Source organism: Coturnix japonica, chromosome 11, assembly GCF_054131305.1.
Source record: "Coturnix japonica strain WE chromosome 11, WE-NBRP24, whole genome shotgun sequence".
NCBI lineage: Eukaryota > Metazoa > Chordata > Aves > Galliformes > Phasianidae > Coturnix > Coturnix japonica.
Window position 1 is genome coordinate 5,817,995 of NC_140673.1, and position 271,034 is coordinate 6,089,028.

A 271,034-nucleotide genomic window follows, 5' to 3' on the forward strand; every position below is an offset into this window, starting at 1 on the left:
AAGCAAAACTGTCCTTCTTTCCTGCCTGACATTTCCAAACCTATTCACCCCATCCATCCTCCTTTCTCTTTATCTCTCCCTCACGTACAGCTGCCTATATTTATTTTCATTTTAATAGTATTTACCACCACAAAAGTGATATGATATCTTTAGCTATCAAACTACATCATTTTCAGTAATTAAGGTTTGAAAATGATACACAAATAACATTAAAAAAACCAATAAAACAGCCATCCTTTCTTCTCCTATGCACAATCTAATTTATAAAACCAGTATTTCCCACATCTTTATGGCAGCTATTTCATTTTTCAGCTCATCAGTGACAGATAAAACAGATAAAGCTACTTTTATACATGTAGAATGACAATCAGCACATTAAGTAAGGCATTATTGTGGTTTTACTTACAGGAAAAAGAGGAGCAGCCAATTCATGCAGGCTGTACTGCCCAGATAATATCAGTCTGTCAAGGGGCAGAACATGGAGGAAAGGGGGTGCTGTGCAAGACAGGCAAAATGAGGCTTCCTGAAGGAACCTGGCAGAGAATGTTGTGCTCTGGCTGTAGTCACAGAGCCCCCATCCCCACATTGCTTCTGCCACCAGCAACACTGCAGGAAAGAGGCAGGATTGCCTTGCTTTGAATTCAGCAGGCATCTCACCAAAACACCTCAAAAATGTGACGCCTTGCTAGCACATGTCTGTGATGCCAAGGGAGTAGTCTGAGAACCCTGTGCTTTGAAATAACACTCAGTCCTGAAAGAAATCTGTCTTGCTGCCTATGCAGCCTGAGTTTTCAGCTCTTACACTTGGAATCTGAGGCCCTGCTGAGCAACGCTGTACTGCCAAGAGCGTTTTCCACCCTTGTGCAGACAGGACACACTGCTAGACAAGCATCTTTCATTTCTCACAGCTGACATTCACATATGCATGAAGTCAAGACAGTCAGCTTAAATGTACTAGAAGTACCTTTCCTGGGTGACTCAGTCCCCAGTGATTCCCTGCACCAGGCCAAGCAGCAAATAGAATATGGCCCAGGGGAGCTGAACGTGTTCCATGTCACCCATCCTTCCCTGTTCTGCAAAATTTAGAGACACAGGATCTTTTGAAACAGCCCTAACCTTTCTCTGCATATGTAATGAATTGCCCATCAATTCTGAAAGAAAACTTGAGAGCATTTTCTGCATGTTAATCAAATGTCCAGAGCTTACTGTGAGCAAAGCCAGCAGCAGCTCTGACAGTGTGACCCCGTTCTCTCTCAATCTCTGCCCATCTGCATTCTTTTTGAGAAGTGTTATTGGTGGCACAGAACTGTCTTATCAACTACCTGCCCTTATAAAAAGTCCCTCCCCAGCTTTCCTGAAGGCCCTTTCAGGTACTAGAAGGCCACTATAAGGTCTCCTTGGAGCATTCTATTCTCCAGGCTGAAGAGCCCCAGCTCTCCCAGCTTATCCCCATAAGAGAAGGTGCTCCAGCCCTCTGAGCATCTTCGTGGCCCTCCTCTGGACCTGCTCCAACAGCTCCATGTCTTTCTTGTATTGGGGGATCTTGGCTAAATCCAGCCTGATGACACAGCTCCAAATACTCCTTCAATATTCAGGGAGAAAAAGAAATTCATAGGTTGCCACCTTCCAACGATGACCAAAACCACAGTTCATACTTCACTTAAGTTTTACCAGGTCGATTAAGCCCTGGATAAAACAGGCATCAAGTTGTCAACCATATTACTATTAGGCTGCAACAAACAAGCAAGAAAGAAAAGCAGGCTGTTACCAAAGTCAGCAGCAAAGCTCAGGTGCAGAAATGCTTTTGAGATATTTTCATGAAACATTAACCTTCAAACATAATTACTACAGTGCACTGAAATTACACTTGAAGGCTGCACTGCTGGGGAGCATTGCGGTAAAACTGGCCTGCAGGGCAAGAACGTGGCAGGTAAATAAAAGTAGTGTCTGTGCAGAGATAATGGGATACAGGTCAAAGCATTAAACGTGTAGCTTTAGGGGATGGAGGTGCTGTTACCAACAGGAGATTTTCCCCCTTTCCACATACCAGCAGAGATGATGGTGACTTGTTTGACAATGCATGAACAGTAATCTTTGAAGATAGCCAATACCAAATCATAAGCTGAGCATAAAACTGACACAGTCCCCACTAAGATCCTGTAAATTTGGTACCATTTTATTACCTGAAAAAGTTATTAAGCCAGATTTACGCTGGGAAGTTGAACATTTACATTTTGCCTTGGGTAGAAGGAACAAACGTCTCAGTCTTTTCAAGATTTATGCCCTATTCTGCAGATTCCTGAATTAAGAGCAAATGAAAGGTAATTATTTAAAATCTTCCGTTGTTATAGGCTTTCTGTATCCTGCCTGAATTATCTGTAAAATACAGAGGCTGAGACTGTGCACTCTAAAAATATAGGACGGGAAGAAGACAGGACAATGGCAGTTGTTCCCTGATCACTGCATTACTCAGTGTGATACCCATCACAATCAGAGCAGCACTTCTGGAAATAAGCCTCAGACCAGGCCACAGCTTCTATCACAGAAGGACATCAGGCTGTGGCTGCGATGCTGGGAATACGGCTGCGGCACAGAGCCAATGAAGGAGTCAGGAAATACTGACTTGCTGTGCAGCATTGGGCAGGTCATGTTGCCTCCTTGACTCAGTTTCTTCCACTGTAAAACAGAAGCAACGAAGCTTGTTAAAGCTCCTACCAACTTACCAGTGAGTACTTTAGAAATGGGAAGATTACATAAACAGACAGAAATGCTTTTTATTGTTTTAGACAGAACGTTACAGCTTTCTCTAAATTTCTATTGAATTAAATGTAACTGGGACTTCAGCTCATTATGGGTGAAGCTCTGTGCCAGACTGCAAGGACCCTTTGGATTTATCCACATCATCTCAGAAATCTTCATGCTCTGATGACTATGATCATTTTGTGCTTTAATGCTTCAGTCAGAGCTCAGTTCCGGGGACTTGATAGCACTATTGTCATTGGCATTCACCTCTGCAGGGGGCTCTTCTGACTCCAGAGGTGTGTGCATCAGGGAAGAGGCTGGTAGGAAAGGCTGGGAATCAGCAAAGTGCACATCTTACCTAAATTCTCACCTCTGCAGTTTGCAGTGTGCATTAATGAGCAAGTTTTGCTCCTGCACTCGTTTTCTGTTCCTGGCAAAGTGGGTGCATCAGGAGAGAGAGAGTGAATATAGCAAAGTCTTACATGGAAGGTATTACATTGTAGCTCAGCATAATGGTAAGCCCCAACAAAGTCTCTGCTGGGAACATACTTTTGGAATCTTCAGATGCCGATAAACTTAATCCAGGATTGTTTTTGACATGCTTACCCAGTACACACTTTGGATTGAGCTGAAGAAACCAATGGCTCCAGAATGGTTTGCATGGTTGCAAACAGAATGACATTGATTGCAAAGCCCATTGTTTGTCCAGCTGATAGGCCAAGGTGGATTCCATCATGCATTTCTATGCAGTGAATTGCAACATGCAAGCCCAATTAGATACTTCTTTCCGTATCTACTTTTAATGGTTTCCTTCCTTTTTCCCACTTGAACCATTGTTCTTTTCGACACAGACTTTAAAGTCACTCAGTTAACTTTGCAAGATATTCTGGGCCTCATGTGTTTGAAGATGGCTCCCAAATTAGCACATACGCTGTTTGTACTGAGGTCAAAAAAAAACATCAAACAAGACTGCAGAACTGCAGATGATGGTTCAGCACAATCAACTACTTCCCTTTTCAGACAGACTCTTACCTTGCAATCTGGGAGAATCTTCTGATCTCTATTTTTAGCAATAGAATTCCAGGTTATCCCATATTTGTCCAAAGCTCTGTTAGATAGATCTACTGCATCTCCCCTGCATGGAAAGACCTCAGCTTTCTAACAAGAGATGTACCCACACCCCATCCACAGAAACATGGTTTTTACTGAGAGTCTCAATGTTTGATCCTTATTTGTTGGGTTGGAAATGTGCCACAGGAAATGAGGGTATGTGTAAAAGAACACAATAAACCTTCAGAAATACGGTGCCTGGATGCTACAGACTCAAGTATCACCATCAATTCTACCTCCCAAGTCTTGAAAACTTTTACCCTGAGTTCCAAAGGCCCAGTACAAGGCGGTAGGCTGCACTCCTGGGACAAATGATGCTACACTTGTTGGTCAGCTCTCCAGTCCAACAAGCGTTCCTGTGCCAGAGAGCAGCTATTTCTTCCATTTTCCAGTTCTCAGCTCCAATCAGAATCCCTTCTTGCTGATATGAAGCAGAGATTAAAGATTCCTGTTACTTTCCTTGCTGCTATGGACTTACTTTGCTCTCCATGTGAGCAAGAACTGAAAATCCCGGCATTGTTTGTCCAGCTTAGGACTCACCTATGTTGAAATGAGGAAAGCCAGTTACTAATGCTGTGCACGCACTCTTCATTTTAAGCTATTTATTTACAACATCAGTGTATTACTGTATCGCTATTAATCACTAGCCATTTTTCCTAATAAATATCAATTCTATGAGATAAAAGCATTTTAGACTAGCCAAGTGAGAGATTTGCTATTTAGCAAGTCAGCATCTGCTTTGTCTGCTTTCTGTGTTCCCAGCACTTCGGTGAGACATAAATTAGTGGACAACTTGTGTGGGAAGTCTATGTGGACTTTGTCACAATGACATATCTTGATACTGTCAAAGAGAAGATGGGAGTAAATTAGCAGAAATGGCCCGAGGCTTTCAGGAAAGATGAGCATTACTGACAGCAATTCCTAGCACATTGCACTGCAAATGTTTTCCCTGAACCAGCTTGCTGATAACACTCATACTCCTGTAGCTTCTGCACAAGTGTATTTACCCAAGATACTCAACATACCTGTTTTTCATGCTGATAAGGGAGCAGTGGTTAAAGAAACACTTGTAGCAATGAGCATGCTCCTGTCACGCACAGGATTCATTTATCAAATTCATTCCAAACTCGTTCTAGGAGGGGCCCTTTGGATAGATGTGGCTCTTCTAAGCCAAAAAATGCAGTTGGAACCTGGAAAAATCAGAGAATGGCCACATAGCCTGGTACCAGTACAGTGTGTACTCAGACAGTCGGTCATTATTGAAGTATTTAGAGACCAAAACTAAATTAAACATTGTGGAAGCTGTGCACAGAGTTTTAGTGATGATAATGCCAACCCTCCCAAGGAGGAACCACAGCCAGGCTGAAATCATAGCTCCAAGATTTTCTCCCTCCAGATGCTGGGGTGACATTTCCCTTGAGAAGGGCAGCCAGATTGCCATGAACTGCAGCAGGGCCAGCTGTAAGTAGAGCCTCGTTCATGATCAACTGACGTGAGACCTCCAAGCTGCCTTCAGAATGAGTCCACCAGAGCTGTCCTTACCACCAAGCACAACCTGCATGTGACCACAGCCATCTGCAACCATCTTACTGGATGGTATAAAATCTTCGTTGTCAATATAAGACTTAAAACTATTTCATTGTGTCCTGCTTTGCGTTGGTGGGGTCAGAACCCAAAGTACTGATATGCTGACAGCCTGATAATCCCACAGCCAGCTCTACGACCTTTATGCTAAATTACAAATCACATAATTGAACCAAAAGCAATTTTAATTGATTAGGATAAGAAAAATGCTTAAAAAGGGGGAAAAAAAAAAACAACCAAACAAAATCAAAGCAGGAAGGCACATATGAGAGAATGACATATATCCCACAGGCTTGTCCCAGTTAGAGAGAATAAATCTGTATCAGCATAGTAACACAACGGCTCCTCTGGGTGCAGTCTGATTTCTATTCTTGCCTTTGAAAATCCTGTTTGTTACCCACAAGCAAAGCCATGCCTGGAGCTGGGACAGCCACCCAGCTTCTTTTAGGAATGACTGTAATTTACATTCAGGGTCCCAGCAATTAGTGGCTAATGAGATAACTTCAGTAGTTTCTAACTGCACTTAAGAAGCCAGTGCCAGCATTATAACCTTAAATGGCTTTTAACCCAGGATTTCCTCATCTCTGGGTTAACTGATGCTGGCTCCTCATGCTGATGCATTTTAGCAGCAAACACAGGAGCTCTGCTAACACTCAGCTTCTGTCACTAACCAGAACAGGAAATGTTTTGCATACAGGTGGGAGCATTAATGTTTGTGATATTATGCTCTTTAAAGGATGGACATTATGGCTGAAAAAAAAAAAAGCAGCCCCACAATTTATCCCTTCAGGAAAATTTCCTGGCAGCTGTCAGACCACCAACGCATTGGCAGAAGTCTCCTACAAACACGTCAGCCGTGATTGAACAGAGCATTCCTGTGCACCCAATAGCGAGCGGCACAAGGGACCCAGCACACTGCTTCCTTCTAGCTCTCCATTTTAGGAAGCCAGCATCACAGTTGTCAAGTCAGCAGTTGGGGCAGATGGACTTTCCTTTTTCAGCTCCGTATTTTGCCAAAGCCACGATCCGGAATCTCTGCCCATAGGGAATGGATTTCTTTCAAGAAAAGAAAAAAAGCCCACAAAAAAAAAAAAGCCACCCATGTTATTGAGGGAGTAGCAATTTCTCTGCTCTTCAATCAACCCCAAAAGAGATGCTGTGTACTTTATCAGATTTTCTAGCTTTTTTGGTTGCTGTAGCAATGACTTTCTAAACACAGCCCTGTAAAGCACAGATCTTGGCATAGCAGGGAACGACCATTCACAGTTTCCCAGTGATGGAGAAAAAACTGAAAGACAGCACAATTCACTTAACCCCAGTTGTGAGAGCTTTGATCGGATCTGACTTCAACAATTCCTGAGCTGAAAAGACATCCAGCACCATAAAACAGCAGTCTGTGGTGGTTACTGGTGCTAACAGGAAAAAGGATACCAGTTCTCCTTTTACATTGCCTTCCCTTCAGGGAAGTCCTGAAAAGAGCCCTTTGAAAATGCTAAAGGAACCAGCACACGCTGAGATTTTACTGGAGAGCAAAGCTTTGAACAGTGAACACGGACTGTTTAACCACACGTGAGATAAAGGTGCAAGTTTACGTGCACTGTGGAGCCAAAGGGGATGGCGCTGGTGCTCCCAGGAATTCCAGTGAAGTTGGAAGCATAAGTTAATTCCCTGACAAATGAGAACTGAAATCCATCCCATCACATTTAAAAAGCCTTTACAAAGCAGCTTTTTACATGATGCTCCTGGCTACTGTCCCCTGTAAAGACAAATCCTCCTTATGGAGACAACGCTGGCTCTGCAAATCGACTTTATACACAGAAGTCAGCTGCTGAATGCACACAGGGTGTCAGCCCAGCCAGCTGCCAGGCAGGGGAGCAGTGCCCGGGGCTCCAACAGGAAGGTTCACCCTGTAAGAACGAGAAAACAGCAGCCAGCGAATGTCCCGTCCCTCCCCTAGCACTGTATTCCAGATAAGGAGGTGTCATGAGCATGTGACTCTCAGCAATTGTTTGATTACATGCATTAGTGTTATCTGTTTGTATAAATGGTGTGTCCACGATTCCAAAACTTCATTTTATCCCATGTGATTCTAAAGACTGGGAGAATGTAAAAGAGGCTTAGGGAGGCAGAACATCCCTCCCATCAACATAACAGCCACTCCTACAGTAACAATGGATGAACTGTTTTCAGGTGGGGTCCAAAGCAAATAGATGCAGCTACCACTTAACTGCAGCTCTTCCTCTTTCACTGCATGCAGGACTTCCTGCTTGCCACGCAAATGTTCCTTTCTCCCCATTATTAAGGTGATTGGCCTTAGGGTCATACAACAAAGCTAGAAGAACCTGGAGGTGTGGAGAACCTCTATCCTGAGGGCCCTCCCTGCTCCTGCCATCTACACTGGAGCCTGTAGCATTGATAGTAATTTCTCTCCTTCAGCCAAAGCTCCTCTGCTATTGAACTGGGCTGACTCAGTATACTGAAAAGTGTGTGCAGGTCCACAGGACTCACATTTCCAGTTGCATCAGCAGATTACATGTTCCCATGGAGCTTAGTACAGACAAGGTATTCATACTTCTGCAGGAAGAACTGAGGGGAGCTAGGCTTCATGTCTACAAGCAAGCTACTTGATCCACCTCAAAGAGCAAAAAGCAGGAATTTAATACACCTTCTGGAGGCGTGAGGACATTTAATCTGTGGGACTAGGAGAAAGGTGAAGGACAGCAATGCGAGATGGGTTGTAGTAAGAGCAAGGACTCTCTTCTTGTGAGACTAATTATCTCAGCATAAGCAAATTGGTATTCCACCTGCTAATGGATTTAAACAGCAGCTGCTGCTTAAAGCAGCAGCACACATTCTTGCACATAGGAAATCATCATCAAAGCTTTTGCACTTGCAACCTTCAGGCAGGAAGAGTCCTGGGGGGAAGCTTCTCCAAAAGAATCTCCCAGCTGGAGCAGTGGACTACAGGAGTGCTCCAGCACCTGCACATGTTGTCCAGAACATCTAGAAATGAGCAAAGAATTTGCATATTTACATAAAGAAGCTTTGCACAGCAGAAGTAAGGAGTATGTCCAAGGCAAAGCAGAATCTAATGCACACGGAGATAATGTTTGTCTATCAGTAGCTTTGGGACAGACACAGCCTTTAGCTTTGGCTGTGTTTTCCTAGTGCCATCCCAACTCTCTGTACAGTGCTCCTGCTCTCCTTCAGCTTCCTCCCCCTGCTTCACCCAGCACACCCTCAATGCTGCCTCCTCCCTCCTCCTGGCCCTGCCCTTCCCTCTCATCCCACTCCAGGTTAGATTTTCAGCTCCCCCACCCCAAAACCACAACGATAAGCACAATATTGAATGAGTTAGCCCAGCACCAGGTCTACGTCCCATCTTACCCCTTGTCTCACTGGCCTCTGTTTGCCTGTCCACATCCTGGCAGCTGGGCCTGCTTTCCCCTGTGGGCACTGCTTGGAACTGCCACAGGAGAGCAGGAAACTTAGGTGAGTGCTGACAACATGGACAGGACATGGGTGTGGGAATTTACAGATGCATCTCCTTCAGTGATGTTGTTTGTGCTGCCCTCGTGCCCAGAAGCATCAGGCACCCGCTGCTTGGGTTCTGTACCAACAGGCAGGAGACAACCCTTGGCATGAAAAACTTGCAGCCTAAGCAAGAACAAGGCAGAACACGTAAGGGACTCGAACAGAACAAAGTGCAGGGCCAGGGCGGAGGTACATGGAGCAGATAGAAGTTGGCTGTGTGCGTTTTGCAGGCTGCAAAGCTATGGAAAAGTAGAGCAGCATGTTAAAAAAAAAAAAAAAGAAAGCAAACCATAAACAATTATTAACTATCATAGATTGGCAGATTTTACATTCAATAATGGTCTTTTTTTTTCCCTCTTACTATAACAAAATCTTGCATACAAATTAAAGACTGAATGCAGCATCTGATGTGAACCTGTGCCTAAACATTCCTCTGTATGTCTGCAGCTCTGAGCTGGTGCACGACAACCTGGAAAACCGGAATTGAGCAAGAAAAGAAATTGGGCTGATCACATCCACATTGCCAGCAGGAGAGGCAGAAACACATTAATCCATCCCAGGTAACTCTTTTCACTGCTTCCTATTACACACAAAAACCTCATGCCCCAGAGAAGCAGAGCGATTCTCCATGTCTCCACAACCCGTCGCTCTCTCCCCTCTGCAGCACCAGCTGTTTCCTGGCAGTGGGTGGCACACAAAGAGCAGAACTTGAAAGCAGCACACGGTTACTGAGTCCAAACTGTTTAAAGTTAAAGTTTATTTGTATTCTTTGTAGGAATATCAATAAAAGACCTCAAATGTATCTATATCTGTACATATTACAAGAACCTTCAAAAATTATTCACAGAACAAAAATAAATCTTCTTTAGAACAAACCCAGGCAATGAAATGCAGAAATGGATCTCAGAGACCAAACAGTCCAGTGCTACTAGCATAAAAATACGGCTTGAAAAACCAAGTTTATTACTTCTTAAGGTGTACTTTGTCGAAATAAAAAATAAATTATTTAGAGCTATCGTTGCAAAACAGTTCTGTGTAATAATAACACTCTTATTAAGGCCCTTGAGACAGAAAATCTATGTTTACAGGTAGGATCCCTGGCAGCCATGGCCTGCAATGACAAGCTCTCACTCCTGGGAGCCAGCTGACTGTAGAGAAGGAAACATCTAAAGAGCATCAGTCTCAATTTAACCCTTTTGCTCTGTCGTGCTCAGCTGGATACCTGTGGCTGACCACGCTAATGTAACATTATCTACACATAATGGTTCAACTTGGACAGGACTTGTTCTCCAGAAACAACACAGACAGCTTTGCAGAACACAGGCAGAATTCATATACACACGGAGACCTGAGCACACAGACACTGCTGGCACACCCCACAGGCACTGCTGTACAACCGACTGACTTCAATTTGCAGATGAAGTTCAAAACTGGTGGTTAAAGGAAGCATTAAAACATGAAATTAATGTATGGTGTTAAAAATAAAAATAAAAAGCCTAAGCCAACCCAAAGCAATTGCAAGAACTGAGAGTAAAATCCATTTCTCTGATGGATGGATACAGAATTTATGACTGATACCCTTCATATTCTCTAACTAGAAAGCCTACACATCCCTCTCCATGCAGCTCTGGATCTCCTGCTTAGAGTTATTCCACCACAAATGAGAGCTGTAAGAAGTGGAGCTGTGTGAAATCTGTGCTTTGAGATGTAGCTGCTCATTTCCAACGCACCACAGATATCAGAGCTGGTACTTCTGGATGTGAAATCTGACTATTTCCCTTACAAAAAGGTGAGAACTCCTTCAGCTGCAAAGAATGGGCATTCACAGGACACACCTCACGGCTGTGCTTGCTCTGTTGTGTCTCTGTGGTCTGGGAAGAACAGCACTAAGCGACGGGGCCAGCAAGGACTGCGATGGGGAGCTTTCCTGCCTCACACCTAGAAATACAGGAGCATTACTCTGACAGGTTTTCACATTTTATTACTTCAGCTGTTTCTAAATGACAGCAGCAGTTGCTCGCAATAGCATTAGCACAGCCTGATCAATCTGCTGGATCTATGAACCACAGTCTATAACACTTATCATCACATTTTTCTACTGTTCACTTTTTCACTCATAGCTGCAGAGACCCACTGGCTGTTAGTCTTAGAAAGAATGAGACGGGGCCCAGATAGGGTTCTTGTCCCAAAAGAGACAGAGCCACATGGTTCAGTATCACTTGAATTTTATCAGACTGGACAGAACAAAAGCTGCCATTTTCACATGCTGTCAGCTTAAAGCAGCTTAAAATTTCTCCAGAAAGCTGCTTGGTGACAAACTAGGAGAGACAGCTGCCTGCAGAACTCAGGAACATCACATTCTGTACTGCAGCTCATCCGTTTTAGTCTTGCAGCATTGCGAGTCCACAACCTTCACCCCACTTTGGGTCAACGGGGAGCTTCTCCTCTGTACAAGGAGATAGAGGAGCACATTTTGCACTTTGGGATAGAAACTGAAATAGAAGAGATGCAGCTGGCCTTGCTTTAGGCAATGCATTCACATGACTTCTTGCTCTTCTGTCTCAGTCACAGAGCACCCCTGTGGTCTGCACTGCATGTTAAATGAGCAACACACGTGCCCACCTGCAAAGGTTACTTTTGGGAACAAGCCTCCCAGGATGCAGCTGTGAAATTACAGCCCATAGCAAAGGGGAGATGCAAATCACACACAAATACTCAACTAAAATAAGGGCTGCTCTTGTAAAAGAGCTACTCACAAGACACTGGATGGAGTGCCTAAGGCTGTGATGCACAGAGGAGGAAGGAAAGGAGAAAGAACAAAATGACACACTTGGAGGATCAAATCAGTCAGTGGTGACCCAGAGAAGGAAGACAATTCTGCAAGTGCTGAAAACAAATCACTGCTGAGCACCAAGAAGCAGACGAGGATGCTGCTGGGTCTGTAGGACCAAATCACACTTGGCAGCCAGAGAGAGACTTTGACTGGAAAGAGCTGAGTGCACATAAATCCCAACTCACTGCAGACAAATCTCCTTCAGATGTGACAGCGTTTTCCTTCCCACAGTACAGGAGATGTGGTCTCTGTGCGTACCCATGGTTAGAAATGTAAAATGCTGGTATGACAGTGTTTAACTTCAGCATCTCAGCTCACCATAACCAATGTATAACAGTTAACGTTTTGTGTTACTAACTGAAGTCTGCCCACAGAGATTAATTCATTTGCAAACAACAAACAAACTCAATGACAGACACTGAATTTGGAGCCTCGGTATTGCCAGTCCTTCATGTTCAGGGCAACGCGGGTCCATCCCAAGCAGTTCTGGAACTGGCTTAGAAACCTCTACATTTTTAATGTAGTACAATTCTAGAGATTCATAAACTGGGGCCAGGAAGAACATCAGCTCTAACCTCCTCCTCCTTGTCCCAGGCTACACCATGTGAGGCAGATACCCCCACCACATTCATCTCATTGGCTTGTCGCACACCACTTGACTTCAGAGCCTTTAGAAGGACCTCAAACAAAGTATTGGGGTGTACGATGAAATCATGAGAACAGACAAGGCTGCACCATTTGTTGTTCATCTTTTACCAGCTGACAATCTGCCACGAGAAGGTCGCTTTGTACTCGTAATGACAGACACACTGACATGCAGCCTGGAAATGCGTTTCTATGAAATGCAACTGAAGATAATGAGAGATGAAAGCTGAGTCAAAATTCCTTAAGAAAAGTAGGAGTGTAAAGAACTTCAACATAAAACCCTTAAAAACATCCAGAGAAAGGCAAATTCCAATGGAAATGGAAGCTCTTGCCTTTATCTGGAGCTAAACTGGCTAAGCTGGAGGCTGGAACAGTGAAGGCGAGCAGGATGGAGTTGAAGAAATCTGCCAGAAAAGGGAAGTTTTGCATACAGAATTCTTCTGGCTGGGCACATGTGCCCTTTGGTTAGCCCTTTCCTCAGAACATTGACCTGATTGCTCCCAAAGGAGTGCAGGGAATAATCCAGGGTGTCACTGCACGGTGCAGAAAGTAAAGACTGGATTGAAAGAATAATAATAATAATAAAAGTATTTACAGGTCTGTATATTCCCAAAACAGAAAATACAAACTGCATTACAAGTGGGGTAAAAAAGAATCCTACCTTGACAACTGCAGATCCCCTCTGTCTGTTAGCTGGGAATCCTGCCTGCGTGTGCAAATGCAAGGAGACAGGATCACTGCTCCAAGGTTTTACCTTGTTCAGGATTTCACTTTTTTTATGCTGGAATCCCACCAAAGGCAGCTACAGGAGCCAGCATGAGCTAATTTTCTTGCTAAAAACGTTTGCTATTGAGTTGGCGTTCGGATAAAAGGACAACTAGAGAAGAGAGGGATAAAATCAGAGGATGAGTTTTGTTACAGAATTCATTTCACTGCTGTTTCACTCCACTCGTGCACTTGCATCAGTCAGCCTGATATATACAGCTGCTATCTAATGTAACCCACAGCTCAGCTCTCTCACCCACAACACACATGCACTCACACTCCCCTCTTCCTTCTCCAAGGACTGCAGTGCTTTCAACAAGAGGAAAAAAAAAAAAAACAATAATAAAAATAGCAATAATTAAAAAAAAAATCTACAGTATTCACTTCCTTTTGGTATATTACATCGGCGTTTTCTGTACATGACCCAGAGCTCCCTCTATTTACACAGTGATATGGAAGGACTTGTTCTCGGGAGCCTGATACTCCTGGCCTCAAGTGGGGAATTGAAGCCCACCGTTCAGAGTTCTTTCTTGTTTTTATTAGCAGCAACATGTAAACCTGGCGGGGAAGAGGGGCCGTCGGTGGAGTTTCTCAAGTCCGCTCCCTCCTGCCCTTCTCCTGGGAAGATGGCTGGCAGCGTCTGCCCAGTTAGCAGCTGCTGTTTTTGAATTCACCATTCTCCGTGATGGAAAGCTTGGTGGGGTTGGTGGGGGAGATGCCATTGCGGACTTGCATGCTGTAGCGCTCCTTCACCTGCGTCAGGGCACTCATCAGCCGCGTGTTGGCAGAGTCCAGGGACACGATCCGCTTCTCCTGCAACAAACAGCCCAGTGTCAGAGCTCCTTCACCAACAAACAGCCTTTTGCCCCACAACCTGCGTTACGGGCCTTTCCCAGGACCTGGGGCCGAGACAGTGTCTCTGGATGATTTCTAAGGCCGAGGCAGCTCAGCTAACATTCTGTGGTACGATGGGATGTCTGCCTCTTTCTGTTTTCTTAGGGGTGGCGTGGCCTCGTGGGCTGTGCCCTTTGGGCCCTCCTGGCCTTTGGCATGATGGAAGTGATGGTGAATCGGAGTTACGTGGTGAGCTCTCTCCTGACAGCCTCCAGCCGAGGCAGATGGAAATGCAGCATTTTGCCATGGAAGGGGGAGGAGGGGGGGCATGGGTGCTGGAGTTAATAACAATAGCCAATATTTCCTTTTAATGTGTTAGGAAAAAAAACAGAAACAGGCAGCAGGAAATCAAAGTGGTGGTTTCGTGTGGCATAGAAAAGTGCAGGTGGCGTCTAATGGCCATCATGTCTGCATTAGGGATGGAGTGTGCTCAGAATGAACCGATGGGATGTTCGAAATTAAATGGGAACTTAAAAAAAGAGAAAAAAGCAAATGATGGCAGCCTGCGGTCATCAGCAGGAGTGAGGGTGCAACAGCAACACAGAGAAGCAGCCAAAAGCTACAGCTAAGGGGTTACTCGAGGTGAAGGAGAAAGAGGGCAGTGTGGGCGGAGGGGGAGATGCCATGGACAGAACACAAAGAACAAACACTGAACACACACTGCTCCTAGACCCATTCCAGCTCAGAGTGGCTCCCGGGCTCTATGCAATCCTGGGTTCTCACATCCCAGTTTTGGTTCTTCCAGCCTCCACTCTTAGCAAGAGGAGTCACAGAGCTAAAGGACATACAGTGAATTTATCCAGAGGAAACCTAAAAACCATCAGCAAAACCCAGCCTCATAACAGCTAGAGTCTATGCGGTGGGATACAGCACTAAAGGGTCACGCTAAAGAGCTGCTGGTGCAATTGGAAATGGCAGTTTTCATCTTCTCTAAAAAATAAGTTAAAAGAAGAAATGCAGCCACAGAGAGCAGCACCAGGGATGGCAGCAGGCCCACGTGCTATCCATGCTACCAGTCGGCTGTGTTTTTCACTATGAGAAGGAAAAATGACTAACTTACTTGCATGAAAAAAGTAGCATGGAGGAACTCTTCTCTGTCCAGCACATTGGGAAACAAAAGGGAAGGAAAATGATGTACAGGAGGCACAAACATTAGGGGACGGTTCAGGCAAACTGCTGAGGAGATATAGGTGCTACAGACAGCCCCATGAGGGTTTCATCCCAGCACAGAGGCTGCGTGGTACTGCTGTAATCACACCTGCTTTTCTCAAGGGGCCTCCTCATGGGGGTAAATGGCTGGGTGCAAAAACAAAGATGAGGGCCTTAACCTTTCCCCCACACCAATATAAATCCTGCAAAAAAACCCAGCTGCCTTTGTGGAAAAGTGTTCTTCAGCAAATTAAAGTTTCTCCTCCTTGGACTATGCTTCCAATAGGTACGTTATTCCAGCAAGTACTTGGAATATGTACTTCAAAATTAAAACTTCTTCCTAAGGGTGTCTTTTAGAGATTGTTAAAAGTTAAAGGCTGGTGATGTTCTGGCACTGAGTGCTGTCTGTACCAGCATGCAGGCTGCTGGGAACCCACGTTTGGAAAAGGAGCTCAGTAAACAGAGGCATCCTCTCACTTGAACCTATCCTCTCACACAACCTACCCAACACATCTAACACGCAGGAATTGGGCACAGGGAGTGGGAGGAGCTGGAATGGGTAGGAGGTCAGTGCACTGGGCCAGGACTGGGTGCTGCTCAGCTAGAGAACTGATTGGGTTTACTTGCCTGTTTGAATTATCTCATCCCCATTAATGACCTGTAATTCAACACAGCGAAGATGTCACTTGCAATAGCAGCTGGGCTAGTACCCTTTGCAGCGCCAAGGAGAGTGCTGCCAGACCTCCCCCTGCTCAGTGGGGGCTCTCAGTCACCTTGGAAGGCCTCAAACACTGCTGTGCACAGCAGGCACTGCCCAGAGCTGGTGTGAGCAGTGCTGAGGACAAGGCTATCCTTGTAGTTTGGGATGTGTTGGGTGCTGCGCCCGAACACAAGGTTAAAGAGCAAATCCTGAAAGGCATCTTGTGGTCATGTCATTAAGTACAAGAAACTCAGGTTTCCTTGCAGCAACCTCTCTTCAAACAGATGTGATAAGCCAGGTTCCAACTCCATTCCACAAACTGCACACGATAAAAGAACTCTACTTGTCTAATCCCTGCTAGATTCCCACGCCAAGGGAATCAAAGACTATGAAAAAACATCTTCCAGATGTGACTTAGATGGGTTGCTGTGCTGCTCAGCAAACATGTGGGCTCCTCTGGTGGGCCTGCTCTGAATCTAGATTTAACAGCATTCAAGTGAGGGAAACAACTTCCTGGAACAACGGGGGTTATTCCTGAAACAAGGCCATTGTGAAAGACTACCTATCCCTAAAGTTTATAGTTGAGACTACTGAGAAACCCAGGAGCAGGAAAGACATCCTCCAAACACAACATGGCAGGCAGATACCAAACCAGTCTCGGGTTCTGTTGGACAAGCTTTGCTCTCTGGGATCAGCACAGACACAGAAGAAAAGCTGAAATGATCCCACACGATACACCCGCATGCATTGCCCACAAGGTCCCACCTCCCAAAGCTGACTGGTGTGGACTGAGACAAGCACTGCAGTTTGTGGCAGAGGGGGCATTTCTCCAAGACTGACACAAACAGTCGGATGGGGTGAAATGCCACACAGGGGGTTACGCTGGGCAATGCTCCATGGCAAGCATTCTCTTGTCTTCACAGCAACGTTCAAAGCCGTGCTTTTAGCTCGCATAGCTGAGATGCATGCACGTGGCAATCCAACTATGCTGGTATGAAGCACAGCTTCTCCAGAGTTCCCAGGCCCACACTTGGAACAATGTCTACACAATGCACCACACTATTCCTTTGCCCCCCTGGAATCTCATAAGGCAGGAAATATTTTGGAGAAGCAGTCAGCCCTGTGATTTGTTGCCAGCTTTCTCAAAAGCCACTGTCAGACAGGGCAGGCTGCATTAATTACAAAACACAGCTCTCCTAGAAGGCAGTTGGTCACATGTGCGACACCATGAGCCAGTACTGGCTTGGGAGCTAGATAACAACGTTGGGGCAAGACGATAGGAGAAAATAATGGGTTCTATGCACAGAACACTCAGCTCTTGGGGATCCTGAGCTCCTTACCTGTGCATCAATAATTTTCTGCTTTGCATCAATGACAGCTTGCATCTCTGCATGATCTTTCTTCAGTTCCTCTTCAACTGCCATGAGCCTGGTGCACAAAAAGAAGTATGAATTAGGACAGCTCAGCATTATTCCAGAGCATTTGAGGTACTCTGCCCTCTTGGTTTGACTTCTCCAATTGTTCTTGTGTGCAGGAAGAGAATTTTGCTGCACTCTGGAAAGGTTACTTATCCATCTCATGCTCCCAGCTGGCTAACCCTAGTACTTGCAAAATGGACATAGCCAAAAATGCAACTGTTCTGGAGAATACAGCCTTCAGAATTGACTCCAAACAAAGCAAAGAGATTAGTTCTCAGTACAGCAGAGACCAGCATTACAAATTCCTGACTGCTCCTCCACTCTCTTGGCAACTTGAGGCCAGTTTCTATATCCATATCTGTTTTCTCACTTCCAAGGCAGGACAGCACCATTCCAGAGATGTCAAACTGCCCATGCAGCTCTCCCTTCCTAGTGCCATAGCCAGCATAAGGCACACAGGGGAGCTTCTTGCCCTACACGTTTCCAAACTTCCCCAAGCCTCACCTGCTGATAATGCTTTTCATCTGGCTGTCCTTCTCCTCCTGTTGCCTGCGCAGTCTCTCCTCGCTGTCCTCCAACCTGGACTTGTACTCCATCAGCAGCTTCTGCATTTGCTGCTCCTGCACCAGGAGCCGCCGCTCGTACTCCTCCAGCCGGCGGCTCGACACTTTCAAACGTTCCTTCAGCTTCGCTATCTCCTGCTCGTACTGCAGGCAGGCAGAAAGAAGGGAGGGATCAGACACAGAGGGGAAAGGAAGAGATCAGACTGTTATACTTCTCTGCTGCTGTTTAGGGCCAATGCTTTTTTGACTGACAAAGGATCATGGGAGCTCCCATTCAGCATTATGCTACTCCTGCTCCACAGGATGTCATGCACAACCTTAAGCATCAGATGGATCCAACATGGCTCCTCAGCCCGGGCTGGTAACATCCCCAGTCACTGCAGACCCAAGGAGCACACAGACAGAAGCTGCCAACAGCAGCAATGTGATCAACCATTGAGCTACTGCAGCACCCCAACAGCACAATCCTCAGGACCAAGGCATGAAGCCACTTGCCCCAGGTTGAAGGCAGCAGATATTGCTCACAAGGCCAAAGTTTTGTCCTGCTTACTACCGGATAACCACTTCTGCATTAGTGCAGAAATACTGTGCCACCTCAATGACGGGTGTCCACCCCATGGGGAGCCCAGGACAAAATCTGAATCTACTGGTGGGCTGCACTTAACCAAGACTTGCACAACCACTTTGCAAATACACTCAGCTTGGATTAACAATCGTTGTTTCTTTCTCAAATGGAATGTCATGATGACTAAAAGACTTCGCAAGCATCAAAAACCAGCAGTATAAGACAGCTATGATGTTGTCATAAAAATAATAACTTGAGCAGGATCTAATGCACTTACACAGTGTGACTAATGATGCAAGCAAACGCTGAAGACCAGCCTGTAATCTATGAGCCCTGAGCTATGTCCACGTGCAGCCACCTGACATGCTGCAGCCTGAAGGTGTGTGCTCATCCACAGCATGGCACTGTGCCTCACAGTGTGACAGTACGAAGCCGTGCCCACACAGCCTGCTTGGTTCTGAAGGGATGACTCTGGCATGGCTGCCCCTGTCAGCTGCTGTGCACCCAGCTCTGGGATGGGCAGGACCCGCTGTCATCCCTCGAGTCCACCCATACAGAATGAAAGGTACCTTCTCGGCATGCTTGGCTTCATCTGGGTTCTGCTCTGTGTCCTCCTCGACTTCCTCATACTGCCCATTATTGAGGACCCACGCTGCTGTCCTTTCCACTGGTGACATCGTGGCCGAGTCCACAGGTGACTGGACCTGCAGCAGAGACACCTGTAAGCATTTGTCAAAGAAATTACACCCGAATCAGCTCTCACATTGATTGGAGGAGAAAATTGCCCATGGATCTGTCAGCCTCCATGGCCCCAAAACCTCTCTGCTTGGTCAAAATTCCATGCAATTCTCACGGACAAAGACAAGTTTATAAGCACAGAAATTAGCATAACTACCCCTGAAAGAGCAACCCTGTCTCTGGGTTTTGAGAACTGCAATAGGCCAAGCTTTTCCCCATCCATGGCTTCACTTTGTGCCCGAGCAGACCGCCTCCAGTTGTACAAAGTGAGGGCTGCTCCATGGCGCGACCATTTAGAAGCCAATGTCTCGGTTAGGAGCTGTGTGCTTCCAGCAGCCACATTCAGAGAGCTTATGAAGAGCACTTGAGATGCTAAAGGTTTCTGATTTACAGGAGAAAGAAGCAATGCTTGCTAGGAACCAATTCCCCTCTTTGCTCCCTCCCAGAGGAACACGCTGACATTTCTGTTCCCACCTACCTACTAAATGGAAATGGAAGGCAAAAGCTGACCTCTCCCAGCAAACAAAGGGCCTCGCTCTGCATTCAGAAACAAATGGGACTTGTGGAGAACAGAGTCTAATAATTATAACGCCCACAAAGCTATGCCCGGAAAGAACATGCCCAACTTCTCCTTTTTGCTCTTTCTTTTTATTAAATAAGAAGAGAATTCCACAACACGATTTGCAATTAAAAGGATGCAGTGGAATTTGCATCAAATAAAAAGGCTGGCGGCTCACTTTGGCACACTTCAAGGCACTTCTCAGGGCTGTGGGCAAGGAAAGAACAAATTGATTTCTATAAAGCAGGACCAAGCAGCCCCGTGCACCCAGTGCCAACAATTAGCATGGGAAGGAGGGTGGAAGAATAAGCAGATGTGAGTTGCTACAAGGGATGGGGAGGAGCCTGCCCTGAAGCCAGGCATAGCTGCAGGTATTGATGCAGTTATGGAGCACACAGATACCTGCAGACACACCACCTTGATGCTAAACAAGGACATATAATGGATTTATTTAGGGCAGAGGGAAGTCATTCCTGGCCTGCACATTTCCTACCATCTCAGAACTGTATTCAAGGTACTCAACCTGTCACCCTATCCATGCCTAAATGTGAAACACACTCAAAAGAAGGACGCGAACGCGAGCACTTCAAACAATGAGTAATTATGTTTCTGACATTAGCAAATTGGCATAGCAGCCTTTGCTTTGTGATTCAGTGCTTCTGATCTCCTCGTACCTCCGTTCTGGAGCCCTGGTTGCTCTTGGTTCCCAGGCACCAGTTAGACTGTCTTCCTTTAAACTGCACCACTCAGGGGTGTTTGCCAAGATGGCTACGCCAGCAGGGACAGCAGCAAAGCCTCCAGAGCAGGAGCCTGTGCTGGCAGCAAAGTTCCTCTGCCAGCTCTGCCTTACAAGCCCAAAGTTTCCCTTGCACAGCCTTGCTTGCAGCAGTGCTTCTGCTCCAGTGGGGATGCAGCTGCATGGGCAGCACAGCGCAGCCTCAGCAGCTGTGACTTTCTGGAGCTGAACTGCTTCCTCGTGCCTATGTACAGAGCAGCATCCTTCACGGAATGGTCTTGTGGGACATTAAAATGTCCTTCAAAAGCAGGTCGGGTAAATCAAAGTCCCACGTGTTTACTCCCGCAGTGACCACAGAAGAATGCACCTAACCAGAGGGACAGCACAGGTGTTGCCTTGGAGAGCCTCTGCCTGCCTGGCTGTAGGCTATAGGACATTCCTCAAACCAACCACCTTCCCTGTCCCACAGTCAAGACGCTTCCTACACTCACTGCAGTGTCAAGCATTTAAATACTTCTTTTTCTCTTGAATATCGCACTGATTTAGCAAATACTTCTCAACTGCAGCAAATCACAATAGGATTTCTTTAAGGTTAAGGAATGCTGCCTTTCTGACAGGAAAATCCTGACTTAAAGCTGTCTACCAGCAGCTGATAAAATGGGGATTTAGGAACTGGCGCATATAAACACTCCTTTCCAGAGAGCGTTTGCATTACTCACTGTTTGGGATGATTAATGAACAAGCAGTATTTGGGGCCAGCAGTAGGTTGGTGCATCATGGTGAAATGCAGGTCTCTCCACACTTGAGACACCTCTAATTATTTATTATTTTGGCAGCAATTTAGTTCAGGATATTTAGCCTTTGTTTATTCCTCTGTTTTTAGGTAGCTATGCTTTTAAATCAGCACCGCAGGGTAAATGTGTTCTCCCCTGGCAATCTTAACTGTGACTTCAGAACAAAGCTTCTGCTACTTTGTACTTGGGGAGATGTTCAAGCTCTGTTTCTCTCAGCAGACGTGCTGCTGCCTTAGTAAATGAAAAGCATTTCTGTTAAGCTTCTGTACAAAAGCATCCAAAATAACAGGTAAGCTAGGTCTGCTGGGTTCGTAATGGGAACAAGCTGGCACTTTGTGGCCAACAGCAAGGCTAAGTGCCATAGTCAGCCAGCACAATTCAGCTCAATTTAGATCACAGAATAGCTTAGGTTGAAAAGGACCTCAAAGGTCACTCTGCAGGCTGGCTGCCCCCCAGCTCAGGTTGCCCACAGCCCATCCACGGCCTGGGGCACTCACTGCTCTGGCCAGCAGTGCCACACCAAAAAGCTTTGATGGTCAATGCAGCAACCAGTTGAATACCAACGCCTGGGCAGGGACTTTCCTTACCTGCTGTGTTTGCTGCCTCTGAATGGCCCTCACCTTCGGGACCGGGCTCTCCCTGGAAGAGGAGGACTGCTGCCGGGAGCGGCTGCCATTCTGGATGGGCTCAGTCACCACAGCCCCCGACACGGCCGACATGCTGCCCGTGCTGCGCAGGGACGCGCTGTGTGGCAGCGACTGCGGCGCTTTAGCCCTGGCCCCTAACCCAGCCTGGTCCATTTTGCGGATCTGTGCCTGGCTGCTGCTGTTCTGGCGGGGCAATGCAATGGGGACGTGCTTGTCTGGGATTGTGTGCCGCCTAGAGAAGTCCTCGCTCTGCGTGCTGCGCTTGGTGAAGTCCTCCATGCTGCTGTTGCTGGGCCCGCTGAGCTTAAAGTCTTCGCTGTTGCTTCGGCTCCGCGAGCTGGCGGTGCTCAGGTTCTCCAGGCTGGAGTCCACGGAGGCCTTGGGCATCGGCGCAGGTGGGTTGTTGAGGTGGTACACCGGGTTCTGGAATGACAGAGGCTGGAGGCTGCCCTGCTGGTTCAAAGCTGGGTGCAGCGGCCTCCTCACCTGGGGAGCGCTTTGGGGCGTGCTCTGAGTCTCCCACAGCTGCTTGATGTTTGCCACCTGGGTGATGGAGAGCTGGCTGCCGGCCAAGCGCAAAGGCACATCGTGCATCATGGAAGTGTGGTCGCTGTGAGCGGTGTGGGGATCCTGCAGGTCCATGAGGGAGATGCTCCGACCATTGGGCAAGATGCTCTCTCTTTCGTCCTTATCTGAGTAAGTCATGCTCTGAGTGGACGCCTGCTGAACCAACAGCAAGGTCTTGCCCCTGAAATATCCATCTATGTTTTCCTGGGTTGGAGACTTCAGTTTATGTAAGTCACTGTGGAGCGGAATGGAGTTTGGTTAATTTTTAAGCAGCCAAGACCCTGAGAGACCTGTCCTAGAGAAACCTCTTTCCTTCATTCAAACCTCCCCTCTACTCCAAAAGCTTCAAGGAACTGGATTTCCTTTTATGAGCTCTCTGAGGTCAAGACAGAACACAGCCTTCCTTAATTACTACTCCCATCTTTGAAGATAAGTCTGATTCAAGAAGCGCTTCATCTTTATGTTCCACAGGTAGAACACAAACCAGCCCCACCAACCCCCCCCCCTCCCTTTCCAGCAAGACTTCAGAGATGTTCCCATTTCACTTTAACCCTGCACCAAAGCTACATATTTTGTGCATCTCAGAACCCAACAGGAGCTGCATGAAGCTCTCATGATGTAGCTGTGGGCCGGTACCTATCAACTCCCCGGTATCTCCTCGAGCTCTGGCTGTTACATACCCATCAGTGGGGTCCTCGAATATCTTCTGAAGCCCTGAGGAGAGACTGCCGCTGACGTTTGGACTAGAGCTGTGCTCAGTGAAACGCCTCAGCTGCTGCTGTATTGGCGTAGGGTTGGTCATTGATTTGGTGATGTCAGCAAGAATACGAGGAAGAGGTCCCAGTTTTGCCACGGTCGCCTGTAGGAAGGAATTTTCACCCTAATTGGACAACAAGCACCGCGACATCCGCCAGTTTTTGATAACGATGCACAGAGGCGGAGGGGTGGAGGTGGAAGGAAGGAAGGTGGGTGGTTGTGTGTGGGTGTGCCAGGACCGTAATGCAGTGTTACGGAGCAGGGTGACCACGGCGACGAGATGGATGGAGGAGACGAAACGGGGTGCAGCAGACATTGAGGAAAGAAAAGGAAATAGACAAGAAATTAGGATTGACCTCAAAAATAAAATAAAAAATCATGCTCAACAAAAAAAACTATGGCCATTCCAATGCAAAACTCTCATGCAAAGCAAACTAAGTCCAGGCTGGGTGAGGTCAAAGTGAAAACTATGGTATCTATTCATTAAAGGGCATTCGCAGACTACAGATTCAGCTGGTGGGGGAACTTTCCAGGCAAAGGGTGTCACGTGGTGAAGGAAACGCATGCCAACAGACAAAGGGGTGTGTGGCGTTCACAGGGATCATGGCAGGGCTGCAAGGGTTGAGGGAGACGGGAAAAGGGAAAGTTTTCATTTGCTTTTTGGTATCCTGCACCGATGCCAACTTCCGCAGCAACTTGTTATCAAAAACTAAGGCGTTCTCCCCTGCTTAGGAATAACTTCACGAGAACATCAGTGATCCTCATCCCCACGTTATCACAGCGGCCTGGGATTAAAGGTGTACACATTCTCTGCTCAGTGCTGGCTGGGCCTAGGGGAGGGCAGCTGACCCTGGAAGGCTGCTCATTCAGGCTGCCTCTCTCTCCCTTTGGGTCACTGGCTATACCACCTGCAGGGCATCTTCAGGCACGTGGCTCTGAAGGAAGAAGGGGAAACGCTGGAGGCTTATCATTAGGTAAAGCCCTGCCACAAGAACCGTTCCCTTCAAAGACATCTGTATTTTTCCTGCAGGCAGATATTCATCCAGCTTGATTCCAAGGAGAGGTCTCTTTACAGACACTATCTCCCAGCACTACTTCCGTGTCTGTTAAAATCTCAAAGGTGACTTCTCTCATCATTTCCCAGTCATTACCTGCAGTAAAGCAGCACTGCAACATAACTTTACCCCTTCATTTTTCTTTCAGCAAACCACTACCTGAGCCCCCAAGCTCCTGTTAGGACACATCCGTGCATCTAACCCACACAAAGGGCAAAGCAGACCTGCTTTGATGGCCCAGCCAGGTGCAGCTCCTCCCTCTCCTCAGCATTTACACCATCTGCATTCCAAGAGCAGCTCACAGTAACTGAATGCAAGGATCCATTTGCAGTTCTAAAGACTGGCGCTGGGTTTCTCTTGACCTGACACCTGACTGGCACTACATGAGTTCACCACAACCCAGAGAAATGGAGGAAATGGTCTTTTGAGTGCTGCCTTTGCTTGTTTTCCTAAGGCTGCTGAGCTGCCTTCAGAGCAGACCTTACTGCCTGTGACATTCTGTGTGCATGTATGAACTAAAGGGGCAAACAAGACCACAGACTGCTATCAAATGACAATTAATACATGTTGTCTCTTCAAGAGAAGGACGTTTCTGCTTCATTATCCTTCCTTATCAAGGTTTTAATGATTTGGGATCCTGGAAAGCCATACAGCAAACAAATGCCTCTTCTCTTTCTACAGCTAAATGGAAATGATGTTTCTCATTGGCAGTGAGCATCTATTGTGATCAGCAGAACAGGGTCTGGAAAAGGCATCTGATCCCAGCATGATACAGAGGCAGAAAGCACCTTGCCTTTGTTACAGGATAAAGCTGAGAGTCAAACCAGCTTTTTACATGGCACCCTCTTACCTACTAAAACCTAACCTGAAGACTGCAGAGATGAGACCGTCCCAGCTGGCTTTGGATCACAAATAGAACATAAACAGGTCTGCCCGGCCACTATACTCCTGCACCAGAAGAGTACTGACAAGGGCTACAAGATTTTCACTTTCTGCCCATACACCCTTCTCCCTTTTTCCCAGGTCATTTACGAGGAACCTGACTGCTCAGAGAATTCCAGACCCATTTACAAGTGCTGCCTTCTCCACTTTTAACATCCAGCCTTACTTGAGGCTCTGCAAAGTGTTTGCACTACTGCTGGAGCCCAACCACTTCACATGCTCTGATGAAGAATCAGAGAACGAGCAGTTGTGAAATGCCACTATCATACATTCCTCTCTGAAGCTGTTGAATAAGTTTATCCCCAGTGCAGGCTTCAGCTGCTCCTCTGATGTTTCCCAGTGTTTACAGTTGCTATGATACAATCGCCGGATTCACCCTCCCAGGCCTCCAAGCCTGCTTTACCTTATCAAGTTGGGACACAACCTCCCATAAGAGGGAATGCAAAACTGAGAGCTCTCTGCCCAGGTCGATATAGCCCTCAAATCCAGGCATGTTTGAGATGGTATCTGGATTAGAGATCTCCAGGAGAAATCGCTTCATCCCCCCCCACTCATGTTCCAGGAAGTCGTTCATGAAAGCCATGTACTCTTCCTTGTTACCAAACCTGCAAGAAAGGAAGGTTGGGGAACATCCAGTCAACAACCCCTGTACAAAATACAGAGCACGAGTGCTTGCAGACAGTTTATTTGCATGCTTAACTTTAGATCTCCCTTTCTAAAGAGGGGAAAAAAAGAGCTGGGGTCACCATTTAAGAGATTCCCTGCTTTTGGCCATGTTTAAACACCAATAACTCTCTGAAGAAGGGGCTCAGCCCATCTCTCCCTCCCACAACAATCTGTTCTCTCCTCCCCTTCTCTGCACTCTATCCCCTGCAAGGGAAATGCCCTTGTTACCACTCAGCTGGGAATACTGGAGGAGGAGAGGGGGAAAGTCAAGTTCCTTGTTGGAAACAGTCTTTCTTCTTTTGAAACAGGATACACACTGACATGCTAAAACCCAGCTTTCTTCTTGGATTTATATGGTGTTCCTCTACTGAATTCAACAGAGCCCGAATCTGCATGTGAAAAAGAGAACCTCTCTCTCACTGAGGTGGACAGGGCTCACATCTAAGTGAGAGCTTTCTTCCATTTCTAAAGCTGACTTCGATCTGCTGAGTGCAGACACAGCTACCAAGCTCTGCTCTCCTCACTCCACTGCAACCTCCGGTCTCTTGTAGCCCTATAGGCACAGACTTCAGTTTTACTGTCACCACCTACTTAGCAAAATTGGCGAGGTTCTGAATGACTTTAGCAATAAGTGTGAGCGTGCGCGACGTCCGGTCGTCAGGATACTCCTGCATGAGGCTGAAGAGGCTGGGGGACATGATGGCGGGGCACAGGAAGCGGAGGAACAGGGAGGCGCTGATCAGCCGCTCGCTGATGTCCTGCTTGCCCCTGCTCAGGCACTGCTGCTTCCAAGATGCAAACACCTCCTTCAGCTCACGAGGGAACACGCTGAAAAAGAATAAAGCAGGACATTTAAAACGGCACGGGCGATGAAATAGAGCAAAATTGAACTGATGATCAATCGCTTGGAACAATTATCTGTGAGAAACTGTAATCGGCTTTATTTATTGTCTCTTGTCTCCCCTAGGCTAGGAAATGTCATTACGCATCTATTCTTGGATGCTCACTTAATCTGGTGATACTTAAGTACTGTTTAAAGCATCCCTTTTAATATCTATTAGACGAAGCCCTTTTCAGACACACTGACTTATACCAGCTAAGAACTACCTGCTTGGGAGCAGACGTGGTGTTAGAATACAGCAAACAAACTGAACCCATCTCCATGACTACAACTGTTATCTTGCTTGTTAACCTCGCTCAGTGCTCCACGTGTGCTCCCCTTGAAGCAGAAAGGCCCTTCTTGCAACGGCACTCAGACACAGAGATTAACAGAGAGCTCTCAGCCAATGTTTCCTCCCTCCTTGTGTTTTCCTGCTCATTTTTACAGATCTAAAGGGGCTGAGAGCTTTCCCTGAATATCTGAACTTTCAGCTCTTTATCCCAAGCTCAAACTCAGCTGCAGTGTTCTCACTGGATTCCCTCCCAGCTGCAGTTCCCCTGACAGAACACACCAGCAGAAGCTGCTGTAGGTACGGAATATTGGACTGCAGCACCCTGTCCTGGGGGTGAGTTCCACCTGCCGTGCTGTCTCACACATAGTAAGCCAGTGAGGACAACAAACAAGGGCAGGACTGGAAGATCTATTGGAAGTTCTACGCTATTTCCCTGTCTTCTCACCCTCAGAGGAGGAATGGGCACCTCCTGAGCAAACGACCTAATGGGGGAGAAGGGGAGGGGAGATGCCTCACCAGTAGGAATTGATAATCTTGCAGAAGGCCAGCTCACAACACATTTTCAGGTTGCTCTGATGGTCTGTTAATTCACTGGATGAACATTTGCTGGGATCCACTTCACAGTTTTCATCTGACTCATACAAAGCCTTGATAAACTCCCCTGGACAAAGGGAAGAGGATGACAAACCAGGGTAATTACATGAGAAGCCTCCTTGACACACCTTTAAATCCTGTTTATGCCTTTCCTTGGCAACTGCCTCTTCTCCCCTCCGTGTCTGCAATAGTCTCCAGACACCAGCTGTTGGGGACACGGCTCCTCCCAGCTCTTTCAGACCAGCATTTGCTGTAGCAGATCAGACGACTGCTGCTCTAATGCCTCAGCCTCCTGTGCCCTCTCTGCCCCCACACATAGGCACAATAACAGGATGGCTTTGCTGTAACCCCAGCAGACACTTCATTTATAGCCTGGAGAACAGGATTCGACTCTGTCCTCCAACTGTGTTATCAATCATATGATTACCCACAGCCTCAGAAACGAACCTTTGCTATTTGTCTTCATAATTTCTGCAGGAAATATATTTGACAGTCTTATTTATTTTTCTCATTTCTAAATTTACTGTTTTCTGTTTGCACTTCAGTAAGAGAAGTAAGTATTCCCTTCCATCAACATCTCACAGCATTCTCATAGCCCTCATCATTCAAAATCCCTCTCTTACAGGGTCACAATGGAAACTGGACACAGACAGAAACAGGTGAAGTTCACTTTTATGAGCTGGAATTATCTACTTACTGCTTTTCCTATCTATGGTAGCATACCAATCACAGGCAGACCCCTTCATTCATCTCTTTAATTATTCAATGTCTTCTGAGTTCATCCCCTCAGATGATCTTGCTGGCTCCGAGCTAACGCCAAAAGGCTTGTCTGTGCAAGGGGCCTTTGTTTCTTCTTGCTTTGTTTTCATACAAACCCTTAGTGCTTCCCCCTCCCAACCTGGAGCCAGCAGTGATCTTTTGCAAGCAAAGCAGGTGGTGCATCTTAAGCTTTTTTGTAGGGATCCAAAACATTTCTGCTGAGGGCATCTACATCACTTAATTGCCAGCCTTTCTGTATGAGCCAACTCTGTTTCATCTCTTGTTTGCTGGGTATATTGTTTTGCTTAACCACACTTGAAACGTACTCTCTGCGGTCCACAAGGCCCTGCCTTTATCATGTATTAAAATGCTCTTATGAATGTACCAGAGCTTCTTCAACACAAGGAATACATACTTCATATTCATACCTCTGCCTGGAATTTCCACCTAACTGGATTGCACCTGATGCCAGGTTCACTCCTGACACACAAAGTACTCAGTTCCTACTGTTACAAACCCCTTTTTTAGCCTGGTCATAGAAGAGGTGGAACAATCACCACTGCTCACAGTGGATCTGTGCTGCTATACCCACCAACACCAGAGATACAGAAGGTTACCCAGAAAAGCAGTATGATGATGTAAACATGCTGAGGGACACAGCTGTATCAAAGCAAGTCGCCCTTCTTTGGCTGCTACTCCTACATGCACCAATGAGCACCTTCCTCTATGGAGAGGAAAGGCACCAAGAGCAGGGAGCTGCCTGGATAGCTGCTCACACATTCCTAAATGTACCTAGGTGCACAGAGCTTCAGCCCCATTGCAGAACTGAGAGCCCACGCTGTGACTCGCATGTCACCAATCCACGTGGTGAGGGTTCATCACACACCTTGAGAAACCTGTGGGGCAACACAGCATGGGAACAAGGGATCATGTTATAAAGCAATGCTGGGTGTGGAAGATCCATTCCAACTGCATCGCTACAGCAACAGCACTTGGGTAAATCACCTCCTGTGTCCCAGCACAAGGCCCATACTTGATTGGTTCTCTGCATCAGCATCAAACCCTTGCAATGCAAACAGCTGACATAAAGGTATGTTCTTACCTAGCGCATCATGGAGATACTTCTGCCCTACCAACTTCAGGTATTCCTCAATAGCTTTGGTAGCAAGTGTGTTCTCCCTGAAGATCAAGACATCATGTTCCCCACAGCGATCTACCTCAGACATCACCAGATCTGTTAAGAAGTCCTGAAGGAAAAGGTCAGATGGCAGGTTAGTTTAACCAGACTCACACCAGGCTAAAGCAGAAGCCAAGAAGGAAGGAAAAGCAGGAGAGCCAGATAATGACTGAAATAAGGTAATGCTTCTTTTAAGCAAACTCTTCATTTTACCTGGTGCAAACATCAGCTGCACCACCACAGTGTGACATGGGAACGTGCCCTCTTTGCAGATTAAGGCTATGGCAGCCTAAGGAACTCAATGCTTCCTGCAAAGAGAGCTTCAGACTTACAGGCACTAGGAGGGCAATGTCAGAACAGTAACTTATTCACCTGCTGGAGGTAGATAAACCAGAGCCCACTTCCCAGGAGGATTTCAACACAGCTCTACAGGAGCTGCCCCAGCTACCAACCTCTCTAGGTAAAACAGCTGGTAAGTAACCAAGGGAATCACGCAGTGCCACAAAGCACCAGCCTTCCTGAGATCTACATCAGGCAATGGGGGGACAGTAGAGAGTGGTACACTCTTGAGAGTTACAATGGGATCTTTTCAGAGCAGTTAATTTAAGCTGTCCCTTGACTGCTGCTTGTGGTCATTCTCCCCTACCTCCAACTCTAGCCTGTGCTCAGTGGTGCTCAGCCTGTTCTAGCTGGCATTACTGGAAGGAGCTGGCTACAGCTTGGTACTACTCCCATGCAGCCACTTGGCAGGCAGCACCTGGATGAATCAATGCTCCTTAATGTCCCTCAGATTTTCTGGAAACCTGCAGGATATTCTCCCACAGTCTGTTCAAAGCAACCAGGGCTCTCATCAATTACTGCATTACAGGGAGCCCACCAGTGTGCACCTAGAAGTCCTAATACCATTCCTGGGGCAGGTGGGATCACCATTAACTGAGTAGGGATTCTCCAAATGGCTGTTCAATTGCTGACCAAATCGATGTTCATGTTGATTAGCTGGCTTAGCACTGAATCAGCAGTGGCATGCTGCTGCTTGCTGTATTGGAGATGTATTTATAGAAGTTATTCTCTAGTCTATTTAACTCTTGCCCACTTACCTCTTTATCTAGTATCACAATTCAAGAAACACAGAAAAGGTTCCTGCATACTTAAAGTGCAGGCTCTCATTTTTCAGTCCTTCCACTTACACTTTGTACACAGTATCTTTAACCTTCCTATCAACTCAGGCACTTCATTTGTGTTGGTGTGGTGCCTATTTGCATGTCTTCCTGGTAGATGTAACCACCAAGCCTTTCAAAACACTTTTGAGGGCCTCTTCTCAGCCTCAGCCCATCAGGCACCTTGTGCGGCTGCTTGTGGTCACACAAGCCCAGGAATCCTATTTTCTACAGGCCAAAAGTTGAGAAGATACAATCTACCATCAGAAGGAAGGAGCCATTTTGACAGGGGCCGCCCACTCTTACCTTAGCTCTCCCCGTGCTCTGAAGAATGTGCACCATTGCACAAGCCATCTCTTCCTTATTCCTTACGCTGATGACCGGCTCCAGCACCGAGCACAGCATCGTGTAATTGCTGGTAACAAACTCTGCAAACTCCTTGTATTGCTCCATGGGTAAGATGGTGATGGTCTGATAACGAGACTTGATGCGAATGGAAGGTCCCCCTGATTTCCCTTTGTTGGGTGTAGGTGTGCTGACCGGGTACCATTTCTCCACAAACTGGCGACCCGTGACAGTGGCCATGGGAATATTGACCAGGCCGACGTAATTGTTTTTGTCCTTTTTCTTTTTCTTCTCCACATCCTTGTAGATGTGAACCGTGATGCTGTGAAGAGCTGGGAGACCGTAGAACTCAAAGTGCTCTCCCCAGAAGATGTTATCTGCTTTCGTTTTGCTGGTGGTGCGGGCAAAGAGAGTGTCATCAAGGCACAGCTCACAGAAGTATTTCTTCTTGGGGGCCAGGTCTTTTGCCTCGATGATCCAGAGACGAAGCACATTTTCAGCTCGACGGCAGTTGTCCTGCACAGAAGAAACAACTCAGATGTGATTCATAATTTCTAACATACAGAACATTGTCTTGCAGGGAAGCAGCAAAAGGCTGCCCTGTGCATCAGAGCCAGGGACAGAATCAGGATTTGCCCAGATGCGCCTCCACATTAAACCATGAAGCTCCTCACCCCCACCTTCTGAGGCTCAGAAATCCAGTATGAAACATCATAATGAGGCACGGGGAGATCAGGAAGCACCGTGACATGATTTGTTAATCAAAGCTTTAACCTACTGCCCTCAGTGGAAAAGTGCACAGCAGCTTTTGGGACACTTCTGAGTGGACTTCTCCTCCCCAGACTAAATTAATGGAGCAGGTACCTGCGGGAAGCCCTGTTACACCGGACTGAAACCCAATCGTACCACATCTGTACCCCAGTAATCTCATTGCTGCAGTTCCTATTACCTTATTCGGCTGCACTGTTCTGCGTAGGTTTTCCATCCACTTATCCCTCTCTGCAGCAGAGGAACAGCTGAAGCATTTACTGCCGCTGGAGTAGGTTACCTGGAAGGTGGAAATGACAGGCTGAGTTCAGGCAAGCCTAAGAGACATGTAAGGGGCTGCAAGAAGCAATGTTTGAGCAACTAAGTAAACATGAAAAAGGCAGGAAAACAATACAGGAGCCTGCAAGGCAGAGAAGGTAAAAGGCCCAAAAAAATGCAGAGAGAAAAAAAAAGTCAGTTCAAATTAAAGTAATATACGAGGAGCACCAAAGGCTCCTCTTAAAGGCTTTTCAACAAGGCTTTAATCAAGCAGTTAATTTTTCTTTTAACGCTTGTTAATTGATCCATAGCTGTTGAACACTTGCAGTTTCCCCTTCTAGGTGATTTGGTTACTAACAGGGTGAAGGCAGACAGAGCATTGTATTAATACAAGTTAGAACACAGTGGAAATGGTGTCTTCAGGAAACACAGAATGTTTCTGACAATCAAATACAAACCAAAGCAGCCGTGCTCTGATCCAGCATCTGATGCCATCCACAATCCTGCTTCAGGCAGGTGTGAGCCACCTTGGTTCTTTCACTTGTACCTGGCCTGAAAAGCCTAATTTACCCTTCCCATTCATCTGTGCACACAATTAAAAAGCAGTTTGAGGGAACAGCCCCAGAGCTCTGATGGTGCCAATACTTTCACTGCACACCTCAAACCAAAGCAAGCTAGAAAATGCTTCCAACCGAAGGAATAATAGGCTGAAACAAACAGGAGCAGCTCCTGGATCCACCCTGAGGGAGAAGAGCCTGATATGCTGGTTTTCTGCCTGAGCAGTTGCCCAGGTTGCAGACGGATCTCTGCCCCAAAAGGTACATATCTGAGCAACCCTGCAGCACAGACTGGACCAGCTGCCCATCACCCCGATGCCAGATTACAGCGGGTTTAGATACAGCCAAACAGCACACATGGATGTGCTGTAAGGTAAGCCCTGTGCTCACACCGGCAGCAAGGAACTCCTGCTCCACAGCACAGCAACGTGCCCACCGCCACTGGGGCAGCAGCCAGGGAAACAGGCTGAGCTGACAGAAGCAGGTTCAGACTGGAAATCACATTTCTCAATTGTAGCATAATTTGTACCTTTAATTCTAGGTAAATCTGAGGAGAATGAACACGTGGCTTAAGAGCAATAGTATATTTCAGCCATGCATTCACACCCAAACTACAAACTCTTAGACACTTCCTAAGTTAACATGTTTTCCACTTAGAAGACGCAGCAGCTGAAGATTTCCCCACATTGATGGCTCAGCCCCAAGGACTCCAGCAGCCCCCACCCAAACCCCCAGGCAGGTTTGGCTGCAGACCCCTCCTCCTATGACACAGTGCCCTGCCAGGCTTCAGACCCACTGCGCTGCTTCTATTCGCAGAACGCTCTTTACCTCAAAGCAGAAGTCCTGCCCGAGGATGCTGCTGTGAAGTGGCTTCACAAAGACCTTTTCTTCTGCCCCAAGGTCCAGGGCCTCCACTGCGCTGCCGGGGCTCAGCAGGGACTCATGGGAGCGGGACTCCTTCAGCTTCGGCAGCCCACGTGATCTGCAGAGCAAAGGGAGAGGAAACATTGGTTTTCTCACAATTACCAGCAGGGTTGGCAAGATCTCAGAGAGAGCTGCCAGTCGTTTAATCACAGCAACTTGCACAGTTAGCCCGTAAGGCTACTAACAAGTAACGTTAGGCCAGTAACCCCTGACTCCAAAGAAAACATCCAGGGCACAAAGGCTGTTCCCACCCACCCGGGCATTGCTCCCACTGAGCAGTGTCAAACCCCTCTAAAAGATGCTGATTTTAGAGGTGACATTAGTGTCACGACCTTCTGCAATAACCACAGTGTGCTTTAGGCACAACCAGCATTTCTGCTTTTAAACATGATGCGCATACACCTTTTTCCTCCAGCTGGAACTCAGTCAAAGCAATGAGGGACATCACCCGTCCCAGCTTTGCATAGAGGAGCTGTTTACCTGGCAGGTCTCATTTTAAGGTGTTCAAGTTCACGTTGGTACCTACATCTGTTCATCTCTAAAGGTGCAGAATCATGGAATCATTAAGGCTGGAGAAAACCTCTCACATCCCCAAGTCCAACCCCAGCCCAGCCCCAACATGCCCACATCCCTCAGTGCCACATCCCCACGGCTCATACAATAAGATGCATTGAACACGGAAAGAGAACTCTGTTCCCATTTAATATATTAAAACGACCCAAATGGAGGCAGCAAAAAGCTTTCATCAGTGAGACATCACAAAGACACTGATTTCAAATGCAAAACAGCAGCACTGGTACAAATGCTTTGGCTGTGCTGTGCACGCTTTGTTATAACAGGTTCCAGCAGCAGCTGTACCAACGCAAACCCCAAACCTCAGCCATGTATAATTGAACGCTCGCTGCAGTGAAGGTAGGGCAAGTCTAAAATAAACACACCACAATACACCACTTTAATACCATCTCTGCAAAATCCTCTCTAATTTCTCCTCTCAAGAAAGCACTGCTGAGGTCACTTGGCTTCTATCCCTGCCCCAAACTCTCAGCAATTCCAGCCCTAGCCAAGTACTTTGGTGCATGATGCAGGGGAGCTGGCTGAGAGCCTGCAGCTACCACCAGCCTCAGCTCCTTGGACAGAAGGAAAGCATGCAGTGGTCACAAAGAGGAGGGGAGAGGGGGAAAAAGGACAAAAAGAGCACCAGATAAAGGAGAAAGAAGGAGATTTTGCAAAGCCCTGCTCAGTGGAGGCTGCACTTGGAGGAATACAAATGAAGCCCACCTACATGAAACAACTGTACAGCCACTTAGCAGTGCATCCCCAAAACATAGCGGTGCCACATGTCAGAGTCCTCCGTTTCCAGCCCGGTTCCCTGGGCTACATCTCAGACAACAAATCCTGCTGGGAGAGGAAGGGAGGCCCAAAATCCAGGAGGATCCTCCTCAAGCCTCAGGTCCTGGATTTCCGATGAGCACCGTGTGCCAGGAGGATGTGCTGGGGCATGGAGAGCTGCCTCGACACTGTAAGCACTGCCCTCACTGCGCGCTGCCCCAGGGGTGCCACCAAGAGGCTCCCGGCACATGTTGCCATGGCACAGCTCTGTAAGGAGATTAGGGGAGGCTCGGGGAGCCTGCTCTGCTGATGTGCTGAAGGTGACCTTTCCAGATAGGACAAAGATCTTCCTCTTCCCTTCCTACAATGAGTTTAATGAGACCCAGATAGTGAAGGACAGCAGGAAGGGTGAGGGATCTTCCAACAACGCATCCAAGCAGCCCTTGGGGTCGGGGTGGGGGCTGAGGGAGGAACATGGCAAGCTGTACTCAGTGCCTCCACATCCCACCTTGAGAGCTACACCTCCCAGGAGCATCTATTCTGCTCAACTTGTTGGCTTTGAACACGTGCTTTGTTGCAGAAGGTTGGCTGTGTTGGCTCAGGCGCCAGCGGTGGAGGAATGCCGATCTGTTCAAGCAGCTCCTTGAAGCTACCATACTTAAATAGCTCATTAAACTGATTAAGTGGCTTAGAATTGGCACTTTGTCTTCCATGAACACCACAGCAACGCTGGAAAGCTGTTGGTTAGAGGCAACCACACGCATTTAGGGACACAAATATATGCGCTTGTAATCACCACAATTTATATTGCACCTATTGATAGATCAGCAATGCAAATCATTGATACGTGCCTAAATCAGCAGCGTCCCAATCAATAAAGACCATAATTAGAAGGAAATAATAGCTCTATGCTCCTTAAAAGCCACATCTGATGTTCTGAAGCCATCAGTAAGAGTGAAGGAGAATTGCTCGCAGGTTTCTCTTTTGCACAGGGGCAGAGTTAATAAGTCAAAGTCACCGACTGGTTTCCCGGTGCCAAGCAAAGGGGCAAGATTAACAGGGTCTTTTCCCATATTAGTCAGGGAGCTGCTGGTAACACGAGTGCTGCTCGGAGACTCTGCTAAGAGAGAGGTAATCCCAGGGAAGCAGATTACTGTAAACAGGAAGATCACGCATGCACAAGGTGGGGGGAAGGGTTGTTTGTCCAAATCTGTTTCTGCTAAACAGCTCCATTAACAGCCCAAATCCTGATTTACAATACAATTAACTTCAGGTGACAAACTTCCCCGTGCTGTTTTTTCTCTTCACTATTGCACACAGCAAAGGATCACCAAAGATGCTGCACGAAGTGGGAGCAAATAGCAACAGCACTGATGCTTCTCACATAGCAGTTTTCCACAGCTCCTCTCTTCAGGTATTTTGGAGCACCAATCATAGAGCTGTGCAAACTCCTCCTAAATCAGAGCCCAGGTGATGCCCTGAAGCGCTGACTGAGCAGCAGCAGAAGGTCCCTCCAACAGCAGCACCACTGAGCCCCTCTCCTTGCACACAAATCCAGTTTTGCTGCTGCAGGAACACTCTGCTTGTAAGCAGGGAGCTCAGCTCCTCCAGGCTTTGGTGTCAGCCTGTTAACAGACTGCATCCTACAGACGTGCAGGATAAAGGGTTAAACCCTAATTGCTCTCTGGTTATGAAGCTCTCCTGCTGATTTTGACCTATTTAAAAGCCAAACAAAAAAGCACAAAAGACTTTCAATTACCAGGCTTACCAGGGAGAGCACTACATCGCCTCAAAAACAAACACGCGGTCATCAATAACACAGAAGATAGAAGTTGAAAACCAGAAAAAAAAAAGTATAGAAATAAAGCAAGGAGCTACCAAGGAATAGAGACCCACAATCTACGTTTCCTTTCCCAACACAAACTGGTGTGAAGGCAAAGAGTTTTTTGTTCAGCCCAAAGACCCGAAGCTGAATTCAGTACTTAACCCCTGGCAAAGCCACAGCAGCAGCTCTCTGCTCTGCTCTTGGGATCCCAGCTCTGCTGATCTGCACCCCAATGTTGGCAGCGTGGTCTGCACCAGGACGGCAGCGCAGCAGCAACGGGCTCCCTGTGCAGGCATTCATTCTGTTAACACACCACACCCTGCTTCGTTATCCAGCTGCCTATTAGCAAAACACCCCGCCACTTGGTCAACAATTCTACAAGTCCAACCAGTTTCATCGTTGTCATTGTTTTTTAAGCCAGACGCCAGCAATTTATACTGGAGGAGCCTGGGCTGTGCTTGTACAGAGGGGACGGTGCAGCCTGCAGCAGGACAGGGCAATGGCTTCTGACAGGCGGGCTGCCCTTGGGATGTTGCTCAGTTTTCACTTGGAAACAAACAGCTGCTCGAGGAACCAAATAAACCAGCTGAAAGAAAGATGTACAACTCCAAACAGGAGACGTCTCTCTGGAAACAAACCACTCCTCCCTCTTCCCTGTGCAGATAGGAAGAGATACGCTGAATGAATACGAGCTCTGACTGAGTCGAGCCTTAATAACGCATTGCATAATACAGATTTTTATCCTCGAGTCTCAAGCGGAACAAAAAATCACCCACCTTTAGTTTTTGTTCAAAAGGGGGATTAAATTACAACAAACACGTATGAGAATGCAGGAATAGGAGGCAAAGAAGTGAGGAAAGAGGAGCACAACTCACCGAAAGTAGAAGAAGCCGTCGTTGGAGCAGCGGTACCGCTTTGCCATGAAGCCCAGAGCCATGGCTACCCACTGCCCTGCTGCCTGCCACAGCCCATCCTGAAGGAGCACCAAGAGCAGGACCTGCGCTCGGCCACCACCATCGGATAATGCCATAAAATGACTTTTAGTGCATCAGGAGGGTTGTTCCCACGTGGCACTAAATCCCAACAGGGCAAAACCCTCCCAGCTGTCTGCACAGCTTTGCTGCAGTCACTGAGACCATATGCAGCCGGTCTCGGCAATCTCTGCTCCCTGTCTGGGCACCAAATGGAGGTGAGAGCCGGGGGGTCCTCCTGGACACACTCTCCAGTTGTCCCAGCTGAAGACGCTCATGTGGTCCCTCCTTACACTTTTACTTTTTTTCACGCTTTTCTATGTATTACTGACAGAAACAACCTAAGAGAGAAACACGTGGGTTGGAGAGCCCAAAGAACGTGGTGAGAACCAGGTGAGAAAGGCACTAAAGGGTGATTTGTGGTGCCAGAGAGCCCTGTGGCAACAGCTGCTGATAGCCCAGCAAGATGCTGTGCCACCGCACATCTAGGGAGCTGCATGCCAGTATGGCACTGCCACAACCAAGCAGAGTCCTTATGCGAGTGGCTTGTAATGGCTAAACGTGAGTTCTCAATAGGCAGTAATAGAAATGGTGTGTTACAGAGGCTGCGCATTCATGCACAACACTCAGCTACCAACAACAGTGGGCTCAATTCTGCAGGGACACCACAGTTTTCTCTTCCACCCCCCCCCCACTAAGCCAGTTGAAGTTTAAAACCCAAAAAAACAAAGTCAATTGGCCAACTGCTTTCTGCTGGAACGCCAGATCTGATTACAGAATATCTGCAAGTTATCTCCAGCACTCCCTTACAACATTCCTGAATCCTTTCTGCTTTAAATAGACTCTGAACAGACAGTATCCATCCTCTGTCACCATCTGCAGTGTTACGCTATCCCAAACGTGCACCACCATCTTCCTTCTTTCAGCTTTCTGCAGGTACTGACCTATAAGCATCTCCTGCTTCTTAGCAGAACACAAACACCTCAGAAGAATGAGAAAAACAACATGCCAGCAGCCTCTGCTCCCTTCAAAACCTTTTGGCGTTTTAATTTATAAAGCTACATAACACTTCCTTTGAAGCCAGGGCTCTGTATTTGTCAGAGCAAGAAAAAGGTAGATGCTATCAGTCCATCTGGCCCTGAAAGCTGGCACGGCACCATGACATCACCCAGCACTGCCGGCTCCAAGTGGGAAAGGGCTGACTCACTGGGGCAGCTATGGGGCATTTTCAGAGCAACAGATCTGCAGAAAGCAAGCACAGCAGGAGGTGGGAAAATGGCAATTCCCTCTTGTGTGTTCAGAGCCAGCTGCTGTGTGCCACCTCCTTTCATGCACACACAGGTGGAGCTGACTTGCTCCTTTGGAAAGATCCCAAACAAGAGCATAATTCTAAAGGTTTATCAATCTTTTATGGCTTTCTTCTTCCCTCCAGCTCATCTCCTCCCAGTGTACTAATCTGTTCCCCATCTCAGCGAGTTTTTGAGTTGTTTTTCCTGCTGGTCTGTTCACCAATTGCATTTTTCAGGCAGCTGCCAATGAGACGGCGAAAGGGATACCAGGGAAGGCAGACACTGTTGCCAAGTTTCACTTGGAATCACTATTTGTGAAGATTTTATTTGTAAAACTAGCCATGTTCTTCCAAAGTTGCTATGTTCCCTTTGTGCACTGATTAGACCACAAATGCAAAGAGAACTCCACACAAAGCTCTCAATCTGTTCAACCACAGGTAGCCATAAGGCTGAGTGGTGCTGTGGCATTTTCCATCCAAGAATAACTTATCAGCAGTTCATGAACCTCACCTGTATCACCGCGCTTCACAAACACACAGCCACTGTCATTGGTGCAAAGGTCATCTCCAAATAAACATCTCAGCTTGCTTTCTATGTAGCTTAGCAACTCTTAGATGATGATGCCCCCGAGCTCTGCCCTCTCTTCACTTTAGCTCATGTACCTCTGGAAGGAGGAGGACTGCATGGGCTCATTATCAAAAATGCTTAATTCCATTAGTAGCAAGCGATGGTTTCAAGGCACAGAACACTCAGAACACAGACAGAGTTCCATCTCCAGTGCAGAGCTGCTGCTCAAAGTAGGAGGCCAGACCTTCATCCTGAGGTTTTCCAAGGCTCTGTTGCCCAGACTTGTGCACAGACTCTGCCACTGGAATTCTCAGTTCTCCTGGCTCCTCCTTGTTAAATCCATACCTAGGAGACTTGAGAGGATTGATGTGACTGGCTATGCCTAACGCCATCACCACACAGTGCATGATCTCCAGTGGTTCCTTCCAAACCCTGTGATTCTGTGATGTGATGCTATTGAAACAGCCAGAGAAAATCTGTGTGTCATTTGGGTTTAGGTGACACAATTCACGCCCACAAAAGCAAGGAGGAATGAGCGAACTGGTTTGAAAGAGAAGGTGGCTATAACGTGTTTATTTCTTCAAGTTGTAGGTATTAATTATAGCTAAATTTAATGGCTTTCCCAGAATGATAGCGTTTCTCTTATAGTACAACAGAAAGCATCATCAGTCCACGTTTAGTGTGAGAACCGAGTGAGGGAAAGACAAATACATTAGTTATGGCAAAAACAGTTCTGCATTACAAAACACCAAGCCAACAACAGTAAAAATAACAGGTACCTCTATCACAGGGTGGTTTATTTCATGTGCTTTTGTTCACTAAGTTGCTTTTTATAGCAAAGCTGCAACTCCCTGAAAATAGGCAGTTATACAACAAACCAAAAAGCCACCCACCACAAAGTGGACTTCAAACAGAAGAGGTGGACATTGCCATGACTAAAGAGCAACATCAGCCTGTCCTGTAAGTCATGGAGGTAACAAGACCCCTAACACCTGAAGCCTTGCTATCTCCATGATTTTATGGTGCTGCCTTTCTGCTGGGGAAGATAGGGCCATTGATTGAAGCAGCACAGCATGACAGATGCAACTAATGAATTCAGCTCAGCTACAGGAGAAGGGAAAATGCACTAAACAGCGTAAAATTGGAGAAGCCTGTCACGGCCTTAAGTACAGGGCAACTTATTTTGCACTCATTCTAGTTCTCCTGCTGGGTTGCTGTGGAATATAACACACAGCAACGTTTAATGAAGACAATCAAGACACTTTATAAGTAGTTAGGGAAAAAAAAATGCGTAAGATGAACATTTGCTTGCCTCACATATGATCCACTCAAGCCTGAACCAGCAGACAGAAGCAAAACAAGCAGGATATACCAAGATGGACAGCAGTTACCAGGTTTCCCAGTTTTCTGCATAACAGACCATCTGTTCCTTGCAGGACTCCGCACTGCAGCAGCTATAGCATCTCCTGACATTAGCAAGGACTTTCAATGTACCTGAACTGCACCGCACATCCCTGGGCTCTGCCTGTGCTGGCTGATCTGATCTGCTTGCACCAGCACAATCCTCACTCTGGCCACTGCACTGATCTGCGTATCAGTGCCACATGGATCAAAGCAAGGTTCTATAAGAGCCAATCAATCCTATGGTGTTGTATCATGAAATTTCAAGTCTGCACTTTACTGGGGACGGATGCAGATGAAGGTATTGCAGTCTAGATGCTTAAACTGAACTTTGCTTTTTGTCAGCTGTCAACTGCAGTAAAAGATTTCAGTCCTGTGTCGATGATACATCATAGAATCACAGACATGTTGTATAGTAAATAAGAAAAACAACCTCTAACATGCCATTCAGCCCCAAAACCATCCACCTGCCAGCTTAACAAAAAAATACACAACTCTTCCTTTCTCTCCCATTACCAGTTGAATTGCATGCTGCACGTAGACTTCACAAAGTGCCTCTGGATAAGGCAAGGCTGCTTTGGGAGATGCACTGACCCTTACCTGTCATCAGCATTGCGGAGGGACGGGAGGCGGAAACTTGTGTTCCTGTCCAGCTTTGACTGACTCTTTGTCCTCTTGATGGACCCTTTCAGACGTTTACTGAAGAAGCCCTGAAATGAGAAGTCATACAAGTGAGATGCCAGTAATAAATCAATCACTGCACTATCACCCAGTCCGAACGTGGAAGAGATTCCTGCTGATTGTGGGGAACGTGCTGTATTGGGATTCCTCTGGGCAGGAAGAAAGGCAGGACTATGTTGTTAATGACAGTTCCCATATGTGACAGCTTCAAATTGCAATAATTAGCACATCTCATGCTGCAGGTGCATTTCAATGAATTACAACTACTATACAAAAGACCAAAAGGCTCCTATATCTCTTTGAATTACTTTATGCAACATGCAGAGACATATCCTGTCGAAATATTTCCAGGGGCTGCAAGCATGCAGGTACATACATCCTTTGGCACAATCAAAGCAAATATAAAGGTTCTTAGTCCATAGGATTAAGCAGCATTTTTCTGGCTGAGTCCATCCTGCTCCTTTACAGAACAGAGCGCTGCTGACAGGAGATATACCGAACGCATGCAAGTGAAACCATGTTTGTTAAGAACCTTATAAGGCCAGCTGATAGAATTTGCTCAAAATGGATTTTCTTTCGGTGGATTGACCTAGCAGATCTCCAGCCTTGTAAAAGTCTACTGACAGCAACCGCCAGCCCTTCATCCCATCCTCGATGTGTCTCTAAGCTAGAAGTCGAGCACAGCTACTTCTAAACACAATTTGTAAGGCAAACCCTTCAGCTGCTTTTGGGGCGGGTGACAGATGTTGCCCACAGCTGCCTGCTGTAATACAGAGCTCAGCAAACTGGAGACAGACAAGGTCTTCTGTTCCTCCCTACGCAGAAAACACTGACAAAGCAAGAGTGTTTTATTGGCTGCAGGTGACTTGACCAGATGGAAGCATCCAACTCGCTCATTTTCCAGACTTGTACAAATTAGGCCAACACAACACAAGGAAACATTATCTGCAATCTCTTAGTCTAAAAAATCTCTTTCACCTCTTCAGGAAGAAAAAGAGGTTTATTGATGGCATCCAATGGAGAAGGCTGCTACCCTGTTCTAATCAGAGCTGCCAGGTTAATTGCTGGAGGACAAAGTTGCTTCCAAATGGCAAAGGCAGCGTTTGGCCACGTTCACCTACAGGCAGCTCCAAATCAATTTTCCAATTCTGTTTTTGCCATTATGTTCCCATGCTTTCAGTGCTTCTTCTAACAAACAAATAAATAAATGAAATCTATCCTCTTCCTTTTAAACACGCACATCCTTCCTCAACCCCCACTGCCTTTCCTCATTTTGTTATGCTTGGGCCTTTTACAAGTTTCCCTTCTTCCACTCCTATAACCTAATCCTTCCCAATATCATTGTACACCTGTGCCCTCCACAGAGGCTGATGGACAAGCTGCATGAGTTCTCCATCTCCTTGCACTCCTCTTTAACACTTCTTCATTGGATTTGGAGGGTGTTATATTACTAAAATCTTGTCCATACCCAAAGCTGGCTGGATACCAAGCACACACAGATCGTCCTCTCCTAAATATTGTGTAGAGAACAACCTGCTCGCTCACACCACAGCCCACGGGCAGCTCAGAGAAAGACGGCTGCCACATGGCCTATGGGATGATGCCACGTGGGACAAGGGAAGGAGGAGTGTGTTTATTGCATCTAGGCATAGTGCTGCATCGAAGGCTGCCCTACAGTTGCTGAGGTTTGCCAGCCAGGAGGGATGAAAGCTGCTATTTCTACTGAAACAGAAAATGAAGTGTAAAAGAAAAGGCCTGATACCGAGATACAAAAAAACACCCCAAAAAAACCTGAAGAAAAATAAAAGTAAATATCCCAAAACAAAAAACAACCTAGTGTGCTGGGAGAGAAGGCACTGCCAGAAAGGAGAAAGTGTTATTAGTTGAGTATGCCACTCAAACCCTACCCATGTTCCTGCACTTTTCTTGGTCCTGGAATTGAAAAGTGCCTTTGAAAAAACCCTGTAATCAATAGATGCTCTTGTGCTTCTCTTGGGGCCATTGCTGGAATTCAAGTAGAAGATGTAAAGCACTTTCAAAGGCACTTTCATATATTCTGACCTCTCAGCACAAAAGGTAACAAACCCAGCTACAGGGATTCGGATCTGGTGGACTCTGGCTTCGTTCCAGTACCTCTTATGCTACTCGGATTGCAAACACGAAATAAAATGGTTTTCTCCCCTTAAGGACAAATAAGACAAAGCTGACCCCGTTCAGTGTGGGTGAAAAAGGATTTGGATTGAATCGCTCTAAATCCCACTTGGAAAGGGACCATGAAGATTCATTTCTGTGCGCACGCACAACTGCAAATTGGCATTGCTATTACATTAGCGAAACATGTACCGGGTTTAATTGAACATCATCTATTCCTTAATAGATTATCCCTTATCTCTGGTTGAACAGGGCACAGAAAAAATATATATTAAAAGATAAAATAAAGGGTGAGAATAGACTTGATATTAAAAACTCATCAAACAAAGAGCCTGCCTCAAAACACAGTGTTTGGAATACCTGTTCTCTGCACCTTGCTGGCAGTGCTTACAGATGGACAACCTGGGAGCAGCACAAAGAATTCACATGCCAGGTCTGGGCAGAGCTTTTCAGCTTCCATTTGCCAAGGGAAATCCTTTTAAACGCTGACTACAGTTACGAAAGGTATGTAACAAACACAGCCTAAGTGAAGGAAAAGTTTATCTTTCTTTCTGCCAACTTTAACACAGTTCATACTGTTAACAAAGAACACATCAAAGCCTTACTTCCTATCCTACTGACTAGCTATTTGTCTTAAATGCTTATTTCAACACCAAATACTGCTGCTTGGTTCTTATACCTCAGTGCAATGATGCCTGAAGAAAGAGATACGATGGTTGTCATCTAACAGGACAAAGCTCAGGGCAAATCTGTCCCAGAGCCACGGGTTTAGGGGAAGAAGGATGGCAAAGGGACACAGTAGAAAAGCACCGGTTCTCCATTTCAGAGAGAGCAGACAACGCATAATAAATAATGGATCTCTTTGTCGTTACAAAAGTCAAAGGTTAATTCACCCAGGAACCGACAGAAAAAAATAAAGATAACTATAATAGGAATTATCAATCAATAAAACACAACGTTATTAGCAGATCTCAAAGCAGAGAAGCCAGAGTGAAACGGGTGATGATAAGGAAGGCCCTACATAGCGCACCATGAGCACCGCTACCTGCGCTGTGCATTTCTGGAGGCAAACACATTGTCTTTTGGAAGCTTGCAATGTGCCTTGAACATTTATGATTCTCGATGAGGAGCACTAATGCATTATTAATAACAGCAGGTGGGCAACTTCATTTCCAGAGCAGCAAGACCTGTCCTCTCGGAGGGGAAGGATTGGATGAGTTACAAAGATAACACTCTGATGGCTCCGGAAGGCAGCAGAACTGCCTCCCAACTGCTGCTTATTATGAAGCACCTCATTTCTTAAAGTTGCTCACAAGCAGCAACCAAGATAGAGCCAAGTGAAAATTCTCTCAGGTGCCAGGGATGCTGCAAGGCTCTGACAGGTGGGGGAAGAGTGCCAGATCATAAAACGGGCACACAAACTAGCAGGGAGCTCCAAGGATTAGGAGCAAACGTGATGCTGATGAAGCTTACTTCCTACCTCCTGCAGAGCAAAGAAACGTGTAACTAGCGTCTAAAAGAGGTACAGGTTTGCTTATGAACCCATTATCAGCACCTCTGAAAAAGCTCTGGGCTGCTCCTGTAGTGGGAAAGCAGATGGAACCCACTGCACGTTTACCTGTGTGGTAATAGAAAGGACAAGGTGGTGGCTTGGGGTAGCCCAAAGCCTGTCCATCAGCTGGAAGCATGCTATGAAGAGGTGCTTCCTGCTCAGGCAGAATACACTGAAAACTGCTGGGATGCACGAAGGATAAACAAAGCACAATAAAGTGGTATTATGTAAATCTGCCGCTGCTTTCACACTAATGCATCGTTCTTCTCTGATCTTCTCATCTCCGCAGCAAAACTGGAACAAAACTGAACTCCAGAAGTGAAAACTGATTACAGGCGGACAAGAGGGGGATTTAGCAAAGATATATTTTAAAGACCGATTATTCATTTTGGAAATAAAAAGGAAGAAGGGATTAGAGATGTATCAAACAAATAGAATGGAAATTAAGTAAGCCCCTTGTGTGGTCTGTTATGTAACAAAACCAAGGGGCATCTCCGCATGAGAGGCAGCAAATGTGGGTGACTGTCAGGAGACCTTTCCTAATGCTACCCATAAATCAGCCGGCAGAATTCTTTTCCACAAGATATTATACAGACACATTTTTCAGCAAGATTAAAAAGGGATTACGTGTTTATATAAGGAAGAACAACATATGTAGCTGCATTAGTCAGGTTTAAAAATAACAGGAGTGAGCAATTATCATGCTCCAGGACACAAGCTGATCAACAGCAAGGATCAGGAAGATATTTTTCCCCTGATGGGACAGCACTGCAGATTTGGCCAGATAACAGTTCCAACTCTCCAATGAAAAACTGCCTCCTGCCACAGGAGGGATGCAGAACGGGATGAGACAGTCGTAAGAAAAGCAAAGAAATAGAAACAGAACATGGAGAGGGATGCCTCGATAATGTATCTTTTAATGATGTGCATCGGAAGGTTCCACGTGGTCTGCATGATACACAGTCAAAAAGTACTGAAGGAATCACATTTCCAAGCGCTGGGGATCACGCTGAAAAATTCATGAAGAAACAAGAGCTGCCACATAGCTGGGCAGGGCTGCAGCAGCCTGCAGTCCAGGCAGGCATCCCACATGGTGCAGCCTTCAGACACGCAACACCAGCATGGGAGAAGATCACCCTTGAAAACCAATATGCAGGGAGGGAGAGAATATCCAGCCTGCCCCAGCAGGACGCAAGGGGCTGTATTTTGTGGTCATATGCAAGGAAGGAGGCAAAAATTCCTGTGAGCTCGGCTCTTCCTGCTTGGCATCCCGCCTGTAAGCAGCCCAGCAATCCAGAAAACCTTCAGATAACACAGCTGCAATTAGGAAAATTAATGGAAGTGAGCTTGGACAAAGCTAGTAACACAAACCTGAGAGCTGGCTGCAGGAATATCTACAAAGAGCAATTATGACAAATGATAAGGTATCAAGGTGGAAGGAACACTCCGATGGGATGTGGTGGGGATAGCGGCACATAGCTTCTGTTTAACATCTTTGTTAATGATCTGGAAGAAAAGTTAAACAGCGCATTAATTATGCTGAGTTGTATTAAATTAGAAGGTGAAGCAAGGGCCAGCAAGGACACAGAAATAACACAAAGGGTTGTGAGCAATTAGAAGCTGATAACGCACATCCCTGTGAACTTCAGCTGAAGAACTGCCTGAGTCAATGGGAGGGTATTTAAAATGGAAAAGCAGCAAGAAAAGTGATAAAAGGGCCAGAAAGACTGATTTGCAGAGAATGCTTTCATTAAAATGTGTATAACTTGGCTAAGCTGTGATTTAGAGGTGAAGAACAGAATGAATGAGTTGGTACGCATTCAAGCACAGTTAAAACAAGGGCAGACTGGGATGTGACCAGGTATCAAAGGTTTCACTTTCATAGTGCCATACGCTAATTGCAGGGGAACTGGATGAAGTCAGGTTTACATCCAGTGTTCCTGCAGCTGAGGTCCACCAGACGGTGTCCCAGGCTGGATCTGCTACTGTTAGACCCAGCCCTGAACAGTTTGATGTTATGAACAAATCTGCTTTGGCAGAAGGATGCTGTGAAGGCTGCGGAGCCTCTGGAGGGCCTTTATCCCGGAATAAAGGCACAGATGAGAACCTGGCGACCATCCTGGAGATGGCCAAACTTCCATTTTTTCCCTTGAAGACACAGACCTGTGGAATAACGGCCAGCAAACCTAAAGCATCATATCAGGCAGGAGGTAAAAGCAGCTTTAAACAAACGTGCTATTGTGAGGAAAGACAGAGCGAGTGCAGGAAGGAGAAATGTTAATCTTACAACAGGGAGGACAGCTCTGAGCAGCTTTTTCATGAAGGATGCTGAGATGCCTCACATTAATGTAAATCAGCAGCCCCATCTCTGCATTGGTGCTGTCGCGGAATTAAAAATATGCACTTGTAGGCCATCAAGTCACACAGCCAGGGAAGATCGCTTGTCTTAACCTGGCAGCATGACGGCAGCGGAGCAGCGCTGGGGAGAAGCAACAATCTTGCTGACTGCATAAAAGATGAGGCTGGGCAGCCGTGAGATCTCATCAGGCTTTGACCTTCACTTAGGTTGGCTGCATTGTCTTCTGTTCCATTTAGCAGTACTCTTAAGGAGCAAAGAGGCTGTATTCCTATAGATCCAATTATACTCTCGACCGAAAGCAAACCAAGGAAGGCGAGCAGTAAGGATCAGTTTTCCCATCACATTCACACAGGATTCCTATGAAAATCATTTTATTTACTTCATAGACTGTGCTTTTTTGTCCCTTGTTTGCTTGTTTTTTTAACTAATAACCATAAATGATATATTGTTTGCAGTAACAATTCACTAACAACCCTATCCAAAGCCAAACTGGACAGCGTGCCACAAGCCTGAAGAACAGTTCACTGACAGCCCCTCCACCCCGCCATAGCAGGAGGTCTGAAACCATCCCCAGCTCCAACCCAATGGCAGAGCAATGTGAGAACACAGCCCGGCAGTGCAACAGTAGGGAACGGGATGCACTGAGACTGAGACACTGCCAGGACATGTAGTGCGTGGGAAGGGAAAAGCTGGTTTCTCGCCCACCTATGCGTCATGGTGCCTACTTTGAGCCAGTTCCGTCTGTCTTCCTATTTGCTCAATCAAGTAATATCCATTATTAAAAATATGACTTTTCCCTATATACGAATCTCTATAAACAGCACACAGCTGTCTGAATGTGAGAGCATGCGTACACACTTCCCTTCTCCATCTTCTTTCCTTACATGGCATTCTCTCCTCTACCAATACTCCGCACTGACACAGTGGAACCTGCCACGTGGCACTTAGCACAAGTGAACCCAGATAGAGACCGATGTCACTGCAGGGGATGATGTTTGGGGAAGTAGGGAAGAAAGGGGAAGCAATGGGAGCTCCCACCTCTGTATGTGTTGCATTGTGTCAGCAGGGCCCACTGTGCAACCCTAGGCAGAACAGCACATCCTTATGTTGATCCATGAGTGGTTGGTCCTGAGTGTGGGTACCAAGTGTAAACACACCTCTTCTCTTCCAATGCACACGGAACAGGTTGGAAGGCAAATTTCCTGAGCTTTACACGTCAGCTCCTTGAAATAAATCCTTCATTGACCACTGCCACTGAAGACATTTATTTTAATGTCTCGTCAAGGAAACGTTTGCTTAAAGGCCATTACGCTGTTCTGAATCCAAATTCCAGATGCCAAACAAATGCCAATTAGCAGCATTAAAAAAACAGATGCCTCGTTCTGAGGGAGTATCACAGCCTGGTGTTCGAAGGGGAAAAATGGCACAGAGTATGTTGGAAGCCACTGCCCGACTGAGAAGATAGATTTAAATAGCTTTACTGATATGCAAACTTAAAAAGCTGTAAAAGCAACTTATTATGGAAGTCTCAGCATAATTCTTCATCACTATGGATGAAGGTTAAGCCGTCCCCTGCCTTAAGCTGCTTTCTGTGAGGAAGCCGAAGCATGGAGAAGAAGAGGTATGGCACAGAGTCAGGTCTACAGACAGAACTGAAACAGCGCTACCCTGCAGCTGCTTGCAGCCCTCCAACCCACGGAGCAGGTGTCAGCAATTGGAGAAACAAAACAGCAGCTTCTGGTGTTATTCATTTCCTTTTTGCATATGATAAACCCCTGCCAAGCACAGAGGACACCTTGCACAAGCCCTTTTAAAGCCATTACAGGTCCCACTTCCATCCTTCACTCACAGCTCTTCCCAGCCCACTGATCAGAGACCTCCATGAGGTGTTCAAACGCCCTCCCTGCTTCTGAGAGCTGCGGAGTTTGGAAGGCAACAACCAAAGAAACACAAGTCCTCCTCTCCTGCTCTGTCATCCACTCAATAGGGTTAACAGGTATATTATTCCTGTAGCTTTGATTGAGCTCATCTATATTCTTGAGCAACCTGACTTCTGATTGCAGCTTGCTCTTTTAAGCAGATCCGGAGTTGGCATGTTTGAAAAGAGGGTGATCTCAGCCCCCACCTGCACCACAACCTGCCAAGGAGTAACAACACCTAAATGGACCATTCGGAACAAAATCTACAAAGTCAGAAGCTTTGTCCCTGTGAGAAGGACGGGGGGGTGCATTGTGCTGCTGGGTATACAGGTGGCCAGACAGACAAAGCAGCCACACATGGCACAAGGAGCTTCTAGATGTCTCCTGGTTTATGCCCAAGAAATGCAGCCATGTGCCACTACCTCACCTGTTTGCCAGAGTCCTAAATAGCACAATAAACCAGTGGGGAAATGAGGAACATTCTGCAAAGTTCTTATTTAGAAAGGAAGCAGGAACTAAGAAACATGAAGGTTGGATTAATATTAAAGAATAAGCAAAAAATGGGAACAAGGAGAAAAAAAGAAACAATTCAGACAGTCACCAAACACTCTGGTTATGCAGCTTGCAGTTACGTGAAGACTCCAACCACAGCACATGGCAATAACTTATACACGAAGACAAAGAAGACAGAATTTCTTATGAACAAAGAAGGGAACAGCCAGGCCTTGTCTCCAAGAACAGCTGAACTGGGAAGGCACCTCTGCAGACTGTCTACTCCAAGCCCCCTTCTTAGAGCTCAACTCGAGCAAGAGCACTGTGTGTCCTGTTAGGTTTTGAATATACCTTTGAGGAAGGAGACTTCAGAACCTCACTGGACAGGTAACCTGTTGCAGTGTCTGATCACCCTCATAGTAAAAAAAGATTTGTCTTACAATTAAGTGGAATTCCTTGTATTTCACATTGTACTCATCACCCCTTCTCTGAACAGCCTGGGTCTGTTTCCTTTACCCCCTGCCAACAGGTACCTGCACTCAGTGTGAAGATCCCCCACCAACCTTTTCTCCTCCAGAACATAAACAATATGTTCTGTTTCACCTGTTAATTCAGTTATTTTTCTTGCCAGATTAAAATGTGACGCTCAGTCCTTCAATAGATATTGGAAATTCCAATTACAATCCAACAAGATAGCCTCTACAAAATAAATATCCTTCACAATAGGAAACCAAACATTGGAGCAGGCTGCCCAGCAAAGCATCCAACCTCCATCCTTGGGGGCTTTTCAAACCTGCCTGCAGAACCTGATGTAAATAAGTTGAGCTCTGTGGAGGGAACTGGATCAGAGAGTTCCAGAAGTCCCTTCCAAATTGGTATCATTCAATGACTCTAAAAAGGAACCAAGCATGGACACCCAGCATATTCACCACCCATTCACAGAAGTCATGAAGAGCTATGAAACAGCCCTTTCCTCTATTACCTTTCTTAATTCCAATAAATCCTGACATATGTTCTGCACCCTCTGATCAGACTTAACCCTTTTATAATTTAAATAGCCCTCATCAAATTCATAGCTGATGTTTTTAATTCCCATTTCCATTTTTAAAGATGATACAACGTACATGTTAATCAAAACCCAACACTTATATCTAAGGCAGGCTAAGAAATGTGCTTAATGTGGATGTTGTCTAAAACAAGGCAAGAATGTATACACAGAAATGGGACCCATGTCCATAGAGAGTATAAACAAAACCAGAGTTCTCCAGGTAACTTATTTCCACAGGTTTTAAAAGAGACAGATTTCTTGCCAAAAAAAAAAAAAAAAAAAAAGATTAAAAATGTACATAACATTCAAGTTGGATGTTTAAATCATGAGATGCTATTGTTGAAGGCTTACTGAGCCTCTCATTTTAACTTGAGGCATTTGCCCTTGGTCTGATAATATAAAAAGCTTTTGTGTTGTTGGCTACACTGACCACAGGCTGACACTGGCAAGAACATCCACACCAGCTGAAAATGTTTCATGCAGACTCTCAGCCAACTGAACTCGCAACAAAAGCTGAAGAGATAAAGAGCAATTAAGGCACCTGCAGAGATTTCACCTGCTCCCAAGTAAACTATAAAGCCGTTTTGGTTTTGTATGTAGCTCACCAACCTGAGGGTAAAACAACAAGCTATTGCCTACCTAAAGGAACTTTCTGCCTAATCAAATAGGGAATGCAACCCCTGGCAGCAGCTACACAGGTATTTATATAGCTTGCTGCCCACACTGAGATTGATGTTCTGTATTTCCAGCGTTAGATCAATCCAACAAGAAGCAGCAAACTATAGATCTACCAGAAATCTCGCTGGTATTTCACAAGACGTACCAACACTTCTTGCTCTACCAAAAATAACTAATTACTCATTGTTCAGATCGCAGTTATACACTGTTGATATTTGAATCACCTCCTGTTCAGCGAGCACAATTCCCCCCGTGCACGAAGGGCACACTTACCGATACTTTGAAAGGAGACGTATTTGCAGCATCCATGGAGTTGGTTTTCTCAGACGTGCTGGTCCCGGAGATGCTCCGTCTGCGAGGAGATCTCTCTGCTGGGACCTCTGAGGAGGAAAAGAAAAAGGTGGTGAATGGGTGCAGGGGGTGGGGAGCAGTCAGGTTCTGTGCCTCAGCAAAGTTTCAAGTGCACGCTGGGCTGCTGAATTACACTCACCTAGTTTTTATGTCTTATTTACCTCCTACATTACAACGGCATTTCCAATGACAGATTCAGGGTTGTGAATCTGACTTGATTGGAGGCAAGAGGCAATAAAAGCGCAGGTGAAGATCAATACCCACACACACATTGCTGTTTCTGAGATGCTAACCAGAAAAGACAAAATTCCTCTTTTGTTTTTTACATAAGTGATGCAGTCATCAGCTGACAACTAAGATCGAGACACCAGGAAATTCAGTGTTAGTCACAGCTTGGACAAAGGTCAAAGTTTGGTCTCCTGTGATCACACAACTTGCCTTGGCCATACAACCACCAACAGAAGACGCATAGCTGCCTGGGCAACACAGCATATATCTCTGCAGATATAAAGAAATAGGTCAACTTCTCATTCTAGCAATATGACCTTACTAAGATACGACTTCAGCATCTTAAATCCACGCAGGCTGAGATCTGACGAGCACAAATACTCATTAAAGAAAATACACTTATATCTGATTCTATCGGCTCACAAAGTATATATACGCTACTGACAAAACATCACACACAAAGGCACACGTACCATATGATGTGGGTTTCGATATTTAGCGAGATGCACACAGACACACACAGATACCTTTGTCACAAGTGCTGCCCATCTCCGGCTCGATCACCAGACTTAAAGGAACACAGCTCCACAAACCATCCTAGCGAGGGGAGGGAGAAAATTACTTCCTAGCAGAAAGTCCATTGTTAAATGCCGAGCCTTAACGAAGAGGAATAAAGCGTGACTCCAGACAGGGTCGTCCCTTCTCCTGCCGTTTTCCTTCCAGGAGACAGATGAGGTTTAAACTTCCATTTCTGGCTGCCCGGCCCTGGGGATCCGTGCTACTTCCACCCAGCACAACGCCGGGGCTCCGCTCCCCCTCCCTGCCACGGCAAGCAGGGAGAGAGCGAGTGAAAAGGGAGCACAGGACTGCAGCTATTCAATCAATCGCTCCGACTGCACATCCTCATTAGTTACTTTCAGGCTATTAACAGACGCCCAACTGCCGGCTTCCGTCCGTTACAGAAAATTTCCCTGCGTCTCCCGATGCTGAGCAGCAAGGAAGCCGTGCAGAGATGGGCAGCCAGTCGGTGCCATAGGAGCTGCGTGGCGAAATCACTGATAAAAAGGTGAGAGAAGCCTTCTTTGGAGACAGAGCTGCTCGTGATGCCTCGGAACGGCAGACTGTGATTTCAGCAGCGTTAAGACACGCATCTCCTGTGGATACTCGGAGAGCAACAAAATGGAGCATTCTGAGAGGCAAGGACAGCCGGACCCTGCAGTGCTCGTGGCTCAGCCTGGGATATTTCTCCCTTAACCAACCAGACCTCTGGCACTCGGCTAGGAAATGATGCTGAGCACACAGCAGGGCACGGCACGGCTGCCCCTGGAGAATGGGCAGAGCAGAGCTGTGCTGCCGGCCGCAGGGATGGGGCAGGAGCAATGCTGCACCCCAGGCTGCAGAACAGTGTCGGGGCAATTCCTCCCTCAGTGCTGAGCCCGTCCCGGTGCTGCAGGGTGTCTGATTCCCCTTGGGCACTGTATGGAACAGAATGGCTGGAGTGGGGTCAGTGCTGGTGAGCAGCAGCAGCCCCAGCCCTCAGAAGGCTGCTGGGTTTATCCCAGGTGTGCTCCTCCTTGCCAGCCCCTTCCCCTAAGACAACTTCTATCCCGCAGCCCCTGTAAGCGCTGCACTCCCAAAGGGAGCTGTGTTATGTAGGATTTAATGCCGGCTGCTGCTGCTCCCATTGTAAACGTAATGAAAGCAAACAAGAGTGATGTATGCAGTCGGAGCCGGGGAGCAAGGCGAGCACCTTTCCTTTTAGATCAGCTAGTAATGAGAAACGTAATAGGCTTGGCTTGCTCCGCTCCTCACCCACAGGAAATCACATCAAAGCCGCTTCGGTAATTTAACACAGCCTGGTAGCTTTGCTGAGTCATAAATGAAAGCCGGAGCCCAAGCTCCCCTGTTTGCAACAAGAGGTGGTCGCTCAGAGCTGGGGGAGCTCAGCAAAAAGTTGGTGTTCAAAGCAGAAGGAGCTGAGAACAGCAGGGACCTGCTGGCTCTCCTCACCTTCCTCCTCCCTCCACGTACACCCCGGAGCAATGCAGGTTCTCAGCCAATGAAACGACGAGGCTCCATCAGTGCAATGAGTTTCTGTTGCACTCAGAGTGGGAAAGGGAGATGCTCGCAAGGTGCCTGTAACAACCTAAAAATACAACTACCTTCTCCTCCGAAAAGCAAGAGCAAACTGACAACGTGCTCAGTCCCCAGGACAAAACAGGACCCACTTACAGCAGAATTGTCAAGACAGGTTAACTCAGAACCACAAGCCAACGGCAATCTGCTGCGATGCACATAGAGCGGTAATTTTTGCTGAGCTGTGTAAAAAGTAAAAATGAATCTATACTGTCACTAGCAGGCAAAAAATGAGATGGTTCCCTCCCCGACTGCACAGGCAGTGCTGGAGGCTGCTCTTGCATAATCCTCACCTGCTGTAAAAATCAATGCACCTCTCCTCGGCTCAGTATTAAATCACAGCTGCTCTTTGCATTGCTCACTCTCAGGGACCAGGACCACAGCTAAATCACATCGTTTCTATGGATAAACAGTGTGAAACTCTCCTCACCCACTCTCATTCTCTGGGGGAGAAAAAAAAAAAAGAAGCAGACAACTCTTCCCCTTTTCACCCTCAAATAGAAAACTCCATCAAACCAATGAATTGCAGACGTCCCTATGGGACACTTTTCATTTATCGCCTCGCTTATTGGTGATCCGCAGGATTATTTATGCAAATAAACACTTATGCAAATAAAGGACTTGGTGCTGCACTAGTCCCAGTAGTCAGTCAGGCTGGGATGGCTGCAGGGCAGTGCCCAGAGACACAGGCTTGTAGTGCTCTCTGCACCCATCTACATTGCACTGTGCCTTGCACGATGGTGCTTGCTACTCCATCTCCATTCTTCTGAATTAGAAACAGATTGAAGAAGGGCAGGGAAAGCAATCAGGAACAAAGGAACATCCTCAGGGGTTAGAGTGAGAAGAATGAGGTTGGTGACCTTGTAAATGAGGTCATGGAAACAAAGCCTGCAGGGGTCCCGCTGACCCTAAAGGCAGTGCCATGGAGCGGCTGTGGGTCACAGCAGGACCCTGCCACGTGTCGGGGCTGGTGGGAGCCCCAAGCACCCACCCAGGGATGCCAGGAAGGGGTGAACATGTCAGCAAGCACAGCTCCTGTCTGCCATTACTCCTAAGGGGCTGGTCGTGGTCTCTGTCACAGCAAACATCAGAGCATCCCATCCTTGCCACAGCAGCAAGTCCCAAGATACTGATACTGTGCAGCAAACAGGAAAATCTGTGCCTGTGTTCATTCTCCAGGTATCTCTCTCTGAAATCTTTGTGCTGCCTTTGCCGGGAAGGGGCAGACTGCTGATGTGTGAGCTCCTGGTTAGGGGAATAAAAGGCAGATGTGGCTGGGGCTTCCTTTTTTCATCTGTGCACATCCTGATATGACAGCGCTTTGGTCTGTGACTGGAGGGAAGAGAGAATGTGATTCATAAAAAAGAATCAATTCATTCCGCCTCCCGAGTCTAGCTTAATTACAAGCACTGAAAAATACAAAACCAGTTCAATGCCACCAATTACTTGGCTATAGGCAAAGCCTCCCAGGTGCAATGGCATTCAAACATCCCCAGCTGACACAGACCAAAAAAGCACCCACCCCGATATTTTCCCCCCCTTCCCATAGCTACCTATGAGAAAATGGTAATTGATTATTCCTTTTAGTCATCTTAAAAGGTGAAAATAGCCACGCTGTTTTCAAAACCAGTCTGCACAGTCAGTTTCCTTTCCATTTTTAAACACAGTTATGCCCAGAGGCCTCTTACCAGGCTGCCCTGCTGCAGCCACAGCCATGGACCAGAACACACTGAAGGATTTCAAGGCCATCTCCAGCACTCTTTTCTCCTCTGTCAAAAAGCCAATTAGTCATACAGATTAACTATAACGCAAGCACACCATAAAGCCCTGCAGCACTTGACTTCTTGTGACTCAGGATTAATTTTCACAAACACACTTCAAGAAATAAGGGGTTCCAAGCCCTGCTTGGAAGAGTTGGAACGCTTAAAGGCTTGCTGCTGGAGCACGTTTTTGAAGCTGTTACTCGTGTATAAACCACCAGTGGAGTGGTTTACTACAGAGATGAACCACGGGGATTCAATATTCGTCTCACAGACAACAGGAACTACAGAGCTCGTTCCTTGTTTTACAAAGGCAGCACGCTGGATGTTGAACTCGCTGGGCAGCCAAACAAGAAGCCGAGCAGAGATGCAGCCTTCCTGCTCCATGACACTTTTCTTATTAGCTGTTTTCATAGTGAGCTACACCTACACAGGGCAGAAGTAACACAGGTGCTTGTTCAGCCCTGCTGGTTGGCTCTCCTCACATACCTACATCTATCTCCACGCACACACAGTGCATGCAGCATATTAATGGAGCGTAACATTATGGCATCCACAACTTCATCAAAACACAAGAGGTTATTTTTATCTCGTTGGCCCCTTAGGGCTGTTTCAGAACGCTCAAGTGACAGCTCTAATGAGAAAGAGACCTCGATGGGTGCAGTCGGTATTTACTCATCATTTTCTACCTTGGTGGAAATGCCCACGAGCCAACAAAATTACAGGTAGCAATAAAAAGCAGAAAGCAAGCAAGCATCAGGAGCTATGTGCAGCCCAAGCAGCGTATTTCAGATGAGCACTGCCTAATGAAACAGGAAGCCTCATAAGAATAAATAACGCCGTTCATGTTTTATCTTGGAGCACATTTTCTATCTTGTTTTAATCATTGGGGGAAAAAGAAAATCAGACTGGGGCCCAACTCACAGACCGTTGTAACAATAAACTAAATGCTTTGGTTAAAACCGAAACTAAAAGCAAACATGAAGTATGATCTGTATTCAATCCTGAGGTCTCGTGCTCTAAATACATGATGTAAATCCTACCAGGTATCGCTTAAAGGAGGAAAGTGAAATTGGTAGCGATAGATCTTCCCTCTTTATTGAGATAACGAGATAGGAAGAAAAAAGGCACAAGAAGATACGTCTGAGAGAACATGACAAAGCCACACTAACAGCATACTGAATTGCACAAAAGCCACCAAAGGCTGGAAATGGAAATACAAAGGAAGCCCAGCGAAGCTTGCTTGCTATAGAACTCCATCATCAAACAACTACTGGGTACCAATTATGATCAAAACCTCTTCCAGTCCATTGGAAGAGACTGTGCCTCACTGAGGATCGAGTCGATTGGACAAGTCCTGCAAGGTGATCCAGGTAAACATCCAGGTGACTTTTAATTTGCACACAGGTAACTCTGTTGCTTAGATACCTGCACTGCTTTGGCATCTGAAACAAGGAACTGAATGAGTGCCCGATTCAGAAGGTGCATAGCGAGCGACACGAGTGACAACGTGAGTCACTTACAAGATGTTAAGTCATTGGTTCCTAAGGAGTTCAGTCTGAAAGACAAGACATAACAAGCAGAGCAGATGAACGCACAGATGAAGCTGGAAGAAAGGGCAAGAACATCACAGCAGATAAAAAAAATTGGCTTTCAAGCACTGACTATCACAATCCCTTTATGAAGAACGTTCTGCAGACACCGAATGAGGCATTTCGTGAGTACATCATCAGCTGTTATCAGATTGATGCGCTCACTTTGAGGCGGTGGAAAAAAACCCACCAGCTCTACAAACACACTGAAATGAAACGTATGTGTGTCCCTTGCTGTTCAACGCATCCTCTGTGTGAAATTTGGAATGGTTGCCCTTTTTCTTCTCTTTAACCTTCATCGGCCTCGAAAATCTCCTTCACCAATTGACTCCATGCACAGCAGTATAAATTGCCAGGACTACTGTGCCAAAGCATTACCAGACACGAGGAGCTACCACGCATGACCTGGAGATGCTGATGTCCTCGTTAGCTCCTAACGATCTTGGACTGCCCCAGCTAATTTAAATTACCTTGTGTTTGCTGCGGAGAGATTGCACACAGACAATTAACACAGATCAGCTGACGCATGGCAACTCGTTCCCGCAGCGTAATTTGTTGAGAGGCTTATGACTTAGACACGCATTAGTATGATTTCAATATTTATTATCCTCGTTATTAAACAACAGCCTTGAGCCACGTCTTACAGAAGTGATCCTTTTTCTCTCTGTGAAAGGGCTGTAAATCAAGGCGTTCTCTAAGCAGCAAGCCTTTGCTCTGGTTATTGGGATGCTGTCACACAGGCTGGCTCCTGGGGGCATTAAGGCTCTGCAGCTATTCCCCATTGCACTCAGTGGGACAGAAGCTGGCTTGAAGTGACCGCAGCTTTTGCTCACTCGACCTTCAGCAATAAGTTATTTCTTATGGACACACAAACATAAGAGTATCCATAACACAGCAGATATCTGAGGGATGTCACTGAACCTTTAACATGGCTCTGAACAGCATCTTGGGCCTGTTATCTCTTTAAGATGAAAGGAGTAAAATGTATGTGTTTGGAGGCCAAAAAATAATATCACCTCAAATAGCTCAGCTTTGTGACACTCTCCAGACTCCATACTAATAAATATTGCTGTGGTGAGGCTTAGAAGACAACTTGAGGACCTCTTGGTATGGAACAGCAAGCCCTGAAGAACAGCACTGGAGTCCAGTCTATGCACGCCCTTGTCCCAGCTCACATTCAATACAGTTTTCCCAAGGAAAGGCCTGAGCGCACAGTAATTAGCAAACATGGACAGACTCCAGGAGCACTTACTGTCCTCCCACCTTCTGTACCTCTCTGGAACTGCTGACCTAGAGGGAATACTTTAACTCCAACTGAATGGAGACAACAAAAGTGAGGAGAAAAGTATAGCTAGATGGGCTGCTGCCTCCTTGACTACGAAACATCCATAGTGTTGACTACTGTGTGCTGGCAAATGTAAATAAAAACATACAGCAAACAAATTACTCTGAGCAGTCCATTGAGAAATAAAGGGGGATGCATGTGGGGCCTTCTGTCTGAGCATTATCAAAGCAGAATGCATCCTGAGGACAACAAAACGTGGAAGAGAGAGATGGAACAATGTGCAGAGATGAGATGGAAAGAATAAAAACAAATGCCAACAGCCTGAAATACCAACAGCTGAAAGGAGGGAAAAAAACAAAACAATAATCAGCTTCTTTGTGCTAAACTGGTTTCAGCTTCTTGCTGGTATTTTTGTTGGACTACAAATAAAAGAGCAGTTTCAATTTCCTCCTTGAATAAAGTTAAATTGATGTGTAAGTACGCAGAAACAGAACACACGATTGTTTGATTGCACTCCTTAGGTCTAATTTCTAGAGTGGAGCAGCATCTGATCCCTTGGCTGAGATCTTTATTCCAAATGCATCGAGGCATTTCTCTTTGGAGGAAAAAACTTTCAGCAAAGTCTCCTCTGTGATTTATCGTCTGAGCCTCGCGTGGTTGGGAAGAGAAGTTGCAGGCAAGCTGACAGCAATGGGTAAAGTGGACTGAAGGCAGGGATGAGGTGGTCAGATGACACAGAGGGATAAAAAACCATCATTAAGAAACACTTCAGGGTCCAGAAAAGACCCCGTGCTGAACTAAGATGGCACTGCCCAGTTACAGCTTGACCTTTGCCCGGTGCACACACAACTATTTTAAGCATATTCTAAGCTGGTTTAATTAATAACTGCATATCATTTAAAAGCTTTTATAAAGAAATAACATCCGGTAACTGAAGGACCAAAGAAATTAATGCCACTGAAAGCAGTAACGGCTTGCCAGTCAAATGTAAACAAAACGAGAACAATCAGCACCCTACCGTACCGAGAAACGACAGAAGGCTTTTCTCATCTTCTGTGCTGCTATCCAGCCACTCGGCCACATCGCCGGGAGAAAGGAGACTCATTCTCCAGCCAGAAAACTTTTCCATACAGACAACAGCGAGTGAACGAAGCAGGGTAGGCAGGGCCGGGAGGAGCGGGTGGTCTCGGGATTCCAGTGCTCCAGTTGTTGCCTACACTGACAACACGCGATTGCAGTCCTGCCCCGTGCGCTCAGCCCCGCACCTGATGGCCCATAGCGCCAGGGCAGGCATGGGGGGGATCCACACTTGTTGTCTCTTTGTGTCAGCTTTCAGTTCAAGCAGGAACAGAAAAGAAAGCAAAAAAACAAAAGGGGTAGTGGGGAAACCAAGGTTTGAAAATCCAAAGGAGGTCGCAGGTTATGATGGAATCGGTTTAAATAAAAAAGAAATAGGTTTCAGCACTGACAAAGCTCAAGCAAGTAAGCAAAACAGCTCCTCAGCTAAGTGTACTATATCCCTACCATCCCCTACCGTGTTGGCTTTGTTTGTAGGCTCAGGCTTTATGCAAAAAGAAAAAATGATTCCAGTCCCCCCCCAACTACAGAAGCGCCAGCATTCCCCTGCTCACAAGCCCCTCTGTGCTCCAGAGCTATTATACCAGCATCCCAGCCTCTCTTACAATGCATTTGTTCATGCAATGGCAGGTTGATCAATCTGGGAAGAGGAAGCTCCCACCCCTCCCTCTCCCCTCCTCCTGCATGGCGGCATTGATCGGCAATAATGGCATCTGCCTCCGCCCGCCAGCACAGCCCGGGGAATCGCTGCTCTCTGGGCTGCGAAGGTGGTGGGGAGGGGGCACTGCCCACAGCGGCTCAAAGAAGCATCAGTGCTAACAGTCCATGCTCTCCTTTATCATCTTCTTTTCTTCTTAATTTTAAAGAGGGAGAAATGGAAAATAATCGTGCTCTGTCTAGACAGCGAGCTTTTGCCCTGCACCGCCCTACAATGAGCACTTGCCGTCCTGACTTTACGGAGGGCACATTTAATTGCGTGGGATTTATAGCGTATGATTTATTCCACACAAAAGAGCGTTTTACAGGTTTCCACATGCAGATGCAGACACGAATCCTGGTAAGTGAGGGACTCCCGGGCCCCACAAATCAAAATTGCCTTTGTCCTCAGGGGATGGAGCTGATGCTCTGATCAAACTGCTCTCTTTAAAGAGACAGTGCCTTCCGTGCATCAGCTTCTGAACCTGCCTTTCTTTTAAAGTATTCCTGCCTTTGCCATCCCCCCCTTCTGTAGCAAAGCAGGACACGTGCTGTCCCTTCCTAAAACCTGAGCCAAAACAACTACAAAAGCCATTAGATCAGCAAGGTGGAGAATTAGTTACTAACCAACCACTGAAAGGGAAAAAAAGAAAAAGAGCTGTGAAGTCCCAGCAGGGAAGAAAATTCCAATTACTCAGACAAACTGTAGCAAAGTGTTGTTTGTGCAGGGCAGATATTTTCATAACACACCTGCCAAGCAGGGCAGATGCTGCACAGAATGAACAATTACTGAGGGAATGGGAGACTGACAGTGCAGGAATAAGATGCTCAGCTGAACAGTCCCTCTGTCACTCTGGAAAAGCGCACGTCCCATCCTGAACATGGACAGAAGGTCTAAAAAAACCAAACAGAAATATTGCCTATGAAATAGATAATAGATTGAAAACCAGTCTGCTTGAGGAGGTGCTGAAGTTCCCATCCCTGGAGGTATTTAATAGTGATGTGAATGTGGCACCGTGGGATGCAGTTAGTGGGCATGGCGGGGATGGGTCGGTGGTTGGACTAGATGATCCTAAGGGTCTTTTCCAACCCAGGTGATGCTATGATTCTAAATATGCTTTCCCACCAATGCAAAACCCAGCCTTTCTGTTTTGACAGTGAGCTTTTCCAACACATTTTCCCTGTGTGTGGAGGAGGATGACATTTTGTCCAACTTACACAAGCAGAATCTTCTTTGAGTTATGGATGTGCAAACTGATGACGTCAATCTCCCTGTGATAAGAATGGAATTAAATTCAGCTCTCAGAGCGAGGATTAGGTGCCTGTTTTCTTCTATCCGGTTGGTCAATATGAAATAATTTTACCCCTTCCCTTCTAGTTTTCTGTGAAACAAGTGTGGTGCCCCAAAACGTTCACAGCCCTTCTGCTAAAAGCTGGTTTAATTTACCACGTTATCTATCATTTTCATAAATAACAGGTTGTAGGGAAAACAAAGTTAAGAGTATTGATTTCCTATGAATGCTTCTCACTCCCATGAATTTCCTGTCCTTTCCAGGAGTGCAGATTGGGCACACACATTCTGCTTCCCTCCACAGCTGCCTTACTCTGTATCATCATTCTGCATTATGCATGTCTTCCAGCGCATCACAAGTGCTCATGTCAAGAGGGTAAGTATATTAACTATCAAATATGAAAATGGCTTATTGGAGTGCTTGAAGATATGAGAGCGTGGAAAACAGGGTAAGAAAATGGAGGCAGGACCAGCAAAGCTTTCAGCCAGGCACACATAAGTAGGAACTGAAAAGGCACCCAAGCTATTCCCATGCACACAGTGACATTTGCATTCCTGAGGCAACGTGAGGGGATCACGTCATGATTACCATCATCTAACCTGACCAACTCGAAACACCCCGAGGACATCACCCAGGGGCTCTCCTCCATTTGCTGCATTATTTCCAGTTGAACAAAAGCACATCAGAAAGAAAAAGGACATCTGATTTCAACAGACACCACAAAGACAAAGCATCGGCCTCGCCTGTTCCCTTGGCACGTTGTTTCAATGGTGAATTGCACGTGTGGTTAGCAATGTGCACCCAGTTCTCCAGGAAAGAATGTATCTGGCCTCATCTCCTAATCACCAGGCACTGCTTGATGTCTCTATGCTTTAATAGTCCCCATTATCAGACTCTGATATCAGAAGTTTTCCCCCTGTTTACACAGTGTCTGTTTTCAAACAGTCACTTAGGAAATATCCCAAAACTTCTCTGTAGCATTGATTTTAATTTCGAAACCTCCTGCTGTAGGAAAAGGAAGATGAAACTTGCTGTGGGACTGGAGAAGCGGAATAGTATTGGTCTCCCATTAAAGCTTGCCACAGGCAGAAGAAGCACCAAATTGCTTCTTCAATTTCTCTTTCTCTACCTTAAAGCAGGTTTTGTGCTCTGGAGCTTACCAAAAGCCTTCAAAAAAGACCTGGAATATACAAAACATACCTAATGTTTCCATGCTGTGACAACAACCTACACCGGAAAAAAGTCTGAAGAACTGATGCAAATATACATACAAATTGCCTTACCAGAGGGGAAGCGTGCACAACATAAAAGCATCATCCTTCACTGATGCCTAAAGGTACAGAAAGGTGGGAGAGATCAACAAAGTGATGACAAAACAACCAGGGAGAAGCAGCAGCTGACTTTGCCTTTTTTTGTCCTCCAAAAGCAGCCTGCAGAACAGCAGGTTCTGCCATTCAAAAGTTCACTCCTGAAGTCCTAAGGCAGATGAATCCACAAGGCTGAAGTTTAAAGCAAGCTTTTACATTTCTCTACCTCTTACATAAACTAACAACTTAAAACCTGCGTACGTCCCCAGTGGTAATTCCTTAAATTACCACCAGCGAATGGGCTTCTGCTCTTTCTTGCGGTTGTCAGAAATGTCACCCTCCTACAGTTCTGATGTTGAAACCTATGATGCTAAGCAGCTTTGCCACCCCGTGGATTTAAAAATTAGCATTCTTGATGAGTGAAACGACACAGAAACACGAGCACTCATTTTTTTTCCCTACGTGAATTTTAGAAAACCATCATTCATAATATATGCAAATAATAGAGCAGAGATGCCTTCTGATGCGGATGCTTTGCAAGCACAAAGTAGCAGTAGTATTATAAATCATAATGTATTAATGCTCTCTGCATGAGGCACTTACAAGGAAAGGAAAAATGGATCTTGCTTGCACTAGGGACAGACTGATGGGCTGATTGATGGATATTGCTACAGTCAGTCGGTGATTTCTTCACAGCAATATACATTAGAGAACGCACACCCAAGTCATTCTTATCGAAATCTTACACAGGCGGTTGAGGAGGGAAGGAAGACAGGCTGCTTACGCACCTGAAAAACGAAGTCCTCCCTTCAGCCTGGGGGCACGGTGGGCAGGGAGAGCCAATATTAATGCTCTTTTTCCCCAAAGCCGGCAGGCGGAGATGTATAAAATAGCTTGCCTGAGGTTGCAGCACTTGTTAAACCGCAAGACGCAATAAACATCCGCTTTTCCAACTCCTGGATCAATGTCATACGTAGCAGACAACAAGGCTCACCTCTGTACTTGTCCTTTAGAAGTTATTTCTGTCATTTTCTCCACAGAAACACCAAGCAATAATAACTTCTCGATCTTACTCAATGCCACAGCACAGTACAAGCAAGCCAGCTTTAAAGCAACCTACCCAGGTACCTAAAAACATCAGTTCTAGATGCAAATTCTGCTTTTTTTCTGCATTAATTCATTTTAAATGCCTATCTGCAAGGAATATCGTCTTGTTTTGAGAAGTGGTATTACAACTTAACAGCCTCTAAGCACGCTGTAATCTGGTTCAATAGGAATGTGGACAGATAAGGGCGAGCAATCCATTTTGTATTATGGAATCCCCATGGAAGGACACACAACTATTTCGTGACACAGATAACATTACAGCTTAAGCCATATAAGCAAACCAGGCCATACCACCACGACAAGCCACGAGCAGCTGAGCAGGCTCAGTGCTCAGGTGAGCCCCACTGGAGCAGGGCAGAGCAACTACAAGGCTCCTTCTGTAGGAGTGATGGGCACCCAGGTCTCCGAGCCTGTCTGTTCTGCTGCTGAAAGCAAAGCATGCTAGCCCACAAGTACAAGTTATCATCTACTATTTGACCATTCAGATTGCTTAATGATGTAATTTTAGCACAGTAAGGGATCCTCAGCACTCACAACCAGCTGAAGATGACATCTATGTGCCACTGTGCTGATGTTTACAATGGTAAAAGATGATACTGTGGTCCTGTTACCTTTCAGAGCACATCCTTCAAAACCCAGCAGACATTAATCCAGTGGGAGCTCAAGGGTAGCAGGGTACAGGACTTCCCAAATGCTAACTGCTGGAGCAGTAAGGAATGGAGGGGCAGCAGGAGCTGGGCCCACTGACAGCTTGTGAGGACAAATGGGGACGGGAAGGCACAAAATGAAGTTAAACAGCACAACAAACCTTGAAGTTCTCTAGCACATAATAACACAGGCAAGGGCTCTCTTGTGTAAGTGACATTTTAAATAATGTCACGAAGCTATTTCCACACTTAATTTTGTGAGGGGGTTGGAGGCAAGCAGGTCAGCAACCAAAATGGAAATTTAAATGGAACGGCGAGGTCCTAGCCTCTATCAAGCTCTTCCATGCCCTGGCAGCCCCCCCAGGCAAACCACCCCTGACTGTTCATACCTTGTCTTTATAGAAACTGAGCAGTAAGTCCCCACCCCTATAAAGCCACCTGCTAAGGAGCTGAATTGTCAGAACTTCGCTGATGAGGCAACTATGGAGTTGTGCGCTGTTCTTCCCTTCCACTTCCCTCTCCATACCAACTTAATTACATTTTTGTCCCCAGTCCAAGTTAGGTAGCTTCACTATAGCCAGGGGATTTGGCTAAGTTATACTGCTAGTACTACGGTAGTTTGTAAGCATCTATTAATGACTACTCTAAAAGCATTAAGCTAATTTAATTCCAAATTAGGGCAAAGACATTATTTACAAAGTCATGCACTCCATGTTGCTATTCCAAACTGTGACCACATGCCTTATGTAAACCAAAAACTTCTATTAAAGTATGAATACATCCAGCTGTATACTTAACATACATTATGTAAAGACTACTTAATATCTGTTGCTGGTCTTCAAGTGATGATTTTCCCCCCCCCAAGAATGTGTTTACAAAGAACACGTTCAAATATTCTCTTTCCCCTACCAGAAATATTGGGTGTTCAAAAGGAAGAATAGACTCTAAATGATTTTAGAACACAGACCTGTGCTTAAAACGAAGAAAAAAAGAACAAATATACTGAAAATCAATTAAAAAGAAAACCACCAAAATACACGTTTCCAGATCTGCCAAAGAACAATATGGAAGCAGTATTGCTCAGCAGTGTTGTAAAAGCAGCTTGAAATGGATTGAGTCTTAAGCACTTTGGATGGGGATTTTTGAGCTAGCATATTAGCTAGAAACATTTAGCACTTTAAGTCTGAAGGAAAAATTAAGCAGAAACACACCCAAGAGATACCAAACCTTCAGGAATGGATGACAAGAACAAAGAGATTAACATGTAGGGCTTGATCCAGCATCCACTGAGACCTGTCATATCCCCTGCTTCACAAACCTGAAGATCCAGCCCAAGCACTCGAGAGCTTCCATTTTTAAAGCAGCATGAAAGAAAGACAAAGAGTAGTTTTTTGAACCCTGATACCAGGACTGTAATTGATACTCCAATATAGCACTTTTCTGTATTAGAGAAGACTAAAAACAACTACAAATGCTTGCTGTCCAAGCAAACAAACAGGCAAATAAAAAAAGCAACCCAACAGCATAGCTTCTTCCCTTTACTTATGTCCATCAGACTCGCATATTTGTGGTTGTCTAAGAAAAATCAACCTTCTCAGGCAATGAAGACTCAGCTGTAGCTCTGCTGGCTGTACTTCCATGACCGGCAGGTATTAAAAAGAAGGAGGAAATGATCTGAAAAGAACAAACTGCCAAGCATAACACGCTGCAGGCAGACCATGAGCTGAAGCACCTTCTTCTCACTGCCCTGTCTCCACTTCCAGATGCTGACTTCCTATGAATTGTCAAAAACAGGAAACAAGGAGGCAGGGTTTTCAGGAAAAAGGAAGTCTTGCAGTAAACTTCCCCCCGGGCTGCTGTTTGGATAGCAAAGCACTTCCCCACCAATGCAACAGTCAAGTATGGAAAACAACTCTTCTTGCACAGTGTGCAGGCCAAATGCTTTGAGTGCTTTATTTTGCCTCCAATTCAGAAACAAGTGAAAATAATGCAGGCAGTTTTGTTGGAATTCTGCCCTTATTCATGCTGATCTGTACTCCTACTTTCAGACCTACTGCCCATCCTTGGGCCCTCAACAAGGGCAGGAGACCTTTCTCTTGCTGAGATTACGAATTCACTGGAGGTACAGAACCTCCAACGAACAAAAAACCAAGATATGATCCCCACTTGACCATACAACTTCTTAAACTTCTGCTGGGATCACGTAGGAATTGCCACACCACCCCAATGGCTTGCAGGTTGCTTCCCCTCTTCTTGCAAGCTGTAGCGCACAGCAACAATACCTTTACGTAGCACTCCCACAACAGGCCCAACTTGCTTGTTTTCAGAACAAACTAAATACCAGCGATTCTTGCAGAGCAGGGTTGAGGTTGCTGTGCTAATAGGGAACCTTACTCCACCCCAAGGTCACCACTTGCTCCTTTTGTATGGTGAGAAACCACAGTCTTACCAACATCGTCAGGTGGGAGTGAAATCTGTTTGATTGGTACAGACAAAAGGAAAAAAAAAATAGACTAATTCACAACAACCTGCACCTCCAGCACCAGGAAACAAGACAAAACCGCCAGCCAGAAATTGTTAATGTCTAGCAGCCCAAAAGCATGCAGTTGTACTTACCAGGTATGCAGCAAAGAAGCTGAAGCATTCTGGAGAATGAGTGGTTATGGCCAGCTATATGGCTTCCTACCTGCCTATGAATCATGCAGCCTCCCTCCCTCTTACAACTCAGTTCCACCTGTGTTTATAAGAATACTGTCTTAATCTCTATGCAAGCATCAAAATAACGCAACTGCCAAAGGCTAAGGTCTTTCCAAACACTGAAGATAAGCACAAGAAGGGCAGTATATGCAGTTTGTTTGTAATCCTTAATCTGTTTCCAAATTAGGGACCAAAGTTAGTGGTGAGAGAAGGGAACACAACAAGAGTCGGTACAGATTAGCAAATAAAAATGAGGATGTACCAACACCAAGTCCTCCATCCTGCGGACACAGGCTTAATTTCCAGCTGATTGTACCTTAAAGAGTCTTCTTGAACACCCCGGCAAAAGCTTCCCTAGAGAATGCATCTGACTTTTCAGAGTGACCTCATGACTTAACAGGGCACAGCTTTAAGAACATGAATGCTGTAAAAGCTGGCACTGGAATCACGCTGTATTTTGCAGCATTTGGCATTATTCCTGTAGCCAATTATTCCTGGAATCAAGCAAGTGGGTAGACAATTACAGCCTCCACTCTAGAAAAAAGACCTGCTCTTCACATACAGAGCGCAACTGAGCTGAAAATCTGACTGAAGCCTACTCTAAAATGGACCGGAACCAGCAGGAAAATGAACACAAGAGTATCTTCAATCTCCTCTTTCCTATGCCAGACTGGAATGCCTGTGGCTGGTGACACTTGAAGGGTGCCCAGAGGCCTACTCCAGGCGAACGCGCCATGGAGCTGCTTCACTTCTCTGGCAGGCATCCACGTCACAGCATTGCCCTCCTCAGACCCTGCTGAGCTCAGTGCAGGTGCAGGAGGAGAAAAATGCAATGCTGTGTGGCATAACAATAGATCCACTGCGTAAGGAGCAGCACTGTTCAGCTCTGTAAGGAAACTCTATGTAGACTTGACGCAGATATCTGTAGATGCCATTATCTGCTCAGATAATCAGCTATTATAGAAGACCACAACCCGGATTTTACAGCTAGGTTTACCATGACTGATTCCAGCACCATTTCCCATTAAATTCATATATCTGAAGTCTGCTGAACATTTAACTTCTGGAAAAGATACTGTATGCAGGAACTGTAGTTGCATTGTCTGCTTCCTGATTCCTCAGGCAGATCTCCTCCTCTCTCCCCTTACTACAAGCAGTCACCCAAATGTGTAGAAAATTAAGTGGAATGGGATCATTAGGTCTCCCTTCTGCCATTGGCCCAGCTTCAAATCCCACCATTATTAGCAATCCTGAAAAACATTTGTGCTGTCTGATACCAATTAGGCAAGAAATCTGGATAAAAGATAAAAGGAAGTATTCCCTTTGTGGAGAATTAAAGCTTTGAAAAGGTACGTACCTCTACGGGCTAGAAAATGGATCTGTCTCTTGATGCCAACAAGCCATTTACTAACACATAACTCACTGTGTTCTCCTGCATCACATAATTTTCTGACTTCTGTACTCTACTCACTTAAATTAAACCTGAAAGGGCCCAGGACTGTGTTGCCATGAGCTCTTCTGAACTTTGCTGAAAGCTTCATTTGGGAAGATACACGTTTGCCCAAAAAAGGTTAAAGGCAGAAGGTTTTCATTTTCTGATCTTGTAATTCAAAAGCAGCACAACCTCATCGGTTCAGGCTAACAACAACTGCCTCTCCGAGTCAGCAAATTAGTATTCTCCCTGGTCTACAGGAGAGGAGGACAAGAAGGACTTCGTAATCAGTACCTATTAAAAGCTGTTTCCAAGGTAGAAAAAATTTAACTGTGAAGTTTCCATTCTTGGCTTTGATGGGTATCACTTACTGCTTATGCAGCCACTGAAAAATAACTAGAACCAAAGGCACGAAAACAACGTGCTTTCCAGCTTGCTATAATTTAACATCTTTAAGACAAAGGCTGTTAGGAAAGCACACAGCACTACTGTACTGAAAACAAATCCTCTTGTATTTACGAGCAACCTGTAGGATTGCTTGAACTGCTTTGATTTACCAGTGCTCGCTGGAGGACAGGAAGCAAGGTTGGCAATATCACACGCTGGAAACAACACGCAGTGCCAGCAGCAGGTAAACCCTGAGAGACATTCCCACAGCTGCCCATCAAGAGGGATGTCTGGCCTCACCCAGAAACCCAACATCATACAACGGCACATATGTAGTGATGTATGGGAGGTAAGGAAAGCATAACAGGGAGAGGCTGTCAACCTAAGGAGCAATAAGCCACATTCTGAACTTTGGAAGCCACCACACAAACCTCCTTCTCATCTTTGCATCTGCGTGAGGGTTGAATACTAACACACCTCAATTCCAGAGCAGCCAGCAGAGAAGTACCAGTAATTCATTTTCTCACAATCAACTACTTAAACACACACAAGTACACCTTTAAAAAAAATACTACGTATAAAACTGAAATGGAAAAGGTGGATATTGAAAAGCAGCAAGGAAAAGCTCAAAACCTTTGAAGTTTCTAGTTACATTCACTCTAGTCGCTTCAAACTTCCAGCACAACACCTATTATATCCTGCCCGACCCAACAGCTGCAGCAGCCCCCATCCCCATCTGCACGGTGATGACAGGAAGGATCTCACCTGGGAGCTGCATTCTGTTGCAATCCTTCTCCCTTCACCATGGTCCCACCACCGCGCCAAGCACAGAGTCAGCACAGTCTCTGCATGCTTCCCGCCTGTTCTGTTTTCTCCACCGCAGACGGTTTGGAATGCAGAAAAGCCAGAGCAGGAGCCCGTGGAGCGCGAGCAGCTCTATTCAGCTCCTTGGCTCCAGTGGAACAATAGCTGCCCTTGGTGGCTCGCTTCTCCTTGCACACAGCCACAGGATGGGGAGACGCTTCATTTTCCCTGTCCCGGGGGTGGCTGGGGGAGAGCAGAGCCAGCGCCAGCATTTGGGGTGGGGTGGGAGGGGGTGTGGGCAGGAGGAGATGGCTCTGAAGCAAAAACACACCCGATGCCGAGCAAACTCGGGTCTGGAGCAGCTGACTCCAAGTCTAAAAGCAGCAGCAGGGAAACTTAAGAGGCTGATAGCACTGAAAGCTGTTCCCAGCTGCAAGAAGTCAAGATGAAAACACGGCTTTGTCAGCTCAACGAGTAGCTGCGACTCCAAACATACCTCATCAAACCCCAACTTTGCTTGCAGACGTTGCCCCACTCCAACCCTCGTACTGCCCAGGAAATACACAGTACTAACATAGCCCTGAGATGCACTTAGAAAGAAAGACAAACCTTTCTTCTCCCTGCATCCTGAGCTGCTGCCTTTCTTGTTGTTGGTTTTGCTAATTCCTGCTGTGATTTACGGCTCTGAAAACAAACTGGTTGAGTCTGTTGGTTAAGCTGGAAACGGTTAAGCTTTTTCAGAGCTCTTTCCTTGTTTATTTTACAAGGGCCAAGAGCTGAACTTCCAGGTGTAACATTGCTCTCGAGAAAAACACAAAAGCTGCTCTTAAAGATGCAGAAGCAGAAACTTGGACATTTTGCTTCCTGCCGCCATCAGAATGTCTCCTACATTGAAAAGCCCCCGCTGAGAGCTGAGTGTCAAGTGGGATCAGTGTAAAAGCCCAGAGCTGGATTCCCAGCAGATCCCACCTGCCAGGCAGGGGCTGGAGCAGGCAAGCACGCGTGCAGGAGGAATGCAAAGCTGCCCAGCCTGTTGCTGAACTGGCTAAAACTGCTTGTGAAGAGCCGAGACTGGCAGCTTTTGGTGTGCTGGGTGTAGGTAGGAGAGCGATTTAAACAGGTTTACTCCAACTTTGTAATGTGGTATTCAGTCCTCCTCCTCCAGTGCCACCCACTCGGATACTTCCTTTGGCAACAATACCCCACACCCTGGAAAAAACAGCGCCTTTGGTCACCCTACCCATTGCCAAAGCTCACGTGAGAAATCAGCATGTAGGGCACAGCACAGACCTTGGGAAAGAGGCTCCTGAAGGCGTACTTAAACAACACCGACTGCTAACTAAAGAATAGAAATGCCTAATTGCTCCCTTGCTCTCTAAAGCGAATCGCTGAACCGTAGCATAAAGATAAGCACTGGAACAGAACAGCAGCTCAAAATCCAAAGGAAAACCAAAAAATGGACCCCCCCAAACCTGTCACTGACAGTACAGCAACATAAACAGTCAGATGTGTTTGACCAGCTGCTCAGAAACGTCCAGTTGCTGGAACTTGGAGGGCAAAACAGTCTCATGACCTCAGTTGATCGAGATTCAGACAAAAACCAGTAACCGCTTGTGAACGATTGCAATCTCCTCTCCCTCCCCAAAAGAAAAACACAAACAACAAACCCAACAAATACTGCAGTAATTATACAGAACGTTTCATTCCACAGCGTTTTACCAACTATATCCACAGCACCACAGAAAAGCATCTCTGCTGAGGGTGGAGCAACATCAGACAATTCGTGTATACCACAAAGCATGATAGAAGAGATGGAAAAATTAAGGACTGGTATGCTGCAGTTGGTCTGTGCGTCTCTTCAAAGGGTTCTAACTCTTTCATGGGCAGAAAGAAAGGAAAAAAACCCAAAGCTACTAACTAATACTTTGAAGTATTCTAGAAATTACTCAGTTTCAGGTATTTGAAATGCAATTTGGGGAGTCTAGGACTAGATGTTACAACCAGAAGACTGCAACCCTCACCTTGTCACTCCAGCTTTTCAATCTTATTTTCTCCCCTTGTCTTGTTGCATAGCTGGGTGCTCAGGTCAGCCCATCACACCATGAATTACCAGCACAAGGAATACAGCACCTCTTCTAAAACTCACGGTCCTTACAACCCAACAAAAAGCATCACTGCCATCCTTCCCACCCAGTCCTCGGCCACTGGGCAGAACAGTTAGCTCCTCATCCTCATAGTCCAGGGAAAACCAGAGCACTAACCCAATGGCGAACCCCTATAGACCAGCCTCTAGATGCTTCCCTTTGGGTTTTCCCAGCCTTTTGACTGGCAATTTCCACCACTCAGCCCATAGGAAGTCCTTTCTAGTGCCTCCTACGGTCAGTGGGTTAGGTGAAAAATCAAAGCACTCATTACTCACACCATGCTGATACCCTGGGGTCTGCAGAGCTGGTGGCTGCTGTTGCTATAGACTTTCCAGCTACACACCAACAAAAAGCGGGGAAAGTCCATCTGTGAAGAGGAGCTCAGTGACTCAGTTTTTCAGTGATCTCACTGGTCAGACCCTTACCAAAACTACATGGAGCTCTCTAGGAAGAAAAGAGGTTCCTAGTCAAGCAAACAATTGGAAATGGAAAGACAAAGAAAACCCATGAAAGCAAATGAGAAAATAAACCTCACAACAGAAAAAAAAGCATCAATTGTTCACTGGATAATACACAAGATAAAGCAATCTCAACCATGCATCAGGAATTATTAGCTTGTAGCCAGAGGCACTTACTGGACACCGAGTTGAATCTTAATGGGCACTAATCACCACTAGAACTTACAGTCCTCTCCATCTCCAGGGCTTCTTCAGGGAACCAGGGATTTGCCTGCGACAGAGAGGTGCCTGCTAGAAGAGCTGATGATGAACTCCAGTGGAGTTCAATAGCCCACTTTTCCTTTGTGGCTTTATTATTTTTTCTTTTAAGTAAATTATCCCTCTGTCGTGCTGCTGAAACGTTTTTGTCTCTTTTGAAGATAAAAATCACAGTTCTAATTCTTTTCTTCTGCTGCTATGGTAGAGCAATCAATTACAAAAGGGGTAGCAGGTTAGTAAAATATTCAGTATACACCTGAATAAGTCCCATTTAATACTTAGGGCACCATACACATTATGCACTCTTTTTTTGGTGTAGCTGTAATAGCAGTTTGCCCACAGGAGACTTGTCACTGCCCCACTGAAGTGTAAATATCACAGGATGGCACGGGAAGTGCTGTAAAATTTGCTTTTTTAATTTATTTTTTAAAAGCTTGACTTGCATGCTTCCCTGAGGCATTGTGCAGATTAATTAGCTCATCTTCATAGGCCATTTGGAAGATATAAAGTGCTATGTAAGTAAGTACCATTACTGCCTGATGGAAAACAAATCTCCTGAGGCCCTACATGGAAAAACCCAATATACAAGTGCTGCTTCAAAAGTAATTTTATTGTTGGCCTGCGATGTAAGGGAAGGACATTGTGGGATGGCAGTAGAGGCTGAACTTTCCCACCAATATTCCAGCCCATTTTGTTGCTGTGAGACAGATGGCGACAGAGGGTCATCTGTATCTATAGTAGCTTCATTGGAAATAAATTGGAGGCATTACTTTTGGAGCAACCTACATATGATTGCCAATAGATTTTTTGCCCCACTGTAGCTTTCTTAGCCAAGTTCTGCACAGAACTAATTATTTGGAAGAAAATCTCCTAAATGGATCAGAAGCAGAGGAGACCTGCTGTGGGCCACAATAGCAATCCTTACCTTCATAAAGCAGAGCAAAACAAAAATATAAGGATTCAGTTTTTAGCACTCTAGAGAGAAGATCCAGGACAGCTCTTTGATTACAATGGTGTATTTCCAGCCAACACTACCTGTCCATTTTGGTTTGTTATGAGAAACCCTAAAGTACAGCTGAGTGGAGAGCACATGCTGAGAAGAGGGGGAGGTACAGGAGAAGAAGAGATGGGTTCAGGCTTCCCAGAAACAACACACGACCACGGGAAATAAAATCTCAAGTGACAGTCCCATTTTCCAAGACTCGTTAAGATAAAATATGTGATGGTTTTAATAGTCTGCCTAGTGCATTTACTGAAAGCGATGGGCTGTGAGCAACCTGCTCTGGAGGGAGGTGTGTATAGCAGGGGGTTGGAACTAGGTGATCTTGAAGGTCCCTTCCAACCCAAACCACTCTATGACCCTACGAAAACAATATGTATGCAAACATCTGCATGATTTCACTGCATGAAATGGAACTGATTCACCAGCTGGTGGCAAAGCAGGGAGACAGGAGTGTGCACGTGTGTGCAATGGAGAGAATTTAGTACATTTCATTTCATACCAACTTCAAGCGAGATGCATCTAATCCAATATCATAGATATTTGCATTGGCATGTATCAGTTCATGCTAAAGCAATTAACCAGTCAGCAATGAGTACTAGAACTAGAAGTCCGAAACAGATTTAATTACACCAACCTCTTCTTTTTAATTTAGCTCAACGTTCAAATGAGCTGCAGAGAAGCCTTCAGATAAGGAAACTCAGGCTGCAGGAAGATAAGTTAATTTTCCACTAAGTGTTGAGTTGGTTGTTACTGAAGGAAAGAAGGAGCGTATACATGGTTGGGTGGAGTGTAATTACTTTTTGCCACAAGATCAAACAGCTACAGAAGAAAGCCTACAACATTTAACAATGCACTCGGTAAGTTCCTGCACAACTTAAGGTAGATTTCCCTAAAGAATTTCATACATGCTGGAAGCAGCAGGTGGAGACATAGAAAGATGTTTCCAAGAAACAAACCCTAATGGAGGATGTGGCCATACAAGAGAGTTCAGACTGTGTGCCCATAGCCCTGTTAATGCCTGTTCTAAAAAGGTTTCAGATCTGAACTGATAACATTTGCTTCATGACGAAACTTGGCTCTCGGTGCAGATGATCTGCGTCCAAGGGAATAAAGTTCCAGCAGTACTCAGAACAAAACAAAATCCCCTGGCTTTGCTTGGGTTAGATGAGAAGGAAAAGACGGCAGCTTGGCAATTTTCTGTATACAAATAACTGCAATTGCCCAGAGGGAACGTCACTGAGACGCAGGCATCCCAGTTATACCTAACCTCCCCAAAGGCTGCTTTAATTTCAAGCAGAGCTGTCTCAATTCCTCATCCTTCCAAGGCAGGCAAATTGCACTGTGCAATAGTCCAGATTCCAGACTACTCTGGGGGTTTTCTTTAAGTTTTCTAAGCAATCTTTGTGGATGCTGAAGATAGCAGGAAACTCCTATTGGAGTTTCTCTATGTGGCAGTTTGGTATAACAATACTCAAAAGCAGCAGTATTTTATAAGGAGATTTACACGAACACAGCACGGAGTGGTGATGAACCACTTGCTGTGCTGCTCCCAGACATCTTCCAGCTGCTGGGTGCCTTTCAAGGCAGAATTCTCATACAAAAAGACTTACAGATAAAAGAAAGAAAAGCAGTAACACAGAGGATACTCATTTAAAAGATACATCTGGTCCTCTGGATTCCTAGGTCTATATAAAGGAGGATGTGAATCTCTCTCATGTACGTCTGTGCACCTATATACAAACACGCCCATGCAAGCCCAAATCAGGCAAATCCAAAGAGCTGGAAACAAGTGAAGTCAACATGTCTGTATGCATCTTCCTGCCAGGGACAGCGCTGTGAGTGTGTATACAACACACACAACAACTCCCCTCTTCCAGAACCCCCACTCTGCATCCCAGCCGGGCATGAGAGTTGACAGGAGATGGTTATTTTGCACATTGCAACACAGTGAACGAGCAGACAGTGCTGTGGGGAAAACTCTTTCATCACAAATCTGTAAGGCTGAGATACTGAGAGCTGTAAACTGCATTTCCCCAACCTCCCTGTCTAACAGATGCGCTTTACAGGCAAGGTTGGTTGATGGAAGAGAGCCCTCTATCCAGCATAGTTCTGTTAGAAGATGCAGGAGAGGTATTATTTCAAAATGCTGCATATTTCTTCAATCTTTCCTGAACACATAGGGATTGGTGCATTGCAGATTTTCTCATTGACCAGGTCACAAACAATCTCTCTTCCTCCAAAGCAGACTGTCTCCCCCTTCCCCTCCCAAGCAGTCACCCCTTTTCAGGCATTCATCCCACACCTCGGCGCACCAGGACTGTAATTACGCGGTGTGCACGGAGTAAGTCTTATTTATTCTTTCATCACAAAGTACTCATTTCAACTGGAATATGCAGAAAGCGAGGCTCAGCTTTGATTTAGCTGCAAACAACCTTATGTCTTAGAAGCGGCAGTTACTGAAAAAAAAACCCAGAAATCTTTTCAGCTAACGTCTGTTCTCTCCTGCCAAGGTTTTACCTGAAGGAAGAGCATGGGCTGTGTGCTTTCTCGGTGCAATCATCCCACGTAGGAGGGCTCAGCAGCAGCTTGCAGAACTACCATGAGAGGCACATGCCAGGCAGCAAGGAAGCTAGATGTGACTGAACCAATCTGCTGTTGCTCACTCCATCTCCAGGTCTCTGGACATATCACCTTTTACAACAGCACCGAGGCAGCATTTCTGCACAGCTTACCGGTCACCTGATAGCTATGCAGCATGGATCCAGAGCCAAAACAGACTGCTGCTTCGTTTTTTATCACTTCTGCCCTTGTTTGCCTGATCAGAGGATTTTCTGAACTCAGCAGAATTGATACTGAAAAAACCAGCTTGAGTAAGAGCAGTGGGGGTGATGGCTGAGATAAAATCCATCAACTATTCAACTAAATCCAAAGATCAAGAAGTTTAATGCAGTTTTTGAAGCTCAAAATTTCATCTTTGCTATATTTCAAAACTGTATGTGTAGTACACCACAGTGCAACCAGGAGGTGACTGCTATTTACACACATGTGTAAGTATATCTCCATATATCTTTATATCCACATAGAGTCTTCCTATACATACAAAGTATTTACATGATCAGGGAAGGTAGTATCTAAATGAGGGCTGCAAGAAAGACTGAACTGAAAGACTGTATTGAAGACTCTCTTCAACAGGGTCTGTTCTGACAAGACAAGGGGAAACTGGTTCAAAGTAAAGGAGAGGAGACTTAGATTAGATATTAAGAAAAAGGTTTTTATGATAAGGGCTGTGAGGCACTGGCACAGGTTGAACAGAGAAGCGGTGGTGCCCTGTCCCTGCAGAGACTCAAAGTCAGGCTGGATGGGGCTCTGAGCACTTGATGGAGCTGTGGGTGTCCCTTTTCACTGCAGGGAGTTGGACCAGATGGCCTTTAAGGGTCCCTTTCAGCTCAAACAACTCTATGATATGGTTCTAAGTCAGGGTACCCAGTTTCCTGGCTATTTGCACTTTACTGCTGATCTCCCAAGTGGAGCACATTGCAACACATCAAAAGCACTCTAGTCTGCTCCATGTACATTTCTGATGTGCCGGACTGTCTCCAAGTTCTTAACACTCTTCTTAAGCTGGCAGGCCTGAAACTGGACCCAGTATTCCCAGTACCTTCTATTGTCTTTGCAACCAGGAATGTCACAATCTCTACAGATATGCTCAGAGAATAGCAACTCTGGAGGGCACAGATATACACAAGCAGGAAGAGTAGATGCTGACAGTAGGCTAAGAAAGGATGAGGATAGGAGCTGCAGAGCAGTGACAGGAGTCAGCTATTAAACAACATCCCTTTCTCATGCCACAAAGATGCACCCAGGTACCAGAATCAAACCTGTACTACATACTCTCTTTAACTGATCTCATTTAGTATGAGCAGGTGTTGAGAACAAAGCAGAGCAAGAAGGAAGAGCACTATTTTGGGTAAGGAAGAAATAACTGTGCTACTACGCTATTAAATAGCATGAATGGTGGAAATCTGAATCATGCCTTCACTGTATGAATGGTTAATTCCAATACTTTATTATAAACAATGATCCTTACTCGCTGCATCTCAAGACTGCAATCTCCCTAACAAAAAACCATACACCTGTTGAAAAAGAGCAGGATCTGAATTAGATATGGTGGTGCATACGACGAATGTATTAGCTTGAGTTTTGTGTTAACCCTTCCTCCAACACTCAGGTTCTGGTCTCCAGGACACATAACACAAAATGAGCCCACTGAAAGTAATGCTTGCAAGAAAAAGGCTGTCAGGCTGAAGTCTGGGATAAATTACAGCTCCATTTTTAGCTTTCCTGAATGGAAGCACTTCTGACAGCAAGTCACTGCCATGACAAAACCCTAGCAAGAAAATGAGATAGTTGAGAGCGTGCCTATTCACCCTCAGATAGGTATGACTGCAATAATAGAGATCACTTACCGAGGAAATTTCACTGCATATATTTAAGAGGGCCAGATTGCACAGCTGTGTGTACAGTGTTCCTTCCACACAGGAATTAATAGTGGAAACAATCTCTCTGCTTCCTGTGAGCAGAGTGCAAGCACTTATGCTAGTAGGCACTGAGCATCCTCCAGAGCTGCATTTTTTAGAGTGATCTTGCAAGTTTTTGCTGTTGAAACGAGTTGCCTTCTATCTTGTGTGTAATCTGTGTGTCCGCCCCTCTGGCTCTCGTGCAGGGGTGACTACAGTGGTTTCTGCCCGCACAGAAGGGATGGCTCAGCTGCTCCTCCAGCAGCTGCTGAACCATCACAAATTACAGCTTACTGCGTTGAAGTATGTGGAAATTGGTGCCTATCTTAGTATGCAGGACTGCAAACCACGATGGGTCAGCAGCTGCCGCACGAACAGCTGAGCCAACCCTGCAGCAAGGGTAGCAATGAAAGAGATGGCAAGAATGACTCTAGCAGCCCTTGGGTAAGGCACACTTGACTTAGTGTTGACCTCTGGTGAGTTACACATCTCTTGCTTCAACCCTTCTGCTGTAACGTGGGTAGTTCCTCTCCCACACACTTCCTAGGAATGGTGCTACCAGGGTGTGTGCACACGGCTTTAAAAGACGCTGCACATATTTGCAGAATGGGTATTGCTGTTAATTAATTAAGCACTGCCACACACTGTTCCCCTAGAAACTCATCTGCAGGTAGTAGCTCCTGATATCATAAGACACACAGCCTGCTCTTGCCATGTTATGCACATGCTTTCCCAGGATGTGAGAGATACTCTTATCAGCTCTGCATAGCATTTTCTCTACTAGGCATTTTATCAGCCTCTGCTGTGCTTTCAGGATTTGGTGTGCATTTCAAAGCTATTTTAGCCCTGTTGTCATCTGTACTGCTGGTGGTACACCCTGCCTGCCACCATCCCCCTCTTTCCTGCACTGGTCTGTCCTCTGGCTCCACACCTTGACACGAAGCTACTCCCACAGCTCTGCCTACCAACACATGTTCTTCATTAGCAAGGGGCAATCATGGTATGAGGCACTTTTAACCAGGATATGAAGACAAGGAAACCTCACTTAGGGTGCTTGCTATCAGATTGTGCATAGCCATCCCTCCCACTTACTCTCATCCCTTCTTGCAGACAGGACATTGCTGCATTTCTCTCCAGCTGCATATCCCCTTCCTTTAGTTACACACTTTAGTAATATACCCATTTGCTAACATACTCATATGGAGATGATGATGTGGATATGGGTTTCCCTTGTGCTTTTAATAGATTCCTGCCAGGCATTCATTAAATAAGACACTACAAGATGCAGCATGCATCTAAAGTAGTCACAAAATACACAGTAATACACGCACACAAACAGCACAGCCACCTATTCCCCACAGCATCCAAAGAAAAACAAAGGTTGCAAGGTAATGCTCTAAAACTTAACACTTGGATTTCCAGCTATTCAGATGCTCAGTAAAGCCCATACACACACTTCTCCATTTTTTTGCACATGGTATAGAAAAAGCAAGCACTGGAACCCCCTAAATTTTAGAGTTCTGTCTAACTTGCAAAGCTGCAAACAATGCTTGTTGCTGAGCACAGCTGTGCTAGGTGTGATTCCCCTGCCATCCCACCAGCCATGCACCTGGATCAAGTACTTTGCCTGCAGCACAATGTAAATGTGCTTAATGCTGCTTTTACTTACAAACAAGAACGAATATTTGTTCATATGACAAAACAAGATGATCGTTTAGCACCGTATTTGAAATGCCACAAACAAACCCAATGGGGGTTATGTTTACCTCTCTCATCCCCAAGCATTTTGCAGCCTTCCTCCCTAAATCACTGGACCTGCCTCCTTCTGACTCTTAACCCGTGAGTCAAACAAAACCCACAAACACAGCCCTAGCTTCCTTCCCCAGATAAGGGAGGGTTAGCTACTGCTACTAACAAGTACGAACAAATAAGTGCTACATTTGCAATCCGCTAATTAACTATCCAGAAGAGTGGCATTTCCTATGTTTAGCTTCACAGTAGCTTCTCTTCTAATGATTTGAGCGTAACATACTTAGAGAATAACATTCTTTGACATAAAACACAGGAGCCTATGAAATTAAAATTACCTTACCACTTCTTCACCTCTGATAACAATGTAATCACAGCTGGTTTACTGTTTAGAGGCGTGCAACAGTTTCCATAGCTCACAGGTTATGCCCTTTCTCATAATTCTATCCCTTTCTCATCAATCAACTTCTTGCATGAATGGGGAATGAAAAGAAGAATTCCTCTGTGTGTGGCTGCTGCCTTCCCTAACTCAGGGCCTTGGGAAGAGCTGCGATGATACTTTATGCAGCCAGATATGGAGTGGAATAAAGAAGTGAGAAAAACCCTGAACTGGACTTGGGAAACCACTGCTACGATGCTTTTGTCTCAGCAAAAACACCTTCGGGCTACCAGCAGAGGCTGCACTCCTATCTCACTGCCCCAGCACTATCAGTACCCTCACACACAGTTACAAGCCTCCACGTGTACAAGCAGCCCAGCTTCTCCAACATCCTGCACAGCCTCAGTGACATTAACCCTGCAGTGTAAACCCCATCGCAGGCAGGCAGCCACAGCCAGCACTTGGCTGCAAGGTGCCAACCTCCACAGGCTGCTGCACAGAGACGCTGCCTGGGAAGCCTGAGGCTAGAAATGAAAGCCCATCTGCCGTGGTTCGCTTACCCAGCTTGGCGGCCCCATCTGGTGGGTACTCGGGGAACTGGCCCTCGGAGGGCACGCTCACTGTGCGGCGCAGGCAGCGGCCTTTGGTGGCATCCTGAGGCTCCTGCAACCCCTCGGTGGGCACCTGTGGGAAAAGAGGCAGACAGCTGTTAGCCTGCAACCCTGCTGAGAGCATCGCTTTCCAAACAGTATTAGTAGCAACCAAAAAGAGAGCGTTCGTCTGCAACACAAACCTCAGAGGATGGTTTGGGTTGGAAGGGACCTTGAAGCTCACCTAGCTCCAGCTCCTTGCAGTGGGCAGGGCTGCCACCCACCACATCAGATTTGTACTGAAGGCTGTAAAAGATGCATGAGACGCTGCACTATTTTAGAAGCAGGCGGCACTACACTGCCTCTCACAAACCGGTTCTGGCATTTCCTGACTTTCATGCACTTAGCATTAAAAATGACCTGAAGAGAATGCTATTTGTTACTGCTGCCAGTCTATTTGTCTCCTTCGAACAGCTCTCATTTTTAAAAACACCTCTCCCAAATCCGCCCCCACCCCCGCCCCCCCAGCAGTTACTCTGCTATGGCCACTGTCTTTGTTGGTACATATTTACAGCAACACCTTTGCTAAACAATCTGAAGTCAGAATAATTTTGTTAAGTTTGTGCTACGCTCATTCAATCAAGGTTAGATTTTCAGGTTTCATCAGGAGACACCGCTTGGTCCCTCTCCCTTTGGCACATTCTGCTCTTCAGAGCATGTTCTGGAGGGATGCAGCACACCCTAGAAGCACTGGGTGATAAAGCACTTGAGAAGGGTAACACTGGCCATTAAGACAGCTTGGGGGCAACAACTTGCTGCCACAGCCAAGGAGGAGGTTGGTGGCTCAGCCCACAGTCTTTTGAGTCCTTGGGAAAAGCAAACAGGCCGCAGCCAGTGTCAAAAGCAAACCAAATGCTGCATACCAGAGATAGGATTTATCTTCAGGGAGGGCCTGAGCCATTAGCAGGAAGAGTGTCTGAAGGCTGAGGTCCTGCCCCTAAGCCATGGCACCTTCCGTACTGACCATCTGACTGCACACTAAAGGAGGGGCATTGGTGCAGGAACACTCATCTGGTGCAGAACAGCCCACACCAGAAAAAGACTGCATTTGTTACAGTGCCTAGAGAAACACTATCATTTCACTTGGGAATTCTGCAAGCTGCATCAGGAGCAATACTGCATCAGGACTGAGGAGAACCACTAAACATTGCAAAGTCAGGGCTTGAGCAGCACTCCAGGCTGCCAGCAGGTTTTTGTGCAGCTTTGCTGCCCTGCTCTTTGACCTGCCAAGCCTTCAGCAACCCTGAATGGCCCAGCCCTGCTCTGGCTTGCTGACAGTCCTGACAACCCTGACCATGTTTCACCAGTGATTTCCTAAATGTAACAAGGGCAGGTTCACAGCTCAGGCTTTCATCTCTCAAACAGCATCACAGCTCACCCGCTGCTGAACACGATTCTTAAGTATAAACCTTGTTCCTGGGATTTCTAGTTGGATGATGGAGAGATTTCAGATGAAAGAGAGGAACAGCTTCACAAGTGTTTAATGCCACTTAGAGCAAGCTGGGCAGACAGATTTCTTTTCAGACTGGAAAGGCCAAAAAACTTGAAAATTCACAGCCTCCTCTGAACTAATAATGGGGAAGTTTGGAATCACATCAACTGTTATGTAATGATAAAGCTCCTCAGTTTTTGCCTTGCTTGAGAAAGTTAGAAGCTGGCAGAAATCCTGACATAAAAATCTACTCTGAAAATGTTGGAAAGTGTTTCTTGGGGACCTTGGAAGGCAAGTAATTAAGCTCATTTGGAAACTCAAATTTTACGTCCAATTTGAGCTTCCCCAAACTCATATTTACATATTGGATTTGCAGTACCAAAAAGGTGAGAACTGGGGTGTGGGGGAGAAAAGGGAAGAGCCTGTCACAGCAATAAGAGATTTGCATTTGCAGCTGAATGTAAAACTGAAGGATTCTGCAGGACAGCAGCCAAGTTACAGGCAGTGACTAAACCAAAAGCAGCCCAAAGCCAGATGCACTCATTTGTCACATCCCTCATGAAAGTGCTGTGCAATGGGTTATCTATCAGAAACCGCTGATCAGAGACACTGACTCATTCCCTTTTCCTGTTTCAATGCCTTTGTTTTTGCAGGCACCCTACACGGTGCCTTCTTTAGAAGCGGGTGCTCACAGCTCTTGCCTATGAAACAGGTTTCACCAATGCTGAAGACATCCACACTCCCGACAGTGGGAAACTGTCCTCCTCATATAAAAAAGAAACACTGATTTCTAAGTGAGAATCAGCCTGGACCTGTTCTCCTAGTCTTGGAAGATGCTGCTGGGTGTTGCCACACCACAAGATGTTCTAGTAATTGCACATCTGTCATTCAAGCCTCCTTATTTGCTATGTCATCCCTCACGCCCCTACAGGTGCTCATTTTCTTTCTACTCGCTTTTTGGGTCTCAGTCTCTTCCCTTCATTAATAACCTTCATTCTGCAATCTCACCTATTTCATTTTATTAAGCCGATGAGCTGACAAGTAATTAATATTTATCTACGCTGCACACAGTGATACTCTCAGCCTATTTTTGTCTCAGCAATTACAGATATTTCTGGACCAAGTTGGACCACATTTCTCTGACTCCCAACCTATTGTTGTGCTTGCACAGTGCCAGTCTGTCTGCACATACTGTGCAAACCACCTTGTCAATAAATCTATGTAGGGTGGGCAGGGAAGGTGCTACAAGAAGAAAGGTTTCTTACTTTCTGCTTTACTTTTATTCTGCTTTTTTAAGCCTTAAAATAAAACTGCACATGATGCTGCATTTTAACTGAAAAAAAGCCATTTAGCATTAATCTGAATCAATTAAGACATCCTTTCTTTACCTCTTTGCATGCTGTACATGCTTGTACAATGACTCTACAAAGTATCATGAACATCAAACATTCCTCTTCCCTGTCAATTCTACATGAGCTGAGCTTCTTAGATTCCTGGTCTGTGAAAGAACAAAGCAGGTGCACAGAAAAGACAAGGAGATGCCTCAAATACCCCACACCACATTCACGTTAAGCCAGCTTTGAGATAACACAAGTGCTCTGTGTGGCTGGAAGGACACTGCTGTTAGCATCTCTTCCTTCTTCCCTCCCACCCATCCCCTATTACTGAGGTGTATCACTCTGTTCCTCATTGAAGGTGCAAATCCAGAGCATCAGCTCCATGCTGCAGCATTTCTACTAGTGTAGCTGTTATATTTTCTTAAGAGCTTACATGTACATTGCTGTATGTACCTTTTATTTTCCCACAGGCACTTGTGCCTGCTAGGAGTTCTCTTTTCCCTTTCACTTAGAGCAGTCCCAAATTACTTTGAAATCAGAACAGCCAATCTGTCTCTCTAACTTCTGAAACAAATCATATCATCAGCATGTGGAGTCACACCTGCACCAAGGGCATGTCTGCCTGGCTCATCTGCACGCAGCATTCTCCAGATCAAGTTATTTCTCATTGTGACAGTGCTGGCAGACTCCTTTGAGTGCACATTGCAAAGGTTTCCTTTACTACACTTAAAACCCATGCTGCATATACCCCAACATGGAATTTCTCCAGCTTCTGGGAGAAAACAGGCAAAAACAGAGTGCATTTAAATACCATATGTAACAACTTCACATCAACAATGCTTCAGAGTTCCTATATTTACTCCCCAGGATGTAAGCAAGAGGCTCATCTGACTCCTGGCAAAGTGTTTTAACTGCACATGGTAAGGAAAACTAACAACCCTTAAGAGCATGGTTACCACCTTCAGATAATTATTGCTGATATGAGCCAGTGTTTTTTTTTTTCCCAATTATGCTCCTTAATTCATCTCTTAATGAGATGCATCCTTTTAGCCCAGCTGTGCTGGTATATCACAGCTTTAGGAATACTTCTCATGCCCTTAAGTTTCTTCAGGAGATACCTTAATTCCTTCGGTGACATTCCTGTCAGACTAGAAAAAGAATTATGTAGTAAACAAACATTATGATATGGGTCTTCAATTTTCCTTGCATTTGACTGCCTCTCCTACAAATTAGCATTGATGCTGTTCCCCTCTAATAAGTCAAGTTGTCCTCTAAACCTTTTCCTCCCACTCTCCCCATGCAGGGAGATGTTTAAGCCCTTGTAAGCACACCTAATCAAAGCTTGAGATGAATAATGTTTAGTGCTACACCAGGAACTGGTCTCACGCTCTCAGTTTCCAAAGAATCCAGGCCATTTCCAAACGCAGGAAACCATGGGATTAGACTCAAATTCATAGGCGTTTATATACAATAAAGTCTATTTCAATAACCTGAAATCATTCCTACTTTATAGCTCCTCCTGAAAAATTTTAACAGCAAATCTATAGCAGAGTAATTAAGCAAACAAACCCAGGAACATTATCAACTTCTCAGGCTCATGTATTTGCAAGAGCCTGTAGACATTAAATACAACATGAAAAACCATACTGTGCTGTACTGCTTGAGAAAGGACTTATCAGTATTTGTTTGCTCACAATGCTTCAGACAACTAAAATATGCCTATTCTTTAACCATATTGACATTACCTTCATACCAAGGCACAATGCCAAGTCCTACATGCTACACACACAGTAATTTTACAATTAAAGCAAAGGTTGCAATAGCTCTGCGTATATTCCATGCCAAGGGCCACTCAATCCTGTTTGCTAAATTTAGCAAGAGAAAAGGCAAACCCTTGTCTCAGACAGTTTACTTTCTGACAGCAGCAAAATGGCTGCAGAGCATGAAGGTTTCACACTCCTCTGCTTGCACTCCAACACAGGCACCAACAAAACACTTTCGCAAGCTTACATCTGCATTGACATTAAGGTTTAGTTAGCTATGGTGGCTTTAGCTACCATTAAAAGCAGAGCTAGCATAGAGAAATATAGTGGCAGGCTGAAATGCTGGGCCTAAAACTCAAGCAGGGAGCAGTGGATGAACACATTTTGTTCTGTGCAACACCTGGGCCAGCTGCTTTGTAACTCTGCATGCCATGCCATCTATATGCACATATCTGGTTAGCTCTCCCATTCACACACTCGACTTGTGAGCAGCTAAAGAAAAAAAGGAGAGGTGAAGAAAGCTGCCTTCCCGTGTTACCACGGAAGGCCAACGTGTGTTCTCTCACCTCCTTCTCCCTGTTGAGCAGCACCAGCTGGCTGTCAGTCAGGATGCAGTACTTCCTCTCCCATGTCGTCGTGTCGGTGTAGGGGGACTGGCCGCAGGACAGCCTGTGTGTAGGTGGTCCTTTTACATCTGTGAAGACAGAACAGGGATCCCAGCATCATTAGCCTGTCTAATCAAGAGCCCTCCTTCAGCTCCGTGGCTCTGCAACAGAGCAGTGAGCCACACTCAGCATCAGCACGCTAGAAGACAAGCTGCTAATCTTGGGAGGCACCATGGGGAAGGCAGCGTGAGGCACACCATGAATACTTATGTATCTACAGCACAGCTTATGAAAATAGCAATACCTGAGAAGAATATGAATGCTGTTGCCAAAGACTGAAATATAACCAAAAGGAAAGTGACAGCCTGCACACAAACTCTGCTGCCTTCTGAGAAGCTTAAGCCCTGAATGTCCTCTGCATCTTAATAAACCTATGTGAGACTGAGGGCAGACACGGGAAGGGAGATCAAGGGCAAGGCAGGAGGTATGAAGAAGGGAGGGAAGTCTCAGGGGGACAGCACTGAGTTGGGAAGGGCTTCCTGCCATCCTTTCAGCAGGGAAGCTGTCAGACTAAATGGTGACAGACAGTCTCCTAGCACTTCCATCCAGCCACAGCCACTGAGCTCCATGCAACAGAAGCATGGCAGCTGTGCAGGTGAGCCCTGAGCCAGAGCTTGGTGGGCAGCTGGGCACACCAACTGCAAGCCAGGCAGCTCTCTGACCCAGCACTGCAGCTTGCTGAGCTACTGCCAGGGGTATAACACTGCAGAAAGCAGTGCTGCCCTACCAGGAGCTCAGACTCGCTCTGCAGGAAGCCAGCGGCCCCCCACATACTTTAAGAACCCATAAGGCAAACCAAATGTTGAGATCCTGCTCTAAGAGCTTCACAGTGTTCACATACGGCTGAGGACGATGCCTGCACGCATTCACCGCTAGAGGCCAGTGAATCCTCAGGCACCCGCCGCCTGCAAGCGGCAGGGCAGCGAGGAACCCTCCCTCCCCCGAGTGCTCCGCTCCCCGCAGATCGCTGGTTCCAAGTCCCACCTCGTTATTACCGGAGCTGCGACATCTCCGTGCTCTCCACCTACGCGCAGCAGCTTTGTCTCAGGGCCCGCTTGGAAAGCTGGAGAATTAGGCTGCAAAGCAGCTCTCGGTACGTAGTTCCCAGCTGATGTTGCATTAGGATTTTGCATTAAGATTTTTGTGGTCACTCAGAAGATTACCTGAAGCATTGCAATCCAATACCTTTAAGCAGGAAAACGCACGGAACGGGTGGCTCTGAATAACAATAGAACTGAAGTCCCTCTTTGTTTCCTTGCTGTCAGGGGGGACCGTGCAGGAGAAGGAGGGATGCCAGGAGTGTGCAACAAATGCAAAGCCCAGATCTCTACCTTTGGGTAGAGAAGCGCAAGATCAGGGGAAAGGGGATGGAGTAGTGCAGTAAGGGAGCAACCTGCTTTGGGGCTGCTACTAAGAAACCCTTCTGACCCACCAGCTCCAGCACACAGCCTACTATACACACAGCTTGCCCAGCCCCAGGAAGACTTTTGCATTATGATTTCTACTAACTAGAGGCTTTGGCACCAATCCGTCCGATCGATCTATGGGCTGCACAGAAGGATTAAAGAACAGAATGGCTTCTTCCAACTGCAACAACAGCTCCCGGACTTCACTGAGTCATGAGGTGCAGCAGTCCAACCTCGGCTCTCTGCCAAGCAGGCTGGCGGTGCTGCAGGAGCGTTCTGCAGACTGCTGGCAGCACAGCGTGCCACCTCGGTGTCTGGAGCTGTCAGTCACTGCTGGAGCATGCCGCAACCTTAACATCTTGTGTGTTAGCGGCTTTCCAAACACATGCCAGGACATAGCTTGGAGCCCCTAAAGGCTGACCGAGGCTGCCTTCCTCAACAAAGCAGGGACTGATGGTAAATGGCTGTCCAAAGCATTGAGTACCTCCAGTCCGCTGCCCTCTCTGATGCTGGAAGCCCATCTTGCAACCCACAGGGAGCTGAATGCGTAACGAAGCTGCCTGCAACAACCACAAGCTTCAATGCACTCATACCTAGCAGCCTCCCTACCCTATTTCAGTCCTCCCCTGCCCAGCAGCCTATCTCTGCCAACAGCTGTAGCTTCAAACCTTACACTGAAATACTTTTCAAGTTCAGACTGAAACTCATGGGGACTTTGCACAGTATCACGTACACGCTTGGTTGCTTCACAAACCCCATTTTGTTTTCCGGAGTTGTTCATCTTTGGTTTTCACTTTATATTCTTGGCCCCACTGTGAATGCAATAAAACTCACCAGTCTCTGCCACTAATGCCCTATAAGGCTGATTTCTCACCTTGGGGTCATTCTCTTTCATCTCATATGACATTATTGGTTCATACAAGCTTGGATATTGCAGGACAACTCACTGATGAGTGTATTAGAAGTGATGCAGGAGGAGCACCTGAGAGCTCTGGGTCTGCAGGTGTTTGGGTGGGATGGGTTCATGCAGCCACACACCTGGGTGTGCAAGCACTGCCGAGGGACGCATTGCTCAGATCTGATGCAACCCTTTTCCTCCTGCAACACTACAAAGGCACATTCAGGAAGGCAAAATCAGTTAAACTACACACAGGATGAAAGATCACGCCTCACGTGACTTCAAATGCTAATATCAATTAAATAACAGCTTGGAAGAAATCCCCTTCTCTGTCCCTGCTGAACTGAGTAGCACCACTGCCTGCCACATCCAACACAGCTGAAGAGCTGAAACCATGTCGTTTTTCCTCAGGCTCTGAAACGCCATTAGGCACGTTATAAATATCCACAAAGCTCCCATTCTCTCAGCCAAATGACAACTTGTACCTTATTATTAACTACAGAGTTTATAAAGAAGAAAAAATGTGGGGGGGGAAGGAACAGTCACATTGCAAATGTGTATCAAAAAGAGGTGCTGATTGGTGCTGGGAGAAGAAGATGGAAAGAAGGAGCCAGTGCCAGGCAGATCCTATAGAGAGGGATAAGGCAATTTATATAAGCTCTGCCACTACCAGAAGGGGGGGGCCTTATCTTCAGAAGTAAAAAAGACAGAATTTGTAAAAACCGGGCCAAAAATTGACATTAAAAGCAACAAAATGACATAATTCACATCTTTGGGCTCTTTTGCCAAAAAGCACTCTTCCTGCTATCAATAAACACAGCAAAGCAAACCTCCATCCCAGCGATGACAAGAGCACCCCTGGCATGAGTCAAAGCCCCTTTTCTGAGCCAAGCTCTTCCTGTGGTGAAACCGAGGGCTTACTGAAGTACTTGCCAAATGTTCATTGACTTTATTAGGGTCCGTATTCTGCTCCTCATGTTTCCAGCACAGAGCTGCCAAGCAGCTGAGTAACTAATGGAGCAGCCAAGGTTGAATGCACGGAAGATTAGAAGGAGCCTTAACACCTCCTGACAACAGGTCTACCCACCTTGTGTCAGTGTTTCCATGATGGTTTATGTACTTGCCATAGAGACCAGACTCAAGAGAGCAGTAGGTGAATGCTGGAGTCTGAGAGCAGGACTCAGAGCCACACAGATCCACATGGGCAGGCAGCTCAGGTTGAATAACCATCAGCAGGGATGTTTATCAGGCTGCTGAACAGGAGATGAAGCTTCAGTTGCTACTGATGTGAAGCTTCCTGACAGACAAGGAACAATTAAGAGGCTCTAACTGAACCTGTCCCATCTCTAGAAGGTGATGAAGGTAGTGATTCAATGGAGAGAGATGGCAGGAAGGGAAATGTGCTGTGTCTCAATGCATCATGTTCCTTAAACCTACACTTGGTGGAAAGGCAAGATTTCTGCAGGAAGAATTACCAAAGCAAGTCAAAATAAACAGCAAAGTTACACACAGTTACACGTCATGTATCTGTGACTATTTCAGACTGTTATACAACATCAGATGAAGGTCTGCAGGGTCTGGATCTAAAGCAGAGAATTTGAGAACAAGGCCAGGCCCTAGAGCAGCCCTACTCAGTGCAAGGGGACAGGCGACCTCACGGCACGCACTGAGGGCTGCTAGGAAAGGCATGACCTGGCAATTCCGCTTTATCTCCTGTAAGCAAAAGCTGCACGTATTTATTTGCACTTCCTATTTCACCAAGCTCAACTCCTAGCTTGAAGTGATGCCTCATGGTCATGCTTGCGACTCAGACTGTATGTACCTTCCCATCTAATGGCAGAGACTGAGCTGGGAGAAGGCAAGGATGCTCATCCCCAAGCAGACAGCCACTATGATGTCCTCACCAAACACAGTACTCATGTCTAACCAGGCAGAATTACAAAAGAAATCAGCAGATGCTATGTGTGTAAACCAGAGACTCAGGTGCTACTGAGCAAGAGAAAACAAGGCACTTAGGGGCAACTGCTCCTCTGAATCACAACACGAACAGAGAGATGACCAGGACACATTAGAGAAACGAAACGTGGTTTGGTCAATTCACTTGAAATCACAGCATGGGCAGCGGCTGCAGGTTTTCTAGGAAACATCTGAGTTACTGTGAGATGGAGCATGGCTCACTTCCCCATCTCTGTCACTGTAGCACAGCTTTGACACAGTGAAGCACCACCTACGCTTTCACAGCAGGTGGAAGGCCTCTGCAGTGAAGGAGGGGTTATTTTAAGTGCAGAAAGCAGGAGCAGACCCTTTAGAGAAGCACGCTGTTTGTGTAGGATGTGATTTAGAGGGAAACATCCAGTGTGAATTCTCTGGTATATTTAATAGCCGCATGCAGCAACCTTCAGTACACAGGCAAACCCTTGATTCAGCTCAATGCAGTTGCTTTCCTCCAGCAGCTGCAAGTAGCAGAGCCCAAATTCTTCTAGGGAAACCTAATATCAAGAGGTAGGAGGCAAGGAAAGCTTAGCAAAACCACCAGATTTCAGGGATCACAAAAGCTCTCCCACCAACTGGGTACAGCCAAAGCACTACCTGGAAAATCCATTTCATGCAGAATAAAGCTGTAAAAGGTTTAAGCAGATGAAAAAAGGTATTTTAGGAACTGGCAGAACTTGAGATCAGCACTATGACTTTCTCACATTCCAACACATTTGGCACAAATTCTTTTACAAGATCTAGAAGGATTAACTTCTAGCATTAAGAAACCTGCAGTGGTATCCCATTAACTTTCTGCTACTCCTTTATTGAGTGGCAGTGATCAGGCACAGATTTCCACTCTCCTTCCACCATCACACACACAACTCAAACCAAACCCTCCCCAGACCTGCACTACCACAGTGATTCCACCTTCAGCCCCTAATGAGTTTCCCCAGCACCAGAGCCTCAGCACAAGCCCTGGAGCTCAAATGCAGTTTGGCCACGAGGACACAGCCATAAGATCTGAGATTTCACTGAGATTTTCCTCCTATGAAGGAAAAAAAGTCATGGAGATGTTCCAAAAAAGAAACCACAAGTCTTATAATCTTAAGAGTTGTTCAGCTAACAGATGCTGAGTGCGCCAACAGTTTGCAAAGTACTAAAATTGAGAGCTAAGGAGCTAGCAGCAAAAGCAAAATTAGGCATAAAGCTAAAATTGGTCTGGCAGGGTAATTCTGATTAGAAAGCAGAAAGCCACACCAGTTTGCTGTCACTGTGCAAAAGGTGTGGAAGCTCTTAATAGCAGTTTAAAGCTGCCAATTAGCTTGAACAGTGCTGAGCTGCTCTAAGCCTCTTAGACTCCACACAGCCGATCACTAACCTTGCGGAGGGTAATTAAGCCTTGCCTCTGCCCTCTGCTCCTTTTCTCATACATCACACCAGGTCTGTGAGAGGCAGCATGGATGATGGGTGTGCTGAGACAAGTTAGCATCTTCTCTGATGGATCCATGCCAGGACCCCAAAGCACATGGTCATCGACACACACCAATGGGTGGCACCAGGAAACACAACATGATCCTGGTGGGAACCTTATGAAACATAAAGGTGTGCTCTGGGCTCAGCCCAGCCTGCAGACAGACAGCTCCTTGTAGGGCTTGGGCACTCCCATGACATCACCTGCAGAGAAGCTGTGCTCTATGGAAAAAAAAGCTTGGTTCCCAGGGTAGTCAGGCCTGCAAACCTCCTGTGGCCACTTAAAACCATTGGTGTGACCCTGCCTGCAATACTGAGCAGGTTTTCCTTCCTTCTCATTCAGTGCTTATTCTTTGTCCAGGAGTCTTTGCTCCTGAATATTAAGCGTGTGTTTCTCTCAGTTAAATCCCACTTGGCCCACAAAACGCTTTGGAACCTCAAAACAGAAATGGATATTACGAACCTGAAGAGAGGATTATAAAAGATTACATGCCCTTATTACCGAGCTGCCAAGTTCTGAGAAGATTCTCAAGTGACACTTCTCCCTAAAGCAAGGAGAAGCTTTCGTGAGAGCTTTAGGAAGTGGGAAATGAAGAACAGCAGAAAAGTTAATTATTCTTGGGAGGGAAAAAAAAATCTGCAGTCTCTTAATTAATGTAAGATCTTTTTCTTACCCAGCTCAACACCCTTCCCCCGTTCTGCTGTCTGTAATGCTTACTCTCACCCACCCTAATCTCAACCTCACAGTCTCTCCAGTATCAAGCAGCCTTCTCTGGTTGCCTTTGCATCTTTATTCCTTGCAGCCGGCCCATAGCAGTGCAGGAAGGAGGATAAGGAGAAGCATTCTGAACCTAAAAAGGACTTGGCCCAAGGCAGCTTTGGAAAAAGGAAACAAAGCAATTGAAAAAGGAAAACCAATTTAAAAGCAAAGACTTTTCAGTTCCTGCTTATTTTTTGGCTGCATGAGATTATAGTGTACCTGTGGTCAAAGCTAGGCACACATGTGAGCACATGCAGACTGTGTTAAGCCATGCAGCCTTCAGCTTTCCTTCAAAAGAAACAAAAATGAGGCATGCATTCATCCACTGCCACTGATCTGAACAATCTCAGCCCCAAAACTGATCTCTCAAAGCAGTATCAGGATTGCTGAAATCCCTTCTCTTTAATAACACCTCTGCAGAAGTCATGCTGGAGGAAAGCAGAAGAAAAACACCAGCAGGAGAAATAGCAATGCCAGAGCAGAGAAGCTGCAGGTGCCAGGAGAGCCCAGTGCCAGGGGAGGTGCTGGTACAGGCAGCTCAGTGGGATACCTTGGTGCTGGGAGCAGAGATCCTGACAGCATCAAAGCAGGTGGAGCAGGTTTACTGTGCTGCTGGAAACGCAAACGAGTGTGATTAATGCATCCTTTGATGACTGTCTAGCTAATTAAAGGGGATCTGTAGCTGGGGTGCAGTATTTCAGGTATTCTTAGGCCCAGTGGGTTTTCCCTCCTTGTAACGTGTTCCTTCTCAGGCAGGATAGGCTGCCCAAAGGAAAAGGGAACCCCACGTCCTCCTACCAAAGCTCCCATCACAGCGCCCACATCACTCCTGTTCCATCCCCAGTGCCTGCAACACACCCAGCATGCAAGAACTCAACCTCTGGCTGCTCATTTCCCTGATGCTGAGCACTAATGCCACGAACAACTTAAGCACAAATATGCACTCTTCCCCATATGTTTTCCAAATGGGCATCCCAAAGCCCCCACAAAAATCCCCTTTTAGCAGGGTAAAACCTCTGCTGCTCATCCCCAAAATGCTTGAAGGTCTTGGTGAGCAAAAAATTTCTTTCCTACAGCAACACTAAACTGAAATTTATAGGTCACAACCTCTCCAAAACAGTCCTGATAACATCTAATTAGCTGCCCTGCTGTGCAACTGCATTTTGTAACAGCAAATCCAACCAGACTGGGAGGGAAAAGGGAATTTCTACTTGAACGTGATGGTTTTCATCCAGTTTGGAGATCTGCTTCACTTCACTGCTTTGTGGGATTCCCCCCAGTGTGAATGATCAACAGAGTGGTTTATGAGTTACTGCTGAAATCCATAGCACTTCTATGGGGAAACAACTACAGGGCAGCATGGATTTACCCTCCTCATTTTAAAGAGCAATACTAGGAATTCTCCCCGCTGCCAGAAGATGGGTGGAGAAGGTAAGGAAAGTTCACATCCCCCAGGGACCCTGCGAGAACCAACTCGGACAATACCTTGAGAAGCATTTCCTTCCAGCTACTGTAGATAGCCGTCCTTAACATGCCTTTACCAGGCAGCCAATTTTCCATCACCGAGTACAATGAGATTTCAAAACACTCACGGAATGAGAGCATAAACAGACACAAACATCCACTTAGTGATATAACAAAAGAAAACAGGGGGCAGAAACCCAAGCGCCAGTATTTTCTATCATATTATAAAACAGCTTGGCATGTTCACTGCCCTCCACTCCTCCTGCAGGTGAGGCAGGCAGACCCCAGGCTGGCAGCATGAAGCCAGAGTGCTCACAACACATCTGAATACCCTTCATAGACAACCAAGGAGAGCTGGCTGGGCACAGCTCATTGCAGGGAGCATTAAGGCAGCTGCAGGCATCCCTGGAGCAGCATGGTACCCCATCCCCAGCCCCCAACGGATGTCTAACTTCTTTTTGCAAACCTCTGGTGATAAAAACCATGCATGGCATCTTGCTCATTTCCTCCTTTCTACTCAGTTTGCCAAAAACTTGGAGCTCTGCTTTCCCCGCCACATCTACAGAGCAGTACTGTTTGTTCTGCTGGCAGCGACTAACGATGATAATGCACGCTCCTTTGCTGCGTAAAATCCTCTTCAATAACAAAAAATGATATTTTGTTACCCAGTTTTGCCAGCCCTGGAGCAACTAGACACCATAATGAAAAAGAAATAATAAGCCTAAAGTCTCATGTGATTTAAGTCCATTAAAATGCAAGCAGGAATTTCATTTTACCCATCAGTGACCACACTCCACTGTCCCTGAGCTACAACTGCCTCTTTGCAAATCCTCTGCTCTTAAGGAGTCAAGCTGTATGTTTAGGAGCAACCCACCCAGCAAACCTTGCACAACACACATACGTGTGCATATATATCTCATAAGGACCAACAGTTCCCACATTGATCTCCACCGATCACTGAAAAGAACATTCAGTTTCATGTTTGCTCATCTTTGAATAAACAAAGCGAAGGCTGCTGGGCATCCGCAGACAAATGAGACATTACAGATGTAGACAAAACCCATCATCACCCCGAAAGCATTTCTCTTTCAAATTACACAGCCATGCAGGAGCTATTCAGAGCAGAGATTGCTATGTGTGTTTTGAATTCAGGCTGGGCTGCTGGGGACAGGCTCTGTGCTGTCACATTTTCCCTCCATGCATTTGAGGACTCAGAAACGTGTGACCTGCTAAGTCACAAGTCCTTTGAGACAACTTTTTTCCCCTCCTCTTGCATTTGCAGCTTTCATTTCTGAGGCCGGGGTCTGTTCACACACAGCACACCTACCTGGAGGACTGCCATTAAGATAAATACACCTGCATCTAAACAACCACGCAATCCCCCATTGAGCACAAGCTATTTGAATCAAATACCATCAGTGCACCAGCTGGACCCATGTTGCCTTCTGTCTGCAGACTTGGTCTCTTTTTGTCTCAGCACATCGGAGACACACAAGCCTGGAGGTAGAAATGACAGCTGCTACAGTGTGAGCATAAAGCTGGGGGAGGTCTGTGTACAAAGGCCGCACCATGCAGCTGAGCTGTTGTACTCACAACATTCAAAGCACTGCATACACACACAATAGCATTGTTTGGGGGTGCAGCACAAACATCAGTTTCTCTATGAGAGAAATCACACGTATGGGCCTTCACTTCTGGTCATAAGCATGTGGCATTCATGGAAAGTTCAGAAGAAACCTTACAATGAAGAAAGAAATACATATATATTTCCTGGAAAGAACATCTTCCCTTCTGCAGCTACTAGAGCACATCCTTGCATAAGGTAACAACCTCTCATCACATACAGCTCCTTGGGCAGATTCTGTGGCTGCCTGTGGGGAGCTCCTAGCTGCTGGAATTACCTCGTTGGTACAGCTATAACAGGGCTGCTGCAGCCACACATCTGCATGAAGAGGAGGAAAAGGAGTCACAAGCACTGCATCAGACAGGGGCAGAGCTGAGATGGAGGCAGGGATGCTCACTTGTGCACCTAATGATCACCCGAGGAGCTCATAAGCAGGGCACCCACCTGGTTTGGGATGCATACAGGACATTTCTTCCTCTTGGTGCAAGAGAGACAACTCTGCACAGCATTTTACTGACAATGATTGGTTTGCCCTTTCCACATGTGTTATATATAGTACTACCCCACATACTCTTCTGGAGTACTGGGGTAAATAGCTCAGCCATTTCCTTTAGGTTAGGCTTTAATAGTGAGAGATACCCCTAATACTTAACACCTCTCAGCTCAAATCAGCAGAATGGGAAAGCAATCCTTCCCATGCACATTCCATGAGCCCTCTGGATGGAAGGGCTCTTCACTCTGCTCATCTCACAGGGTGGTGAGAAGGAGCCAGCCCTGCACGTGACAGTGACACATGGCTGGGGGGGAAGTCGTGGTCACAAGTGTGAAAACCAACAGACAGACAGAACAGACAGACCACATTGCTCCCTGGCAGCTGGTTCATGGTGCTTATTGCAGTTCTCTACCATTTATTCTCCAAAACTTCACCTCTGTTCTGATTATACGAAGGCTCAGCAGATCAACAGGAAGCCACACAAAGGAAAGGACTGTCATTTCAAGACGTTGGTGGCTGAAACCATGCTTGTGTTTTTAATCAGGATACAGTTGGGCTGACAGGAAACCTATGGCCACAGCAGCACAGCCAGAGGCCTGCACTAACACAGAGCTCAGCAGCCCCGGTCTGAAGATTCAGAGTTGTGACAAAACCATTTCTTAGGTACCAGTGCAGCCAGAGCTGATGGAAGCCATGAGGAGGATGCAAACACATGGCAAGGATCAAAAGCTGGCAGATGTTTCCGCAGTAATTCATCAAAACCACATGTCAGAGCATCCCTGTCACTCACCGGCTGTTAGAAAATCAGTCTCAGAAGTGACTACACAAAAAGGGCCTGCACTTTTCCTGTGGAAAAATGATCATAAATCATGGACACAATGGGAAGAACACTGCAACCTAAAGTCACTCAGCTGAGGAGGAGTGAGATGCAAGAACAAGTCTGACCCTACCATCATCACAACCATGTATGACAACCTCAGAAGATATTAAGATTACACCTGTGAGTATTTTGAAGATGTGATGCAGGAAAGCCCTTCTGTTCCTACAAGCCATATAAAACCAGCTAACGTGAGACAAAATTAAGGACTAGGCCCTGCTCATCACTAACAGTGGACTTAGTGCAGTGCAGCTCCTTGCATTTCACCTTCTAAAAAGAGGGGTTTGTTTGCACTGAGAACAGAAGGAGGAAGAGGAGAACCTGAGAGCTTTGCAAAGTCTCAAGAATGAGATTCAAGCCTCACTCAAAGCAAAGAAACAATAAACCAACACATAACTTTCACCCCCTGCTTCTCAAGCCAATAGACAGCATCAGTGCCTACAGCAGCTGAGAGACTCACATGCATTTGAACTGGAGAAATGCACTTGCTCACTACCTGCTCTCATGTCCTATTAAGAACCCAACTCCTTTCTGCATCACTTTTCACACGGCAGCTTTTGAGAAGGATGCTCCTATACCAAATGCATCCATTAAAATGAACAGCAGATTCCCCACGGGGAATAAAGGCAGAGAACGCCTGCTCTCTAAACATAAGCTTCTTTGAAAAACTCATTATTTCAATGGTTTTTTTTCACCTTCTCTGTACGCAGCATTTTTAAATCCCACTCAAACCAGCAGCCTGCACAGAACTCTCCTGCCCACAAAGCACCAGATGTCTACCTTCAGCCTCCCTTCATGCAAGAACAAAAACCACACGGGGGACAGTTGGTTTCAACGCTAACATGTCAAGAGGTTCATGCATTAGCTTGTTATTTATGTAAACAGCTTCCTCCGAAACAAGTGATGTTTAACAAGACTATGAAGTATTTATTCTAGAAGAGTCTAAAGAGCCTTTTGAATAACTACCACAGTACCAGTACAGAAAGCAGAAGGGTAAATAACACTAATTAATTAGTTAGAACAAGCAATCAAGTAATGCTATAAATAAGGGCACAGAATCTTGTGCGTGTTTGTTTACATCTGACATGCCATTGCTTTGAGTCCTAAATCAGGCGCTGTTAGCAGTACAAATGTATTCCATCACTTGGAGAAATGAAGCAAAGGCCTAAAATGAATATTTCCTAGGCATGGTGACCCTTTCTTCTCTTAAAATAAACTCCAAAGGAAGCTGGGGTTGTTCAGGCACACAGGCAATTCTCATCTCATGCCAAGCTCCATTACAGGCAGCAGCTATAGAAAGGCAAAGCAAGGAGCTTTGCCTGAGGATGATTTCTCCTCAACAGAACTTACCCTGCAGCCACAGAATCCAAGTGTCTCTGAGAGTTAAGGCTCCTATTTCTAGGACTGCAGAACCTCAGAGTTCCCCAGGATAGCTGAGCCATGGGATATAGATCCCCTTTCTGAGCACTAAGGCAAAGATTCTCCCACCAAACCCTTAACTTCTGAGAGCTCTTTCTCCATATCCCCATACTCCCACTCCTTGACTGTTTCTAAGCAAGCAAGCCCTACCTCCCTGAAAAGGAAATCCAGAGGACTAGACGTCTCTAGGACAAAATTACCACTTCCACAGATAATTAATTCCCACGTGATAATTTCTGATTATCGAGGTAATCAGAGATAATATTGCAAGCTCCAGCTGTCAGCCTGCTCTGCGCACAAACTACAACACCCTGGCAGTCCCACAGACCACAAAAGCAACAAAAAAAAAGCAACCTGGAATGTGAGACTCTGCCATTCCCCCATCATGATTTCATGAGTCAGAAAATAGCTCCCACAAATACAAATGTCCTCATTCATTCCAGCAGACGTTGAGTTTTGGCTTCAGAAAAGAACGGTCTGGCATTAAGAAGAATGAGAAATCAACAGTCAAAGCTGAAATGAGGGCTACTACCTGCTTAGAGACACCCTTTGTTAAGCATAATTAGCACCAGATGAGAAATTTTATTAGCATCAGATATCACCGCTAATTATTTTCCATTGTGACCATAAACATTCATCTGCATAGCATTAGTCTATCACCCACAATAAATGATACCATGCTCGTGATGAACCAGGCTTGGGTCGAGATCAAAACCGCTTGGGAACAGTGGTGAAGTAGCGTTCAAAGCTGCAAAGTGCCAGGAATGCTCCCTTGTGTGCCTCACCCCTCTGTGATGTTCTGAATCTGTTCTGCCAATTAAAGGTTAATGACTTTAAACATAAAGACTAAAGCATGCAACAAAACACATGGGAACATAGATAAACTGACATTTACACGGCACTTAAATGGACGTATTACAGCACAAGCTTAATTGTGTAAAAGTTCCCTAATAAAAACCCCACCAAAATAAACTACTTAATAGGGAAAGAGATTCGGGGGTGGAGGAACATGAGTCAGTAGAGGCACTTCTAAAAGGAGAAAGTGCTTCTAAAAACTTGAAAACAGAAAAGCTGCCCCAGTGAGCAATAAATACTGAATTCCTATTTCATACAGTTTCAAATAGCTGACAAAAAATGGAACAGCTTGGCTTTAAACCAAGTGTGAAAATACAGGTTCCCTCTAAGCCGGTTTATAAGGGAAGATAAAAACACGATATTTAATGACTCTAGACTGTAGAGAACTTAATGAAGAGCACCAAGCTTGAGTAACTCTTGAGTTATATAAAAAAAGAACAACTCCAGAACAGAAAGGATATAGACTACGCTCTCTGACTCTAGGCACAAGAACCCCTCCAAAATGAACTAAAGCATGACATCAAAGTGATAAGACTTAAACATATCATCATACAAGTGAAAAAAGCAAAGGAAATAATTCTGCAGGAAGCATCGTTACAAAAGCCTTAACAACACAGTGCCCATGGGAAGCCAAATGCACATCAAATACAAGAAACCCTCCCACAAGTTGAGATACAGATAATTGATTCTACTGACAAATCATTTTGTCATCAATCTCCAATTAAACCTGCACTGCTCTGAAATTCAGATAAGAAGAAATGGTGAAATAAACGTTATCTGTAAAGCTGCTCATAAATCCACTCTTAACAGTGTTTAGGGTCGTTAAAGGGTCATTGGCAATACATAGAAATAAAATGAAGAGCAACAGCTCACTGACAACCCTCAGGTCCAAGGCTCTGAGCCTGCATAGCTCCACAGTTACTGTAAGATGGGCAGCAGGGTGCCCCATACCAAAGCAAAGCCCCATGGAGCAGCTCTCCCCAGGTTCAGCATCCTTTCATTCCCCAGGAGGGGAATGTGCAGCCAAGAAGAGATGAAGCAGTGTCTGAACACGCTTCCTAGACTGTGAGACCAAGTGGAAAATATTTATCCAGATATATATTCTTTTTTCAAATCCCACTTCCCTATTCAAGCTGCCAAAAAAGCAACTGGTCCCCTTTTGGGAGGTAACCATTCCTTGCAAAAGGGAGCTGCTCTTCCCCAGGTTTACAGAGCTCAGTAGCAAAGCAGTAACGCAGAGATCCCAGCCTTTGCAGTTCTGGCACAGAGCTAAAGCAGAATGCAAGAGGACAGGCATGCTTTAGAAGGAAGCTTTCAATTTCTTTTATAGAGTTGATAATCTGTAACTATTTCAGTAGAAAGTGGAAATGCTTGTAATGAAGCGGGTAAGTAAAGGGCTTGGCTCCTTGGACAGGGGACAGAAAGCATGGCTCCAGGTTCTTCTGGTTCAATGCCAAAGCATGCTGCTCACACTGGGCATTCAGCAGCACGTGGAGGGTTCTCCTTGGACAGGATTTCTCCTCCTCCAAACAGATGTTTCCTGGGAGACTTTTGATTGAGCCCTTCCAAGCTAAGCTGCTTGCACACTTTGGAGAAGCCTTATGCCTCACACTATCTGTTGGCAAGTCACAAGTCTGGGCAGACTGCAGGCTTTGTCAGCCTGAGGATTCCCAAATTCTGCCTCCTGTACAGGGAAGCAATCAGTTTTCTTGCATTTTTCCTTTCACAGAACTGCAGGCATGGGAAGATGCCTTCAGGCCATCCAAGCACCAGCACTGCTTGCGGACAATCTGCCCCACAGAACTCAGCCTGTGTGGCGTTTGGTAGAAGAGCTCAGTACTTCTGAGCACCCAGGTTGCAGGTGAAGAACATGCATACAGGTTACATTGCTTTTCCCACTTCTACCTGCAGGTTCTCCCCTCAGACCCAGCCTTGAGCCCCCAGAACTCCCCTGTTTGCCACCAGGCCTCAGGGTGGCTAAGGCAGGCTGAGCCCACAGACCCTATGAACTCAAGCTTCCTTCAGGAAGAACACATCCCATGACAGGGGATTAGCTGTCCCATGACTATATAACCCACACAGCAGCATGTCTTACGGGGTGAATTGAGTTCTCTCAAACCTCAACTGCTGTTTGCTTGAAGAGCAGATGCTAACCCTCCCTGAGCAGGGCCTGTTTGAGGCAGCTCTGCAGGTGACGACAGCACAACCTTGTTTCCCCAAGCACCTTCCTGGCTATGACTTCCTCCCCTGAGACAGTTTGACTTTTAATCTCAGGTCCCATTGTTGTTTCTCAGTTCCTGAGCTGAGAGTCCCTCTGTAAAACCACTTGGAGCTAACCCCAAAAGCCTTCCCACAACCAACACATTTACAGTGCAATGTCTTCTCACATATAACCTTTCTCTGCCCTTTACTTTCCATGAGCACCCCAACAACTTAACTGACCAGCATTTAGGAATGATTAGAGAACCATTTGTTCCAACACAGCACCAGAACAGTGTGAAAAAGGAACTACAGCATGTGCTGCCCTTTAAAGATTGCAAGTGTTTAATCCAAAATACTTCTGTCATATAGAACACCTTCCCAAAATAGCTTGCTGATATATACATGGTGGCAGAGACCAAACCAACTGTCCAAAGCAACAGAGCAGCCTGCAGTAATGCCAGCTTCTCAGGAGGTCTCAACAACAGGAGGAGCCAAACCAACCCCTTAACGAGATGTGTTCAGAAGCAAAGTAGCACCGTCTCTTCATTTTTTCCCCATGTATTTCACAAGTACTGACAAGCCAAATTCCACCTGAGTGAGGTACTGGAAGAATACAAAGCAATGAACGCATGCAGCGACTTCAAACAAACCCTAGGAGACTGATGGAGATAATCCTTCAGTGCTGCTGCTCTATGCTTGTTTTGCATTTTAAACCAACAAGGCCGCTCCCAATACCAAACACAGCCTGTAAATGACACCACCATCACTCAGACCCACTACCTGTGTGGACAAATAATAACAGCAAGCTGACTTATTTATTGTTTTCTTAATAAGGATGGCTCGTCCAGCAATCTCAAGTAGGTCCAGATGTTACCAGGTTTTAATATGATAATCTGGAGGACTCTGGAAAGCACAGAGGTTTTGGAGAGGAGGAAGGCCTTGCTCCCCTCCCCCAGCACCTCCTTGGTCACTCAGATCAGGCTGGCTGGCATCCCACTAGAAAGCTCCATGGAAGACCAAGAGAACAGAATTTCTCCCTTTCTCCCATTTTTATTACATCTATTTTTTTCCTGCTTGATGAGTGTTGTTAACAGCAGGGCAGATTTAAATGGAATCTCAGACTGGCATCTTGCTGACCTCAATCCCAGCTGGCTAAACCTCTGTAACACTGCTGCCCTTGGCATCTAACAGAGAGCAGACATCAATTTAGCTGATTGACTGTAAAACTGTGAATCTGGTATGAGGAACTAGATCCATTCCACTGCCTTGCACACTGGATAAAAGACCGCTTTATTTCCCTCTCTCTTCTCCTAGTACTTCATCTACAGTAGCAGGCTTGATACATCCATCAGCACACAACTACTCCTCTGAGGCTGCTGTGCTCACAGGACTGTATGCACCACACACGCAGTTCATTTTGGAGAGAAATGCTTCTGCTTCCTCCAGAGACATCTGTTTTAACGGGACCTTCAGGTTTTTAAGCGCATGCCAAAACATCACGCCACTTCTCTATCAGGAAAGGCCTTCCCCCCCCCCCCCCCGTCTTTTTCTTTAATTAAGGCAGAACAGCAGAAGGTTGAAATCTTATGTTACCAAACAGCAAAGTTCAAAACCGGTTTGAACAACTATGACACGACATGTAAAATAACTATACACACCTGTAACACAAACAGAACTTAACAGAGTCTATTACCTGTGCACAGGTCAATTTGCCTATTGTCTGTTCTCCACTCCTCCAGTGCCTCACTGGGGGGCTGCTCCCCTCTTCGATTCATTATCTTTGAAAAGCCACTTGAGAGAGTTGAGAAGATGCCACGGACAAAATAGCCGTACTGCTCACCATCCACAGAGCGTACTGACTGCAGAAAGGGCTTGGCACTCCTGTGTGCAGATTGCGGCACAGGTTCAGACAGGGAACGGTTGAAGGGAACCCGCAGTGATCTGGTCCTTGCCTGGAAGAGCATCTCCGTTGGGTCTTGGTGGAGATCCTCGGCGCTGGTAGCATCCATGCTTGCAGAACTCTTGTCAAGACTCGAATTGTTACCTTCCCCTCTAAGGCTGCCAGAGTGTGCTCTTTTGCTTATCCTCCAGGGAATACGGGGATGCGTTTGCCACCTGTACGCTCCAAGTGCTTTCTCTGGTTCCAAAGCTGTTTGTTTGCTCACCTTCTTGCTTCTTATTTGGTGGTACCAATGATAGTCCTTCAAGGCAGCAGCACCAGCATCCTGTTCCGACAAGGACCTTCTAAAGGTCCTGGGAGAGAGACTGTAATACTTTTTAAAAGCACTCATCTTCCAGCTCTTGAATTCCAGATCTTAACTTGCATCACTCATCACTCAGGAGTCACATAGCTGTAGTTCCTGGCTCAGCATTTTAATGCCCAAATCATCTTCACTGCTGTGACTGAAGGATAGCAGAGGTTCTTCCTGATGAGCCAGAGCATCAATCCCAGCAATTCCTACATCTCAGCAAGGAGGACAAGCCCTCACCTACAGCAAGCTGCTCTCCAACCATACACTCAGCCTCGCTACGCCTGCTGCTGCTTCCTGCATTGTTGCAGCTCTGCACCGAGCTCTCAGGAAATGACTAAAAGAGCCCAGCCATGAAAACCCACAGTGCTGATCTGCACCAATCACACTTCACTTTTTCGTTTGGTAGACATTAAAGATTTGGTTAAACAAAGGAGAAAAAAAAGAATGTGAAAGTAGAGTCACAGCTTTAGGGTGACAGCAAAGTCCCCAAAAAAGTGTTCAAATTGCAATGTTCTGCTGAGGAGCCATGCACATTATGTTCTTCAGTTAAGTAGCAATGTACATCAAATAGAGCAAGACACAACATAAAGGCAATCCTTAGAGTTTATATTTACCACAAGCACCTCGCATCACCCCAGAGTTTCCTTTTAGAGAGGAGTAAAATACTCAGAGTCATCACAATTGGGTGCTGGAAGCTTCACAGAGCAAAGGCGAGGAATGGAGTAAGGAGAAGGAATGCTGCAACTTAATATAGTGAGAGTGTAAATACACCAAAGGCAAATAAGTAAAGGGGAGGAGAAAGAGCAGCGGGTGGGTGGGACTTCAACCATCCTGCACTGGAGCAGAGGTTGGGAAAGCCTTGAGGCATTATCCTCCAGCCAACAGAACACGATAGAGAGTATCTGTCTTTCTCCCCCCCCCCCCCTTCTTTACTTTCATACATCTGGTTGGAATAAGAAGGGTGGACAAAATGCTCCTATCTGCTTAATAGAGAAGGGAAAAAAATCCCCTCGCCTTCTCTACAATTTAAGAAACAGCTGACTGCTTTAAAATCTCATAAAGAAAATAGCTGCTGGTGAACTCAGATCATGCTTGCCAAGTTTTAGACCAGAACACTTAAATCTCAAGTCTACTAAAATCCCTGAAAATAGGAGGTTTATAATGGAAATGCTGACAGACCCTTGGCAATCAAGTAACAATGAAAACCACTTCTCTGGTTAAATAAAATGATAATCTGCTCTGGCAGACCAATAAAGCTTAACTGACCCGCTATGGGATCCTGCCTTTAAGCTTTGACAGCATTCATCAGCCAAAGTACACTCCTGACAGCTGCAGATGCAAAACTTCCTTACTTTTGTATGTGTATCAAAGAGGGTGTCACCACATGGAGGCTATTTGAAGCCGAGACACTGCATTACAAATTCTGCATCAAAACCACTGAAGCTGACTCTCCTTCTCCATTGGAAGTTGTGCTGCTCAGCACAGGCCCTCAATGGTAACACATATCTAAACAAAAGCTTTGCTGCAGTTTCCATACAGGGTAAGGATTCTCCCAGAGGCACAAGGATGAGTGTGCCCAGCATGACGATGAGATGGAAAGCCCTTGGTGCTGAGGCAAAGACAGTGTTGAACACCCAGACTTAGGCCATTCCTGCTGTTACTCGGTCACTGACTTCCAGCAGTGAATCTTGGTTTTCTTGTAGAGCCTGTGGTCACAAAAGCAGCAGCAGAGCTTTGAACAAATGCTTTGAATTAGTCAGTCTGGTAAAACAGGCTTTATGGAACTTTAGAAATAAGCGTAAGTAAATCTGACAGATGATGCTGTGGTTCATTTTAATGGCACAAGCCACAATCTGCAGAGAAAACTGAGAATGTGGGATAGGTTTCTGGTCAGCCCTGCAAGACTTGCACAAGGTTTCCACTAGCACATCTGCACCAACTTTTGGGAGCACACAAGGGCAGGAGAGGACAACACAGACAGCTGGTGCAGTAGCTGAAGTCTTCCCAGGATCTGTTTGCTGCAAATTTCCAGCATGTTTTGTAGCAGCCACTGAGCTGAGCACTGACATCAAGCGTGTTTTTTGCAACAAAGAACTTGTGAGACCAGAGGATTGGGTATGACCAACATCAATGACTCGGATCAGGCAGTCTACCACCAATTATAGCAACATTATCCTAATGCAGGACTTCAGGCTCACAGCAGCATGGACAGAAGGAAAGCTGAGGTGGGACGCTGACCTTCACATGCAGCCAGTGGTGATCCCTGCGGGAACCCACAAAGTAAGATTGTTTCACAGCCCTGTTACACAGATCACCCCCATCTCCAGAGTGGGAACATACAGAGACCAGCAGGGCACCAATTTACAGAGTCACAACATGCAAAACCCCTTATGAGTGAACTTCTACTTTAAATCTGTGTTGTCTGTGTAGCCAGGGCTTGGGCAGTACTTCAATATGGAACATACACAGAATAAGGAGCTCTAAATAAGGCATGTGAGGCTTGCATGTTATTGCTGTAAAACCACCGACACACAAGTTTGCTTAGTCTACAAACAAGACATTTCTTAAACTGTTAACTCAAATACTTTAGCTTGGGCTCCAAGTCAGGTCAGACCCTTTCTTCCTCCTGCACATCAATCACAGCCAAGACGAGGCCCAAACAAAGCCTTCATCTATTCTCACCCAACATCACCCAGTCAAATCTGGCCTCGCTCAGCTTCAGCATCTCAGTACCATGTGAGATGCAAGAAGGTAATCCACGTAACAGAGCTGCTTTCTCCTTGATCCGCAGCCCGTATGTGAGAACTCAAGTTGTTTCAGAGCAGCAGCTTATCTTTAGAAGCATTAGCACGGTCAGCTATCACAAAGCAATCACCTTGCCCAGTGACTGCTGGCATACAGCAGAGTCACAAACCACGCAGAGCCACCCACCCTGCTGCCAGCAAGGGAAAATAACTGCACTGGAAGAAAGGAGCTTGTCAATTTGCTGGAACATTTTCACTCATACTCCTGCTTTTATTACCTACTGCATAAAAACATGCTCCTCGGCTGGCAAATTTCCTCAAGAAAGGTGTTTTTTCCCCCCTTTGCTATGCTTGCAGATCATTGTGCCACATCATTCATTAAGCCTTTTCAGAAAATTACTATTTTCTTCCTAACAATCAAGTCATTTAATCATCTGATTTGACATGTTTAACAGCATATATTTCACTGTTCCTAGATATCTAAGTAATTTATGCCAAAAATGCAGATTTGCTAGACTGAAATATAACTGTATTCCAGCTTTAGCATTACATTGGGTAAACAATCTTGCCTAAATTTATAACAACATTTCACAGCAAACTGACACAAGCAGCATTACGTTCTCACTGAGCATACGAAGATAATTCTTTGGCAGTGGCCTCCTGCGTGGGAAGTCCTCTCTCCATCATACAGCTTTCCAAGAACCCTACACAGCTCTGCTGCATGGAGCTCAGAAATCCCTCACGCTATCCCTTGTTTAATAAATACCAGCAGCCAATTAAAAATTAATAACAATAACAAGACTGAAAACACAAGCAGCATTGCCAAGCAGCTGGAGGGAAAAACGTGTCTCTGATGACAAAAACTAACTTTCAATGCTGCTTCATGTTTAAATAAAGGCACATGCTAACGCATAACGTTTAGGTTCATCTTTAGTACAGCTTACACCCAGAAAAAGATGAATTGAAACCTTCCACGACTGAACTAGTCCATCTCAAATTAGTTTTGGACCGAGCACAAACTTACCAGCTTCTCGTTTTCTACTACATTTTCCAAGAGGGGGAGGTGTAGGCAGAGCAAAGCGCTAATGAAGGAAGAGAAAGCAGCAAACCCTACTGCCATCCATAAAGGCTCATTCTCCACACCTGGGACCTCAACCAAGTCCTCTCCTTGAAATCACAACCACAGAGGTTCAGAAAGTCTTTGGAGAAGACTCCAGGTTACGTTCCCAGCTACCAGCCGACAAATGGGTTCTTCAGTGCATGGGGAAGCAAATCACATTGCAGCCCCCATCCACCCCAGACTACCTAGAAGTGATTGGGCTTGTCAGCCACTCCTGACTTTTCAGCCTGGGTCCCTTTAGCTCCTTTCCCCTTCAACACAAGCCCGGCGCTCACTGCACAGGCACTGTCCATGGAGAAGTAATCAATATGTAAAGTATAAATCATCACAAAACTCTTCCAGCTGATCCAGTTTGACATTTAGCTAAACAGTGCAGCAGAAGACGAAAGATTTTTCCTTCCCTTTAAATTACAGACTTTTCAAACTATTAAGTTTCGTTTATGCAAGGCTTAGTAATTAATGACTTAACATCCCCTTCCCATCCCCTATCACTGACATGCATCTGTTTCCCCCCCCCCCATTCCACCAACATTTCCTGCAGGTGAACATCACTTCTCCTTGGAAGCGCACTCACCCATGCACCTGACTGCTACAGCAAAAGATGGATATCCACCAGCTCAAATCTGCATGGTGGGAAGGAAGGGGGTCCTGCTTTCTGAAGGTAATGAAAAGGCTCTGAACACCTCTGCCCTCCAACCTCCTGGCAAAACACCTGCCACTGCCCTGCTAATACAAACTTAGGAGGAAGTTTTTCCACCCAGAGGGTGGTGATGCACTGGAACATGTTGCCCAAGGAGGTTGTGGATGCCCCATCCCTGCAGGCATTCAAGGCCAGGCTGGATGTGGCTCTGGGCAGCCTGGGCTGCTGGTTGGTGACCCTGCACATAGCAGGGGGTTGGAACTGGATGTTCACTGTGGTCCTTTTCAACTCAGGCCATTCTATGATTCTATGAAACTCCCCACCTGAAAGTTTCCTGCCTTCCTTTTTCCATGCTGTTCTCGTGATCAGCATGAGAAGCTGCCACAACTCTGAAAATTGAGCAGTCTGATAATACTAATTTCTAAGATGCTGGGTCCTGGATCAGTGGCAGGTTAGTAAGAAAATCCCATTTCAGTACATCAAGAATAAACCTGTAGAATGGTGATGCCAGATTCTAATTTCACAAGCAATCTTCTTTGTTGTCAACAAAACAAAGCTCATGCCAAGATTCTAGGGCCATAAAAATAATGTACCTGTAGATGCCAGCCAAGCACATGCAGAGACATAGCAAGCCCACACACAGCTGTGAGCAACAGCACCCCAAGCCAGCCATGTATTTTGGTAACACGTGCTGGTGCAAATAAACAAACATATAACCTGAAGGCAAATACTGGCAACTATTCTGCAGTGCAGAAAGAACAGCAAAAAGATCCATTGGTGTTGACTGGAAGCACTTGCCTCTAATTTACAGAGCTGCAGCTACAGGTCTCCAGGGGGGACAGGCCTGAAATCCTCAGCAATGGGTGACAGCTGCCCTGTAGGGTTGGCTCCTCTGGGCTTATCTGTGTGCCATGCTGGGAGTTCACTGACACACACAGGGTTTAAAGGGAAGAGGAAATGCTTCTGAGCTAATGATGCTGAATTTCAGGAAGACAAGAGCATTAACTAACTTCACTGATAATTTTGGCAGGTCCTTCCAAACAAAACAACCATTCTTATCCTCTCTCTGACATCCACTTCTTCTAAGCCTACAGGTTGGGCTTATCACCCCCTTAAGCAACCCACTGATTCACGTTTTTAATGGTGCTGCTTTTCAACAAGCAAATTTACCTTCCCATCCCCCAGTTCTTTTAGAATTGAAGTGTTTAGGCTTTTTGTCAACATTAAAGAAAAAAAAAATTATCCTTGCAACCTTTTTACTAGAACACAGCACTGCTCAATGCTGCCACAGCATGAATCAAACTAAGTGCAGCCTTAACGCAGCTAAGAGGAAAAGTAATCACATTATTTAAGCATGCTAATGCATAAACATCTCAACAATGGCCTTGGTAACGGTGCTCAAATAGCAGACATATATTCAAGCTTTTTACCCTTTATTTTTACATACCTGTCAAGGACCACATCCTCAGTGCAGACCACTGCAAAAAACCAAACCAACCAGGACCTATCAGCTATAGCATCCAAATATAGGTTGACTGAAGATAAGGGGAGTAAAAAGGTGGTGTACCTGTCAGACTGACCACCACATCACAGCCCTTCCATATGACACCCAAATCATCACCCTTCCAGATGATATATGAAAATTAGCAAGCTAAAGTGCAACAATTGATAGTAAATCAGAGCTGTGCATGAGTTCCATGTTGAACTTTCATCATATTATAAACTCACGATGCTACTATTGTAGCCATCGCACCAAGCAGAGGAGGCTTCAAAAGGAAGCCATTAATTGCCTGCAGCGTGTATTACTGCCAGGTCAGTGAAATTACCTACCAACAACCAGCAGCGACCAAGTTCATGGGAGAGTTTCAATAAATTACTCTTCTCCCACGCACTCTTGATGTGCAAATAAGCAAACAACACTGTGAGTATATTCCAGGGCTTGTTTTTAGTGACAAAATGAATAAATACAAGTTACTGGCTACTGTGTCTGCTGTGACCATGAGGTATCATTGGTCAACTGCGCTCCATCCTTACCAAGTAGATCAGAATCCTCGCTTGCAATCAGACCTGACACTGAAATCATATCCTGAAGCTTCAAACCATCCACACCAAAAGCAAATATTTGCTGTAAATAAAACACACAAAGCTTGGCTGGCTTTTATAACTGCATGAACAACCGCTGAAGCTAGACCAGGCTAACGAGCACGTGGATCCCAACTGCACAGCATTCATGTGTCTCCACTTAGTAACATATCACAGCCCGTGCTTCATAAAAAGATTTACACATACGAAACACTCGTATAGCAGTCAGACATAAAACCAGGATGTAATCAAATCTCCGCTGCTTTATGGCTAAATCTCTCAGGACTTAAATCTGCAAAACTGAACGTGAATAATTGCAGCTATTTTCTAATAAGGACCACATGCTGCAGGAGTGGAGTACGCGAGCTTTCAATAGCTCTGCATAATATTTTTGGAGGTATTTCTACTTCAAATAAGCAATCCAGTTCAGCAGAGATAAACACACACACACATCGGTGACCTTGTTCAAACAATGCCCCGATTAATGCGATAAATCTCATTGCCAAATCTAAATATAGGCTCTTAAGACAAGAAAACCCCCCAAACCAACAACAGTGGAGTTTTAGAATGTGACAGCCTTCCCCTATTTACTGTTTACCTCGTTACCCAAATGCCTGTGCAGCTGCAGGAGGCCCTGCAAAGCAGGGGGGCTCTGGCTGCCAGACGCAGTGCGATCTGCACATGCGATGCTCCGAGTGCACTTGGGGCAATTTCAAACCTTGCATCACGCCTCGGGTATGCATGTATTCTGCTTCCCACAGACAGCCCGAATCCTGACACAAGGCAGATAGGCACCGCAGCACTGAGTCACAGCCTCAGAAACAGGGTTTTGTTTTGTTTTTTAAATGAAGGCATGGGGAAAAAAAATAAAATCCCATTCAAAAACCCTTCTGAGTTTCAGACTTCGGGTGTCCGAGCAGGAAATGAGGGGAGGAGGGGGAACGAGGGGAAAAGGAGAAAGTTCTTTGAGTCACCGTTATATTTTTGGAGTATTACTAGTTGTGTTTTGCTGTTGTGCTGCAGAAATTAAGCCTGTGTGAATTAATGCAGCATTATCTTCTCCAGGTTTTTAAGCCCATGATGCAGCATTAACCTAATCTTGGGCTCAGAGCACACTCCCTCCCCATGCCACAGACAGCAGATAGCTTTCCATCACAGATACCCCTGGCTGTGGCACACACCCAGCCATGTATTCCTGTTCCACCTTCCTTCCCAAAGCACGTGGGAACATCCACAAGTAGAACTGACCTCATTCATGTTGGGAAACAAAGTCTAAGAATTGAAGACACGGAGCCTGAAAGTTTGATTTTTCTGACCATAAGATATGGGAAGGAGCAGCACTAAGGCACTTCTCCTCCTTACTAAAAATACAACTTAAAGTACCTTTGCCCTTCTTGATCTATTGTTATCTATAAAAACAAGGCTTGATTTTGCTGGGCAGAGAGAAATCTTTGCCTGCTATTCCCCTCCCTACTATAGTTCGTAAAAGTTACACAGCACATTTATTTTTACTGTTTCAGAACAAATTAAAACTAAGCTATAATATATGAACTGGTTATCCAAGGAGGCTGTGGATGCCCCATCCCTGCAGGCATTCAAGGCCAGGCTGGATGCGGCTCTGGGCAGCCTATGCTGGTGATCGGTTACCCTGCACATAGCAGGGGGTTGGAACTAGATGATCACTGTGGTCCTTTCCAACCCAGGCCATTCTATGACATGATTTTTACAAGCTTCTCTCTGCAGCTTTCATTGCTCGGGTTATTGTCAGATCATTCTTTTACCCCCTTTTCTCCACCCCAATGCAGCACAAGCTGCATCTGTGACTTCCCTTGCTAGATACAAGTTGCCACAAGCAGATCAATTATGCACAACTAAAATGACTTACGGTAAAGAAATCATCTGGGGAACAACAAGAAAACAAACCGCAAAGAAACCATATGGAGCTCAACTTATTTATAAATATCTTCAAAAAGCAGCCTGGAAATGTCCCGCCTGGGTGGGTGATGAGCACAGACATGGCATGGAGCAGCAAGGGAAGACGCCAGGAGAACAAGGGCTTTTTTGTTGTCAAGTTCTGTTTTCTCCTTTCCAAAAAAACAAGAACAGTCAGGAAATCCTCCCAGTTTGGTATTCCCACCACTGCCACGACAGATTAAATACAAGGCCTTTGCTTCCTGTCCCCTCCTTGTTGGGATGGAGCAGGATAATGCCAATGTCAGATCTCACAGGAATGCCACAAATAGAGATGAAGCTCTAGATCAGCTTAGTACAAGCTTGGCTATGCTGCCTGGACAGCGTGCAATTTCCTCTCTCAGTTTAACTCAGTTCAGACCTCGGGGTCAGTAAGACACCTCCACAGAGGGTCCTGCAGCCATCATCATGGCCTAAAGCACAGGGTGAGCACAATAAAGTGCAACCCAGGTGTTCATAAGTGACTCCTGGAGAGTACAGAGAACAGCTGGGAAACACTGAGGCAATCTCCACCAAGGAGCGATCTCCAAGAGATGCTACCTTAGTTGTGGTCAGCCCTTAAATGAGGTCTAGAGGAGGTGGAGTCAAGCTTCACTCCTTCAAGGAGCACAGCTAAATTACTCTCACCTGTGCTCCCAGAGCTGACCCCACACTTGCCTCAGCTGGTTAATCAGAGGTTCAGGCTGTGATTACCAATCTCCCATACACCTGGGAACAGAGGCCAAGCCCACCTCACCACAGCCTCCTTTCCTTTTATGAGCTGTAAGGAGCAACATCCTTTCATTTTACCAGCAGTCTAAAATAATAATGAAAAATCCCAACAGAAGAAAAGTGGCTATTACTATGGAATGAACTATGGGACAGAAGAGGAAAAAATATCAGGGATAAATCAGAGCTTATCTTCTTAAAATATAAACCCCTCAAGGAACATAATTTCCTGCAATTAACAAGAAGACAATCCTCAAGATGATCCTATACAAATCACCTTAAGAGTTCAATAAGGCTTCGACTGTTTTATTTTATTCTTCACTTTTTTTAATGCACATATTAATGTTTTAACCATTAATGTTTTAACCAAACCTGTCAAACCTTCTTCTCGGTTCCTCCCTTACAAGCAATGCACACCAGAACTCAAATAGGATGCGTTCTGAGCCAGTTTGTTTCCATCATTAGAGTTAGTTTTCTCAATGGAGAGCTTTAGAGAACTTAACACTTACTTATTTCACTACCAAGATGACCTGGGTCATAGCTTGTTACATTCATAACTTCACTGAGTTTCTATAAAGAGCAACATATTTACCTTCCAGACACAATATGGCCACCAGGTGAAATTAAGTGTCTTACCAACAAAGTCTGGGACTCAGGTTCTAACAGACTAACTCTGTCTCACTATCCAAAAAGCAACACTAACATCATGTATCAGGATTAAGTTCTTAGTACCAGAATTGTAATACAATGGAAAGTGCAGCAATGATATCAAAGTAGCAAGGCCCTAGGCCACATAAAGTAAGGGTTTAGCTCAAACACAACAGCCACGGGCACAAAAGCAAAAAGCCACTTACCTTCAGAGGGCCTCAAATACACAGAGATCTCCAACAAGATGCCCTCGCCTCCACTGCCAGCCCTTAAATGAGCTCTGGGCAGGGGTGGGTCCTGGCTCCATCCCTTCTGGTCACTCAGGTACATTGCATACACCTGAGCTCCCCTGGGCTGGCCCTGCCTTCCACCAGGTGCTCCATCACTGCTTCAGGCCCTGACTTAGCATTTCCACTTCCAAAGTGCTTCAGAACAGCCAATTATGCTCTCTATATTTACAACCGTGCATTAAATACAGATTTACAAATCCAAAATGCTTTATTGACACCAGGCCCTTGCACCCTGCAGAAGCTCTGGCTGCAAGGCTGTCTTGATGGGAGCATTTTGGTGCTCCGAGCTTTTTAAACCTTTCAGTTCAGTGACTGCAAGTATACAAACCCACCATTTAGGAAGGCTCATGAGAGGAGCCCATACCAACAGTGAGAAAGCACAAATAAACCCACTTCGCTAATGAAATCAGTCTACAGCGGAGTTTCAAACCCACAGAAGGTTTTCAGAAATAGAACAGGATTTATACAGATTGCACATCAGTTCCTTACTCAGAATCCCATTATCACATCCACTGGAAGGAAAGTTTAGTTTTCCATCTGCTCTCTATTCCACTACTTACTGATTTTCTTCCCCTGTTACTTCTTCCCTCTGCTCTTCCCACCTGACAGCCCTCAAACACAATCGATAGATGGATCAAACCAAAGGGCCTTTTCTGTTGCATTCACTGCATTTTTCACAGCTCAACAGCTCATACTCATTCCATTCCAATCCAGAGGGAATTTGAGAGATTATGTATTGCTGAAATTAACAGGAGCGTTCATCCATAACATGCATCTTTGATTTCAGCCCATTTCTAAAGGTCCTCCTTAAGATCACAGCTGCCGACTATCAAATGAACTGTAAATCAATAGATACCACAAGCAGACAAAAAAATACAACAAACCCAGTCTAACACCAACTCATATTTTCTCTTTTTAACACCTTTTAAAGCCAGCAATGAAAGCAATGCAGAAAGGAGAGCATCAGCTCCTTTACTATGAAGACCTCTACATTTTGCACGGTGTCATTAAGGGAATTTCTGAATGAACCAGAAGGTGGCAACTCTGGGGTGATTCTGGCAAGGGAAAAAAAACACCCTGCTCTCACATCCTTTTCTATTATTAAATGTGATACAATAGGATTCCTACTAAAATAACTGAAGCCAATTGCCACAAACTGTACTACTGGGAAAATTAAGCGGAATGAAAAGCAGCGAGGCAACACAAAAGAGATTAGCGGCACATAACGCCATTCCTCACAAAAGAAAACGAGGGCATAAACTTGTATTTAAAGCTCAGAACCGCAGAGCCGTGTAACACGGCACATGGTACAGAGGAAGGGGAAGAACAGAGGAGCAAGAAACAGGTATTTATTATCTCTGCCCCTAACTGCAGGGATTCAGAGCGCAGCACAGAGCAGCAAGGACATTCAGCCGCAGCTTTACCATTATCACCATTACCTGGCCGTGCCAATTGGACCATTTCTATAGAGCTCATGAAATCTGACAGCTAGAAAGCTGCAATTTTGTACGAGTGGTTATTTCTGAGCACTAGCTCAGGAAAAAGCTGAATTCAGCTCAGGGAAGAACCTCAGCACGGCCCGCAACCGTCCCAGAAATTAACTGGCAATGTCCAAAGATTCAGACCGGCACTATTATGCTTTAGAGACAAGAAGCACAAGCAGGAAATTAATCACTGACGTATGTTTGTATTTTTGACTTGCCTAATTATAACTTTCCGCCCCAAAGCAACTTTCAGTATTAACTCAAAGTTTAAATTTCCTCTTCCTTCTACCTTCAGCTACAACCTCTTTCACTCTCTCTCCTCTCAGGCCCTACTAAGATTGGAAACCTCATTTTCACAACAAATTCCCTCCCTCGCTGTTATCTGATAGCAACCCTCAGGATTGCAAATTTAATCATGATAACAGCCAAAAACCTCAGCACGGGAACCTGAACTCTCAGAGCCTTCATACCACTGGCAATAGCTGGTGTTCATTTACATGGAGGTAGCAGTGGAGAGCTGCTGCAGGGAAGGGAAAAGAGCTTCGTGACACGTTTGGTGTTATAAACATCCTTCACACCTTAGGAGGAGAGCACTGGGAGATTCAGAAAGCTGAACAAAGCAATGCCTGCTTTGTCACAGCCCTGTGGTTATTTGTAGACAGACACACAGAGTTGTACTTGTCACAGAAGGCATCTTCAGAAACAAGTGATATTAGGAATTAAAGAGGTTCCCCTAACAACCATTTTCCCTTCTGGAGACTGAGTTATTAAAATTTCAAACAATTAAAAGCTATTGTTTCCAAGAAACATAAATACACATTTATACGCTCCATTTGAGATTCTGAATGCTGCCTGGCTTCCTCTCCCTACAGCAACCCTCTGTGTGCAGAGGAAACAACACACAGCATTCTGTACAGGGCCAGTGTAAGAGAAATGAACACACAACGTAATGCCACGTTTCTTTTGTTCTTAAAGGTGTGATTCCAAAGGCTGAGTGCTGAAAGAATAAAGTGTTAATACAATACAGACTTGGAACACCCCTGACACCCACGCTGCAGGATTCCCATTGCACAGGATGCTGCTGTTAGTGAATACGCTCAGCTGGACGGTACCATAAATGTCACTGCACTCAGGTGATGAAATGAAGGCTGAAACTCACCTGGCCACAGGGCTGTGATATGGCAACTTTGTGCACACAGCCTTTAAAAAACTGAACTATTTCATGTATGGCCACTTACTGTAAGGCCCCTGATTTATTATCTATCAGTGTACCCAGATAAAAGATGTTCCTTGTACCTGGAAATTCCTCTGAAGTAGCAGAGATTTCTGTGAGACTATCATTATCCACCTGCCACAGAGAGTCACGTTCTGACGGTGCAGCCATTAAGCTGTTGCTTTTTGCTATTTGAGAGCTTTGATGTGACAACATAAACTCTCCTCAAACGCCTTCTTGCATCCAACATCACCTTGCACAGACTGCGGAGGATAAGGCAGCACCCTTTGTAGTGATGCAGCTGAACTCACAGGTGTCATTTCATGCATTAATTAAAAAGAAATATAGCTCATAGTTAGAAAACAAAGGATAATGCTTAGCTAAGGGCTTCTCTACAAGCCTTTGTTTCTTCACCGTTGTTTAACACTTTGGGTTTTCCATACCATTTGTCTTTTTATATTTCACACTGCAAACAACGATGTCAAAGAGACAATTTCAGTTTACTTAGATGCATCTTTAGCTCAGGCTGTTTTCGCTTCACCTCAAACCCAATCAGTCATTTGCATTTACTCCTGCAGCGGTAGAGGAGCAGATAGCAAAATTAAACAGCACTTTAAAAGTAACAGGGATCTCAGGAGAGAGGGGGGAGAAACACAGCAGCGTTTGCTAAGCTGGCAAAATGCCATTTGTCTTCTCTGACCTTCAGTCTTTATAACCTCTCCCTGTTAAAAAAAAGATCCAAACCTTATGATGTTCAGTTCTACCAGCGCTACACACAAAGAGCTCGCGAGTTCTTTGCTTCAACCAACCTCAAACACATTTATATAGATGGGTCAGTAAAAGAAGTTGAAGTAAATGGGATATAGCTGCAGCTGAAACATCCAGAGGCCATAGCTATCCTGTAGCCTCAAATACAGGAATCAGACTGCCCCAAGCACAGATCTTCACACAGGGTGCCTGGATGCACGTGCCCTATTCAAGTAGTTGTCCCACAGGTAACATCCCCCGCCGAACCAGCCTCCAAGCAGCTGCACTTCATATCAATCCCAGCATCCCCAACTTCCTAACATCCTGGGCCTGTTTTCAACATCACATTTAACACACATCCCCGCTGTGTAAATAATGAGATTGAAGCCTAAAGTGCCTCTCCAAGGACTCTGAAAAGATGCAAAAAGTTACCCCAGCTGATGTTTATTACATGTTTCCTTATTGGCTACGTTTCTGTCATCAGTGAATTACACTTTTAAACACTGATGGGCTACAACTGCTCTGAAGAAATCCACGCAAGGTAAATGTTTGCTCTGGTCATTTAATAGCTGGAGTTCTCTACAGAAAAAGCCCTCTCCAAATTAATTCTTGACAGCCTTTTGGCCAAGTGAGATTTCAAATTCCATCACTGCAGTCTCCTCCTCTCTGAAACAAGGAAAGAAATCTGTATTTATTTTAATTCTGGTTCTTCTTGCAAAGGTTGGTTAATTGACTCCCAGTCCTGGGTTATTCATCACGAGATCAGAGAGATCTCCACTTCAGTTCTCTGTACTTGGTGCCGTGTCTGTCAGAATGTAATCAAAGGAGATTACTTCAGATGACATCTCTGCTTTTCCTAGAGGCAGAAAATTCATGGTTTCTAAGAAGCCATGAGTAAATGAGGAGAGACAAGTAGATTTGAGCTAGAAGGGAATTCCAGCTTCCAATCAAATCTCCTTCTCAGCAAAATCAGTGCTTGGCACATCCAGCCCATCACTTCTATTCAAGAGATGCTGCTTACATCTGTGTCTACATTGTCCCCTGTATAAACACTGCACAAAGTGCTGCGTGGGGAGAGAATAACAGCACCGAGGGATTTGCACAGAAGCCAAATTTCCCAATAATAACTGTTCAGTGGGGCTCATACACTGACAACATGGGCACCTGCACACACCTGATGGCACCAGACTCAGCTTGTGACCTCCTACCACCAGCACAGGGCAGGCTCCCCACTGACCCCCCATACCTCACCCCACTGGGCCTCAATCGCTGCTCAGATTTGTACCCTATTACAGACGGACTCCCTGGGATGCATGGAGGTAAAAATCATTCCCTGCTGTGGCAGTTTATGATGTTTGCTTTGCACTGCATGAGGAAAGGACACCTACGCCGGAGAAGACACACATCCAACAACAAATTCCCAAGCCAGCCTCTTAAAAACACTCACCAGCTCCACATATAATCAAGCTCCACAATTATTCTAATTTGCACAATTAAGAGTTGAACAAACACTGTAAATGTAAATGGAAAACCCCAGGCACAGGCTGCTGCTGCTACCGGAATATTTTAAAATCCCAAATAGACAACCATCTCTGTAACAACGCAACAGCAGAGCAACCTACTGAAACCCAGTTAGCAACAAATTGAAAACCCTCAAATCAAAAGCCATCCCACATCCACAGACAGCTGCTGTCACAGAGCCAAAAGCCAAGGCAGAAATCCTGGGCAGGCTGAGGAATGGGCTTAGGAGGGAGTCTGCCCAGTGGCTGGCATGCTCCTCTCATCACCTCATCCCCAATGGACAAAGTTCTTGACATTTCCAAGAAGCCATCTCACGCTGGAAGTGGGACACGAATATAACAGCAATACCCACAAGCTCTCTGTCCGCTTGTAGGCATCTACAAGAATGCTTTCTGCTCGGTTATCTTTTCCATCAAGCAAGAGGTTTCTCCTACTCACCGCTCCATGGCTTTGTCTGCACTAGCATCTTCCTCACCAGGCTTGCCATACCAGAATTTTTACCCGTCGTTGTCTAAACCTGCTCCGAACCAAACTGGGTGGAAGAGCTTAAAAAACCCTCCAGCATCCAGCCCCTGTGTCTGCCCGTGCCGGTCCTGCTGCTGCTTCTGTAGAGGCTGCACAGGCTCTGGATGGAGGAGGCTGCACACACACACACACACACACACACGTGTGTGCACACGCACAGGAAGCTTGGAACTGAATCAGTGCTGAACGTACCGACTTCCTTCTTCATGCTCCAATATCTCTGGTGTAAACAAGTGGTGCATGTTAGCCAAGCGAAGCTGAAAAGTCCGGCAGGGAAGGACAAAAGCAGGGAGTGGTCCTGGCTAGAAGTAACTATTTTAAATACACAAACATCTTCCCGTCAGATTAAGCCTTACTTATACATTAGGCAAATTCTGAAGCCATTGTCGTGATAGGATAACTCAAGACAAACAGGAGACTCTGCTTCCTCCTCTGGAGAGCCTCCTCATTTCCAGCACAAAGCACCTTGTAAGCTGAGCACTGGTAAGAAAGACTTCACATCACTCCTGAAGGCAAAGAGGGAAAGGCTGATGCCAAAACGAGCCCTCAGGAAAGCACCACTGTCCCCAGCCCATGCACTGGGCTTGTATACTGAGCCTGGGTCCACATCAGAGCTGGTGGCTGGAACTCCAGTTCTGACCCCAGTCCAGCCATCGGCAGCCACCAGCTTCCAGCAGTGATGGCAGATGGCAGCAGGAGCATGCAGGGATGGGGCAGAAGGCAATTCCATCCTCTCTGATGTTTAAAAGCAACCTGCTTGTGCTTGGAGAGATGTCCCGCTCACCCACACAGCTCCAGGCTCCTTCAGCCTTCAACAGCTTGCAATGCTGTTTAACCTGCAGCAGCTCCCACCTCTTGGCACACAGCACCCACTGCTTTCACACAGCAAAACCACTGCACCAGCTCTCCAGCAAATATCTTTGTGGCTAACACTAAGGAAATAATGCCTGACAGCGGTCTGATTTCTTAGACAAAACGACACAGTGGGCAGCAAGAGGCTGAACAAAAAGGAAGCCAATGGATCGGCAGTTCTTTGCTCCAAAATGATAAAAAAGAGCCTTTCTGAATGAGCTGCCACCTCAAGCCTTTTCAGAGAGCTGTGTGCTATTTTCATTTCTCTATCTGAGAACACTGTAATAATAAAAAGCTTTCTTCTGCTTAAGCTGGAACAATGAATATCTGTGTCTATTCAGCACATGTCCCTGTTATTGTCCTGCAGAACTGCCTTTTAGGTGCCACCTCTTCCCATCCTGTCTTTCATGGCAAACTCAATTCTCAAATCATGCCACGCATGTAAAGTAAAACTAAACTGCTGCTATTCCAGAAGGCACAGAATGCAGGATTGAAGGAGCAGGGTCAGAAAAGACAGGCTCTTCCCTGTGTGCCAGTTACATGGGTCCTGTGGTCAACCTGCACCTCCAACATTTGCATTCAAAACCAATTAATTATCTCCAACAATGAAATTAGAGCGCACATTTGGGCTTGGAGCTCCTACCACATTGATATAGATCCATACCATGCAAGAGGGCAGTGCCTGGTTCCAACAGCCCTGTGCACACCCTGGGACCATGTAGGACCTTCTCTGATCTTTTGGGCAGCCCTTGAGGAGGTCCAGCTGCTCACCTCGTGTCCAGCAATAACACCATGCAGGGAAAGCAGCACTTGGGCATTAAGAAATCCATGTAACAGCCTGTTCTCATTTGGAAAAGAGATCTGTGCAGAAGAAAATGAGAGGTTTGCCGAGTCCAATACAACTCACTGCCTTAATACAAGTGCATCTACAAAAGGACATCCAGAAGATGAAAAAAGACATTCACTGTTCAGTCATAATGATAATGCTGGGACAGCACTACACACAAATCATCCTTTCAGATGTGCCAGACAAAGGAGGCTTCACATTAATGCCCTCACCCCTGCCAAGGGCTGAAACAATGGCCACGCAAATATTAACAGGGATTCCTCTGCAGGGTGATGCTGCTATCAGGGGAAATCTCAGGAGACATCACTAGACTCTGTGAAGAGTGGCAGCATCCTATGGAGTGATCACTTTACCTGGCATGCACCAAATCCATCTGCATGTTCTCCACTTTGGTGATGAGAGCAGATTACAGCTCCTCATTAGCTCCGGAATTGCAAGGAGCTGTGCTGCCTCTCAACCTCAGCCTGCCCAGGTCCATGGCTCTCATTGCATCTACCCCTTTGCACATGGTTTGTTTAGGATCTCATATCTATGATACAAAACTCTGAACCAAGCAACCAGGAGAGCGCTGTGATTTCAGGTCACGTTTGAACTGAGGATCCACTAACACCTCCAATACTACCAGCTTCACCAGAAAGGAAGGACATCCTCTTCCCCAACCCTAAATACTCCTTCCATGTGCTTCAAAAAAAAGCTGACATCCAGCACACTGACCCAATGTTTTCCATGCGTTTGCCCTCTGATAAGCACACAAATGCTTTCTGCTGGGCGTTTTCCCTGTTAACCTTCCTGAACAGAAACAGAAGAAACAGAACCTAATGCAGTAGGTAATGATACTAAATATAAGCAGTGAGTCAAGTCACTTGGTTTCTCAGGCACTCAGCTGAACAGGTCACTGTAGAAGTCCACAGCTACCGGCCCTAGATCCCAAAAGCTCTGATCACTTCTCGTTCTAGAAGCAAAATGCCCTTTTGAAATCAGAATGATTACTGTAAACCTCAATACGGGTGGCCAAGTGATAGCATTGCATTACTGTCAGTGTAAGCACAGAGCAAGCAGGTACAGAATAGACATGGGGCATCCAGGAGACGGCTGCAGGTCCTTTGGGGTGGCTTTCAAGGTGGGTTTGGCAAGGAAACTCTTGGTGGTTTGGCCTTTCATTGGCTCAGGTGCCTCCATAGCAGGGTGTGGGGCAGGCTGCTCCCCAGCACAGCCACGGGAAAAGCCTGGAGTGCTCAGCCACCCCTGAAAGAACAGTGGCACAGTGACAAGGAGGCAGCAGGAGCTGCTTCCTGCGATGCACAGGGAGGTGGGAGGCTGCTTTTGAAACTGAGAAACACACGCTTCCCTAAAAAGAAGAGATTAAATATCTCACTGATGGGTCAATGGAAAAGATCAACGACATGGTAATAGTTTTGATCGTTCTTGAAGTATTTACATAGTCTGTATTCAAAGGCCTTAAAAAAAGAAGATGAAAGACTTGCAGGTTATTAAAAAATATATATTCATATTCACATGTTCATTTCTGAAGCTTACAGATATGCACCAATTCCCCACCTTCCACACCTGCCTGGAAAATCTCATCTAACTCTGAACATGATATGATAATGCTTTATGAGACATCTGCAGGTAATAAGATCCTGACAGTGCTGCCAAGAGCTGTGGGTGCCCCATCCCTGGAGGTGTCCCAGGCCATGGATGGGTCCTGGACAGCCTGAGCTGGGGAGTGGGCAGACAGCCTATGGCAGGGGTGGCACTGGAGGGCTTTGGGGTCCCTTCTGATCCATCCATGCTGTGATTCCATAGGAAGAGAGGGGCCACATACAGCTCCAGAGATGCGCTGGTAAGACAGCAAGTTGTATTTGAAGTTGTATCCTCAAGGAGGTCAAAACTTAATGTCACTATTAACTTACAACAGGACAAGGACAGTACTGCAATAATGTTGCCAAAAAAGAACCCCAATGCAAGCAAACAATAAACAGAGGCCAGGAAGCAGAGGTCAGATCCTCTGCTAGAGGGAAGCAGAAGTCAAGTACAGTGAGTGCAGACATCTGTCCTTAGGGAAGGGATCTCCAGAGCCATCCCAGCAGCTATAGGTTGTCACTGCAAAAAATTCCCCTCCAGACATAAGCTTCACAATGCTGGAGATGAGAAACACTTGGCACAACGTACACGACGAGCAGATCTTGGCTGAGGTTAACCCAGTATCTTGAAGAGGACCAAATACAAAGTCTGTAAAGAAGGGAAAGGTTTTCTATTCCACCATAACGAAGAACTTGCAGATTCTCTCCCACTCTGCTCTCTATCCTGCAAGACAATTGCTTATACAAACGCTGAAGGAAAGGCAATGCTCAAGATTGCTTTGGAGCTGTAATTTGAGATGCACACTTCTTTAAAAAAGACAAGAAGCTAAATTCAGAAGATGGGAAATCTGAACTGTGAGGAAATGTCTTTGAAAAATGCACAAATTATGTCACTGCCAGTAAAGGGGAAAGCCTTTGTGGCTGACAGACGGCCCCCAGTGCCAGCCTGGCAGACCTCAGCTGCAAGGAGTTCTCAGCAGCCTAATTGCCTCCGTTAGCAGCTGAGTGAATAAACCAGAATCCGGGCAAACAGGAAATTTAGTGGAGACGGAATGAGAAACAGCCCCCGGTTCACTGCGCAGGATGAGGTGCTTTGCAGCAAAATGAATAATAAAGAGATTACAGCTCCTTAAACAAACCGCACTTCTAAAAGCGAGGGAGGAAAGAAGGGAAAGGGGAAGTCAGTGAGAGGGAGGAGGGAGGAATCCTCATGCAGGATTCTGCTGTCCCTAGCCCAAGTAAATAGATGTACATAAGCTGGAATAGGGATTCGGTGTTCTCCTTTTAAAAACCATTTCAGATTCTCCTTGCTGTAACTCCATACAAGGCTCACGCTCTTGCAGTTGGCAGACAGCTGCCACAAAACCCATAGTTAATCCCTAAACTTGAGCACATTTGCAATGAAAACAGAAGAGTTCAGAACCACATCGGTACCTTGTAATTTGCCCTCCGAAATAAGCCCTGAAACCAAAGGTAACCCGTGTGCAAAAGGATTTATTTTTCCTCAGGAAACCTCAAACAAGCATTTCAGTCCCATGTCATCAAGCACATCAAAACTATCCGTTTTGAGAAATCAGGGATTTTTAGACTGGCTGTGTGAAAGTCTGACTGCACGGCTTTGGGAAGTAATACTCTGTCCTGCAGTGAAACTGGAAAGCAGTTGGTTTCCAATGTTTTGCACGACTGTTCCTAACCTACCCCTACCATGGTGAAGTCTTCTAGAGTAGGTGGGAAGAGAAAAGCTGCACGATGCCACAGTCCAAAGTAAATCTTACCTTCCCATAAGGCTTCAGCTCTGTTACTAAATGGAAGGCAGGGAATTTCCCCCTTTTCTGCACTTCAGTGACTACCCAGCAAGAAGAAACCAATGCCACCTACATTCCTCTCCTCCCTCCTCTTCAGAAGTCTGTCTGGAAGCAAGAATTTTATCAAAGCAAGAAGCAGAGGCAGCGCTGCTGAAAGAGCTGCTCCTTCTCCAGAAGGAACAAGGAATAACTTCATGCACGAGCACCAATTTACCTGTTGAGAAGCAGAGCTGACGGCCACTAGCCACTTTCTTGTGTCTGTGACTTGCAGTGGCTGCAAAACTTCAGGGTATAACCCAGCAGCACAATCAAAACACCTAGAAGGGGTTAAGAATCCCAGAGGGATTCTAGAGAATCAATAAGGTTGAAAAAGACCACTCAGCACCACTGTGCCCACTATGGGATGGGATACAAACAATACACAGCCAAAAGTTCACTTACTGAGAGAGTAGCCTTCCCCATAAGGTTAAAACCATTCTGGGACACCATTTTCATTTAAAGGCGAAAGGCACTTCGAGCCCCAAAGCACAATCTCAAATGCTAAATCACCAGCACCACATCAATAACCTGCTAAGAATTAGCTGTGCAAAATGCTTTTGTGTAAAATGACTGCATTAAGGGAGATTGGGCAGGTGAGTGGAAAACTTAAACCCCCTCGAGCATTTATTTTCCCATTTATTTTCCATTTATTTCAGTGCAAATCTGGAAGTAGAGTGGGTGACAACAATGGCTGTCATCATGGCAGAGACAAGAAGCTTTGCCTTCTACTGACAGCCACTGGAAAGCTTTCCTGTTCCCCGACAGACTGAAAAAGAGCACAGGTAGAGGACAACAGAGGGAACATCACCGCCAAAAGAATGTTTTTTCTGATAGGAAATGAGCAAGATGGCACACGGCAGCTGTAAGGAAAGGAAGCCCACAGACAAAAGGGACAGGATGAGATATACCATGAGCCACGCAAGAAGGAAATGAGAGAGGAGGAAGAATAAAGCTGGTGTGGCTGTTTTGGGGGTGGGGGAAGAGGTGAAATGTAGGAATTGCAACAAACGAAGTGTAAGGAACTGATTCATTCCTATGGAAACCCTAAGGGACATGATGGTACAGGTATTTTTCACCTCAGCTAACAAGCATGCGTCCTCAGGCTAGTAGGTGTCAGGCACATTCTTCCAGAGTCTTGAGGAAATATCTATACTGGAATTAAAAATAAAAGGGAATGTTAAGTTAATCTGCCATGCAATCTGAATCCTGGCGTATAAATAGTGGCGATGGAGACAATGTGAAGTCACAGGATTAGTGAGGCCTCCACAATGCAGTTAGCAACAGCTGAGGGGTAATGCTGGAGAAACACCAATGGGCTTAAGAATGCCAAATTAAGTTTGCTTGCACAGTTGTTGCTAATAAAAATATGAAGCCTTCCTCTCCGTCTGCTCGCCTCCTCCTCCGGCTTACAGCACTGAGCCAATGTGATGACAGTCAGCCCAAATGCAGCCCCCCCAGGAGCCACAGCTCCATCAGTGGTGTTCTCTATGCAAATGTGGCTAGGGAGGGAACTGCAACTACAGAAGAGTGGAACAGTGAGCCATCACCTCCTTATGGAATAATGAATGGTGCTGTTAAAAATAAAACTGACGCTGCAAAGAACTTCATTTCACTCAGGCCACATTTAGAAGTCTAGCAGCTACATCTCATTTGCCTCGCTACAGCAGATTAACAATAGAAATTCTCAGCTGGCATTGAAATCAATGGATTTCCTTGCTGTTAGTGAAGTAAAAATCACAGTGCTGCAATTCATAGTGATGTTATTGTAGTGGAAATGATTCCGATACCTGAAGACAGCTCCTGGCATAGCAGGGAGGTGCTGGGATCACTGAGATACCCCGAGAGTCCCAGCAAAGTTATCCCACAGCCTGAGAGCCATCCTTCAGAGGCACATGTGTTCTCAGCCCTTCTCTTGAGTAAATGATACTGTAAGCCAAGTTTAGCTGCTCGGGTCAAGCTTATCCAAATTAGCTACAAAAGCTATTTGCATGTTATCTACAACTTCAGATTACTTTATCTTAGTCCCACACTGTGATTCTGGAGAACTGAAGATACTTTGGAAAACATTTGACTTTTCCAAAGAATATCACAGAATATCTGCTTTTTAATGGGTAGATGGGATGTAGATATTGTCAAATTCATGCATGGCCATCAGTCCTGCTTAAATCCCCTACAACACATTGATTCTACTTGCAGCCTGGACATGTTCTGTGTTGCTCTGTTTTTCTAACTGCTCAGAAGAAAGGAAATAGCTCTCCATTACTCATCTCTAACCCTTGCAACAGGAAAACGTAGAAAAGAAACAGCAGTGAGGAGCTCCTACATCTATATTACGGATTATTCAATGCATAGGGAAAGCTGTTTAAAAAGGAGGCGGATGTAGAAGGCACCAAAAAGTGTGAGGAAGACTGCCCAGTTCCTTGGAAAGACTGTCACGTTATTACACTCTCCTCAAGGCAAGAACTTCAGCTTCTTAAGGATGAGCAACAAGAAAAAGAGATAAAGAAAGAAAGGTGAGGCAAGTAGTCCTCAAGACCAGCTTACTCACAAAGAAGCCCTGGTAAAAAACATGCAGTATTGCCTGCTACCTGCTTTCATAGGAAACATGGAATGGTTTGGGTTGGAAGGGACCTTTAAGATCATCTAGTTCCAACCCCCTGCTATAGGCAGGGACACCTCCCACCACAGCAGGTTGCACACAGCCCCATCCAACCTCACCTTGAATGCCTCCCCAGAGGGGGCATCCTTGCATCTCGCATGCCTTTCTCATATATCTCTTCACCTATATCTCAAATTTAAAGAAAACTGCATACAGCTCGGACGGTGTCTGGAGAAACACAACACTGTGCCAGCAGCACACAGCCACAGGCAAGCAGTTAATAACATGCAGCACAGGTGGCAGGAGGGACTGCACACACTGCAGTCCCTTTGTTACCGGGGTTGAAGGATATCAAATATTTATCTCATCTGACCAGCACATGTTGCTCTGGCACACTTACAGCTTGCAGTCACAGCTTTCCATCTGAAAGAGAGAGGGAGTTTTTCATTTTCAATTCTACATTTCCAAAGGAGACTGAAAGATCAAATGTTGGTAGAAACGCAAACACAGCCTGAAAGGATCCCAGATAAGATGTTAGTTCTCACGTTTTATCATCAGGTTTGCAGTGAAATAAGATACTTGAATTATTAAATCTCTTTTTTTTCCTTGCACCAATGTCATTCTATCAGATTTGCTCCAAAAGAAAACAGAGCTTGGAAAAGATCTCTAAGATCACCTAAGTCCAACCCAACCCATCCCCTCTGTGCCCATTAGCCCGTGTCCCTTAGAGGGAAACCTTTCCTTCACACTTCCCCACATTGAGGAATGCAGCCTGTAAATAAAAACAAAGGTTTAACAAAGCCAAGTGTTGCTACATGGCACACATTACTTTATGGGGAACAATTCAGACCTGTTGCAATGCTGAACTCAGGCCCTCTCACTTTCCAGTCATTCCCATTTGCCATGGAGGCAGGGAATCCAGCCTGGCTTGGATGTACAAGACAGCATCTTGTCTGGCACTGTACTCATAGCATCATAACTATGATCTGGGCCAGACATAAGCTGGGTGGGTAATGATGGAGAGGAGAAAAGCACGGAGCAGAGAGCTGCTGCGAGGTGAGGTGTGGAGGCAGCTGCCCGGGGAGTTTCTGCTCCACTGAAATCCCTAATGAGATCTGGATGCAAAGGAACACTTCAAAGCCACTCACTGAAATTCCGCAATTAAATTGGAGCAGATTGTTCGAAACGAGCTTCAAATGATAGAAATTGGCCCCGAAGGCTCCTTGTAGGATTACCTTATTTAGATAATCAACAAAATAATAAGATCGGAGGAAAAGCGACGGGAGCAGCACAAATATCCTACTTAAAAAAAGCAACAGCACAGTTCAGCCTTCAGAAGTCATCTTTCTGCCTGCCTGAAACAATAGGACTCTGTTCCTTTGTGCTCCGAGATGGTTTATTTCAGCCACCACACCCAGTTCTGGGAAGGGCACCACGATAGCCGCTGATTTGTTTGCAAGATGGTGCAAGGTGAAGTCCAAGTGAACGATATCATATCCTGTTTGATGCATTTAAAACATTAAAAATCTCAGTAGTAAACATGGGAGCTGAAAAACCAGTTAGTTACTTCATGTCAGCAGCAGATTGAAAAGCAAAGTAACCCTGCCATGATGGAGCACTGCAGCATGTGCTAAGGGCACCGAGCGGCCAGGGGCAGCAACAGCAACCCAGGGTCACCAGCTGCATCCACACCGTGCTGGCAAACTACAGCTGATGTGGGACTTGGGCTCAGCAGGGAACAAGTGGAGCTCAGATCTGCTTTATGTAGCTCTTGGATGGCTGCTGGTCCTAATACCCCCAGCTTATTTCCATCCGTGACCTAGAAATGATAGACAAATGACGCTGACGCAAGGCCAGATGAAATCCAAGCAAACCAGTCCATGTGCAGGCAAGGGAGGGTTAATTTTCCTTCTGGCTGTACATCACAAGGTACATAAGGTCCCTCACCCAGACCAAGGACCCAGAGAGGGCAAGCTGATAAGTTTTAAAGTCAGTTTTGTGTATGATCCCCATGCTTGCTGCTGGCTGGAACAATAAAGGGATCGCAGCCAAATGAGCATTACTTCCTCCAGACCGTCCTTTAAAAATTAAACTCCATAAAGATAACAGCAGCCCTGTTCAGAGCTAATTATAGCAGGAACGTTAGAGTGCCTAGAAGTATTGAGAAGGAGGTGGTGGGAAAGGAAGGAAAGGGAGCCAAGGGCAAAGAAAACAACAACAAACAAACAGGGAATGGCAAATTTGTCCTGTGGTTGTCCTCAACCTTTGGGCAGTGGGTTGGAAGGAGGGCACTGAGAGTCCCTGAGCTGGGAAAGAGCCAAGTATACACCGCAGCCCTACACACCAACACAAACACAAGCTATATGCAAGTAGAAAAGCTCCTCTCCCTGCTTTCTGTCCTGCTTTCTAAAGCCCACGTGCACACCTAGAAACTGTCAAGGTCTGAGCAGAGGTGCTAGGCTGCTTTATTGGGCTGAAGCAGAAGGTTGCTCCCTGCAGGAGAAACAAGTAACTGTGAAGTGGGAGAGATCCCGAAGCCAGCAAGCCCCTGTGGCGAGCAGCTAAAGAGAAATCGTGTTCCAGTGTAAGCTGGGCTTGCCTTTTCCAGTCTTATCACTTTGTTTCTGGCCCTGTAATTAAATGTTTAACTGCAGCTGTGGCAGTGTACATACTAACGGCTTTTTCCTTCTACCCCTCTGAACTGGGAGGCAGGTGATCCAACTAAGGCAGGCTGCCCATTTTGCTGGGAGTGGCCAATTGATGAACAGAGCAACCTTCACCGCAGCCTTTACCCTGCTCTGCAGCTCCCTTCCCTTCAGCAGTACCGACTGTACTTGCGCCATGGTTCAAGGAACCAACCTGTGCATCCACAAGGGATGGGTACAGCCCATGACCCCACAGCTCCCCGTGCTAGGCACATACCTGTGTGCAGCTGGATCTCCTTGCCCAGGGAGTTGGGATAAGCACTTGATCAGAAAATAAAGCTCAGAACTGAAATGTACATCAAAACACCCACTAGTTTATCACCATGTCCTTCAGAGAGCTGGGGCAGTGCTCATGCTCCTCAGAGCCCATGGAAGTCAATACATTATTCTCCATGCTCACAGCAGGTGCAGGCAGGGGGACCGCTGCTCACAGCCAAGATAAAGTGCAGTTTATCTTTGCAAACACTAATATTCATCAATTCCTCCTGCAGATAAAGCAATAAATGTTTGCTTCCCCCAGATGGAGGGAGCATTATTTAAACCGCAGTAGTATTCAAGTAAATCCCGGACAGATGGACCAGGATTCAGGGACAAGTGAAGTTGCTGTGTTTATGATAAGGGAATTAGAATGACAGAAAGCCTCTTGCTGGGAAATGTGGGATCCGGTGGATTTGCATTTGCTTCATAAAGAACGCTCTACAAACACACTATTCAAGGTCACTGAGCCAGAACGGTGCAGAGGGTTTGAGGCCCACCTGTACAGCCAGGGCCACTGAAGTCTCTCCATCTCTTCTGGTTGAAATAGTGCCCAAGGGAAGACAGGATTAAAGAACATTCAGTTTGTTTCTAACTTAGCTACACCTTACTGAAGATGAGCTTACTTACTGGTAGCCAGCAAAGAAAGAGTCCAAGGTGTTAACACCACAGCAGACCTGACGCCTTGTGACCAAGGAAGCCACATTCATCCACTTCAGCAAATGTTGACCGAGCCATTACTCAGGCACAGCTTCAGATAAGGCACTGTGACTGCAAGCTGCTGGGGTCCCTGCACTCACCTGCACGTAATGCATGGGAGCAAAAAAAGAACAGAGAAAAGAGCAAGTTTGCACATACAGTTAGGTGAGCAAGTAGATGCACACAGGCTGTATTAATGAGACCTCACAGAATCGGCATTCTTCTCATGATTCTGTTTGGTTGTTTGTTTTTAAGGATGCTATCTGATCAGATTAGCAAGGCTGCAGGGTGAAAAAATAAAGACAAAAAGAAACCAATCCTACATATATTAACTCAGGCAGCTGCCAAAACTTATTTGGAGTGTTTAAGTGGACAAGCAGACTGTGCTAACATTTAACCAGAGCAGCCAAGTTTATCGAACAGAATCTGTGCTACTCCAGGCATGCCGGCTGATCCCATCCATCTTCTTTACACCACACTGCCACGCTGCTGTTAGTTCAGTCTGACTATGCACCTCTAAGAGCAGATATTGGTGACTGTGTGCTCACTACACTTCTAACAAGGCATTTTATTTGCCCACCTGAGAAGCAGCTACGTGCAAGCTAACAAAGCAATTCCTTTCCACTGTGCCTATTTCTTGCTTCCCAGCTAAGCTGCAGCCTGCAGACCCAGCAGCACCAGCATTGCAGGAGGCTCTTGCTATTCAGGAGGCTCATGCTTTGCAGGAGGAAGGACTCAGCACAAACTGTTTTTTCATATCTGGATGCATTTGGAGCAGATGGGATGGAGGATGAAATATTACAAGTAGCTTCTGTAAGGACAGAAAAAACACAGAATGATGCCTGTGCATGGCTTAAAATAAGCAAAATCGTTGCTTCCTGGAGGTCATTTTCAAATCCGAGCAGCTTTTGCCTTCATTGGCCACCGCTACTTCACCACTTCCAACAGGAAACACAGCTCAAAAACACTGAGAGTATCAACAGCTCAGTATTTGAGATAGGAAAAAATAACGAAGCGGTATTCCAGAAAGTGGCTTTTTAAAGCACATTCCTCAGCTGCACGCACAGGGCACCCACTGGGGGCTGGGCTAGATAGAGAGCAGCCTGCACCCAACACAATTGCCTGGAGACATTACCTGCTCTATTTCTAGAGTTGGAGCTGAATTACCAGGTGCTTGCAGCATCCTCTTTTCCACTGCTCCTTCATTCCAGGACACTCCATGACACAAAATCAGATTTGGCATAAAATCGCCCTTAGAAGCACTCTTTCCTTAGGAAAGTTCTATATATTGATGCCTTCAGTAGTTACATAAGACAAAATTGCTACTAAAATAAAATGGCAAATAGCAACTCAAGTGCAACAAAAGATTCAGGGACAGGGGTAGGGATGGGTTAATGGGTAGAGATGGGTTGATGGGTAGGGATGGGTTGATGGGTGGACTAGATGATCTTACTGGTCTTTTCCAACCTTAATGATTCCATGAAAACAACCTTCTAAACCAGCCTTGTTCCATCACACCTCCTTGGCTCTTGTTGGCACGACAGGCCAGCACTAATGGAGATCTTTATGAAATCTCTGTGTCTCCTATAGCTTTGCCTTCCCCAAACATTCTTTAAAACAACATAAGGCTGCTTAACACACAAGTGCAAGAAGCATTTCATCCCTACAGTAAAGCTTAACTCTTCTGGCCTTATCAGTATTTTCATTAGAGGTGCTTTTAACTCCTATCTTCCATCTTTATTGCTTATATCCATGTTGATGTTGAAACGCGTTTAAAGAGTGCACCAGATCACAAGCTGAAGGGCTGCTGTTTTTCTCTCTCAGCTTTGCACAAGTTTCTTAGAACTCAGAAACAATTTCTTCCTGAAGCTGTTCCTCTTCACAGCAGACTGAAATTCCAAAGGCTCTGTTGTTTACTTCCTCATTTGCACACAATCCTCCACCCTTCGTTTTTAAACTGGTGCAGTTCTGAGAATGCCTCATTTCTTAACAAGCTGCTGCTGAAAAGTCTGAAGAAAGCAGAATCATTCACGACAAGCTTCAGCAAAAATACCATAGGAAAAAAAAAAACAAGCAAAAAACACATCTAAATTTCACTGCTTAACTTCAGTACTAATGGATGGAATCACTGAGAAAACGTCATGCATTTTATCCATGATTACTGTTACTACAGAGGACTTGATATAATGTTTGGACAATTATTCAGTCCCTGTTTTGCAGTTGCCTTAAATGAGTACATTAAGCTACTGCACTTGCTGCACCTCAGCTTGAAAAACCAGCCCTCCATCCCCAAACAATCCCCAACAGCAATAGAACAGGCAACAGAAGGGCAACGGAAGGATGGGGCTGGAAAGGAGACGAGAAGCACCAGTTGCACATGCTACAGCTCATGATTAAGCCAGTGTTTTGCTGGGAGGCTTTGATTTGACTTCCAGCTTTCTCCCAGCCTTCACACAGCTTTCCAGAGCTCTCCTACTCACTGCCCATTAGCTCAGGACAGCACACAGCATTACACAGGCACCAGATGACAAAAATCCAAAGCTACTGATGGGAAGGAAAAAAAAATCAGGAAGCAGAGGTGTTGAAAGAGATGGAGTGATGATGAGATTGTTGTGGAAACAGAGCCAGTAACTAAGGCAGTTTCTGGCTGCAAAGGACAGGCTGCAGAGGATGCACACTAAGGTTGTGCTTGGACCACAACTGCTGACAAATGATGAGAGCGCAGAACAGCAACAGGAGAAAAGGGAGCTGCATTATCAAATCCAGGCAGGGTGACAACCTGGAAATTCAGCAGCTGCTAGCAAGCTGCAGGCAGTGCTGGGCTCTGCACAGCTCCCTAATCCCTACCGGTCCTGTGGTATAAATACCCTGCTTCTGACTTCTGAACTATCCAAGCCTTCAGCTACAGCACCTGGGCTCTGCTTCTTATCACAGGCCAACATTAACCAGACCAAACAAACCTTGTACAGTGCAAGCCTTGTTTTCCAAGGTGTTAGATGTGACCCACCAGCTGTTTCCCAGACTCCTGAAAGATTTAAACGCAGTACAATGAGATTTCTTTGCATTTCCTAGCAAATAGGATAAGGAGTTAAAAAAAGAAAAGAAGGGCTGAATATGCCCCAAGTGTCTTCTGGAAATACAAGCTGGCTTAAATACAGCACACAAGAACAGCAGAGGCAGCATGGCCTGGGACATTGCATGGAGCTGGAAATACCTACAAGCATTCCTGGAAACAGATCTGCAGAGATGCTGAGGATAAGGGCTGCCATGACAGCCCGGGTAGCTCACTGAAATATTCAGCTGCTGCTGACAGGAGGGAAGGAAAGGATATTATTAAAATGTTTATTATGGTAATACATCGAAATTAATTTGAAAAACTCTGCTCCTGCTACACAAGGCTTATAATGAGCTTATAGCCTAAACACTGATGCTCTGTCAGATTAGGAGTCTTTGCTTCCTTTGCATTTTTACAATGTGATGTAGCTACACGCTTCCCCCCCCCCCCTTTCTTTAAAGGAAAATCTCCTTTAATTTTCTGTTAGTGGGGACACGGGGCTGAGCAACAGAAGTGTCAGCCTTTCAAAGGCAACAGGATTTAGAAATGAACGGAGGGGAAAATATCCAGTTATCTGTTAACACTGGACAGTTTTTTTTCAAGCAAGTTAATGTCATTTTCCAGCTCAGGGCTTGCCAATGTTGGGTTACAGAGATAACAGGATTTACATGATCGCGACAATTTTTAAAATACCCCATCGCTATTAGTAATTTTTACTTGTCCTGCAGACAAGTCAAAGCAATTTTCTACTTGTCAAAGATGATAAATCTGTGTCTGGTGACACTGACAGGTGGATTTGTCAAATCCCCCTTGAAGTGCTTCGGTTGCTGCTTTCAGGCTGTGCTGTGCTCCCAAGCAGGGCACAGCCAGGATAAGGGAGAGCTCCTGAGGGCCCCCCTCTCCAGCACAGGACCCCAGTCCTATGTGAGGAAGGAGCAAAAGCCGCAAGAAATTATGTTTAACTTTGCCATACAAAAGCTGAGCTACGTCCCAAGAAGTACAAGGCAACTCCCAACTCACAGCAATCCTGTTTCTCACAGGTCATCCAGGCTTCTTCCTGAGCTGTCTGGGAGCGCATTCTCCCTTCTTCACATCACACCCAACACATAAGAAGCAGAAGAAAGGCAGCAGCACTTCAGGCTGAGCACATGCCCAGCAGCAAAGCACAGCCCTGCATAGCCGGGGTGATGCTGTCGGTCCTCACTGCACGCTGGTGGGAACGATGGCAATCTGTGTTAGTGAACTTAGACGTTTGGTATTAGCGTAATGCAGACACAAATGTAATAAAGTCATTTATTGGAGCTGTGAAGTGCAGCTGTTCTTCCTGTCTTGCCACCCACACTGTGCTGCAAGCGCCGAGGCTCAGACCGAGGGGTGAGGCAGGGAAGCCAAGTGGGAAAATGGAATAAATCACTTGGAAAACAGCTGGATAGTAAAAATGGTCAGCCCTTGGGCTGGAGATCTACTCTAGATCCTGCTGTTTTACATTACCATTAACTTGAATGTAATTGCCATCTGAGTAAGCAAGCTACATATTAAAATAAAGACACATGTAAATTAATCTGAACTTATTTCCGAAGATAAGCTGTCACTGCTGCCAGAGAACCCAGAGCACATTTGCTCCTAGTTTTGACAAAGCAAGAAGACTTTCCCCTGAAAGTACTGGGATTCTTTTAGAAAAGTTCCTTGCTTATTAAGTAATTCCCTCTGTCATGAATAAGTTATGTATTGTCACACTCTAGAGAGACAATTGTGAACAGAACTGGAAAAAATGGCAATTTTCCATATCACTTCTAATTCGGGATGCATTTGTACTATTAAGGGGGAGGGATAAAAAGAAAACTGAGCAAAGCACAGAGCCAGCCAGCATCTCTTTCAATCCTAGAAACCAACAGCATTCAGATTAGAACACAGGTTTGAAGCAGACAAAGGGGGGAAAAATGCAGAGGAATAATACCAGCGATGGCTCAGAATATTAAGGCAATGCCAGATTGTCACAGCTCTGGAATCGAGCGCTGATAATTCATTACAGCTCCTGTTCAGCTTCCAAGCAACAAAACGTGTCTGCGTGTGTTGGAGAACAGATTTGCATTCGTTGGTTTCTATTCTCTTATGAAGAGTAACACTAAAGAAATGAAAGGATAGAAATTAATAGCTCTCCCTCCTGAGTTTCACCTGCCTTACTGGATATTTCAAGCAGAGAAAAGGAATATCCGAAAATTAATCTGCAAACCACTAAAAGCTTCCACATGCCATGACTGCACACAAGCACGGCCTCTGTACCGAGCTCACCTCCAACACAAACAGCCCCTCCTTCAGCCTGGACCCTGCTGGTAAGAAATGTGCAGAAAGCCGCTCTGTCCAGCAGCCTACTGGGGAGAACAGCTTGACACCGCACCGCAGCTGGCAGCCACTTCTTTTGCTGAATTCTTCATTTTCTGCCCAATCACATCCAGTTCATTTAACCTCAGAGTCTTAGAGAGGCTCAGCCCGATGCCCTGTGCTCAGCTTTTGAGGCAAAGACTCCAAAGCAGTTACTTTGGGCCACACTTTTGGTTACTGAAGCCTTCCAAGCACTCCATGTACAAGCACATGTGTATCTCACATTGATACCAATGCATCACTTTTAAGTAATACAAGGCAACCAGAGTGGGAGTGAGGAATCTTACTGATAACAGTGAGCTGCTACTCGTACCATTGGCGAGCAGCTCCAGCTGCTTTCAGTTCTTCATTCACACTCTGCTAAGGGTTTTCCCAATACAGTGCAGCGCTGCATGCACAGCACAAATGGAGCAAAAACAAGCTCACCCCCAAACTGTAACAAAAGCTGGATGTCACCTCTGCTGAAATCCACGCTGCCATTTATACACACACACACACAAAAAACTATTTTCCTTGTGGCTTTGCTGTTACAAGCAAGAACCGCGCAGTCACAATCAAAAGCACAAACAAACAAACACAAAGACCGAGCTGCTCTTTGGATCCAAAGCCACTTAACCAAAAAGCCATTAAGATTCCAGGAGAAGGGCCCGTGTGGGCTTTTTTCTTCAGGGTTAACCTGTGTTTACATCAACACGGCACCTAAGAGGAGGATAAAAGGGAGGATAGGGAGGATAAAAGCCTCAAGTCTTAAGGGACGATGTCTACAAACACAAAGCTACGTCCACATTGTGACATTACAGAAGTGAATTATTCTTTTCCAATGATATGTAATACTTTGAGGTATTAATTCCTTCATAAGACTAAAATAGCTAAATGCTATGCAGCTGCTGAAAACTGCACATCTGCATTACATTAACTGGTTTTCAAGTGTCCCCACGAATAAGCAAACGCATACCTCATGCCCCAGATAAAAAGCAAAGGCACCACTAATTGAAGAGAGAGATACAGCTAAGCCTCGAGCTGAATCACCACTTGTGGAAATTACAGGAAGAAACCACAGGGAAGAATGCAAACGAAGAATATCCCAGAATGAGTAAAAGGAGCAGGAATTGGGATGTTCCTTCCCCGAGCTGTGCAAGTAATAAGCGCATGACACATCGCCGGCCCCCTGAAAGGACAAGGGGCAAATGCAGTGTCCTCACAGACACACTTCACAGCAATGAGTAACAAGAGCTCCAAGGAAACGCAGGCATTTCCTTCCCCAATTCTCTGAACAGCCACCCCCATGGATCTCAGAATGACCAGCAATAGAGCTTAGGAAGGAAAGTACCTAAAAGTCATATGGTTGGTGTGACCAAAGGCTGCCCATTCAGTTGGGTCCACATTTCTACCTACCAGCATGAAAAGCAGGTGAGCAAATTTCAGATGTTTCTCATGGGAGGCACTTCCTTTTGGAACAGAATGAAAAAGAAAAAAAGAAGTAACCTTAAAGTGGTGAGGTAGGTCACAAAGAAGCCACATCAATGAAGTCTGGAAACAAAACAGGGAGGGATACCGTGTCAGCTATGGAATTGAGTGGTGGTTATAAATGGACATCAAAAGTACAACTAGATCACTGCAAGCAGTGAGCCATTCCATGGAGGAAACACAAGCACATGGCACAGGATGCTCTAGGGCTTCTCCTTTAAGTCTCTTGCAAAGCTACTGTAGTTTTGTATATAACCCTGTGGGGTTTTGACTGAAACAGTAACCCTCCCACACTCCACCAGTAACAGTAGATCTCAACCCAACCCCACACCTCTCTCCTAACAGTTGTAATTCAGCAAGCTTCCCTAAATCACCTTGTGCCAGCTGGGCACAAGACAGATTCATGAATGGATTTGGTGCTTATATTCTACAGCAGGATGCACGTGACAACTAAAGGATCCCACAACCCAAACAGCACAGCCTGGGCTGATCCTACAGAACTTACTACCCACGCTGTCATTGTGAGCACAAAGAACACTGGGTGCTGTCAGTCATCCTTTCAATAACAGCTTAGACAAAAAGTGCACGTCTACGTTAGCGTAACCTACAACCACAGCAAGCAGTTTCTCAGCAAAGAAGAAGTAGGTCAATTTAATTCTTGGCACTTGTTTATAGGAACTCCTACCTACTCATATGGGAAACTACCTCACCTCTCATCAGAGAGCCTTCTATGCATGGAGCTGATGTTGTTTCAAAACCATCCTGAGAACAGTCAGGTAACTGCAAGGAAAACACTTACATCCCTTGATAGTAACAGCTATTGCACTTCAGGTTCTTCACACAGACAGGGCTTACAGGTAATAAAATAAAGTCAGAATATATGACTGAGGAGATAAGGATAATTCACAGCTGCTTAGAAGCACACACATATAAGTGTGAGCCAACTACACGTAGGTGAGTTGACTACACATAGGTTTGGTGTTGATAGCCATGCTAGTTTTGCAGAGAGCTTTCAATTTTCACCCTATTCTGTTGTGTTGTTTTTCAAGCAAGGATTAAAAGCACACTGAATTTTTACACCCTATCCTTTTGTCAGAGCTCTTTATTTCTGCCTTGGTGACACCCCCCCATTTTCCCTGCTTTCCTCCCCATCAACTACTCACCATTGTGAGCAAAAAGATGGCAAACTATTCCAGAAAAGTACCATGAAGCAACAACTGCTCAGCACTACTTGATGAGGAAGCCTAGTGCTTTCCCAGCGCTGTGCTTGGGTTGCAGCAGCCAGGCTGCACAGCCTGAGGTACAACCTGCAGCATAAATAAAACATGGTTCTCGGGAAGCTTTTTGTCTTCTCCTCTTGCAAAGTGCCTGGGCTGCACATTGAGATGAAATACCAAACTAATATGGAAAACGAATCCACATCACTCAGCTCCCCTCACAAAGCCAACAAAACAAAGACGTTTTACTCAGCAGCACAGGATTTCAAATGCCATGGAAAGTATGGTAGAGCTTCAGGTGGTATAATCTTTGCTCAGTTGTTTTCCAGCCTCCATCTGTGATGCATTTTCCTCTACAGTGAAGAGTTATCTTCTTGGAAATAACGATTTAGGCACACACCTGGCCCTGTACACAAATGGAGAGGAGTTAATCAGTACTGGCTGTCCAACGCCCTCCGTGCCAGCAGCCCAGCCTGCTATCACTGCAGTGAGATAAGTTTATTACATTTTGAAGGTCAACGAAACTTCACCTCTGTTGCTGCCAAAAAAGGGAGCGAGCAGACATAACCACCTGAATGGAAGCTTCCCTGTGGAGCATCTTGCCCTGCTGACCTGCAGATCTGACAGCTAATGCAGTATTTGAGAGGATTATTAATAGCCACAGGAGGATCCAAGCAAAGTAATAGGCTTAAAGGTATCCCAAATGCAAGGCACTGCAAATCGAGCTATGCAAGCAAAGCACTGCAGAGGTCTCAGGAGATCTGACTTCTGATGCGTGTCCTTAGGCGAGTTATCTGACCTACTTGTGCCCCGTTTCCTCACCTTCCTACATCTCAGCAGCTCTCTCCAATAAAACCGCTGATGCTTCAGATGCACTCACACTGCAAGGCAATGAATGGTGTGAGTAAGTGTAGCTGATTCAATTTTATTTAAACCCAAAAGACTTGGGGATTGCATAAGACAGCACACAAAACTGAAGAAGCCATCATCATTTCACTCCTCTCGTCTATTTTCATTGACTTCAGCCTCTCTGGCCATGCTGTCCCAGGATGGGAAACTCCTGTTCCCATATGGTGTGCTGACAAGCTCAGCATCTGCGCTCAAGCTTGCACTAAAGAGTCAGCTCAGGTGTGAATTACCTCTGCTTATCATAATCCAATCCACTGAGTCAATGGCAACTGAATTTGGAGATGCAAAACTCCGATGCTCGCCAGCCCTGAAGTGCTCTGCTGGTAATGAGGGCCCCATCATGCAGCAGGACACTTGGGGCAGTGCCCTTCCAGAGCTGCATTCCTCCAGCATTAAGCTTCCTCTTGAATGCTGCTCTGTTGTCTTTTATTCCTTCATGCCAAAAAACCCCTACAAGAAACCCAGACACAAAGACACAAAGCCTCTTCTCCCGGCGGAACGCATCCAGCATTTGATGTGGCAGCCTATGCAAAGCATTGCTTCCTAATTCGTTTCTCCTTGTCAGAAACTTCACACCACAATCTGAGTTGTCGCCTTCTTTTCCAGGACCCACTCTGTGGGTATCGTGCTTCAACTGGTACCCAGAGTACTGCAAGCTTCCAGAACTGGTGCCACAATATGGCTTTTTGTGGGTTTTTTTGTTGTTTTCCCATGCAAATCACACTGGGAAAAGGAGCAAGCTGAAGGGTTCTGCTGAATGCTTTGGACCTACTGCTGGGAGGGACTTGGTGGTTGGACTCAGGGATCTCTGAGGCCTTTTCTAGCCCAGATGATTCTACGAAGCCTGATAGGTGGGGGGTCACTTTCAGTCTCTAAATACTTCTCATCCCCCAGCAATACTGGCTCCCAGTCCTGCATCTCCTTGTGAGCACATCTCCAGGCACACAGCCCCCTCCCAAAACACTCTACCGTGTAATTCTCCATCTCCTTCCAAACTTATTCACCATGTTATTTCCATTCTTCTTCAGTCCAGACTGCAGCATCCAAAGGCAGCCTCCATCTGCAAAACACCACGCACATCTACAGCACAACGCCGGGTAAATACAATGAATAACCTGAACAAAGAAGAAAACAGGGCTTTTTCAATTAAACTACTAATGTCCAAGAATGCAGACACGGCACTACGGGAAAGGAAAAGGTGCCTGCAAGTTTTAATCAAGCCAGAACCGAACAGTGAAGCATATGCATTCTTATGCAAATCCACAGCAGACGCACCGCACATCTGCTGAAATGGGAGTCGTTTTCCCACAGTTTGCAGAATTAATGTGTTGAACTAAGTGGCTGCCTGTGCTGGCAGTGTAAGAGCTAATTTTTAATGGGGCATTCCCAGCTGTAGGGAAAAAAACATAATAATCCTTTAGATAATACAGAGTCTAAATCCAAGACGTGCTTTTACATTTACTTAAGTGCAAAGACCTCCTTCCACCTCCAAGAGCTCATTACTTGCACTACTCCAACTTGCCTTATAATTAAAAATAATCCAGATTCATGGAGAAGAGCCTTTCTACAGTTTTGTGACCTTTTGAAAAGGCATTAAAGAGAATTAACAAACGTGATTTTCTCCTGATCATTTCTATAATGGCTTTCCGAGATGAAGAGAGGGGGGACAAAGCACACAAAGGACTGTTAGAAGTTTACTAACCAAAACGCAGTAATTCTTCCCTTCCTTTGGTTACTTTCCTTGCAGACACAGATCTCACTTCCATGATTACGATGAGCCTTTACAGAGGGCTTTGAAAGAATTCAGATGAGGGTTTGACTCGGTGACCTTGGGGCTATGAAAGCATATATGCCAGAAAAATGCTGAAATCTCAGCTTCTCCCCCACCCCCCCCTTTTTCTTTTTAAATCTATAAATATCAGTTGAAAGGAACCCATGATCTCATAATAAGCCAACGGGTCATAGTTACGCTCCCGTTATCTCTCCCCTTTTTTTCCCTATTGTTTAAAAATAGGAAACAGCACCGCATTAAAATGTTTGGCCAGAGACAAATCGTGCGGCCGAAAGGCAGGAGTCAGGAAACTGGGTGTTTGAACATCATGTCATCCTCGTTTTCCCCGGCACACACCAGAATTGTTGATACTTCCAAATACTTCAGTGACTTTTAATAAATGAGTAACCTAGGCAACATTTGGCACAACACAGGCAGCTGAAAGGGCCCAGCTAAAAACAACTATGGAAAGAGCAAGAAAAAACCACCCTGACACCAACCATTTATGCACAAATTAACGCCAGTGTTCCTTAAAAAGGGAGTGGGCAAACAGTTTGAACATGGAAGGGCTAACACTGCAAAGCTGGGAGCAAAGCAAAGGAGAAAGAAGGATACAGGCAGCCCTCAGCTGCTCTCCAAGTCATAGCCCAAATGCATGACACACTACAAAGGAGGAGCTGGCACATGGCAGGTACCAGCAGATCATCTGCATGAGTGCTTCAGTCACATCCTTGGACACTCCCCTCCTAGGGATGCCCTTAGTGGACATGACGGATGGATTTGATGATCTTAGAGGTTTTCCTCAAGCTTTAATGATTCTGTGATGCTGGCTGTTAAGGGCAGGCAGTGCCTCTGCTCAAAGCATGCTTATCAGCTTTAACCTGCAGCAAGCACAGTAACTTAAACTCCAGCCTTCATATCACATTCTGTCTTTTAGAGTAGAGAATCAACTCGAAGCAGTTGTCATTTATCACCTTAACAAGACGTAAAAAGAGCTTTAATGTTATTTAATGTCTGTAACAACACAACACATTGGTACACGAAGGCTGCCATAAGGTCAGACACCACGACAGCCCAAATGCACAGGAAACATCACTTCCATCCCCAAAGCCTTACCTTACACTTCTGCACAACTTGCTGGCTGAGTTAAAAATAAGCCTATTGATCAGAAGGAAAAGCAGTGCTCAGAAGCACCGACCTCCTCCGCTTCCTAACAAGGCTGCCTACACAGACACTCCACAAGCTATAAGCTGACTGTCAGCTTTCCTTGGCAGCAGCTTCTCATTCACACCTTCAGCTTATCCCACTTAATAAGCCCTCCATAACGGCAAAGAATCACACACACAAACGCAGCTTTATGTGGAACACAGCCCAGCTATGCCACCTGAGTTCACCTTGAGGAGAAGAAGAGCCCAGGAGGGTTTAAAAGCTGTCTCTAAACCATGAGATGGCCTTGCATGCGTTATGAACTTCTGTTTGGTCGCTCACATCAAACACATCCTCCCCCACCTCCTCCTCATCAGGCAGCCTTCAGATGGCTTCTGAACTGAGCTCCTGGAGGTGCACGCTAAGGTCTGGAAGTTGGAAGCAGAGAGAAGACGCTGTGTATTTCAGGCAGCCTTGGGCATCTTCAGCAGCTCCGGCACCACCGTCAAGAAAATGCCGCCACCTGGTGGGGTCTGCTTAGGTCGTGGGACAGTGTGCTGGGTTTGGGGGAGGGCATCACCTGGAAAAGGCTCTCCAGCCTCTATGGCTCAGCGTGAGCAGGGCTGGAAGGACAGGGGTTACTGACAGCGAGATGATGCTGGTTGTCAGCAGCACTCACCCAAAGAGGAAAGAAAAGACCTCTGCTTTTTTAAGTACTACTGTAAGCAGTAGAAATTATATATATATATATACATGTATATAAAAATATACCAAGCTACCGACAAAGTAACAGTGAGACAGGCTATAAAGAAACTAAAAACTCTTGAGAACAGAGTCAGAGCCACTTACAAAACAGAGTAAAGAAGATGACAGATTGCTGGAACAGGTAACGCGTGGAAATGGGGTTTTTGGACTGAATTTCACATGATTAGAGATGCTTCTGGTCAGTGCTTGAGTCTCGGCTGTATTTTAATCTCCACATGACATTACGTGGATTACCGGAGCTTCAAGCCCTGAGCACAAGCCTAGTATTTTCTGAGGGCCAATGCTTAAAAGCTTCGAACTCAAGTTTCAGGTGGCTCAGAGACATTTCTGTCTGGTTATTCCAGGTCTAGAGCTTTCATTTGGAGTTAAGCTCTGCCTGGAGGTCAATATCCAGCCTTTGAGTGCAGATGTGAAGAGCAGGCTCCTGCTGCTAGGAAGGGGGGTAAGCAGGGCTGCTGTGGCAGCAAGGCACGTCCCCAGCCACCGGCAGCATTAGAGGACAAGGTGATGAAAACACCCCCGTCTGATCTGCACTACAGTTTGTACAGCTACTATCGACTTTTAGCACCAGTGCTAAAATGGGAAGACATTTCTTAGCCCAGATAAGGCCACAGAGCAGCGCTGCCCACTCCCAGGATGAACACTGAAGAAGGAATGGTCTCTTGAACGTGCTATTTTCTACTTATTTCCACAACCCCTGCTTCAAAATCAGTCCCTTTAGTGCACGAGTGCTCACCGTGAGCTTAGAGCCAGAAGCAGATCTGACAGCCACCACTGCAGAAGTTTACAACCCTGTTTAGATGCAGACTGTAAGTTGGGCAAAATCTGATTCTGCCCCCATCACATGCAACATTTAACACCAATGCTGCAGCGCTAGCTTTATAATTCATTGTTACAAAATCCATGGGCGCTCAGTCAGCCGTACCAAGCGATATAATTGCTGTGTTTTCAGAGTTAGCACTGAGAAAGCTGTAAATCATTCATTCCCTCGTCTACCCCGAAACCAGTGCTAAAGAACAGAGAAAAAGACGTCCAGGCTTTGACTTAAAACACCGGTAGAGACTTTCAAGAGTCACTCTTCCCTTTTACAGAGGGAAAAAGCACAGTATTAATCCAGGCAACACAACCCCCTTCCCTCTCACCCACTCCACACATACAGTCAGCCTGAAGGAAGCTGTTACTCAGATCGCATTGATAGGTATTTTACACACAATTGTTGTGTGTCAAAACTAGTTGTTGGAAGCATCACCCAGTGACACTCACATGATTTGGCTTCATAAGTAACTAAACCTCTCACCATAACAAGCAAACGTGCTGTTCCCACTCACTGTTCAAACACCCTTGCAGGGGAAGCTGCCTGCTAAAAGCTCTGTCAGGAGGGAAACCATGTACTTGTGGTCTGATCACATTCCTGCTAATTCACCCAACCAGAAGGTGCAGGGGCCTCCAGAAAAACAGAATGGGAAAGCTACACTTTAACTACAGCAGCAGGAAATGCAAAAATAGCCCGACTGTGATTTAGATCTCGCAGTGAGGTCAGGCGGGACCTCAGTGTCACTCTGAAATCACATCCCAGACATGGCAAAGTCCTGCTGGACTCACATCATGGTCATGCTGCTGGTGAGCCACAAGAGGCGGGTAATGATGGTACTTTACTGCTCAGAGCTTTTCTCTCTGCTTACAGATGAAGTTTTACAGGCTCTGCAACTGGACCAGCTCCCCTCATGCCAGTAATTGCTGCCTCAGACAGATAGGAATGGGATGGTTCACTACTGCAGAACAGATGTACACAAATGAGAGGTCATTCCTAGATAGACACCAAACTCTCCTCCTCTAAAACAAGCCTTTCCGCAGCTCCTCAATCACCTTTCACATAGAACAACTCCATCACACAGTTGTCCACATCTCACGTGGAAAAGAAACACAACAGCATCAAAAGCTGCATATCTTGCTATGCCGGAAAATAGCTCTCATCTCTTCATGTCATATATTCCTTCTCTCCTCCGGCCATCCATGGTGAAATAATTAGTGTTAGTGCTCTCATTGTTTATCAGACAATGCAGACAATGAGGCTGAGCTTTCTGCCCCTGTTTTCTTTAGCTGTGCTGCTGTGGTTCCTCCAACAACTGCGTGGAGGCTTTACTTTTAATCCCATAAATAACACTTGTCACTCACAGGTCTGTAACCCGCATTTAGTTGTGCACAAACACGGTGCAATTTCAGTTCGATTCATTGTCTGCAAACTTATCCAGGACGACAAAAAAAGAAAAGGCGAGGAAGGAGGAAATACACACATCCTAGATAACATGACTGCAGCTTCAAGGGGAGGAGGGAGGGTGACACCACCACATCAGCTTCTACGCCGGGGAAAGAGATAATGAGTTGTTTTTAAACACAGACTGAGAATAATTAGCTACGGTCCTCGGGCTACGCGACGTTATTTTACATGCTTGAAGTCTACTGTGATTCTTACAGCCTTTGAGTTGGTCGCTCCATCACACGGGTGCCGTTCCGTTCATCTACACGTTGGTGTCAGCCCATGAGCCTGTCACAGTGTGCTCTCACTAACAGCACTGCTCCTTACCAACAGCACTGCTCCTCACCATCAGCACTGCTCCTCACCAACACCACTGCTCCTCACCAAGGCTCATTCTGAGCACGCTGCTGCTTCAGCCACCCAGGCAGGTAGGCCAGAGCCAGGCATCCCCAGCAAGTTCTCACTTTACCTTATGGAAACAGCTCCATGCGAACAAATAATCCAAAGACACTCGGGTTCTCCTGAGCCTTCAGACAGCAGCAGAGAGGTGGTTTTATGTTGTTTTTTTTGTTTGTTTTTAAAACAAAGGTTACATCTTAGACTGTAAGCATTGCGGACATCACAGCACTCAGGTCTAGGAGCTCAAGTGAAAGCCACGAGTCGGACGCTGCTTAAGACAAAACCAACCCAAACTTCCATCCGGAGGACCGAGCACAGAGCAGCACCAGCCCGGTCGTGGAGCAGGGGGCGGCGGGCCGGGCCGGAGGGCTGGGCTGGAGGGGAGGAGGACGCGGAACGGCCGAGGAGCACCGAAATCACGAGCGGGGATCGCCCAAAACTGAGGGAAAAGTTGGGCCCTCCGCGCAGACCCCGCCGCGATAGTCCGCACCGCCCCCCGGCGCCCCTTACCGTAGACGCGGACCCAGCCCTGCTGCTGGCACACCGAGTCCAGCAGGACGCGGTCCAACGCTCCGCCCGCCGCTTCCAGCTCGTCCGAGCCCAACTCCGGCTCCGCCAGCGCCTCGGCCGCCCAGGCCGCCGGCTCGCTCGCCGCGGGGGCCGCCTCCATGGCGAGGAGCGGGGCACCACCGCCGCCGCCGCCCGCGCTGCTGCCCGGCCGCGCCTCGCCTCAGCGCGGCTCCATCCCGCCCCTCGGCCGCCGCCGCCCGCCCCCTGCGTCAGCGCGACGGGAGGAGAAGGGGGAGGAGGCGGCCGCGCTCCGGAGCCGGGCAGGGAGCAGCGGGGGGACGGGTCCTCGAGAGGAGCAGCCGGATTCGGGCCTAAGCTGGGCTGCGAGGGGCCGCGTGCGGATGGAGCGCTGCGGGAATGGCGGCGGCTCCGCTCTGGAGGGGCCGCACCTCAGTGCTGTGTTCAGCTCTGGGTACCTCAGTGTGAGAAAGACATTGAGGTTCTGAGCCGTGTCCAGAGCTGTGTGGGGTGTGATGGGGAGAGGGGGAGGGAATGGGATGGGGCGGTGTGGGTAAAAGGAGCAAAGGGGAGACCTCATTGCTCTGTATAACAGCCTGAAAGGAGGCTGTGGTGAGGAGGGGTCGGCCTCTGCTCCTGGTAACAGCGATAGGATGAGAGGTGATGGATGGCATCAGGCTGTGCCAGGAGAGGTTCAGGTTGGGTATAAGGAACGTTCCCCCTCCAAAAGAGCAGTAAGGCACAAGCTGCCCACGGAGGTCGCTGTCCCATGTTGTTCAACCCGAGGGTAAGATATGGCACTGACGGATGCAATCAGAGCAGTCACTGGCATCAGTTGGACTTTTCAACCTTAATGACTCAGTGACCAGAGTAAGGCTCTGGGTCATGGATCCTGCTGTGTTTCAGATCATAACACCAAAACATGAGTTCCCAGGGAGGACAAGCAGCAGTTCAGCTTGCACTGGGCTCCCTCCCCTGCCCTGTGCCCAGCACTGATCGATACAAAGCAGGCAAGTTTGTCCAAGCACACAGATGCTGTGATTATCTCCATGGTGCGGAGATGATGTAGCAGCACAACCATCTCCCTGAAACAACATGCTAAGACCTGAAGCTTAGCACAGGCTGCCTCTAACAGCTCCTCTCTGTCCACAACTTCTGCATTCGTATAAAGATACAAATATTTTTGCCCTTATTCTGACACTTAAACAACACTGCCCTTGACACAGTCGTTCCCCAGCCATAAAGCTGCTCCAAGCCAGACCCGGCTCTCCCACATCCAGCCGTGCTGCTCGCTGTCCTGTTTCATTGTGAGCTACAATAAATAAGAGCACCCACACGGTGAGTTATACAGTAGCTTGGCTGCGAGCCGTGAGTTCCCTCTGATGAGGCTGTAACTCAGCTCTGTAGTGTGGCAGGATCACAACTCAAACCCAACAAGTTTGTGCTGGGTGTCAGAGCTGCAGGACTCACACAGTGGCAGTGAGCCCACTGGATGTGAATACCTCGTGTCCCATGTTCTTTCTACCACTGCTTGTACCCACTGCTGCTTATAATATACTCACCATAGAGATGTCCCAAAGACCCCAAGGACCCCACAGGGATGTCCCAAAGGGCCCCAAAGACCCCATAGAGACATCCCAAGGGACCCCAAAGACATTATCATTTAGTGGCCATAATCCAATTAACTTGTTGAGGTTTTCCCTCTGCCTTCCTCTGCAGCCCCATCCTCTCCTCCAGCCTGCCCTGAGCCTGCAGGGGCAGCTGCAGGGAAGTGGGGACGGAGCTGCTTGTGTTGCAGGGGAAGGATGTTGCTGTTGAGCTTCTGCCAAGAGAAAAACTGCTGAGTTTTAGGAGTTGCCACACGGAATTGGGATGACAGTTACACATGGGACAGCAGCGACTGGTTCTCATCAAGTAGGGTCTGCCACACTCCCAGTGAGACCCGAAAATGGACTCTCTGAAGTTCTGTGCTCCGTTGGGAAACAAAATCCATTCTTCTGCCTTGGTTTGGGGGCATGATAAGTGATAATAAATAGCAGAGATGACTAAAATAGGAAGGGTGACAGTAGCAAAAATAGATATATTTTGTAAATAAAGATATCCTGGAAACAGAGATGCCTGAGTTCCATGTGCATTGGTGCAGCTGTTCTGGCTTGGGGTCCTCACAGTCAGTGATGCAGCGGGTATCTGTGGAGGGAGCATGACAGTAACCCAAGTGCATGTGTAGGATTCCCTCTGTGAGAAGCAGAGCCACAAGCTGCTCCATAGCCCTCATGTTAACACACAGGCCCTGGTTAAACTGAAACCCTTGCTCAAACCCAAAGTGCTCAGCAAGCCAAGGAGCACAGAGAGGAACAGCCACATCCCAAGCGGACAGAAGGAAGCGCTTTCTCACGCAGCACATCATTACGTTCTGCAGCTTATTGCCACAGGATGTCATGGAGGCCAAAAGCATAAATGAATTCAAAGAAAAAAAAAAGAAAGGATTAGATGGATCCGTGCAGCCTCTGGCTCAGGAAGTCCCCCCGCCGCCGAGTGCCGGAAGCCGGGAGGAAGGCTTGCTTTGTGTGTTCCCTTTCCGAACCCCCTTTCCTAAGCATCTGCAGCTGGAGCAGCCAGGGTTGCTGCCCACATCCCACTGGACATTCCTTATGGGTGGAACCTCAGCTCTATTTGGTTCCCTTGGACCTGCTGTACCAACTTGTGGCAGGGCTGAGTGCCTGAATCTCTGTGGCAAAGCCCGTTTGGATGGGGATGGCAGACAGTGTGAACGCTGATAAAAAGAGAGGAGAAACAGCGTGGGGGAAGGTTAAATATTAAAGAACGTCCCTCCTTTATCTCGTGCCAGCTGCCCCCAGGATACGTGTGCGGATGTTGGGTTCCTACCTCGCTTTGAGCTTTGTGCTGCTTCAGCAAGATTCTAATTGTTCTATAATGGAGGAGAGGAATATCTGGTCCTGCTGCAGTGGGACAGTGTCCTCTGAAACACCAGGTGGCCCCAAAAATGGGCTTCTGAGAGCCTTTCCTGCCAATAGATGCCCATGGGAGGGAGAATGGAGCTGGAAAGCCATGCTGCAGCCATTTGGGCATTGTCCCTCTGATTTTAGGAGCATGGTGCCACTGGTTGGGTGCTCTGAAGATCTGAAAAACCCTGCAGCTGGTGTGAAAAGACATGGGGCTGGCAATGAAGAATACGGTCTTTAAGTGGCCTTTTTTGGAGCTGTTCCCATATTATCACCATTAGGCTGATAACCCCAGGCCGCTGGGAGGTGATGGCGATGGATGCTGTGATGACAGCTACGTGGGTCAGGGTTTGTCTTTGGGCTGCGAGGAATGAAGGATTTCTCCCTATTTTTCTTGTTGGATGACTTGAGAAGCGAATAACCTCTGGATTTGCCATCCATAGGAGCAAAGCCGTAGGGCTTCTCCCTCTGGGCTCCTATCTCATTGCTTCATCCATGCTTCTGCTGTGCTTCCGCTCCGTGCTGCCTAAAGCATCAGGTTCCTGCCCACGCTACTGGGCGCACAGCCGTGTGCCAATGCCCGGCGCTGGGGCTCCCTGGGGAGGCGGCTGGCTGCGAACAAAGGCCGTGCGGAGACACGCGTGGGCCGCTCCCACAGCCCCCATGCTGCTCTTAATTACGAGCTAAGCGGTGGCTAATAAAGACGAGGCAAGGCAAATAAATTGAGCCGCCGCTCTAATTAAGCGACGTGTAACGAGCCAGACCCATCTGTACGATAGATCACCGCGAGCCATGGAGATGGATGGAGGCTGCATCGCTCCGAGCAGGGCGCGCAGCGCTGCGCATCCCCTCACCCGACACGGCCACGATGCTGCCGGGCCGGCTCGGTACAGCCGGGCGCTGACACCTCCTTCATGGCCGGTACCAATCGCTGCCCAGCTCGGCCCGGCTCCGCCCCGGGCGGGCGGTACGCGGGGTCCGGAAGGCTGCGGGAGTGGCATGGCGGCGGCGGTGGGGTTACGGTGCAGCTGGGGGGGAGTGGGGCTGGCGCATTCCCTGCCCTTTCGCATCCATTTCTGAGTCGCTTTGCCTCCGTACCGCCCCCATTCCCCGTCAACTCTCTTCATCGTCTACCCCCCCCCACCCAGTCCCCACTTCCCTCCTTCCATTCCCAGTCCGTTCGTCTATAACTCCTTGTACTCCCTCGCATTCCCCATCTTTCCCCTTCCACCCCCGTCCGTTCCAAATCTAATTTCCACCCATCCCCGCTGTTTCCCATCCCCTTTTCCTTATCCACCCCACTCCATTTCTCCACCCTCCCAACTCCCAGTTCCCCCCGTCCCTCTCCCCATATCCCAATCCCCCCACAATCCCCATCCCTTTTTGCCCTCCCTGTCCTCCCAGTAGCAGCAAAGTGTTGGCATTCCCCACTCAAGCTGAACATTTCCCCTTCATTTGCCTTCCAGGCTCTGCACCCTGAGGCTGCCTGCCCAGCATGGTGCCCGGGGGTACCGAGCAGCCCTCTGCACACAGCTGGCACAACCCCTGCTGGTGCAGGACCTCCCGGCCCCTCGGCTGCAGCCACACCAGGTGTGTGAGGACCACCAGGCATCAAGGGGAAGATTGGCTCTGGGTCACTGGGCTGTGATACATGCATGTTGTGTGGTCTCCACCAGGCTGGGGTGTCTCTTTTAAATCTCTGCTCTTGGCTGAATGCAGGAGTTAATGTTTGGCCCCTTCTCTCGCAGGTCCGTGTGTCTGTCCATTACTGCGGGTTAAACTTTGCAGATATCTTGGCCTGCCAGGGGTTGTACCAGGAGAAACACGCTCTTCCGTTCACCCCTGGTGAGTCGGTGACCAGATGTCATAGGTGACTAAGTGTCACATCCTATGGGAATGAGCCACCCTTGAGGTTGGGGATGCTCCTGCCTGGAGCCCAGAGCTCTTGCAGCTCAGTGACTGCCACAAGCACAGGTACCAGCAGTGCCACTATAGCACCTGCACAGGGTCAGTCACTGCGCTGACGGCATCTCCTGTTCCCCTGCAGCATCTGTCCTCTGCAAAAATGCATCAGGATTCAGAATTATAAGGAATTCTTAACTAGAGGTGCTTGCTGTCTCTTGTGCTGATGCTGCCATCTTCTGTTCAGTTGGTGCTTTGCTGCTGAGAACTTCAAATGGTAGAATCTCTTGAGTTTGGAAAAGTCCTCTGAAATCATTATGTGCAGCTTCTGCATGGCCTGGCCCTGGGGCTGCTCCACCGGTGGGTGCTCAGCAGCCACTGCAGCAGAGCACAGGGGTGATTTCCTCACATTGCAATTATTACAGCTGATGCTTTGGGGGTACAGTGGTGCCTATTGCTGGGAGGTTCTCTCTCAAATTCCAGGTACTGGAAGCAAGAGCTGATGACCTGGGTCTGTTAACCAAGGGTGCTGCTAATTGTGGGTGTGAAGGTGGGCTTGTGTCAGCGTGTGCTGCATGTGCATGTACTTATCCTGCAGGAATGGAGTTTTCAGGGACTGTAAAGGAGACAGGAGAAAACGTCAGTGCTGTGAAGGAGGTGAGAACAACATGAGGATGTAGGGAAACACAGCGGGAGGAGGGAATAAATGCATGCAGTGCATGCAGTTAATGCAGTCACTGTTGGTAGACACAGCTTGTGCTGTTCACTATTCCTTAAGAAAACAAAATGCACAACTGAGAGGGGGCTGCACCATTTAGTAATGCTTACAAACAGGCAGCCCAGAGAGATGTTGGGGTCACCATCCCTAGAGGCTTTCAAGGGCTGTGGAATTAAGGGATGTGGTCAGGGGGTGCAGGTTGATGGTTGGACTAGATGATCTTAATGGTCTTTTCCAACCTTAAGGATTCTGTGATTTCTCTCCTGGTGCCCACACAGTGACTGTTCTTGCAGGGACAGAGGGTAATTGGTGCGACTGGTGTCAGCGCTATGGCAGAGGAGTGCATTGTTGATGAGAAGGTGAGAACACCAAGTATATGGGTTTCCCTCTGAGTTCAGCACTTCAGCTCTGCCACAGCTGCAGTGGGATACAGCATGCAGCTATGAGATACAAAACCCCTTTAAAATGAGTCCTTTTCACACGGTGAGCTCCAGTGATGCTGTCAGCCCGTTGAATCCCACATACAGGCACTGTGGCAGATCCCTGATAACGTGTCCAGTGAGGATGCAGCAGTGCTGCCTGTTGCTTACGGCACAGCCTGGCTGGCTCTGCACCACCGAGCACGTCTGCAGCCACGGTGAGCAGCTTCACTTTGGTTCAGCACAGCCCCCGGGGTGACTGGGACTCAGCATACCCTGATGTCAGTATGATCCCCATGCAGCTGAAATATTGCCCTATTAGGGAATGATGGGTATGTTTCTATTGTGCTTTCTCATTCTTTCTCTTCCTGCCAGGGAAACAGTGCTAGTGACAGCAGGAGCTGGAGCCACTGGCCTCGCCATCATTGATCTGGCTGTCAGCGTGTTCCAGGCAAAGGTACTGAGGCTTTGTCCTTTCCTCCTGTCCTCATGTGCTCCAGCCTTGGCAAGCAGGTAGCCTGGAGTCACAGTAATGCAGTGGCAGAGAACCAGGCCCAGGCATTTGCTGGGTCAGACACCAGCCCCACAATCCAGGTGCCACATGTCCTTCCTTTACCTCCATTATAAATCCCCATTGCCCCCATGGGCAGCATGAAGACCCTTTGCATCTGCCCCATGGGTCATCATTTCAGAAGAGGGTTAGAGGCTTAGGCGTTTTAGAAGTCCTGTTCCCAACTCCATGAAAATCATCACCTTAGTGTGCTTCTTTTGCTGCATGCAAGAAAATATTTGAATATTGAATATTTGAATATTGAAGGAGAAAGAGTGGGGTTTCCAACTCCAAACTGTTATTGTTTTTAATTAAAATAAGCATACCTAGAGGCTGAGCACCTTTCCTCTCAGGTGATAGCAGCAGCTGGCAGTGACCCCAAGTGCCAACTGGTCCTGGAAAATGGGGCAAGCCACGCAGTGAACTACAGCCAGAACAGTCTCAGGGAGCAGGTGGCAGCACTCACAGGTGGCAGAGGGGTCGACGTGGCCATCGAAGCTGTTGGTGGGGACATCTTCAAGGCTGCTCTGCGGAGGTGAGTGAAAGTGAGAAGTGATGCTATTGGCACGTCTTGAGCAAGGTGATGCTAACCCACCAGGCTCTGCCTTCCCCAACTGGTGGTGGAGGCAAAGATCATAGAAGAGAGACCATAGAATCATTAAGGTTGGGAAATACCTGTAAGATCATCCAGTCAGACCCCAACCCATCCCCACCGTGCCCACTGACCACGTCCCTCAGTGCCACACCTCCACAGTTCTTGAACACCTCCAGGGACAGTGACTCCACCACCTCTTTGGGCAGCCTGTGCCAAAATCTCACCAGTCTGAGTAGAAACTTTTCCTAATATCTAAGCTGGAGGCTGAATAAGATGCATTTGTTCAGCCCCACATGGCCAGGTTAGCATATGTTGCCTTGGGATGAGGTTTCAAATGTCTGTCACTTGTTTTCCTGCAGTTTGGCTTGGGAGGGCAGGATTGTGGTGATGGGTTTTGCTGGAGGGAAAATCCCCTCAATTCCTGCCAACCTACTGCTCCTGAAGAACGTGTCAGCCATGGGAGTGTACTGGGGTCGGTACCAGCAGGAGGATTTCCCCCTTTTCTCCTCTGCCATGTCCTCCCTTCTTCAGTATTGCCAGGAAAGAAAGATCCATCCGCGCATTGGAGCGGTCTTCAAGCTGGAAGAGGTACACATGGCTCAGAACTGTTGCCAAGGCCTTTTTACGGGGGCAGAAATAGGTTTGTGTGTGCAGTTAGACCCCTGGCACAGAAAACGCAGAAGCCCTAAAATCCAAAAATACTAAATCAAGAAATCCCATTTTCCCTCACCCTTTTTAATCTTCTTCCATTGGGTTTCAGCCAGGGAGACGTTAACTTCTGGTTTGCTACTGCAAGGCTGGAATTGGAGTGTGCTCAATGGGGAAATCATAAAAACACACACTCATACACCAAAGAGTTTGTGGTCTTAAAGAGTAATGTACTGGGATAATATCTTAGAAGGGGATTAGTGGGTTGTGATGTGCCTTCATTTGCATCTCCTCCCCCCAAACACCTCTGAAGGTGCTCAGAACACTTTTTTTCCACCCCTGATGTGATGGTGTTTCAAGCCTTAAATAACAGCTCCTTAGAAATGCTTATGTAGCCCCTATCCAGTAAATCCAGGGATGCAAGATGGAGGAATACCCAGGAGCTTGCTGGCTCCTGAGTTATTTCAATCCCAGCATTGAATCCCAAGGACAGAAAGCCCAGGCTCAGATGGAAATCATGAGCTCTTTGTTCACACCAAGCAAAACATTACAGCCTATTGTACCCACGTAAAGCTAAACCAAGGGTCTGGTTGTATTAACTTCTTACTGAGTGAATAACACTGCAAGCATGACAACACAGCAACTACTTCCACATGTTCTGCACCTCCTGCCCTGATGACCATCCCCATAAGCACTCAGGGCTTTGTGCCTGCAGGTAAATGAAGCCTTCAACCACGTGCTTCAGCGTAAGTCCACTGGGAAGGTCATCATCTCCATGAAGTAAGAGGGCTGTGAGGGATTTCTCGCATGGCTGTGCATATGGTCAACTGGAGGACCCTCAGCCAACCTCATGCCTGTCCTGCATCACCACATGGCTATAGGAGCAGTCATTTTTACGAAGCTATCTGGCCTTCCAAAATCATCAATAAAGTTGCATGGCACACTATATCTGACCCAGCAGTATTTCTGGGGGCAAAGAGTCTCAGGGTTTGTCTGGATGTAAGCTGGATTCTTGCACAGCCTGTGCAGCAGTAAGCTGTGAGCAACTCCAGCCCTATTGGGAACAGCTGATATTCCTATATTGGTTGCTGTATGGGAAACTGGTAATCAGAGCCTGAACCTCTGATTAATCAGCTGAGGCAAGTGTGGGGTCAGCTGTGGGAGCACAGGTGAGAGTAATTTAGCTGATGGAGCTTGACTACATCTCCTCTAGACCTCATTTAAGGACTGACCATCAGAAAGGCAGCATCTCTTGGAGATTGCTCCTTGGTGGAGATTGCCTCAGTAGTTCCCTGCAGACCAAAGGCTTCCATATGGGTAAGTTTTCCTTGTAAATAACCTTCTGGGTATTTACAATTACCATCTTTCATTATTTGCTACCATACAGCATCTTAATGGAACATTTGGGTTTGAAGGGAAGAGCAGTGGGGAAGACCTGGGGGTGAAGCACAGAGCAGTGGCTGCTCCCTCTGTCTGCCCTGTCAGGTGCCCCTGTCTGCTCCTGACCCCACATCAGCTGGCTCAGTCCCAGGAGAGTGATCACAGTCCCAATTACCTCCATACACACTGAGGCAAACAAAAGCAACCCAAAACTCTAGTAACAAGCAGGCTGCGATCTTTGAGGCTTAACAAGAGAGACTTGAGCTTTAATGGACTGCAGAGACACAATAGTCGAGCCATTTGATCTGACAACACTTAAATTTGTCTGCACTGTGTCCTGCTGTTCCAGCTCCTAGTGTTGTGTAGGCTCTGACTCCACAAACTACTACAGCATCACCTCATTATGAAGCACTGCAATGGCCCTCCTGCTTTCCTAGCATCCCTCTACTGCAGCAACTCCAGCGCAGCCATACTCCCCTGCTTGCTGCTGAGCCTCGCACCCTGGAGGAAATTATTTAACTCCTATCCATTCCTAGAAGCCTTGCAAATTCATCATGGTACATGCAGCTTCTCCTTTCAGAAGTGGTTTTTTTAAGCTTATTCCGCTAGTAATAGCAGGAAACGGCCTGCTGCAGTGAAGGATTCATCCAAATAAGCTGGGAGCCATAGCTGGGCTGTAGTTAATGCTTGGCTCACTTCAGTGCTTGGGCTATCATCGTGTTTTAGGTAAATGGGCTGCCTAAAGGAAAAGCTCTAGCAGAGGCTATGGAACAGCAACTTCAGCCTGCATTGCTTGAGTCATCCACTGGGAGTTATTGGTAACATTTACAATTAGCAGCACCTGACAACAGAAGAGCAGGACCCTTAACCTGCTACACATACTAAGCTTCCCACAGCATTTAAGGTCAGTGAGCTCATTAGCCTTCAGCACTCATTAGTCTTTAATCATCACCCTTCTATCAATTTGCTTGACTGAAATAATAACTCCAGCTTCTTCAGGTCACACCACAGGGGATCAACAGCTTAATTATGCAGAAAACGTAAATAAACTGATTTTAAGAATGCTTAACGTTGTTAAAGTTGTTCTACCACAGGGAGCTCCGAAAGAAACCCTCTCACAATTATTTGAGTCTTACTTACCTCTATCACATATTGATATTCATCTGTTGAAGAAGGACCTCCAGGCATTCAGGGACACTGTACTTTACCTCTTCAGTAATTAAGAAAACTCAAAACCCCTTTTCCTTGTTGCTCCCAAACGATAGTTTTAGGCAATAGAATAATAAGCTTACTCAGCTTGCAGCACTTTTTAGGCTTAAATAGCTCCTTGTCAGCCTAATGCAAAGCACCTTCAGCTATTTTTCTTAAGTTCTACCACCAGCAGCCAACAGTGGAGTAAAACTCACCCTTTTCTACTCAATACACAAACCCTTCAGCCCCCTCTGAGTGCCTTCACAAGCCTGAATGGGCGCGATGGGCCCCAAGCATTCCCCTCCATGGGCTGGGATCCTACCTAATTTCAGCTCAGGGGATTGTTTGGTTTTTGAGTTGTGCTGTTAGATGTTACTGCTTCTTAGTTCACCCGACTTTGCTTTTGAGTTGTGAACTGACTTTGCTGCTGGATTTCAGGCCTTACCTCCATAGGCATGCTTAGGAAAACATCATTCATAGGAGGATCAGTGAGGTACTGACACAGGCTGCCAGAGAAGCTTTAGAGCCTCCATCCCTTGTAGCATTCAAGAGATGTAGTGCTGAGGGCTGTGATGAGCAAGTACAGTGGGGATGGGTTGGATGTGATGATCTTCAAGGTCTTTTCCAACTCTCTAGCTGCCCTGAGATGAGCTGATAGGTACCAATGAGCTGCCTGCAAGCAATGGTGAGTATCTGCTGCCTCTTGCTGAGCACTTGCTATTGCCTATCCCTGAGTGCGGGGGTAGTAGTGCAATGGAGAAAAGGAGCATGCAGCAGGCCTGGGTGTGTTGCATCCCTGTTTGATAATAAAGCAATAGGAAAACAACTTCAACTGCCTGCAGGGTGCTGCCTTCTCTGAGGCTGTGAAAGATTTATCCAGCTCTTCAAAGCGGCTGCAGTTTTGCCACTCACAATCTGCAAAAAATTGGGAGTGGAGCAACAGTAAAGCACAGCTTTCAAAACCTCATTTTCCTTTTTTCCTTACAAGCTGACAATAAGATTTTAAGAAAAACTTTGAATAATGGATACACTTTTGAATAATGGATGCTCTGTAGCCTGAGTCCCTTGCCTTTTCTCTCTGTGCCTGAGTGAGAAGGCTTCTAATTGCCAAGCACGTGGAGAGGAGGTGCGGAGCGCTTTGTCTCTCGTGCTGCTGATTAACCAATGTGTACGTGCACATTAAAGATTCAGAGGTGGGTAAGCACATCCCAGCCCCGGGCTGTGTGCTGTGCACCGTGGCTTTTATCAGCAAAAGATCTGGCACAAGATGTTTCGCATTTGTTCTTGTTTTCTTGTTTTGAATGATTGTAATCCTCTTTTTTTTAGGGGTCAGATTTGGCTGTTCCCATGTGCTGGATGGGGAGGAATCTTTTAAATAGGGCTACTCAAACCAGTGCCTGTCCTGAGGTTTATGGCCTCATGTAGGGGCTGTCTTTGGGGTCACTGTATGTTTTTTTGTGCTGGATCCTCATCTGCTTCATCCCAGTGTGCTGCTCAATGCTTTGAAACTGGGAGAGCATGAAACTCTGTGCTGATGCCCCTCTGGCTCCTCAGTCTGCCCAGAAATCCTCCAGTCTGGAATATTTCTTCTCTAAACAAGCAGTGATATAGTGGCACAAGTTACCCATAGAGGGAGGTGGTGGGGTCACCATCCCTGGAGGTGTTACAGAACCAATGGAGATGTGGCACTGAGGGTCATTGAGTATCGTGGGGGTGGGCTGATGGTTGGACTTGATGATCCTACAGGTCTCTTCCAGCCTTAACAATTCTATTATTTCAACCCTTGATTCTAGAGCACTGAAATAGCTGTGGAGGTCCACTGGGGTGAAGCAGAGGGTCCTCTGGGTGCTGCTAATCAGGTATTTTTAAGATCCTCTCCACAGGAGGATGCCAGCCAGATATCTGCCTTCACACAGCTTGTTCCCTCTCAATTTTGCGGCTTCTTGCCTCAGAGGATAAATGAAATTTAGTTTTACTTGCCAAAATTTGACATGACTTGAGACTGTGATTTACTAGCCTTGAAGGATGTGGTATATGTAACCGTGGAGGGTGTAAGTGGCTTTTCATGGTAAAGGAGTCATAAATTGAGATGAAAAAAAAAATGAGGGAAACATTACTGTCCAGCTTTACAAGGTAGCACTAAGAACAGGACACACTGAAGCCATCTGTAACTGTCATGGGTCTTTATGGTCCCTGATTGTGTGCAGTAAAGCTCCAGAATGAGCCCCGTGGTCTCTAACACGGAGGTAACCAATGCGCAGTGCTGGAGGAGACACCAGATGGCAATCTCTCCACGAGCTTGCCTGCAAGCCTCAGGGCTGAGGGTTTCCAAGCTTTCCTTGGGCTGGTGCTTGCTGGGGGCCTGGGGAAGGTTCACCGCTACACCAGTGCTTGCTGGGGGCAGTGGGAGCACATCCTCTGTGTTTTCATAGAGTCATTTGAGCTGGAAAGGACCCTTAAAGGCTGTCTGGTCCCACTCCCTGCACTGAGCAGGGACACCCACAGCTCCATCATCAGTGCTTACAGCCCATCCAGCCTGACCTTGGCTGTCTGCAGGGATGGGGCACCAGCACCTCTCTGGGCAACCTGTGCCAATGTCTCAGCGCCCTTATTGGCAAAAAACATCATCTATCCACTCCAAATCTTCCCTCTTTGAGTCTGAAACCATTTCCCCTTGTCCTATCACAACAGATCCTGCTAAATTGTTTGTCCCCTCATTCTTACAGCCCTCCTGCTTGCCTTGTGACTATTTCCAGGCCTCTTGGTTCTCTGTGTCCATTTTCAGCTGTTCTGTGTTGCAATGTGGCAGCGTGACCCGGGCAGCGTGACAGAACTGGGCTGCTTCTGCTTGTTTTTATCAGGAAACAGCCAAATTTGCAACGTGTAGTGATCACTGCAAGGCAGTGAGATAAACAGCAACTTTATGGCTGGGAAAACAGACAGGAGAAGGCTACAGGGAAAGGCGAGATGGTGGGGGCTCTGAGCACCTGATGGAGCTATTGGTGTCCCTGTTCAGTGCATGGGAGATGGCCTTTAAGGGTCCATTCTAACTCAAGCAATTCTATGACCTGAACTCCCTACTCAGTCCCTGTTATCCTTTGGGCATCTCCATGGGTCACCCATTGGGATGCACAGCAGCACAGCCTTTATTTGGGGTGGGAAATGCTGGCAGCAAGGCTATGGCATCCACAGCCAGGAGCAAAGCTTCCTATTGATGCCATTTAAAATAACAATCTCATCTCAGAGCCGATTAGAAACAACATAAACCACCTAAAAATAGGGCCAGGGACTGCAGCTATCTGAGTTTCTTCTCAGGGTGCAAGGATTTATGCTGTTGGCTCTGCAGCCAGGTTTGATGCCCCAGCTCCAAACCAGCTGTGAGCAACGCAGTAAGTGTCCCAGGGCATGAAGGAAAATGTTTTCCATCTAATCATGTCACGGTGACAATAGCAGGGAAGCCTTTTAAAGAACAAATAAATAGGATTTTTTTCTTTTTCTTCCAAAAAGTGGCATCCTTTCAGCTTGATACAGCAAGTGCTGTCCATGCTGTATGCTGCCTGCTTTGCAATATATGCTTGATGGCATTCACAAGTCTGAGTGTTTCCTGGAAATCTCCTCCTAAAATAGAACTGCATTGGCTAGAGGAGGTGCAGGAGGCTGCCCCTTTCTTTCCGCCCACTCGTTCCTTTTATCTCTACTTCTCTTCCCTCACTTCTCCCATCCCAGCTCCTTCCCCTGACTCTCCTCTTCTAACGTGTTTTTCTGCTTTCTTTTGCTCTTAAATTGATGTTTCCCACCTGTGTGTTTTAAGCTGTCTTTGCTCACAGCTGTTTGCTGGTCACACTCTTGCGTCTCGTTCTCATACAGCACTTCCTGCATCCCACACCTGAGTGGCTGCTGCTTTCCTGCAGGTCGAGCATTTTCCCTGCAACCCAGAGCACAAAGCATTGCTGGCAGCAGCCTGAGAAAACACTGATGAGCATCTCCATGCAGCTGTGAAACCAGTAGGAGAGCCTTAATCCCATCCTGCCCCAGTGTCTTATAGGTGCAAGGATGGTGCTTTCCTGCTTGGTGTTCTTCTGGGGCTGGCAGTGTGGCTGAGATGCTATTTTTTTCAGCTGAAACCTTGAATTCTATAGAGAGTGAGCGTTTATTTCTTGGAGGCTCCAGGGATCACTTCTTATTGTCCCAGTGGGGTAGGAATGTCATGTTTGGAAATCTCTATCATGTGCGGTTTAAATGGGGTTTTCCCAGTGGTGTGGGTGGGATTGCTGTGCTTTCCGTCTTCCTCCAAGGCCACCTTTTTATTTTGGGGTGGGGAAGGAAGGTAAAATGCATTCTTTTGAGCTCAGGAGCTCATGTGCTCTATCTCAGGTGGGAGAGCCTTGGCTGGGCTGGGAGCTTCTGCCCTTTGTCCCCTGCAGTGGCAGTGGACTTTGGCAGTGGCGCCGGGGAGAGGAAGTGGGGCAACAGGTGTGTGTGCGGCTGGTGGGGGGTGGTGGGGGACCCCGTCCTAGGGGGGATCCAGGGGACCTGTGTGCGGGTGATAGGACTTGCTGGGTCCATCTAGACCCAGAATGACCCCCAAATGCATTAAGTTCTGAGTGTGAGGGGGTGATGATGTGCGGTTCATTGATGGCTCGTTGCATCCTGGTGTTTTAGGAAAGCTTCAGGTGGAACCTAAAGGGATAATACATGATTTACCCCTGCTTCTGCTGAAGACGTTTTGGTAACAAAGGATGGCAGCAGGGTCGGGAGGTGGGAGGAAGGTGGCAATGGGCTTCAGAGAAGTTTTTGGGGTTGGTGGAGAGCTGAAACCTGCAGGGATGGGTCTTGTTGCTTGCAGGACATTGGAGCTGTTGGATCTGCTGCATGGAGCCCTGGGCCTCTCCACGGCTGCCCCCAGTGCGGCACAGCCATGCTGCTGGCAGTGAGCGGGCAGAAGGCCGCCATGGGACCCCACTGCCCTGGAGGCCCATCCTCCCTGGCCCCCTGCCTCGTCCTGGCTCCTGGGACCCTGGAAGGGACCTGCACCGGCCAGCATCCCGGGCTGAGAGCTATGAGAGCGGCCATGCCTTCCGGCTCTATTCCAGGTGGGAGCCAAGGGGCTGCTAGCACAGAGTCCCCTGCCAGAGCTCAGTGTAGAGGCTTCTTTGGTCTCCTGCCCTGGAGATCCCATCTGTGGGTCTGTCCTTGGTGTAGTCCAGGCTCTGATGGGATGTGCTCTCTCAGCTCCATGCGTTATGCTGTTTCAGGCAAGGATATGAAGACCCCCACTGGCAATACCCAGCAGCTGCCTACAGGGACAACCGTGCTTACCAAAGCCATCAGTGGCAGCCCACGGCCTGGCAGGGTGACAGAGGTACCTCTGGGTCCATGGATGGACCACGTGTGGTGATGCTTTCCCCAGGATGGGGTGTTCTCTAGAACATCTCCAGGGCTTTCTCCTGCCTGTGCTCCTAGGTAGTGCTGCCCTGAGCTTGTATTTGGGAGCTGGATGCACCCGGGGAGTGTTTAACCCTGACCTGCATGCCTAAAAATCAGCACCAACCCAGGGTGCAGGCTAAGTGTGGGGATGCTGATGGAGCTGTGGTTTGTGCCTGACCCACTGCTTTGCTTTTGGAACTCTGCAATTGCTCACTGCTCTGGAGGGGCAACACAAAATCTTGTTTCCCTTTCCAGATATGACACAGGTTAAGCCTCACAGCAAGAGCACTGCTTACAGGGACCAGCACTACTACAGGGGCTACCACCCCAATCTGGCTGCCAGCCCTCCTGGGCAGGATAGGTAAGGAGGTACTTGGGCTGTACTTCCAACTGTTGCTACCACCTGCTGCAGAACCAGTGGGTTTGGGGCCAGTCCCTACATCTCCATCTTCCAGGACATCTCCTTTCCACAGGTCCCAAACCTATGATGCACGTAAAGGCTCCAGGCATTCGTGGGCTGGGGTCCACAATCTGGGGGAGGCCAGTGGCCAGCCTCAAGAGGTAACCCCAAGACAAGCAGGGATGGGGGAAGGCTTGGGGCTCTTACGGGGATTTTGGGAGTCATTCCTATGACCCTCTCCAGCTGGAAGAGAGTGAGGAAAGGTAAGCAAGTTTTAAGGACTTATTCTCTTTTCCTTGCTATGCCACGGGCCAGCCCAGCCTGCTCCAGCAGTACCGTGAGTCAGGACTCAGCTCCAGTGGCTATGAGCTCAGCCAATACATCCGTGATGGAGCTGAACCCAATGACACTGCGTTTTCAGGGGGCTGGAGCCCTGTGCAAAAAGGTGAGGGTAGGTGGGGGTGTTGGCGAAGCTCTGGCAAGTAAGTAAATAGCAGATCTTCCAATATCAGCTGTTGGGATCTCATAGCTTGAACCTTGGCTGGAGGAGGTGGGCTGTAGGGTGTGTACAAGGTTTGGTAGCTTTGCCATGGTGGATGCAAGGAGCTGCAACCTATTTGTCTTCTCCTTTAGGAGGGACCTTGGAGTCAGCTGTGGTGGCACCCCACAAATTCCTGCAGCCACATGTGCCTGTATGCTTGGGAGCTGGAGGGCAACTGGTGCTGGTGTGTCCCCACCGCCCAGCTGAGGGGCAGCTCCCCCTGGTTGAGCTGCACAGCCTGGAGGTAAGCCCTGGTTCCCCACACAGCCTGTGGTTCCCTCCTTAGAGCTGCCCCTTCCACCCCAATGGGGTCAAACACCATTCCTTGTTTAAGCAGACCCCTCAGCCACCTTCCTGTCCCCACTGCCATATTGTGGCCTCTCAGGCCTCGTTGTGCCAGCCATACCCATCCCCTGAGTCCACCACAACCTCCCTTCCTGGCCATGCAGGTGCCATCTCAACAGCTTGGTCCTTAGCACTTCATTCCATGTGATGGTTTAGGGTCTGTACTGTGGGGGTTACCCTACGATGGTATGGAGATTGAATTCATCAACACAGTCAAACCCTTGGCCAAGGCACTAAACTTTCATCTAGTCTAGTGGGTGCTACCCTCATTGCTGGGTATTCAGCAGCTGCTGAATTTGCTCTTGATTTTCAGGTAATCCTTCAAGGCACAACAGATCAGGAGGAGCTTCAAGCCTTCCCGGGGCCCCTAGCCAGGTATGGACATGGTGGATTGCAGAGCTGTGTTCTGTGCTGGCACAGCTGGCAGCAGGAGATGAGTCTGGGTTAGGCACTGCTGTCTCTGTGGCTTTGGGAGGTGATGAGTACCAGGGCTATGTCTGGGTTCAGATAGGGAACCTGTCTGCTCTCCGTGGTTTGTGTTGTTGGAATTGGCTTTCCTGGATATCTGAAGGAAGTGGGTTTGATGTGGTTTCTTAAGCAAAATCAAGGTTCTCTGCAGGTGAATTGGTGAGTGAGTTAGTAAGAGGGAAGAGAAAGGGTGTGAGATGGTCTCAGCAGCCCTGAAACCTGCGAAGTCCTCATAATGACCAAATTTCTAAAGCATCCTTGAGCCTAGTGTGGCTGATGCAGTGTGTAGTCATCGACTAAATCCAATCTTCTCTCTTCTGTCTCTCATTTCTTTGAATCTTTGTCATCCTTGTCAGTGAACTCAGAGATGCTTTGGCTCTTAATTTGTCCTAGATTGCTCTCCCTTAGGTTCCTTTGGATGCCTTTCTTTGCTGCCGTAGGGAAGATCTGCACAAAGTAGATGTGATGACATTTTGCCAGCAAAAGATAGCCTCAAGCTGTGATCTCTCAACACAGAGAGGCAGAGATTCAGCTCTTCTCTGGAAGCTCCTGGTCCTCCTCTGCCGACAGAATGGGGTAGGTGCACCCAAGAGGGGCTGACCCTTTTGATCTTGGTGCTGAGGCACGTTAATATGCTCCTCACATCTTTCTTGATCCTGCTGCTGTTTGGTGGGGAGCTATACCTTGAAGTCATCCCATTCTCACAGTACCATCAATCACTTTGGTTCTGCCTGGGTATTTGGAGCAAACCTCTTCTCCTGCATTGCTTTTCATCCTTGTGAAGTGCCAACATCACGATGCAACAACAGCTCTGAGAAAGACTTGTGCTGTCTCCTCATTAAAGACAGCACTTTATTATTATGTCTTTATTGAGGAGACAGCACTTGTACTTATAAACTGGCTAATCCCTTAATCCAATCATTCTACCCAATCTAATCTATGTCTGCTCCTTGGGAGCAGGTGAACAAGATGATCAGAACAAGTTGAGTTGGCTACTTTGCCCCCCAGAAGTCCATGCTAGTGGCCAAGGCTTGCATGAGGGCTGGAAATGCCACAAGGCAGCCCCATTGGCCTTTCTCTTCCCCTTCCTTTCCACAGTCCATGGTGGGCTCAGACGTGGCGGAGCTGCTGATGCAGGACTGCAGGCAGCAGGAGAGGTACAAGAGGCAGGAGCCGGCATTGGGCCCCATCAGCCTGGCAGATGAGGAGTGGCGTCAGCTGGGGACACTGGACCTCATCACTGGGGAAGTCCCTCCTGTGGTAGAGACACAGGCACAGATAGTGGAGAAGTTCACCAAGCTCCTCTACTATGGCAGAAAGAAAGTAAGCGTGGCTTGGGAAATAGTGCTGATTATTTCTTGTGTTGACTTCATTGGCCTCCTGAAAGGGAAGGGTGGTCAAGAGGTGCCTTGTGGTTGTGGTATCTACCCTTCAAGTTGCATCTGTACAACATTTGTCACTGTGGAAGGTAGAAAACTAAAGAGGCCTTAGTAGAATATACTTTGTGACTATGTGTATATAATGCTGCATAAATCCAATGGGATTTGGGGCTCTTCTCCAAAATGAAGGAGCAGAGGAGGAGAGCAAGGAGCTGGAGTATGTGCAGATCCCTTAGTCCTCTGCCTTGACTGCAGGATGCACTGGTTTGGGCCATGAGAAACCAGCTGTGGGGCCATGCTCTCTTCTTGTCCAGCAAGATGGACCCTCGGACCTACAGTTGGGTGCTCACTGGGTAAGATGGGGAGGTTAAAGCACAATGCTTTGTGACTGGCTTTGCTGAGCACAGATGCCCTTGGGTGCTCCCAGCCCCATTGCCTACCAAAAGGGCTCTGGTTTCAGCTTGTCCTTTTTAGAGGAGCCGGAGGGGATAAGGAGCATCCTTGAGTGAATGGGAGGAACTAAACCAGAGGTTGGGAGGCGGAAAGAAAGCTGTTTCCCAGAGCTGTGGGGTGGATTTGTTGAGTCCTTGGTTTTGCCCTTAGTGGCTGTGTGGTGGGAGCCATCTTTACTGGGATCCAACCCAGTCATTCATGCACGTGTTTTCTGGTGGAATTAATGTACTTAGTCTGGATTGAATTGATCCCTTCAGGGAGAGTTAAGCAAAAATTTTCTCCTGCGTAACTCAAATCCTTTTAAGGAGGTTTTATCCAGCATTGTCCTTGAGACTCTGCTGGAGGCAATGTAGATCCCCAGCCTGATGGGGCTTGCCCTCCTTTTTGCCTTCCCTTCCCCAGCTAAGTATAGCTCCCTAATAAGATGTGTTTCCTGCCTCCACAGGTTCACCAGCACGCTGGCCACCAATGACCCATTGCAGACCTTCTTCCAGCTCATGTCAGGAAGGATCCCGCAGGCATCGCAGGTGTGTGAGCAGCAGGTTGGCCCCATTACCCACCTCACTAAAGCCACCCTGCCTCACCTTCACTTCCCTCTCCTCCAGAGCTGTGGGGATGCCAAGTGGGGAGACTGGAGACCCCACCTGGCCGTGCTTCTGTCCAACAAGGTGGGAGACATGGAGCTGAACCACCGGGCCATCATCACCATGGGAGACACGTTGGGTGAGCAAGGCCACTTGAGAAAGAGAATGGAGTGGCTGGGTTAGGGTTTAGCCCATGAGTCTGAAGGCCTTCACAGCGATGCTGAGCACATGTTGTCGTCCTTCAGAACTAAGTTCTGTGTCTTTCTCCCACTCAGCTGGCAAGGGAGCAGTGGAGGCAGCTCACTTCTGCTACCTGATGGCAGACATTCCATTTGGTTACTTTGGGGTGAAGGCAGACCGCATGGCTCTACTGGGCAGCAGCCACCGGTGAGTCAGCCCAGCCCTGCAGGGCTACACCTCCCATCTCTTCCTCATTCCTGTCATCTCTTCTTCAAAACAACAAAGCAGCACCTCTGGGGGTCTTATTGCCCTTAGTGGCAGCTGTGCTCTGGGCCCTTGCAGCTGTGGTCTGGCACCATGGCATGGCTATGGGCTCCATGAGGGCATGGAAAGCCTTGCTACTATGCCCTGAACATCTCTCCCCTCTGCCCTGCAGCCAGGCATTCACCCAGTTTGCCACCACCGAGGCCATCCAGCGCATGGAGATCTTTGAGTACTGCCAGCAGCTGCGACACCCCACATCCTTCCTGCTCCCATTCCAGGTACTGGGTTTAAGCAAGAACAGCTGCTGTTCAGAATGGACTGAAGGCATCCCAAAAGCACCTCCCAGCCCTGATGGAGATGAGGAGGATGTCACTTTCCAAAGTTTGGTTCTTTGCTGGGACACTGGGGGGGACCGTGCTGGACAAGGGGCTCCTCCAGGGCAGGGAATTAGGTTTTGGGGTCTTGGTGAGGGGCAGGTTATGAGCATCTCCTTGCTCCCATCCCATGGCCACTGCTCTCCCAAGGTGTACAAGCTCCTCTACGCCTCCCGCCTGGCTGACCATGGACTGCCAGCCCAAGCCCTGCTGTACTGTGAGCAGATTGCCACCGTGCTCCTCCAGCAGGACCCAACCAGCCACCCTGTACTGGCCCAGCAGCTGGCCAAGGTGAGTTTTGTGCCTCCTTCATATGGATTCTGCATGGGGATGTTGCTGGGAGCCTGCTGGCTTGGGGATTTTACGTGGGTGCCTATACTTATCAACATGTTTTGTGCAAGATATGGTAGGAGCTGTTTGGAGATGAAGGACTTTGGGGTTTGGATATCCCCATGTCACCTCCTCCAGGTGCTCGTTGTCCCCACATTTGTGCATCCAAATGTCCCACGTCCCACAGGCTGCACACCTTCCCCCAGACAACACCTTTATGTGGGCAGCCCGATGCTGCTATGCTGCAGGAGCTGCCCCCAGCCCCAAAACTTGGTGCTGCACACTGCAAGCCCCCCTGCTGCATCACAGAAACCTATTTACTGCCTAACAGCCTCTCAGATCTGCCGTTCTGCTGGGGATAATGCTCCTCCTGGGAGAAAACACTTTCATCTGAAAAACCAGTGCATTCACACACACTCTTGTCTTTGATGTTTTAGACTGTGTTACAAATTATGATACACATTAGTGTTTGATTAAGACTTCCCCTCTTTTGAAGCCGGGGACGGTACACAACCAGGTGCTGGTTCATTAATATTGGATCAAAGTGCACATTAGCTTTCGGATTAAACATTCTCCCCGTTTAGGAGTAATCATGCTTATAATTTCCTCTTTCCTGCCATTGATTTGGGATGAGCACACGTTTGCACAAAGCTGGGACACACAGGGGTCCGGCTGTGCTGGGCAGCTCTGTCTGATCCCTGTCCCCAGCATGTGTCTCATCTGCTGTCACCAGTGAATCACAGCATCACTTGAGCTGAAAGGGTCCCTTAAAGGCCACCTGATCCAACCCCCTGCACTGAGCAGGGACACCCAAAGCTCCATTAGGTGCCCAGAGCCCCACCCAGGCCTGACCTTGGCTGTCTGCAGGGATGGAGCATCACCCCCCTCTCTGGGCAACCCATGCCAATGCCCCACCAGGGTGTGGGCACAGACCTGACTCTTGCTGGAGAAGTGAAATGTGCAGCAATACTGCAGTGAGGGACATGGGGGAGACAGCGGAGCGTGGAAAAAATACAGAGCAGAACATGACAGCAGGATGCTGTTGGTGGGGGGGAAAAAAGAAGGTGATATTATCGTGTTATTCTGGGCTGTGAGAGCACGAATGGCATGTGTGAGACAAGGAGGTGATAATCCCCCCCCATGCTTGAGGGTCTCAGCTGGGGCACTGTGCCCTGTTCGGGATGTGCAGCACAGGGACAGTGCCAGATTGGTGCAGAAGAGAAGAGCTCAGTGATAAGAGGTGAAGGGAAAAATGACCTCAGGGTTGTTTTCTGCAAGCAAGATAAGGTGCAGAGTAAAAGGGTTCAGAGGGCTGTGGTAAAAGGTCTGCCAGTGTGCGGGAGGCTGGTAATAGGGAGCAAGGAGTGAGAAGCTTAATTTGCAGTGAGGTCAGGAACAACCCTGTGTCCCTGCACCACAGCTGGCCGAGCGACTGAAGCTCTGTGACCCACTGCTGCTGGAGATGCCTGAGCAGGACCCGGCGCTGGAGCCTGAGTGGCTGCTGCGGCTCCGCACCCACTGCCAGCACTGCGAGGTGAGGAGCAGCTTTGGACATGCTTTGTCCTCTGCTTTCCCCTCCTGCCCACTCCTAGTGGGGTGGAAAGCAGTGCTGGTGGTGGTGTGGATCTTGTGCTGCAGTGTCCTTTGCTCTTTGCCCCATGCCACCCATCTCCCTGTCCCCTTTCTTTGCTCCTTGGCTCCTTGCAGGTGCAGGATGACCTCACTCCAGAGGTGGAACCAACCCAGCCAGAGCCCTGGGATACTGCAGCCACCCCAGGTAAGGAAACAAAGCCCAGAGGTTCCCCTGCCTAGCAGCTAATTCCTTGAGCTCCAGGTTCTACCATGGGTGCTGTGTGCCCATCCACCGGGTGCCCCGTGGAGAAGCTATAGCCATCTCCATCCATGCAATGCCCACGCGCTCCTGGCTGCCTGGTTGGGTCTGGTTTCTTGGAGATGCCAGCACTGATGGGTAAAGGACTGATGCAGATAAGATAAAAATGACAAATCTCTCTGAGCCGTTTCTTCCTATCAGCTTTCCTCACTGCTGCCAAATTCTCTTTTGAGGAGCAATGCCTGGCAGTAAAAAAAAGATCATCAATCCTGATTGCCTCCTGCTGCTATTGGGGCTGAGGCTACGATCATCCCTGTATGGGGGGGAAAAATAACCCAAAACCATATTGCAGGTGGTTTGGGATGGCTCCTTCGAGCCATGGTCTCAGCACTACACCTGCTTTCCTTACACCTGGGGCTTCCCTGCTTTGGGTCAGTGTCCTGCCTGGTGGGTAGTGGGACAGAAGATGCACTATGAATGGCACATTCTGTGTTGTCCCTGGGGTCCCTGTTCACCCTGGCAGCTCCTACTGATGTGTAATGGAGAAGGAGAAAACCCTCTGCACCAGCCCCGATGGAACTGCTAACAGTGCCGTGAGCTTCAGGCCTCTTTTCTAGGCAGAGAGATGGACTATGAGCAGCCCCAGATAGATGACCCCCAGCATGAGCAGTGGCACCAGCCCCCTGTGCCACCACAGGGACCTGATCCCCACCAGGATGTGTCCATCCAGCCCCTGGAGGTTGCAGTGTTGGACACGGGGCCGATCTCCCAGGAAGAGCTTTGCACTGATCCCCCTCCGCAGGCAGTGCCCATAGCAGGTAGGTGTCCAAGTGCCTCTCCCTGTGCTGTAGCAGGCATGAATGGTGTCCCTTGGGAAGTGTGGTGAATGCTGCTGCCACACCAGCACCTTGCTTCCCTGGATTGTGCTTCACACAGATTCAGGGTCACAATCACCTTGTCTAAAGCAACAAAAGACTATAATCGTCTCTGGTGGAAATGGGGCAGGAGCAAACTGTGCTCAGCCCTGTGCCTTCTCTATCTCTCATCTAGGTGATGCTGAGGAGCCCCAGGATGCCCATGGGGTGCAGCAGCCGGTGCTGGCAGAGCCGGTGAGTTGGGGCAGTAACAGCAGTGATGCTCAGGGTTGGGATGTGGGCCTCGCAGGCGTTGTGTTCCAGACTTGGTCTCCAATGCCAGCAGGAATTAAGCACAAAGGCTCGCTCGGCCTCAGAGAGTTCCACAGCATCCATAGAGGAAGGCAGCCAGACGTCCTCAGATAGCACTGCTGAGGAGCTGGAGGGGACGTCGGAGGACAAGGTGAGTTGGATGTGTGGCTTTCTCCTGCCTGGCCACCTTCTTCCATCCATACCTTGGGCAGGATGGTGTTGGCAGTGGGTTTTGGTGATGTGAGCTGTGGGCTCATGGCATCCTCACCTGCTCCCTGCTTTGACACTGAAAGCTGTCTTTGCCAGAGCTCTGGATTCCGGTGGTTTGGCTGGTTTCGGTCCAAGCCCCAGAAGGAAACCTCTCCTAAAGCCACGACCTCGGGCTCCCCCACGGCAGGACTGCAGGTAGGAGGGGGGACACCCAAGGTGCAGCACAGGGACGGTGGTCGCTCCCTTCCAACCAGCTCAATGCATTCCAGGATCGGAGCTCCCCATCCCCACCCGGTGCTGTCCCAGCTGCTCAGCCCCCAGCAGCCCCGTCTCCATACAGAAATCCCGGTAAGTGCCCCCATTGCAGAGCTGCTCCTCCCTGTTCGGAGCGGAACGGCAGGAAGGTGAAATACCTTTTGTTGCTGCAGTGTCAATCGACATGAAGGGCCCGTGGGATGCAGACGGCCACGAGGTGAGCAGAGCTGTGGCTGTGCCTATATCGGGGATGCTCTTCTTGGGGGAGCTGCGATCAGCTCTAAGATTTTTCTCCTCTTTTCACTCTTTGCAGCCGCTCCCAGGGACGGTTCCGCTTTTCAACCCCGCTCATGTTTCCCAGGTGAGGTGCCGTTCATTACAGTGGGGAGGGCGGAAGCCATTGCTGTATAACCACCTCTAACCCACTCTCTGTGCTTCCCAGCTCGCTGCTGCCCGGCCCACCCAACCCAGGCTGCTCTCACAGCGCCGCTACCCCAACCCGCTGTGAGTCGGTGTGTGTGTGTATGTACATGTAACGCTCAGAGGAAACAACAGCACTTTGTGGAACGCTTTAATGCAAAATGGTGTTGGCTTTTTTGTCGTTCTAAGCGGTGGAGGTGGGGAGGAGGCACAGGGTGTGCTGTGCTGGGGGTCCTGTGGTGTTGGAACCCCAAGGCATGAAAAAGTTGTCCGGCGGAGAGTAGTCTGAATTAGGTTGTGCGGCATTGCCCCACCTCACCCATTGGACTCAATGCGCCGGCCGTGAGTCTGTCTCAAAGCTCCGCGGGGCCACGAGCATCCGCCCCGGCTCAGTGCTGAGCTCCGAACCGTTCCGGGCTTCTCCTGCCCAGGCCGGCCCGCGCGGCGCCCCCCCTTGCTGGTGGCTCACCCACCCGTGCGGGCGGGGCTCTGCTAGAGCCGCTGCGGGCCCTTCCCTCAGACCTTCCCCGAGGCGGGGACAGCGGGTGACGGGCACCCAGTGCGTGGCCTCGACGGTGAGCTTCCTCCGGACGCTCTGCAATCCTCCCTAACCAGATATATATACCTTTAATTTTTCGCATACTTTAAGGTTAGGGTGAGTTACCCAGCATGCTCTGCGGTATATGGTAATGAGGGCTCCATAAGCATCGCGGAGTCCTATTAGGGCTCTCCTTGAGCTCTGGGCACAGCGCACCAACTATCGCAGTCCCTCTGCATCACAGTGGTACCTATGCTGCTCTCGGAGATCTTATGTACTGAATCTATCATCTCAAGGCTGTGAATTACTGTTGGAGAGATGGAAAAAAATAAAGAAGAATTAGAAGCCTCTGACAGCATAGGGTAACAGCATCACCTTTCTTGTGTTTGTCATGAGCAGAGATGGTATCTGGTGGTGAGATGAAGAGGAGTTGCGTGCTGGCTGGTGTTAATTACAAAGAGAAAAACACATGAAAATCAAGGGAAATTGAATCCCACTGCATCTGCTATTCCCACAGTGGAAGGCCTCAGTGCATTTCATTAGTTTAAAACCCCCCTGATGGGGAGAGCTCAGCTTGCAACAGGAGATTGATGTGACATTGAGACCCAGAGAGAGGATTAGCTGCCCGCATGTGAACTTGTCCAAAGGAGTTTAACATGTAGATGTTCCAGCAGTGTGGCTCCCACTGAGAAGGCATGCCCGTTAATTAAGGCCCCCGGGACCGTGTGGTTGCAATGAGGGAGGAATGAGCTCTGTGCATGCAGAAAGGCATGCTGCTTTTTTCTCTATGGTAGAGCCCATCAGACTGAAAACTTTGTGCAGGTGGGGCAGCTCTGCTGGTCACTGGGATGATTTGCTGTAGGTCAAGGTGAGCACTGTGGGTGTTGGGTTGGGATTGCACCTAATGGTCATGCAAGAGGGGTTGGGATCCTCCTCCATCCTTTGCATTGCATCTGTACTTCTTACCTGCTTGCTCTCATAGCCCTGCTTACATCAAACAGACCTTTGTGGGTAGAGAGGCTCCAGGAGGGAGCCTGCATCCTGCTGCAGTGCCTTGCGGCTTCTGTGTGAGGATGAACCAGATTAAGATGCAGCAGCCTGGAAAAGATGGAGTGAGTAGGGCTGATGAGAGACCTATTCAGTCCTAATCACCTTCTCAGCACTGCTTAGGAAGCAATGGCTTCTTGTTTCCTGCAGTGCAAGGAGCTGGGGCTTCCTGCTGAAAGCTTCAGCCCCCACGTGGGTTTGGAGTAATGCAGGTTTGAACTGAACTGCATTACAGAGCTATGTGTGTTTGGGGGGAGCAAGTCAGCTGTGGCAGCTTGTTGTCCTGGGATGTGAGACCAGAAATATTATGAGCCTTTAAAAGGGAGTTAGGCAATGTCATGGCAGGTAACTCCTGTCAGCAGACCTGAACACAGCCCCAATGGACTGGGTGGCCCAATGCTCTGTAGGAAGACCCTGTTTTTGGGAGGCTGTCATCCAAACATCCCTCTCAGCTCAAGCAGAAGGAATGTTCCTTGGTGCAGCCGCTTACATTTCTCCTTGTACCCACGCCTGCCTTGCAGAAGTTGCAGCTGCACGTGGGTTGCTTGGTGACAGTTCTTCTGGGCAGGGCAGGGAATTAAACAGTAAGTAGGATTAATAAAAACGTATCAAAATATGTAAACATATGCATCAAGTCTCTTTGAAAACGAAGGAGCGGTTAATAAGTATTTGCAATCAACACTTCTCCGTGGAAGCCTTCTCTGAAAGCAGCTCTGAGACTGCTCGAACAACCCATCTCTTTCCATCATTTTAACTGCCTGTTTTCTCGAGGCAGATGAAATGATTTGCCTGAAGAGCTGTCTCCCCATCTCCCCACCTATGACAGGCTCCTTTTTCCTAAGCCCTGGCTTGGTGTCTGGCTCCTGGCTGTGTCCTGAGATGGCTCCTGGGCCTGGTGGTGCCTGGGTTCATAGTGTTTGTAGCATCATTTGAGTTGAAAGGGACCTTTAAAGGCCACCTGGTCCCGCTCCTTGCACTGAACAGGGACACTCACAGCTCCATCAGTGCTTACAGCCCATCCAGCCTCATCTTGATGTCTGCACCAGCACCACTCTGTTCCAGTGTCTCACCGCCCTGAGTTCCTGCTCTGCTGGGCAGCCACGGGTCACAGTGAGTAGCTGGGTCATACCTTCGATTTATTTCCATGGAAACTACAGTAGATACGAAGAACACAACAACATGTAATGGGATATTGGTGGAAAGCTTCAACCTCTACTGCTGTAGCACTACGATCTGCCTCTGACATTGTGGGCTCGCATAGTAAAATAGAAGGCATCACTTTTGGAGCAGACATTGTGTACAAGCTTGTTGTTCTCTGGGTTATGGGCCCTGAAGCACTGCATCCAGGACACGTTGGCACCATCTAGATATGGATGACTATAGGCTAAGGTAGGATGGCAGGTGATGAATGAAAGGTTCTGTTTCTGGTGCTTAACCTTCCATGATTCCTGCAGGGATTTTAGTGCTTGGGTGGTGATACTATTTTGCTTTTTCCCAAGGCTACAGGAGCTGAAAACCACACAGCTTATGGTGCTCCCCTGGTCCCTGCAGTTGTCCCCTGCCCCTCTCTCTGAGGATGCATTTGGACTCTGCTTTGTGGGGTAACGGATGGACTGTCAGGCACATTGTCCCAACAACTCAGGAAGATAAATGGTCCAGTGTGTGCAGCAACCTTTGCCGGTCCTGCACCCCAGAAGGAAGCAAGCAGCACCATGACAGATGGGCTGACAAGCAGCATTGACACAACTGGGGCAGTGTGGGTGTCGGAGGGTTAGAACCACATCCCTCTCCTTTCCTCTTTGCACCCCAGCAACTCTGGGCCAAACAGCTGTTGCTTATCACCACCTCCCATGGTTATTGATGGAAGCTGGCAGCATGAGACCCCTCTCTAGGAGAAAAACACTAGTCACAGTCCTAACGTTGCTCTGCAAAGCTGCCATCTGTCCTCTCCTTGGATGCTGGTAAGATATCTGAGTGCATCAGTGCTGAGTTAAGTTCCTGGCTAGACTTGACTCTGCTCCTCTATATTCCTTTCCAGAAGGGAAGATCCTAGACTGGCTCTTTGGGATCTGGTTCCTGGGCTGTCCCTTCATTTTCTGTCCTGCTGAGGAGCAGGTAATGCTGGGATGGATGGTTACAAGTTTTGGCACAGGCTGCCAAGGAAGGTGGTGGGGTCAGCATCCCTGGAGGTGTTGATGAACCATGGAGATGTGGCACTGAGGGATGTGGTCAGTGGTGGAGATGGGCTGGACTTGGTGATCTGAGAGGCCTGTTCTGATAGTCCAGTGGTTCTAAGATGCCTCACCTAGAGCTGTTTGGAGAGGGCTGTGCGAATAGCAACACAACTTTCTCAGTTTGTCAGTACGTGAGGAAAGTTTGGCAAGGCCACAGCAAAGTGAATCTTGTGAGTGTCCTGGAGTTGTGAGCTATGAGCCAGCCTTTACTATGAAAGTCCATTAGCCACGAGCAAAACTGCTCCTGGGCTCAGCATTCAGTATCTGTTATGGGCTGAATTGGTCCTTAATTTCTATCCCTGACAGTTAAAATGACTCAGACAATTCTTCCCAAGACTGGGTATTGCTTCTGACTGCATCCCTTGCAGCCATGGCTCTACTGACAATTAAATTGTACTTGGAAACCCAGCAACCATCATGTCTGCAGGTCAAGGTAGGCTGCTGCTCTCACCTGAGCCTTGCTACGTGGCTCTGTTGTGGAAAGCAAATGCTGAGGCGCATTTGAGGACTCAATGGCTGCAGGTTTAACAAGATCAATACCACCTCTGCAAAAGATTACATGGTATACTAGGCAGCAAATAGACCACTTCTGCTGGATTTGGAAGCCATTTATAGAGTCTATTAAGGATGGTAAGGTAGAAGGGACGTATCCGGAGTGAATTGCACAGATGCAGTAACTCACTCTCATGTGAAGGGCTTTGCAGTCTATTAAATAATGGAACTAAAGTCAAAATAAATGAGATTTCTTTTTCTGTAAGAAGCTTTACCACCAGCAGCAATGATGGGGCCAGGCAGTTGCACTCCTCTAGCTCCTTGCACTAGAAGGGCTAAGCCTAATGTAAATCTGGTGCTTTGGCACTGTCTGAAGATTGAAGCTTCACTCTCACAGAAAGAATCATAGCTTCACAGAATGGCTGGGTTGGAAGGGGCCACAAAGACCATTCACTTCCAACTCCCTGCTGTGTCTGGTTACCAAACAGGCACCAGATCAGGCTGCCCATGTGTGCAACATGGCCAGTGCTCATGTTTGCCCGTGGTGAGCAGGCAGGAGCTGGGAACTGCTTTTGGGAGCAGGCTCCCTGAGCTCAGGCTGTTCCATTGGGCTTGTTTGAGCTGCCCTTGTTTTGCCATCACCTCCTAAGGTGTGCCCTCCGAATAATTAGCTGTAATAATGCATGAGCAATAGCCTGCCTGGTCACCGTGCCCGCGTGGCAGGATGCTCTGCTTCTGTCATTCCTACCATTCTCTATCCAGTCTCATTTGAAATACCCTGTAGGATGAATTACGGTGCTCTGAGAGAATCTGCAAAATAGGATCGCAGGCCAATTGAATCCATCTGCAAAGTATAGGAGCACAATATATCACCCTACAGGTGGATTATTATTACTATTTTTTTCCCACTCCCTTCTTTGTTTTAGGAGGTTCTTGAACCTAGTAAGAACAGCAGACACTTAGGGAGCAAGCTGTATGGTGTAATGAACTGAGTGCTGCCTGGAAGTGAGCCGTGCAGGAGGGATGGTGATGCTGAGATGTCCGTGGGGAGGCAATAGGCAGCAATGGGTTAGGGAAACAAGGTAGGGCTTCACACCTTGGCACTGCCCAGCCTGCTCCCTCCTGCAGCAGAATGATGCTGTGTGACTCTCTGGGAGGATATCACAGGGCACAACATCCTTGTGCTGCGAGAGACAGGAGCTGGCAATGTTTACCAGCAAAGGCAGGCTTTAGGGACAGACCCTTTTGCACTTCAGGTGGGAGGAGGTTGGCCTTGTGCTGCTTCCCAAACCTCCCTTTTCCTCGGGCTGGGATGCTCTAGTCATTGCCCGAGGGGGAAGGGAAATGAGTTAAACCCATCTTCAGACACGTTTGTATTGATTCTGTCACTTTCTTGCTGCTTGCTGACAGGTGATGGATGGCTCATAATGCGACCGGCACAGTACATTACGTTTCCTATCCAGGGACTCCTAAATCATTTCAAATTTTCAAATTCCCTAATCAATATTTTATCAGTAGCAGAAGAAAGCGGAACGGGCCCATTTCTCAAGAGGGAGGGGAGTGAGCGTGTGCGTACGCGTGCCTGCACATGGATTTCGTATGGACATGTGAGTTTGTGTAGTTGTAATAGCAACTAAAGCATCACTAGTGCAATGATTATAGTACCTGCAGCCATAAAAATAAATACAGAAGTAGGTCTGGGAATAATGTTTACATTCTGGTGATTACAAGATGAAACAAATTAAGGACTTGAGTGTTTGGTGTTAACACATGGGGTTATTGCACCTGGGAACCCTCTTTCTCTTGGCCTGTGCTCTAGCTTTTTCTCTCTGTTGTTATATAGACAGGTGCCTTTGCTGTGTCAGTGGATGGTCTTGCAGCTATTTAGGGTTGGATGCTAAAGGGCTGGGGAGCTCTGCTGGGGGTTCTGATGGGCAGCTAATGAGAGAATGGGATCATAGAATTGGAGTTGGAAGAGGCCTGAAAGGCCATCTTGAGTTCTCCTGCCTTGTCTGGGTCTAAGCTAGATGCTGATAAACAAAGAGCTGTTTTTCCCCACCAGCCACTTCTACCAAGCCAGAAATAGCCTCCCCGAGTTAGCTCACATAGCAGCATTTCTCATTCAAAAGTTAATAAGCTTTGAAATTGGATTTTAATCAACTAATCTTTGATCCTAGGCACTAGAGCTCCATTAGGAGGGTCCAGTAAACCAAGTTTCATCTTTCTCTCTCATGTTGTTTCTTTATTTTTTTCCCCTCGGTCTTGCAAAGATGTTCCAGCATTTGAAGAGCTGCGTGTTGTAGGATTTCTGTTGTCCCTGCTTTTATGATCTCAACCCATCCCGTAGATGAATGGAAAAACTGATCTGGCATACATCTTCTTTCCCAAGGTTTGAAGCCTGTAAGTATTTTTTAACAGTATCTTTTGGGAAAAGCACCAGAGCTCTTGGAATCCAGCTCTTTGCTAGAAATCAGTGAGGTGGGACAAGGGACAGAAGATGTGCTGTGGCTCTTGACACATCACCTGCCTCATTAAAAGACTGCCACGAATCCTGTTTCCAATTGCAGTAGAGCTGGGGTTGGAGAGAGCTCATCTTTTCTGACCTTCCTGCTCACAGTTGGGTCAGATGGATCGGGCTGCCTGGGACCACAACAGCACTGGGCTCTCCTCAGGCAGAGAGGTTTTGAGTATCTCCAAGGATAGGTGCCCCCCTGGCATCAAGTGTTCAAGAAGTTCTTATATTTAAACTAAATTTCTTGTGTTTAATTTGGACTGCTGAGATGAGTCTGGCTCCTTTGCCTTTGCTCCCCTTTCCCTGTGCATATGGTTGTGCTTGCCCACGTTCAGGGCTTTTTCTTCATGAGATTCCCACCTGCCCATCTCTCCAGCCTGCTGAGGTCCCTGCAAAGGGCAGCACAACCATCTTCTCTGCTGACCATTCCTTCCTCCCCATCTTGTATCATCTGTGAACTTGCAGGCAGTGCACTATCTCTGGTCATCTGAGTCACTGATAAAGGTCATTAAGGGACCTTTCCTATCCTCTTCATGAATTTTGGCAGGCAGAAAAGAAAGTTATAACTGGACTTTGGGGTTATGTAGTTGCACTACCACTCAAGGGATGGATTTGGTTCAGACCTCTCCAACTTGTTATTCAGACGCCTCATAAATCTGCACAAGGACTCCTGTCTTAGTTTACCCTCTGAAGACGTTTCTCTTGATCAGATGGAGTGGAGCTTGGTTTTATTTTTCAAAGCTATATTTAGATTCTGGTGCACAGGCACCCGTTTCCTACCAAAATACTAACTTAGTGAGCTCTCCGAGGACCAAACACAGTTCCTTCCTGGGCTCGTGTAATGATCAAATCAGACGGGGGAGGTTTCTTTCTGTAGCAGAATAACCACGCAGAGCCCCGGCACAGATTTCCTGCAGTAGTCTTGATATCCCACGAGTCATCATTTGCTCAGGGTCAGGGCTCTAATGAGCATCTCAGCCCAGAGCCTGCTGGGAGAGGCTGCAAAGGACCCGGGGTGGGATTGCCAGAGGTGGTTTGGGTAAGATAGCATGTCGGCTCTGTTTCAGTACTGGGCAGGCCAGGTGTGCTGTCTGTGAGCCGTGCACTTTGCTCTTCCTACTTCTGCTAGCTGTCACTTAGGACATTGCACTTGCCTTGCCCTGGGCTGTGAACACCTGACTGCACATTTATCTCCTTTCCTCTGGGGAAGGACGAGGTAAGAAGTATGTTTGCCTTTCCATACACTTTACAGCCTGGAATACCTCCATCTGGTATAAAACTGCCCTGATGGCCAGCTTTTGCCATTTCCAATACTTCTCAGGGCTGCTGAGCCCTGTGCTGGTGCTTGCTGGGAACACGAACTGCCATATGCTGGCTCTAGGGGACTGTCCAGTCCTTGCCAGGCTGACAGCACCTTGAAGGGGAGCTGGTCTGCTGTGTAAGACTGGCCCTGCAGTGAGCAGGGTGCTTAGGGTGAGCCAGCACCACCTGCAAGGGATGCTTCTAGCCAGCCAGTCACATGAGAAATTAAAAGTGACATTAATCTAGCGGATGCCAGGCCAACACAGTTGGCAGAGCTGTTCATACCATGTTTTGGAAAGGGACATCAGTCCTTTCTTGCATTTACAGAGAAGCAATCTCTCCCTCATCAAATATTTTGCAAAGCTATTTAGAGAGGTTATCCAATCCCATAACCGAGCAGCAAGAAGTTTAGTGTGGCTAAACTGCATTGTCCAGCTTAATTCCTCCTCCAGGCGAGAGACACGAGTTCAGGATAGAGCAGACCCAGCTTTGAGTCCTTGCTTTGCTTGGTTCAGACAAAAGAGCTTTTTCTCCCCACTCACAGGCTGGGGAACCTCTGATCTGAGCAGTCGTTCCCTAAGCCTTCCTCACAAAACTTCACAAATATATCTCCCTGAGAAAGGTTGCTGGTATTGAAATAGCATTTTAACTGTCTTTTTCATGGTTGTGCTGTATTGTGACAGGTTTGGAAATGATTATGGGGGCTGGTAGGAGGATGCTATAGAAATGCTATATGCCGTGATTGTGCGGGCCTGGGCAGGGGGAGGAGGAAAGATGGAAAGCTGTTGTAAAACCATTGCTCCGAGGGGAGAGGAGAGTGTTTGCCTGGAGCTGTTCTCAAGGGCTGATGCTTAGTGCACATGCATCCATCAGGCTGTTCTCTGGTGTGGGGTGGGCCCCAGGGGTGGGCCAGTGATGGACCACTTGGCAGGTCTGACTGTACTTGGAATAGTAGACTGAGGGTCCAATAGGGGCAGGAACTGTCCTTTCCTTATTCTCTGTGGCTCTTTATAATGAGGGCAGAATTTCTTGCCTGTATCCTTATGGACAAGGACCATACTCTGGGCCTACTTGTGTTGGGGTGGTTGTGCTGCTTGGACCTTCATATTGCTCGGAAGCTGTGGAGTTTACCTGTCTACCTTCTCCCTGTACCAGCAGTGTCACCACCAAGCCAGCCTGCAGCAAAGGATGCAAATGGTCCCACCTGGAGATAATTGTTCCCAGGTGATCATCCCCAGGGACTGCTTTGCCAAGCCCTGCCAGAGCTGCAGGCGGATATGGGCTCGCTTGGATTCCAGCGCTGAGCTGGTCGGTGCCAAAGCCCATTTGCATCACTGTGAAAAATAGTAAAATCATCGTTAGGTGTTCACTAAAAGACTCTAAATTTTGCAGAACATGAGGCATGAGTCAGGCACTGAGACCAGCATCCAGAGGAGGGAGGGAGTGGGAAGAGGCGGCAGGAGTGCTTATGAAATATTTTGTTTCACTGGCAAGAGGACAAGAAATAATTGGGCCCTAAATCAAGGAAATGGGAGAAAAGGAACAGCAAATCAAGGGAAATGGTGGAAAATTAGGTCTTAGAGTAGAGAAATGTGTACACATGATCACCTGGTAGTTCTGGCAAAGATATATGCCTATAAATCTTCTTTTTTTAACCTTTTATCTGCTGCTTCATGGGGATTTGCTAATCCTCAGGATCAGATATGCTGATCCTGTCCACCTTTTCTAGTTGTGACTGGCAGTGCGCCCCAAGGGCCCTCCCTGTGCATGCAGAGGTGTAGAACCATAGAATTATTTGAGTAGAAAGGGACCCTTCGGGGCCATCCAGTTCCACTCCCTGCACTGAGCAGGGACACCCGCAGCTCCATCAGTGCTCAGAGCCCATCCAGCCTGACCTTGGCTGTCTGCAGGGATGGGGCACTACTGTCTCTCTGGGCAACCTGTGCCACTGCCTCACTGCCCTTATTGTTATAAAACTCCTTCCTTCTACCCAGTCTAAATCTCCTCTTCTTTAGTTTGAACCCATTTCCCTTTGTCTTATCACAACAGACCCTGCTAAGCTGTTTGTCTCCTTCTTTCTAACAGCAAGTCCATGCCATCTCAACCTCGGAGACCCAGAGCCATCCGGGATGCCCCAGCAGGCTGCTCCAGCCTTGAGCCTGTCACCCTGCATTTAAACAACCCCCCTCACTCTACTTCAAGTCCCTGTCTTATTTTTCTTACAAAAAGACCGAAATACAAAAATAAAGCTTTCTGTGTTTGCTTTCCCCAGCCCTCCCTCCTACTGCATGGTGCTCATTAGCTCCCTGAACGCTCTAGTCAGACGTGGCCTCTGGTTAAAAACAGCAACCGCCCTCGTGCCTTGCCTGTTTCCCAGGAGCTGGCAGCCAGACAATAACACCGATGGGATCGTCTTCATCAGAACATGTCAGCCCCTCCGTGAAACTGAAGTAACTTCAACTTGGAGGCAGAAAAAAATGATAAAGAAAAAAATAAGTGCTAGGAAGAAAAAGCAGAGAGATCAGAGCTGCTGTAGGAGCTGCCCGTGCTGGGACAGCAGGTGCAAGCAGGTAGGAGCTGCTGCTCCTGGAGCAGAGGTGACGCAAGTTGTGCTGCTGATTTGTTTTGTGTTTTGCTGGAAGAGCCGACCCTGCCTTTCTGAACCTCTTGGATATCTGGAGGCAAAAGTGCTCAGTGAGAGTGAGGTGTTAAATTATTCCACTGAAAACAAAAGCCTCATCCAAGCGTTGGTCTGAAATCGCTGCCTTCGGCCACGTGACTGCATGTGGCTGAAGAGCTCTGTTAGGCAGATGGAAATGTTGCCTCCTTCCATGATATTGAAGAGCTATGGGAGTTTTTGGAGGTGCTTAATGCAAAGTCTGCTCCAGGAAAGCCTTCTTCATGGTGTCATCTGGCTGTGGGTTCACCCTGGTGGGATGCTGGTGTCTGTGTGGTGTGAAGGGCACAGCCTGAGAAGAGGGGTGGGCTGGTGTGGTGTTCCATGGCCCCAGAGCTTAGGATGTGTAATGCCCTCACAGATCCCTTTCTGTGATCTATACATTAGTCTTGTATAGTTACCATAGCTCTAAAGACTGTGGTGGAGCTGAAATGGCTGCCAGCAACAGATGAGGGGATGGGCAGCTGTCTGAGCCCATTACACTGAAGTTCAGGGCTGAGACAGTGCTGAGTCGTGGCCATCTCCAGCTGAAGAAGTCAGGCAGAGCTTGTCATTTTCTGCTTTTCTGCCTCTGTAAACCTGGAAGGTGCTGGAAGATGCTGCAGTAGGGAAGATGAGCAGGCATGAGGGTTGCTTTTTCTGCACGCTCTCACGTCGCTTCATCCTCTGCTTGTTTGCTTGCTGTTGTTGTGGCTGTGGTGTTTTTTTTTTTATCCCTTCCCCTGACTTCATTTATAACATGAAAAGTTATTTAGCCTGAAAGTGCGCGGGAGCTCATTGTGCAGGGAGCTGCAGCACAAAGGGTTCCAGAAGCAATCGTGTTTCCTCTCACCAGCGCAAGCCGCGCCACCAGATGATTCAGAAGCACAACATCTGCAAGTCTTGAAAGGAGTTCTGCTCCATTTGACTGAGAGCAAGGAAAAGGAGGAGGGAGGAGGGGGATGGAGAAGCTCCTTCGGTGCCTGGTGTTGGGGGTGCGGCTGTTTGCTGTGTCACCTTTGCATCCCACCCTTGCCATGCCCACGGGTGCCTGATTTTGGGGCGGAGGGTTGACCAGCCCATGGGCTGCTGACCATTCATTCATTCTCTTTGGCCTTGGGAACCCAAGCACGTCCAAGCCCATGGGCCAACGTCCCCTGGGATGTTTTGGGTTTGTGTGTGCATTTCCTCGCTCCTTGGGTGCATGCTGTTGGAATGGAGCACTGCACCAAGTGGGAGAGGAGGAGGCGTTTGAGAAAATGGCAGGGACAAACAGCTTTAAAAAAAGGCTTATTTTTGGAGTGCCGTTTCTTGTAACCTTTAGCGTCTCCGCTTTGCTTCCCTTCACAGCCTCCTGCTTTGATTTCCCGTTCACAGTTGTTATTCTGGCAGCCCCTGGAAGAAAGGAGGGTGTGAGGGTTAAAGAACAGCTGCGGGAAAGTAATTAATGCTTTGCAACTGTTCTGAAGGCCTTTAGCACCTTGCCGTGACCCAGCCGGTAACATCTGTGTGTTGGCAGCAGCCAAGCTGTAAAATTTCCCCCCTCCAAGTCCCACACAAAGCAACTGTCATCTGCCTGAGGTGTGCAATCAGGGCACAAACTTAACAAATTGATAGAAAGGCTGCAGTGCAGATGGCAGCTCCTTGAGTGCTGGGGTTGGCTGTGGTCAGGGGCTCCCAGCTGCTGGTTCGTGTACGTGCCCAAGGCAGGAGGTGGAAGAGCTTCTCACTTGGGATCTGATGGTTGAGATGGGACGTATCCGAATCTGAGAGCAGCACCAGCCCCTTTGCTCACTCCAGTTGAATGGGTCTGGGCAGAAAGAAGTGCCCACAGTGCCCAAAACTGTTGGGATGACTTCAGCACAGCAGTCCCCAACCCCACAGGATGCTCAGTGCGTCACTGTTTGGGTCTTGTTTCATCAGGGTATGCCTTTTGCAGCGCTATTCCTATTTTATGGCTAAAGGGCACCTTCAGGGCCTGCCACCCTCATTTTTATGTAAGCCGTAATTCAGAGTAAAGGAGGCACGAAAGTGCCTCCAATTCTCAGGAGCTCCAGCTGGAGTTTTCCTTTCAGTCCCAGAACGTGAGGCACAGCTGGCGCTACCTTGGTGACCAAAGAGAAGATGAACGCAAACACTTTCTGTTTTTAAAGACTGGCTTTTTCTTCTGCCCTATCTCCATTCCACCCCCTCCCAGCCCCTGTTTCTCCACAGCCAGCCCCCTGAGCTCCCAGCCTTCAAAGCCCATTGTGCACAGCTGGAGGGGACTGAGCCTGCCAAGGGCAAGCGCTCGTCCTTTGCTCTTTTGGGTTTTCTGAGAGGCCCGTGACTGTGCTGAATGCCAAGCAGCCCTGACCTTCACCCAACTGGGGCTCCCAGCTGCTACGGTGTTCTACAGCATCCCTACCTGATAGGAATTCAGCCTGGTGCCTCCTACCTGCAAGTTTTATCTGACAAATGGGTCTCATTTCTGATTCTAGTCTCCTTTTGATGGACCAGACTGTCTGCTACCTGGGAGAGGTTCATAGATCTGAAAAACCGGAAGGAAGCATTACATTTCTTCTCCTTTGCCTCCTATTAAGAATGTGCCAGGGACGCTAATCCCACATTTGAATTTCAGCCAGGTAGCTGGAAGGGATGGCTCAGCACCCTGCTCTGATGGACTACCCAGCACCGCTTCTCTTCGCGCCTTCCCGCGCTTCTCTTGCCTTTGGGCAGGATGGGAGGGGTCACTGGTGAGAGGAGCTTCCTCTAAAGCAATCTCTTTCTTCACAAGTCAGTTGAGGATGTTTTTTCTGCATTTCTGATGACATTTCTTCCCTTCAGAAGAAAATGTGGTTGGTTTTGCAATTGGCTCATTCCTGGTAACGAAAGCAGTGGGGCGACAGGGGGATGGCAGCAGGGGAATTAGGGCCCACATTCTGACAGCAGTATGTGATAACATCTCAGACACTTTCATTTATGTAGCTTAAGCTATGTGGGTGGGTGAGACATGATGTCCCCATTGCGGACCCCCTTGCAAGCTGTATGGCCTCTCAGCATCTCGGGCACCTAAGTGCACCCCTGCTATAGTGATGAGCATGTGTCTGACTCCATATCAGCTGTTACACCGCTCTCCTCTGAAGAGGAATATGGATTACTGACCTGCTGCGATGCAGCTTGGCTGCGCCTACGTTCCTCATCCAGAATTATTTTTTCTTTGGTTGACATTTACAAGTAGGTGTCCTTTTATTTTCTTCATTTTTATTCCTGGTAGTCATGTCTTAGAGTCCTAATTCCTGAGCAGCTCCTCTTGCTGGATGCAGTTTTGTGCAGCCCTACAAACAGTTCATCTCAGGGGACTGGAGGAAGCAAAAGGACGTGACTTTGGTGGAGGTGTTGAAATACAAATAGATTTCTCTCATGCTCAGTGCAGTTTCAGGCATGTCCAAGTCCTGCTGGTTGGAAAACAGTTAGCAGGTTGGTGCAGGCTGCATGGCAATGAGAAGATGAGAGCCTAAGCATGGAAGGAAGGCTGAGCTGGCTCTGAAGGTTGGAGAAATGGGATGCAGGGGAGAACAGGGCGGTGGACAAGTAAGTTACACAAAGCAGATTGCTGTGGCTTCTTTTCTTGCTCTTATCCCCCTCAACTCCAACACAGTGATTTTTAGGAGACAATGAGTGCCAAGACTATATATGGAACAGCCTCAAACTCCCAAGTGTTCTGTGAGGCAACTGCTCTTTTCTCCCAAGACTATTCTGTGCACATGGCACTTGTCCTGGGCAAATTCTTGTGCACTCATTTGATGATGGAGGCCTTCGAATCTCTATGCTTGAAGGAGACAGTTTCACATCCTCACCACAGTTTCTTCTCATATGGAAAACCCCCACGTTTGCAGGCAGCTCTCTTGAATCAAGGCAGCATTACGTCCTTCCTATTAGCAGGGCTTCCAGAGGCTTTGCAGCTCCTGCTGACGTGAGCAGAGCTGCTCAGCAAACAAGATGCGAGAGGTCTCCAAAGAGCACAGCCCTCTATTTGCTTTTTGCTAATCGGGTGCTGTAGTGCCTGGAGAAATACATCAGTAAGGGCCCATCTGCTGAGTGCTGGATGGGGTTGTGTGCATGCTTGTTGGCATGGAAGAGAACATGGAGATGTGGCACTGAGGGACACGGTCCATGGGCATGGTGGGAGTGGGTTGATGGTTGGACTTGGGGATCTTAGTGGTCTTTTCCAATGTTAATGATACTGTGATTCTATGCTCATGCTGGAGAAAGGAGGTGCCATCCAGCTGTGTTCCAGCTGTCACCTGGTGGTCAGATACGTGTGTTACCTGCAGGTGGGAGGAGGGAGAGCCAGGGTTATGGGATAATATGGAACAGAGTAATTTAATTCTTAAATCTCACCTCCCTCAGGCTGATCTCCTCTGAGCCACTCTTTGCTCAGGTCAACTGCTTTTAATTAGCAAGCTTCATTGATCGGGGTGGGAGTGAGAGATGCTGTCCAGACCTTTTTAACATGGAAGCTTTTATTTCTTGCAGGAGGGATGGTGCTACTTGCAGAGGGATCTGTAGGGACACTGTGGGACTGCTGACAGAAGGATGGTATGGGGCTGCCCACAGCACATCTCCTCCTGGCACTGCCCGGGCAGGGAACCTTGCAGTCCAGCACAACCCAGCTCCCACCACCTCATCAGCCTCTTGCAGCAGCTCACTTGGAGCTGCTGCTAATGAGGATGGTGCTCATCATGTGATCGAGCCTTTGGGCAAGGGCGGTGGAGCTGCTAATTGGCTTCTCTGGCTGTGGTTTCCTTAGGAAACAAGGTTAAAGCAACTCACAGCTCAAAAATGTACCTCCTGGATGAAGGCACTTCATCGCTCCTTCCCCTGTAAAAGGAAACAACTCTATAGCCGATGCCAGCCCCTTTCTATCACCAGGTGGAACCAAAGGATGTGGGTGCACCTCTGCTATGTTCTCATGGTGTGTCTGTGGCCCAGCCTTGGATCAACGTACTTTCTATCTTATATATTTGATCCACAGAGCTATGAAAATTCTGAAATGAAGTTATCCTGGATAAATCAAATAGAAAGGAAGTGGCTTTGTATCAAACCACAGGATTAATATAATTATCGTATCGATTAAATCATCAAACAAACCTGCAGCTCCTCTATCACTTTCGGTGTGCCTGGTTCTTGCTCCCTGAAGCACGGACCTCCATGCCAACCACTCCCTTTATATTCCAGGCAGAGAGCTGCTCCTCACCAGGGCTGCTGTGATCTCTGGCCACATCTCACACACAGAGCAGGGCTCCAATGCCCATTACAGCTGTCAGCCAAAATTATATGTATTTGAGGAAGAGGTGATCTCTCACATACCCGCTCCAATGTGACTCACTGAGCCTGAGCTGGCATTACACAGCTTGATGCATTCCAAATTACAGAAGGAAAGTGCTGGCGAGTCATGGCCTTGTTGGGGCTGAATGTGGATGGGGGGCACGTGCACCTCTCCTGTGTGGAGCTGGGGAGGGGCAAGACGTGATGGCCTCAAGTTGTGCCAGGGGAGGCTCAGGTTGAGTATTAGGAACCATTTCTTCTCCAAAATAGTCGTGATGCAGTGAAACAGCTGCCCAGGGAGGTGGTGGGGTCACTGTCCCCAGGGGTATTAAAAGAACCATAGAGATGTGGCACTGAGGGGTGTGGGCATGGTGGGGGTGGGTTGGAGTTGGTGATATGAGAGGTCTTCTCCAACCTTAATGATTCTATGCTCTCTCCCCCAAAGGACTCTCCTTAAACATTCACCCTCTCTGCTCTCGTGGCTGCTCCTTTTCTCTCTCTCTGGGGTAAGGGAGTATTTTCCACCTAAAAAATGCAGCTGTAAGATGTGGTCTTGACTTTAAAGCAGGGTCGGAGTCAGGCAGGCAGCCAGCCAAGAGCTGGGTGTGATTATTCAGAGGATTATGATCAGTGAGTCTACATCCATTGACCCTGCAGGACTCAGCTTGAAAACATTAAGAACTTGTCACAATTTGGTGCTAAAACTGCCTTTGAACCCCCAACAAGCTTTCTCCTCCATAGGCAGATGCAAGAGGCAGTTGCTGTTTCTGCAAGCAGTGTCTTAACTTGGTTTTAGGTTTTGAAGCACTGCTAGAGGAACGAAGCCAATGGCTGGGGCTGTGGGAATGCCCCCATTTTGGGCTCAGCAAACACCAGCATGGCTCACAGGTCCCGCAGCCACATCCCTGCTGGCTCCAGGCTGATAAGCGACACAATTTCAGCCTAGTTCCAGCTGACAACAAGCGAAGATTGACTCATCCCCAGCACTGTTATTTCAGTGTGAGTTTAGCCTCCAGTTGTGCTGGAAAAAGAAGAAAAAGCACGACTGCTTTGCAGAGAGGGCCCTCATTGTTCCTTCAGTTCGGGGCTGCTCTCTGTTGCTCATACACTAACGGGCAGCTCCTTGCACAGCTCAGCGGGGGAGAAGCAGAAAACAAGAGGCATGCTCCAGGTCTGGCTTTCTGCTGTGCTCAAACTTTTGCATGGTTCCTGCTCTTTCAGGAAGCAGTCTGCAGGTGAGGCGTGAAATGCTTCCACTGAGCAAATTGAAAGAGACTGTCTCGGCAGGAGAGGGATTTGAATAACCTTGTGCTGTATCAGTTTTGGGGGGAGGCTCTCAGCCTTCCTTGCATGCAGATTTCCCAGGGGTGGTACTTTTCATCCTGCATGTGATTTCTTTTTTGGTGTGTATGTCTGTGCCACTGTGTGTGGCTGGAGATGGAAAGCTGGTGTGGAGTGTGTTCTGAGCACACAGAGAAGGGGCTGCATGGACAGATTCACCTCCATGTGATGGTGATAGCACCCTGTTCCTCTGTGCCTGGGTGAGGAAGCTGATGGCCTTCCTCGTGGAGGCAGCATTTTGGCTGCAGCCCCAGTTTCAGGAAGTTGAGCAGCTGAGGTTACCCCATGCATTTCTTCAGGCTGAGAGCCATCCTGGCCACCTGCTGATGTCAGACCCCAGGCTGTGCTGGTGGCAGTGCATCCATAGCCTGCATTGGGTTAAACCATTCTGGATCTGTACCAGCCAAGCTCAGGTTCAGGTTGTACAGAGAGCTGTGGGTGCCCCATCCCTGGAGGTGCCCCCAGCCATGGATGGGCCCTGGGCAGCCTGAGCCGGGGGGTAGTCAGCCTGTGGCAGAGGTGGGACTGGGGGGGGGATTTGGGTCCCTTCCAATCCAACCGTGCTGTGATTCTATGATGCTGTGAAAGCAATGTGTGAGGGCTCTGAGCACTGGGCTGTAGGCAGGATGGTGCCTGTGGTTTCAGACCTCAATGTTTCCTGCACATTCAAATGTGGCATCTCGGGACTCTGCTCCCCTGCTCATCTGTATTCTCCCCCCAAAGGCAGATGCTCCAGCCCGGCATTGGCATTCAGTGCTGCTGCTGGCACCGCTCGCCAGATCAGAGCTGGGATCGATTCCCCCTGCTGTCGGCTGTGCGCTGCCATCCACCCAATGCCCATGGCTCTGATCGGAGAGCTCTGCCTCCGCTCTGCAGCTTCTCCCTGCACCCTTCCCTTCCCAGCACACCCCCGAGCTGTTCCACTGCCCGGCCAGGGCTGAAGCCCTTTGTCCTGCGGACTATGCTGAGGCTGGGCTGCTCCTTTTTGCAGAATGAACCTCTGCTTAGCTCAGCTGTAATTTAATCAAGCGGTACAAAGGATTTAGTGCACCTTGCTGATGGAAATTGCCTTGGGCTGGACAAAAGAAATATGCATGCCTTTCCCTTCGTCTCCTCCTGCAGCAGCTCAGGCTGTGGTTGGTGTTTTCTTTCCCCTCCCCGCTCCCTGACATGTAACTCAGAGGCAGTTCACAACTCGCTATCTGCCTCAAAGCCTTACGAGGCTTCTTCCCTCGCAATGACGAATTCAGCGAATAAAGCCCACAACCATGATTTCCCTCAGGGTCCCTTGTAATAATAATTTCTGTAAATAAAGGCTGGAATCAGGATCTCCGTTGTAATAGGATTTTGTTTGTGCAAGGGCTGGAGCTGCAACCCCCTGGCACTGCCCTGTAATAGGATTTGGGGCGGCGTGGCAGTGCTGGGAAGGGGGGAGGGGGGGAAAAGGGGTAGGAGGTGGGGGTGGGGACGTGCTAGGACATTTGGGAAGCCCTGAGCACAGAGCTGAGAGAGCGATTTGGCAGCCTCCTGAATGAAGGGTGTGAGAAAGCTGTGTGCTTATTTACGGCTGCTTGGGTGAGAAGGGGGTGAGGGAGGCAGGTGTGATCGCACGCTTGTGGGGCTGCTACATGGTTTTCTCACCTGTTCTAGTGGACAAAGCACATGGGTCTGGGGGTAACGTGTGTTCACACCACTGTCCATTTAGGAAGTCTTCCTTTGCTGAGCCGTGGGTGTTGGTGGACACTTGTCTTTATCTGGAGGGTGGGAATGATGAGGTCTCTGTTTGCTGAGAGAGCATCATATCCACAGCTTGCTGGATGAAGGTGAACACACGCTCATCAATCACATCGTTAAATGAAGGTTTCTGATCTCATGTTTCTGAATGGGGAAAGAGATGGGGAATGGGAATGGTGGAGATGAAGGGAGATGGAATGGGGAATGCTAGATGGAGGAATGTATCCAAAGCCTGTATCCAAAGCAGCGTGGCCAGAAGGATGAGGGAGGTGATCCTGCCCCTCTGTGCTCTGCTGGTGAGGCCTCACCTGGAGCACTGCATCCAGATGTGGAGTCCTCAGTACAGGGGAGATACGGATCTGTTGAAGTGCATCCAGAGGAGAGCCACAGCAGTGATACAGCAGTGAGAAGATTGTCCCCAAGCACCAACGACAGCAAAGGGCTGACATGGAGCTGGGTGCAGGCAGCAGCCAGCTCTGCTGCTTGCAGAAACAAACCAGCTGCCAGAACCATTTGTCACCACTGCTGTGTGCGAGGCACGCTGGCACTCACCTACCTCAATAGCATAGTGGGGAAGACACAAAGTTAGCTCTGACAAAGCCCGCACACCATTCACAGTGTAATTAGCACCACTAGTCTAGCTAATTGCTGAGTTTTTTTCTCCCCCCTTCTCTCTCTCCCCCTCCTTTTCTCCAGCATGAATTTTCTCCAGTTATCTTGGGTTATCATCATGGTAGACAGCATGCTAAGCCTGGATGCTCCTTCAGAGAGCTGGTGTCAGGAATAATTACTGCCATAGTAAGCTGATCAGCCCTTCATTATTAGCTGCTGTTGTTGTTACCCGACATTGATTAGTAATTTGTAGCTGCCAGTGCTTTCCTCTGCCCTCAGAGCTGCTGTGTTCACTGGTGCCGCACGCTGCTCTGCCAAGGACAAATGAGCATCTCTCCCTGTGCCCCCATTCCCTTCCCTGCCACTTTGTTTGCTGTATGCACCACTCCTCGCAGTAAGAGCAGCACCAGCCCCATCCCAAAGCTGACCCAGGGTCCAGACAGGCAGCAGTGATGGAGTGAAGAAGCAGTGATGGGACAACATGTGGTTTTGGATGGAGAGCCTCATGGTGCTGCCCTGCAAGCCTTATGGTACCCAGCACTGCTGGAGAGAGGTGTCAGCAGGGAGACTGCCATAAATATTAACTGCTGGCTCCAGAGCCCCCAAAGGTTTTGGCAGGTGACTGCTCACATGTACTGCTGTCTGGGCTGTGAGAGGTGGGTGGGGGAGAAACACAGCACAGCTCCTGCTTTATGGTTAGATGCTCTGGGTTGTGTTAATACGACCAGTTAGCAACTTCAAACTGAGAATGCTGGGAAGGGGGGAATGCACATCCCCATCCGGCTGGGGGTCCTTGGTGTGCACAGCCTGTTTGCTACTGCCTGCCCTGCAGCCAGGTCTGTCTCATGTGTTTTGGCTGCTCTGAGCTCTGTGAGCTGCCTGCCACCACTTGTTTGCCTCACCCATGGAACAGCTGCGCCCAGCAGAGCAGGGTCAAGGAGCAGAAGAAAGGCTTGGAGGGTCTGTACTTTAGATGGGGTGTAGGTTGGGAATAGGATGTTGGGGGGGCAAATATCCTGTTGTCTGCATCCTGACCGTGTCACTAGTGCCAGCCAGCCATTGGATAGGGTCTATTCCCCAGTGCCGTGCTAGGAAATGCCCATGTCTCCTGTATGAGCAGGTAATGAGCTCCGAGGGGGCTGTGAGGTGGTGTGGGGGCTGTGCATCCTCCCCTCTGTCTCCAGCCATCCCCTGTCCCTGCTTTGTGGGGATGCTGGCATGCAGTTGCCAATGGGGAGGCGGCACACAGCCATGCCAGCCTATGTAAATGTCTGTCTGACACAGCAGGCATAAATCAGGCAATGGCAGCCAGAGATGCACCCTGCGGAGCCCTTCTCTGCCCGGCGTCCCTGCCATGCTGAGGGGATGGCAGAGGGCAATGCTTGATGTCACTTCTTGGCGCTCTAAGAGGACGTGATTCAAAGAGACGGTGACCTCTCCCGGCACGCTGAGCTCCGCCAGAGACCTCCAGCCCCGAGTCTGCGGCAAATCGAATGATGTGTGGTGGAGAGCAGGGCTGAGGCTCAGACATCCATCACGGTGGGCCAACCACAAAGAGAGGCAGCAAAAGCCACCTGGAGGCTTCCGAGGCGCCGGGAGCTCCGTCCTGGGGTGTCTCATCCATTAGCAAACACTAACCGCGGCTCCGTGCTCAAGCACACTAATGGCTGCCTGGTCTGGACCAGCACTAATTAAGACCAAATAGTGGTTTATTTTTAAAACCCTCATTTGAATGTGGCTTTTACTTCTTTTCCCCCCAGTCTCTTATCTTCCTCCTTGAATTCACCAGTGCAAAACAATGTGAAGTGATGGTGGGACACCCTGTGAGACTCTTCTTCTGATCAACACAGCGAGAATGTTATCATCTCCTCTTCTTCTCCCCAGACAGCTCAGGCTCCAAGGGAGCTCAGGTAGAAAACTGCAAATGACAGGAATTAATCTTTGCTGACAAAGGCTTCCCTACAAACACCAGGCTGGATGTGAGGATGTGTCTGAAGTTGCAGAGCCTGTGTGAGCTCTGCAACTGAAAAGGTGTGGGGTGCACCAGGATGTGCCCCCACCACCTACAGCTCACCATGGGGCAAAGTTAATGTCCAGGTGGTGAGAGATGCTGCTTCCAGCCCACTTGCATAGGGCTCCAACCACTGCCATTGCTTTCAGGCTCTGCTGCACCACCAGTGGCAATGTATCATAGAATCATTAAGGTTGGAAAAGGCCTTTAAGATCATCATATCCAACTCCAAACCATCCCCACCACCATCCATATCCCTCAGTGCCACATCTCCATGGTTCTTGAGCAGCCTCCAGGGATGGTGACAGTATTACATCCCTGGGCAGCCTATGCCACTGCATCACTGATCTTTCAAAGAAATGTTTCCTAATATGCGACCTGCAGAAGCAGCCAGGAGCTGAGGATCTTCAGAGTGGTGAGTCAGGAGGCCTGGATGGGAGGAATGTCTTATTTTGGTTGCTTATTTTATTTCTGGGAAGCTGGTAAATGTGGTGATTGATTATCAGCTTAGTGATATTGCCCAGCTCCTCAAGGTTGTCCTTGGCAGTCCCACATGGCACAAAGTCATCTTTTGGCTGCAAAATTGCTAAATCCAGGTGATCACAAAGCAGCAAAGGGCTCAGAGCCACCTCAGTCAGAACACTGATCCCCTCCAGAGCCACTGCTCTGAGTGCCACAGCCCATGAATCCAAACACAGTTTGTAAGCTGAAAGCACCTCCCTGTAACCACGCTGTGTTCCCCCAGCACATTACCATGGATGAGGGGGCTGCACCTCTCCAGCCTTGCAAGAGGTATCCCAGATGGTGATGTGAAAGGTGACTCATACTAATGAGCAATTAACATCCAAGTTACAGCTGATGCTCTTCAGGGAGTGACTTAGAGAAGTTGTTGGGTGCTCATTGGAGCAGCTGTTGCAAATGGTGGGAGTGCCAGGAGTTAAGTAGGAAGAGGTGGTGGCTGCAGAGCTTTTCTCTCTCCTTTCTTGTTGTAGCTGGGCTCCTCTGCTTGGGTGGCTGTGTGCTGGAAAACTGAGCTGTTGCTATATGTTGGCAGGGTAGGCACCATCCTTCATTTTACTTCTGGAGGAGATGCTGGTTCCCCATCCTCTGCTGATGTGAGAGCTGCAGGGCTGGCCAGGGCTGAGGTTTGTGCTGTTCCCAGTTAAATTATTGGGTATGGTCAAGGGTAAATTGAGGGGATATGGTGAGTGGGGACAGTGGTGAAGGGTTGGACTTGGTGATCTCCAAGGTCTCTTCTAACCATAATGATTTTATCTTTGTGTGCTAATGAGCCTTGGTGTGTCTATGGGCAGTAGGGTCTGAACAGCTCACCTAGGACAAAGCACAGCTGTGGTGTGCTAAGCTCTGTGGATACTCTCTGAGTATCTCTGCTGTGGAATAGGTGTCCTGCCCAACTTGAGATCTGCTGGGACCAGAGCATGTTCTTACACACATTGGCCTCAGCTGAGTCAAGTGCTTTCATACACATCTCTTTCTGATGGACTCCTTGATCAGACCCTGTTGGTGCTTTTTCACAAGGCATCACAGCCACCATGGGAGGATATATCTTCCTATGGGCATGGGGAAGCTTTGCCAGCTCACTTCCCTCCAGGTAGGTGTCTAAGAGCAAGACAAGCCTTCCCATACACTGGAGTAGGGTAAACTGTTGCCTTCAGCCTCATCAAGCTCTCCCAATGAGAAAAGCTGGCTGATTGTTGCCATACCAAGGATTTTCCCATGCCCTCCCAACAAACAATGCAGAGGGCCTCTAGATGGCAATGTTTCCGTTCAGGAGGCTGGAGCTGCTTTCAGGCAAGCTGTGCAATTCCCTTCTATGCTGGATTTCGGGAAGCTCTAAGCTGTACTCAGGGCTGAAGTGGACAGCTTAGCACCCTGCTGCCTCTCACTGCTTTCTTTGTGAACGCGGCTGGGATTTGGTCACCTCACCTCGGAGGACTGTGGTTTAGCAGGTTGGGTGACAGCTTCCTACCTTCCTTCTTCTTTCTATGTGAGGATGTTGGCTCAGGCCTGATGGTGCTGAGAGCTGCCTGTTGGTCTGGGAGGTCCTGGCTTTTTGGAGGTGATGGTTGCTGGGTGCTGATGGTGGAGTGCTGGGTGTTGTCAGTGTTATTATGTGCTTGAAGATGGATGACTCCTTCACACTTAAAGCTGCCATGTGCTGCCTCTTCCCTGCACACAGCTCTGCTCGGTGCCTGAGCAATGGTGTGCAGGGACACTGGCTGCAAGCTGCATCTTGGATGCTGTACCCAGGTTCATTATCTCTCTGGGATGCTGGTGCAGCAGGTGCTTTCCTTGTCCATCACAGGCAATGTGGGAAGCCTGCTGCCACTCCCTGATCCCACAGACATAATAAGATTGAGCAAAATCTGTCTTGTTCACACCACAAAGCCCTCTACAGAGCCCTGCAGAGGTAGGGCTGGGTGTTGGGCTGCAGCTCCCAGGAGTAAGGAGCTCAGTGTCCGCTCAATACGCTTGTGCTTAGAAGGAGGAGAGGGAGACTCAGAGCTGCCTCTGAGGGCTGTGAGATGCAGGATGTGTAAGCTGGAATCCTGTAACCCTTTTCCCTCTGCTGTGCTCACAGCAGCTGGTAGGAAAGCACAGCCCCTCCAAGACCCCCAGCAAGGCAGGGTGGACAAGCAGCACTGTGTTAGGCAGAGCTCTGAGTAAGAGATCAGGCAAGCAGTTCACATGTGTTACAGCTCCTCAAAGTTTTATGAATCCAATTACATCCTCATCCTGGGAGGGCCATCTCTATTCTGTGGACCAGAAATAGAGGCCAGGATCCTGACTGTTGTCTGGCGTGGTGCTAACAGCTGACCTAGGGCTGCTGCATAGAACAACACGCTCCTCTCCTTGCCTTCCTGAGCTAATACAGAACGGGAGAGCTTGCCTTCCCCATTCTGCTCCCTCGATAGCAGTCTTGGTGTGCTCATGCCAGGGCCCTTCAACCTGCTGATAGCTGCTGAGCCCTGGCCTGGGGGGAGGGCAACAGCAATACACTGGGCTTCCTCCGTGTCTCCCCAGGAATTCAAGGCTGTTCTCAGGCTATCTCTCGCCTCCAGCTCACGCAGAGCGTTTTCTGCCAGTCCTGCACCTGCAGCACTGAAGACAGCTATAGTCATGCTGCAGTGGGCATGGACAATTGATTATAACTGGTCGTAGATTACCTGGAGCAATGCTATTAAATTTAATACAGTTCTCCGCTGGCTCTTTGGGCACAGCCTTGGGTTGTGTAACTGACATCTTGTTGCAAAGCATTTTGGGGACATTGCTAGGGGCGGGAGGCAAAGAGATTCAGCTGCAAAGCGGGGAAGGAGATGAGTTTCTGTTGAGATTTATTTCCTACCCAATAATTGCTCAGAAAGGCTGTGTAAACCTTCTCTGTTTGTGGAACAAATACTGCAAGAGTTACTGCTCTGACCTTTTTTTCTTTTCCGCTGGACAATTGTCTGTGCCCTTGCTATTCAGGAGCCTTGATGTGCTGCTGGCAGATTTATGCCTTGTTGAAACCCACCTCTTATTGCCTCTGAGTTCATTGGGGGGAAAAGGGAACTTGTTTGCTGGGAAAGAAACCCACTGCAATGTGCTGTGCATGCCAAAGTCAGGGTGGGAACTTAAAAGAAGAATTAGGAGCCCTGATCTCTTTTCCTCATTCTCTGCTTATATTCTGTCACTGTGTCAGCTGGGACAAGTGGGTGATCAACTCCAAGCAGCATCTCTGCAGAGTCTGTGCAGGTACCTGGTTAGCAACCCATGCTGTGATGGGATGGGTGAGGGCTGAGTGCATCTCCAGAGAAGGGCTCTTCAGTGTGAATCCCAAAACCTTGTGGAGAATCCCCATGTGAACGCTCTTCCCGTTGATTTGGCGGCTATTAAATTTGGGAATAAATCCACCTTCCTTGGCAGCACTAGTAAATCAGTGGAGGCCTGTCCAGCAGGAGCAGAATGTGCTGTTTGTGTGTGGCTCAGGGCTGTGCTGAAGAGAAGCTGGCACTGAGGCTGTCTGGAGCAAACCTTTGAGCTCCCAGCAGTTTGTTAATGCTTTTGGGGGCCTCCACTGCTCTGTGCCTCTCTGGAAGAGATGCAAGTATCCCTCTTTATGTATCAGCAAGTAGCTGGTAAGCCAGCAGGGCTGTGTGATGGCCAGAGAGCTTGGAGAGGCTGCATGAAGGCCACTTGAAGTCACTGAAACTTCCCTTGGATGCTGCACAGGAGCAGATGTGCTCACAAAACCAGCTTGGCTCCTCACTGACGCTGAGCCATTGCCACTGAGACTGCCTGGAGCCTTGGAGCCTCCACCCTCCTGCCAGCAAGCAGGGACAGTTCTACCTCAAAGTTTGATTCCCGGCAGTTTTGGATCTCTGGTAGCTAGCAAATGTCAGCCCTCATTAGGGAGTTTGTCTCATGGGTGTGCTTCTCCTCATGAGCAAACCTGTTGGAGGCTGCTGCTGTTACACCATGTGTCTGAGCAGGAGTCAGGCCCCATGCAAATGGACATGTGTGTATATGTGTGCATGCACTTCCTGCAGGTGATGGGAGAGCGGAGGGTGTGGGTTTTAATCCAAGTGTGTGTGGGCAGCTCTGCTGATGCTGTTTGTCAGCTGGAATCCCAGCACAGGGCTCTGCAGCATCCGTCGCGGCTGCTTTTTCCTTCTGTCACATTCGGAGGGAGGGAAGATGTAGCTGAGTCTTGCAATAGTAGGTCAGAACATAGTGCAGCACCAAAGATCAGAGCAAAAGCTTTCTTGTACAAACACACGGTTTTATTCATCCTGTTATTTTCTTTATCAAATGCTTAATGCTCTCACAGAGGAGCTTTCAGCCGCGGGGAAAGCAGCATCTTGCTGGTTGGGAATTGGTTAGAATGGGTCACGGCTATGGAAAATAGATCCGGGCTGTGCTTCTGGCCTGGGGCATGGCTTTGGAAATGGTCTGCTCTGTACCCCTGGCCTCTCGTCCTCCAGATCTCTGGGAAGAACTTCAGGAACAAAGCAGAGCTGTGTGTGTGTGCAGCATGATGGCACCCCCTGAACATCCCTGACACAGCGAAATGATGGTCGGGCTATGAGCAAGGCTTGTTGTGCAGCTGTTTCTGGGTGGGTTGCAGGGTGTAACCCAGTATAGGCGCTGTTTTAGCCAGACAAAGCTCTGCTTGAGATTCTTCAGTGCCCAGCTGTGCAGACAGCTTATTTTTAAGGTCTCATTTGAAAGATGTCAGCTCCCCCTCCCTACTCTTCCCCAGGCAGCGAGAGCAGAAAACTAAATTTATCTGCATCGGGACAGAGAGAGCTGGAGTACAGCAGGCAGGCACTGCTCCAGATCTGCTGGGCAGAGCGAACAACACACACCTCTGCCTGTCTGTTTCTGTCTGAGATGCTCTGGGTGCTGCCGATGCTGTGAGAGCTGAATGGTGTTTTCCATTCCAGCCCCTGGGTTTCAGAATTGATTGTCAGTTTGCCTTGTGGGGGCGATGCATGGGTCAGAAAGAACCTAGGGGGGATGAGAATGGGTGTGAGTTGGGCAGGTTGCTGTGTGCCTGAAGGACAGAAGGCTGCCCAGTTCCAGCCCCTTCCTGTGCCCAATGGGGCACGTACTGTGTCTGGGGACATGGGCATTGGACATGGGGGGGTAGCATCCATCCTTCCTTTTCACCTCTCTCCTTCTGTTTGGAGCTTGTCCTCTTCTTTGTAGTGCCTCTGCGTGGGCATCTTTTCCTAAGGAAGCAAGGGTAAAAAATGAAAGCTTTAGGTTTAGAGTACAGCTTGACAGGAAGGCTAAATGGTGGTGAGAGGCATATCTGACAGTCCTGTGTGTTCCTTCTGTTTCAGAAGGCCTCCATTGCTCCCCCCTAGGCCTTTGTTTGCAGGCAAAGAGGAGAATGCTTAATTCATCTCTCACAAGCTGTTTTGATTCGGTGGTTTGGCCAAGGCTTAAAGCCAACTCTTCCAGGGGCTTGGGCTGCTAGTCAAGATGCTTTCCAACACATGTAATGAAGCAAAGAGTTGTTATTTTATTGCCTTGAGGAACCCAAGCAGGAGGATGCAATAGGGAAGGCCCGTAGGAAGGGTCAGTGCACTGGCTTGTTTGCAAGAGTTGGCTCCGTGGACCCCAGAGCCAGTTATCCTTAGCTGATGTCCTTAAAAGAACCTGCAACCAAGAGCAGAAACTCAGTTGGAGGTGAGCATGGGAGAGCTGTGTGAGGACAAAGATGAGAGATGATGGTGTTGTGCCAGGAGAGGTTCAGGTTGGATATTAGGAAGCAATTCTTTGAAAGAGTGGTGCAGTTATTGGAATGGGCTGCCCAGGGAGGTGGTGGAGTCACCATCTCTGGATGTGTTAACAGAACTGTAGAGATGTGTCACTGATGGATGTGTGGGCATGGGGATGGTGGGCTGGGGTTGCATTTGGTGATCCTGGAGGTCTATTCCAACCTTAATGATTCTATGACACCTATGGGGCAAGCTGCCCTGGCAGAATTACATTACTCTTTCCAGGCTTGCTGGCTGGGGTGAGCAGACAGCAGCTTGCCCACCTGAGGCTGGTATGTGGATTGTTGGGAGCTGAAGTGGTGCTTAGTGCCATGTGAGCATCACATGCTGGAACTCCAGCTCGGTGCCCTGCAGCCTGCCTTCTTGCATCACAGTGCACCGAGTCTGTACTGAATGGAAAGTGTCATTGCTGTTCTTTCAGTCCTGCAGCTGTTGATGTTTTGAAGTTAAGAGAACATTTAAATGATTAAAAAAAAACCTAAACACAACAGCCTTGCCTTATCAAGGGAGCTTCTAATGAGCGGAAGGGGAGGGGGAGCAGACAGGGGAAGGGCAGCAGAGACTAACAGCCTGGCAGAGCACTTGTCATTTTGACAACACAATAAGTTTCAAACTGGGCTCACTCCTGATGCTTGCCTGAAGGTATATTTAACAAGTGTGGGAGATGTCGTAGCAGGATGGTGCACCTTTGAGTGCAAGGAAGGCTCGGAGGGGGCTGGCAGAGTTTGGGAAGGGGGGAGATCAGCTCTGCATGGAAAATATGCATCCTTCCCCTCCTTCCCTGTCTGTGTGCAGGCAGACTGAAGGCTGTGCTCGCAGCTTGGTGAGAGGATACTAATGAAGCGTGAACCGGCTGCGCGCAGTGGCAGCTCCCATGCTATCTGCCACCAGCCTGCCCACTGCTTTCATTCTTGAGGTATTTGCATGTTGACTGCGTGCTGTTTGAGGAATAGAAATGCAGGCTGTGCTTTGAAGCAAACAAGCAGGGCGAGGGCTGGAATTGTGCTGCTGAGCCCCCAGCCCTGCTTGCACCAGTGTGTGTCCCACCTGCTACACAACCTCTCCAATTCTCTTTATTGGATCAGAGCTATGCTGTCTTTCCTTGCTCAGGGTCCTCATTCTTCCCTCCCACAGCACTCCCAGCACCAAATGCTTCCACTGGGTGTTTGTTGGCTTTCTGTCTGTATGCCCTGTGCTGTGGGATTTCAGACACCTGGATGCAAGCTGAATCCTAGGGTGGTGCCTGAAGACTGTGGGTTTGTGTGTTGCACACATGCTATATGCATGCAGGAGCAGAAGGAAACCTGTCTGCAAACTCACATGCTGCCACTGTAGGCTTGCAAGGGTGGGTGTGTGAGGGCGAAGAGGGCTCTAGTTGTGTGTTGAGAGGTTCCTGCAGCAGAACATATGGGGGTCGTGCTAACATTGGATGCTGCTACAAATAAACATGTTTGGTGTATTCTATTGACTTTTGGGTGTTTCTGAGAAGCCACAGCCCCAGGCTAGGAGGCTGAATGAGCTGGGATGAGACAGAGAATGAAGCTTGCTTTGTGTTTGTGCCTGTGCTTGGAGCTAGGTAGATACCATGGGAAGAAAGGCCAAGAGAAGCATGGCCAACCCCAGGCAGACACCTGGCAGGTGGAGCCTTCTCAGGCCTTGAGCTTCAGTGTGCAAAGGCAGAGCAAAAGCAAACCCTGCACTTGTGCTGGCACTGCAGAACAAAGCCAGCCACCTTCCCAAATGAACAGTGCTGAAATACAGTGTTAGAAACTGAAGTGGGGGCTCTGCCCATGTGTCTTGCCTGGAAATGGGTGTCTGTTGGGGTGGGAAGGGGATATTAGTTCAGACTCGTCCCTTGTGGAGGTATGGTTTTATTATCCTTTCCAGATCAGTTTTAAGACATGGGAAAATGTTGACGTTTCTCCCACAGGAGAGATTTGCTGAGGTCCTTAGCTGGTACAAATCAATCAAGCTCTAACTTGCAAAGCACCCTATAGGGACATAGCTTTGATGGGAGCCTTCTCTCCAAAGTTTGATGCAATTTCCTTTTCTTCCAGCCATGCAGGTGCCCCTTTCTATCATGGACATAAAAGCTGTGACACAGCCTGGCAGAGCCCCGGAGCTGGTCCCAACCTCTCATCCCATCCTCGTGCCCTCCATCAGAAAACTGTGAGTCATCACCTCTTGGCTTCACTGCTGTTGTAATTTTTTTCTTCTCCTCCTCGTCCCCCCTCGCCCAGGCTGGGGTGAAGAAGTGAGAAAGCAAATAGGAATAAATACCTCCAGCCATAAAAGTGAAATAAATCAATACCTCTTCTCTGAAGCCAGAGATGCTTAATAGGCAAGATCACTGCCAGATTGTAAAAAATGTGTTTAGTGTGCGGCTGGGGCAAGTTTAACCCTTGGACATAAACAGCAGAGCAGCTTCTCTCACCTCTGAATTAAATAACTTTAACTGCAGAGGACTGTGATTAATAGAGGTGCCTCTGGATGGGACATGCCAGGTATTTGTGCTTGTGGATCATCTTGTAAATGCCTGGGAGGGAGAAGCTGTTGCCAGCTCCCTCCTGCACACGCAGTGGTGCTTTTTGTCATGAAGGGACAGCTCTGTTTGCTGGGATTTCAGATGCCTGCCCAAGGCATTAAGGTTTTTCCATGCTTCCTCCTGCCGTTCTGTGACAGTGTGGAGGAGCACAGGTGGAGTGAGGCAACTCTGTCTACACAGATATGGTGCTGTCTGTGCTGGAAGAGCTGGGAGAAGCTCATGTCCTTGACATCCTAGGCTTTCGCAGTATCCAGGTGGGGCTGTATCAGCCTCACTGTGCTGTGGGAGTGAGAACTGTCCTGGAGGGATAACCCATCTTGGTGTCATGAGGCACCAGGATGATATGTTGCCCATGTTGGAGCAAATAGAATTGTAGGAAGACCCAGTGAGGTGTTTCTGTCAGGCTGGGGGATGTGTGTTAACACTGTCACTAGCTAGCTTGGTGAAACCCAGCCTGGGCAACCTTCCTGTGAGGCTGGCAGCAAGCAGAAGGCTCCTTTGTGAGCAGAAAGCTTCTGGTCCCACCTCTGGATGTGGAACCAGGAATCTGTGCCTGCTTCTGAGCTGAAGTGATTAGAGATGTAACTCTAGCTCTGGTCAGAAGCTGGATAAAGTGTTGTGGGGTTTCTTGCTGGTCTTATTTATGACAGTCCGTGTGCCTTTTGATGGGGCTGGGAGCTCAGCGGTAGCCAAGATATTTCAGAAGAGGATTAGGGTCAGTTTCCTGCAAAGCCTTCCTGCACCTCAGTAAGCTGTTTGTTCTCCTGGCACATGCTTGTGCTCAGTTAAGTGCTGCCTGGCATGTGAATGTTTTCCTGAACTATGGCAGAAGTGTTTTGCTTCTAGGAGCCATGCGATGGAAGTTAACTTTGTGCTGAAGAGTGCTGGTGCCGGGGGCATTTGGCACAGAGCTTGCGGCAGCAGCTGGCTTTGTGCTAGGGGAAGGCTGTACTGGAAAGGGGGGTTCTGGAGGTGCCTTCATAGCTTTTGCTTTTTTTTCTTGTGCTCAGAGCAAGTTACACCTGCAGCAGGAAGGGGTTATGGCAATTTTTGAAGTAGCAAGGAAAATGCGGAATATGGTGTGAGCATGGTTATGCTCTACGCCCATGGAGCATGATGATCATGGCTGGGACAGGACAAGCAGATTGAGGTCACTGTATAAAATGGATACGATCAATTGTATCACTTGTGCAAGGCCTTCCATATGGCAGAAAGGGAGAAAGTTTGGTCTTTGGCCAGAAAAATAGGACTTTATGAAGTTCTTGATGCCTCACTTCCCACTTAGAATCATAGAATCATTAAGGCTGGAAAAGCCCTCTAAGATCACCAAGTCCAACCCATCCTCACCATGGCCACTGACCATGTCCCTCAGTTCTATGTCTCTACAGTCCTTGAGTTCCTCTAGAGATGATGAGCCCACCACCACCCTTGGCAGCCCATTCCAATGCCCAACCAGTCTTTCTGAGGAAAATATTTTTTCCTAATACCCAGTCTGAACCTCTGTGGCACAACTTAAAGTTGTTACCTGCTCTGTTTAGCTTGATGGAAGCTCCCTCCTCTCTGATTGCCTTCAGGTATTCAATTCTGGACTTATAAGTTCTTCAAGTTAGAGCAGAAATAATCCCTGATGGTTCTCCACACCTAAACCTCTTGTTCTCAGCCCCATGGCCTTTCATATAGGTGCAGATGATGGATGATATTCTTGAGTGATGTCTGTAGGATCCTGCTGCCTTCAGAGTCCAGTTCTTCAGATGAGTGCCTTTCCACATGGCCCCATGTGCACCATTCCTTCCTCCTGCCTTCTCCCTTATGCTTGGGAGAAAATGCTTGTTGTGTTGCCCTGCAAGCTGTTGGTGGAAGTCTGGCTATGGAAGAACTAGTAAATTGCTTTTGTGCCCGCGGTAAGCCAAGTGCTCCCTGTACAGTAATCAATCCACCACAAGCTCCTTGGCTGAAGGTGATCACCCAGGCTTTATGGAGTGTGGAGTGTTTCCCTGCTATGGCTGTGGTACCCATGAAGTTCCCTCCACCCAGTGGCACACAGCAGCTGCCAATGGGGGCATGGTGAAATGCTTTGTGCAGGAGAGCTCTGAGCACTTCAGGTTCCTTGGCGTAAAATCAGAGTGGCAGGTAAATCCTGGAGAAATAAAAGGAACCTGATGAAATTAACTCGGGACTGTGTGCGGGAGATGGGAAGCCTTTTTGCTGTGTTTAGTCCTCCCTTGTGGCTCCCACATCACTGCAGGTAATTTTTCAACTTGCTGCAGTTCAACCCAGCAAGGATCCTTGTTGATTAATGCTAACGAGGGACTGGCCCTTTGCTGGTCTAAAAGTGCCACGTTGCTGCTGTGTTTCCTGAAATGGTATGAGAAAGCTGTTTGCTGCAGGCTTTTCAGGGTGCCTGTTGGGATGCTTCTTGGCATGCTCACTGCTGGGCAGTAGGGTTAGGGAGTGTGGTTGTTCCCAGTGCCTGTGAGACTGGGCAAGCTGGAGGTGTCAATAAATGTATAGATGTGGTACTTAAGTGCTGTTTATCTTGCTCCACAGCTGCTGCTCTGAACAGCTTTTCTTGTATTCCCACACTTAAGGACATTGTTTAGTGGTCAATATTGGCAGTGGGTGGATGGTTGGACTGGATGAATCACACTGAGAGGTCTTTTCCAACCTTAATGATTCCAGGACCCTAAGCTCTGTCTGCATAGGGCTGCATGGGGCCAGAGCACCCGGCTGCTATATGTGGGTAAGGGATGCTGCTGAGGGAAGGGAGCAGCTTAGCTTCCTTTGGCATCCGAGGGTGGATTAAGTGGAGCGTTCCTTGTTAGCTAATTGAAACAGTCAAAATGTCAAACACGGCGCTTCAATAATAGTGCTGTTAGGAGCTTTACGTTTTTATTCCTCTCCCTCTCTCTTTTGTGTTGTGCCTTCGAGACACGAGGACGTAAGTCGCTACCAAAACCCTCTTAAAGAAGGTTTTTTTTTTGGGGGGGGGATGGGGCAAGGACAGAATCAACTTTAATCCCCTCCAATTCTGACATTATTGTGTTTCAGCAAATATTTTGCAATAGGATTTTCAGGCTGAACTTCAAACAGGCAAAGCCTCACTCCAGTGACTTAGGGAGCTTTGCAAATTTAGGAAAGAAAATGAAGATTGTTTTAGCTGACATTTAAACCTTCTCTCTTCTTTTCTTGGCCTGTCAGGAAGCTTCATACACTTTGGGTCAGATGCTCTTTCCCTGAAGAGGAGAAGGATATTTATAGCTGTGTAAGGCTGTAATGGGGAAGTCTCCAGGCTGCTATACCTGTCAGATAGGTTTACTTATGGACCCAATAGTAACAGCCCATTTGGAGTGTGCTACAGAAACAGAGAAGGTGGGGTTTGAGTTTAAGGGGCACCAGGGGGTCCCCAGCCCAGGTGATTTGGCTGAGGGGGGAGGTAGGCTGGGCTGGAGCATGGCACTTTTGGGGCAAAAACACTATGGTTGGTATGTTACCCTTCTAAACTGTGGGGAGTGCTGAGCGAAGTGACACAGAGAAATCACTTCTCCCACTTCAGGAGGCTTTCACTAGAGGTGCTGACCTCAGGGATGGCCTTACTGCAAGTTCTCATAATCCCTGCGATAGAAAGTGACAAATCCCATCCGCTGAGAGCCCTCTGACGTAGTGTTCCTGCCATCTGCCCACCCCAGCGGATGTTAACAAGCTAGTAGATCTAGACCCGCTGTGCCTTGATACAAAGATTTATTTTTAGGACCTTGATATTTAAAATGATCTGTTATAATTTCATGCTTAAATAGCACTAAATAATGCTCCCTGTTTGCACAGTGTAATTGGAAGAGGTGAATAAACCAAACAAACCAGCGATGACTGAGCCTCCTTAGTATTTTCAAACTGAAACAAACAGTAAAAAACAAGGGCTTGGCCAATTTAGCACTTCGGGGGTATTTTCTAGCTGGAATTCCACTTTTTCATTTTCACAGGCCAAGAAACACAAGAGCTTTAAAGAGCCAGTGGCTTCTTGCCAATGAAAACTCTGTTGGTCTTAGGCTTGAAATAAAGTAGGGAAAAAAAAAAAAAGGAAACTTGCTGTGGTTTTTTTTCTTTTTGGTTTGTTTTTTAGGAACTGGCAGAGCTAATGACTCTGGAAGTGCCTTGGGACAGTATGTGAGTGTAGAAAAAGGCTTAGGAAATATGCAGCAAGTTCATTTAGGCTCCTTTCATGCTTCTCAAATCTTGAAGCTCCTTTATTGCTGCTTTATGTCAATTTGACACTGCTTGATTTCACTGTCGCTCTTGATTTTACTGTGATGGCATTGCAGCATTTGGTCCCACACCGATCCCATCTGCAATGTCTCACGTAATCTGTGTGGGGTTTCGGGCGATTGAATTAAAGCTGCTTCATTCAGATGGCCCTACTGGGGAGTAGGAAGCTCAGGCTGGGCTGACGTTACCTATGTGTGGAGCCACAGGCGTAGTGTCGTGCCAGTGAGGAGATGCTGTGATTAGTCATGAATGTGGTTTTCTCCTGGAAAATTGCCACTGGAGAGTGAGCGTTGCCTGGGCTGCTTAAGCTTCTACGCATTAACTAATCAATGCATCTTTAGCTGGAAGGATCCCTCCCATCAGAGGCTGAGAAGAACTTTTCCCTATATGTCTGTGTGTACTGATCATCCCACGGAGCGATGCTTCTCATGGCTGGGAGCTGTGGGTGCTCTGCTTCTCCCTGCTAAGACCTGGCTTCATTCTCTTGCTCTCTGAGTCATGGACCAGCCTGTGGGCCCCATCCCAGCAATATGCTGCAAAGGGCACCATGGAGCTGGGAATTAGGAAAGGTGTGAGCTGCTAACACCTCCTTTTACCAACTTCTGCTCCTCCAAAGCTCCACCACTGCTGCTTCCCTCCCTGTTCTGAGCCCCCATAGTATCCTTGCATCACATTCCCCATCCCCTGCCCTGGAGGGGACAGCTGCTCCCATCTGCCCCCAAGCACTTCTCTATGTTCTTCTCCCTCTGCTCCGACAGCTCCGTGCGCACCGTGGCTCTGTTTGTGCTCACATTAGCATTTCTGCTGACTGCAAGGATTGGTTTAATTTCATGGGTGTCATTTCCTTCAAGAAATCTCTCTCTGAGCAGCAGCCCGACGAATGCCTGATAAAACATATTTTCCTACGGTAATGATTTTATGGACCCATAAGTCATGAATTTATTATGATCTCAGCCCCTGCTGCTGATTGCTGTAAAATGCAAAGTAATTAACAGCAAGCGGTAGCAGCTATTCCCACCTGGTAGCGTGTTCTTGGGTACGCTGATGGGTTTGATTAAAGTAATGGCTAAAGTGTACAGCCCGGCTGTAAAATATTAGCATGATTAATGCAGTATCCTAAATAAGAAACAAAACGAATGGGCATGGTCTAAAGAATTAAAAAAATATATAGATATTCCTTTCCTTCCCTCAAGCTATTGTTCTGGCTCATTTATGCTTTCTTTTCTGTTAAATAATGTATGGGCTTCAGGGCCAGGGGGCACGCTAGAGATGCATATTGCAGTTTCATAACATCTTAAGTGCTCGTGTTAATTTTTCACTCCTCCTTTCTCTTTTTCCTCAACCTGCCATCTCCCATTGGATAGGGGGAGAAAGATAATCAAGTTTTCTGGACTTGGCTCCAAGTCAGATGTGATTTGATTTGGATTGCAGACAGCCCGAGGAAGCGGCTCGGAGGCATCTTGAAGACTTGGATCTGGTTTCTGGCCTCGCAGAATGAAAATCCGGAGACTGTGCTCACATTTCCATGGCTGGGGGTGATCTCCGTTCTGTGGCAGGAGCCTGGAGCCCGTAAGTTTTTCACACATGAACAATAACCACGTGTCCATCCACAGGCTGTATAGAGCTTCCACTGGGAAAAAGAGTGCTTTTTCTACTCTTTCTTCAGCAGCTTAAAAGTCGAGCTGGGTTTGTGTAGGAAAAAGAAATAATAAAATAGCTGAAATAAGGCTCAGAGTTACAATAACTCATCTCAGACTTCTCTTTTTCTCCTCACCACCCTGCCAAAAGCATGCAATGTTTGATTTCTATTACATGGCATTTTTTAGTGAGAAAGATCAAAAACTTCTTGGATTGGGTGGGGGGGGTGGGGGGTGAGAATAAAGTGTAAAATAGGCATTTTTCCACATCAGACCCCTAGAAGAAAATTATTTGGAAATGAAGAAAATATGTTTGCCAAGAAAAAAAAAAAAGCTTTTTTTTTTTGACCTATACATTTTGATCAGCTCCTCTCTTTACATTTCTAAAGATGCATCCACCAGTGTCACCTAATTCCCTCTGATCTGCCTCTAACTTTTCAGCCGTATTGATCTGCTCTGGTTTATGAAGCCACACCGACTATTGGAAAAAAGAGTTTATAAATAACTACAGGCTTCCCATATCACAAACGTTCCAGCAGGGCTGCTTTTGTTTATCGCACAACACACATTTCTTTTTGGAACTTTTTTCTTTGCTGGGAGATTGCAAGGGAGCTTGGAGTGCCAGTGTGGCTGCTGCATTGTACTGTATTGTACTGCGCAAATGGCGTTTTCCCCCCTTGGGATGGAGAGGTTTCTAGGTTTGTTTTTGTAGATAAGATATAAACTCTGCAGTGGTTCTGCTAGTAAATACAAGTAGCCTGAAGCTCCAGAATGTGTCCTGTTGGTCCCTCCAGTAATTTGACGAAGTATCCTTGCAGCAACCTCCTAAAAGTACAAGATGACAAACGCTGGCGATCCTGAGGTATCTGGGATGGCTATTGCAAGGGGTGGCTGTGAATAAGGGGACAGCTCTCTGCCAGCTCAGGTGTGTGGTCCTGATATCTCACGTGTTCAGCAGTAGTCAAAGCCAGAGGTAATAAGTGCTCCCAGGAGAGAGAAAATGAAGTTCTCTCTCTAAAATTGCCACCACCGGAGCAGCGATTATCCTTTCTGGAAGGATATAGGAAACATCAAAAAAGGTAGAGATTGTGATCAAAGGTATAGGGGGTACTTCTGAGTGGGGAGAGATTAAGCAGGTTGGGATGTGTCAATTTAGAAAAGAGGCAGTTAGGAGAGGATATGATCAAGACATCATGCAGTCCAGAGTGGAACAGAAGAAGTGGCGCGGGTGGTTGTTTGCCATGAATCAAGAGGGTTACCTGGTGAACTCATTAAGCAGAAGGTTCAGAGCAAACGAAAGGAAGCACATTTTCCTGAAGTGCATAATTATACGTGTAATTCATCACTGTGAGCTGCTGTGCTGTCTGGAAGGGCAGTGTGGATGTGAAGTGGGAGTGGGTTGGCGGGGGGGTAGGCAGATCCCGTGGGGTCACTGGGCAGAACTGAAGGATGTGATGGTGCCACAGCACACACCTGATGGGCAGTGGGGGGTGGATCCTTTCCATCTCATTTATGTATTGCTGCAGTCAGTTTGCACGGCTGCAGGTTGTGTTTGGAAGGCTTTCTCAGCAGCAGCACACATACACGCGTTAATGATGTTTGAGGAGTCGTTTCTGTAGGAGACTCAGGAGCCAGGCAGCTCTGCAAATCAGCCCATTAATATTTTTAAAAGGAAGCCTCCATCCTGCAGGAGCTGCTGCGGCCACTGGAGATCTGCCAGAACTGTATCCCAGTTTGCATCCGTTTCAACTGTTAGATCTTTCCCTCTCTCCTTTCATCCACCCCTTCTCCTTCCCTTCTGTTCTGGACCTTCTGTTGCTGTCCCATCCAGAGCGTGTTCTGGTTATGGCCTTTTATGCTGGGAAGTTCTGCACAAGGGTTGCTCGGTGTTTAATTTTTTCCCTTTCTCCTTTTGGAGCTAATCACCCCAATGAAATTGAGCTGTAAGACAGCTGACAGCATTCAGATTGAGCCCAACGTCTGCGCTCTGGGTTCTTGCATCACTAAAAATGAACACAGACAGCTGCAAAGCAAAAGAGATCGCGCTCGGCCTTGTTTAAAACGCGCTCACACAGCAGCGCGAGCAGCCTGAACAAAAGCTGCCTGTCTCCTCTTGGAGGCGGGTGAAGGAAGAAGTTATTGGGCTTGATGTGTCTCCCAGCTCCCCCCTCCCCATCATCCATGGCTGTGTGGCAGCAGAGGAGATGGTGCTTGGTGGGGAGGATGTACGGCTGTCGTCAGTCAGTCAGTGTCAGGGTAAATCAGGCCTGACGGCTTTAACATCTTCCCCGCACAAATTGGAGCAGGAGTTGTAAATTTATATCTATATCCTCCTCCTGTAATCAAGAGATATGCCAACCAGATATCTTTCTCTTGTTAGACAGGTCGTTTTGTGGGTTGTCCTGAGCTACAGACCCGACCTTCTTTGTGGGGCACATGGACCCAGCAGGTCAGTGCTGTAGGCTGATGATGCTTCCTGAGCCTATCACCTGTTGTGCATCTCTAACCAGGTAAAACACAGGGAGAAAGACCTTTCAGCAGAAGTTTGACTATGTTTGCTCCTGATCTTCTCGTTCCTGCCCAGAGGCTTGGCTGATCTGGGCCCCAAATCCTACCACCATAAATCCTGGCTGACTCAGGCTCTGATGTTCTGAGATGTGAGAAAAGGACCTCAGGGGAGACCTCACCACCCTCTGCAACTGCCTGAAAGGAGGTTGTGGTGAGATGGGGGTTGGCCTCTGCTCCCAGATAACAGCACTAGGGTTAGGGGGAATGACCTCAAGTTGTGCCACTGGAGATTCAGGTTGGATATCAGGAAAGTTTCTTGCCCAGAAGAGTGGTGATGCAATGGCACAGGCTGCCCAGAGAGGTGGTGGGGTCACTGTCTCTGGAGGTGTTCAAGCACCATGGCAATGTGGCACTGAGGGATGTGGACTTGGTGGGGGGGTGGGTCTGATGATGTCAGAGGTCTTTTCCAACCTGGTAATGGAGGGCTGAGCCATGGGCATCCTCTGAGGAGCCCCAGGAGTCCATGCTGATATGCAGCAGCTGGGAAGCTCGGCCCCATCTGTCCCCTTCAATGAGGGATCATTCCGTTTTTCTCTCGGCTATCATGCCTTTAAACAAACACCAATTGAAACCAATGGGAGATTTTCATCGTTTTCAGGGTGATAGGCTTGAAAAATGGGATGCTTGGGGAAAAAAAGCAGGCAGGGAGGAGAGTGGGAAAAGAAGAGGGAATAAACGCTGCTGTAACATTATGGCTCACAATGTAAACAGATGTGGGTGAGAAATGCTTTCGTTACGATTCTACCAGCAGCCACAATTTGGTGGAGCTGTACATGAGAATGTATACACAGAGCAGCATCCTTCCTTATGCAAACTGCTCTGCAGGCGCACAGGGAGCCCACCCCTCTGAGAGCCCTCTCTCTGCATGCCCTGTTCCTATATGTGATTAAGTTCCCTGCTCTCCTGCTGCACTTAGGGCTCTTATTAGCGGTAAGCACACGCTCTGCAGGATGCTCTCGCACACAGAAATACAGGATGAATCTCTGCCTTCTGCTTGCAGAAGCCAGCAGGATTTTTTTTACAATAGCTGGAAGAGGGGGAAGTTATTATCTTGTCCAGCCTCTGGCTGCATTTTGATAGAATCCTTTGTCCAATGGCTGCAAAGTATTTTGCAAGTACAGAAGGATAAATCCTCAACAGACAAGCATTATCTGGCCTATTTTTACAGCTGAGAATTTGCAGCCTTCAGACCCATCTAGGCCTTCACCTGGTGATCTCCTCAGCTGAATGAATATGTCAAGATCGGTCTTTTCACATCCAGTCCCCATTCTAATGCAGCCCTCCAGTGTGCCTGGCTGGAGTCAGCCTCTCCTCCCTCAGTCTCCTATCCATGTAACAGGTATGACAGCCATCCCTTCCCCTGGGCAAACACTTCATTATGCGCTGCTGCTGCAGTACCTCGGAGGGGAGAAGACCTTCAGATAAGCCCGCATTCTCATTTCGGAGATATTTGTGCACGCGTTTTCTGCTTTAGCTGCCGTTCTCTTGCTTTGCCTGCTCATTAGTTCTGCCTGAGTGCAGGACCTCTCCAAAAATGCAGCGTTGGCAGTGGGCATGAATTCTTAACTACTCCTGTCTCTAATGACAGAAAGCGGGGCCAAGCAGCCGGTTTGCTCGCTGAGAGCAGGGGATGCACAATAACGTGCTGCTGGTTTCTCTCATCACAGGTAGAGTTTGCAAATCACAGGAGGATCTGCAGAATATGCTCAGGTACTGCCCTGCTTCTGGTGCTGTAGGGAGAATTGGGATGACAGATGGAAAAAGAAATGCTTCTCGTTCTGTGAAAGGTGTCAAATTTTGTTTTTAATGCTCTCTCTGGCCTCTCTCTCTGCTGTTCTACCCAAGAGCTTGAGAGCAGCTTTTGGCTTTTGATCCAAAGCTGGAAATCCCAAGCCTGACTTGCCCAGTGCCCTGTTATGATCCCCAACTTTTATGAAGAGAGAACAACATTAAATCAGTAAAAGTAACAAATAACACAGCAGAGGATTTACAGACAAAATGCCAGGGGTTCCATTGTATGGAATAGGGGCAGGACTTATTTTAATGGGAAGCTTAAAACTTATTTTTAGTAATATTTTTGCTGCCTTTTGTCTCTGTTCTGTGCTTGTATTCAAAGCTTCCCTGACTTTTTGCAAGCAAAGTTTCCAACATAAGCTAGCTTTCCCTTTTACAGACGCTTTATATTTTGTTTAAGAAAAAAAAAGGAAGTCTTGGCAAGTTAGAATAGGTAGAAAGGAAGAAGAAGGTTAATCCTTCCTAGGTGTCATTCATTCTGTTTCATTTCATGGCAGGGATAAGAAGGTGGGAAAGAAGGAAGAAGAAGAAAAAAAAACATTCAAAACGTTGTCAGTCCTTTTGATTTTTGACTTTCAAAAGCCAAAATGGAAAAAATATCCATTTTTGGTGGGAAGGGGGGAAAAAAAGTCTGAATTCTTGTTTTCCCGAGTTCCTTCTGAAATACCAGTTGGTGAATTGTGTTGTTTCAGATGAAATCTCTGCGCTCACTGTGAACATTTCGACTACCTTCTGGGCTTGTCCACTCCCTCATTGAGCTCTGGTTGTTTCTTTGTATTTGCTTTTGCTTTTCTTTTCCACCTCCTGTGCTATTTGTAGCTCTCCCTTCTATCCTTGCTGACATCTCTTTTTTTTTTCCTACTCCTGTTCTCATTCCACTAAAATTACCACCATCAAGTCAGCTCGAATGGCTCTGAGGTGTTTCCTTCCTGGATGGACTAATTGGGGTTGAGATCTTTGTTGTTCCCAGAGCTCATTTCTTGGGCTGACCAAACTGACTTCATTTCATGCGTTATTGCTGGATATGGTTATCTTCGTTCAGCTCAAGGTACGTCTTTCTCCATCTTATCATAGAATCACAGTATGGTTGGGTTGGGAAGGATTCCTAAGGCCCTCATACCCACCCCTGTTGTAGGCTGGATGCCCCCCACCAGCTCGGGCTGCCCAGGGCTCCATCCAACCTGGCCTTGGGCACCTCCAGTGATGGGGCACCCATGCTGGTGTCTGACAGAGATACACTATAGTCATTAAAGGAGCTGCAGCTCTAATTGGAGGATGAAAGCTTCAATATCCACTCCTAACAAAGCCTTTGGAGCTCTCTGCTTCGCACTGGCAGGCAGCTCCCATCTTGTCTGTATGCTTTCAGGGAAGGCTTGTTGATGCCACAATCCACTTGTTCTCGAAGGCAGCTTTTGAAATGCTGGCATAATTATTTACAAGCTGTGATTGGAGCCCACGCTTAGAAGGGTGGGGGCTGTTATTTGCATCAAGGGAGGATCTGATTATAATTGTGGCAGGGAAGTTTGTTTGAGGCTGATTTGGTGGCAGCCTGAAATTCTTTAATGCTGCTTTTTGGGCAGAAGTATTGGGGCATTAGTTTGATGGAGGGCTGATGGAAAGGAGTGGGGGTGCCAGGTTCAGGTATGGGAGTTCCTTTTGTCCAGAAAAGATGAATGTGATAGCACCTCTTAGCTGGAGAGAAAGCAGAATGGTAGAAACTAGAATAATCTGCTTGATCTTCAGGGTACTGCTGTCTTCTCCACCCTAAAGACTTGAGAAAGGTGCATGTTTTGTTCAGGATGGTTGATTTAAATCACCCATTTTAATCATGTTTTAAATCAACTAGCAGGAAATCTTGATTTAAAAAAAAAAATAAATGCGTTTTAATCTTGTATTTTAAAGTTCATTTCCTAATGAAACACAGGTTCTCATTGGCTGTCTTAATTTGGCACTATTTTTGGCGAAGCCGAATGGGACGCGCCATCCATACATATTTATTGGCGCGACTGTATAGCTTAATATATATATCTGTTCTCCTTTGGAACTTTCACATCTTTTTATTACATGGGTGAGATGGGGTACGTGTAATTTCTGATTTATTAGATGTGGATTTCTTTTAAAAACCATTTGTCTCGAGCTGCATGAGGGTAAAAATTAAAATGCAATTAAAAATGTATGAGGGAAGCATTTAGGAAGTTTGTTGTTCGTCTTGCAGAGCGGAGGGCTGGAATGAGAGTCTGCAGAAAACCTCCTCCTACGTTGCGCTGAGGCTCGATCAATTATACCTTTCCCCTTTTCTCAACTGTTTGCTTAACCTTTCTGTGGATGTCTCCAGTGAAAGACTCAGCAACTTCTCTGATATCTGTTCCAGTGAGAACGTTGTTGGGGTGGGTTTTTTTCTTTTTTTTTTTTTGAGTGTCTAAACTTAAGCTTTCTTTGCTCTGAGTTAAATTATTTCTTCTTCTCCTGCCACTGTGAACACAGAGAACAATCGACTGCTGTCTTAATAACCTGCTTGCTATTGGAAGATTGTTATGCCTCTGTGCCAGAGTCTTCTCTTTTTATTTCTCTCCTTCATTTTTTTTCAGTCTGAATGAGCCTAGTTCATTTAACCTCTCCTTGCCAGCTCTTTTTCCTAAAGCTGTGCCGGTTTTATTTCTTTTCCTTGGGACTGACTCCTGATTTTTTGGTCTTGCACTGCACCTGCAGCAAAATTACTTTGTGGGAGCCTTAGAAGGAGAAATCTCTTGCTGCAGTGTGCAGGCAAACTGCAGAACTCATTGCTACAGGATGCTGGGGATGCTAAAAGATAAATGCAAGAGTTTTTAAACAAGCTAATGAAAGATGTTCCTGAGCTCTGAGTGGCTGGGAGGCCTCAGGATCCTGGGACAAAGAAAGATACTGAGGGACTGCTGCTCAGTCCCAGGGTTGCGTACCTGGCCTTTGGGTGTAGCTGGCCATACATTCACAGAATCTGAGTTGGATGGGACCCTTAAAGGCCATCTGGTCCCACTCCCTCCACTGAGCAGGGACACCCACAGCTCCATCAGTGTTCAGAGCCCATCCAGCCACACTCTGGCTGTCTGCAGGGATATGGGGTACCACCACCTCTCTGGGAAACCTGTGTCACTGCCTCACTGCCCTTATCATAAAAAACTTCTTCCTTGTATTCAGCCTAAATCTCTTCCATTGTAGCTTGAAACCATGTCCCTTTGTCCTGTTAGAGCAGAGCCTGCTGAAGAGTCTGTCCCCTTCTTTCTTACAGTCCCCCGCTTTAATACTGGTAGGTCACTCTCAGAGCAGAGCCTTCTTTCCATGCTGAACAGCCCTAGCTCTCAGCCTATCCTCACAAGGAGGTGTTCCATCTCTCAGATCATTTTTGTGTCCCTCCTCTGAGTGTGCTCCAGCGGTTCTACATCTCTCCTGTACCAGGAACTTTGCATCCGGATGCAATACTCCAGGTGAGGCTGCAGCAGCACAGAGTAGAGGGGCAGGATGACCTCCCTCACCCTGCTGGCTATGCTTCTTTTGATGTAGTCCAGGATACAGCTGGCTTTCTGGTCTGTGAGGACATGTACTGGGATCCTGATGCCACTGGTCCATTATTCTCCACCATGCATACATCCACCAGGAGCCCATCCATCATGCTTCTGCCCTTCAGAGAAAGGCTGGGATGTGCCAGTGCCTTCCCCTCCTTCCCTTGTATCAGCCTGGGAAACAGGGCTGGCTTTGTCTTCTCTTCAATAGTGGGATGGTTGCAGGGGTGGTGGGGGAGTCAAGTTCTGCTCTGATCAATGGCAAATATGGGTGTGGGGTGATGGGAGCTTTGCTGGAGCATGAGGATGGATAATGCTATATCCCAGCCAGACTGTGCTGTAAGCAGCCATTGGGAAGCAAAATCTTGTTCTTCCCCAGAATGTGCTGGATTCAACAGCTCTCCTTTTATCTGCTCAGAAAGTGCTGAAGTATTTTTCTCTGCTCTTCAAAAGCAATCCTGCACTGCCCAGAGGGGGCTGTAATTCATGCGGGGAGCTGGGAGGAAATGATGCTAGTCATCTCTGCACAAGTGTATCAACCACTTAACTCCTGGCTCCAGCTCCTGAGTGAGGCTTTAAATGTGAGGATGGGAATGTGGTTACAAGGACTCTGTGGGTCACCTGCGAGCTAAAGGTACACTGGGAAACTGCCACTTTTGGAAGGGCTGTGCTAGGGGAGGGCACTGATTACTGCTGTCTCAAAGGGTATTCATAAGGGTAATTGCAGTCCTTGGCTATCCTGTGTGCCATGACATTGTGATGCTCTGTGGTGTTCATGAGAATGCCCTATTATTGAAGGCCTTTTGAGTACAGCACCTCATTGCTCCTGTTCACGCCTGCACTTCCAAATCCCTTTTTCTCTTTCCAGTTTGCTTTGTGGAGATGAATACATTCTGATGGGCACGAGCCAGAAGGATCCTGCCTGGGTTTAGCTCTGCTGAGGCCAGAGTGCTGCATGGATGGGGTAGGTCCACGGTTTCTTGTATGTGAGTGATGCTAATTAACATCTGGGGAATCACAGAATTGTAGGGGTTGGTTTGTTTTTAACACTTGCTGTTCTGTATGAGTAGAGATCATGTGGGGAAATAATAAGTTTGCTTTTTATTTATTTATTTAAAGATAGGCAGGCATCAAAACCCCATTCTCCTCTTTAATCTCTTCAAGCTGAAGGTGCTTAGAACTTGTTGCACAGACTCATCCACTGGCAGCTTAATTAACTAATGGTCCCAGAAAGCACTTAAGAGCAATTGATTGTATCCTATTTGGTACTGCTATCCCTCTCCTGTTCACATGCAGACCATTGCTCAGCCAGTTCTTGGATGTGGAAAGATGAACCTGGTTCCCTTTCCCAAGCCTGCTTCTTATCTGTGGGTTTTAGGCTAGAGGTTTAGGCTGAATTAAACCCTCTCTGGTTGCAGTTGGCTGCAGCTGTAACAGCCTTCGAGTACAGATAGCACAGGGCATGGAAAACATGCTCACCATAGTTTCATTGCCGCCCTGGATTACTGCCTGCTCCACTCCTGACCCTGGGACATATGTGAGAGCAATGCATGATGTTCCATCCCTTGTCATGTTGCAGCACTGCTGTGCCTCTGGCCTGAACTGAGAGCTCTCACTTGGAAGTTCCTGCAGTTTTATTGGCAGCCCTCCTGGTGATGCATGTCATGTTGAAATCCCATGTCGTGGGATCATGTGACAAAGAGAATTGTAGCCCTCATTGCAATAAACCTTAATTTCCTTACCTCCATCAAAATATGTAAGAAGACACAGCTGAGCCCTTGGGGCTACATATGAGAAGGGAGAGGGAAGATCTCCTCCTGGGCTGTGTTTTAAGCACTTTCCCTCTGTGAGGATGTGGACTCCTGGGGTTGCTGGTATCAGGTTCTCTACTGCTGCAGTGGGGGTTGCTGGGGTGAACAGCCCCTTCCTCACTCCCTATTCACTGACCAAGCATGGAGCCCACCACTGGCCCTACAGGCATCCTGCAGACACCTGTGGGTGCTGCTGGTGGATAGCAGGGTGGTGTTGCTTGACTTGCAACCCCAGAAGGGTCATTAAGTCAAGCAATTTGGCTTCCTGCATGGCTGAGAAAGCCCCAGAAACTTAATAGGTTGCCCTCATGGGCAACAGCTCGTGCTTGGTATTTATAGAGAAATGGTGCTTTGAACAGATCCCATATTTTAGTCTCTCCTGCTGTTCTCTAGCTAGGGCTGAGCCTTGCTGTTAATAAGGGAAATGCAGACATCCCTTCACAGTAAAGGCAAAAAAATAAAACCCCTTTGCTTTCCTTCCCATCTTGCTGGGAGCACCCTGCTGCTCCCCTCTGCTTTTTTCCTATTGCACAAAGAGTGAATTCTCTTTCTTAGGCTCCTTGCTAGAGGAATGGATGCTGAGCGTGTCCATGCTGCCACACTTATCCTGAAGCTGGCTTTCAGTGGCAGGCAGAAAGAAAAGTGTTATGGTTTGGGAGAAAAGGGAGAGTTTGGAAGACCTGGGGTTTGTCTGCTGTGCATTGGATTGACTGTATAGCTCTGGGAAAGTCACTTGTGTGCATCTGCTCATAGCACTTCTGGCTCTAGAACATCCACCATACACAGAAGGACACTGTGGCTCACCCAGGGGAGAAGCAGATTCCTGAGCGTTCTCCTGTCTGCAGGGACTATTAGGGCATTCATGTACCCTCAGACTCTGCAGGTTTATGAAAGCAGGCTCTTTTCTCTGTCAGAGCCGAAAGGAATGACTTATGTTTGATTTCCTTTGGGACTGGAGCTGCCTGTCTCTGTTCCTCTGCTCAGAGCCATAGCAGCAGGCAGAAGAGGGGAGGGGAAAAGCCAGGGGAGCACGCTGCTGGGATCACTTTAGAACTGAGGCTTCTTAGTTTTTCTATAGCTGTTGGGGTTGTTTTCACCTTGCAAAATGGATAGAAATGCTTTTCCCTGGAACTCTTTGCCCTTCTGCGGGGGGATTGAAGAGCTCTGCTCCTCAGCTTGTGAGACAGAATGACCGCAGGTGCCGAGAGAGAGCAGGAAATCATCTTTGTAAAGCCTTGAGTTCAGGTACGAGCCTCGTGTTTATAGGAACATAAAAGGAACCATGGAAACTGAATATGGGTCAGAGCACCTGCAAGTGGATAAAAAGTAGAGGAATTGCAGTTACCCCAATTTCTCTGCCTTCGGATGTGCTCTGCTGGTTTCAAACCTCCTTGGGGTTCTGGGCTCCACAGGAGCCTCGGGGATCCATATAAAGAAGGAATTTCTGGGGAAAGCAGCAGACAGAAGACCTGCTTTTGATTCCTGATTGTGCCTTGGTCCTTGGGCTGATCACAGAGGATTCCACGGGGGCCACAAGGTGCCTGGTCCTCAGGGAGCTTCTGCCGGCTCTGTTGCTCCTGCTAAGCCCCAGCTGAGGTCAGGTAATGCTACATGTATGACTGACCTGGGCTTTAAACTTTGCTTCCCCCTGTGCCCTTATCTGGAGGATTACCCCACACATTCAGTTCTTGGCATTCAGCTCCTCTGCAGTCTCCAGCTTCAGCACAGGAAACTCCTTCACCTAGCAGCTGCCAGCATGCTTTTGGCGACCCTGGCTGTCGCGTCAGCTGTTACAGGCCATTAAAGGATTTGTTTCTCGGCGTATGAAAAGGCTTAATTCAATTCTCATTCTCTTCTGGCATTCCTCGGAGGTGAGTGCGTCCCCTCGGCTTGAAGCCTCCGATGCCGCTAATTGACTTGAAAGTAGCTCATGTCTCCTTGGAAATGTCACCCAGCCCTTTTCAAGTGCAATTCCAGGCAATCAGGATCAATATGTTTCTTTAGCTAAGGGTATTAGCACATGACTGACAGCCCTGCGACATTAGCTTATTCCTGTGGACTTCCAGTTGCTCATTTTTCTTCACTGTCTCAGCTGCGATCCCATAAGCAGGGACAGAGCTTGGACAGGAGCCATTCCCCAGGCTGCATTGGCTTACAGCACACTGTGGGTACAGGCTGGGTCACTCACACCTGTCCTAAATCTACGCTGTGCTCCCATCCTCTTCTTCCCCAAACCCAATGGCATTGCCCATCCACTTGCTCACTGTTTCAGGAAGGAAAGGGCTGAGATTTCTACCTGCTTTAGTCAATCTCATTTGGTACAAGGAAAGGTATCGGCATATTTTTGCTATGCCTTTGCACAGAGAATACTGTCAATGTATTTCTCTCTCCTCAGATCTTTGCCCCTCTGGGGTCTGTGGTCTTGGTGCTGTTCACAGTCAGCACCCGGGTTTGTGATTTCTGTCTTTCAGCAGGCATACTGAGGATGGCATCCATCCTTCCTCCTCCTTTGTAGTCTCAGAAATGCTTGTGAATGTCTTCCCAGCACCTCTGTGCTGCTCTCAGTGCTTAGAGGTAGGGAGCGAAAACGCTGGCAAAATGAATTTAGAGGAGCTTACAAAAGGACTTTAGGCAGTGCTTTTGTGAGTGAATTCGATCCGGGCCCAAGTGCCCTCTGCTTTTCTTGCCTCCCTTTCCAACAAGGCTGGCACAGCTGCAGTGCTTCTTTTCGGGGAGGGCTCACACCTCTCCATGCCCCTTTTCTTGGAGATATCTTGGAGATATTGACCCAGGGGACTTGGGAGCAATGATTGAGAAGCGGGATTTAAGAATATTTCAGATTGCTTAAAGGGAGAAATTGAGATGCTGAGAGACCAGGAGCCATGTCCTAAGTGAGATGTGTGATTCTTCCCAGCGCCAGCCAGCTGCCCTGCCTGCAGCTGTTGGTATACCCAGCTCCCAAGCAGAGCTGCTCCCTGCCGTCAGGGCAGGCTAGGGCTGCAGGGAAGGGATCTGAAGCTGGCTCCCAATGGCAAATATTAGCAGACACAGGAACAAGGTTTGCCTTGCTGTTGGTTCTGGGGATGCTTGGAGGGCTTCTCTGCTGTGCTGCAAATCTGAGTGTGTGTCTCTTGCAGGGATTTGAGCTGCTATGGGAGCCAGAGGTAGGAAGCTGTGTCAGGGAGCTTCTGAGAGCACGTTCCCAAAAGACAAATCAAGAGATAAATAAGCAAGCCTGGAAAACCTTTAATTCCCACTGTTGCCTGATATCTGCATATGTGTCTCGCTGGATTTTGTGCCCTTTGCAATGAGTTGGGGCAGTCAGGAAGGAGTTAACGCTTGTGCCCTATGAAAACAAGTGCATCCCAAGCCCTGGCAATCAGAGGCAAGCAACAATTATTAACGCCTCGGCATTTAATGTGGCAGATCACTTACGCCCCCGGTAATAGTGTGCGTTCAATTCCAGAGCACTCGGCATTGTCATAGCGGGGCCGTAGATCACAGCGACCTTAGCATCGTGTCAAGGGGCTTCACTCCATCAGGGATAATGAACGTCTCCCACCGGTTTCTCCCCATCACTCACTTGAGATCCAGAAGTTCATCACGCAAATGACAAACAATGTTAATTTTCTGCAAATAATTCCTCCAGATGTCCACGGGATTCCAGCACTCTTTGCCCAGAACAGTAAAATATGTTTGTCTTCCTTCCTCTAATTCATCAGCAGGCCCACAAATCTCCCCAAACTCCCTATAAACAAAGCAAGAGCCAGAATCTAATAGTTGTCTGCAGTGCAGGCGTGTCTTGCAGTCTCACTGATGCAGATGGGGAGAGGAGTGGTGGAAGAGGTCGAGAAGTTTCTTCTCAGGTGAGATGTCTCTGCACTCATCCTTGAATAGATAGTGAGTGTGATAGTCTGAGCCAAGCCTCGCACAGACATGAGTCCATGTGGGAGGAGAAACTCCAGGGGAATGCTTCTGGGCTGAAAACTAAGGAGTGAAACCTGCTGCAAGCCTTATCTGCGTCACTAGGAGACTCTCCATCCTGTGGCTGGGCTTCACCATGGATTTATTGAGCTGTTTTCACGTGGGCAGGGAGGCAAACAGGCAGCTTGTTGGTTTCTCCAAGCATCTCTCAGGTCCCTGAACTCCAAATTCAGCCAAAAATACATGAAGAGCTGACATCCAGGGAGGTTTGGGCTACAGAATGTGAGGAGTTTTGGCTTGGACAAATAGGAAGACATGATGCAGAAATTAGATCCAGCAAATGTATATGGTATATGACAGACCTGTGATGAAGCAGCCAACAAAATGTCCCTATTTTTTCATGTGGAAGAGGCCAGCAGGCAGGTAAGAGAAAAATACAAAGAGGATGGTGCAAATCCTGGTCTCCTGCCAAACTTCCAGAGGATCCAAAGCTTAGGAAAGTTTGGAGGCTCCCATATTCATTGTGGCTATGGATATCCCAAAGCTCCCTCTACTCTGGCTGCTGAGGCAGCCCATCCCTGTGCTCCTGCCTTGCTCTGGCACTCCTGCAGCACTTGGGCTGGTTTGAAGCTGCTGTGTTCCCCATGGAAGTTGGTCCAACCCTTAAATGACATGCACCCACCCCTCCCCTGTTGTCTTTTTCACGCTGGAGGGGTTTTTAAAGGCCTTTCTAAGCAGCAGCTGCTGTGTGGCTTTTTTTTTTTTCCCAGGTTTTGTTTTTTTTTTTTGATGAGTTGGAAATTAATTTTCCCTTTCAGTGGTGTCAAACTATCTGTTCCTACGTCGCAGTGCAGACTGAGCTCGTAACTCTCTTGACTGCCTTCTGCCTGAGTTATGGGGTCCTCTGCAGCTCAGCCCAAAGGGTTTAATTTAAGAATAGGTATCTTGAAGGAAAGCAGTGATCTGACACCTGCCTGGTGCTTTTGCAGTCCATACATTCTCAAAGTTCTTCCTAGAATTTGACTGAAAGGTCTCTTGTCGTATATTAAGCCCAGGATTTCTTTCCCACTTCCTTTTTGTTGATCTGCAGAATGTAACCATGTCTCCATCTCCTCTAGACCAAGCATCACAAATGTTTTCCACCTTTCCTTGCCAGCCGTCTCCTATAGATTTCCACTCACTGCTGTCTGTCTGCTTTGGACCATCTCCAGTTATTCACTCTGGCTTGAAGATCAGCATCCCAAACTGGACCTCACTGAGATTTTAACAGCATAAAAGATGTGAGGAGATGATTTGGATGCTTGTACCCTCCATATCTTTGTCTGCTTCCATCCTCACTGCCCTTGGCATGATCTTGAACCTGTTTGGGGGCAAGCAGGGTGAATGGTTTCAATTGCTGTCTGGGCCACCTGTTGTTGTCTCCTTGTTGCCACATGTGGACACTAATAAGACCATCTGTTGTAAGAACCTGTGTTTTGAATGGGGGATGCTTGGGTGAGTTAATGTGAATGGACAAAGAATGCAGTCTGCTTGCAGAGACCAAAGCTCATTAACCCTTCTGTGGATGCTCTCATATAGGCTCCTTCATGAGACTATTTATGAGGCGCTTTAATGTGTGTGTGGTGCTTGCTAATAAGAAACCTGTGTTGAGTCACACCTTAGCTGCTTTGCCGTAGCTTTTCCAACTGTCTGTTTGCAGCCAGATCAATGAAGTGTAGGCTGCTTGTCTGGAAAATCTAGAGCCCGGGAGAGCATCCAATGACTTGGGTTTAACCCTTCTTGCAGAAAACACATTGATATCTCCCACCTCCCTATGGCTAGGACTAAGGGAATTGCCAGAGGATCCTTATCCTTGTTTCCCTTCTTTTGTGTGCTGCCAGCTCTGTCCTTACTGATGCCCTTTGACTCCCCCCCAGACAAGAGGTCGGCGATAACTTCATGTTTTCCTAAAAATCAATTCTGAGTTGGCTGCAAGTGGGAAGAAGCATCACAAGTTGTGCCTGGACATTTGTTTCGACCTACAAGCTTTGAGGTCAGGCCCTGCACATAGCACCAAGGCTTTGCTGTTTTTTTATTGTTCCTTCTGCGTGGGGAGAAATTGGTGGGGTTACGGCCACTGGAGAACTCTTCAACTCGCAGAGCTGTGGGAAAGGTAACAAAGTTCTCACTTTTTGCTCATTCTTAGTTCTGCTTTTCTGTACTTTCTATTTACAACAACCAGTTGGCTCTTTTTTTCTCTTCTTTTCTTTTTTTTCTTTAATGCCAAGTCTCTCTTTAGTCCCCTTAATGAATAATAACCTCTTAATGGCACTCTCATGGGGCTTTGTCACTAGTGTGACAGCACCTAATCGCGTATTATTGGCTCAGCTGAATGGGTCACTAGTTTTACTGGACTTGCACAAAGGACATTGTAAAGATCCAAGTGCACTCCAACTCTTCCAAGGATACAGTTATACTTCCTCCAGCTTTTGGCACACCTTAACTTTGAAGTTTTTGAGAGCAAAATGGAGACATCTGCTTTACCTTCTGTCTCAGTGGAAGTGAACTAAGAATTTATGAAAACCCTAACACTGCTTAGGAGTTTAGCCCCAGATGTGGAAGTAAATGACTGTAAAACCTTCTTGGTTTGCTTTTACTAGAGCCTTCTAGGCTGACATCTACTTCTGGCTTCGCTCAGAGACTGCAGTCCAAAGACTCACGTGCAATGACCCGCCACCATCTCTACTTCAGACTCCAGAGCAAGGTAGTCTGATGATTCCCTTTCATGTAAGTACTTTTTTATCTTTCTTATCTGTGGAGGGAAGCCAGCACAAGTCATCTTTGAAGGTAAGGAAAATGGAACCAATGTTTTGTATCCCAGAAACCTCATTATTTTCCAACTAATATGCTGACCTCGAATGCTGGGGTTTGGCAGTGTCTTCTAAGGGCTGTTGCTAAAGCAGAAGCAGGTCCATCCGAGAGAAGTCTGCATAAGTACAATATGCATTTTCTATACGGGTGGAAACAGTGAATTCTCTGGGCCATGTCAGGATGAGGTATTGTGGGTGACTTCCCTTTGACTCCAGCTTGATGGTAGATTTCACAAGAGGAAAAAGTGTGTTTAAGAAGTTACTTGATACTGATCTGTCCAGAGTGTTTTTCCCAGGCTGGATTTAAGGAAGGATTATCTCAGATTTTCATTTAGTTCTGAAATCCTGGGTATTGGTTTTATAAACTAAACCCCCTTCGCAGCAGGTTGCTTGTTCTGTATTGTTGTTTTAGCTTGATGCATAGGAGGGAATTTCAATTCACTGACAGGGTGGGGCTAGCTCCTTGCTGGAGTAAATCACCATAGCTCAGATATTTAAAGGCAGATGTATCGGTCCTGGCAGCTGAGGATCTGGCTTACTTTGATTAAAATCTGATGAAGATTACTCAGCCTTACCAAGGGACTTGGATTACCATTCTATAAAAAGAAGGGCAGGAGAGCAGAGGACATTAAATATAAAAATAATCCAATGAAGGATGTGAAGCTAAATGCACGGCAAATTGAACAATGATGCAAACACCCTACTGAAACAGGTGGAGGGCTGCAGGGCTGGTGGGCACACATGAGGCTGGAAGGTAGGTTTGAGTCTTTGCTCTTGGGTTTGTCGCAGCCACGGTCTTGTCTTTTAAAGGCAAATTTTTCACAAAGAGAGCCTCACTCCTTAGAAAATCCCCAGGGGAGTCTTGCAGGAGAAGAAGTGGGTGACAAATCCTCTGCTTCTGCTTCCTCGGGAACCCAGGCTGGTGCCAAATCTCACTACAAAGAGGCGATTAGAGCTGAGGAACAGAAAGTCAACTCTTACAGACCCGAAAACGTGAAATGTGCATCGTCTTGAGCGTTTCTTACAGCAGTTGAACTTCACCTCTCCCTTCTATCGCAGCGTTCATTTTCCTGATTCTTTGTTCCTTTTAAAGCATGAAGTGTATTTAGGGACTGTTATTACGCCACGTGATCATGCTTCATGGGCAGTGACCGATAGAAAGGCTGCACTGAGCCCTTCTTTTTTTTGGCCTCTTAAATGGGTTTGTCAAACCTTTCAGCACATGTCTAGCTTTCCCAAGATTTTCTATCCAGCCCCTTAAAATCAATAAAATCTGGTCTTGCCTCTGCACTGTAGCTATTGATAGGGTGGATGCACTTGGGACTTCATCTAACTGCCTTTTGAAGTCCCTAAACCCATTTGTCTCTTCTTTTGATGGAGTTTGGTGCCTTGCTCAATGGCTTGCTTGCGTGGGAAGCATCTTCCTTGCTGACCTCTATTAAAAACATGGAAGGTCTTCAAGTTGAGCTACAGGACTTGTGATTTGAGTGTTCTTCTTTACCCAGACCAAGGAGAGCAGAGTGCATGGTGCGTTGGCTGGTCTGGAGTCTGTCTAGGGTGACTGGCAGGTGCTTTCATGGTGTCAGAAGGCTCTGGGAGCCCATAGAATGAGGTTGAGCGGCCTTAAAAACGTTGCTGACTTTAACTGACGCATCTAAATGCGCTGGAGGAAAGACAAGAGGGCTGTTTGGGGACCTCCTGGGTGATTACATACATGGCTGGTCAGCGACATCGTCTGAGTGCCCCGGCAGCTATGCCAGCTTTCCAGTTTTCTTTCATTGCAGTTCGGGTCGGATGAGGATAAGATTGTGTTTTAGTATGTGTTTGTTAGGGAGTGCTTTCCCCCCTGCCTCCCACCCGCATTAAACAGTTTATTTTCCTTGCAGTAACACGTGTGTTGCTCAGCTTCTGCTGTTCCATGTGTCGTGCTCTGTTACTCTGTCTTGCTCACAGCCGCAGAGCAGGGGGAACGCTGCCAAGGCTTTTTCTGGGAATTTGCTCTGGTCGTGCTGCTTCCCCGGGAGCACTCAGCGGATGCATGTTGTTTGCAGGGGGGGGGAAATACTCAAATGTCAGCATCTGAAGGGATCACGGAGGGAGCGAGGCGAGCACCAACTACTCTTCCATCTCTCAGAGGTGCCTGCATGCACATAGCCTTGGTAAGTTGTGGGCGATGACTTGTTGAGAAATGATATTGCTAAGCAGTAAATATGACCCTCCTGTGCTATTTTAAAGAGACTTTGCTGAAGGCAGCCTTAGTGTAATAGCGCTTTTCTTCATACCCACCTGCCCCAAATTAACAGCTGCAGAAATGGGGGCTGCAAGTGGCAGTGATACCCCAGCCAAGGGCACTCCTCTCTCTTCCTAAGATGCAGTTGTATTTATTTTCACTTGGGCGGGAAGCGAAACAGTGCATAAAATGTCACAAATTGAGTTGCACTGGCAAACACAGTTTTAAGTCACCTGCCTTCTTGTTGCAGACACACAATTATACCTACGCAGACTAAACTGCTGCAGGGGAGGCAGAGACGCAGTGCTCACTGCGGCTGCTTGGGTCGTTCATTTGTTAGCATGGCTTTGGATTTCTGATGACTCAGAAGGGAGCAGCTTGGCTTCCTCTCAGCTATTTGCAGATCTAAAGATCTGTTGTAATGTGGTTGTGAACCAGGACTCTGAACGTTGGGACCAAAAGCTGCCTCAGTCTCAGTGTATAAAAGCGGTGAGCTGGTTTCCACGTGTTGGCTTTCCACGTGTTGGGTTTGTATGGGGCACTCATAAGCAACTCACAGCAAAACAGTAAGGTGAGTGCTTGAGAGGAATTCTTGCTGTCTGCCTTGGTTTCTTTCAGACTAGGGTGGAGGTTAAATATTTCAAGCTTCTTGTTGAAGTCTTTGAAGTAGAATAAGAATGAGATGAATGTCGTGCAAATGCCCTAACTCCAGGGGCAGGTGCTTCACTGCTGTGAGAGCTGGCAGTGCTAAATATCTCATGCTTTCTGATTTATAATTTCATCCAGATCTGGAATGGTTTACCAATTATCTTCATGTGCAAAACCTGAGGAATATAGGGTGGGAAAGCCCCTCTTTGTGTGGTATATACGTGTGAGTCTTCTGGACCAGATTTGTAACAGCAGCTGCAGAGCTCTTCACCAGAATCACATAGTAATGGTAAGCAGAGGTCACTAGTTTGTGTAGGTCCATGGCCTGCACCTATGCCTGCAGCACCTCTGTGCACCCACTGCAGGTATGTAGCCTCAGCTCTGGGTGCAGTATGTCTCTTCACACTGTGCTCTGAGCTCCTGGGCTACCCTTGATCATCTATTCTTATGTGGGTTTTCCTACCCAGGTTTTCTACCCAGGTTTTCTCTTTCTGAGGTATAAGACCCAGCTGTACCACCCCTCCCTCTTCAGCTTGCTTTCCTGAGAAAACAGGGTTAATGTGTCTGGCTTCCTCTTGTCCACCCCTAATAACTTTTCAGCCTGATGACTGATTCCAGCTGTGCGTGCCAGAGATCTGAAAGATAATGAGTTCCTACTGGCTTGATATAAATAGATGGCGAGGGAAAGACTTTATCTTTGCCCCTCTCTGTCAGGAGAGTTCATTCCTTATCAGTCCAAGAGCATCTGTGTGAGGTGAAACAAGAAAGGGATATTATGAATGCCTATGGGGAAAGCTGCACTTGAAGCTGGTATCCTACTGCGTCCTAAAGAACCCACCCATGATGTGGGAGCTCCCATTGGAAGGGGCCCTTCCAGCCTCTGGCAGTTGGCTGGGGGCAACTTTCCCCTGCAGCAGCACTTGCCTCCCCCAGGCCACTCTGTTTAATCTATTTAAAGCTCTTTAATCAAAACCTATGCCTATGTACCCTTGTGTCAATGGCCCAGCTTCTGGGTTGTTTTCTTTTTTTCTTTCTTTCTTTTTTTTTAACTATTTTATGTCCACAGCATGGGATGGACTTAATTGCCAAGGGCTCGAAGCAGGGCTGCAAAGGTATTTTAATTACATCTGATTGCTGCATTCTGCAGTCTTGCTCTGTCAGTTGTTCTACCACAGTGCTGTGTCGAGCCCACTTGGACCAGCACAGGCATATTGGCTGTGTGTGGGCTGATCACAGAGGAAAACAGCAGTACATCGCTTTGGACGTCATTGGGACTGTATTTTTTCTCTCTACTCTGACTTTATGGCAACAGATTCTTTCTCATTAGAGGACTGTAGTCCTTCTGTATCACGTCACTTAGAAGCAGTAGTACAAAATTCACCCCACTCTATTGCATGGGCACAGAGCAGGAGTACTTGCTTTAAGGAGAACCTGCTTTATTGCTCCAGACGCACATCCCTGCAAGACTTTCCCCCAGCTCCTGTATTGGTTTCAAGGCTAGTCAGCCTCAAGGGTCTTCTCTTTTTTTCTGTCAAGCAGGGGTGCTCTCCTAGTGTAAGGGTAAGACTATATACTCTAAGACTATTTGAGGGATTGAAACAAGAAAGCTGCTGGCCTCACTGTGCTGAAACACCCAAATCAGACCCTTGGGGGCTGGTCTGGTGCATGGAGTAAGCTGAATCTCATGAAGGGTCAGGCAGGAGCCCTGCAGGTAATGTAAATCACCTGCTTGTAGATGTGTCTGCTCACCAAGGGAGAGCAGCTCCAGCCAAGTGTGTATGAAATGAGGGTAACTTTTGCATCTTCATGTGGCTTTAGGTGTATTTTCAGTAATGCTCAGGCCTGGCAGTATCTGCAGCTCAACCTGGATGTTTTCTGGTGCATTCAGTAAGTGGCAGCTCCCAGCGCCCAGACCCTGACCTTCCTTATCAAAGTGTTTAGCATTCAGAAGGCAGAGAAAGAGTTTGAACCTGACCCAGGGCCTGGGGAAAGGAAAGTCCAAAGAGGAGAAGGGCAGAGGTAAGGCCGTTTTTGTGCAGCTGCTAATAAGCACTTCCGTTCCTGCCAGAGCTTTTCCTTCTGATTTAAGAGGAACCTCAATATCCACAATTTTTCTATGTTGGAACGTGTTTGTGTTTTTAACAACGCTCATCTGTGTTTCTTCCTCTTAATAGATACAACCCTGCTGAAGATTATAGACGTGTTTTGGTTGAGATTCTCTGTGTTTGATGCATTGTCTGTCTACAACGCAGGGCAAACTCTACTCCTCCCTTTTGGCCCGGCCTGTAATGATGGATTAAGTAGGTAAGTAATAGAGTGGTAATGAGATAACCACTGACATCGAGCATTAACGTGGGAATAAATGAAGTTACCATCCAGAACTAATGGCCTGAACTATCACTAGGTTGTAATTAATGAACGTGGTGGCTGAGATTTACAAGGATATTTTAGGATGCTGTTTGCATGCAGCTTTGGCTTTTATGGCTTGCTTGGAAAGAAATCAATTAATGCCATGAACTTAATGAATGAGATGACGATGTGCTTTGTCAGATTGTAGTGCCCCTTTTGTGGAAGCGGCTAGACTGGTGTGCACGTGGAATGCTGTTGTTTGCCTTAATTTAAGGGATGGAAGAAGTTTGAGTACTGTGATCTCTATCTCCCTAGGTCACTTACTCTGTAGTGTGTAGTAGAGCTGTTGCAAAGTGTCTCTGCTGGCCAAGCTACACACTAGTGATGTGCCTGTGCTCAAGAGGCCTTGCTTGGTGAGCTGTCCCTCCCTCCTTGCGAGGCTTAGTAGGCATGTGACCCTGCCAAACACTTTGGAGATGTGTGAATAACACTTTTGAGGTGGTTGCTAGGCTGTTGCAGAAAGCACAGAAGAGCAGTCAAAATTCTTCATGTTAATTGGTGGGAATAATCCATCCATCTCCGCTGACTGTTGCTTCTCTCATCTTTCCATGGCAACAGTCTCTGTACAGCAGCCCAGGTGCTCATGGTTGGGCATGTTGGGATTTCTGAGCCCTCTGTCTTCCAAATCGCCCCTTGGAGCATGGAGGGAACATCTGTACTGCTAAAGTATGGCATCACGTGCTGCATCAAAGACATCTCTTTGTGTAATCACGTTCCTTATGCTGTCAGGGACAGAAAACTTTGGAAACGTGAACTGAAGCCTTACATTTCTTCAGTGCAAATGCTGTTGCCCTGTTTTTTGACAAGGAGAGGAAGGTGTTGAGTCTTTCCTGTCCTTCCCAGGGGCCAGTCTGTCGTACCTCTCTGAGAGCTGGAGGAAGGAAAGGGACTGGTAAGCAAAGGGAGCTGCTGCTGTGAAGTTGCTTTTTGGAAGCCAGGATGGTGGCTGGAGGTGAGAATAAGGAGAGAAAGTGGCTCAGGCACTGTATCATCCTCACCTTTGCTGCCTGCTGTAAATAGAAGTGTGTGAAGATAGCACAAAGAGGGGTGCTGCCCACTCCTAGCATGGGCAGAGTAGATATGGAGAAGGCATCCCTTCAGCCTTGTCTCTCTGAAGCATTTTCCAGGTGTGTTCTAGCACCATTTTCTCTTTGGGGACCTGTTTTACAGGCACTTTTAATGATTCTAGGGAAAAATGAGAGACAGATGGCCAGCGATGAACCCAGTCCAAAGCTGCCCAGACTTGAGGGAGGGTGTCATTTCAGCTGGAAGCATCACATCTCTGAGGTGCACGCTCAGTAGTTTCCTTCCATGCTGAACTTCCACCTGCTGGACCAGCATAAGCCAAGACCCAAATTGAGCAAAGCATGGTTCATGAATTTACATATTCTGTGATATACACCTTCTCTTTCCCCAGCTTTGGGAAGTTTATTGCCCCCAACAAAGTGTGGCAGGCCTTTATGTGACAGGGGAAAATTACCCAGACTGTTCTCCAGAAGGCAAGTGAGCAAAAATTTTCCTCCAACTGGTTCAGGACAAAGTTAATGTAGGAAAGCCATTAAAATTAATGCTGGTAATCAAGGATAAAAACCAGCAGGGCTGTAACAAAATTTAGACCAGATTGAGTTTCCCAGCTGTCATGCTGCATGCTTTCTTAAAGGCAGCAGGCAGAGGGAGGGTGTAGAGTAAAGCAAGCTTGGAAAGTTCTTGTCAAGGGTGTGAGTTTGGGGGCATCTGGATTCTGGTGGCATTGGCTCCTTGGTCCAGCACTGCCTTATTTATTTATTTTTGGAGAAGCAATGTCTCTGCTTGGTCTGATGGTCCTTATGACTTGTATTTTATTCATATCATGTTTACCTGCTTTCTTCCAGAGTCTGCCCTCAGAATTCAGGTCCTTCTTCAGGACTCTGGGAGTCTGCCTGCATGTGATTGACAGCATCATGTGAGAATATATAGGACTGCATCTCATGCTGTCAGGTCAGAGATTACATCCAAGCAGCCGATACTCAACTCTCAGTCAGAAAAGATGCAAAGAAGCATTCCCTTTTCTGTGTCATCTGCCTCTGAGAATGGGAGAATGCTGTCAGAGTGTTACCAGGTCTGTACTGGTATAGAGAGGAAGGCTCAGGTTTGATGATTTCTCCATTATCTTTTGGTGGACACAGCCCAGAGCATCCCAAGGACTGTATCCTAGTGCAGGAACCGGGTGCTTCTGCTCCCTTCTGGATAGACAGCTTTCTTCAGCTTCACGGAGTGCTAACATAGACTGGTCACCTTTGTTACAACTCCTGGCTTAAGATATTCATCTGACTTGTTGCTTCAGAGTAGGCTGAATCTGGTATAACCAAGGCAGACCTTCAACCTTCCAGAAGTGAAGTAATGCCCCATGCTTTCAAGTGACTGCTGGTTTGACAGTAATAGTGAAAGGGAAAGGCGTGAATAGGAAAAAACTTCTCAGAAAGAGTGCTGTGGAATGGGCTGCCCAGGGAGGTGGTAGAATCACTGTCCCTGGAGGTGTTCAAGAAATGTGGAGATGTGGCACTGAGGGATGTGGTTTAGTGGTCAATAATGGTGAAGGCTGGACAGTTGGACTTGATGGGTCCAACTAAAGGTCTTCCAATTAGAGATCTTTTCCAGTCCTAATGGTTCTGTGAAAACAGTTGACAGTTTCCTTACAGTCTCTGAGAAACTTGGATGTAGCGTCTGAAATGAGCTAAGGAAGCCACCTTCCAGGCACAAAAAGAGGTCCTGAGTCCCCATTCACTGCAAAGAGCAGCAGATAGATGGAGCAGACAGAGCTGGAGAGCATCCTTTTGTTGTTTGTTTTTTGCATGAGAATCATCGAAGAATCAGGGTGACAAAAACATTCTGATGGAAGTGACTATGTGAAATATCTTTTCATTTCAATTACTTGAAAAACAAAAACTGTTCATGGGTTTTAAAATTCATGTCCCCTCCGGGTTGCTTTGTTTTGTTTCTTATTCCTTCTGCCTTATTCCTCAGAGGGAGCCATCCAAACCTACACGGTGTGTTACTTCTTGAGGGAATGCAGTGTGTTCTTTTTCCAGCTTAACCTAGGCTGAAAAATCTTCTGGTCTTTCATTTGCTTGAGAAATGTGACAAAAAGGTTGGATGGAACAGGAACCTGACTGGTTCGGAGGGAACCTTCTTGGTTTTGGAGGCCCACTTGGGTGGGGGGTAGCTGCAGGAGCTCTTTGCTGTGCAGGCTGGGGACGAGATGATGGGCCATACTTTGTGCCCAATGCCTTCTCCAAGGATGAGGGGCATAAAGGTTCAGAGCTGTGTCTTGGTTGCAGGTGGGACCTGCTACCATTAAAGTATGACTCTCAGCTTTCTGGAGTTGTGAAAAACAACCAGACAACGATTGAAATTGGAAGAGTGAAGGGCTATCTTGGCTTTTGAGGGCATCTCCATAGGATATCCCAGAGGTGGCTTGTCAGAGCTGAACCGCAGAAGGGTGACTGCACTGGAGATGCATGGGGGTTCACATGGGACAGGAGTGGTGGCAACTGCCTACATGCCTGGAAGCAGGGCAAGTAGTGGGCTGGGGGTGGACGAGACCACCTCTGCCTGTTGCTGCCATCTCCACAAGCTGCCAGCTCTGCCTTGTAGCTCTGCCTAGATCTGCAGTAGAGCTGCTCATCCCCAGCCCTGCCGTCCCTGTGCCCCACATGCTGCCTCTCCTATAAATAGCCGGATTGGAAGCGGAGCGCAGAGCCGCCGCAGATGGCCCCCAGTTCCGCACGCACTCATGTGTGAGATCCCAGAGAGGGGCTGTCAATTCCTTGCCTACAGCCACCCATGCAACCTCATTAAGAATGGTGTCGTCTTCTTTAACTCCCATCGCCCCCTCCCCCCCACACTTCAACGTGCCTCCGTTTGAGCACCCTTATTAAACGTGCACTTCTAAGCAAGGAGCGCTGACTTCCCCTTAATTGAGGCATAATAATTAGAGCATTAACACATTAGGAGGGTGAGACAGCATGTTTAGCTTTTGTGATTAATTATCTGAGGATTGTAATAAGTTGTTAAGACATTAATTACTCTGGCATGTTTATTGCTCTTTATTGCTGAACTGACACTTGGTGGAAGAGTTGCTGGTGTGCCTGGCGGTGCAGTGTGAGGTGGGCTGGCCAGAGGAGACCTCTGCTCCCCATAGGCAATGAGCTTCTGATTGGGAATGGATCTAGGGGACCAGAAACAACTCCTGAACCTCCAGCAGGCCACCTTGGAATGGAAGTGGTGTCTGAGTCTCTGAGAGCCATAGGATTATGAGGGTTGAAATGAAATGCTGATATCATCTACCCAACCCCACCATGCCCACTAAACCACGTCCCTCAGTGCCACATTCTCCCTCATCTTGGGACAGTTTTGGAGCTGGAAGGTTTATTTTAATGGATGTTTTCATCTGGATTTCTCTCTTCTTTCAAACAAAGTGTTTCCTCTTGGATGGTTTGAGCCTGCCCTCATTTGGATCTTTGTTTTTGCAAATCCAAGTCAGCGTGTCTCATTCTGCCTGGATCTGAGGAGGATGGCTGTCTGTTAAAGACAAGCTGAAGTTCAGCATGTCAGCAGTGGTCAAGGAATGAACCAGGACCCCAGTGGCCTCGTTCAGCTCTTGATCAGATGAATTTTCTTCTGGAGAGCTGGGAGGTGGGTTAGGGAAGGCTGTTGCTGTGGCAGCAGGAGCGGATCAGCCCTCTGCAGCCTGCTCTTCACACAGCAAGCTGCTCAGCGACCTGTCAGTGCTGTACTGATCAGATGGGGGCTGAAGGCAGAGTTCAGAGCAGGAGGATGGATGGGTCCGTGTGCTGCTGTGACAGACAAAAAAGACAGCAGGAGGGTGTGCTGGGCCTGTCCCAGCCTTCTGCTTTTCCCATGAGTTGTATAGTGCCAGAGCCTTGCTGTCCAGTTCTTTGGGTTGGGGACAATACAGGGGAGATGGGGGGGAAATGGGGTAGCAACCCAGCCACTGGCATGGAGAATAAAACTGGGAAAATGGTCTAAGACAAGAAGGTGAGAAAGCTGTGAGTCTTGTATGTTTGCTGTTGGTTTTATATTGGATGGCCCCATTCCTGCAAACAGCTAAGGTCTGTGAGCACTGATGGAGCTGTGGGTGTCCTTGCTCAGTGCAGGGCAGTTGCACCAGATGGCCTTGAAGGGGTCCCTTCCAGCTCAAAATGATGCTGTGTTTACTTGGGGGGCCCTAGAGCTGACATGTCTGCTTTCCAGGCTATGGCTGTGCCCTCACTTTGCAACACACTCTTGTGTCTTGGGTTGGCAGCCAAGGGAGTGGAAGAGGGTCTTCCCATCAGACTTTAAATGTGAAGACCCTGTGCAGTCTGCCTTTCTCAAGGACAGACTGTCTCAGTGTGACTCCCACCAGCTCAATCTGCTGTCACTGTCACCGGTGGCCGGGGAGCTGCACAAGGCACTGAATGCCCTCCCCATGTGTGAGCTGGGATCCATCTTGTGTCAGCTTCCTTCAGCACCTCCGAGCCCGTGCTGCCTCACTGTAGCCCAGCCTGAATTTGGCATTCGCTGTCAGGTGGTTGATTTCTGCCTGCAGAATATGGAAAGCATCAGCCTGGCATTTCCCGCTTGCCTCCTAGGGACAAAGCAGGTCACGACTTAGGTGTAGTATCATTAAAAAGATAATTTCCTCTAGATGTGTGCAATAAGACAATGGTGCTGACCTGTGATCCTGGCATTGCGCAGCATTAATGATTTCCCTTTGCAGGTAATAAGCAGCAAATGTACACGTTTTGGGGAGATCTGAATTTTATATATATATATATATATATATATATATATATATATATATTTCCCTTTTAAGACTGCTGTCTTCCTAGGCCAGACTTAATTAGCAGACCTCATTATTTCCTGAAATGTAACTTGACTTCCATTGAATGAGAATTGTTCAGCGGATGGGGAGCAGCAGAGCGGTGCTGCAATATTCATATTGTTTAAATTGCAACATTAACATTTCATGCCGCTCTTGGCATATTTTCAGGTACGGCCCTTTAGCTCATTGCAGTGCTGCGAAAGGTTGGATCAGAACATTTAGGATACAGTGACTGGATTTCTGGATTATTATTATTTTTTTAAGGAACACAAGCTTAGATTCAATCCCCATCACTCTTTTTGTTTGGCAGAACAGGGATTCCAGTGCCCCTGAAGTAAATGCTTTTCTGGAATAAAGGATGTACTGTAGCACATGCTCACCTCCTCTCTTAGCAGAGATGAAGCCCTGCAGGTACATGCAGTATGTGATTCACGGGGCTGGAAGCACCTCCTGGGACTTGACCTTTACCAGGTAAATAAGAGAATTCCCCTAAATGCTTCTGGGGACCTAAGCTGTAGTTGCACTCTGAAAGGCTGTTTCCCACTCTGTGATTGCTCTTGGATGCCTCAGGCTGAAGGTGACACTGTCGTAATGCCCAGGTCCGAGCAAACCCTATATAAGCATGTGGATTGCACTCCCTGTCTCCAAACAGCCCATGGGCTCCAATGATCTTTGCTGCCTTGCCCCCCATAGTGTGCTTTCCAACATTTTTTCCTGTACTGGAGATCAGTGTCAATGTTGGGAGTTAATATCAAAGAATCATAGAATACCTGGGTTAGAAAGAACCTTAAAGCCTACCCAGTCCCAACCCTATAGTGGGCTGGCTGCCCCCCCCCCCACCAGCTCAGGCTGCCCAGGGCCCCATCCAGCCTCTCTTGAGCACCTCCATGGTTGGGGACACACATCTGGGATTGCCATGAACCAAGTGCAGCACCTTGCATTTAGCCTTACCAGTGTCAAAAACAACTCCAGCTTCCACCCTGGAACAACTTAATTAGGGTCTCTGACTTCAGCCAACCATGCCTCCCATTTGTAACGAGTGCAGTGGGATCCGTGCATCTTACCTCTTAAACGTATCTTGGGTCAGGGTTCTCTGGTGCCTGGTAAGCTGCTTGTGCTGAATGGAACACCTCCTCTCATGGGATATTTATAACATCCTGCTCTCCCACGCAGATTGTCTGGTGTCTAATAGTGGATGATGCACTACAGTTTGCAAGGTGCTAATAATCTCTCTCCTCTGTTTGACAGTCTGTTCCCATGAGATTTATAGACTCTGACTGTCCCTGAGACCTCTGCCTCTCTGTCAGATCAGTCTGAAATCTGTTCTCAGTGTCAGAAGCTGCTGCCAAGCAGGCAGGGGATGGACTGATGCATGTGTTTTGCATCCCATAAGAACTCAAGCACAGACAATGGGAGCTCTGATTTCCAACTTGTGGGTTCAGGAAGGTGAGCATCCAGGAGAAGTGTCGTGCCCTGCACAAGATGCCGTGCTGTGGGATGCTCACAGGCTGCACTTCATGTTCCCATTGCCTGCGGTGACCATCACAAGCGGCACATCCCCTGTGGGAACAGCCCCGGAGGACAATAAATGAGCCAGCCTCGAGCTTCTGGCTGCTGTGAAGAATTGCCTGGCTAAAGGATAATGAATACCGCAGCAGGAGACGGAGCGTTTCTCCGAGGCCATCCATCCCCTTTATCACCCCACTAACAAGCCCCTGAGCGACTTCAGAGAGGCTTCTGCAGAGCAGCTCAATCCCTCACCGTGCTGGTGGCTGGGTGCTGGGGGCTCTGTGGGAAACCACAGTCCCATCCCATAGAGCAAATGCCAGTGCCCTCCAGGTGTCCATGTAGTGCCAAGGAGGGGCAGAAAAGCCAGGCATCCTTTTTTCTCAAGGCAGTTTTGGGCCCTGCAGCACCCTTTGCAGCATTGCTCTACACAGCTCCCAGCTTGGTGAAGATTTCTAAGATCTGTACAAGGCTCAGGAGGAGTTTAGTGCTGCTGGCCAGGAGGTGAGTTGGTTCTGCTTCACTTGCAGCACAGCTGAGTCTGTGCACAAGCCCAATGCAGGGCAGAGAGGGCAGGAGCGATGTGCTCTTCCTAAGAGCTAATAAAAGCTGATTCCTCCCATAGCTCCGAGCCAGTGGGAAGCATTAGTGGTTGGCTGAATGCCTCCCACGCTGTGCAGCGTGCTGGGTGCTTGTCCTCCTGCAGAGGGAAAGGCATCTCAGCAAGAGTTCAGGCATCCTTCCTGGAATGGCAAAGCAGGCACATAGCTGGGAATGGGAGGCAAGTGGGTGCATGTGACATGAAATTCCCATTTCTGAGCAAGTTCTTCTGCCTGTGCTCAGGGCTTTGGGGTGGGAGAAGCACGCTCATGGCCTGACTGGTCTCCAAAAAGCCCCAGTGCTGAATGCCTCCACTGAGAAGCTTACATGTACGTCAGCATCCCGAGCGTGCCGGTATGTGGTGTGCCCACCTTCCTGAGTGTGTCTGGGGCACAGCATGTAGCGTGTAGGCACTCAGCAGAGCTAATTGCCAGTAATTGGAAGGCTTCTTTTGTCTCTTCTTTCCTACATATTTTTTTTTTTTGGTCTTCTCTAGGTTTATCTGTAGGAAGATGCATTTGGCATGGGCCCTGCAAGAACTTCACATCCATCGCTGCAGCTGGAGGAGGAGAAGGGAAAGCAAACAGTGTTGGGTGTCCTCAGCAATGTAGGTGGCTGGGGGGAGGAACTAAGGGGCAAAAAGCAGGAGAAAAGCTGCAAAGCTATTCAGGAAGATGTGGACAACACACTGATGGGCAATTAGGTTGTTACAGGAAGGACAGAAGCAGCAGAGAGCAGCCAGCTGAGTCTGAGGAGCTCTGATACTCAGTATCAGCTTTGACTGAGGTCACGGGGCAGGGTTGTGTTTCATGCCTCAGTTTCCTCGTGGGAGGCTTCATTTACAGCCTGAAAACATCTGGCACTTATCCTCCTTTGGCCAGCACCGTTAAATGTTGAATTGAAGGGAAATGCAATGCATCACCCTCCTCATGGGCTGTGACTCTGCCAAGAGTAGCAGAGATTGGCCTCCCATCACAGGGGGCTGGGGTGAGCTCCCTTCCAACCCCAGTTGTATTCTGTGGGTCTGTGATGTCCCTGGTCACGAGGGTCCCAGGATGCAGGAGACACTATAGTTCTGCCTCTTGCATTGAGTTTTACCAATGTTAACGGGGCTGCCTTCAGGGTGGTGCAGGTTTGAAGGATGCCTCGCCTGATCCTGTCTCTCGCAGGTTGTAAGGAAATCATTTTAATTAGCTTGACACATCCCTTTGTGGGCAAAAAGAAAGAAAAGAAGGAAAGCCAATAGAAACTCCGGCCATTCGGGGTATTTTTAGTTCTTTGTGAAGAACTGCTAACATCTCTCTCAGCTCCCTGAAGACTGCTCTGGCTCTGCAGTCGCCTGCGGTGCTGTGCTGATGCCAGCACACCCTGCATGAAGGTAAGGCAGCCCCCAGGGCTGTGGTTCTGGAGAGCCTTGTTGCCCCATCCTTGCTCTCAGAATGCCCACCAGGCACAGTCCTCAGAGAAGGGATGAGAAGCTCAGACATTGAGTTCCCACATTGAGGCATCCTCCCCCCCTTCCCTTTCTGAGCTGAGAGCAGCAAAATTAAAGTAAAACTCAGCTCCTGAGCCTGAACCCTTCACCTGGCTTGTTTTCCCCTTTTTTTTCTCTGACCATTTTGGTTGGCTTAGTGTCATTGCCAGCCGATTGCTTATGGAGGGAAGGAGACATGAGAGAGGATAAATCTGGAGGCAATGAGGTTAGAGGGAGGCAAGTCATCTGCTCTGACACTTTTATTGTGGAGCGAGGCTGCTTGGGAGTGAATCTTCCTTGCAGCATATGCTGTGGGATGATGTTGCTTCCAGGGATGGCAGTAGCCTTCCCCAAGCCTTGCTGCCCAGCCCTATGCTCTTCTCCTGGGGCTGGGAATGCCCTGGGCTGCAGGGCTGCTGGGTGGGTCCTTGGCTTTGGCCATCATTCCCTTTCTGGTTATTTCAGGCTATCAGTGCTCTGAGTGAAGGCAAAAGTGTTGGGATGTCACAGATGGGCCTCATTTGTCCATCAGAAGAAGCCTTTTGATTACTTCAGCCACACAGGCATTGTTTTGGACACAATGGAGCTGTTGGCGTGGGCATGTTTCTTGTTTTGGAAATGCAGAGGGCACAATGGAGATCACAGTGAAATCCTTCTTGAAGTTGCCCAGGAATGTAGATGGCCTCAAGGAAAGGTATCCCCCAGCTCCAGGAAGGCGGTTCTGCATGCTTAGTAGCATGGTGAGGAGCTGATGGCCATGCTCTGTGCAAGGGAGGGAGCCAGAGGAGATTTCAGGTTATACTGAACTCCCAGCTCCTTTCCAACATTACTGTCAACTTGGATTTCACCTGGTGGTGGTGATGCTGAGGCTGGCGTGACTGTAACAGAATGTCACTGGGAGAGGTGATGTTATTCCCTCTATAGGGGTACTTCTTCCTTTCCCTTCCCTCTGGCTTACGTAATAAACTTCAGACTCCCAGTGCCAGCATCTGTGTAGCCCAAGGGCCAATACATGCAGCACTGGGCATTGCTTTATGCTGTGTCAGTGAGCAGATCTGTGTCACCGATGACTCCCCAACACTAAGGGTTGAGTGGGTGACCAGAGGGTGATGTGTCACTGAGACAAATCAGGGCAGTCAAGAGCTGCCATGTTTGCAAGCAAGGGCACCCTCCTACAGCAGCATCCTGCTAGCCCTGTGGGCCATCAGACCCCGACCTGAGCTAAATGTGGGTCTGAGAGATGGACAGATGTGTGACGATAGTTAAAGCTCTCCATGGGCTGTCTTGCCACCTCTAAGTAGAAGCTATCAGGAAGGGAGCGTCTGGTATGCTCAGCAGCCCCACAGCCAACCTACTGTCCTCAGGGGAAACTTCAGCAAAGCCCCTGTGCTGCTCTGCATCCAGCTTTCATCTTACAGCTGGGTATGGAGGAAGGCATGAGTGTAGCTGCTGCTGCCAGGTTGTGCTGGAAAATGCAGGCAGAGGATGCCTATGTGTGTGCTTCAGGATCCAAGAACTTCATCTAGTATTTGTTCTCTATTAGCCCCAATCCCCTCTTGCATCTTTTCCAGCTGATGCCTGAGCCCGTTTTTGTTTTGTTTCTATTTCTCCCTCACCTTATGAAAAATGGCTTTGCCATCTGCATCTGTCAGAAGTCTGTGGAGTCGGGCCCACGGCTCAGTGAGTCTACAAACGTGTGGTTGGATTGTGAGCCCCACTGACAGGCTGGAGCCGAATACCAATGTGCAGGAGGATGAGCACACTCCCTTCTCTGCTGCTGGTACCTCTGCTGGTTGTTGGTTTTTTTTCCTATCCAACGGAGGTGTGAGAATCGCCTCTGGGAGCATTGCTTCCTTCTGCTCCTGTTCTGCCTTGCCAAGGTTGGGTTCTCTGCCATCCATCATCAGATGAGGCCTTGCCTCACTCCTGTGTATCAGCTGCGGATGGGAGTGCTGGGGAAATGCTCCACTCTGCCTTCCCCACCAACCCTTCCCTTCTCTTTGTGCATCTCACCCCCAGGTGCAGTGCAAGGCAGTGCAAGGCCCAAGGACACTTAGAATCACAGAGCCATGAAATATCCCAAGTAAGAAGGGATCATCAAGACCAGCTCCTGGCTCCACACAGGACCACCCAAAACTCAGACCCTGTTATCAAGATGCTTCATGAACTCCAGCAGCTCGGTGCTGTGCCCACTGCTCTGGGCAGCCTGTTCCATGCTCCATTGCCCTCTGGTGCAGAACTTATTCTTGTTACCCAACCTGAACCTGATGTTTCTTTTGCTTGCTGGTACCAAGAGATTTTGGAGAGAGTAGAGGTTGAAGTAGAGGAAGGTATCTTGTCCAACCATACATTTCTGCTTCAAAATGTGATTTTGAATGGAAGGTTTCAGCTGAGTTGAGTGAGAGACCAGGTAAGATGTGACAGCACCCAAGTGCTCTTGCACACCTTAGCCTCACTGTGACTCTGTGGGGTCACACAGCTGCCCACAGGAGGTTTGCCAACCTCCTCTCTGCCTGCTGGGTTTCCTGCAGTCTGCTACATGAGCCACTTCCCAACCTTGCTGTGCTGACATGTATAGAGCCAGGTGGGCTCAGAGAAGTGGGCAAAAGATGAAAGGAATCTCTCCATGCTCTTGCCACAGCTCTCTGGTCAAGGAGGAGAAGCTTCAAGGAGGGTGGCCCCCCACTTTGGCAGGAGGAGAGAGCCAGCAGCTTGAGCTGAGCTGGTTTTCTGACAAGCAGATGGATGTTCAGCAGGGGCCCATGAAAACCTTCTAGCTTTAGGCTAGCTGCGAGCCCTGCAAACCATAGCATTGTGCTGATGTGAAGAAAGCATTGCTTCACTGCTGCTCTGTCTGAATTACCTCTCTGGGGGGCAGTGCCCATCCCTTGTGCCTATGCTCTGCATCTGGCTGGGCAAGGCCGTGTAATAAGGGAGGAAGGCAACGATGGCAGTCTCTTCCCACATCTCTATGCCGTGGGGCTCTTGGCGAGCTAGTGCAGTCTGCTCTGCAGGCTCTGAGTGCTCCTGCAGGTGGGAGCCAATTTGTCTGCATTCCTGCTCAGGTGCCATCTGCTGTAGGATTGCCTGTGTGAGGATGAGCGTGATGGGGATGGCAAAGGGAGGCTGGTAGAGAAAGAGCCTCAGCCTTCCCTGGGTAACTTCAGCACTTCTTGAAGCCTTCGCGGTGGGGAAGTCACAGCCTGTCATTTGCTGTTCTTGGAGTGTGATGGGGAGCTGAGGCATTGCTAATGGCAAGCTATCATTTTAATGCTAATTTCCCAGCATTAGATCAGGACGGGGGTGGCACAGCCTTCGAGGAGGGAAGTCTTTAGCAGATGGAGAGGGGGGGGATGTGTGAGGGTTGTTCTGCACCCAAGAATGGACTTCCAGGAGGCGGGTGATTAACCACCACTGGGAAGATGAGGAGCAGATGCTGGGTCACTCCCTGGTGGTTGTGGGAGGGACATTTTCTTCCAAGGCTCCTTGCTGCATGGAGTTCTATAGTGCAATGAGCTTTGGGCCAGATTTGGTGTCTGCAATTAGCCCTTGGTGCCTGGTGGCTGTGGGGTGCTCAGAGCAGTGACAGGACTGTCCTGGTGGCATAGCTGTCTTTTAATGAAGGAGCCAACTCTTGTCAGGATTGGGTTTAGCTTTTCTTTTTATGACAGTTCCCGAAGGAGGAGCCTGGATATCCACGTTCATAGAATCATTTGAGTTGGAAGGGACCTTTAAAGGTCACCTGGTCCAACTTCTCAGCATGGAACAAGGACACATACTGCTTGATCAGGTGCTCAGTCCAGGCTGATCTTGGATGTCTGCAATTACAGGGCTTCCACCACCTCTCTGGGCAATGTTGGTTGATTTTAAAGGTTTAGTTGCGATCCTGCTGGGTTGGCTGCTGCTCTCTCGTGTCACCAATGCCTTGTGCCCAGGAGGGGTACAAACATTGCCCAGGGCTTGTGGGCTCCTCATCCTATCTCTTCTTATCTCCACTTGGAAGCATGTTAAGCCTATAACCCATTCTCAGTGGTTACCCAATGACTCAGCACCAATTTGAGGACGTTTACTTCATGCACATGTAAGTTGTGGGTGGAATTTCCCTCTTGGTCTCTTGATGATTTAGTCTGGGTAAGGGAGCCTGGTTCTGCCTGAGCACAGCTGGAGGAGGGATCCCACTCCTTTGTCTTGTGCTGGAATATTGAGTGGGAAGGATTTGTTGAGGCACTGCCATAGGCTGCCCAGGGAAGTGATGGTATCACTGTCTTGGAGGTGTTCAAGGGCTGTGGAGGTATGGAACTGAGGGATGTGGTCAGTGGGCATGGTGGGGGTGGGTTCACTCATCCAACCTCTTGGTCCATCTCCTTGAGCTGTTTACCAAATGGAAAAGCTGCTTTGCTGCTTCCCAGCCTAGTGTTGGTGCCTGGGAGCTCGTGTGAAGTTTGAAGGGAGGTCTATGGTTGTGGTGGGGCTGTAGGGCCTTCTTGAGACTGTGTTGGCAGTGGTCAGGGATTCCTCTGTCATTTCTAGGTCTGCTTGGAATATCTCCAGCTAGATCACATCGGTCAGAATTTGGTCCAGCCTGACCTTGAATGTCTTCAGGGATGGTTCATCTTGGGACTAAAGGGAAACAAGCTCAGAGGCTGTGCCTGGCTGGGAGGGAGCTGTGTGCCTCCTGATGAGGGCTGGCATTGTATTAAGGCAGGGACATAGTGGTCTCCTTGTCCTCAGCATGGCAGATCTCCTGAAGACTCACCAGCCTGTGCTGATTTAGATTTATCATTTCAAACACATGTGAGTTTTAAAGGCCGTTTAAAAACCATTCTGGCAGCTGGCAGGGAAACAATGGAGGAACAAAACCAGCCATGATAATAAAAGGGAAGAAAACCAGCAACTGGTTAAGAGAGAGGAAGCCAAGAGGAGAGCATCCTGCCAGGAGGACATCAGCACAAGTTGCTTTAGCGCAGCAGCACTGCTCTGTGGATTCCCAACTATCAGATCTGCCCCAAGGGAGAGCATGACTCACTGTTTTTAGGGAGCAATTTGCAACCGAAGAATGGCTCCTGTCTTGTCTAGAGTTTCTCCCTGCCTTGGGCACAGAGATGAGCAAAAGCAAAGGGCTGTTTTATCCTAGCTGAGGAGGAGCAAACAAGTGGCTAAGCGAGGAAATCAAGGACTTATGTGTGTCCAGGAATAATATAATCAAGCAGATTTGGGGGAGAAAAATGAAATCAGTGGTGTTGCTTTTCCCAGTTCATCACTCTGAATAATGAGCCTACAAGCTGGCTGGGGAGCTCTCAAGGGACACCTGTGTGCAGGAGATGGACACAACACGCATCTTGGATGGGCCAATCGCTGGAGTGCATTTTCTCTCTAATTTTCTACATCAGTGAGAACACAGAGCAGCACCATCCATCATCATCAAAGTCATCTCCAGAAGCCACCTCCTGCCTCTCCATCGAGGGATGCTGCACCTCTGTGTCCTGCATGAAGGCCACAGGTGGTACAACACATGGTGTTGCAGGTATGGCTTCTCAGAGCAGCCAAGGGTCAGATAATCACTTAGGTTGGAAAAGACCATGGAGATCATCTACCCCAACCACAGCCTCTTCCAGGCAAGGTCTCCTGCTTGTACCAACCCTGTTCCAGTGCTGTGCAGCTCTTGCTTGCTTCTGTAGTAGCTGCTTTGTTTACTTCCACAGTGCCTGCCCTTTTGGTAATGAGCTATAATTCATCCTGCTTTACACAGTGCTCAGAGGTACCTGGAGCAAGAAAGGTGTGCTGTTACAAACACCCTCTCCAGAGCAGAGGTTGCTGATATCCCAGAGCTGTACAATGAAGAGGCAGTGGGGGGAGGTGGAAAAGGGGAATATTTCATGCCCCCCCCCAGGGTGAAGGTGCTGTCTGGGAGGCAGCATGCAGGTGCAGATGGAAGGCAGTGACATGCAGACAGGGTGGAGGGATGAAAGATAGATTCTTTTTTTAAACCTGCTTTCCTCTCTTCCCCTGCTTTATAACCTGTTTTTATAGAGACTGCACGAGGAACACACTTTTTTATTAGCAGCCTGGGAGTGGAGAGTAATAAAGATTAATTTTTTAAATAATTCCTTGCATTATCTTTTAATTTCCTGTGTCAGGGTTTGACTTTTAAATCTGCAGACAGAGTTAACCACTCGTGTGCTCATTGCTTTGAGAGCAGCAGCCAAAGAACTGTGCAGCTGGGGAATCTGGGAGGGATCCCAAAGCCCAAACCTGGAGGTTCAGCCTCTCCTAAGTTGGCCATGGCCACATCTGCCCATGGCTATAAAGACTGGCCAAGATTAGCAGCACTGGGCAACAGATCTCTGCCAGGAAGGTGCAGATCTAACCCATCCCGCAGCTCGTTAGCTCTGTTTTGAATTGGCATCAAAGTTGAATATACTCTTAGGCAGGAGAAGGAAGAAACCCAGTGTCCTCCTCTGCTGCCATGGGTTATGAATCCTTGCTTGTCTCCATATAATCCTTTGAGGTGGAAGAGGCATTTAAAGGTCAGCTGATCCATTTCTCTTGCAGTGAGTAGGGACACCTACAGCTCGATCAGATGCTCAGAGCCCCATCCAGCCTGACCTTCATAGAATCATTAAGGATGGAAGAGACCTCTAAGATCTGCAAGCTGAACCCCAGCCCAGCATGCCCACTGCCCACATCTGTCAGTGCCACATAACCACGGTTCATGGTTCTGAACGTCCCCCAGGGGTGGTAACCCCACCACCTTCCTGGGCAGCCCATTCCAATGCCTCACTGCTCTTTCTGAGAATAAATTGTTCCTAGTATCCAACCTTCGAGCCTCAGTCTATCCCTGTATGAAGCCCAGCTGCCCCATGCCAAGCTGTGTGCTGCTGGGCAGAGCTGTCCCCAAGGCTGGGTTTGCAGGCTCTGCAGTATGGGGATAGGACTGATGCTACAGGCAGAACACCTGCCTGGCACCAGGCATCGCTCCTAGCATCAATTACAGTTCATGTCCTGGCTTAGTGCTTTGGCAGCAAACTAAGATCTTGTCCTTCTGGCCAGGTTCCATCCGACTGGGTGCTCTGGCAGCCAAGGGAACATGAAAAGCTTTGGTACACATGGCCTGGGCATCGTTTAGGTGAGAAAATGAATTCCTCATCCCTCTCTTTGGATTCTTTATTTATTCAAACCTTTATACAGCAACTTACCCTGCACTCTGCCAGGAGAAGAAAGAAGGTTTCAGGGTGTCCTACCACAACTCCCATTGCACCACAGAACCCTGGCTGCTCTCTTGTGATGGCTGCTTTGGGGCTTGCAGGCTGCTTCACAGGGAGTCATCAGTGACTCCCTGTCCTGGAGATAGCAGCAGAAAAGGCAGAAATAGGGTGGTCACCCACAGGGGGAAACTGAGGCACAAAGAAGTGCTGTGATGCCCATGCAGGGCATGTGTGCATCCCTCCCTTTGCATGCAGGGCACCAGGAAATGAGAAGGGTCATTCCCACCTGTCAGTAGCTGCCCAAAAGCAGAGATATCATCCTCTGTAGGTGGCTCTTCTTTTATTTTTTCTCTTCTGAAGTCACATGGAGAAAAATGGAAATAAAGAGCAGCAGGGAGAGAGCTGTTAAAAAGCTTAAAGCTGTCACAAGGCATTGGTTAGTTTATGTGCAGTGAAGTATACAAACAAGTTTTCAGCTTGTTGGTTGGAGCCAAGGAGCTTTTTTTTTCTGTGTGTGTGATAAATATGTTTTATGGGTCTTTTATGGGATTTTTTAAAATGGCTGTCCCAATAAATTATTTACCGAGGTAATAAAAGATCAAGGAAATTGTTCCAACCGTATCGCTCAGCATCTTAAATCCTGGAGTTTTACTGGGGTGCAAGGACCCCCTGAGTTCCCCCAGCCCTATAAAACTAGCTGGGGAGTGCTGCTTTCCTCCTGCATGAACACTGAGGACAGCCCTGAAAGCATCCCCATGGGCTCCTTGGGAACCTGGCACCATGTGCAAGCCAGCAAAAGAGGTGAAGAGCAGCCCAGCGTAGCCATAGCAGGGGTGAAATAAAATGTGATGGTGTTCTGGTGATGGAAATGCATCTTTTTAGGGCATAGCATCAGGCTTTAAGGGGCTCATTGCTCTTCCTCCCTGCTCCTCCCAGGGGATGGAGGAAGGCAAGGGCTGGGATCTCGCTGCTAAGGGGCCCTCGGCTGCATCCCAGGCTTGCTGTGCTAACAGGGATCAGCATCAACCCCTGGTAGAGCTTACAGAGCATCCCGTTGTTAGGGCTGTGGCAGAGTGAGATGCATCCCCATGAAGTCAGCCAGTCATAAATAAATGCAGTCAGGATTTGAGATGCAATTTCTGAGGCTTGAAAGAGATGGTGCTGGAGTGGCCTTCAAAAGAGATCGTGGGTGGGAGGGGACATCCGCTGCTTCAAGATAGTTCTCAATATTCATAGGAAGGATTATTCAGAAGCTTTCCAGAAGGGAGAGTCCTTGGATATCTGGTGTGTTGAAGTGGGACCAGGCTGATCTTTGTGCTGCCTTTACATCAACCTTATTTTATTTCAATTGTTATTGTATTATGGGATGCTTATTGTGTGCCACAGAAAGCTGGGGAGGATCTGGGCTTCTGACTCTTCATTTGGGGGTGGGGTCAGGTGATATCCTCCTTGGAGAGGCTCAAAGCTGGGTGTGCATGCAGGCTTTCCACCCAGGCAGCAGCAGCTGGTACAGTGCTTTACAATTGCCTTTAATGAGAAGAAAAAAAAGTCATGTTTCTCCACATCCTTCTTAATTGCAAGCGTGTCCTGCCAGCTTGGTGATGGATGTTTTAAATACCGAGGTGGCCAGCATGGGGCAGGCATGAGGAGTCCAGAGGATGTGGAGGGCAGCTCAGAGTCTCCACTTGCTGCAGACAAAGCAGAGCAATTCCACTGGCTCCGGTGGCATTTCATCCTGGCTCACCTCCTCGAGATGGGAATTGGTAATTGAAAAGGATGGGGCTCTTGCCAGCCAAGCTGCATTCTCTTGGCATCTGGAGCTGGAGAAGAAAGAGATGGGCTGGGTTTGGGCACCTGCATCAGGGTGTGAGCATCTCCAGGATCCCTTATCCATCTCTGGGGTCCCACATCCATTTCCAGGATCCCTCATCCATCTCCAGCATCCCACATCCATCTCTGGGATCCCAAATGCATCTCAGGGATCCCACATCCATCTCTGGAGTCCAACATCCATTTCCAGGATCCCTAATCCATCTCCAGCATCCCACATCAATCTCTGGGGTGTAACATCCATCTCCAGGATCCCACATCCATCTCCAGGATCCCACATCCATCTCCAGCATCCCACATCCATCTCCAGCATCCCACATCCATCTCCAGCATCCCACATCCATCTCCAGGATCCCAAAAACATCTTTGAGATCCCCACTATCTCCAGGATCCTAAATGCATCTCTGAGGTTCCACATCCATCTCCATGATCCCAAACCCATGGCCACCATCCCACGGCATGTGTGGTCTCCCTGGAGTGGCTGCAACTGTGGCTGTGTGCCCGCTGCTCTACAAAGCAGGCTGTGCCATTAGCTGAGGGAGGAAATAAAATAGCGAGGGCTCCAAATGGATCCCAGAGGGATTCCCTGTAGCAATTAGGTTTATACTTGGAAACATATTTCCAATCTTTACAGCCTGCTCTCTGTGTTTGAAATAATTTTCTACCCAATAAACCTTAGTAGCCCCCAAACATAATTTCAGTGATGCATTAATTAACAACAAGCGACCTGCTGGTTCAAAAACGGAGTGAAAACCAACGCATATATTAGGCAGGAGCCATATTTCTGAGCCACTCACGGGGGCAGCGTGTGGCCACAGTGCTTTATATAGGATATTACCTAAGGGCTAGGAGCATAGGGCAGCCTGATCATTGCTGACCCACACCTTCTGCACAGGGTAAGCAGGGATCCGAGTGGAGACAGTGATTTCTTCCCCAGGGAAATAGGAGAGCATCAGCTAAGTGGGGCTATGTGCTCCCCCAGGCCCTAATGCAGTCCTGGGTCCCTATAGGGGGCTATGGGACATGAGTACAGTGCAGCCCAAGGTGAGCTGAGCCTGTAATCTCCTACTTCCTAACAGATGGGAGGCAGTTCTACAGGCTGCTGCTACCGGGCTTTTTGGCTATCGCTGGCTCATCCCGCTTTATCTGTTGCATGGGAAATATCCCACATAAAGCAAAGCAAAGCTGCAAAGCTGCTGTAATCCTCCCTAAAGCCACGCTGCCCCTCAGTGCGAATATTGCATTAGATGATATGCTTATTAAACTTGTTCAACACCAGTTCTACTTCCAGCCAGTGCCAATCGTCTTCAAGCCCTGGGAAGGTAATAATTGCACTATGGCATCTTTGATCCAGATTTGGGGTGGTAAATGTTCATGCTTGCTCCAAGCTGTTTGATCAACAGGAGGTGCAGTGATGGGAGTGGGTGATAGGAGCCACGTCCCTTGCACATCTGGGCTGTTGCCATAGCTTGGAGACACCCAACACAGTACACCCTGGGTTCTGCTAGCACACCAAGGAATGGTGTAGCAGAAAGTGGAAATGCTAAGGCTTGAAGCAGTGATGGAGCACCTGGCAGGAAGGCAGGGCCAGCCCAGGGATGCTCAGGTGAATGTGATGCAGCTGAGTGACCAGGTGTGGAGCCAGGATCCACCCCTTCCCAGACCTCATATAAGGGTTGTCAGAGGTCCCTGTCTGCATAAGTCTTTCTGAAGGTAAGTAACTTCTTTTCTTTGTTTCTTTGCTTATGGCTGCATTTGGGCTTATCCTTGCTTGCTGCAGCCTGGGACCTTGCTACTCTCCTATTATTGCTGTGTTTTCCATCCTCTTACAGCATATTACAGATGTGAATGTTGTGGTCAGAGGATGAGAGAAGAGGAAACCCTGGGAAGGAGATTGGTGTGGCTCGCTCTTATTAATGGCACTGCTGGTTCTGGGCTGAAGTTGCAGCTGGTTGGTCAAACCTTGCGCCGGGGTCATGGTTGTCACTTTGCCCCTGGCTCCTTGGCTCAGGCATAAAACTGAATTAACTTCAGTCAATTATACGAAGCTTCTATGCTATATGAAGCTGTCTCCTATTGATTCCACTTAAATCCTTCAGGGGAGAAAGGTGCAATTTTAAATTTAGCACAATTGCAAGAGGTGGCTATTTTATCGATCTCTACAGTATCTCTATGAATTGTAGTGGCCCTTTCCTGGAGGAATCAACTCTGATTTTTCCACAAACTGGGATATCTCTGCGCAACCCCTTTATGAGCCCAGCCCTGCAGAGTATCCAGGCACAGAACTCCAACCTCACCAGGTGGGGATGGGGCTGGCAGTGGGCTCCCATCCTACACCTCATCCCCCAGCCTCAATCAGGGCATACAGTGACTGGTTCTGTTAGCATTACACTGATGTAAATTTAAACCCTTCTGCTGCTCTCTCTGCTCCCAACCCCGTGTTTTCAGGAAGAAAGAGAATGGGGAACAACTTTTTTAATGAAGTACAGCATTTAAATTCTCTTTATATTTAGTCCTATCCAGAGCTCTTTATCCAAATGAAGCAGAAAGCGTTTACAGCTGTATTTTCCATCACACCAACCAAGGAATATATTCATTTGCAGTAACATGGCACTCAATGAAGTGGAAAATAAGCTCCCCAAATTGCTCTCGCTATGAAACTGTCTCCATAACGAGGAAAAGCCTGGTTGGAGACTACTGACCAGTCACTTTGGTTATGATAAAAATTAATTTGGTCCAACACCTGAGCTGTGGCTGAAGCTTGGCCCCAAAATGGCTCTGCTCTGTGCTACAGGTGATGACCATCATCACTAAAGGGGTACTTTGTCCCTAAGGGAGGACTTGCAATGAATCCAAAGCCATGGGGCAGGCATGGTGGGTGCAGGCTGCCCAGAGCAGAGGGGATACCAATGGGTTCCTCCTCCCTCTGCAGCCATCAGAGGAGGATGTGAGTGGGACGTTAAGCAAGGTACTGGCAAAACAGAGCGGAGGGGTTGCTAATTGCTTGTGATGTTTTGTCCAGCTCCATCAGTGTGAGCAACAGTTGCTACTGGAAATGCAATTAATAATTAAGCACCCAGCACCGGTAAGTGTCAGCAGGAATTCCTGTGACTAGCATCCCTGTGCTGACAGCCCCAGTAGCAGGCAAAATGAGACCCCTGCTGCCTGGGTTGATGCTCAGTGGAATGCAGATTCCTTCTGTCCCCCCGGCAAGGGTGTTCTGCAGGAGCAGACTGACTCAGTGTGCATTTCCATGTGCTGAGGAGCATCAGAGCCCTCAGCATTGGTGCTGCAGGTCCTGTCTGAGCTTGGCTGGATGGCATGTCCCTGTTCCTGCAGCAGCATGTGGTATGCCAGCTGGGGGCAGTGGCATGTGGGGTGGCAGAAAGCAGTGCAGCACCCTTATGCCTTGAAACCCTCCCAGTGGCCCTGCTGCTTTCCGCAGCCTGCAGACTCTTCTGCAGCTCACACAGCATCCCCTCCCCTCACAGCCTTCATTGCTGCCTGTCATATCTTAGAGCACCCCTCGAGCTGGAGCTTGTTTTTCGTTATATTTTGTCTCTGAAGATGTGCTGATTTTCTTCCCTCCTCTTGCTCTCTTTATTTTTATTACGGATTTTAGGCTCTTCAAGAAGCATCCCCAGCTTTTAGGGAGTGCAGAGCTTTTTCCCCGAGTGCAGATTTCCAACCACAGGCCTGACTGATGGTGATTCCCTTATTAAATTGCACTTAGAGGCAGCGACTGTCAGGCAGGAACAGAGAGAGCTTCTCCGATAAGTTGGAGCTATTCATTATTAAATTATCTTCATTCACTCAAACAGCTCATTTTCATTGAATTAGATGAAAAGTGCTCAAAGCCAGCTGCTGTAGCAGCTCAGAGGCTGCCAGGAGCACTGCGCACGTGTCACTGCTGGCTTTAGTGGGGGATGGCCAAGCTCTGGCCATCTTTCTGCTGGTGTGACTGTCTTGGATGTGCTGGGCATTGCTTCAGCTAATGGCCCAACCCTGGGAACCTTGGCACAGCAGTTCTGAGAGATGGAGCTGGTGGGAACCCCCCCAGGGCTGGGTTCTGCTGGCTGGGGTGAACAAGAAGGTGGTGTGAGGGCTGATGTGACTTCTGGAGAGCTCTGTGTCTGAAAGGTTGAATGAATCTCCCAGTGGGGCTTCTTTGGTGTGAAGGTCCCTGCTTTAGAATCTAGGTGCATGGAGAAGGAGTGGTTTTGTCGCCTCTGTCCCAACAAGACACCACTCTGCACCTTCACCCCACCCTCCCCTTCTCCATCCTTCTTTTCCTTCTGTGCGAGGTAGATGCCTGGCCACCATTTAAACACGAAGCAGGCCAGGCTCTGGGTGCTCTTAAGGAACATTAGCAACAGCACCAGCTCCACAGTAGATAGAGAATCACTCCAAAGCAGAATATCCCATCAATCCCACGCATTTTGGGAAGAGGTTGCATCCCTCCTACCTGGGGTAGGTTATGCCTTTGTGGATCAGTGGAAACCCTTTCAGCTCACTGATCTATGAGGTCCTCTGTACCTCACACCAGCATGGCCACTTTTTTTTCCATGTGAATATTCATTACAGTGTTCCCATGAGCATCCAGACCAGCTTGGTGCCAGCAGATGCTGTTCCTTGCCAGCAAATCTCACCCAGAGAAATGGCTTTGATCAATGCTCTTGGATTTCAGGCTTCAGCCTTGATCAAGGCAAGGGGAGGGGCTGGCTTGAACTCTTCAGGGACAGTCCAGGATATGCAGCTCTGAGGAAAAACCTGCATGGAAGTGAGAGGCAGTGCTTTTAGAATAAGAGCGAAGAGGAGGAAAGCTTTTGACTCTCCAGGATCTCAAGGTGTGCTCGGTGTGGGTCTGGCAGAGCTAGTGCTGGTGGCACTGCAGTGGGTTGGGTGAGGGTAGGGTGCAGACTACATGCCAGCCATCTCCCCTTCATCCTTCTCTTGTCCACCTCCTGCTCCTGGGCCATTCCTGATCTCAGGTGCGCAGGCGCTGTCCTTCCCTTTGCTCCACAGATGGCAGGCAGGAGAGCCAGCCAGCCAGATGTGCTTTTCATAGCTCCCAAGCCAGGCATAACTAAACATTTACATTTATTACCAATTAGAGGGGAAACAGACTGTAGTTTTATGGACTGTACACGTCTGGGTGTGTTTCTCTTTGTGACCTTACTTACCACCCCAGTAACCAATTACCATTTTTAGGGGGGCAAGACCCCTGCAGTTGCCTGGACGTAGTCTGTGGCACCAACTGCTATACTTCAATGTTTTCCTAGTGCCTGCCTTCTTCCAGCAATGCCCTTGGCCTTAAAGCAAGCCCTGAGCATCCAGCCTGACCTGTGCCCCTATATCCCTGGTTTCCCAGGCAACATACTCTCCTTGGGATAAGGGATTCTATTTTCATCTTCTGACTTGAAATGTTTGCAAGGAACTTCAACATGGCCTGGCTGGGAAGTGTGGGGTCCCCAGCTTCATGCATGGGTTTTCCCAATCATTGCTAATCAGTAAATATGTGTGCAGGTCCAGCTGGGTTTGGGATTAAAAAAATAATCATTCATTTATTATTATTTTTTTCCTCTCAACCTTGCTGGAGCGTGACAGAGGTGGGAGCTCTTGGCAGCTGGGATGTTAAATGTTTTTCCATATGGTCTCTTGGTTATTAATGGATTTTAACACTTGACAAAGTAGAAATTAGGAGATAAAAGCTATTAGGAAGCAATTTGGGTAATCACTGTGTCTGTTCCCCCAGGAGCCTTCCTGAGAGTGTTGCTCCCAGTGCCACTGCTGACTCCTGGCAGGAAGGGAAGTCTGGTTGTGCTGGAGCTCTGTGGGGCTGAGGAGGACATAGTGGAGCAGACAGGCTCTAGGCATCTCTACTCCCAGATTTATTGCATTGTATAGGCATTATATGTTGTGTTTTTTGTTTTTTTTTTTGAAGTGTTATGTCAGCGAAACAACTCTAGAAATTAGATTGGAAGAACAATGTCCTGGTGTGCTACTAACCAGGGATGTAAACCTTGTGTGGTGTGGGCTCTCTGCTTTTGCTCTCCAGCTACAAACTGGGCTATGAGGTTGGGGGGGAGAAAGAACCTTTGCTCATCAGCTCCCATCTTGTTTTCCTGACCCATAATACTGGGAAAGCCTAGACAAGGAATAAGAGTCATTAAGGTTGTAGAAGACCTCTTAAGATCCCAAGTCCAGCCCCAACCCATCTCATTATGCTCACTGACCACAGCCCTCAGTGCCACATGTCTATAGTTCTTGAACAGCTCCACACACGGTGACCACACCACCTCTCTGAGCAGCCCATCTTGGTGCTTCACCACTCTTTTTGGAGGAGAAATGTTTCCTAATATCCAATCTAAACATTTCCTGGTGCAGTTTGAATCCGTTCCTTCTCATTCTATCATGTTCCTGTCTGGAGCTGCAGGGCTAAGAGGGAAGCTCATCTACACCACCAAACTACATTTTGAGCTGAATTTTGGTGTAGAAGTGAGTCAAAACTCAGTGTGTCTGCTCAGCTGGATGGTGCTGTAACCTGTCACAGGGATGTAGTGGCAACCTGTCATGGGGATGCAGTAAGCACCGTGGATTTGGTGGGCAGTTGGCTCAGAGGGTTTATGCCTTCCTGCCTGCAGGCTGTTAAAGCGCTTTTAAAAGCAAACCTGGCCTATGCAGCATCCCTGGGCAGCAGTGTGCTCTGAGATGTGTCACCATCATCCCCCTCAGGTCCCTCACTGGCTCCAGCAATGACAAGATTAGAGACAGCTCAGGGTGTTTTTCTGCATGCCTTTGTCTTGCAGCAAGCTCTTTGCTAAATCACTTGTGGTCTTAGCCTCTGGTCCAGGAGCAGAGCCATGAACTCGTGGGAAGTCCCCTGAGAGCAAAGTCAAGAGTCAGCCCAATGATGTAAGTTGAGATGTAGCTGTGCTGATGGTGCTGGCTGTGGTGGCACTTGTGACGTGCTGCTCATCAGCTCTTATGGCACAGGTAGGGATGCTGGTGTGGTTCAGGATCCTGGGGGTGTTATTTGAAGGAAAGCTGCAGCGTCCCAGTGCTTGAGCACATCTTGAGGTGGGGATTGTGCAAGGGTTGCTGTCACCCCTTGTGTAAATGTCCTGGATGGATGGAGGTGGGTAACCTAGGTTAGTCACCTACAAGTGTGTATGTGCCCATGGCTGTTGGAAGGTGGCAGGGTTAGAGTCATAGAACCTTAAAGGTTGAGAAAGGCCTCTAAGGTCATCTGGTCCAACCATCTACCCATTGTTGATTGGGTGGGTGCTCAGAGCCTACATATGTATTTTAGGGTATGATGGCAGTTGAGACTGGAGGAGGGAAAAGCAATTCTGCAATGGGCTGTGGGTCAGGGGATGCTCTACCACATGCAGGACTGGTGGCTGACACTGCCACATCCCTCCTTATCCTCCACAGCTGCTCATTGAAGGAGAGACTATGGGACTCTAGGAGAGTACAGAAAGCTCTGGACAAAGAACACAAAAGTGACAGAACACAAACACAGAAGTTCCTGCATGCTGGATCTACATCTTCAGTTCCTTGTGAAGGAGCATGGCTCCTTCTGCCCACCACCTCCCCTACTGTCTTCTCAAGAGGTCCCAACAGGTGGTGGGAGTGGGAGGAAGAAGTCACTGAGGTCATCAACATCATCATCTCAAGGGCCACTAATCCTCATTCTGTCAGAAGTGGCCATTTGCCACGGCCCCATGGGGCTTCTGCAGAGAGGGAACCCCAGGGAGTGCAGTGTGGGTGGATGAGAGCCCTCGAGAGCTTTGAAAGTGATGGCAGTGAGATGGATCAAGGGGGAAAACTATCGGAAAGGGGAGAAAATAGACCTAAAGAGAGAAACTGGAAATGTGCTGGAGCAGCTGATGACAGCCCAAACAGCAGGGGAAGGCTCCTGCCTGCCAATTAACGAGGCTCTGGTGCTAATTTGCCACCTCTACTGCACTTCTGAGCTTGTCAGGAGATGGGGGGATGGGGGAGGGGAAAGCAGACAGAACTGAAAAAGGAGCTGCAAGGCTCGATCTCGCCTCTGGGCTCTGCGGATGCTGCTGGAGCTGTTTGAGCTAAGCATTTGTATGGGCAGGGAAACAGCCTTGTGGTAACACCCTGAGGCCAACGCTTGGGATTCTGGCATTTCCTGATGTGAAGAGTAGCTTTGCAAAGAGTATAAATGCAGAGGCTCACAACCTGGTGCACAGGTAGAGAGAGCCCCAAACATTAAATATTTTAAGAAGCTGGTGGGTTTGAAATGAAACTTCCAGAGCTGGATGTGGGGTCCCAGCCTCCAGGGGTTCTTGCAGTGATAGTGGGGCAGTGGTGGCACTTTGAGACTGGTGGGGAGGGAGAATGGTGCCTTGGTGTGCTGCTTCTTGGGTTTGTGTTTGAGCAACTTGGGCATATGTGACAGGGTAAGAGATGCAGTGCCTAGAGAACACAAAGGATGGGAGCAGAGGATCATTAGCTTGACACTCATCGTGACTGATGATGGGGAGATGCACCTGAGTATCAGCCTGTTTACCCAGAGAGCACCAGAGACCAAGTCACAGACTGTCAAATCCTTGAGGTGAGGCATGTTACCAAAACCCCTCCAGTACTGCAGGTGCCCCTTAGCAGGACACCCACACCACCTTCCTCACTCATCCCCAGCAAGGCATGGGGAGCTGTGACACAGAGAGGATGGCTTTCACTTCCCCTGTGTTATTTAAATGCCTCATTTTTTTTTCCTTTTAGGACCGGGAGGCACAGGCAAAGGAAGCCAGCTGTGCGGAAAGCAGAAGTCCAGGTGACAGATTGAGGGATGCTACAAGCACAGTAGGCTGCCTGATAGATTGATAGATTAGACAGAGAATATAAATAGCATTGTTTATCTATCCCACTTTTATTTTCCTCCCACTTGTCTCCCTATCTACCCTGGTTTTGTTTTCCTCCCACTTATCTCTTTATCTATCCAGCCTGAGGATGGAGCAGCAGCAGAATGGATGAGCTCAAGTTGCTATGTTCTTGTGGCATTCCAGCAAAGTTTTAGCAGCTGGGGAGAGTGTGGCAGAGATGTGATGATCACCCTGAGCAATGGGGCTGCTATGGGAGGCAGTGCTTTTCCACTCTGCAGGGTTGTTGGGGATGTTGGTCTGATGTAGTCTTTTGAAGGCCCCATGAAGTAGATGCAAAGGTGCCCTTGGTGCCTGCATTGGGTCTAGCTGATAGAGAGATGAAGCAGCTCTGGGACTGCCCAGGGTGGGTTGTACTTTGCTTCATGTGCTTTCTAAGGGAGTGGTGAATGTGGAGAGCAACAAGGATGCCACAGGTTTGGAGCAGCCTCCAAATAAGGAATAATAATAATAAGGATGGATACATCAAAGATATCTGTCAACCACATGACTGAAAGGGTGATTCAGTGACTTCCCATCCCTTCCCATACTACAGTGGAAGGGCACCAAGCAAAGCTCCTAATGCTCGTTTCTGGTATGCCCATGTGGGTGTGTTGTGTCACAGATGGCCTTAATGGGCCACTTAAGAACCCTAAGTACCCTTCTGTGTTAATGAAGCCACTGACAGGGGGCAGATGGCTGGCTAGCATGGGGTGTGCTCCTTGTCTACACCTCTTGTCTCATGAGGCTTTGCTCAGTGCCAGCTTTGCATGATAGAGCAGGAAACAGAGAGCACGCAGTGCTGGAGCCTCCTCACCACCCCCCAGCACAGCAATGGAAAAGCCAGGGCCAGAGATGACATCATTTTTGTTCTTATTTTTTTTTTTTTTCCTCAGTTATTTTTGGTTGTTCTTTTGCTCAAAAAAAAAAAGGGCGTTTTTTAAAAAATATATTAAACAGATACATTTTACTAAGATGTCTCTCAGCTGGAGCCACCAAGAAGAAACGATCCTCCTCAAATAGATAAGCTTAAAAAAAACCCCCCCAAACTAACCGAATAAATAAATACATAAATAAAACATTTTTCTTTTCATCTTTTTCTTTCCTCCTTTTTGTTTCCATTTCTCTGTAAGGAGAAGAGGCCCAGAGGTCTCCACTAGTGTCCATAACAGCAGCGTTGTGGGGCAGAATCCAGGTCCCTGCCCACACTTAAGGGAGTGATGACTCAGCTCTGCCCATCATGTGCTTTCCCCCAGTGCTACCTGTGAGGATGCAGCCATGGGAAGAATGCAACGTGAAAGCAAAGGCATCTGTAGAAACTCATCTTAAAAAGACTAAAAAACTGGAGTGCTGCTGGAGGAATCGATGGCAGGCACCGGGGAGCCCTCGTGGCATTGGGCTGTTTGCTCCGGTGGGGCCACTAACACATGCCCCTGGCCACCAGCACATGTCCCCAAACAGAAGAGGTGGCCGTGCTGGTAATGTCCCCGTGCATGGAGCCATCCTGTGCTCACTCCCCCTGGCTTGAGCCCTGCATCTTTATGGCCGGTGGCTGGGTGTACTGTGGAAGCACGTAGTTGGCGTGAAGGTAAGGCCTTGATTTCATTCTTTTTGGAGTGCTTTTTAACTTTTTTTTTTTTCTTCTTTCCAGGGGAGTCTTTTCACCAGGCCCTCTCACTCTGTGATGCAAGTGGCCCAGCTGCTAGCTGCACAGCTTGCCCATCTCCTGCTCTACCGCATTGGGCAGCCGCGCGTTGAAGGCCCGCAGGGAGGACTGAATCCTGGCCACCTCGTTGTTGGCCAGCTTGAGCCTGTGGCGAAGCAGGCAGGTGAAGAGGTCGAGGCGGGTTTTGCCAGGGGGTGACAGCCTGTTCACCCGGTCCCGGATCTCCACCAGCTGCAGCATGGCTGAAGCCTGTGATCCTTGTGTGTAGGGATAGTCCAGCTGCAGAATCAGGTCGCGAATGGCATCTGGTTCAAAGGGCAGGCTGTAGCCAAAGACCTGCAGGCTGTTGATCTTCATGTAGCCCAGGTTCTTGGAGGGATCTGTCATCTCCAAGGGCTCGTAGTAGATGGTCTCATTGGAGCTATCGTCCAGAGACTTGATGCGGCTCCGTAAGTAGACATGGACTGTTTCAAAGAAGGTCTTCCACTTGTTGCCCAAAGTGAGTGTCCAGTTTTGGCACTGGGCAGAGGCATCCACATTAGTCCTTTCCCAGTCGGGGAAGCTGCCCTCGTTAACAGGCATGAACCAGCTCTCCGAGTGGCTTCCCCCAAAGGGGTTGACATAGATGGCCATGACAGGCTCCAGCGTGCTGTTCTTGGTGAGGCAGATTTGCAAGGAAAGGGCCAGCATCACATGAACCAGTCCTGGCTTGTACTTGTTGCTTTTCAGAGTGAGGAGCATGCGCTTCCTCCAGGACGGGTCAAACCAGCTCCCCAGGCGCATGTCGTTGCTGATGAAGATGGAGTGCACCTCGATGCGGCTGTCCCGCTTCTGCAGGAGGTACTTGAGCTCCAGGTCCTGCAGGTCTGTCTCCAGTCCCAAGTAGTGCTCCAGTGAGTCGGCCACCTCAGGTCGGCAGAAGCCCTGGGCCAGCACATAGCCGTGGTTGCAGGTCCCACAGCGAGTGCTGTTGTCCTCGGCACAGCTGGCACAGGCTGGCCCCTCACCCAAGGCACACGGGATGGCCCCTTGGCAGGAGGGCTGCTCTGAGGGGCATGTGCAGCTGTGGCTTTCTTCCAGGAAGGTCCCAGGCACTGTCGTCTCACCACAGTAGAGGAGTGACTGAGCGCGGCCCCACCAGTAATGAAGTGGCCTAGGAGAGAAGGAAAATGGTAGGAAAGTTGCTTAGGATGGAATCATTAAGGTTGGAAAAGACCACTAAAATCAACTAGTCCAACCATCCCCACCATGCCCCTAGGGGCTGGCCCCGTTCTCCTTTCAGCTTGTTGTAGGGTCTCCTGGACTGAACAGTCCTCAGACAGTTTCAGGGCTGGAGTAAAAACCCAACTTGGGTTCATTTCTGGGGGGGGGGGGGTCACACAATGCTACTGGTGTATCCCACTGAACCAACCCTTGTTTTCCAATTCCAGGCTTGAACTCAACCTGCGAGGACTGCATCCCCAGGTGGCAAAGCTGTCCTCAGGCTTCCCTCCAGCAAGCTGGGAGCTCCTCGAGCCCCAGGGGGAGACAGACCATAGGACTGAGCTCCCTTGGGGCTCCAACCTGCGGCATGGGGCTGTGGCATCCTACCTCTCCTTTGGCAGCTTGAAGCGGGGTTGTCGGTGGCAGCGTTTGCTGAGGTTGAAGAGCCTCCGGATGATGTGGTGGGTTTTCCTGGAGAGCAACTTCAGGCTGGTACCCAGCTGCTGGTAGCGGTGTTGAATGTCCAGGTCCATGGCCCAGAAATGGGAGATGGCTGTCCTATTCAGGAAGCGATCCCCTGGGAGCCTTTTCACCAGTGCCTGAAACTCCTCTGTGGGGAGACAGATGCCAAGTCAGAGAACCTGGTGTCATCAGTTGTTGCTTTCCATTTAAAAAAATGCCTATGGGCTCTTTGGTCCTCATGGCAAGACCCATCTTATGTCCTAGCTATGAGACTACTTGTCTGGACCATGCTCCACAGCCTCTGAGTACTCACGGATGCTTATGAGCCACGTACACTAACCTGACCTACTGCAAGAGGAGGGTATGGGCAAGGAGATGCTTTTGGAGCTAGGATATAGCACCTGGCACGGTGTCTCTCATCCTTACCTGACTCCTCAAACTGGTTGTGGTGGCTGTCCCAGGCACGCTGGAGCTGGACCAAGTTGCCCTCGAGTGCCTGGATGTCGGCCTCAGGGCAGTTGCAGTGGGGGAAGGTGGGCTGGCATTGGCAGTGGCAGTCGCTCCGGCGGCACACCAGCTCCCCAACTGAGCTGCAGGCGATGTAGCTCAGGGCGGCTGCCACGAAACGCTCCCTCAGGTGATGGGGCAGCACCGTCTGCAGCCCTGCAGGTGAGAAGGAGCTCAGGGGGTTCAGCACCCCCAGCTGGACCCCCTTGGGCCTCTCCCAGACCACCTGGATGCTCACATCCATTGGCAGAGAGCCACCTGTCTGGACTCTCCATTGATCACAGCTCCTCTTGGCAAAGGAGACGGATCTCCTCCCTGCCCAACTTTGGTTTATTTATCTCTAAAGCAGCAGCCCGACCCAGCACCCCCCAACCCACGTGCATCCTTGGTGGCCCTTCTGCCATCCCTGCGGTATGGTTCCTACCTTGCAGCTGCACCTTGTTCTCTGGGCTCTGCACCAGCACTGAGCTCACCGAGTCCAGGTTGTCATAATTGCTGCAGCCCAGCGGCCCCGTCCGTGTTTCTGTCACCTGGTTGGGACCACAGATGGTGAGGGACACAGGAGGGGATGCATACCACTATGCACAGAGGGGCTGCAGACAGCTCCTAGCTATGAAGGCAACGCTGCAGCAGCTTGGAGAGGAGAAATAATTGCCTGCTAATTGGCTTGTTGACAGCCAACAGCCCGGCCTCCAGCCTGCTGAAAAATGCGCCTTCATTAGCGTGCCCAGTTTCCCATAAATAATGTGGATGTGCACACTTATCTGGGCTCACCCTGCCCTGTCCTGCCTCACTACCATCCCTGCTAGGCTACACTGCCCACCCACTGTCTCCCTCTCGCTGCCCCCTTGCCTACCTTGATGGCAGCCGTGGCGATCTGGATGTGGTGCAGCCGGCGCAGTGTGCTCTCACGGTCAATGAAGTAGGAGGCTGCCAGCTGGTGCAGCGTCTCCAGTGACACCGCTGAGCTGTTCCCAGCACCCGACAGCTCTGCCCGATGGCTCAGCTTGCGCTTGTCCACAAAAATGGTCAGGGACTCCTCTCCTGCGGGGGCACATCATGTGTCCCCTTCTTGGTCATATTTCTTCCCCCAAACCCATCTTCTTTCTGTCCCCAGCTCACCTCCCAGCGTGGCGGCCAGCAAGAAGTGTGTCCCATATTTCTTGATGATGCTGTCAGTGACCTGCTGCAGGCTGGGCCGGCGCCCCAGCAAACGGATGTTGCGGATGAATTCAGGGGCGAGGGGCAGTGGTAAGCTGAAGAAGTCCTTCCTCTCCAAGGCCAGGTTGTTCACCTTCCAGCGTGCAAACTCCCTGCAGCAGGAAGGAGAAAAGTGATGATCAGAGCCTGGAGATGGATGGGGAAAGGGATGCCCTGTGACGAGGCTTCATTGGTCTCTAAACCACTGATGGTTATAATGAGCTGTATGCATCAGAGGTCTCCAGGTGGCACTGATGTCACCTCTTCCATCCTGCTGGCTTCACCTATCTTTGATTGCCATCCCTATGGATACAGGTAGAAATTCAGTGTCTGGGTGTGTACAGCTGTGGATGATAACAGTGTTATCTATGAAGCTGGAGGTGGAGGAAGTGGATGGGGTGAGGGTGCTGGAGATGGTGGGCACGGCACTATTAGGATGTGGAACTCTGGTGCTAGTCCCCACTGGAAGCTTGAGTAGCTCAGAGTGGGGCAGGATCCAGCCTTACTCATTTGCTATTGGGCTCTTGTAGTGCAGAGGGCTGGCCACCAGGATGGTGGGATCATGGTGGGATGGAGGACAGTGGGATGTTGTGGCGTGGGGTGATGTTTTGTATATATCCTCCTTGAGCTCCTCAGCCTGCTTCTGCTTCAAACAACAGCCCCACAAATATCATGTGGCCAATTTCAGCCTAATATTCAGCTTTTTGCTCTAATTAACACCAGGTGGTGGCTTTCCAACAGTTTAATTAGAGCTGATTAAGAGAAAAGGGAGAGGAGGAAGGAGGAAAGGTTGGACATGAGCAGCACTCGGCTGCCTCCCACAATGACTTCAGAGCACAAAAAAGGTGGTGCTGGGGTGGGGGTGGTGCTCCTTGTGGATGGTGTTGCCTCCCCAGCCTGGGGCAGAGGGAAATGTGGGATGGGAGCCTCCAGTCCTTTGGTCCCCTTGATCTTATCCCATGGGAAAGGCGAGGTTATCCTTCTTGGAGGAGGAGTGATTCAGCTGCCGTCCCTGAGGGTTCTCCTTTCTGTCCCTCCAGCGTCACTAGCAGTGTCCCTGGAGCATCCCTTGGTAGCATGCAGGGACAGGGAAAGGGGAAACGAGCTCCCTGGGGTGTTGGCTTCACAACAACATAGCCATCCCTCTGCTGACGTCAGCTCACTGGTAGGATGCAGCAGGGTTTGCTCTGGTGCCATGAACCCCTCCTGGGCCATGGGGGCCTTGCAAGGGCCTCTAGCATCAGCCTTGCCCTGGCAGAATCCCAGCTAGGCACGCACGTCTCAACCTGCATTGCAAATAGCTGCTGGTTTGGGGCAAAACCTGCCTGGGGTTGGATGCTGGTTGTGGGCAGAACTGAGGGGACCTCCCCAGCCTTTGCTGCTGAATGGGATTGTGAAAGGCATGAAAAGAAAACATCTCCCCTTGGCAGAGCCTGGTATAGGTGCTGCATCCTGAAACGGGTCCCCTAGAGCAACCCCAGTATCAGCCATCTGGATTCAACCAGCCCCATCCCCGGCACCTCTGCTGCTGCCTCTCACCTGTAGATCCTGTACCTGGTGGTGAAACCCTGCCGGTAGCGCTCCATGAAATCCACGTACTCCTGGGCTCGGTAGAAGGGACCCCGGTCCGTGAGGAGCCAGTCGAGGGGTGCTCGGCCAGAGGAGGAGGAGGAAGAAGATGATGAGGAAGAAGGGGATGCGGGGCCAGAGACATGCTGCTCGGTGGCCACGCCGCCTGCCCCGCAGCACACACTCAGGGCCAGGAGAGCCAGGGGCCACGGGAGCATCAGTGGGAGCCCGTCAGCACGCTGCAGGTTCTGCTGCCCCATGCTGCTGCTGCCCAGCCGGATCCTTCATTCTCTCGCCCCGCCGCGCTCCTTGGGGACGGATCCTACCCTGCAATGGCACCACATGATGGGTAGACCATGAGTACAAGGCATCCTTGTGGTAGGTGACATGAGTGTAAGTTGCATGTGGCACTAAGGTCACCAGGGGAGGGTGTGGAGAGGATGGAGAGCCACCCAAGAAAGAAGGGAACAGATTCTGTAGCATGGTCTATTGTGATAGCACAAAAAGAAATGTTTTCAAACTAAAAGAAGGGAGATTTAGATCACATAACAGAAACAGTATGTTTTTTATGATGAAAGCTGCCCAGATTGCCAGAGATGCAATGCATGCCCCTTCCCTGGAGACTCCCAAGTCCAACCATCCACCTGCCACCAATATTGCCCACTAAGCCACATCCCCTCATCTATACATTTCATGAACACCTTCAGGGATGGTGACTCCACCATCTCCCTGGGCAGCCTGTGCCAGGTGGTTGAATGGACTTGTATACCCTGTACCCAGCTGTACTGTCCACATCAGTGTTTGGAAGATAACCAGCATTTATCTTCAGCTCAGACCTTACTGGTCTTGTAGCACCTGCACTGAGTATCTTGAAACACGGGAGGTTTGCTGGAAGCAGTAGCCTGGGGTCAGAGCCTGCATTTGCTGTGCTCCATAGGGCAGCTAGTGATAAGGAGCTGCAAGGTGCAAGGGCTGAGCCAGAGCAGGGAGAGGTTTCTTGCCTTATGCAGTAAGGGCTGGTTGCCTAAAAACCTGCTTTGAACAGAGCGGAGTTCAAAGTCAGCACAGGAACGTCAGAACTGACTCGTTCTTCATTAGCTGATGTAAATGCTGGGTATAAAAATATGGAACTGGGCCACAGAGGGGAGGGCAGCAGGGATGCAGGGAGGGCTCCCGGGCTTATCTCTGGAGCCCAGCAAAGGCTCTAGACTTCAAACGGACGGAGCTGGGGCTTACCCTGCCTGCGTGCCAGCTTCATGCCTTATCCCCAGGCTGGTTAAGAAAAGGGAGAAACCAGCAGCTGCAGTCAGGCTCTGGGATGGGATAGGGGTCAATAGGAACAAGGTTTTGGGGACCCCATATTCACAGCACTTCCAGGATATGCCTGTTATTCTCTGTAGCAGGAGCCACCCAATGCTCATCCCTGCCAAGCACGCACCAGCCCCACACTCTTAAACCAGGGCTTTGGCAGATGAATCATCACACTTAAATACTCATTGTTATTATTTTCCCCCTTTTCTTCTATTTTTAAACCCTTAAGGGTGTGCTTTGATGACGTGCTCTCAGCCGGCTCCCTGGCAATTTGGAATCAAAACTGAAGTTCTTGTCAGCTGCAATAACCCCGACGGAGGTGCCAACAGAGCACAGGTGGATTAGGGGCTGCCATGGGCTGCAGCACAGTCAGCAGGGACAGGGGGGAGACCAACCCTTGTACACAGTGCTGATGTTCAGTTTGGGGACTTTTGCTACAAGGACACTGAGCTGCTGGAATGCACCCAGAGAGAGCAATGAGGCTAAGGGCTAAAGATAAGATATATGAGTGACAGGATGGCCTCAAGCTGTGCCATGAGAGATTCAGTTGGACATTAGGTAGAATATCTTCATGGGGAGGGTCACCAAGCATTAGGATGGGCTGCCCAGAGCAGTGGGAGAGTTTTCATTCCTGAGGATATGGCACTGAGGGACACAGGTTAGTGGTGGGACTTGCTGCATCAGGTTGATGGTTGGCCTTGGTGATGCTGAAGGAACCAAGCTGATAACAGGGACCCGCTATCCCACACCATCATTAGCCACCCTGCTCTATTGGCTCATATCAGGGGTGGGTAGGATAAAATAAGTACGTAAGTGCAAATCTGTACTTGCAGAAGCAGGGGACAGCACAGCTCTTTGGTAGCACATAACCCCATTGACCTCACTACTAGAGCTGGAAATAACTTTCTAATCACTTATCCTTGATCCAAAAGAATGGGGATTTGATGAGAAGCATCTGACTACTCTTTTATTTCTTTTTATTTCTTTTTCTTTTTTTCTTCCTTTTTTTTTATGATTTAGAGTTTGCATCGCAAAAGCTGGAAAGCTTCCAGCCTGCTAATTATTTCCCCCCCCTTGCCTATAAAAACCCTTAACACGAAGGAAGAGGCATTTCAGCACAAATGTCCCTGGCAGATGTGCCCAGGAGCACAGCCTATTTCCTGGCCAGCTCTGCCTGGTCCTGGTGCAGCCCTCTGTGTCTCTGCTGCCTGCAGGCAACAACCCATGCAATGCATTGCTGGGTTTGCCATGAGCTGCATCTCAAAAAATAGCTTGTTGCAAAACCCCGTATGTTCTGAGGCTTCCTCCTGCCCTTAGCGCTCAGATGGCAATAGGATCACTTCTGCTTTTGATGCTCTCACCCAGAAAGAGAGGGGCAGGAGGGCATGCTGGGCTCCTCGTTAGCAGCTGAACAAGCCACAGGACCCGGCAGCAGCATCACCCTGCCAAGCCGTGCTATGTCCTGCCTGCTTGGATGCCAACAGCAAGGCAAGTTCTGGAGCAACACGCTCCTCCACTAATCAAGCAGAGTTCGATAATTAAGACATTAGCTAATTGTCAGGGACATTAACATTGATTTCTGCCCTTTCACGCTGCAGAAACTGATCCGGCCGCCTGCATGCCGTGAAGCATTCACAAGGGGTTTGGCTGGGGATGTGTCTGAGCCCCCAGGTAGCTGATGCTGGCAGACGGGTGACATCCTGCTCCAGAATCCCTGGGGACAGGACCAGCCGAGGTGCATCCATGCAGGAGCAAAAGGAGAGGGCTTGCCTCGAGCTCCTGCCGATGCCTTTTAGCGGGGATGAAACTCTAACTGAGTCACCTTCTTATTAAATGTGGGAAAGATTTATCAAATTAAGGCCACTTAGAGAGGCTGGGCAGAGGCTAAGTGCCTGGAGCAGATGGGCTCAGCTGTGCATGCCGATGCTATTTGCTGTGCTGTGGGGTCAGACCAGCTCCATGCCCACCCAGGGCCATGCAGGAGCTGAATCCCAAGCATGGGGACAGCCACTTCTAAGCATGCTGTCCCTGTCTGAGCAGCAGTCTTGGTGATCCCCAGCACTGCTCAGAGCAGATTCTTGCTAAATGACTTCAGTAAGTCGCTGCCTCTCCCCCCGCCCTTGAGACTGGTTTAAAAACCTGCAAGACATTATGATTTGGGTTCCTTTTATTAGCTTTTCTTAGAGCAAGGAACTTTAAGATGAGAGTAAAGGAAAATGTCAGAAAATCCCAGGACTCGGGGAGCACAGGATTTGCATAAGACATCAAATGAGATGAAGCCCGGGCTGCGGTCGAGGGAGAAGGCAGCTGCGCGTTCTGTGTCACACCAGTGCCATGTGTTGTGCCCTCTGGCTTTGCTCACCAGAGACTTCCAAACCCACAGGCAGAAACCCTCTTGAAAGAGCAACGTGTCAAATCCAGCTCCCCCAGCACAGCGGCTGCTTCCCCCGCCTGGGGCCGAGTTCCCAGCCCCGAGCATCCCCGAAGTCAGCTCCCGGGAGGAGGAGGGGGGATCACGCATACAGAGGCATCCTCTCCTACTGTCGGAGTGTGCACAGCGTGAAGTGGCTTCACTCGAGTGGGCAGCATCAGGAGCAAGGGGAAAACATGCGGTGCGTGTGGGACCAGCCTCCCGCTCCCCGGAGCTCAGCAGCCCCCCGATCCCAGCCGGAGTACAGCGCAGGGGGTTGCCCGGTGCAGACCCCACGGCTGCGGATGGAGGGGGCACACTGACACCTGCCGGCAGGTCCCGCACCTCCGGCGCCACGGACGGGGACAGTCCGGCAACCCCAGCCCGTGCTCCAGAGCTGCGTTTTGGGGCCAAGCACAGGGCTCTTGGAAAGTAGCTGTGCGGGAGGCACAGCGCTGCGCCGAGGGTTGCTGCTCTCAAGTCCTGCTGGAGTTTGGGCTCCTTTGGAAATGATGAAAGCCAGCAGCGAGCGGAGGGAAGCTGGCTGCTGGTATAGGCTAACCCGCTCCTCGCCCCGCGCTGCGGCACCGGGCTGGGAGCCTTCCCGTGCCGCTGAGGGCCAGCTGTTGCTCCAGGTTCTCCCAGCAGGGCAGTACAGTTGGGCACCTTAGCTGGATGCCTCCCTGGAGCGCCCGCAGCTCCTGCTCTTCCCAGCCGAGGGAAGAGCGCAACCCAACGCGGGCACCAACCGTGGGACACAGCCTCCCGTCTCCCCTCGTCCTCTCCGGGACAGCTCACCCAAGGTCACCGAGCTACCCAGCGAGGCGGGGACATCTCCCACCCATCCGCCCCGTCCGACGCAGCATCCCACCCTACCGGAGCATCCTCGCTCCGTTCACTAGCGGAGAAGCTCCGCCATCCCGTCGGGCTTACCCCAGGGCTCCGGGCGGCACCGGCGGCAGCAGCAGCGGAGGCGGCAGCAGCGGATCCCACGGTCCGGTGGCGGCTCAGGCGTCCCGGTGCCGGCCCCGCCGCCCCATGGCGCGGCCCCGCCGGCGGGCAGCCCGCACCGGGTCCCGCCGCGCTCCGCGGCCGCCGCCACCTCCACGCTCACCCCGCCACCGCCGCCGCCCCATGATATATGCGACGGAGGCGGCCAATGAACGGAGCCGTCTGCCTCCTCTCTCCCTCCCATTGGTGGGCGCCGTGGAGCCGCGGGGGGGAGCGGGCACGCGTGGGGATGCTCTGCGGGCACGAGTGGGGCAGCGCTCGGCCTCGAGATTAACCCTGTGCCAAACGTCGGGCTTAATCCCTCCGCCTGTAACCGTGCACCACGGTCCTCTTTCCTCCCGAGCTCCCAAAGTGGAGGTTTTTCCCCGCAGAAAAGTGGTTTTGCCACGGGAAGGTTGAGATCTCCCTCCTAGAACCACCAGATTAGTCTCCTCTGGGCTTATGGTTAGAGATGAATTTGGGTGAAAGCATAACCAGGTTCAGCGTGCGGGTGTGGGTATGACCCAGACATGGTGCACAGCTCGGTTCTCTGCTCCCACACTCAGCGCTGTGCTCTGCCCTCTGTGTGGGGTCGGACACCCACGAGACACTGCTCCTGGGAGGGCCCTCAGCCCCCAGCCCGGCCCTGCACGGTGCCCGTCACAGCCTCTGGATGCAGCCCTAGCTCTGGGATAGCCCTCACTGGGCTCTGTGCCCAGGGGATGGAGGCAGCAATGGGGACACTGGGGGTCTCCAAAGGAGAGAGCCCACAAAGGGAGAGTGGTGCTCTGTCCTACACAACACCTCATCCTTCCCTATATTTTCTTTATGTTTTTTCTTATGTTTTTTTTCTTATGCTTCTCTTTACATTTTCTCCTTCAGTGTTTGTCCCTATATTTTTCCTTACACGTTTTCTTACCCCTTTCCTTATATTACATCTTATCCCTTTCCTTATGCTTCTCCTCATCCCTTTCCTCATAATTTTCTTAATGTTTTCCCTGCATTTCTCTCCTGTCTCTCATTTTTTCCTTACAGTTCCCTTACCATTCCTTTATAATCGCCTTGCTCTTCCCTTATACACATCCTTTTCTTGCTTATTCATATCCTTTCCTTTCTCTTCCCTTATTCATACCCTTTCCTTGTTCTTCCCTTATAGATACCCTTTACTTGCTCTTCCCTTATACATATCCTTTCCTTGCTCTTCCCTTATACACATCCTTTCCTTGTTCTTCCCTTATACATACCCTTTCCTTTCTCTTCCCTTATACATATCCTTTCCTTTTTCTTCCCTTGTAGATAC

General features: G+C 47.9%; 4 protein-coding genes, 3 long non-coding RNA genes and 1 other non-coding gene across 38 annotated transcripts; 4 read left to right on the plus strand and 4 right to left on the minus strand.

Moving 5' to 3' along the window:
* Positions 1-9,710: 9,710 nt before the first annotated feature.
* Positions 9,711-148,240, minus strand: RASAL2 (RAS protein activator like 2). Of its 16 annotated transcripts, none has more exons than XM_015869599.3 (19): positions 147,741-148,240; positions 86,990-87,117; positions 81,802-81,925; positions 52,209-52,315; positions 41,656-41,765; positions 33,578-33,731; positions 32,116-32,214; positions 31,128-31,682; positions 29,590-29,734; positions 27,651-27,795; positions 26,554-26,790; positions 25,700-25,901; positions 23,224-23,423; positions 21,917-22,778; positions 19,072-19,206; positions 17,879-18,081; positions 17,297-17,384; positions 15,884-15,914; positions 9,711-14,026 (listed from the first exon to the last, which is right to left on the minus strand). In XM_015869599.3, exons 1-19 carry the CDS (start codon positions 147,898-147,900, stop codon positions 13,884-13,886), a joined length of 3,828 nt encoding a protein of 1,275 aa, XP_015725085.2. In that variant the 5' UTR covers positions 147,901-148,240; the 3' UTR covers positions 9,711-13,883. The 16 variants fall into 16 exon arrangements, with proteins under 16 accessions (XP_015725085.2, XP_085368257.1, XP_085368258.1 ...); XM_085512131.1 differs by lacking the exon at positions 147,741-148,240 and adding an exon at positions 135,938-136,010; XM_085512132.1 differs by lacking the exon at positions 147,741-148,240 and adding an exon at positions 120,671-120,701.
* Positions 148,241-151,498: 3,258 nt separating this feature from the next.
* Positions 151,499-156,499, plus strand: LOC107317300 (protein Cryzl2-like). 2 transcript variants are annotated; one of them, XM_015869822.3, is made up of 10 exons: positions 151,499-151,743; positions 152,188-152,311; positions 152,470-152,566; positions 153,222-153,280; positions 153,635-153,700; positions 153,869-153,978; positions 154,136-154,217; positions 154,664-154,845; positions 155,437-155,493; positions 156,269-156,499. In XM_015869822.3, the coding sequence occupies exons 1-10, from the start codon at positions 151,514-151,516 to the stop codon at positions 156,270-156,272; spliced, it is 1,011 nt and encodes a 336-aa protein (XP_015725308.2). In that variant the 5' UTR covers positions 151,499-151,513; the 3' UTR covers positions 156,273-156,499. The 2 variants fall into 2 exon arrangements, with proteins under 2 accessions (XP_015725308.2, XP_015725306.2); XM_015869820.3 differs by having other exon boundaries at positions 151,695-151,743; positions 155,265-155,493.
* Positions 156,500-162,547: 6,048 nt separating this feature from the next.
* On the plus strand, positions 162,548-191,504 carry SEC16B (SEC16 homolog B, endoplasmic reticulum export factor). Of its 9 annotated transcripts, XR_014932976.1 has the most exons (29): positions 162,571-162,597; positions 162,971-163,217; positions 163,380-163,486; positions 163,807-163,912; positions 164,007-164,112; positions 164,267-164,396; positions 164,585-164,736; positions 165,151-165,212; positions 165,746-165,881; positions 166,404-166,628; positions 166,940-167,037; positions 167,583-167,664; positions 167,743-167,860; positions 167,997-168,108; positions 168,338-168,443; positions 168,690-168,830; positions 170,290-170,403; positions 170,577-170,646; positions 171,318-171,518; positions 171,751-171,809; positions 171,898-172,017; positions 172,173-172,271; positions 172,346-172,424; positions 172,505-172,548; positions 172,645-172,692; positions 176,375-176,451; positions 178,581-178,669; positions 179,333-179,462; positions 182,962-191,504. XR_014932976.1 is itself a non-coding variant. In XM_085512138.1 (27 exons), exons 3-27 carry the CDS (start codon positions 162,997-162,999, stop codon positions 172,837-172,839), a joined length of 2,802 nt encoding a protein of 933 aa, XP_085368264.1. In that variant the 5' UTR covers positions 162,548-162,597; positions 162,787-162,853; positions 162,971-162,996; the 3' UTR covers positions 172,840-172,913. The 9 variants fall into 9 exon arrangements, 6 of the variants coding, with proteins under 6 accessions (XP_085368264.1, XP_085368262.1, XP_085368263.1 ...); XR_014932974.1 differs by having other exon boundaries at positions 176,375-178,669; XR_014932975.1 differs by having other exon boundaries at positions 176,375-178,669; positions 188,051-191,504.
* On the minus strand, positions 173,021-173,342 carry LOC146758979 (Nuclear RNase P). The gene has a single exon (XR_014933100.1).
* A 9,044-nt stretch (positions 191,505-200,548) lies between the features above and the next one.
* Positions 200,549-205,443, minus strand: LOC146758980 (uncharacterized). The gene is made up of 2 exons (XR_014932977.1): positions 204,901-205,443; positions 200,549-200,708 (listed from the first exon to the last, which is right to left on the minus strand). It is a non-coding gene; the product is annotated as an uncharacterized LOC146758980 (long non-coding RNA).
* LOC116653788 (uncharacterized) lies at positions 202,885-218,247 on the plus strand. The gene is made up of 3 exons (XR_004308243.2): positions 202,885-202,999; positions 209,067-209,204; positions 218,039-218,247. It is a non-coding gene; the product is annotated as an uncharacterized LOC116653788 (long non-coding RNA).
* A 1,298-nt stretch (positions 218,248-219,545) lies between these two features.
* On the plus strand, positions 219,546-246,592 carry LOC107317288 (uncharacterized). Of its 6 annotated transcripts, none has more exons than XR_014932982.1 (7): positions 219,546-225,057; positions 225,545-230,936; positions 231,885-231,993; positions 232,913-237,378; positions 238,156-238,917; positions 239,510-242,897; positions 245,741-246,592. It is a non-coding gene; the product is annotated as an uncharacterized LOC107317288 (long non-coding RNA). The 6 variants fall into 6 exon arrangements; XR_014932979.1 differs by having other exon boundaries at positions 239,510-239,620; positions 242,507-246,592; XR_014932980.1 differs by having other exon boundaries at positions 232,913-233,139; positions 237,218-237,378; positions 239,510-246,592.
* Positions 246,593-259,272: 12,680 nt separating this feature from the next.
* BRINP2 (BMP/retinoic acid inducible neural specific 2) lies at positions 259,273-269,856 on the minus strand. 2 transcript variants are annotated; one of them, XM_015869805.3, is made up of 8 exons: positions 269,678-269,856; positions 264,994-265,350; positions 263,377-263,567; positions 263,111-263,298; positions 262,679-262,784; positions 262,174-262,410; positions 261,673-261,895; positions 259,273-261,235 (listed from the first exon to the last, which is right to left on the minus strand). In XM_015869805.3, the coding sequence occupies exons 2-8, from the start codon at positions 265,281-265,283 to the stop codon at positions 260,119-260,121; spliced, it is 2,352 nt and encodes a 783-aa protein (XP_015725291.2). In that variant the 5' UTR covers positions 265,284-265,350; positions 269,678-269,856; the 3' UTR covers positions 259,273-260,118. The 2 variants fall into 2 exon arrangements, with proteins under 2 accessions (XP_015725291.2, XP_085368270.1); XM_085512144.1 differs by lacking the exon at positions 269,678-269,856 and having other exon boundaries at positions 264,994-265,363.
* Positions 269,857-271,034: the final 1,178 nt, after the last annotated feature.

Coding starts and splice junctions, on each gene's coding strand:
- LOC107317300 (XM_015869820.3), top strand. CDS start 151,721: ATGGCGGCGGCGGTGGGGTTACG. Junction 153,281..153,634: donor ACGTCAGTGCTGTGAAGGAG/GTGAGAACAACA, acceptor CTGTTCTTGCAG/GGACAGAGGGTAATTGGTGC. Junction 155,494..156,268: donor CGGTCTTCAAGCTGGAAGAG/GTACACATGGCT, acceptor TTGTGCCTGCAG/GTAAATGAAGCCTTCAACCA.
- BRINP2 (XM_015869805.3), bottom strand. CDS start 265,283: ATGGGGCAGCAGAACCTGCAGCGTGCTGACGGGCTCCCACTGATGCTC. Junction 263,568..264,993: donor ACCAGGTACAGGATCTACAG/GTGAGAGGCAGC, acceptor TTCCTGCTGCAG/GGAGTTTGCACGCTGGAAGG. Junction 263,299..263,376: donor GCTGGCCGCCACGCTGGGAG/GTGAGCTGGGGA, acceptor GTGCCCCCGCAG/GAGAGGAGTCCCTGACCATT.
- SEC16B (XM_085512138.1), top strand. CDS start 162,997: ATGGAGCCCTGGGCCTCTCCACGGCTGCCCCCAGTGCGGCACAGCCAT. Junction 164,113..164,266: donor CCAGTGGCCAGCCTCAAGAG/GTAACCCCAAGA, acceptor GCCACGGGCCAG/CCCAGCCTGCTCCAGCAGTA. Junction 164,737..165,150: donor TTGAGCTGCACAGCCTGGAG/GTAAGCCCTGGT, acceptor CTTGATTTTCAG/GTAATCCTTCAAGGCACAAC.
- RASAL2 (XM_032446262.2), bottom strand. CDS start 104,824: ATGAGTGCTTTTAAAAAGTATTACAGTCTCTCTCCCAGGACCTTTAGA. Junction 41,766..52,208: donor CGTCTCCTTTCAAAGTATCG/GTAAGTGTGCCC, acceptor TTCTCATTTCAG/GGCTTCTTCAGTAAACGTCT. Junction 31,683..32,115: donor GAACAGTGCAGCCGAATAAG/GTAATAGGAACT, acceptor TCTTCTGTGCAG/GACAACTGCCGTCGAGCTGA.